The 230937-nt window shown below is 38.3% G+C and overlaps 16 protein-coding genes across 21 annotated transcripts; 5 read left to right on the top strand and 11 right to left on the bottom strand.

Moving 5' to 3' along the window:
* Positions 1–34884: 34884 nt before the first annotated feature.
* On the bottom strand, positions 34885–40348 carry LOC119790816 (neuronal acetylcholine receptor subunit alpha-9-II). The gene is made up of 6 exons (XM_038296524.1): positions 40158–40348; positions 39749–39894; positions 37963–38117; positions 37585–37765; positions 37161–37512; positions 34885–37083 (listed from the first exon to the last, which is right to left on the bottom strand). The coding sequence occupies exons 1-6, from the start codon at positions 40204–40206 to the stop codon at positions 36317–36319; spliced, it is 1650 nt and encodes a 549-aa protein (XP_038152452.1). The 5' UTR covers positions 40207–40348; the 3' UTR covers positions 34885–36316.
* A 6269-nt stretch (positions 40349–46617) lies between these two features.
* ube2ka (ubiquitin-conjugating enzyme E2Ka (UBC1 homolog, yeast)) lies at positions 46618–62484 on the bottom strand. Its single transcript, XM_038296538.1, has 7 exons — positions 62121–62484; positions 61483–61576; positions 58678–58736; positions 58495–58577; positions 57616–57715; positions 47909–48037; positions 46618–47815 (listed from the first exon to the last, which is right to left on the bottom strand). The coding sequence occupies exons 1-7, from the start codon at positions 62181–62183 to the stop codon at positions 47741–47743; spliced, it is 603 nt and encodes a 200-aa protein (XP_038152466.1). The 5' UTR covers positions 62184–62484; the 3' UTR covers positions 46618–47740.
* A 505-nt stretch (positions 62485–62989) lies between these two features.
* Positions 62990–72193, bottom strand: klb (klotho beta). Its single transcript, XM_038296554.1, has 6 exons — positions 71146–72193; positions 69638–70151; positions 69282–69550; positions 68937–69193; positions 66934–67859; positions 62990–65519 (listed from the first exon to the last, which is right to left on the bottom strand). The coding sequence occupies exons 1-6, from the start codon at positions 71887–71889 to the stop codon at positions 65095–65097; spliced, it is 3135 nt and encodes a 1044-aa protein (XP_038152482.1). The 5' UTR covers positions 71890–72193; the 3' UTR covers positions 62990–65094.
* A 1679-nt stretch (positions 72194–73872) lies between these two features.
* Positions 73873–79155, top strand: tlr1 (toll-like receptor 1). Its single transcript, XM_038296523.1, has 2 exons — positions 73873–74008; positions 76660–79155. The coding sequence occupies exon 2, from the start codon at positions 76665–76667 to the stop codon at positions 79059–79061; it is 2397 nt and encodes a 798-aa protein (XP_038152451.1). The 5' UTR covers positions 73873–74008; positions 76660–76664; the 3' UTR covers positions 79062–79155.
* A 6030-nt stretch (positions 79156–85185) lies between these two features.
* Positions 85186–95985, bottom strand: ints10 (integrator complex subunit 10). 2 transcript variants are annotated; one of them, XM_038296550.1, is made up of 18 exons: positions 95461–95985; positions 95315–95382; positions 95128–95231; positions 94053–94192; positions 93883–93964; positions 93603–93743; positions 93340–93514; positions 90852–91021; positions 90630–90769; positions 90366–90519; positions 90154–90236; positions 89743–89898; positions 88721–88829; positions 87581–87660; positions 87306–87468; positions 87079–87172; positions 86027–86095; positions 85186–85550 (listed from the first exon to the last, which is right to left on the bottom strand). In XM_038296550.1, exons 1-18 carry the CDS (start codon positions 95587–95589, stop codon positions 85394–85396), a joined length of 2214 nt encoding a protein of 737 aa, XP_038152478.1. In that variant the 5' UTR covers positions 95590–95985; the 3' UTR covers positions 85186–85393. The 2 variants fall into 2 exon arrangements, with proteins under 2 accessions (XP_038152478.1, XP_038152479.1); XM_038296551.1 differs by lacking the exon at positions 86027–86095.
* A 628-nt stretch (positions 95986–96613) lies between these two features.
* slc25a51b (solute carrier family 25 member 51b) lies at positions 96614–102180 on the top strand. The gene is made up of 2 exons (XM_038296544.1): positions 96614–96946; positions 99498–102180. The coding sequence occupies exon 2, from the start codon at positions 99552–99554 to the stop codon at positions 100431–100433; it is 882 nt and encodes a 293-aa protein (XP_038152472.1). The 5' UTR covers positions 96614–96946; positions 99498–99551; the 3' UTR covers positions 100434–102180.
* A 3059-nt stretch (positions 102181–105239) lies between these two features.
* On the bottom strand, positions 105240–143480 carry frmpd1b (FERM and PDZ domain containing 1b). Of its 4 annotated transcripts, none has more exons than XM_038296545.1 (17): positions 143208–143480; positions 132967–133118; positions 126659–126769; positions 122057–122229; positions 120850–120952; positions 120076–120121; positions 119327–119431; positions 119098–119193; positions 118822–118947; positions 118590–118709; positions 117853–117986; positions 116061–116187; positions 115546–115638; positions 113222–113404; positions 112686–112887; positions 109881–110855; positions 105240–109684 (listed from the first exon to the last, which is right to left on the bottom strand). In XM_038296545.1, the coding sequence occupies exons 3-17, from the start codon at positions 126763–126765 to the stop codon at positions 107160–107162; spliced, it is 5115 nt and encodes a 1704-aa protein (XP_038152473.1). In that variant the 5' UTR covers positions 126766–126769; positions 132967–133118; positions 143208–143480; the 3' UTR covers positions 105240–107159. The 4 variants fall into 4 exon arrangements, with proteins under 4 accessions (XP_038152473.1, XP_038152477.1, XP_038152474.1 ...); XM_038296549.1 differs by having other exon boundaries at positions 112740–112887; positions 143208–143479; XM_038296546.1 differs by lacking the exon at positions 143208–143480 and adding an exon at positions 134426–134542.
* Positions 143481–146999: 3519 nt separating this feature from the next.
* Positions 147000–148477, top strand: tomm5 (translocase of outer mitochondrial membrane 5 homolog (yeast)). Its single transcript, XM_038296520.1, has 2 exons — positions 147000–147216; positions 148019–148477. Exons 1-2 carry the CDS (start codon positions 147096–147098, stop codon positions 148051–148053), a joined length of 156 nt encoding a protein of 51 aa, XP_038152448.1. The 5' UTR covers positions 147000–147095; the 3' UTR covers positions 148054–148477.
* A 2431-nt stretch (positions 148478–150908) lies between these two features.
* On the top strand, positions 150909–154519 carry LOC119790821 (zinc finger and BTB domain-containing protein 5-like). Its single transcript, XM_038296529.1, has one exon. It carries the CDS (start codon positions 151326–151328, stop codon positions 153261–153263), a length of 1938 nt encoding a protein of 645 aa, XP_038152457.1. The 5' UTR covers positions 150909–151325; the 3' UTR covers positions 153264–154519.
* grhpra (glyoxylate reductase/hydroxypyruvate reductase a) lies at positions 153623–160763 on the bottom strand. Its single transcript, XM_038296531.1, has 9 exons — positions 160546–160763; positions 160196–160326; positions 157733–157805; positions 157537–157653; positions 157362–157450; positions 157176–157277; positions 156936–157071; positions 156691–156821; positions 153623–154025 (listed from the first exon to the last, which is right to left on the bottom strand). The coding sequence occupies exons 1-9, from the start codon at positions 160632–160634 to the stop codon at positions 153904–153906; spliced, it is 990 nt and encodes a 329-aa protein (XP_038152459.1). The 5' UTR covers positions 160635–160763; the 3' UTR covers positions 153623–153903.
* A 3665-nt stretch (positions 160764–164428) lies between these two features.
* si:ch211-203d1.3 (protein phosphatase Slingshot homolog 3) lies at positions 164429–180116 on the top strand. The gene is made up of 17 exons (XM_038296530.1): positions 164429–164566; positions 167954–168110; positions 170597–170634; positions 170696–170876; positions 171547–171662; positions 171736–171804; positions 172420–172485; positions 173605–173787; positions 174114–174207; positions 174322–174450; positions 174660–174706; positions 174836–174982; positions 177511–177711; positions 177825–177996; positions 178089–178166; positions 178255–178350; positions 178815–180116. The coding sequence occupies exons 2-17, from the start codon at positions 168063–168065 to the stop codon at positions 178947–178949; spliced, it is 1800 nt and encodes a 599-aa protein (XP_038152458.1). The 5' UTR covers positions 164429–164566; positions 167954–168062; the 3' UTR covers positions 178950–180116.
* mrpl18 (mitochondrial ribosomal protein L18) lies at positions 180113–184384 on the bottom strand. The gene is made up of 4 exons (XM_038296532.1): positions 184112–184384; positions 183835–184003; positions 181298–181532; positions 180113–180379 (listed from the first exon to the last, which is right to left on the bottom strand). Exons 1-4 carry the CDS (start codon positions 184194–184196, stop codon positions 180302–180304), a joined length of 567 nt encoding a protein of 188 aa, XP_038152460.1. The 5' UTR covers positions 184197–184384; the 3' UTR covers positions 180113–180301.
* A 1108-nt stretch (positions 184385–185492) lies between these two features.
* tcirg1b (T cell immune regulator 1, ATPase H+ transporting V0 subunit a3b) lies at positions 185493–194964 on the bottom strand. Of its 2 annotated transcripts, none has more exons than XM_038296527.1 (21): positions 194776–194964; positions 193779–193897; positions 193460–193538; positions 192547–192695; positions 192356–192451; positions 192205–192266; positions 191863–191989; positions 191688–191770; positions 191508–191601; positions 191137–191349; positions 190893–191043; positions 190676–190815; positions 188935–189092; positions 188735–188825; positions 188528–188646; positions 188173–188386; positions 187035–187148; positions 186854–186946; positions 186650–186773; positions 186373–186544; positions 185493–186213 (listed from the first exon to the last, which is right to left on the bottom strand). In XM_038296527.1, exons 2-21 carry the CDS (start codon positions 193893–193895, stop codon positions 186120–186122), a joined length of 2490 nt encoding a protein of 829 aa, XP_038152455.1. In that variant the 5' UTR covers positions 193896–193897; positions 194776–194964; the 3' UTR covers positions 185493–186119. The 2 variants fall into 2 exon arrangements, with proteins under 2 accessions (XP_038152455.1, XP_038152456.1); XM_038296528.1 differs by having other exon boundaries at positions 186650–186770.
* A 2530-nt stretch (positions 194965–197494) lies between these two features.
* Positions 197495–204197, bottom strand: prpf19 (pre-mRNA processing factor 19). The gene is made up of 15 exons (XM_038296525.1): positions 204011–204197; positions 203679–203828; positions 202649–202725; positions 202241–202382; positions 202055–202128; positions 201899–201964; positions 201765–201806; positions 201584–201658; positions 201427–201502; positions 201082–201347; positions 200938–201007; positions 200689–200862; positions 200015–200097; positions 198261–198366; positions 197495–198173 (listed from the first exon to the last, which is right to left on the bottom strand). The coding sequence occupies exons 1-15, from the start codon at positions 204027–204029 to the stop codon at positions 198076–198078; spliced, it is 1518 nt and encodes a 505-aa protein (XP_038152453.1). The 5' UTR covers positions 204030–204197; the 3' UTR covers positions 197495–198075.
* Positions 204198–204756: 559 nt separating this feature from the next.
* Positions 204757–211404, bottom strand: LOC119790819. Its single transcript, XM_038296526.1, has 11 exons — positions 211223–211404; positions 210825–210882; positions 210445–210459; positions 210214–210344; positions 208987–209122; positions 207460–207744; positions 206980–207318; positions 206711–206892; positions 205848–205952; positions 205670–205771; positions 204757–205586 (listed from the first exon to the last, which is right to left on the bottom strand). Exons 2-11 carry the CDS (start codon positions 210874–210876, stop codon positions 205365–205367), a joined length of 1569 nt encoding a protein of 522 aa, XP_038152454.1. The 5' UTR covers positions 210877–210882; positions 211223–211404; the 3' UTR covers positions 204757–205364.
* A 1096-nt stretch (positions 211405–212500) lies between these two features.
* Positions 212501–227009, bottom strand: LOC119790831. The gene is made up of 10 exons (XM_038296543.1): positions 226898–227009; positions 217717–217865; positions 215986–216115; positions 215183–215455; positions 214801–215088; positions 214568–214713; positions 214447–214491; positions 214110–214229; positions 213919–213996; positions 212501–213816 (listed from the first exon to the last, which is right to left on the bottom strand). The coding sequence occupies exons 1-10, from the start codon at positions 226935–226937 to the stop codon at positions 213643–213645; spliced, it is 1443 nt and encodes a 480-aa protein (XP_038152471.1). The 5' UTR covers positions 226938–227009; the 3' UTR covers positions 212501–213642.
* Between the last annotated feature and the right edge of the window lie 3928 nt (positions 227010–230937).

Here is a 230937-nt window from a genome sequence, read left to right as displayed (position 1 = left end):
CCTTCTGCCTGATGAACAGAGCCCTGCGCATGTGGAGACAGAAAAGCATTAAAGAACACAAAATGGACTGAGTCTAATAAGAGTAGCTCACTGGTGCTAATTAACAATCTACTGATTAGTAGAAAAAAGTATGTAAGGAAGACAAAGGACAATGTGATTGAAAATAGGTCATAAGTTAAATATGATGAAACTTACCTAAATAGGTATTTGTTTGAAGGTTTGTTTCAGTGTTCAAGACTAAGTGTAAACCTATTTATGTAGGTTAAATGGTAAAGAAAAGATCAGAAAACCGTCTCTCATCTCCACTCAGCAACTTTTTGCATTTCTAATTAAAAATCTGCCAATCTGTACGGAACACTACAGGTTTGGATGTTGTGGAACATTAGATCAAATACTCAGGAAGCATAAATAAAGCTTCATCCTGTCAGAGAACTGAGTGAAGATTAACACTGGTGATTATGCACTGTGCATGTTTGAGTGTGAACATGCACATCAGAGCAGGTGTTCTAGCAGTCAATCTTCAAGGTAGAATCAATACTCTTCCCCCTGCTGTGCAACTAAAGCATCCAGTTTGCTTTGGGCTATGAAGCCCTGTGAGATGTCCTGCAGCAGGCCTGGGTCTGAGAAGAAGAAATAGAAGGTCTGCAGAGGAGTAGTTGTTTTATTTAAATGCTCTCTTTGGATAGATGTGTAAACAACTCCAGTATAAAGCACATAAAGCCAATGGGTAGGCTTGATTTGAAGAAGGGAAAATGCAAAGCTATTTTTCCCTTACATAAAGTAACTATAACTGGGATTTTAATATTACATTTTTAAACTAACAGTATAAAATGTCTTCTGTCACAAACATCAGGAAGATTTTGTGTATTTCTTTTAAATTATACAGAAAATAAGAAATATTTTCATTTAGGTGGGAAACTTTTTTAAGCCTCCCTTGTTACCCCTAAAATGAACAAGGTAATAAATTGCCCACAGAAGCCCCCTAGTTATAATACTACTACCTATATAATATACTGTGTGGTGTGGAGGCTGCAGCGCCACAGACTGGAAGAAGGTGATAAGAGTGGTAAGAACAGCAGAAAGGATAATCGGGGCTCTTCTTCCCTCCATTAAATACATTTCATCCCAGCGCTGTGTGTCGCGAGCCTGTAATATCATAAATGACCCCTCACACCCCCAACATGGACTGTTCTCCCTGCTACCCTCTGGTAAGAGACTTTGAAGCATCCGATGCAGGTCCAGCAGATTCCAGAACAGTTTCTTCCCCACTGCCATTAGATTGCTGAATGTTATGTAAAATTGGTTATTTAAAAAAGAATTTACAACTGTAGCTATACAGTAATATGTTTACATAATTTTTTTTCATCACAATGGGCCGGATCTATCAAAGGTTTGCGTGTATAAAAACGTGAGCTATTTCACTGCGCACGCTAAAAAATGTACAAACTGATCTATCAACAGCGTGCTAAAAGGATTTGGTCTTTAAAACGTGCTAAATAGCGCCTCTTATCCATTTAGTACTTTTCCTGCAATGAATATGCAATATGGGGCGTTTACACGCAAAAGTGCGTCTTGTGGGAGGACAGGGCGTCTCTAGGTTTAAGAGACAAGGGTGGCTCAGCCCCTAGAAGATAAAGCGCGCGCACAGCGCGCGCCGAATTTTTTCAGTGCACCTGCTAAGGCGTTGTCTAAGACAAGGGTGTAACTTTGTGTTGAAAGTTGGTGGGGACGGCTCATAAGGAAAGGGAGGTCCCTGCGCGACGCCTTTTTTTTTTGTTGGAAAGGATAAAGCCAAAAAAATGCGAATAACATTTTCCCTGCCTGTCTTTGCCTAGGGCCCCAAATTTCCTAAATCCGCCCCTGAGGGTATCAATACTGATTTGATAGAATCTGGGAGAGCGGACTATGTTCAACCATCCATTTTCTTTAACCTTATCCCTCAGTGGGATCAGGAGGTGCTGGTGCATATCTCTAGCCACGTTCTGGGTGAGAGGTGGGATCACCCTGGACAGGTCACCAGTCTGTCGCAGTATGTTCAACCAGCTTAAAAGTAATCGGTAATCAGATTTATTATTTGCACTTTTACTAAGTGAACTTTCTAACTCCCTTAAATCTGAAATTCCAATGCCAAAATTGTTTAAATCTTTTATCTTTAGACCCCCTGCAGAGTGACGTCACACCTGCAAGATCCTATCCTTACCTTCCTGCTAGATTGCAAAAAGCAGCTTGCTCATGAGTTGTCAACATAACACGCTAAATCTTGTACATATAAAAGAAAAAGGGGCGCAGTGCTTGCAATTGAATGGCAACACTATCAAAGTCAGGAAAAAGTTTTAAGTAAAGCCGGGATTAAAACAGTAGCTACAAGAAGCTTCAAATAAAAGGTGTTCTTTATGTTCAACCTAAACACCAACTCCGATAGACCATCAGTAGAGCAGGTGTTTAAATTAATCAATCACTGCTGCGAAAGCTTATAGCAGTGAAAGCTAATATACCACAGCCATCACTTAATAAATGCAAAATAAACAACCCTCTAAAAACGGAAAACTGTAATGGACTGAAAGTCCTGTTTTTTATGTGGGAAATTATTTGCGTGTGTTTTAGTATAATTCTGATATATTGGCGCTGTTGTCTGTTTCTATGGCAACGATACTGAATGTAGTGTAGCTTAGAGACCTGCATGGGTCGAGTTTTACCAACCCGCACCCGCCCGAACCCGTTAGAATGACTACCGAACCCGACCCGTCACCCGCGGATATCTTCAATTCAAATGTTATGGGGAGAGGTTGGAGGGGGGTGATGGGGAGAAAGCGAGAGGCAACAGAATATTTTTTCTGAGTTTTTTTGTCGGGGTTTGTGGACGGTGAGCAGCGGGGAGAACTTTTTTTATTTTCTTTCCGAGGAGCGGCATGAATGGGGTTTTAATCAGATATACACAGCACCGAAAGCAAAATACGTGTACAAAATATTGGTGGGGACATGTCCACACCAGTCCTTAAGGAAGTTACGCCTATGATTGTTTAGATTAACTTGTCTTCTTTATGGCTTTTATTCGGTGCTTTACTGCATTTGTTTTGGGAAAATATGAGGAAAAAATAAATACAGAAAAAAAAATATTTTTTTTTAAATCGCAAAATAATTATAGGGTGGCTAATGCCAAAGAAAGGGTGACTGAAGCCACCCTTAAATAGGTCTAACGACGCTTATGGGGAGGAGAACATGTAAATATATTAATTTAGCACTCGCAAAGTGATTTATCAAACCTGAACGCAATTTTGCTAACGGTATCTGACTCTATATTTAACACGTTTCAAAAGAAGGTGCAAATGGTCTGTATGCGTAATTGCGCACACATGGCAGCGGTTATTGTCGCAAGAAGGAGACATGGAAATGAAGCAAGGAGACGCAGAGAACGCATTTTTTCACTCCGTGTGAATATTTTTGCAATGAACGAGGAAACGATCATCAAAACATATCGTTTATCCAGCATTGCCATTTTGGAGCTGTTGGGGGAACTCCGAATGGATTTGGAGCCAGCCACAAGGAGGATCCACGCAATACCAGATATCACAAAACTCCTTGCAACATTGCACTTTTTTTTGCATCTGGGTCATTCCAGCGTACGGTTGCAGCGAGAGCTTTGATCTCCCAATCTCGTTTTTTCAGAAGTGCTGTCCGACGGGGTCGGGGTTCTCCCCCTGCGCCTGTGGAGCAACGTGCCAAATGCTGCGGGGATCTCATCCACACTCACAGGCCAATACAAAACACCTGTTTTTTTTTTTTTGTTTTTTTTTTTACTGCAGCACATACCACCTTAGGGAATAAAGGTTGCCAATTTTTTAATATATATATATATATATATATATATATATATATATATATATATATATATATATATATATATATATATATATATATATATATATATATATATATTTTTTTTTTTTTTTTTTTTTTTTTTTTTTTTTTTTGTTGGGGGTCACTGATTTAAATTTCGTAATGCACTAGTTTGTACAGACTACAAACTACTTTGCCGCAAACCACAAAACGCGCAAAACCATCATTTAAATAGGGCGTCTCCAACAGTTTTGCACCTTCCACCAGTTACGCAATCACTCTTGTTAAATCACCCGCAAACCATGGTTCAGCCCCTCGTGCAAAATTCCAGTTTGCGAGCGCAAATTACTGCACGCAAAATTGGATCTTGATAAATCCGGCCCAATTTTTTTTTTCTTATCACTGCTGCTTACCTTATCAAGGCTGCACTTTAAAAATGAAATAGTATAGAAAGCTGTTCTTAACTTAATTTATTTTTGTTTACACTTGTGTATACAAAATGACTTAATAAAATCTGTCTAAGTCTATAATACAGATAACTTGTTTGCAATTTAAGCCATGTAGGAATAAATATATATTATTTTAGGATTGTCCAGGCTGTACCCTGGAAATGTACTTAGCTTCCTTATTGCACTTACTTTGTTGTCCATTCATGAAATTTAGTACAGGTGTAGAACTTCCCACAACCTACCAAAAGGTCTGTTGCACCCATACCCTACAACACGCAGGAAGTTGGAAACTTGATATTTACTGGAAATTTCCCCCTAGATAGACCCTGCATTTGATCAAACTCCTTCCAGAGCTTTAGAACCTTCAAATTGGCTCATAGTGGGGTATGGACCAATTAACAGAAAGACAGATTATGATCCAGGCAAAGGTTATGAATGTAAAGGACTGGATATTAAAAAATATATAGGCAAAAGGGCATTGCTAGCATGTTCTTACAGGTTGAACTCCGCAGGGTGTCTGACTGCAGACACAGAAAACCTGGAGATCAACAGGATAAGGGATGCTCACTGAAGTCTCTTGTCCCCACTCTCAAAGGGCTGAAGGTGTATCAGCTTGACATCTAAGCAGCATACACATGCAGTGAGAGGTTTAATGCTTACACCGACACACACACATTAACACACACATATTTATTTCCTTTTATTCTGTTCCACAATATTTCTGTTAAAATGGTTTGCCTCTGGGTGCATTTTTGCAGTTATTAAAATGCCTCACCTCAGACTCTTTCCTCTTTAATAACTATTTTTTTTATCCTTAGCCAACAAAAATTTACATACAGCCTGGATTTCAGCAGACTGTCTTACTTTATGTGTGTATCTGATACACACAAAAGTAGTCTCTGGAAATTTACTGCCATCAACCATTTCCATCAGAATAAATTTGATATTCACTTTGCAGTTGTGTGCTAGTGTCACAAGCTGCTATTTATTACTGCTGTTCGAATAGAAAATAAAAGGCAGACATGACAGCAACTCAAGAGGCAAAGAGAAGGGTTTTATCCTTACTCATCAATACAATCTTTATTTCTTTTCCATTTCATGCTTGCACTCTCAGAAAGTGTTAAAAAACGTCTCCCTCTGATTATCAGTGTAGTTGCTAAAAAAACATATACCAGCTTTATGTTTAACAGCTTTACCTCTCTGTGCAATGAGGAGGGCTGTGTGGGTCATGGAGGCCAGTGAACTCATGTAAAAAATATTATTAGCTTTCCTATAAACTAGACTATAGTCTGGAAGAGAATCTCAAATACAGTCTCATCATTACAAATAATATCAGAGTTCTAGCATGTATTTCCTTTAGGTATAATGGCTTACTGGTAACACTTCCATATCAATGCATTTTTTGCACCATGTTTTTTCTCCCACACTGTTTACATTGGATCAGTGCTGCACTTTAAGCTTTTAGATTAAATTGTTATGAAAGCTGTACAAAACAAAAATTTTGTTTTGTATACACTGTGTATACAAAATGACAATAAAAGTTGTCTAAGTAAGAAAAGGCAAAAATGTAGTTTCTCAGAGGATTTTGGGATGTGTAATACAGAAATATTCTGTTACATTCAGGTTTCAGCCTCAGGGGCACTGAAAATGGGTGGATTCTAGGAGCCTATCTAGGAGCCCCAGAAAGGCCTTTAACAAAATTACAATATAGACAAAATCATATGAGACTCAGTAACAAACTTACAAGGTGTGGCCCTATCACATCTAGCACATACAATACAATACAACATCAGACATCCTGACATGCTTTGGTTTATGTCTGACCCTACTTTACTTGATTTAACATCTACTGATATTTCAATCTGAAAAACTCACACAGAAAGAAAAGATAATTAGAAGAATTTTATTGATATGATAGTATAGTCTTTGGCGCTCAGACCTCAGCAGGAACATTAATGCTGAATTATGCTTTAACATGCATAAGTAGATGAATGAGAATAGGGATGTTCCCCCCTAGACTGAAACTGGTGGTGGTTTAGTTCAAGCTGGTTAACGAGGTGATCTGCTTGAGCTGTATTGTGGGACCAGAAGACTGTGGGAGCTGACACCAGGGCTTCACTCAGAGACTCGGGATATAGAGGTCCTGCTTGGTGATGCAGGTACCATGAACTGTCCATGATTAGCAAGCATTAAGCAACAGTGGAGAGGAAAAACTCCCCTTTGGGAAGAAACCTCTGGCAGAACCGGGCTCAACATGGTGGTCTTCTGCCGGACCAATTGCAATGAGATGAGGGATGGTGACAACTGGGATTAATACGCTCTAATGAGGTTCAGGTAGAAGTCATGTCATGGAAGATGACTCAGCTACTGTACGATGGTGGAGAAAGGGATGGAGGTGAGTGAATTGGTCGTCTGAATCAAAATCTGACATCATACGCTTGCTGGATAGCAGGCTGAGACGAGGATTTGAAGGTGCTTTTAAAGTGAAAGCAGGATGCTGATTGGGCTTCGTGGTGGAGTGGTTCGAAGCTGATTGGCTTGCGTCAGAGGCGGATCAGCTTCTGATTGGATGGAGGTAAGCCAGAGTTTCTTCAATTGAACTTCCTCTAAAGGTTCATTATTGTTGTTGTTGTTTTTTTTCATTTGTTTGTATGCTTTACCAGCTCTATATTGTTTATTAGTTTCTCCGTGGTTCATGATATCATTTAATTTTAAATGGAAGTGAGTTTAATTTGTACTTTTTTAGTTATGATTTTCAGGTTCTCTTAGGAGGATTTATGTATTTAAATAAATGTATAGGTTTTGGAATTTCAGTCTTGCAGCAAATAGTTGAATTGAAATTAATTTTGTTGTATTTTCAGTTCTCCATTTCCCAAGTAACTGTTGTGTTTTCTCTTTTAATAAATATGAGGAAGTTTATCATGGTTAACAGTTACCTTTTGTATCTCCTCTTCTTTTCGTATAGCATCTTTCCCACTATCCCACATTAGTGGGTTAACCTAGGTTTTATAAACACGTCCAATACGTTGTGCTCAGTGGTATCACGAAAATTAGCACGTCAACCTAGGTCTGATGTACCAACAGAGTCCTCATCAGAGCCAGGACGTTTTTAAGGCAATTTTAACCCAGATCTCATGCCGAGTAATTTGCTTGTCTCTCCTTGAACCCCAGTCGGCCTCGTCAAAAAATTGTCAGCAAACTGGCCTAAGGAAATCTATAATGTATTGTCTTGAAGTACATGAGAGACACTAGAACCAACAATGAGGATGAGCTGAAGGTCACCGATTCCACCTGGCTTTCCTTTGTACATCTGAACCATGGTGTGATTACCTCCATGTCTCATTGCACTAACGCAGAGCCCAAACCAAATAACACTTGCAAATACTGTCAGATCCATGTATATAACTTCACAGTGGGCAAAACAGCGTGCACCATTATTTTCTTATTTAACAAATCTTTGTGAAACAGAACTCAAAAATGTTTAATTATATTATAATTTATTGAGATGTGGCTATAATGTGATTAAAACTCATCAAATATATCCCTGAGAGTAGAGCAGACTAAGATGACATTGGTGTTGAATATTTGATCAACACGATTTAATGTGGTTTTTGGGATGTGCTGCTCACATTTTATGATAAAAGTCTTTCCCAGGCATGTTTTATGGCTCAGAGTGAATTGCAGACATTTTAGTGTTGATGAAACATATATAATATGTAACCAAACAAACTTAAATAGTTACTAGCTCTTTTCGCCCAGATGAAATCATAAATGTTAGATAACGCTGAGAGGAAGCTTCTGAAGAGTCACGAGAGAGGAGACTCTTGTCCCGAGGGTCAACTAGGCTTTCAGCTAAGCTTGGAGATCCTGTTAGAAGGTCTTAACCACAGATTTCCCAACTGATTGGAAGAGAAACCAGTATTAATGAGCAGATAAAGACTTCATTGGGACTGGAAACGAAGTAGAGGAGGAACAGGATGAGCATATTAGAGAAAATTCAAAAGGAAGGATGGAAAAACATGGTTAAAGATAAGAGAAAGATGAACACTGGCATCAGAAAAAATAAGTGTTTCAAATTGATTTGATAGAAATATCGGGTATAAAACCACTTTACAAACCCTCTCACACAGAGAGAAGAACACAGAATTAGTCCCAAAAGGTGACCTTTACAGCCTGATCGCTGGATCAGAGGAGTTGCTGATTAAATCCATACACAGAGGAAGGATTTACACTCAACTGAAGCAGCCTTGTGGTGTCGCACACACTACAACTCACAAATGCATACACATACACGTAGTGATCTAATTGGTTGTCACTGGAGCACCTAGTCCATAAAACATTCGGCAGCACCAATAGGTACAGCACTGGGTTTAAATGTATATCTGGGGATGTTTTCTGTGCTTCTTTTTTAAGTACTATTTTATATTGGGTATTTGCCTCGTTACACTCCTCTGTACTGAACCACAAAGAAAGAAAAGTTATTAAAGATGTATAAATAATGAAAGTATAAAATGGGGTAAAACATAATTGGCTTTTTTTATTGTTTTCTTGCAGGAAAGGTCTTTGCAGCCAAACCTTTGTTAAACCAACACTCTATAACTTCTAACCACTAGAAATGGTAAATGGTAAAATGGCATGTACTTATATAGCGCCTTTATTCAAGTTAGGAGACTTGACCAAAGCGCTTTACACTACATTCATTCACCCATTCACACACACACACTCACACACTGATGGTGGCAAACTACATTGTAGCCACAGCTGCCCTGGGGCTCACTGACAGAAGCGGGGCTGCCGTACACTGGCGCCACCGGGCCCTCTGACCACCATCAGTAGACAATGCAGGTGAAGTGTCTTGCCCAAGGACACAACAACAATGAAAGTCAGAGTCAGGGCTTGAACCGTCAACCCTTCAATTTCAGGGCAAACTCCTACATCCAACGCCACTGTTGCCCCAAGAGAAGAGCTAGACCTTTAATTTCCAGGTTTAGCTCCCGGACTAAATGCCTCTAGTAACAATGCACTGCTGCAAAACAAAAAGTCTAACTCGGTGTTATAGAGGAGACCACTTTATACCAGCAGACTGAGAAGTCATCAAGTTATTTGTAAAGACAAGGCCTCATTCAGCCCTCTAGATTAAATCGTTACATCAGAGAACCACGGATATGTCTGATCAAGTATTTTACATTGTTGATTTAATAAAAGACAAACAAAAACTGTGTTTTCTAGAAGCAGTTCTTGAAGTAACATTAGGACACTATCCATGCTTAAAATACGTTTTGCCCCAGAATCATGAAACAACCAGATCCTTGTATCTAAGGGGAGGAGCAATGTAAACCTGTTGTTGATATGAACCACACAGACTGGATAGACAGCAGGGAGATAACCAAGGTAATGTAAAATGTCTGCTGATGTTTGGAAACAACCTAAATCTAACTGTGCTCTCTAGATACCATCCTTCTTTAGGTTGAGACACAGCAATTAACCTTGAAGTAGTAGACGGTTATTTTGGCATTGAGTTCTGGAGGTGATCTTATTATTAATTGATTGTCCCACATGCCAGTCTTTGTGGTATGCTCATTTACATGCTTGTTCTTTTGTAGTTTCCCCTTGTGCCCATGTGCACTTCTACTATTTATGTATCCAGTGAGCATTGCTTTAAACTATTCTTTGTAGCTCCACTGCTCTCAACATCCATCCATCCCTGCTGGTGCCTATCTCCAGCTATCAATGGGCGAGAAAAGGGGTACACCCTGGACTGTTGCCAGTCTATTGCAGGGCAACACAAAAAATGAACAATCATTCACTCACTCCTGAGGGAAAATTTATAGAAGCCACTTAACCTAACAGTCATGTGTTAGGAGGAAGCCGGAGTACCTGGAGTACCTGGAGAGAACCCATGCATGCACAGGAAAACATGCAAACTCCATGCAGAAGTACTTTGGGCTGGGAATCAAACTGTAACCTTCTTGCTGCAAGGCAGCCGTGCTGCCCACTGCAGCACTGTGCAGCCCCTGCTCTCAACATAGACTTTGAAAATTTAAGTAATGTGTTCAGACTGTAAATAGAACTATGTTATATGTCACCAGTGCTTGCACATGCTTGCTAACGCTAGTGCTCCAAATTTGACAGACTTTACCTTCTGAGGGGAGAAAAGGAGGTGTGATGCTTTCGGGAATGTACTGTTACAGAAAAAGTGACTTGGGCTTTTTTTTTGCTTTCATTCCTAGAAAAAAAATTATTAACTATACCTTTAAGCTGCAACAGTCTATTTTGTTCAGTGTGCAAGCCAAGCAAAGCGTTGATTGATTGCAGCTGCTCTCTGATTAAGAGAGTTGAATGTGCAGCATTGGCTTAAAGGGACTTTTTAGATCCCAACTTTTAGTAAGATTAAAAGACTGAGAAAAAGAGAAGAACGACGGAGATAGGATCCTGTGGGATGTCCGGATACAAACAGACAAAATGGTTGTGGCCAAGTAACAGCAAGTTGTGACCATTGATAAGCAGCAGAGCAAAAGACTGAGGAAAAGAGTAAAATACGGTACTAATTTTGTAGTTGAAATTTAGCTTTATACAAACACATCGCGGCTCAGTAATAAAAGGTAATCTATGATGCAAAGGAAAACATGTACCGGTGCACAACAATGCTAGTCAGCAGCAGAGCAGAAATCACAGAATCTGCCTCAATTCTGAAACATTTAAGTGCTGACCTCCTCCTCGGCTCTAAATGAATCCTCATGAATACCAAAGTAATAAACATTTTACTGCATCTTTTAAATGAAGTTATGACTGCTTTGTGTTGTACTTTAGCGTTTTGTTTCTACATATCAGTTTATTGAAATGAATACAGTAACTGTCAGATACCTGCTTAAAACATTGAAATACAAAAACATTATGAAATCAACTTTGTATTAATATTTGCCCAGTGCCTCAGGGGTCCTTTTTTCCCCTGACTTCCTTTGTGATCTCCTCGTTTTTTGTCATTCAATAATTTCTCATGGACATCATAGAATATGTTAAAGGTGAAGCCTGTTTTGTCATTAGCAACATTTTTAAAGTAGAAGGTACTGCTAATTGGCTCGCTGACATTTCACCAGGACAATAGTGAGGAATAATAATATAAGTATCAACTGACAATGTTATTCTCAATCAGAGAGTCTAAAAATAATTTCCACCATAAAAGATGAAGTGTCAACTACATGGTTCCTCTGCCTTTTTTGTACTAAATCATTTTTTAAATTTGTTGTTATGTTTTTTGTTTGTTTTATATTTTACTACATTTTCAAGGTAATACATTCTGGATATTTAAGCATAGAACATTTACCTTGCATATGTTTCTACTGTTTTGTTATGTCTTTCTGTATTTCAATGTGTTATTATATTCAGGCTTAGGTTTGTAGCCCTGGAGGGGTAAAGTGTCCATTAAAATTTCTGGGGGAAACGGGATTAATTTGGATAAGCTCTATTATAAAATCTTTAACACACGAGTGAAATTATGATTGGATTACATAACACTAAATATACCCTAAAGTTTGTTTGGGAACTTTGAAAATATGCTGTTAACATTCTCACTTAAAGGAACACAGGTGCTCTTTAGAAGGTTGCTGTAAATGTTTTTAAAGACCAAAAAGCAACAAAAATTGTTTTCCTTAGTTCCTAATAAGGAACCCAAAAGGGAATATAGTGATGATCAAATGGTAAACTTCAGGCTAAATGTGGTAAATTGAAGATGAGAGACATTTACTCTATAAAGAAAGCACAGCGTGCCTTCTGTGTTTTCTAATTATAGGCCCTCTGTAGTACACTTGTAGTTGATTTGAAGGCAAGAGTTTTCCATGGATGCAGAGGGTGACAGAGATAGTAGCTCAAGGGTGCCCTGTCATAACCTCATTGCTGCTACTTAATTAAACCTGGGAGGAAGCTTGAGTTATGTCTACACCTCTCCCTTACAATTATCTCTCTCCCTCTCTCTCTCTCTTTCTCTCTCTCTCTCTCTCCATCGTTCGCTGCAGGAGGTTTGAAGGGCATAAGTCGCATTTCAGGCAGATGGTGTTCCATAGCGGCAGCAGCTTGCCACATCCTCACCACTGGGCTAATAGGCAGCAAAGCCAGAATGCTTCAAGGGTTTCATGCCGCAGCCAAGGAATTAGCAAACACTTAATATTCATTCAACAAGCTCTAAATTTCCTTCTTGCAAAGGTCAATTTCCCAGACAGTTTGTGGCAATCTGCCTGTCCTCCCTCTTGCCCCCTTCACAACCTCAAATTCCACTTGCTTTTTTTCCATGGTTTAAACCTTTGGAGAATGGGGAAAAAATCCCAGTCACCCAGCTGCCAAGAAACAGAGTCACACTGGGAGGAACTGACAATAAAGGTAAACATGCCAACTTTTTTGGTTCTAATTCAGGTGTCAAACACACACAAACCTGACACAGGTTTAAACTAAAAAAAAAAAAATAAAAAAAAAAAAAAGAAAACAGCACAACTTTACCCAGCTAACAAACTTATCCACACATTTATATGGATTTAATCATTGGGATTATAATTTACATTGAGCTCTGATTTAATACCAAGATTTACAATTTTACACAGGGATTAAAATGGAGCATTTCTTTAACCCCTAATACAGGTAAAAGCCAGTAAATTAGAATATTTTGAAAAACTTGATTTATTTCAGTAATTGCATTCAAAAGGTGTAACCTGTACATTATATTTATTCATTGCACACAGACTGATGCATTCAAATGTTTATTTCATTTAATTTTGATGATTTGAAGTGGCAACAAATGAAAATCCAAAACTCTGTGTGTCACAAAATTAGAATATTACTTAAGGCTTTAGAAATGTTGGCCAACTGAAAAGTATGAAAATGAAAAATATGAGCATGTACAATACTCAATACTTGGTTGGAGCTCCTTTTGCCTCAATTACTGCATTAATGCGGCGTGGCATGGAGTCTGGCACTGCTCAGGTGTTATGAGAGCCCAGGTTTCTCTGATAGTGGCCTTCAACTCTTCTGCGTTTTTGGGTCTGGCATTCTTCATCTTCCCTTTCACAATACCCCACAGATTTTCTATGAAGCTAAGGTCAGGGGAGTTTGCTGGCCAATTTAGAACAGAAATACCATGGTCCGTAAACCAGGCACGGGTAGATTTTGTGCTGTGTGCAGGCGCTAAGTCCTGCTGGAACCTGAAATCTCCATCTCCATAGAGCAGGTCAGCAGCAGGAAGCATGAAGTGCTCTAAAACTTGCTGGTAGACGGCTGCGTTGACCCTGGATCTCAGGAAACAGAGTGGACCGACACCAGCAGATGACATGGCACCCAAACCATCACTGATGGTGGAAACTTTACTCTAGACTTCAGGCAACGTGGATCCTGTGCCTCTCCTGTCTTCCTCCAGACTCTGGGACCTCGATTTCCAAAGGAAATGCAAAATTTGCTTTCGTCAGAAAACATGACTTTGGACCACTCAGCAGCAGTCCAGCTCTTTTTTTCCTTAGCCCAGGTGAGACGCTTTTCGCGCTGTTTCTTGGTCAACAGTGGCTTGACACGAGGTATGCGGCAGTTGAAACCCATGTCTTTCAAGCGTCTCTTGGTGGTGGATCTTGAAGCACTGACTCCAGCAGCTGTCTACTCCTTGTGAATCTCCCCCACATTTTTGAATGGGTTTTTTTTCACAATCTTGACCAGGGTGCGGTGATCCCTATTACTTGTACACTTTTTCTGACCACAGTTTTTCTTTCCCTTTGCCTCTCTATTAATGTGTTTGGACACAGGGCTCTGAGAACAGCCAGCCTCTTCAGCAATAACCTTTTGTGTCTTTCCCTCCTTGTGCAATGTGTCGATAGTCGCCTTTTGGACAGCTGTCAAATCTGAAGTCCCCCCCATGTTTGTGTAGGCTGTGGCACCAGGTGTCTTCAAAATTTAACCCTTACACAATATTCTAATTTTGTGACACACTGAATTTTGGATTTTCATTTGTTGCCACTTCAAATCATCAAAATTAAATGAAATAAACATTTGAATGCATCAGTCTGTGTGCAATGAATAAATATAATTTACAATTTACACCTTTTGAATGCAATTACTGAAATAAATCAAGTTTTTCAAAATATTCTAATTTACTGGCTTTTACCTGTATATATATATATATATATATATATATATATATATATATATATATATATATATATATATATATATATATATATATATATATATATATATATATATATATATATATGCATATACACACACATACACACCATGCTGTAATAAGTGGAAATTCAGGCCACTGATGTTAAAACAGGGAAGCGACTCACCAAGCATGGTGGATTCCATCCCAAATCAGTATCTACAGATTACACACTAAGCACCAAGAAAGGGGTAGAGGTCTTATGAGCATCAGCTGCACCATTTAGGATGGATCATCCAAGCTCCAAGAATATATCAGGAAGATTGCCTCAAGTGATGAAGTACTTAGTGAATGTCTCAGACAGTGGAAGCTGGAAATATAGGGACGATCAGGAAAGGAAAAACCCCTCCATGGGATGTAACCAACCTACAAATAGCAGAAGTGAAGGATATGAATCCTACCAATGTCTAGAGAGGACCAGACAGTAGGACAGAACAGAGTATAATACTACAAGTACTACTCCAGCTGTTCTTAAGTGAGGATTAACACCAACATACCAGTTTAACATGAAAAATCTGATTTACATGTGTTAACATCTTTATTCAACTTTTTTCCATTAAATATATATTTTTAGTAGTGTTAATATATTATTGTAGCTAACACAGTCAACCATCAAAATAATTTCCAAACCAATTTTGAACAGCTCTCTAACCAATATAAGATGTGTACCACTCAACCTTCTTACAGTATATAAAAGTTTAAATAAGTTATGGTTAATTATTTAGAAAATGAATTCTGTCCCTTACTGTTTTCATGTTTTTTTTTTTTATTATTTATATATATAAACAAATTATGGGTGGATTCAGACTAATTTTTCCAAAGTAATGGATCAGATCCAGCCATTCAGATGGATCCTTACAGAGAGCACTATCAATGTTGACTGTTTTATTTTCATTTGAATTTAATCAAACCCATCCTCATCCTCAAGAAGAAGAAGAAACATTGCCCAGAGTTTGTGGTTTTCTTTTACTTACTCAGTTAAATGATCTAATAAGGCTGAAAGAAGGTTAGTAAATAAAGCTGAAATAAAAAAAGAGGTCAATATTTCAGAATGGGTTCCGGTAAAGCTGTGTCTATAATAGGCCTTTTCTTCTGATATTTCTTAAGGACAGAAACTAGGTGACATCATAGGTACCTTGCACCTGATGTCTTTGCTTTACTAAATTTTACATCATCACTAAGGGTTTTATTTCACCTTCCCCAAAATGTAGGCTTCATTTTTTTTCTTTTCTTTGTGACCAAATGTGCTTCAGGCTTCCATGTCTATCTATAGCTGTTTTTTTCATCCTACTTCTTTTCCAATATCCCCATATGCCCCCTTTTTTTATTGTCGACCTTTTCTCTCTCTTTCACCCCTTCTCTCTCTGTCAAGGTTGAACTTTATAGAAGCCAGAGGTGTAAAAGAAGGCAAGAGAGAGTTCTAAAGACTGCCTCATTGTATTCACTCTTTATTGTCTGGCAAGATGGATGCCGAGTAACGACCTGCCACCAACACATTCATTCCAGCCGAGGCCATATTTCACCAGGTTACAGTACAAGTGTACATCTATGTGCATGTGGGAACTGTAAGGCCAATTACTTTCTGAATGCTAACGTATCAGTCTATGTTTAGCCTTCACTGAAGAAGAAAGAGTTTTGTCTGCATCTGTTAAATATGACAACTCTGTTTTCTGTGAACAAAGTTGACATCTCTTTTTAAAAGTGCTCACTTGACATAAAAAAATATCTGTATTCTGAGCATGTTTTCATCTTAAGCCAGAAAGTTAGAAATGTAGCCCCAAAATGCCTTCCTCTTTCCATAGATCCTTTTATGTGGAGTGTTAAATACGGGGTGAAAGTACATGCCAATCTCCCCAAGAGGATAACTCTTGATTTAAGTAGCAAGTTGAACCTCCAATGTCTAATAGCTGTTTCACAGCCCTGCAGGGAATCTGCCTCATTTTAACGACACATAAAGAAGATTCAGTACACTGCCTCTAGGACACGTTCAGTATGCAGCATGCACATAAAAAAAACAGCATTTAAATTGCACAAACACTGCCTTTTTATTATTTTGGCACATCAGTTCAATATCTGCCTGATCAGCTTGGTTTGGCTTGGTGTAAGCCTTCTGGAGACAGTAAAGGCCAGGTGATCCTTTATATTCAGTCCTCTGAAAGGGGAACGTTATTGGTCTTGGCACTCGATGAGTTTATCAATACAGTTTTTTACAATTGCTATGACAGATTTTTCAATACTTTTAACAATTTTCCAAAACCCTTAACAGAATTAGCACTACCTCACTTGCATACAATTAACATACATTTAAAATGCTTAAATTCCTTTTACATACCAGCTCAAACAAGAGCAAAACAATAGAATTGTACAGCCAAATTTACAAATGCTTTAACACTGTACACATGATCATAAGTTATAAAGGATGACTCTTTGATTTGCTAGATAGATAGATAATAGATAGATAGATAGATAGATAGATAGATAGATAGATAGATAGATAGATAGATAGATAGATAGATAGATAGATAGATAGATAGATAGATAGATAGATAGATAGATAGATAGATAGATAGATAGATAGATAGATAGATAGATAGATAGATAGATAGATAGATAGATAGATTTCTAATTGTATATCTTGCAGGTCCATTGCAAATAAAGTTTTTCTGCAGCAATGCTGTCTCTGGGCCGGATTTATCAAGATCCAATTTTGCGTGCAGTAATTTGCGCTCGCAAACTGGAATTTTGCGCGAGGGGCTGAACCATGGTTTGCGGGTGATTTAACAAGAGCGACTGCGTAACTGGTGGCAGGTGCAAAACTGTTGGAGACGCCCTATTTAAATTATGGTTTTGCGCGTTCTGTGGTTTGCGGCATGGCGAGTTTGGACAGCAGAAAGCGCAAAAGGAAATTCGACCCCATGGAAATGGAGGTGTTGGTGAATGAAGCCAACAAACATTTAAGTGAGCTACAGCAAAGAAGTGTGACTGTCACACAGAGGAACGCTATATGTGAACAAATCTGTAATAAAGTAAACGCTGTTGGTGAAACCTTGCGAACAGTGGATGAAGTAAAAAGAAGATACCAGGATATTAGAAGGCGAACCAAAGAAAAACGGGCATATAACAAAACATCTGCGAACAAAACAGGAGGGGGCACAGTAGATGAGATGCCTCTGACCAGCATTGAGGAACAAGTACAGCTGACGCTCTGTGAGGAGCAAATCACTGGAATTGCAGCTCCAAAATGGCAATGCTGGATAAACGATATGTTTGGATGATCGTTTCCTCGTTCATTCCAAAAATATTCACACGGAGTGAAAAAATGCGTTCTCTGCGTCTCCTTGCTTCATTTCGATGTCTCCTTCTTGCGACAATAACCGCTGCCATGTGTGCGCAATTACGCATACAGACCATTTGCACCTTCTTTTGAAACGTGTTAAATATAGAGTCAGATACCGTTAGCAAAATTGCTTTCAGGTTTGATAAATCACTTTGCGAGTGCTAAATTAATATATTTACATGTTCTCCTCCCACAAGACGCACTTTTGCGTGTTAACGCCCCATATTGCATATTCATAGCAGAAAAAGTACTAAATGGATAAGAGGCGCTATTTAGCACGTTTTAAAGACCAAATCCTTTTAGCATGCTGTTGATAGATCAGTTTGTACATTTTTTAGCGTGCGCAGTGAAATAGCTCACGTTTTTATACACGCAAACCTTTGATAGATCCGGCCCTCTGTCTTTTGTTTCATAAACTGTACATTATATAAAGATACTTTCTGCAGCAAAAGAAACAAAATGCATCTGCAAAACACAGGTGTGCCCTTAATACAGTTCCTGTCTTTTGTATAATGACACACCTGACATTTTTTGCCGTTTTTTGGTCATTATGTTATGATTGACTAAATGTTCCTGTTGGAAGAGAACACGTGTTAGTGTTTTGATTACTTATTTGATTTTGAAACATGTTTGCAGTGTTTTTTTGGACGTAGTGTGTTGTGTTAGTGTATTATTGTATTTTGAAAATTAGTTTTGGAGTTTAGTTTACAATGTTTTGTCTTGTTCTTTTTAAAACATTTTCTGCTAACATGAGGGTCAAGTCTTAAGGTTTTATAAGAGTGGACTGGATTTGAAAAAATAATGCTCACTTTTGCATTAACTTATTGCAAAAGTAGATGCAATAAAGAAAAAAACAAAGCAAACAGACATTTGCAAAACAACTGAGAAAATTGCTCTGCCTTGTGAATATACTGCAAATGGAACCAGATGCTCACAGGGATGGCATGTTATGCATTCAAATATCCTCAGACAAAATATCTGATCATATTTTAAATCCTACAAATTTAAACCAAAGAAATAAACCCGTTTACTTCAACGATTATCAGTCATGATGTCCCTCAGCACTCTTTGATTTCTTTAAAAAGAAAATAATTCTAGGTTGGCTGGAATGGCTGAGTGATATGGAGATTTTGCAAACACTAATGGCTTGTATGAGTAAAGATTTATCTTTATATCAAACAATAGATGTTTTTAGAGAGAAAATCTGTTATTTGTTGCTGAAGAAAGTTCCAGGAATGTACTCTTTTTCATTTTATAAATATATATTATTAAAAACAAATAATAATACCAAATGACTCTAGAAAAGAGCTAAAAGCAAAAGAGACTCAGAGAAGAATCCTAAGTAATGGTGATTTAATTTTGAGGAGATAATGTAATTAGATGATGAGTTTAATTTCCTCATGATTAAATGCTTACTTGATGCCTAATTAGAGCTAATCTGATCCCTCATTTGGCCCTTCTCTCTTTCATTTATTGTTTCTGTGGTAAATCAGTGTGAAATCGAAGCACTGATCACATTAACCAACATTAGACATGATAAACATGATTCTTGTTAAGTGACAAAAAATAAAAACACAGGTTTCACATTATAGATATTTCTCTGCCATTTTCCACATGGTCATGAACAGCATGTTATGATTCAAATTAAGGATCTTTAGCATTTGCTTGGTTCCCTGTCCAATCACATGCTCTGATTTCATCAATGGAATTTACAAGCAAAATATACTTTTCAAGACGTTTTTGCCAACATATAAAGATTAATATTTTAAAATTTTAAAATCCAAAGAGGATGTTATAATAAAAGCAATAAACAAAGGTATTTCATATTTATTGTAGAGACATTTAAAATCACCTTTTATTGATTAATAAACTATTGTGTGGATTTTCAGATTATTGTATTTCAGACCAACATTATTTTAATATGAATTACATTCAGCATTTTTATTTTTTATTTTGTAGATGCTGATATAGAATCTCTTATCTGTTCTATTTACCAAAGTCTAGCCCCTTAGGTGGGAAAACAGGCTTAAAAACTTATTATGATCTCAAGCTTTTTAGTGTAAATAATTTTCTTTTATTTCTGTTTATTACAGGTTTTAGTATTTTTCTGATCAGTCATGTTTACTTGGTTATCATGTGTATATCAATTTTCCCTGATTTCCTTGTTTCATGCTCCCTATCCAGCTGCAGCAAATCCAGTTAATTACAAACATCTGTTACTCATTTAAGCCGTTTTCAATCAACCCTCGTTAGATTCAGCCATTGTTCACCTTCATAGGGACCTGTACTCTGAAGCAGGATTGGTAGTTTATCAAGGTAACCTAAGGTTTTTAAAGCGGTCTTACTAGTCTCTATGATAATATTAACCTCTCCAGATTAAAGATTTAGAAAAATATTTTTTCCTTCTCCTCACCAAAATATAGCTAAACAGGATAATTTATGGTAATATTTTCACTAAAGTCATCAATAAGGTCACAATTAAAGATGTTATTTTAGTCGCCTGATAATAGTTTTATATAAGAATCTACTAATAAAATCAGAATTTTATTAAAACACTGATGCCACAGAAACCATGTTCTTACTACCAGCTATTATGTCAGAATATCATGCCAGATTCTTCCCAAATTGTTAACTACCCAAATGTATGTTTTTTTTCAAAGCACTTCAATACAACCTATTTCCCATGGTGGCTGGCTGAATTTGGAGATACAAAGAAAAGAAGAGAGTGCAACAGCATCCAACATCTCATGTCAGGATTAAAGAAAAGCTGTCTTTAAGTATGCTGCTTATTCACCTCACAGTGCGGATGCAAAAAAAAAAAAAAAAGGTATTTTAAACGTGTGTGTCCACTGAGCTCAGAAGAAAAAAGTTCTTTATGTTACAGCTGAGCAAATAAAATGTGGAAATGAGATTCATGCATCTCTTGAAGTGTGAAACAACATATATTATACGATTGTGTATTCAGTCACACTATTACATATGAAACCCCCCTGTGTAATTTCAGTTTTTTTTTTTTTTTTTTACAGAAAACTATCCCAGTAAGACAAACCTGAAACCAGAGACACTGCTGTTTGCTTATCATAACAAATCATGGCAAACTGTTCACTGGGCTGCAGCCAAATGCATGCTGTTACCCCCTTAAGGGCAGGACAAACAGACACATGTGCTTGCAGGTACATTCACATGCACACACACAAAGAGGTCCAGAAAAATATGTGTCCATGTGATAGAGCTTATCTTAAATTGAATAAGCACCAGCATACATTAGAAATCTCCTTTATGGACACTTAGGTTTACAATTGCAGGCATTTCTGCAGAAGGTCTTAAAGATAAGTCTGTAAAAGAAAAGCATTTACTGCATACTGCAAAGCAAACCCCAGAGGGGTCCCCACAGCTGCTGTCCATAGAGGTCATAATGTAGCCCACATGCTATAAATCATAAACAGCTATTTGAGTAAAACACAGAAAAATACATTTATATCACATATAGCAGACATTTTCACAAAGCAGCCACAGTGCTCGTTTTGACCAGAGGGAAGAATGTAAAATTTTCTGGCAGGAATAAAACTAAATCTGTCCTCCAACATCATACTGTAGGGGGTCTTATGTTAAGAGTGTGCTTTTTGTTATTTATGATCTGTTCTTGAAGGGCGAAAACTGTGATACCGACCGCAGTCAAGAAAGTGATTGGTAAAACAGTGGACACAGCTAGTTTTTTTTTTTTTTTGGATTGTTTTCTATTTTCACAATATTCTCCATCACTTAACCACACTGCCCCCATAATCAAATAGTGGACAGGTAAAGAATATATGTGTAAAGTAAGTCATGCAGAACCGCTTCAATTAAAATGCTCAATCTTTTCAACAATTAAATATCCTCTGAGGCATACAAGTTCTAAGTTTTCCTTTCTGGTCAAGGGTAAATTTGTATTTTACAAAATGCGTCCATAGCCATTCTCTAAGTCTGGCAGTTCAGCTGCACAATATGGACAGTGAGGCAGAAAACACACTAAAGAAAACAGTACAAAAAGAGGGAGAAAATGGAACATAAATGGAATGAGGCTCTCCTTGCTTAATCAATTTATTTTTTTCCTGAAAAAGTCCTAGAACTGCCTTTACAAATATGAATATTTACCAATATATTATACCTGCAGGTACAACCGAATGTCATATGACCCATTAATGAGACTTGAAATCTTCTCTTTAACATCTGCCTCTGGTTCAGTGGTCAAGAACGTAGTCCGTCAAGCAGAAAAAAGTGTTATAATGACTAAAGAGGTCAAAGAAACATGTCTGATGTGATCAAGAGCAATATAATTGTCGATATCATTTATCTACTGCTGTTAAGCCCCAACATGGAGCTTACTGAGCAAAACTTAAGCAGATAAGAGTAATAATCACAAAATCAATGGTAGTTCTCATTAGCATTTTCTCTGTTTGTTTTCTGCTACTCAAGCAGTTCTTCTTGATCTTAATTCAATTTTGGATCAGTCACCAGAAGGGACAGGTATGACATGTAAAGTGTGTTAGTGTGTTGATACATTTACAGTATCTGTCACTGCCAGTGTGAACCGAGCATGTCTCCAGCCAATCCATGCCTGCACCGGAAATTTGGGATGACAAGAAGAGCAAGGATCCAGGTTGAGTTATTTCAAAACCACATATTAATAAACTGAAAACATAATAACAATCTGAGAGAAAATGAATTCAAATTTTATGACAAAAAATGAAATATAAAATAAAGTGCTTTTATTGACCAGTAGTAGACTAGTCCTTAAAAATATTTTTTTTTACTGAACTGTGGCATGATAATAGATTAGTATTAATGCCTATGTTAACCTTGATATCTGTTTGATATCTATAAGATATCAATGGTATTATCAAAGACAAAGGTAATTTTCTCTTGTAATTGTTCTTGGGTTTACAGTAGCAGGCTTTGCTTCATAAGTGCAAAAAATTACATCCTGATAAGAATTTATTCTCAAAGAGACATGTTAAGAATTGAGGGTAGGTATCCGGTTTACGTTCAGATATATGCTACATTTATCCGCTCATGTAAATGTTATGTTCTGCTGTTGTCAAAATTACAACAACAAACTTAGAGAGCTTGTAATGAGATATAATTTTAATTTTATTTGAATGAATTTAAAGATAGTAGGCCAAAAGTTTATCAGGTTCAGTAGGCGGATTTTAAGTGAGAAGAAAAACCATCTTGGCTATGAGGGTTTTCCTACTACCTGACCTCTCTATCCACTGACATTACGTCAAATCGATTTCTTCTCCTCCTGCAGTGGCAGTTGGCTCACTTCCCTCCGCTTATCAACATGATGATTACACACCCCTGTGACTTCAGTCACCCAGACCCCACCCAAGTGCCAGTAAAGAGATTATGGGCAAAATTGATTTGTAGCTTCACACATTTCCCCCTGGTCAGTCAAGCATTTTTTTTTTGTCCCTTCCAAATGCCCTTCATCAATCTATCCACATTCAATTCAGCCTGTCAAATAACTGCAGCAAAGCAATTCATTATCATTTGAAATGGCCGTTCATTCTGTTAGGAATCAAATAGGTTTAACTAGCAAACTGGTGTGTTTAGTATTTCAACAGGAGTTGTGATTAGGAAAATGTTAGTTTCTTCATACCCAAATAACATAAACTGCCCAAAATAGGGAGAGATTTTATACAAACAAAGGTAAGTCCCCAAAATGCAATCAATAAATTGTAAATATTTGCATCAAAACTTTGCAAAAAATGTGGAACCTTCATGAAATAAATCCATCCACCCATTGATCCATCCATGGGATGGGATCACAGGGAGCTGATGTCTACCTGAAGCATACTATGAGCATAAGACAGGGTACACCCTGGACAGGTCACCGGTCTGTGGGGGGGCACTCCACATTCAAATATTCTAAGTCAGTTAACCAGAGTAGACCTAAAAAATGTATCTTTTGGTCCTTATCAAAAGTATCAACATGTTGATTAGCTCAGTTACTTTCATTTAATTTATTACCGGTATTTTAAAAACTTCAATTCATTCAATATTATCATAACACCTGATATTAGATGTTGTGCAGCCTTAATGATTTGTACTGATAACTTTTAGCTTGTGTACATCTGTTTATCACATGTAACCATAGTAACATGGTTCAATTTTGCTTATTCATATTATATAGCATCAATTCACAATGCATATCATCTCAAGTTACTTTACAGAGTCAACTAAATCACATCAACAAGTCCGATTGAAGTCTTAAAAGTCTGGTTGCCTTCCAATTTAAGGCTGTTAGTTGTTGCCATGACCCGGATGACTGAGAATTTACACAGGCATTTATTAATGTAGGGAAGTCTTCAAGTAAACACATTCTTTAGTGAATGATCTTGAAAATCCAGGTGCAGTAATTTAACAGTTTCCTGCTAGAGTGATATGATTTCAGTGAAAAATGATGCAATATCTCATAAAAAGTAAAATCATTTGCTACAAAATTGGCAGCTGAGCAGAGCCAGGCGCAGTGTAGATTATGTTCCTTGCATAACAATAGAGAAAGCCTTGGATAACCTGAGCTACTCCTACAATATCTTACCAAAAAGGGAAACTTTAAGGCTAGTCTTCAAGGTGAACAGGATGTCTGCCTAATGGACTAAAGCTGGAAGTTGGTGAGCAGATGAGCCAGATAACTAAAAGATCTGCCTCCCAATCCACTTTTAGAAGTTCTAGGAACCACTAGTAAACCTGCAGATTGAGAGCAAAGTGCTCAGTTAGGAACATAACAAACAATCAAATCTCTGATATCAGATATTTGACTGCGGTATTTTGGAACAGCTGAAAGCTTTTAGCTGCTATTTGTGGACTCCCTGGGAGTAAAGAACCACGATATGGCAGCCTTGATGTAACAAATGTATGGAGTTGTTTTTCAGCTTTATTTCTGGACATGAAAGCTCTTATTTTTGCAGTATTCCAAAAGCGTGTTCCAGCTCTGTTCTGGTGTCATGGAGAGGCTGAGTCACTTTAGGACGGCAAATAAAAACCGTATACTAGAGAGGCTGATTAAAACTTAGCAGACTAGTATCAAGCAACAATTTGCAGCGAGAAGGTTGCTGTACATTAGATTACCCTCAGTAATGTTCTATACTACAACCTCTTCACAGAGTTGGTCATGGTATGTGTGTATGTGCTTGACGGCGCTGTAGGTGAGGGGAGCTTGTCTTGCCGAGAGCAGTCAGTGTTTACAATAGTGCTATTTTTGAATGGTTCTGTAGGGGGAGGAGGAAAATTATTTACAGTAGCAGCCAGTCAAAATGGCCATTTCCAGTCAAACCAAAGCCACTTGAGTAACCCCCTCTTGCATATTCTTTTACTCTGACTCCTCCCTATCACTGAATTATAGGGGCTGACTAGGAGATGGTGCTTCTCTCTAGATCTTAATGTCCACAAATCATGACAGAAAGAATATTTTAGTACAAAGATTGATGTTTAAAAAGGAATTGTAGGGGATCAGACAAGTTCCAACCAAGGACCCATCAAGGAAGGTGGGGAAATTTTGAATGGCTACTAATGTAGTGTGGCTTTAAAGCAAAGGAGTTAGATTAGCAGGGCTCAGTATTTGTTGTAATCCAGAACATGTTACTAGGAAGTGTCTCTGCAGCTTTGATCCTCAACTATCAGCAGTAAATTTTCTTCACTATCATTTTCAAGAAAGTTCAGCAGTGTCATTTTAGCCCGTTCATTCCACCATCACCTGTTGATGATTCTCAAAATAATGTCCTCGTCCCCTAAATTATTTATCTAGTGAGATTTTTTATGATGCCTCTCTCTGCTACACTTTCACCTTTTCTACAGATGGTCAAGTATTCTACCACAAAAACCAAAACAGAAACAAAAACATGGATTTTTTTTTTAGGAAAATATTGAAGGGCTATACATCTCTTACCCTCTTACCACCTCTATTGACTCTTTGCACATAACATCATGATGACACTTCCGTGTTTGTTGAAGTCATGCATCACCAGTGATCTGAAGGAAGTGCTACACCAGAAAGAAAGAACCTTCAGGGTTGGAGAGAGAGAATTATTGAAGAGTTTACAGAAGCAAGTTCAAGTCAAGATAAAATATTTCAAGGAGGCATACAGTAAGAAGCTGGAGAGCAAGATCCAACAGTAAGCCATCAGAGAGGACCTCATGCTTTAACCAATAGGAGGATTTGGACAGATGCTAGGCTTCACCCCCCGTATGAACTAAACTCATTTTTATGTAGTCTTTAATAGTAGCTTTTAAGTTATCAGAGAAGCTCAGTCTCCTCTTATCCTGCCTCTAGCCAAAAAGACATTCCACCCGTATATAACCAAAGATTCCCTGACTTTAATCATCCCCCTTTGGCTATAAGGAGATGTTTATGCTCCTTTTGCATCCCCCAAGAGAAATAACTACAGATATTTAGCTAATAGTCTAAAAACATTTTAATATGTCTACCTGTGTTCATATTTAAAATAAGTTTGGTAAGAGTTTTTCTTCTTCTGCTATGTTAACCTCAGAATTAATGACTCTTTCAGACTATTTTTGAACCTTTTCTTAGGCAGGTAACAAAGACTCAAAAGCTGCTCTATTTACATCACTGTCTTTGTGGAGCTTTTTTTTTTGCTTGTTTTTTCAACAGTAGGCTGACAGGAAAGGGGGTATGAGAGAGGGGGAGAGACATGCGGCAAAGGAACACAGGTCGGTTAACTGCTGCTCCACCTGCATGCCATTGTGGAGCTTTTTTTAAAAGGCATATTTCTTTTTTCGAAAAAAAAAAAAACAAAACAAAAAACAGCTCCCATATTCACAAAGATTCTCTAAGTTCTCTCAGAGAGCTCCTAAAGTTGGCCTAACAAATATTTACTGACGACCGAATTTTAGTTTAAGAGGGATTCAGCTACAGGTAGTTGTGTCAATATTATTTTTCTGTTTAAAGTTTTAATTTCACAGGGTTATTTGTTATTTTTCTGTAATCTATTTATCCTTCCTTACAATTACCTTCCTAGAGATTCACCTTTAACCTATTCTACCACTTAAACTCTTATTTCCCCCTGTGGGGATGAGGACTTTAGTATGTTAATTGTAAAATCATTATAGAAGGTGGGCTGCACGTTGTAACATCTGATAGCGTTGTTGCCTTGCAGCAATAAGGTTCTGGGTTTGATTCCCGGCCTGTGGTCTTTCTGCATGAAGTGTGCATGTTCTCCGTGTGCATGTGTGGGTTCTCTCCGGGTACTCCGGCTTCCTCCCACAGTCCAAAAAACATGACTGTCAGGTTAATTGGCTTCTATATATTTTTCCTTAGGTGTGAGAGATATGCACTGACCCCACCGCAACCCTGCAAGGACTAAGCGGGATAAAATGGATGAGTTATAGAAGTTTGAGTGTTTTTATTTATTCAATGTTAAGAAGTGGATCAGTCAAACTCTGGCTTATGAGATGGTTACGTCTCCACTGAGACATTTGAGAGTTTAAATCCACAAACTTTGTCTGGATCAAATCTGAGAAAACAATAGATGAATTAATAAGTAAACTTTTAAAACAAGACTCCTCTGGAGTTTATGTAGCTGATTTAGCTGAAGATGTTTCTGAATTTTTTATTTTTTTTTTAAGCACAATCAGAGCTGTCCATTAAACTTACACCTTATACTTAAACCTACATATTATTAAAAAAATCTTGGTTAAAATTGGTATGAATGATAGTTTGCAAAAAGAAAAAGAAACAAATACTTGACAGTGAGTTGGAAAAAAATAAAACATAAAAATAAATAAAGAACCATTGTGAGAACTTCTGAAAAGGATTATTATAATTACAAAAACTGAGGGAGGATCATGGAGACATGAAAACAACTAGGAGTATTTTAAACAAAGCAATCGGACCGAACAGTAAGGATAAAAGAGTACCTGATTTTTTGACAGAGAACAAAGTTTGGTATAATAACAACAAATATACTGATGATGAATTTAACATGTTTTTTTTTTTTTTTACAGATACTGCGGCAAATATATCCAATTGTGTGAATCCAGTTATCTAAAAAATATCTGAAACAGGAACCTGAATAATGCAGTCGATATTTGTTGGGGACATAAACAAACAGAATATCTTATTTATTGTAAGAAAATGCAAGAGTTAAACATCCATAAACTTGATGGACTAGATATGACATTATCTAAAGATGCATTGACTCCATTTTTAAGACACTGACCATTTTTAATCTTTCCAAACATACTGGTGCTTTTTCAGAACAAATGAAAGTTGCCAAAGCAATCCCTCTATATTACAAATGGGGACAAATGTCAATTTAAAGACCCTTGCTGTTGCTTTCGCATTTTTCTACAATCTTAAAGAAATTATTCAAACAAAAAAGATTTTTCCTAAAGAAACTTTAAGCAATTAGCAGAAAACAGTAAAAACCTACATCATAAAGATCCACATGCTCAGCACTTATTAAATTTACAAAAAGTATTATAGCTGCAGCCAAAAGAAAGGAGTACACAGTGGCAGTATTTTTTGATTTATGCAACATATATGAAAACTTATGAAAACTACATTATGATAGTATTAGGTGCAGGGCATACCAGTGGCTTCAAAGTTTCAACACACATTGTCATTAGAAGATAAATTATAGTCATTTTTATAATATATACATTGATAATATATTTGGTGACAGGGTGTGGAAAAGGGTTCAGAAGTTGAATATTAATTTATTACTTATCTTTTTGCTGTTCCTGTTTGTTCATTTCTAAACATATGTAAGTAAATATGTATTTCCAAAATTCAACAAATGCAATATTATGTTTCTTTCCATAACTTAACTTTATAAACTTAACAGAACCTCAGTAAGACATGACCTCATTTTGTTCAACATATTTTCCAGAACACAGTGAGATCAATGTACTGATACCATATTCGGTGTTCCTTCACATAGAACAAAAAATAGTACCATTGAAAAATGTATTGTTTTTTCACATACATAACATGCAAGAAGAAATAACATCTTCTTTCAAAGGCGCTCACTGATGTTCCAAGGAGAAGAGAATCTTCCAGCCCTACTGTATGTGACCTTCCATGCCCTACAGCTGTGTGCCCAGATACACTCACCGGCCACTTTATTAGGTACCCCATGCTAGTAACGGGTTGGACCAGCTTTTGCCTTCAGAACTGCCTCAATTCTTCATGTCATAGATTCAACAAGGTGCTGGAAGCATTCCTCAGAGAGTTTGGTCCATATTCACATGATGGCATCACACAGTTGCCGCAGATTTGTCGGCTGCACATCCATGATGCGAATCTCCCGTTCCACCACATCCCAAAGATGCTCTATTGGATTGAGATCTGGTGACTGTGGAGGCCATTTGAGTACAGTGAACTCATTGTCATGTTCAAAAAACCAGTCTGAGATGATTCCAGCTTTATGACATGGCGCATTATCCTGCTGAGAGTAGCCATCAGAAGTTCGGTACATTGTGGTCATAAACGGATGGACATGGTCAGCAACAATACTCAGGTAGGCTGTGGCGTTGCAACGATGCTCAAGTGGTACCAAGGGGCCCAAAGAGTGCCAAGAAAATATTCCCCACACCATGACACCACCACCACCAACCTGAACCGTTGATACAAGGCAGCATGGATCCATGCTTTCATGTTGTAGACGCCAATTTCTGACCCTACCATCCGAATGTCGCAGCAGAAATCGAGACTCATCAGACCAGGCAACGTTTTTCCAATCCTCTATTGTCCAATTTCGATGAGCTTGTGCAAATTGTAGCCTCAGTTTCCTGTTCTTAGCTGAAAGGAGTGGCACCCGGTGTGGTCTTCTGCTGCTGTAGCCCATCTGCCTCAAAGTTCGACGTACTGTGCGTTCAGAGATGCTCTTCTGCCCACCTTGGTTGTAACGGGTGGTTATTTGAGTCACTGTTGCCCTTCTATCAGCTCGAAACAGTCTGGCCATTCTCCTCTGACCTCTGGCATCAACAAGGCATTTCCGCCCACAGAACTGCCGCTCAATGAATGTTTTTTCTTTTTCGGACCATTCTCTGTAAACACTAGAGATGGTTGTGCGTGAAAATCCCAGTAGATCAGCAGTTTCTGAAATACTCAGACCAGCGCTTCTGGCACCAACAATCATGCCACGTTCAAAGTCACTCAAATCACCTTTCTTCCCCATACTGATGCTCGGTTTGAACTGCAGGAGATTGTCTTGACCATGTCTACATGCCTAAATGCACTGAGTTGCTGCCATGTGATTGGCTGCTTAGAAATTAAGTGTTAACGAGCAGTTAGACAGGTGTACCTAATAAAGTGGCCGGTGAGTGTATTTTTCTTTGGCAGCACCAGAAAGAGAGGAGTGTTTAACTTCAACCCCCGAGGTCCAGATCTGTTCCCAGAGATTAGACTGTGACATCGACCCACACCAGATCCTTCTTTGAAGCATTTCAGCTTAGCTCAATCTTCATAACTCTATTTTCATTTTCAAAATGTTCCCTTAACCTCCAATTGATCTTTTCCAGAGGGTAAAGATCACCTATTGTTAAAGAAGATAGTTTAAGAATTATCTTTAAGTCATTAGAGTTCATGTTAGTTTTTATGTCTTGTTTATTGATTAATCACAATGTTAGTGTTATAACCAAAATTATATTAGTTGGTTAATTAAGTTACACACAATTTCAGGGCAACTTGGACCAAAAAGCTCTATACATCACCAGTTAATCTAATAGTGATGTATTTGAACAATCAGAGGATACTAAAATACCAGGAAAGAATCCACACACCAATAGGGAGAAGATACAGACGGTCCAAAAAATGACAAAGGGCTTTTTTGTTTTTCCCAAAAAGATAAAACAAAAAACTTTTTTTCCCCCAAATTATATAAACAAAGAGCCTTTCCTCATAGAAAATAGGGTTTAAAATTAAAAAAAAAATTCATGAGATTGTGTCTTACTATTATCAATAATGTGAAAAAATATAAACATAAAAGAAAAAACTTGGTTTTCTTTTTATAATTTTTTGGGTTCAAGGACGCCGCCATGTTGCAGTACTGTAAACGATGATCTCACGGGGTTGGTTGATGCTTTAGCTGGAAGTTGAATACATTGAATATACTGGCAATACCTCAGAACTCTAAACATTTAAGAAATTTGGTATGATGGAAAACGAAGCTGAAAGGTCATTCAAGCACCTAAATCACATTTCACGTGCTTGAGCCCATTCGGCGTGTTACTCGAGTCATAGTAAAGAGAGGACAAGTTTTGGTGCCGGGGGTTCTGACTATCCCTGCTACCCGACAGAACACTGGTTGTGGAGATTATGTGAAGCAGAACACTTTTGAGTCTGGCAATCTAGCGGTCAGTTGGGCAGCCAGCTAAAGCCTAAAGCTGCTCCAAGTGTTTTTTTCAGTTTCACCGCCTATAAGCTGGGTTCAACTGCCTGGCTAAAACACTCCGACAGCGGGTCAGAGTTAACAATCAGCCATGATAACAGGGTGCGATGACAACCTAAGGAGGCAGAGCAGAGACATGAAAAGTTATGTTAGCAGGTATTAAGTCATCAACTATGCCCCTAACTCAAAAACAAATGTCCGTCACTAGAGCTTAGCTCTCTGACTTTATTAAACACACTTTTTTTATAACTGAAACAGCAGCCATCAGGATGAACACATCTATCTGTCCTCTCCCTCACCATCCTGCGGCCTTTATTCCTGAAAAGTGTTTACCGGTCACTCCAATGTCTCAGCCTGGCCACTGCTAAAACTTCCACGTCTTAAATAAATGGTAAATGGTCTATACATATAGAGCGCTTTTTTTAAGTCTCCTGACTTTACATTCACCCATTCATTCACCCATTCACATACACACTGATGGTGGCAACTACATTGTAGCCATAGCTGCCCTGGGGCTCACTGAAAGAAACGAGGCTACCGTACCTCAGCACCACTGGGCCCTCTGAGCACCGTCAGTAGGCAATGCAGGTCAAGTGTCTTGCCCAAGGACACAACGATACGGAAAGCCGGAGCTTGAACTGACAACCTCTCCGATTGCAAGGCAAACTCCTGCACCGCCACTGTCGCCCTGTCACCAATATCTTGACACAGCAATCTAAATGTCTGAAAACTAGTAATGCACAATTCGATGTGCAGTGTGTGGTTCAGGTCAGCCTCCTGACAGCAGATGAACAGCAACAACCACAGTTGGTCTAATCAAAACACATGTTCCGTTGTCCAGAGATGGGGGATCTGGAGTCAACAAGTCATTTCTATGTCATGTTTTTGTTCTACCCAGCCACTGAACCTGGTGAGTTCAATTTACACAGATAAACCAGATTGGAATCACCTAGTTCAGTGGCTGGGTAGAACAAAAACATGACATAGAAATGACTTGTTGACTCCAGATCCCCCATCTCCCCCATTGTCAGAACACATCCATAATTCATTGTTTACCTGCAACCTGTAACATGCTATATATCTGGGCATGCACTTTACACGGGATAGGGCAGCTTGTTGGGTTGAATGAATAATAACTACACCAGATCCACAGCTGCCTCTTCTCTGCTTACTGAGGCCCAAGTCACACCACCAAATGGGCTCTAAAGGATAAGAAATTTAATTTAGACACTTGAGTGTCCTTCCAGCTTCGTCTTCCACCACACCTAATTTCTAAAATGTTTAACAGTTTTGAGGTACTGCCGGTATATCAAATGTATTCAACTGCTAGCTAAAGCATCGACATACCTTGTGATGTCCCCGCTTGGAGCACTGCAACATGGCGGCAACCTTGCCAAAAAAAATAATAAAACAAAGCTTCAATTTTTCTTTTACTTTTATATTTTTCACATTTCTAATATAATTGTTTATAATAGTAAGACATCTTCTACAATAAAATTAAAAACAGATACAGCAGATTCCAGAAAATGATCTCTTATTAAAGACTAGGCACAGAAATATTTGTGAAAACATCAATAACACCTTAGACATACACAAGTTTGTAAAACCCCGGAATTTGGATCAGCTTACTTTGTTTTTAATCAAGTGAAATTCTTTGCATTTCTAACAAATAATTGTTATCTGTACACGTTTAAAGTTAAATCTGTCTTATTTTCTCCATTCTACACAGCTTTAGCCAGGCATCCAGAGAATCAGGAGTTTATCTAAAATGTAAGTTCAGCTCCTAGATATTTATCATCAGAAGTAGCATGTTTGTATATAATCTGAGTGATAGTACTATTTCTTATAAACCTCAACAGTTAAAGGACAATTATAAAGCAGTGAAAATGTCTCTATTCAGCCTTTCTCTGTTTTTTTTTTTTTTTTTTATCTGATGACATAGTTCACGTTTAGATTTTTAAACAGATTGAATTGTCTCTGTAAAGTGCCTTAAGAACACATGTGTTGTGAACTAACACTACATAAATAAACTGAATGGAATTGAACCATGACCACTTTGGATGACAGCATGAATCAAACAACATTATCTTCCCCTTTCTGCAGGTCTGAAGGTTACTGCAGAGAAAGAACCTCAATGGAGATACTTAGAAGAACATAAAAAAAATAAACTGCCTAGTCCCAAAACATTGTTTTTATCATTCTATTCAGATATTGAGAAACAGTGTTGTGTTTCTCCCTAGTATGACCTGCTGGGGGAGTGGAGAAGCAGACAATTATCATCTATTTTTTTGACTTTCAGTAATGAAATGTCATGAATGGATCAGTTAAGAAGATAAAAGGGAGATGAGAACTACTTGCAAAGCTGGTACTCATGCAGCAAACCTCAGGGCAATAGAATAATGGCTGAAAATTGAGCGCCATCTACTGTAAAGTTAGGGTATTGTTATTAAAATACAAAGAGCAGCTAACATTTAATTTCATTATTATAACTTGATGGGGTTTTTTTTCTTTTTTATTATATTGGCTTCCAGTTGTTGTGAGGGGAAGCAACACATATTATAGATCTTTTGCATTATTGAATTTAGTTTCAACATTGACAAAGTATGGACCCCAGCCAAGCTCCATCCCATGCTTAGATGGGATGCTATTGAAAGTTGTAAGTAAAAAAAATTTCTCCAAAGCTCAGCTAACTGAGCCAATGCTGTAAATATGAGTGTGGAACAATTTATCCAGATCCATGTGAAGGATTTAAACAGCATGCAGAAAATGGCTACAGTAACCGCTGAAATATACTCAGTTATACTTAGTTTATTCAGCCTTATATTTTCTTTAAGGGTTTATTTTTGATTAACTTATTATTACAGAGTAGAAATGTATTTATTTTGTACACTAATTTTAAGAAACTGTAATAACCAAATGTTGATAACTTTTTAAAGGATTATCTTTCTCCAATCACTGTCAGTGACTAAAATAAAATGTTGGTTGTTCATTGTTCAAATATGCCCAACTGTTAAGGTATTAGATATTATGCATTACCAAGATTTTTCTTGAACATTCTTCATATGAATGTCACAGTTTCATTGTTCCTTTTACCCTCGGGCCATTTATTTTTCTCATTTTTCTGCCTTTGATTCCCATCTGCATACATATACAGAGAGAGCTGCAAATATATTTAAAGCACTTGCAAATATCAAGCTGGTGGGCTTATAGGAAAAGGGGCGTGATGGTGTGCACTTTGTGTTACATAATTGATGCTCCCTATTGCCTTACGTCCTCACTGCTGTGCTGGCAGCAAACAAAGCTCGCTCATTAACTATTCACTGAATTATTTGAACAGAAAAATTATTCTGTGGAGCTGCAGCACCTCAAACTCCTCAGGCATCTGATTGCACAGTTATTAAAAAGACATGGGCTGTCTCTGCTGGCCATGTTTTAATTTAATAGCAGATCGATGTGGTCAGAGATGAGACCATGACGTAGATTCAAATCAGAGCAACGATTGAGCAGCATCCAAACATGTTTTTTTGCATAGATTTGTTACTTTGTTAAGATGAACATGAATATTAAAGAACTTAAAACATTTAATATGTGTTCCATCAAGTTTCTACATAGTTTTATATCAGCCTATCTGGATGTCTAGGGGGGGAAAATTAATCGGAAAATGTAGGGGGGGAAAATGTTTTTACCTATTTGGCATCAACTGAGGAGGATAAACCGTATTTTATACTTTTTACAGGATGATTAACATCTAAAGATTAGTGGTATTAATTATATGTATTATCTACACAGGCTCCTGTCCATAAGCTTCGGATAGCGTCTTTAGAAAACCTCTTTTGTACACAATCCTAGATCAACCTCTATGTGAAGGTGTATATTTTTTTAACATGGATATATGTGATTAAATTAAATTAAATTGAACTGAATTGAATGGTTATTGTGTTAGGCAGTATTACTCCTTTGTATCCCTGTTAAGGAACACTGAAGTAATCTTTATATATTGTTGTTTTTTTTTCACCCACCTTGTTAAAGGGACTGCACACCATCTGTGGTCAGATGCTTCAGGGTTTTTCCCCTTCTCTTTCACCCCAGAAGTAATCACACAGTAATAACCACGTCCTCTAAAGGGATGACTCTCAAACAGGTTTGATTTTAACACTTTAATCTAAATAGGGCTGAGCAATGGCTGCAAAGATCAGCACTGAGGCTTTTGCCAAATAGGATGGGTAGCTCCAAAATTCTGATAAATACTTGGCACGCCTATGCAGGGGGCAGAACAATGCCTAAAATGCTGTCAGTGTCACCATTTTGGTGTCTAGGTTATGTTATAAAATGTGTCCAAAACTTTATCTTAGTGTTGTTGCAGCATCCTAATCAACTCAATAGCAAACTGTTCCATTATAAAATCCAATCCTTGGAAGTGAATCTATCTCTCACATTGTGTCTCTATAAGCTGCCAAGTATCTTCAAATTGACCCGTTTTCTTCCTAACTGACCATAGTTCATCTATCCTTTTAATTATGTCAATTAGGATAATATGTCCTTACATCCTTAAGCATAAAAATCAAGAATTCTATTTCAAAATAAATATTTTTCTGATATCACAAGAACCACAGGTTTGATCAAATGTGGTAATACGAACATTAACTAATAATGCTAACAACAAAAGTTCAAAATCTTATCCTAAATTATTATGACAATGAATGTGTATGTGCAAGAAAAAGGAAAACTTTGCATCCAAGCATTTTAGTGGAAAGTTGGGTGGAAGGAAATGGGAATGATAGAAATAAAACAAGGACCCTTGATAGCCAAAGATTTGACAGGGAGGTAAAACCAACTTTTTTTAAGAACTTGGGAAGCTTAACAAACCACTGACTGCTGCTACAGAAAGTTCTTCAAGAAATAGGAATAGGACCTGGGTTACTTCTGGGTCACACTTCCTGTGTAAAACTGGGCAAACAATGTACAAGTTTTTGCCTTCTGCCTTAATAAATGGTTTAACTTTCACAAATCTACATCTGCAAAGGTTGATAAAAGGAAAACCACCCATTTGAATTTATGGGTTTGGCCAAAGGAATGTTCATTAAGTCAAATCTTGAGTGCTTAGTCATTTCGCCTTGCCGAGGACAAGAATGCTCATGAGGAAGACCATGACGAAGAAAATCCACATGAAGAACCTGTCCATCACTTTAGCAATCTTCTTCCACTCTGCCCCCTTGGCACATGTGGCCTTCTGCTCTCTGAAGCAATTAGCTATGTACTCAACGTTGCGGACTAACTTGGTGTCCACATTAGGAAACCCACTGCCAAAGCTGCAGAACACGCAGGGGCCAAAGGTTACCGTGGGACCGAGAGGTGGAGGCTTTTCATCTTCAGGGCAACAGGGAAACTTAAAGTCTTTGGTAGGATCTTGAGGATTTTGGTCCACACAGTAGTCGCTCAGTGTGTTTTTACGGATGGAGCCCTCATACCTATTAGGTCCTGATCTGGAGAGATGGTTGCCGTCATCTCTTCTAATGTGGTGCTGCACTTTGACTCTGCTCTGCTGTTGCTGCTTGTAAGGCTGAGATCTGGGGTATCTGTGGCCCTGATGGTCCTCTTGGCTGCTGTGCCCTCTGGGTTTTCCATTCGCATGAATGTGAGAATTTACCACATCATCCTGAAGGTAGTGAGAAGACGAAGCAGAGGAGCCAGAAGCACAGTTCTCTCCTACTTCATAAACAAAGAAAATCTTTGACATGTAGTCAATAATGAGCACTTTTGCCCAGTGTGGGACTGGTTTGGCCTCAGCGCCACAGAAGTGGATGTTCATGATGAAAATGGTGAGCGCTGTGGAGGCTGTTACCATAGTCATTGTGGCAATATAGTACTTTCCTATGGAACAAAACAAAAATAATATATTTTTTTGCTTTATACTTGCACAGAAAATGCTGTAGAAAGTAGACTGTTACCTATAAGAGGCACACTTTCTGATGGTGGCATGCTCTCAGCCACCATGAGCTGGAACACAGTGAGAGCAAGGAGAACTGTCACTCCAAGGGAAACCTTCTCACCAGAGTCTGCAGGCAGGTAGAAGCCCAGAGGAGCCAAGAAGGAGATTAGGAAGCATGGAAGGAGCAGGTTAAAGATGTAGAAGGAGGAGCGGCGCTGCAGGAGCACTGTGTAGGTGATGTCTGGGTAGGGATCAGAACAGCAGCCGTACATGATCACATTCTTTGTGGCCGGCATACCGTGGCATTCCCACTCCACGTTTTCTACAAAATCAGAGAGGTCACCGCTGTCCATGCCCATGATGATATCTACCTGCATGACGAGGGATGAATGATTAAGTAGAGGCAGGGCATTAAAATAGTGACATATAATTCATGTTTGTACCTGGTTGCCATTGTATGTCCAGGAACCAAAGGTGAGGTTACATTCCTGGCTGTCAAATGGAAAGTAGGAGACATCAACAACACAGGAGCTCTTGGTGATGGCAGGAGCATCCCAAGTTATCTCTCCATTGTAGCGCAACTTGACGTTTGTGTCCATTGGTCCTGAGAAATCATCATCGGCTCTAAAGGAGAGGGAAAATATTGAATCTTATTATCAAAAAAACATCAATAATCAAAAAGCATTGTTTAAAATGAATGTCGTGTTTCATTCTTGATAGAATTTGGTTCAAGTAAGCCAAAAGGAGCATTTACAAATCATTTTGTTTTTAAATAGCCATCTGGTGTGAACATGTCTGTGTTGGACGACGTACTGGCGTACTTGTTATAGAGGACAAGGTCGGGCCTCCACACTAGGCTGCTGGGAATGTGGATGACATCTAGACCATCATAGTCTTCTTTATTCCACCTCAGGTACGCATCGTGCCATGTCTGCCTAATCCACAGGTAAGCTATCAGCACCTGGTTCCTCTCATCCTTAACACACACACAAAGAAAGGCACAAAACATGTTGCAAAAATTCAACATTACATCATAAATCACATCTAAGTATCTAAGTAAAGTAAATAGGATACAGTGTCTACAAAAGTCCATTCTGTCACATTATAACTATAAACATACTTACAGACGTCATTACGTGATGGAAACAGGCTGATAATATTGGGACAACAGGGTGTTAACACTATCTCTCAATTATAAAACCAAAAACAAATGAAGATGATGAAATTTACAGGTCTTATACAATCAGTGTTGCGAAATGGGCTGTGATAATACCTAATTTAATTTCCCTTTGGGATAAATAAAGTATTTTTTTTATTTGAATTCAATTTAAAGTCACACAAAGGATTGTGGGGTAACTGTATTGTTTCTAGCAGTGGCTAGGAATATCAGTAGGTCAACATACAGTAGCATACTGCTTCCTGGTCCTAGCTCCTTCCTAAGTGTCAACACTATTCGGATAACACTTATTATGTGGACTCCAGATTCACTTTTGTTGCTTTATTGTCCTTATCAAATTGAGGTATACCAATTGAGTCCAAGTCTCTTCATGTGAAAAGCTGATTAGAGAAAAACTCAACAGTTTCAGCTGTAACTGAAAAAAATTATTGAGATATATTAGAGATACGGAAGTTTGATAACATTCCACTCCATACTTTGCAGATTTCCTTTTTTGAAGGAACATTGAGAACCAAGAATAATTTTGCTACCAATTCACAGCTATACACTATTTTTTTTTCTATTAATTTAATCACAAATAAACTGTTATATGTGTTAGTAATGTTACAAAATTAGAGTTTGAGAGGATATTAATAGTTTTATTCCTGAGACTATGAGAAAAAGATTTGGAATAATTGCCTATCGAGGTCTTCCATGGATTCTGAGCTATTTTTTTTCTCTTCCATTTAAAACACATCTTACATCATCTTAACAGCAAACAGGTATAACTTCTATTTTATTCCTTGCTGCTTATTAGCACCTCTTGACAAGAGAGACTCAAACGATCAAGACAACAGCAGTCCAGAATCATCTGTCAATATCAGGTGAATAAGAGCCCATAACCCAACAGCACATAGACGCATCAGGTAACAAAACACCATCACTCAGTCTTTTAGTCAGCTCTCTTTCATGTGTACTCTGATATAACAAACCAACAGCAGCACACATCTTGGTAGATAGATTACATCAAAGTGGTGTGCTGTCTCACTAAACACATCCACCATCCAGCTGGTGATTCACTGAGGGCTGACACATCACTGAACCTGAACGGGAATCTGAACCTGTTGAATACCAGTAGGCCGTACAGGGAGGATTTAACAGTTAACATGTCTGCCTATCATTTCATCAAGTGATGTGCTGCTTCAGTGCAGCAACAATAATTCGCGTCAAAGCTCATACACTGAAAGACTGTCTAAAACTAATCATGTTTATTTCCAATTTGATTTGTCTTAGGTTATGATAATTGCTGATGTTTTGACATATTTTGATATGAAGGCTTGGTCATTTGGACTTTTTAAACTTTTTACTTGCTTTAGATGTGACGAAAGCTCCAGTGTGTGGCATATAGGTCTACAGTACATCCTGAGACAGGCTAGTAACCCAGTACACACCATGTCTTTTATCTGAGAGAGGGTGATCTGTAATGTCACATTAAGCGCTCTGTCTGTGTCCTCCACAGGCCGCAGGGCACTGGAGTAATTCTCCATCAGGTCATTCAGGAGCTTCTGGGCAAAGTGACCCTGAGCACAAAGAACCACTGAGAGAAAAAAAAAATGTTAAGATGATAAACATATGCATTATTCTAAGCAGCAAGTCATTCTCAAATGCTTGGATTGGGAAGAATTTGCTGCTTTTGTTGTTCCTATATACAACATTTCATAATCAAAGTGCATTTGCAGCAGTACATTATTTCAACATCCTGCATGCACTTATTGTGCTATACCTTGTTGATGATTGAAATGACATAATCCGCAAGAAAATAAGAACGCCAAAGTTGTAGGAGAAAGAATTAAAACTCACCTTCAGGAAGCAGCACTGTCAAACAGATTACCTGGATCATCTTGAACATCTCTGGATTTCTCCCAGATCAAAGTAAAGGTAGCCTAAAGCAGGAATCCGACTGCTTCTTTCCCTTAAAAGTCTTACATGACGGCCGTTCAACCCCAGTTGAACTGAGTTGTAGATAGCGGGGCAGCGTTTCATCTGGCCGAACCTGCGGCTCTCACTGCTTAGTGGGGGAGGCGGCATGTCTAGCTGACGGGACAGGGGAAAAAAACCCTGGCTATCATATAGCAGCAGAGCGAGAGAAACAGGATGCCTATGAATCATTGCCTCAGAACACATAATGAATTTTTTTTCTTGGTAAAAATATATTCAGCTGGGCAGCTGCTACAAAAAATAGTTTGAGATCAGTTAGCACTGATCTAATATTTTATTATTGAAGCTTCATGAAAATCATGAAATTTTAAATAGAGTAAATATTACTATAAAGATATTACATTTATTTTTCGTGTTTCTAATTATTCTTCGTAATTTATAGATCACATTTAGCAGTAAAACTGCCATGTTAACAGACCTTTGCAGCATAGGGATTTTGTTTTCTAGACTTTTATGTAAACAAACATTAATTTAAACTGCAATTTTCAGGGCAGTCAGATTTCTGCTGATAATATTTCTTTATTAGAAATTGAATATACGGAGAACCTTATTTTATTCTTATATATTATTTTACACTGTTTATATGGGACGGATGTAATTTTACTTATTTTGTTTTGTATTATTGTATTATACTTTATTTTGCTCAAGTGTTCTTCTTTTAAACGGCAGTGCAAGAAAAGACTTTCCCGCAAGGGATTAATAAAGTAATTCTGATTCTAAATCTATATCCACTCAGCAGACCTGGATAACAGAACCATGTTTGAAAAGCCTGTAAAGGCAAATTTGGGGTCAAAGTAAGACTTTGAATCTACTAGCTTGTGCGTTTTAAACATATTATTCATCCAACATTTTCACCTATTTTTTCTGATATTTACATGAACAACCAGGTTAATATTTATATGAACTGCCACTAATATTGGAATATCTGATTTTGACAGATTTTGGAAAAAACAAACACCAGACATGATTTTGGTTTAATGGTGGCCCACTGTTCTAGGTAAAATTACTCATGTTATTTATTATTCATTCTAACAGGGTCTCGCTTTTTATCCTGGCTGATAGTGTTTAAATCTGCAGAGCTTTGGGCTGCTTCAAAAGTTTAATGTTTTCTGTTTCATAGTGGGTTGCTATCTATGAAAATGTAAAAATTTAACAGTGTCCAATTTTTTCAGACCCTGATGTTGATTTGAGATGTTAAAAAATGTGATGGTATTTCTTCTTGATTATTAAATCTGATTTACAAAGTGGGTCTTTTGGTCCACAATGCAAATCAGATGAATGCTTGACGGCAGGTACATGTTCTTTGGTTTGAAATTCTCACCTGGACAACTCCAGAAAATCTTTTTGTCAGCATGATCAAAAAGGTTCATTTTTCAGACATTCATCCAAGCAGGCTTTCACCAGTTTGCACTTGCCATATCCATGTAGGCAGCTGCCAGATTTGGAGGTTTAAAGGAGAAGTTCGGTTTTTTACACTTTAAGCCCATTTTCTGTAGTGTCCAGGATGAAATCGAATGATCGACACCAAAAGTTTGACAATTGCTCCTGTCTCTGCTTTTTGGCTCATTTAGAATCCACCCCTGGCTGCTTTAGAATGGCTAGCATAGAGCATGTCCGATAATGTCCTTAAAACAACCTTAAACGTTCTTTTTTTTAAATATGCTACTCACCGGGTCGTCAGCGCTGTTCAATGACGTTCCAAAAAAAGTTTCGTAAAGAAAAAACGTTCCTGTAGTGTTTTATTTAGCATTTTGTAAATCCCATTGTTCTGTAGGAATAGTCAATATTCCGCTGCCACCGGAAACGGAAATGGGGCCGGTTTACACAGTTGTAGTCTTTTCGCTTCAATCTGTGTACTCCGACGTCGAGGTGCTAACGTCTCTGTTAAACACTTTAAAAAACTCTGAAAATGGAATACGAAAGGTGGATTCTTGATTCTCGACGTCGGAGTACACAGAGTGAAGCGAAAAGACTACAACTGTGTAAACAGGCCCCATTTCCGTTTCCGGTGGCAGCGGAATATTGACTATTCCTACAGAACTCAATGGGATTTACAAAATGCTAAATAAAACACTACAGGAACGTTTTTTCTTCACGAAACTTTTTTTGGAACCTCATTGAACAGCGCTGACGACCCGGTGAGTAGCATATTTTTAAAAAAGAAAGTTTAAGGTTGTTTTAAGGACATTATCGGACATGCTCTATGCTAGCCATTCTAAAGCAGCCAGGGGTTGATTCTAAATGAGCCAAAAAGCAGAGACAGGAGCAATTGTCCAAATTTTTGTGTCGATCATTCGATTTCATCCTGGACACTACAGAAAATGGGCTTAAAGTGTAAAAAACCGAACTTCTCCTTTAAAAGAGGAAAATAATTCAGAAAAACTCGTTTTAGCATAGACCAGGCAGGAAAAGCTAACAATAATTTCCAGAACTCGTATAAACTCAACCCTTTCTGAAACTAATATTATTCACGCTCTGGAAACATAGGACCCTCAGCCCAAATAAATGTTTTGATATACCTTAATTTGGGCATCATATAATGTGATATCTTTGAGAGAGGACCTTTACACTGGGATGAAATTCTGATAATTTTTCTTTACCTTTCAACTGGCTATAGAGATCTAGAATCACTTCCCCCAATAAGTTAGGTTGGATGCATAAATCACATGTACACAAAATAATAGAATGGTATTAAAGGTATAATCGTATAATTTTTAGAAAAAAAACTATACAGATGTCATTTTTAATTATGGTGATTTACGCTTCAAAGCCAAAAATATAAGTGCACTCTCACCGACCCCTTGTACTCCTGGGGGGCACAAGGTTTCCTCCACCAGAGGGTTCTGAAGTATCTCAGCTGTTCCTAGAACTGCACATTTCTGGACTGAGATCTCGGATGTGTCTCCAGGTATCTGTTGGAGCTGCTTTTCCAGTGTCGAGGTTACTGCCCCCAGTGCACCAATGACCACAGCCGCTACCTTTGCCTTAACCTTCCTGGTTCTCTCTACTTTTTCCCTCAGGCCTTTGTATTTTTCAAATTTCTCATGTTCTTTTTTTTTTACTGCTCTTTCCATAATTTAGGGTGGCCGCATCACTCATTACAGCTGTAGTCTGCTGCGTATTAATGATCACAATTTGCTGTTACTTGCCCACAACCATGTTGTCTCTTTGTATCTGGACGTCCCACAGGATCTTAACTCTGTCGTTCTCAACAAACCTTGAGAGGTGGCTCCCATTTTGACCTGGGTATCTCAAGTTTGTATTCTACACAGATGCTTCTAAACACTATACCAGCCACTTGGTTATGATATTACATGTATTCCTTTCCTGCCAGTATTTAACATCCTGCTGTGAGATCGTAGATTGTTTCTGGGGCATCTTTGCATAACCTGCACCTGGGATCTTGCCTGGTATGGTAGGTCTGGGCTTCTATTCCTCTGCTGCTCAAGGTTTCCTCCTTTACTGCCATGATCAGTGCTTCTGTGCTGTCCTTCAGTCCCATGCAGTGTTTTTTTTTCCTTCATTTCCAGCTTCTACTGTCTGAGACATTCACTAAGCGCTTCATCCCTTGAGGCCATCTTCCTGATGTATTCTTGGAGCTTGGATGTTTAATCCTTAATGGTGGCTCTGATGCTCATTAGGCCTCTGCCTTCTTCTTTGTGGTTAGTCTGTGAACATTGATTTTGGGTGGAATTCACCATGCATGGTGGGTAGGTTCCATGTTTTAACATCAGTGGCCTGAATTTCCTCCTTCAGCCAACTTAATTTTTCCAGCAATGTTACTGATTACTGGTAACATAATGTTACCATGTTCCCATGTCCATTGATATGTTTAAAAGGGACATAATTGGTGGCTTGTTTTAGGGGTTAAAAATATGTTTTACTCCTCTGTTATAATCTGATTACTAATAAGGCATAGCTGTTGATTGCCTGGACCTTGTTCTTACCATCTGTTTGACTTTTCTGAACTTGCCTTACTCATTGCAGGTATTTGGCTGTTGCTGCTTTCCTTGTGGCCTTTTTGAGGTTGCCATTTGCCTGTGGTATTTGAACATACTTGTAGCTCTCTTCTACATCTCCTATTCTCCCTTCTGGGACTGTGATCCCCTCTGTGTGGATTACCTTTCCTCTCCTTGTCACCATTCAGCCACATTTCTCCAGGCTGAACAACATTTCAATATCCTGGCTGTAGATTCCAAAAGTGTGGATCAGCGAGTCAATGTCTCGTTCACTCTCAACTTACAGCTTGATATCATCCGTGTACAGGAGGTGGCTGATAGTGGCCCCATTTCGGAGTCAGTATCCATAGCCAGTCTTGTTGATTAGCTGGCTGAGGGAGTTTAGATATATACAGATCAACAGGAGAGACACAGAATCTCCTTGGGATATTCCACCTTAGATCGAGATTTTTGAAAGTGGCATGAAGTTAGCCTCAAGTGTGGTTTTCCACAGCCCCATGGAGTTTGAAGGTTCTTAAGAGTGCTGCTGACCTTGTACAACTTCAGGTACTACAGAATCTATCTGTGCTGAATTGAGTCGTAGGCTTTCTTGTAATCAAAATAGGGAGTGCATAGGTTTGTTTATCTGCTTTTACAGTCTCGGGCAACTGTTATGTCAACAAGTAGTTGGTGTTTAGGTCCTCTGGTGTTTTTACCCATGCCTTTCTGTGCATCTGTTATGTGTTGATCCGTTGTGCCCGCTTAACTTTATTCCTACCTTGTTCAGGTAGGTTTTCATGGTCAGCTTAGATATTTTAGCTGCTGTGCATCATTATGTGATGCTTCTTTCTCCCAGATACCTTTCCAGTACTGTTCAATCTCCAGCCTTGGGGCTGGCTCATGTGTTGTTACCCTGCCACTGGGAGTACACCTTAGCTCTTTTAGTGAAGAAATCTGGCTTCCACCTATTTGGTGTACTTCCTTAATCAGGCAGCCAATGCTTGAAGCCTTTGTTTGGCGGTTTCCAGGGCCTCAAGTATGGATATCTGTATTTCTGCATCATTCCTTTGCCTGATAAACCGATTTGGAGTTCTGAGAGTTGGCTTACTTCTTTCCTTGTTGCCTTAATTTTGTCTTCTATGGGCGTTCTTGTTCTTGCCAAGCTACCTGAGGATCAATAATGCTGTACTGTATATCAGCTCATTAGTTTTTGTGATTGTGGCAGCAGGGATTGTACTTAGTGCTTTATTTACATCTACCAGGGGAACTTTACTCAAGCCCATTGCCTTGGGTGACAGGTTCTCATCTGAGGCCTTATTTTATTTTTTCAGGTCAGTAGTTCCCCCATTCGATTCTTTAATCATTGGGGTTTGATACCCAATATCAGGAAGGTCAAAATATATATATATTTATACACACACACACACACACATATATACACACACTTTAAAATCCCCTTTTCCTTAGGAGAGCTATTTAGGTCCAAAGTGGGAGTTTTTTCTGGGGGATCCTGTAGAATTACAAGGAAGCTCATTTTAAATGAGCTCCGATAATTTTGAGCTCAATATTTAATGAAAATTAAAACATCAGGATTTTGCAAGTGGCTGTAAAAGCGTTTAGTTTCACTTAAACTTGCAAAAAGATACCAACATATTAGTGGGTGTGCATATATTTTAGTGTGCATATAAATGGAGTCCACAAGTTTTCAAGGATGGGAGGAAATTCAAAACCAACTTTGAGCTTTGCAATAATTTCAAAATTCAAAACATGGGGATATGGAGCCTCAAAGCTACATTTTGTGACCTTTTTTCTAGATATTTTATGAGATGCTTACATCCAGTGTGCAACAGAACAAACCACCTAGAGGTAGTTGAATTTTGCTGGGCAGTAAAATTAACTCCAAAAAGATCACATCACTGTGCAACATTTGGTGCAAATAATGTCCAGTCTACTGCCAGGAGTTTGGGATATATTGAACATAGGCATGCCTTGCAATGATACAGGCCATCTGTTAAGCCCATTCTTTTATAAAAAGAGAAAAAAAAAAATTGAAAAAAAGCTCTTTAAAAAAACTAACAAAACACTTTACTTACGGTAATCAAATGCAAAGGCAGTGATACTGCACAAAGCTGAGAATATGCCTAGTGTATGTTAAAAAAAAACAAAAAAAACTGTGACTTAATGAAAACAACTGATATATCTCATAGCTCTTCTGTTGTCCTAGAAAAAGCCATGCAAAACTGTAAATAAATAAAAATTCCTGAGTAAAATTAACTTTTTTTTTTTCAATTTCTAAAATCTTTTGCATCCAGTAGGGCAGTTTTTTCCCCAAAAATTACCAAAATAGCATTTTCAACAACAACAAAAAAGGTAGAAATCAAATGTCAGATTAATTTACACAGACTTTAATCTTTTTATTTACAGATTGGTCATTGACATTTATTTGTTGATGCAATTAAGATGAGGTCATATTCTTCTAGACTTGTCACAAGTTGTGTTGAACATCAATTTGAACATAAATTTTGTTTGTTTTTCTCTCAGATTAAAACCAGGAAATCAAATGCATCCATTTTCCTAAATAAAAGTGTTTTAAAACAAAAAGGAGAAACCCCAGATGAAGAGCAGTAATTTAAATCCATGTGTGGCAAAGGTGGAGGAGAGGGATCTCCAACAGGAGCTGCCAGACGCTGACTGATGGATGGTAGGTGGGGGGGACTTGGCATGAGGATGGCTACTGTGAGAACACCTCTAAGACACTTGATGAGCTGTTTTCACAAACGCAGAACAGGCCGACCTACACGGTTGTACTACAGTATGTTCTGAATTCTTTCATGACAGCAAAAAATCATTGGTTTTCAATCTGATGTTTTTTCTTTTTCCTTTGAATTAAATATACTGACACTACAATACAACTGCTAGAAAGATGTTCTCAGTTATCAGCAACCAGTTGATGCCAAAAAAACAGATTTATTTTATTAACTGTTGTCTGTTCTCAAGACCTTCTATTGAGATATTTAATCTATGGTTCGAAAAACGAGCCAAAAGTGTACTGAATAAGTAGAAGGTCCAAAAACTAAAAGTTGCCTTAGGTGGCTTTACCCTCTCCAACGAAAAGTTAGCATGAATGAAAATAAATGCACTGCATAGGCAAGGAAAAGCCGCTAACAGCTGCTTTTTGGATAGAGCCAGAAAACTGGGACAAAGACTGACAGAAGTGGGCAGGGTTTGGCATCTACTTTGCTTCAAAAGGACTCAGATGTGGATGTATGATTGTATTACTAAGTAACAAGGTGAGTGGCCTTAATCATCCAGAGGTATGAACTGACAGAGTTGATGATTGGAGTGTGATACAGCAGGTGAGATGTCGCACAGTGGGGATAAAGAGAAGAAGGGGAATGTGTCCGATGTAAAACAGAGGGTAGGATCGAGCAGGATTTGCCTTCAGACAGCAGAAGTTTGTAGGAGAGACAGACGTGCGGATCAGGAGGAATACGACAGGCGTCAAATTCAGTTGCTGAGGAGGAGCTCTGTTGCCGTCTCCACGTCCCAGGATTTTGACGACAATGCCACTATTACTGCATTCTGGAGATAAAGGAAAAACCAGGTGTTAACCAGCAGCAATGCAAGACAAATTTAAAGGAGAGAGCACTAAACAAAATAATTAAGTCCACTCACTTTTTCGAAGCCCATGGCACAGAGTTTGTCTATTTTACGTGTGTACTCTGGACTGGAGACGGGAGCTCCTGCGTAAACGTGAGACCAGAGTCTTGCCGTCTGTTTAAACATCTCTGGGTTTTGCTTGTACTGTGTAGGGAACAAAAAAAACAGAATATTTCATATGTATGGGGGCTAAGGTGACAGCTTTCAATAACGCTCCTTGTTAGATCATTTTTAGTTACCAGATCCATAAAGTTTAGAAGATCATCTATTTAATCACAAAATATACAACGGTCATGTATATCACCAGGACTCAAGAGTAAGGGTGCTCCGATTGATCGGTCACTGATCGTTATGGGCCGATAAAGGCTTTAATTAGTTTGATCGGCGGTCTCCATAAAGGCCGATCAGATGGGCCGATGAGACGCACTACTTGTTGGATTGGATTCACTCCTCCGATTCCTCTGTAGTTGCTCTGCATTGGTATGCGACTGGAAGTGGGGAAGAAGAAAACGGACGGTGGCCCGGTAGTGCATTTAGGTACTGTAATCTACGCGCAGCTAAAATGGCGGCCTCCCTACATTCACCAGTCTGGCAGTGCTTCAAGACAATACATTAGCGATTTGCAACGTGTGTGCCAAGGAAATTCCACGAGGCGGATGAACCTCTACCTAGCCGCTTGTTTTTTTGCGAGACAATAAAAGTCGTTTCCCCGCTCTCGCACAAGCAGCACAAGCCTACCTCTGTGCTCCATGCACAAGTGTAGATAGTGAGCGACTTTTTAGCACAGCAGGGAATATTGTAGATTAGAAGAGGAACAAGCTGTCTGCCAAAAATGCAGAGATGCTTATATTTTTAAAGAAAAATCTGCCACTGATGCTTAACAAGTACAGGTGCTGGTCATAAAATTAGAATATCATGAAAAAGTAGATTGATTTCAGTAATTCCATTTAAAAAGTGAAACTTGTATATTATATTCATACATTACATACAAACTCATATATTTCAGATGTTTATTTTGTTTAATTTTGATGATTACAAATGACAACAAATGAAAATCTCAAATTCATCATATCAGAAAATTAGAATATTACTGAAGACCAATAAAAACAAAGGATTTATAGAAATGTTGGCCAACTGAAAAGTATGAACATGAAAAGTATGAGCATGTACAGCACTCAGTATTTAGTTGGGCCTCCTTTGGCCTGTATTACTGCAGCAATGCGGCGTGGCATGGAGTCGATCAGTCTGTGGCACTGCTCAGGTGTTATGATAGCCCAGGTTGCTCTAATAGTGGCTTTTAGCTCTTCTGAATTGTTGGGTCTGGTGTATTGCATCTTCTTCTTCACAATACCCCATAGATTTTCTATGGGGTTAAGGTCAGGAGAGTTTGCTGGCCAATTAAGAACAGGGATACCATGGTCCTTCAACCAGGTACTGGTAGCTTTGGCACTGTGTGCAGGTGCCAAGTCCTGTTGGAAAATGAAATCTGCATCTCCAAAAAGTTGGTCAGCTGCAGGAAGCATGAAGTGCTCTAAAACTTCCTGGTATGTGGCTGCGTTGACCCTGGACCTCAGAAAACACAATGGACCAACACCAGCAGATGACATGGCACCCCAAACCATCACTGACTGTGGAAACTTTACACTGGACTTCAAGCAACATGGATGAAGTGCCTCTCTTCTTTTCCTCCAGACTCTGGGACCTTGATTTCCAAAGGAAATGCAAAATTTACTTTCATCAGAGAACATGACTTTGGACCACTCACCAGCAGTCCAGTCCTGTTTCTCTTTAGCCCAGGCAAGACGCTTCTGACGCTGTCTGTGGTTCAAGAGTGGCTTGACACAAGGAATGCGACAGCAGAAACCCATGTCTTTCATACGTCTGTGTGTGGTGGTTCTTGAAGCACTCACTCCAGCTGCAGTCCACTCTTTGTGAATCTCCCCCACATTTTTGAATGGGTTTTGTTTCACAATCCTCTCCAGGGTGCGGTTATCTCTCTTGCTTGTACACTTTTTTCGACCACATCTTTTCCTTCCCTTCGCCTCTCTATTAATGTGCTTGGACACTGAGCTCTGTGAACAGCCAGCCTCTTTAGCGATGACCTTTTGTGTCTTGCCCTCCTTGTGCAAGGTGTCGATGGTCGTCTTTTGGACAACTGTCAAGTCAGCAGTCTTCCCCATGATTGTGTAGCCTATAGAACTAGACTGAAAGACCATTTAAAGGCTTTTGCAGGTGGTTTGAGTTAATTAGCTGATTAGAGTGTGGCACCAGGGGCCATCAATTTTGAACCTTTTCACAATATTCTAATTTTCTGATATGATGAATTTGAGATTTTAATTTGTTGTCATTTGTAATCATCAAAATTAAACAAAATAAACATCTGAAATATATGAGTTTGAATGTAATGTATGAATATAATATACAAGTTTCACTTTTTAAATGGAATTACTGAAATCAATCTACTTTTTCATGATATTCTAATTTTATGACCAGCACCTGTAAGCTTTAAGAGAAATGGATTTACTAATCTCTATTCCTCTTCTTTCTCATTGACTCATGATTTCCATGCTGTGCACTTTAAATGTATGTAGATTTAAAGGAACTAAAAGAACATTTAAAGTTAGCATTTGTTTGAAATTTACAAAACTTTATTACTACTGAAAAATGTCTGCAGTGATTAAAAGGACATTTTAGATTTTGAGCTAGGACAAAAAGCCAAACAAGTACTGATATATCATCTAAAGATGTGTGACTGTTCCGTCATGGCTTCTATTTTCAGTTAATTACCGCAGGACAAGCCTAAAATACATACCTTATGCCTTTCTATCATGGCATCCCAAAATATTAGATTTTGTCTTCTTTGCTCTGCACTTTAGGTTTAAGTACACTTTAAGTTTGTGTAAATTAACAATGACAGATTTTTTGTATCTTATTTAGAAATAAGGCTTATTTGTTAAGCTCTAAGCTGTTTAAGACGTTTCTAAGGAAGTAAAATGTTGAACGTTTCTTGTCAATAGAAGTATACAGTTGACAATTCACAATACATTATCTTCTGTTAATTTAAACACATATAAATTTTTGTTAAGATTATTAAAATTGAATATATGACATGATAAATAGAAGGCTTCAGATAGACCCAGTGATCGGTGACCAGTGATCGGTATCAACCAATACTGCTTTCAGCAATCAGTGATCGGCCCCAAAAATCCTGATCGGAGCACCCTTACTCAAGAGTTTAAAGCTTTTTCATTCAGATGAGAAGTCATTGTTTTTGGAATTTGAAAAGGAATCTGCTTAGTCATTTCATCTGGATGGCATTAATGTGGTCTCCAATAATGACGTCAAAGAAAAAAAAAACTTTGCAATAAATAAGGACTTGTCATTTAAAGTCTACTTTAAACATATTTCCTTTTTTCATTTTTTTCAAAAAAAATAATCAAAAATTAGAAATCTTGTCTAGGGGTGATGATCAGAAACTAATCCATGCATCTTTTGCTTCAAGGCAGGACTATTGTAATTCTTTACAATCAGAAGTCCACACACTGCAGGTAAAAGCCTTCAGCTGATTAAAAATGCTGCATCCAGAGTCCTGGTGAAAATTAAAAAGAACGATCATACTTTTATTTCAGCCTCCCCTTATTGTCTTCTTGATAAATCAAGAGCAGAATTTGAAATCCTCCTACTGAAGTTAAAGCCATAAATAACAAAGCTCCACCAGTTTTAGTCAGTGAAGCAGAGACACTGTCTACACTTAAGACTAGGCTTTATACTTTTCTTTCTGATAAAGCTTATAGTTAAGAGTGGCTCAATTATTCTGTGCTATCGCTATAGTTATGCTGCTATAGACTTGAACTACTGGATGATATTAGAAGCACTTTTCATCATTCTGCTTTGTTGTACTTCTACCCTCCAATTGTGCAGTATTTGTTAGTTCAAATTCTAACTTTATGTCCCGCTTTTTGTCATAATCAAACCTGGTTTTGGTTTGGCTGTGACACCCTCATAGAAAGAAATATCAGCTGGGCTTCTGTCATCATCAACTTTAGTTATACATGATATCGTCCGTTTTTCATTGCTTAGCCCCGTTTCTCTCAAAAGGACTCTCTTTCAAGAGAATTATCAGCTCAGCTTTTACAGAGACTAATTGCATGTGCTCTTTCATCCCTCTGACATGATAACTGGCTCAGAGCTCATCTGCTTAACTGTTTCTTTCCTAGACAGAGCCACCTATGGAGCTAGTTTACCATTAGCTTTTCTAACAAAATTAAATTAAAAATATAGATCAGGCCTTTTTTTCCCGTTTCATCTCTGCTTCTGTCTTCTTAAATCCCCAGTCAGCCTCGGAGAAGGCCGGTCACACTGAGCCTGGTTCCTCTGGGGTTTCTTTCTGTTAAAAGGGAGTTTTTCCTCTCTGCTGTTGCTGTATACATACTTGCTGCAGAGTCAATGGCACAATGCAAGCGAAGGACTACTTTAGCTACATACTTATCCAGGAGGAGTCAATTTTGCAGTCAATGACTCGATGTAATCAGCAGTGTCCTTAGATAGGAAATTTTAAGTCTGTTCATATAATTTGATTTAATTTCCTCTGTAAAGTGCCTTGAGATTACGTGTTTTTTTTTTTTTTCTATAAAAATAATCTGAACTAAATTTACACGGCAAATTTATTTATATAGTAAACACTCATGTTCGTATATAAACCAGTGACCCAATAAAAGTTTCCAGTAATTAAGTGTTTTATCCATAAATTAACTTTGATAACTGGGGAAATAGCTGTCAATTAGTGATATAGCCATTATAATACATAACAGTTGACAACTTCACATAAATAAGCGCATCTTTGTCTAGATGTCAAATACCCCTATAGAAGGGCACAAAAAGTTTCCACATGAAAAAATCTTTACCAAGTTAAAAAGGTATATTGTCATTAATTTAAAGCCTGTTCATCATTTGTGATTCATTCTTAACAATCTAGTCAACAATGTGTTGTTTTTGACTGGTTTTATACAACAACTTGGCGTGATTAGAACACTTTAATGGAAAATATTTTAATCCAATGATATGCATCTCAAGTATCCAGGAAATAGTTAATATTGAAGTATTTTTTTTTTTAGAATTCATATTTTAAATCATATTTAATCATTTAATCGTTTTAATTTATATGATGATGTGTTACAACAGCAGACAGCTAAATTAGTGCTTTTCATACATGAACACGAATGGCAGAGCTCAGAAAAGAAGAGGTAGAACAAAAAGTTTTCATTCCATGATAAAAACTCCAATCTTATCCGGAAAATACCTCGGAAAAAAATACTTTGTGCAGATAAGGTTAAGCCCAGAATTATTCATGTTCCAGTCAAGTTTTAACTCAGAGGTTGCTTTTATTAAGCCAGAATGATTTTTCCTAATGGCAATGACAAAGTGTCTCCCAGAAGACATTTTACAAGTGCATAAGTGTTGGATTTTTTTCTTTTTAGCTTTTATTAGCATTTGAGCAAAGGAAAAGAGCATGTCCAAAATTTTTCACCCCCTTTGCAAACTGTCACAGTTTATGAGAAAATGCAAAGTTCTACCACACCAAACAGTCCAAGCTGCTCCTAGTCACCCTAATTTATGGGAAACATCAGTTTCAATTAACCGAACGGACACTGCACTCTGCTGGGTACCATAGACACAGACCAAGGGAGATGCTACTTCTCCTGGATAGGCATACAAATATCTGCGTAGCCTTTGCAATTGCTCAACTAAAAGACGAAGCCTTCTGTTTACATATTTGTTCTTTTCAGATTTTTTTTTTAAGTCAACATGTGCTGTTTTACGGATTTAAAATAAGGACCAGGCAAAAAGGAAAAAAAAGAAAAACTTTAAAGGTTTAAATTGTAACCCTAACCCTATTTAAACAAAGCCTTTAAAAAGAGGTCAGCCCTACTACCACCCTTGCTTAGCTTGGCAGTAAGAGGTTAAAAGTAGGCCTGGGTGATATGGTTGGAAAATCTCATTTCTGATTTTTTATTTTTTTTTTCTGTCCCCTTAAAATAATAAAAAGATATTTCTTCAACAATTGGTCAATTATTTATCAAAAATATATATTTTAACTTGCTTAGCTTGGCAGTTATCATTTATTTTATTATGAAGCTATTATGTCACATTTAATGGCACACAAATTCATATTATTAACTACTTTTTCAAGCAATTTTATATTATTAAGTCCTTTATTTATTTCTGTAGGCATTTTTAATTATGGCAGGATCGGTCCTCCATAAGTAACACCTACCTGAAGGCATCAAAATCATTTTTTTTTTCAATTCATCTAAAAAAGACAAAGTTATTAAGCCAACATGCCTGAAAAAAAAACAGTTTACACTTAATATAAAACAACTACTACACATTTTATATGCATAGAAAATGTCTAAAACTTAAGAAGTTTTGATGTTCAGAAATTCCCCTTCATAAGTTCTGGATAGATGACAAAGATGGTTTTTAATCTTTAAATGAAAAAAGGTTTTGTTTTTGGTACAATTACGCTTCAATCAAGCTCTGAATAGATTGGTCTTTCAGCTAATAGCAATCTTGTGTAATTGCTTACATGACTGATAAGTTGTTTTAAAATTTTTTCAATAATTGATAAATAACAGTCAATGTGAATAATTTCCCTTTTTGGGCCAATTTTCAGTCATGCGAGAACTTTTAGAATCAAGTAGATTTTGGGCTCATTGTGCGTCCTGCGTTGTGTAATATATGGGGGGTAACAAGGGATAATCAGACTCTCACGACCACCTCTCGATCGCTAATCATACAGTCAGAGGAAAATCAGATGTGAAATTCAGTCAGCCCTTGTGAGGTGATTGTAAGCGTAAACTTGCTCTTGAAGCTGTGTTAAAAAACCGATTTACCTCGATTTTGCACCTTGTTTGTGTGCAAACAAGAGAACTCTTATTCCTCTCTGACTTTACTTCAGCATAAACGAGTCCGACCAATGCCATCTTTCCACTAGGCTGAGTCTGATGTGTGGTTTTTCGGAAGATTTTAATCAAAAAGTTGAGCTATGGCCAGTAAAAAGCACCATGAAAAAAGGAAAATACAAAAAGATTCTCTGCAAAACCATCAGGCAAACTACAGAGAACCTTGGCCTTGAGTATTAGTCGACATTTTAGGAAAATAACTCAAAACATGCTACTATTTTGAAAGTTCTCCCACTTAGAAATAATGGAGGGGTCTGAAATTTTCATTATAGGTGCATGTCCATTATGAGAAACATAATCTAAAAAAAAAAAAATACAAATCCAGAAATCACAATATATGACTTTTTAAGTATTTATCTGTATGATACAGCTGCAAATAAGTATTTGAACATCTATCAGCTAGAATTCTGACCCTTAAAGACCTGTTAGTCTTCCTTCAAAATTTCCACCTCCTCTCCGTTTATTTTCCTAAATTAGATGCACCTGTTTGACGTCGTTAGCTGCATAAAGACACCTGTCCACCCAATACAATCAATAAGAATCTAACTACTAACATTGCCAAGACCAAAGAGCTATCTAAAGACACTAGAGACAAAATTGTACTCTTCCATAAGGCTGGAAAGGGCTACGGGGAAATTGCCAAGTAGTTTGGTGAAAAAAGGTCCGCTGTTAAAGCAATCATTGGAAAATGGAAGAAGCTAAACATGACTATCAGTCTCCCTCGGATTGGGGCTCAATCCAAGATCTCACCTTGTGGGGTCTCAATGATCCTAAGAAAGGTGAACAATCAGCCCAGAGCTACACGGGAGGAGAAGGTCAATGACCTGTAAAGAACTGCATGGCAGGGAAGGTTCCCCTGCTTAAACAAACACATGTCAAGGCACGTCTTAAGTTTGCCAGTGACCCTTTGGATGATTGAGAGGAGTCATGGGAGAAAGTCATGTGGTCAGATGAGACAAAAATAGAACTTTTTGGTCATAATTCAACTAATCGTGTTTGGAGGAAGAAGAATAATGAGTACCATCCCAAGAACACCATCCCTACTGTGTATGGGTATGGTTTTCTGCACATGGGACAGGGCGACTGCTCTGTATTAAGGATGACCAACGCCCATGTATTGCGGGACTTTGGGAAACAATCTCCTTCCTTCGGTAAGAGCATTGAAGATGGGTCGAGGCTAGTAATGCATGATAACAATTTCAACCAACATCCAATAATTTCATGACCGATAACAATTCCGATAATGATAGTTCATATACAATATCCTCTTTGGATAATCTGGGGCGCTCTTCAAATTTTTACTTTATTTGTGTCATCACACAAAACATTTGTCTTTGGCTTTAATTAACAGCAGCAAAAGACAATTCAATTGAAACACAAAGAGCATCCCTTGAAAATTCATTGTTGAACCAACCTATGGTTTAACTGCAGAGATATTTGTAAAGTACAGTATTTTTCAAATATAAGATTATATGTACTAAAGTCACTTAGTAACAAAAAATGAAAACAAAAGTCGAAGAAAAATGGGCATCTTACAACATTTTTCACAATCTGCAAAGTTATATCTGGAGCAAAGTCAAATATTTTCAAACATAAAATTAGATCTACCAACACATGTATATCAGCTTCGATATCAAAAAATGTATGTACATGAAAGTGCGTCCTCAAAAATGTGAACAATCAACAAAACATTGCCTGAATGCATGAGGCCTTGTAGTCATTGTGTGTGTAGCATTGCTTTTTGCATGTTTAAAATCTTAATCCAACCACAGAGCTGTTAAGCTTAACATGCTAACCGGACTAACATCTGACTTCCATATGTCTGTGGTAAAACTTAGGTGCAGTCAGTTTTTGTTGATCAAGTTGTGGATGTGTGTTGTGTCTACCTTAATAAGGGAAGGCAGGTACACGTCTGAGAGGAAGCAATGGCACTGGATGGTGTAACGTGGCTCTGAAAGAGCTATTTAGTTACGAAAATCCAGGTTCTCAGAGACAGAAATAGGCTAGTTTTCGAGCGCTATAAATTCCATCACTTTGTTGTTAATAGCTTTAGCTTTTTCCACCTTCTCTTGAAATGTTTTTTAAGGCTTTCAAAAGCCTTCTGAATGGAGACATCTGTCCTGCGTATTGGTATTGTCTTAGCCTTAGCATCGCTACCTGCCACCATAACTGCTTCATATTGTTTCCATATTGCTTTGCCATGATGACTATTTTTCAGGTGAGTTATTAGGTTTGTTTTGTTAAACCTGAAGCCTTTTTTCCTCCTCTGAATTCTTGCTGAACAAGCTTTAATGAATCAATTTAACATCAGTCTAATTTCAAGTCGAGAACAAAACTTGTGGGTTGAAGCAAACTAACAAAGTCAAAATTTGCCAGCTGTATGAATTATTTCAGGTTTTGAGGTGGTTAAAACCTGCTGCTATCTTTTTAAATGTACGCTTCGACAGGTTAGAATTAGGGGGGGGAAAGTAGGTTTCAGACACTAAAGTGGTGTTTGCATTCTGCTGCTGCAACAATATGAAAACCTTAAACAAATCAAAATGAGTGTGAAAACGGAAGCCTTTCACAACAACTTTAAGTTCAGTTTGTGCTCAAAAGTGCTGCAAAAATACAAACAGATCAAACTGTGTTCTATCCAAATAAATTTAGAGTACAACTACTGATTAGGGGTTCTTCAAAGGTTTTAACATAAATAAAAATCAATGATAAAAAATGTAAGACAAATAAAGAAACACAAATAAAGCTGACAAATGCACATACCTGATTGGCTACAACGGCATCCTGTGGATCATCTGGTTCTGCAGCTGCCAGTAAAGCTTGTAATGACAAAAGGACTGTCCTCAGCGTCATGGCTGCTGCCCTGAAACAACATATCATTGTAAGCGGCAAACTAAACCAACAAAGAAAACAAAAACAAAAGATGCCGAGACACACAAACGCATTTAACAGAATGATGAAAACAGCTGTCCATTCATGCTCCAGACTGCACATTAAAAATCTTTACCCTATATAGAGGAAATTATCAGACTTTGGTATCAGGGCCATTATTATGGCATGGGAAACATAATGTGCTTGAAAACTGCAGCTAATTGGAGCCTTCATAACAGCTTTATGGTAAAAACAACAGTTCAGCTGCACAAATGCAATTTGTGGATTTCATCAACAGGATTCCACAGATCTGCAAGGTTCAACAGCAGGGTTCTGCTAGCTCTGTTCACTATGGGGTGCATTTAGTTGGCATTGGTCAAGCCCATCTGTTCCCGTAAGGTTCTGATGTATACACTCCACCAGTATTAAAAAGAAAGCTGCCCGAGTAAGAACACAAACCCTTTAATCGAAGGAAGAAGGAGACTAAAACAAACAGAAGGTCCATTTGTGTAAAAAGTTGTTCTACATTTATAAAATTTTACATCAGCCTCATGTTCCTCTCTGTTAAAATGAAGAACAGCTTCCGGTTCTTTAAACTAAAAATAAATAAATAGTTAATACAATAGCAATGGTTTTCTTCACTTAGAGTGCAAGAAATAAATAAAAGTATCCTTCTAGAACCAATTTTAGTCTTTCTGGTAAAATAAAGGTTAGTCTTAGTTGAGAAAATTATGGAGAAACAAATGAAAATCTTGATACTGATTCACTCACCACTGATCTTTAAGAATGTCCAGACATATTGCACCTGTGACCGAGCTGATATTGGGATGCCAGATCTTTGTGATAAACCGCACCTGAGGTATTGAAAGGAGCAATGAATTGTGAGTGGATTAATAGAAAACACATTTATTAATGCATATTGTCCATTGCTACAGAAATAGGATGAACCTTTACCTTGGGTGGATTGAATGGATACGTCTCTGGAATTTTAATTTCTAGTTGATATCTACCTCCTGTCAAAAATGAAAGCAATAACAAGATGAAGATAATTGATTGGAATATTTAGGGCTGAAACATTTTGATTAATCGTGACTAATTGATTTAAATAATTGTCATTAATTCAGTAATTGATTAATTATTAACTGGAGTACAGAAACTCTAAAATATGCCTTTAGCTAACAGAGCAACCCATTTAGAGCAGTAATTATATCAAAACTTTAAAAGAATATTATCATTTCGCATTTAAGATTTTTTTTTAAAGTTTCAGTCTGTTAATATGTTCTATCAAGACCTCCTCAAGTGGAAAAGTTTTTAACTGGTTTAATTTTGTAAAAAAATCATCTTTAAAGAACCTTTGGCTATCCGATTATTTATTGATTCATCGGAAAAAAAATCGACAGGTTAATCGACTAGTAAAATAATCGTTAAAGCCCTAAAGCAATTTAGCCAAGATTTTTAAACTAAAACGTTAAACAGTGTATACTACATAATATTGAAATTGTAGAAACTAGTAGCACATAATTTCTTAACCATCAGGTAGATCTATCAAAATAAAAGCCCATATAAATCCTCAAGCCTTACAGAACCTTATAATTGTAGCGCAAGCTCCGTCAAAGGGTACGCTGCACTCCTCTAAATTCATCACTGTTACACAGGTGGGACCTTTGAATATTTGGTTGAAATGCAAAGTTCCCAACACGCCCGTGCAATACTATTGTTTATTATTGCAATGAATGTAGATACTATTGCAATAAACCCACATTTCAATTAATCTTTCCCCATCAACACCATGATCCCATCAAATTTTCTCTTCGGTCAAAATGTTTTTTTTTTGTACGAAGATTTTGTAATGGTGCATGCAATTCAATTTAGTTACGAATAGAGATGAACACAACTAAGTAAATACGCTGTAAAATGACTGTTTAATAGTACAACCAACATCTTGCATAAATAATAGTGAAAGTCTTTTTAACTGCCATAATATCTTTTGCAAGGTGAGTTTCAATGCATCATCACTGAACCCCCAAATCAATGTATTCCAAAGGAAATTATGGCATTTCCAAATTTATGTTGGGATGATTATGGTGAGTCAACATCACCTTTCACAACTGATCAACATAATTTTTTTTTTTGTCACATTCCAATTTGTAGATGTCCTTTTTCTTATGTCAAGAGTCTTTGAGATTGTATGAATGTCTCCAAGAGATCATAATAAGATGAATAAGGTGAGGGATAGCAAAAGCACAGTGGAAGGTATGAATTAATGGATGGTCACAGAGATGAGATCAAAAACACATCCGGAGTAAAACGAATACTTGTTAATGTCGTTCAAGGGTTTATTTATTTTTTTACCAATACTATTAGATATTTAAAAAGAAATTATCAGAGAAAGTGTTTCAAAACAATAACAATTTCTCATTGCTTTAGGGCTGCATCTATTGATCATTTCAGTAATCAATTAATGTATTAATTTTTTTTTATTTAAGAGAGATACTTTTAGTAAATTACCATTTCTAAATAAGCTATGATTTGAAATAAGAAAAATTGTTACACATTTAAAATGAATTGCATGTGGCAAAACATGTAACACATAAATTCATTGAGCTTTGCCTTCATTACTGCAGTAAGCAGGTTACTCTTTTAGAAAACTGTGTTTAAGGCCCCGTCCACACGAAGTCAAAACGAACACGAAACGCTGATATTTTCCAAAACGTTTGCCGTAAAGACGGAGACGTAAAATAAATGTGAGCGTCCACACGAATGCATGAAAACGCTGCAAAATGTATGCCAGGCCTGTAAGTGGCGCTGTGGTGCCAAAGCAAAAATAAGCGACGAAATGTTGGGCATGTGCCCTAATATTTATACATGGTTGCCCTGCAGGGCCATTTTCGTGGTTAAGTGAAATTCAGGTGCTGAACTATGTCGTCGATATTGCTCTGTTCTTCCTGGAGATATTCCAGAAGAAGATTCTGTTGTAAGCCCGACAGCAGGGTGAGTAGCATTAGCAACGGCGCCATTGTTGTTGTGATACTGGTCACGCATGCGTGTGTAGAGGCGATGCTATGACGCATGCGTGTAAAAAAAAATATGCGGTTAGGGCGTAAAGATGGAAACGCGAAAACGGCGTTTCAGAATCTTCCCACTCTGAAGGCTGAATAAAAAAATGATCGTTTACAGACCCCCGAAACGCCGGCTTCGTGTGGATGAGAGGCTGGTTTGGTGAAAAATTTGTGCGTATAGGCCAGGGTTCGTCTTCGTGTGGACGGGGCCTAAGAGTCTTTCTGCCATTACTTTAGGTAACGATTCAATTACCTAATTAGTTGACAATTATCTCTGCAATCAGTTCCTTTTTTTTAGCCCTACAGCCTTTTTCTAAACTTCATGAAAAATCTTTTAAAAGAAATCTGATTTCAATACCGAACAAAGTATTTTAATAGGTTGTTTTTATCAATCGTTCCTTCAGTTCAGAAAACTTTTTTGATGTTGTTCGCATAGCTTTTGTGGGTTGTGGTAGGAGAATTCTTATGATAATGTAAAAATGCATCTCAATTACTATCATGTTTTGTCCTCCTCACACCTGCCAAACCTGTTTATTTTTTTAGACTGCATTTGTTCATTTAACCGATTAGACTGTTAATATGCTTAAGAACCTATGTAGAATAAAATCTGTTATGTGAGTGCATGCTATTCGGTCAATGAGGGGTCAAGAGTCCATTAAAAGTTGGCAGTGACAGCAGTGTCTCTTTAAAAGTTCCTCACCTTCATATGGCGTGTCAGGGGGCCCTGCTATTTCTCCTCTGAGTTCTGTGAAGTTCTCATCCACCAAGTCTACCTTTATTTGGTTTTTGCTTGTCTGGAAGAGTAAACAGAAAGGAAGCATTAAACACTGAGAAGGCTGTTAACAGTCGACTATCCTGTAAACACAATTCACCATTAACTGCCAACTCATGCAACATTGAGATGGTGAAAGGTTGACCTCAACTTGTTGCATGTTTAAAGCTCTCTGTGTTAGAGCGATTCCAATTTGACTCCTAATGATGTATATTGGGTGAAAATGACACGTGGGTTAACTATGCTTTAATTACTACAACTCCCAAAAACATTTGCTCCGGTTGCCCCAGCTAGCTTAGCGACTAGCTAGGGTGATCACTTAAAATATTCTCAGATTGCTTTATAGGCTGAAATGTATTGGGCTGTTTTAAAGCAAGAGGTACTCTTTTAACCTTTGCCTTAACGAAGTGGCAAATTTTTGTTAGCTGACGTTTTTGCCTCCTTATTATCAAAGCGTTACGGCTAGCTACAGCTAGCCACTTTAGAGAACAAGCGTCACTCTCATTCAGCCGCAGAAAGTGAAACAAATTGAGGTCCGGCTTGGAGTGGCAAACACGACAACATACCTCTTCGCTCTTCAGGACTTCCTTGAACTCCCGTTTTATCCTCTGAACAGCAATATTGGCCATAGTTTCCACGGTGTAACCGTCCGTCTGGTTGGTTGGGGCCTCGTCGCCAGTCCGACCAGTGAGCTAGCGCTAGCTGCTTTTACCGACAGCAGCTCCTGAGTTTTTTTTGTTTGTTTTTTTTTTATAATACACAGAAGCAAAAATAACAACTGGAAAGTCGCACACCTTTTGTCTCGTCCGTCCCCGATGTTAGTGGGAAGTTTAATGCGGGCGAAATAGCCTAACGTGTATCTGTCATCTCAACTGTGCCACAACACAATGGTTGGTGGAACAGAAAACATTTTAATACCAAAAACTGCATGCAGTCTAGAGAGGGTCACGTGACCCAGAGCGTCAGCGCTGCCTCCCATTGGTCAATCACTAAAAAACATGAATAATAATAATTATTATTTTTGTTATAATTATTATTATTATTATTATTATTATTATTATTATTATTATTATTATTATTATTATTATTATTATTTATGTAATAATGTAAATAATAGTAGTAATAATAATAATCATTATTATTATTATTATTATTATTATTATTATTATTATTATTATTATTATTATTATTATTATTATTATTATTATAAGCATCATTAATAATCATTATTATTATTGCTGTTACTTCAATTTTTCTTCGTTCACCAAAAATTTGAAAGAACATAAGAAAAGATGTTATAATACCAGCACTATTCTTTACAAAAAACAATGGGAAGAATAGTCAAACAGTACCATCATTTTACTGTGTATTTTAAAATAATCAAAAATAAACAAAGCCAGTCTTGAGCTAAACTTCAAAGTGAGTGAAAAAAAGGTTTTTATTGGAATTTAAGTCACCATATGTATTCAGTTTTTTTAGGCGGGTACCGACAAATAGGTCACCGAAAGCATTTTGAGGGCCAGAAGTTTATTCAACTATTGTCACCCATTCCAGGTAGGCAATAAAAAGTTCTAATGGATTCACTTTGTGTTAGTCTTTTTCCTGCTTCACAAAGGTAGGCAGCAGCTTGACAAAGCCATGATGGCAATTGTTTTACATCCAAGTAGTATGCAGTTCTTCATATATATACACACACACATTAATTTCAGATGGCATCAGTATGGCATTGGTATGGGCCGATAATGCACAGCCAGGTATCGGCATCGGGCCCAAAAAATGGCATCGGTGCAACACTAATAAATAACGCTCTAAATTTGATTACATAGTAATAAAAATGATGAATATGTTCACAGTTTAAATACTTTTATATGAATATAAACAAACAGACATTTTGTCAAGTTTTTATTTTTATTAATCATTAATTAAAATAAATAAGGTCCAATAACTTACCACAATTAACAAAAAAACACAAGTTTTGAGTTATCTTTTTTCTTTAGCTACACAGCCATCCTCATTCATTATATTGAAATAAAAAAAATTATTTTCGTTACATATTTTTGATAATTCAAATTTTTTAGCAGCACTCAACCTTTCAAGATCCTATTAAAAAAATAAACAATAATGAACAAAACAGGACCGTGTCCTTCTTACATACTCAATAAAGTACTACTGCCTATTGGTACAGTTAGATTTAGTCCTTCAAATAAGGTGCAGTGGTCTAGCATTTAATTTTCATATTTTTAAAAGAAACTGATTTCTGTTGACCTCAGAATCGAGTACTGACACCAGGGGGCACTGTTGTTCCATTGAATGAGTTTAGACAGTGTAGGAAATGCCTTGGAAATCAGGCTTGTTCTTATAAAAACTACAGCAACACACAATTAAACATAGACTTTATCAGAGTAACACAAAAACAACATTGTGGTAAATTCACTTATTACATTTTTGTTAAGTTTTGTTTGTACTTAAGGTCATCTTTACCTTTGAAACCAACTTTCAACTATACTTTCAATAAACTTTGAGTTGATAATTAATATCATTAACGTTGTTGCTGTTATATGCTGAGTACTTAGTTTCTATGAACATTTTTACACTTGTATTATCTTTGTTTACACCTTAAATGGTGTAATCTATGATTTGTGGTTTTGCACATTTGAGCTTAGTCTGAAATATTTTAAGAACACAAGACATAGACTGAAATATTTCAAGAACATAGGGAATAGTTTTAAAACCTGATATCAAGATATCATATGGATGATTTTTGTTTTGTTTTTGATGTTGATATATGACATACACCAACAAACATTCACATCTTCATAGTGAAACACAGTGTTGGCAGCATCATGCTGTGAGGGTGCCTCCCTTCAGCAGGGGCAGAAAAGCTGAGCGGGTTTAAGTGGGTGATGGATAAACCTAAACCTAAATACAAGGAAATCCTGAAGTGAATCCTCTTAAAGGCTACAAAAGACTTGAAACAGGGCAAAGTTTCACCTGGAAGAAAGACCACAGCCTACAGGTTCATTAATGGTTTAGGGTAGCACATTCATGCATTGCATTAGCACAGTCATAAACCAAGTCCAACAGAGTATGTGTAGCAGAACATGCAAAACGGTTACTGACAAGTGCTCTTCATACAGCCTGGCAAAATTCAGCTATGTTTTCCAAAGAAAAAAAAAAAAAGTTCAGTTTCCAGAGTTTCATAGATATTATACCTGCACCTAAAATAGGATTTGAAGGTGCTTCTACAAACAGTTTGATTTATTTATTAATTTTTTTGCTATACTGCAAATACACTTTATATTTTCATTTTACTGAAATAAAAAAATAAAAAACATTGTCCTGCTACCTCATTCAAACTGACTAAATGCAAAATGTTAAGAGAGGGTTGTTTTACCTCCTTTTAAGACCATTTATTATGACATTTTTGTGACATATATTGTCTGTAAACTCATTTGTCACTGAAAGAAAACTAAAGAGAGAAACATGCATTTTATTTTGCCTTTTTTCTTCCACATGTTAACAATTCAGTCCTTACTACTGTTAGTACCTGACAGCAGGACATAAACCATATGCTGTTGCTTTTTTTTTTCTCTTTTGGTTCCCTCTCCTCTTCCTCTTCCCTCTGTCATATCTTTGATTTCTCTTATTAATGACAACAAAAACGGCCAATGCAGCTAGCATGGTAAATGTTATAAGGAGGCAGCCCCAAAAAACCAGCATCGGTTTGTTGTTGAACATCCACTCACACATCTGACATATTTCCTGCTGCTCAGTGGGTCTGCATGTCTGGGTTGTGCTATTGTTAGGAGAACCCCTGTTAGCTATGATTTCTCTGTACAAAGCAACAGAGTTCTTGGCTTTGGATTGGTGATGAGTTGAAGTGAAGAGACCAAACTCAGGGTCATGACGATCTTGAAGCCTCAACACATAGAAGCCTTGCAAGTTTACACCATCAAGATGATAAGCTGAAAGCAAAGAAAACAGAAAGTAAAACTTAAATTGTTTTTTTTAACTCTCAGGTTTTACTTCCTCATCCAAAAAGGTGAGAAACCAATTAAAACACTCAAAGGTTCATGTTCAGTATCATCAGCTAAGCAAGCAGTGATAATCAGAGCTGCTGTTTGAGAGTTTGCCTCTCCCTTCATTTATGGTTTTATTATTTTCATGCAGTTTCATTAAGTTTGACATTTATTGTAGGAAGCAATACGATTAACAAATATCATTGTCAATGAGACAGATATATGTCTAAACATACTTAACAAAAAGACTGTTATCTATACCCTATAGTTCAGGCTTCCTAAATTCCAGCCCTCTATGTCCAGTGTCCTGTACCTTTTAGGTGTGTTTCTGCTTCAACACACCAAATAATCACCAAATAATAATCAAATAATCAGATCATTAGTAGGAGTCCAGAAAATTTGGGTGTGTTCAATTTTAAAGACTGCATCCTCCAAGGACTCAGTCTACCTGGTCTAGATACTTGAGGTCTGTGAAATTAAGTAGACTGGAAGAGTTTTGGCTGTGAATACAAGCAGGTTCAGCCTTCCGCAGCTTTCACCGCCCGTACGGTCTGTCATTTAGGGTTGACACAGAAAGCTTATTGTAAAGTCAACAAAGGCTACACTCATAAGAATACAGTGTGGAATAAAGATGACAACCACTGGGAGCATGAACAAATATAAGCAAATGTAATTCTATAAAAGCGGTAGAAAGATATAAACAACAGCAAAAAATTCATAGTAAAGCAAATTGTGCAAAATAGCAATTAGAAAATAGAAATCATATCATATTTACAGTCCCCACACTGCAAATGTATTAGAATCTGTCCTTAAATTACAGCCAAACCCATTTACACAGTAACAGATAAAAACTTTTAAATAAATCAAACATTATCCGCCACATATCTGACTCAATAACCATTTAAAAAACCAATTTTAGTTCTAGACGAAACTATTCACATACTTGCATTAGAAGAAACTGTGCATCCAATATTCACCACTGTTCTGCGCCAAGTACCTTTTTCCTCTGTGCATGGAGCGGCCGGCTTACTTGACTCGCAATGAAACATGGGATATCCAAGGCTGCGTAGGATACAAAGCGGGCAAAAAAGAAGGATGCATTTGTCGACCGCATTAAGGAGCCTTCCGATCCTAACAGACCTCAGCGCCGCGCTATAATGTAATCGGCCTACGAATCTGGCCTTCGGAGGATACAGCCACTGAAGTCGAACTCAGCATTTGACTGCATGCTAAGGAGGTATTTCAGCCATTAGATTCAGGTGTGGAAGCAGGGACACATCTAAACTGCAGGACATAAGACATCATGGTATGGAAGTGAGGACGTCTGTTATAGTTGAACAAGGCATTCAGGATAACTCACCTTTGAGGGCCTCGTGGACATAGTTCTGGAGATAATACTGCCTGAGTTTATCCTCAACAGAAGCTTGGTCATCAATCCCACTGGCTGTGACGATGACAGGCAAAGCTGTACCATACCTTTGATTCACCCATTTCAGCATCTTTCTTAAGCCCCAGGGTACCAGAGCCTGACCTCTGCTGGAGGTAGGCCAGGTGGAGTCTGAGAGAATCACACAGTCATGATCAGGTGCTGATTCCTTCTGGGGGGGTTGTTGTGTGTGAGGATTTGGAGCAACTAAACGTGTTGTGAAATGATTCAGGGCAATAAAACTCAATGCCCCCTTAAGTTCATGTCTTTCATTCTCAGTAAAATGAGGAAGAGGCGATCCGGGAAGGCCAGACACCCTTGCTCTTTCTTCTAGGTATACCTTCATTTCATGGGGGTATTTCCCCTTCGTCTCTTCATCTTTTGTCCCGAGCAGTGGATCCAAGAAGCGTCCAATCTCAAACAAAAGAAATCTTTCTGCTGCCACCGTATGTGACTCCAGGAAAGGGTTAGCCGGCTTAGCCCAGTCAGCATGTAGAGCGAGAGACACCAGCGCTTTCTGCTCAGCAGAAAACTCCCTCTCATGTAACCTCCAGGCTTTGGCATGGGCTAGAAGCAAGTTATGAGCTGCTTGGTGCCTCTGTGTGACGTTGGAATAAACATCTATAAGTCTGTTTGGCTCATTTATGGTGATCCAATATTGAACCCAGGAACCCAGTTCCTGGTAGCAAAGTGCTGCATATTCTAGAAATGCTTCTATTGTGGCGTTATTTATCCAACCCCCAGAATCATGCAGCGGCCCTGGCAAACCCAGGTTTGGAGCTCTGTGTGACGGGTAGTACAAGATGACCATTGCTTCCATGTTTAGCCTCTTGAGCTCTGTCAGCACACAGCGATAGTACCTTTTAGAAGTAAAAAAAAGAAGGAGTTAATTTTTGAAAACAAGATGGTAGAGTTTATAAAAGGAAAGGCCTTTTGAAAACTTGGAAATCAGGTTCCTACCCAATGTATTCATACCCTTTGAAGAGGTTTTCATTGAGTTACCTTGCACCATACACTTCAGTGTATTTATTGTAATTTTATACAATAGACAAATAAAAAAAATAGCTCAGTGTTTCAAAACATAAAACACCTAAACACAAAAATCTTATGATGAAACAGTCAAGAAAAATAATCTGAAATCTAAGTTGCATGTCTGTATCCAACCCCTCTGACAAAATACTTTTACGAACCGCCTGTCATTGCAAGTAGAGTAACAAGAGTTTTTGTAATGTCTCTACTAGCTTTGGACATCAAAGGACTGAAATGTTTGGCATTTCTTCCTTCTCTAGAAGTGTTCAGGGTAATTCTATGGCATGAAAGTGGTTTGATCTTAGCTGTTCGACTTCATCTCTGTTGGATGGGTTTGCTCCTGTAGGTGTACCAACTTAAGACTGAGGCAAAGATTTTAGTAAATTTCTTATGGCATTCATTACACAATTGCTTTTATGTATGCAGTAAATTAGTTCTTATCCTTTAGATAAATTATGCTACCTAAGCTGTGCAGCTCATCCAAAGTTCTTTTCTCTCCAAAGCATGGCCTTTTAGTTCAGTAAGGCACACTTTGCAGATGTGACTTATTCTTTCCAGTTTTGGTTGATGGATTGGAGTTGGTAGTGGATTCAGTTTCTCTGGAGTTAGTAGCTCTGGATTGTATTTTGGGGCATCATAGTCAATCTACACAAACTAAATTTAAATTTAAATAAACCGTTTTCCTTCAAATTCACATTTAAGCTCCAGTTAGTGTTAGTCTGTTAGATACAATTCTGATAAAATACTCAGCGGGGGGTTGAGGTTGTAATGTGAGAAAATGTAAAAGGTGAAAGTGACCATAAAAATCTTTATCTCTAAAAAATGAAATCAGTATAATTCAAGTGTAATCAGTTAAAGTTAGTTTCATTTTGTCAGACTCAGAGGTTTGTGTGCTTGTTGATTTCTACCTCAGTGCTTCAGTGTTTACATTCGAGCGACCTCCATCGGGTAAAATCAGAGACCAGTTAAGAGCGAAGCTGTAATGAGATGCCCCGGTGGATGCTAACAGGCGAAGATGGTTGCGGATAGCCAGATAATCTGTGCACTGGGCTGGCCTGGTGTTCAGCTTCAACCCGGGAACTGGACGCAGCGAACCGTCTCCTGTCAAGTTCCAGGTATATACATGTGGGTCAGAAAACTGCGGGGAAAAAGGGTGAAACTGGACCTACAAAGCAGCAAGAAAAATTTTTATGTATACCAGATCTTTGTTAATCTCTTGACAGTAATTTGTGTGGATCCAAGAAGGGTTTTACCTGCAGTGTAGAGCCTGCAATTCCCCAGTGAAATTTGCATGGGAATTGGCCCTTAACATCCAGAGAGGTTTCATCATTTGGAAAACCATTGCTTGCAACAATTTGCTTGAAGTATTGAGCTGTTGTCTTTGGGACCCTTGTTCTGTTTCGCTGTTTAAAGTCAATGTAGAAAAGACCTCTTCTTACACCATAGCCATAATTCCACTCAAATCCATCCACCAATGACCAGGCTAAGTAGCCAAACACCTGTACACCATCAAACTTGATAGCTAAAAAGAAAAGAAGATATTTCAGTTTTTAATTTTCCAGCTTGAAATGTATTGTCTAACATTGCATCGTAGAGGTTTCCTGCTTACCCTGTAGTACTTGGTGAATAAAGTTTTTCATCGAATAGATGGCAAGTGTATCTTCTCTTCCGACACTGGCGTTGGAGAACCAGCCTCCCTCCGCGACAAGCACCTTCAGGTTTCCATATTCCAGTGTTATCCAGCTCAGCAGGCGTCTCAGGTCTGCAGTGATGCTTTGCCCATAGCGTATCACGCTTTGGCCTAGACGGATATTGTTTGGCCCAAACGACAGAGCAAAAAAGTCTGCTGTTTTCTGCACCCACAGCTTCTCCTCTGGGGTGAATATAGGCATTAGGGCTGCATGTTTTGTTTTCAGGGAGACTGGATAGTCCCCATCACCAAAGATGGGCTTGGCGAACCATCCAAGAACGGCCTCCATGGACTGCTGACATAGTGCAGCGTTGGTAGCTGTGTACTGGCCCCTGTGAGGTTCAACCCAATGGGAACCTAAAACAATGGATACTTTACCGTTCTGAGCTTGGCGGAAGTGAGTGTTGTAGGTCTGCCATGCTTTGGCGTGTGCCTAAAATAGAAAGCATATACATTGTAAGTATATCATTAAATTATTCTTTAAATAATTCAGAAACAGTTTACCTTATAAAATCAAACTTGGCTGTGTACCTATTGTCTTTTTTAGCCACATTTTAATTTTATGAGCCACATACACCACCCTGCAATGGTGTGCTTACCCAGTAAACACATTTTTACACATTACAAATTTAATTGTATTTTATTGTGATTTCATGTTACAGTTCAACACAGAAATCTAATGAACTTCTCTAATGCCTTCAACTATTCAAGAAGAGCAATTGTGCGTCATACATTACATTAGGTCCTGCATCAAAGAGAGCAGGGGTTTCAGACAAAATGTGAGCTATCTATGAATATTAATATTTTATGTCAACAGATCAAATTAAAAATAACATCTTAATTAGGACAAAGAGTTGAGGCAAATATTTAACTGTGTATTAAGCAGTGCATCACAGGAAGCAGAAAATGATTATTTGCTTACTCTATCTGCTTGGTGTTAGCTGGGAGCCGACCATCTGTGCTCCACTGCATAAACCTAAGTGAGTATTAATGAGGCGTATCTCCGTGACTTCCTGTCACACACACACAGAGTCCCTCCACCACAAAACTGCTGATGTGGTGGACTTTGACCTGAGTGTCTCTTTAAGTGTCCTGTTTACTTATCACAAAACTTGTCAATATAAATATAGCCATCCAGTCATCAGGGGGAGATAACCCCCCAATGAGTAGAGATGTTTTAGGGATTATTGTGCTAATTATGTGCAGAGGTTAGACTGGATTAAAGAGTCTTGTAAAAACCGGTATCAGACTGCTGATCCAGTCTGTGTTTGCTATACTCCTCCTGTAACCTTACAGCCAATCTGGAGATATAAACATTCATTGACTATCATAAAATGATAAAGCCGCAGGTCAAAGTTTGCACACAGACTGTGTGTCACCATATAAACTGTACAAAGTAAGTTGTTGAGTAACCCTGCAGGACTCACCCTGATCAGGTTGTGGGCTACTGTTAGAGCGCTAGAGATCCCCCCTTTTTCTCCAGGAGCATGCAGGCCTGTCCCGTATCCCTGCACAGCCACTAAGTAGGGGTTGTGGATTGTAAGCCAATATTTGACATGTTTCCCAAATGTTTTGAAACAAAACTCTGCGTATTCCTTAAAATGTTCAACTAACGTGTCGTTTTTCCATCCTCCATATTGATCCTGGAACACCTGCGGCAGGTCCCAGTGATAGAGAGTTACAATAGGTTCGACTTTCTTCTCCAGGAGCCTCTCCATGAGGCGGCTATAGTGGTCCACAGCAGCTGCATTTGGCTCTCCAGCGGCGTTACCATCAGGGAAAAGTCTGGGCCAGGAGAGGGAGAATGAGTATGATCTTACACCTAGGTATCCAAGTGCTGCCACGTCTTCTTCCCAGTAGTTGTAGCTGTCACTTGCCACATCTGCTGTCTCACTGTCAGAGGAGTGAGTGAAATAGTCCCAAATAGAGACGCCTTTCCCATCCTGGTTCCAGGCTCCTTCAGTTTGGAAGGCCGATGTTCCAGAGCCCCACAGGAAATCTTGGGGGAACGTCTCCTCAAGAAAAAGCTGCTCTTTAATAATGGGGTTCGATTTAGGTCGCTGCCAGATGCTCCTTCCTTCCCCAGGAGAGCAGATTGCCTGGTTCCAAAGAAACATCAAAGACAGAAGGGAAACCAAACGGTATGTGGGACAGGGAGGATGGTTCAGCATACTGAAGGAGTCCACCTTGTCTTGAAAATCCACTTTAAAGGCAATAAGCAGGTATCAGTCAGCTGCAAGTATGATCATAATTAATTCCCTCCCAGTTTGCAGTAGATCCATAGCAGGTGAACAAACACAGAGAAACAAACAGAGAGGGACAACAGGAGCCTCAAGGTGTTGCTGTGTCCATCTGACAACCTGGTTAGCCTTCCCTATCTGTTTCTCCCTCTGTGTACTTCTGCACCCTCTCAGCCCCTCCCAGCAACTTTACCATTCGCACATACAAAGGTTGACTCATAGCCAAGCACGCTGTTATTACTGCCTTTTCACACAAAAAAATCACTCTTATTCAGAGATGGGAAGTAACGAAGTACAAATACTTCGTTACTGTACTCAAGTAGATTTTTCTGATATTTTTACTTTACTTTACTACTTATTTTTATGGCGACTTTTTACTTCTACTCCTTACATTTTTACACAAATATCTGTACTTTCTACTCCTTACAGTTTTTAAAATTGGCTCGTTACTTTAGTTTTGAATAATTTCAATGGAGTTACCGTTATTATTTTTCACGTCATCAATACCAAATTCAATATAATTGGATGGGAATCTACGTTGCATTTGACGCACCACTACAAGATGAATCGACAGATTCGGCGGTATTCATTCGCGGCAAATCATTGCAGCTTGGTGGCGGTGGTGTTAGCATAGTAGCATGGACGACGAGATGATTGAAAATGAACACAACGGAGATCTAGTCCTATTGGCAGACATCCATTTAAAATGTAGGCAACGGCATGAAAAAAGTGGTTTCTACTTTTACTTTTATACTTTAAGTAAATTTACAAGCCTGTACTTTGTTACTTTTACTTGAGTAAAGAAGTTTAATCAGTACTTCCACTTTTACCAGAGTATTTTTTAACACAAGTATCTGTACTTTTACTCAAGTACGGAAAGTGAGTACTTTTGCCATCTCTGCTCTTATTCGGAAAAACGATGGAAAATGTAATTATAACAGCAGATGCTGACACCTCATTACAGTTTTTAACTGTATTAATGAGCTGCTCTTTTCAAGGGTTTTTGTTTCTGCACATCTCTGTGTCAATAATTAGCTTGTACTCTGATCTTGAAGAAATACTTTACTGGAATCTCCTCTTAATAATCACTTACATGTTTTTGATTATCCATAAGCAAAGAACACATTTAGAGGATTTTTTAGAGGATTTACAAGCGATAGTTGTAGTTGTCTTTCCTTTTTTTCTTTTTTTTTTAGATTGTTGTTGTAAGAGGTGCTAAGGACATCTGCAACCCCTCCCCAGATCTGATCTAACACTGCCAGGTGACAAAGGACACAACAGGTTATCTGACCTTATTAAATTTTGCTCTCCTTTCCGTAGATGTGCCAGCCGCTCACCCAAGGCAAAAAGAGCACAGGGTTGTTGAAAACATTACAGGGATATGTGTGTTTTAAAGAAAAAAAGAAAGAAAATCACCTAAAAAAAATCCTGTTGTCCTACACTAGAGCCTGTTGTGAAGCAAACAGCACAGTCACTGTCTGCTTCAAGGCATCGAGGGGATAAGCAAATTTAAAAAATTGACAAATGTGTATTGATTAATCCCACTGGCATTACGGGGTCGCCATGGTGTTAACAGAAATATGCTGCTGGAACTGAGCTGCTCTGCCTTTTATGCAGCTCACGTCACACAACACCTCCCTTGGAGCAAAACTGGAGATTTTATGCTTTATACCACCAAAAGAATACTTTATATAATATATAACGGATATAAAGAATGTTAAAGATTTTAAAGGACTAAAATAAATTGATTGCTGTATATCTACTGTCTTGTCAGGAGGCAGGATTTCTCCAAGCCTGTCTGTTCTGTAAACAAAACAGGAAGTAAAAAGAGGATGTAATTTTTTTAAATGATGACTCGTAAGAGAAGGACTTTCACTTCTATCTGTTTCCCATCAGCTCTGCTATTAAGTTGAACCGTTTTAACAAGCGAGGAACTGAAGTAGATCCTATAGCTGAGATTATGGGTGTCTTATAACTATTTTCTCATCTATTAAATCAATTATATGAATTTTGAAGAGTTGGATTTGAAAAGGGACTTACCTCAGCTCAGGTTAGTACGTCCTGCGCTCTTTTCTATGTGTTTGTTGTTGCTCAAGTTGCATTTAAAGGCTTTTGGTTTGAACTATTTTGTGGATTGATCTACAAACAAAGGAGGGTTTTCAAAAAGTTAAGAACAGGAAACTTAAGGATTGTGTGATTTTATTAATCAACACGGACTTGCTTTATTAATCAAATGGTCTTTAAGGTTCAACCTCAACCTTCAATTCTATGCGATAGGTAGGATTATAAATTGTATGGTCTGTGTTTATATTTAGCCCTCAAAGTCTTTAACAACATGCATTTGTGAGTTATAACGTTATTTACATTTAGAGGATGAGCTTTTTGCCTTTTGTTTTTTGCAAAATAGTTTAGGGACAGTCAGCATGAACAGATAACTTCCATTAATATTACATTTTTTATGTACCGGTATGTTCTTATTTGGATTAGATTTGAACTTTGACTGGGCCATCCTAACACATGCATATGTTCAGTCTAAATCATTCCATTGGAGCTCTGTCTGTTTGTTTAGGGTCGTTGAGTGGCTGAAGAGTAATTCCCCATTGAGTCCCAGGCTTTCTGCAGATCATTAAAGGAGTAATTTTTTCCAAGAAAAGGCTTTTATTTAGCTCACCTTTCAGTTGACTCTGACCCTACTCCCTGCCCGGCACCTCCACAGTATAATGCTGCCACCACCAAACTTACCTGAGTATTTGGTGTGCAATGCAGTAAAGGTACTCACCTGGTTTAATTTATAATGGTATTTATAAACACAGTGAAACACACTGATGGATGTGGTATCATCCAGTGTGCACGAATGCTTGTGGAAGAGATTCTATATTTATCATAAAGGAAAACATAAAACATTTTGTCATACTGTAGCTATATAGTTCACCTTAAATAGTTTAGAAGTGCCCATGATGTTAATTACAAAAACTATATTAGAATATTATTATTGTAAGCAAATTACCAGAACGACCAAAGCATGTCACTGATAGAAGTCTAGATTTAAATGTGTGAGTCTCTGTGAAAGATGTAATAGTGAAAAACAGGGTCAGTTCTCCAAGGGACAATAACGCCCTCTAGTGTAACAATAGTATGCTAAAATATATAGGAGACCAATTTTTTTTCAAATCTGTCTCTCTATCTTTCTATCTATCTATCTATCTGTGTCAATTATAAAAAGCAAAATAAATTTTGAGGTAGGCAGTTTCTTAGCACTTTTGCAGCTCTTTTTCTCATTACATTAAATCTTGCCCTCACAATCGGGAACAACAAGCTGAGTAATGATGATCGAGTAATTTCTTCCCTAATTTGATTGGCCTCTCTGTATGTCTAGACAGTTTTAGTTGGAGCAAATATCAGAGCTGGGTAGAGTACCCAAAAATTATACTCAAATAAGAGTAGCACTACTTCAGCATTTATTTATTTTACTCAAGTTAGAGAAACAAGTACTCATCCATCAAGCAAAATTGTATTAAAGTAAAAAGGCTGGTTGAGAACTGAGAATCCATTAATCATCAGATTTTATCAAATGTTTAGAAATAATGTAGTCAGACAGCTTATGTGGAAGATCTGGTATTTTGAAGAGTAAAATGCATTTTAAAAAAAGTATAAATAGATGACTTGATTACAAAATAACAACTCCCTGCTGCAGACGTTTCCTGATCAATATTTTTCAATGTTACTTATAGAATCAAGCCTTACTGCAATTAATGTATTTATATAAAACCATGGTAAATAACTTCCTCTGATAATATCTACTGTTTATTGTAGATTCAACTAACCTCTGAATAACTCAACTTACCCATAGAGTAGACAGACATGTTCGCCAAAGTAGAAGTATATATTTCACACAAAAATTACTCAAAAATTGAAGTAACAGCATATTTTCCTTCCATTGTACAACTAATTATAGCAACTCTTTGTTTAAATACCAGCTAGAGTGCTATTGGATCCTCTACATTTTATCATTTTATCACTGTATCTTTGTTTTCTATAAACATTTCTAATGTCTTTTTCATGTAAACAAAAAATCAGATTGTTTGAATAAATTTAAAAATCACAATCTAATTTACTATACTGTGAATAATCAAAAATTGGACAATACACGCTATAGCATGCCATTTGCTGAAAGAACAGTTTAATTTCTCCAGTGATTAAGTCAAAATTTTACAAGAAAATGCAGTGATGGGAAGAAAATATTAGAGCTCCCTTATGTATTTGTTCTGTTCATTACATTTTTCTGGTAATATACCTGTAGAACTAGTAAGTGAAGAAAACGATGGTGGTATAATATGTTTTGCTGGAACAGCATAACTTTTGTTTTCATAATTTAAAACCTTTTTTAAAGTAATTATGTTTTATTCAGGACTCCTAAAGTGGCTTTTTTTTTACCCTAATCTGGTTCAAATGTCTTTTTCAAAACCTCTTATTTAAACAATTAGCTATCTGATTATTAATCAGATAACTGAAAAAAATAGTCAACACTTTAATATTAAAATAAATTATAGTTTGTTGAATCCCTGCTTTTTTATTTCTTCTCTTAAAAGCATTACAAGGGAGGAGTGCTGCATTAAACATTTGTTTTCCTACACAAATTATAGTATAGTCAGGTGTTTTTATCCCATCAATCTGTTATCATCTTCTGCTGTTTCTCCATAGAGACCATGATGGCCTTGGCTGGGTTCCTGTGGGCAGCGGCCATATTGGTGTCGCCACAGACGTGTGCTTCATCCGACAACGTCGTAGATCTTTCGTCAAGGAACCTCTCCTCTGTCCCGTCCGACTTGCCTCACACAGCTACTGAATTAGATCTGTCATGCAACCACATACATCAGCTTCATAAAGGAGATTTCAAAAGCATGTCCCTCCTTCAGTTCCTGAATATGTCATGGAACGGCTTGGAGCTGATTGAGGCAGAGACGTTTGTAGACACACCGCTTTTAGACAATCTGGATCTGTCACACAACCTGCTGAGGAACCTGTCAGATCAACAGTACCTGTCACATACAAGGAACCTTAGAGTGATGAACTTGGCACGGAACAAGTTTCTTAACATGACCTTGGGAAGAGAGTTCAGTTTCTTGGAAAAAGTAGAGAAATTAACACTTGAAGCAAAAGCCATCAGCTTGGGGGATTTCAAGAACATTGCTAAGGTGAAGCTACATTGCTTGACCATTTCTCTGGATGAGACATTTGCTTATGAGGCGACCAGCCTAATGGATATTCATGCTAAAAGAATACAACTGGACCTAAATGGTGGGCAAATAATCCAGAGTGATCTGATTGCCGACGCATTCTCATACTTTGTAGAAGTAGAGGTGAAGAATGTAACTGGAGGCTACAAACATATAAAAACGCGGCTTGGTGAAAAACCTAAAATCTCCACTTTCAGTCTTTCCACCAGCAACATTGTTATTGAGTGGAAAGATTTAACCGAATTAGTAAATGCAACGCTGCGGACCTCTATTGCCCAGCTAAGCGCCACTGAAATAGTGATTGAAAATCTTCCTTATATAGACACGATTCTGAAGGGGACATCTTCAATGCAGTCCTTCACAGTCAAACAAGCAGTTGTAAACTCCTTCTTCTTCTCTCAGGAGGCAGTGTACAACTTTTTCATCAACCTGCCAGTAAAGCACTGTGCAATTGTGGAGACATCGCTAATTCACATGACATGTCCAAAGCATCAGAGTCCTATCCTTGATTTGGACTTCTCCTACTGTGCGCTGGCTGATTCCATCTTTTCCAGATTTGAGGGTCAAGAAACAGTCGAATGTGAGACTCTAAGTAATGTAAAAAAACTCTCTCTGGTTGGAAACAATCTTAAGAACCTTCAAGTAGTGAGCAAACGGTTGCAGTACATGAAATCTCTTCAACACTTGGACCTCAGTATCAACTCCTTGATGTACGATGGTTCCTCTAAGTGTCGGTGGCCAAGTAACATCACCCTTATGAATCTTTCCTCTGGAGGTCTAACAGATGATGTTTTTAAATGTCTTCCAATAGGGGTAGAAACACTGGACCTGCAGAACAACCAGATTTCTGTGATACCGTCACTTATCCACAAAATGGAAAATCTCTCTTCTTTGAATCTGACAGGTAACAGGCTGCGGGATCTGCCAGTGTGTGTCGACTTCCCCCAAATGACCGAGCTTCTGCTGGGGTTGAACTCTCTCCACGCCCCTACAGTGAACCACTTGAGCCATTGCCCCAATCTGAAAATCCTGGATGCAAGTTACAACCCATTCACCTGTACCTGCCCTCTGAGGCACTTCATCCGCCTTGGCATTCAGAGCGAGTATGAGCGAAGTCCCTCAGGCCTTACACTGCGAAACTGGCCAGAAGGTTACCACTGCATTTACCCAGAAGAAGTTAGAGATTTGATGCTAGAAAGCTTTTGGATTCCTGAGATCTCCTGCAGCGCCAGTCTTCTAGCAGCCACCATCCTTGTTCCTTCGGTGGCACTGATTGTCACCATTTTCGTTCTGTGCCGACGTCTAGATATTCCCTGGTACATGGGTATGATCTGGCAGTGGACCAGAGCCAAACATCGAGCAAGAATGAGGCAGCTTCGACCTGAAGACCTGGTGGGCATAGAGTTCCATGCTTTTGTGTCTTACAGCCAGCACGATGCAGACTGGGTGAAGAATTCCCTACTTATCAACCTCGAAGGCCCTGCAGGAGGGCTCCGAATCTGCCACCATGAAAAAGACTTTGTACCCGGTAAGACAATTATGGAGAACATCATCACCTGCTTGGAGAAAAGCCGCCGCTCAGTGTTTGTGCTCTCTGCTCACTTTGTCAAGAGCGAATGGTGCCATTATGAGCTGTACTTTGCCAGCCACCAACGTCTTTCTCAGGGCTTGGACAGTATCGTGCTGGTGCTGCTTGAGCCACTGCCCCAGTACCTTATCCCATCCAAGTACTACCAGCTTAAGTCCATGATGAACCGACACACCTACCTGGAGTGGCCTCAGGACAAAGCCAAACACAGGCTGTTCTGGGCTAATCTCAGAGCTGCTCTGCAGACTGACCTGCCAGTGGTTGATAAAGAGGAATAACTCTTTAGCCAATTGTTAAATTAAAGGATATCACTGAATTTATGGTAGATACCGTTATCCATGTTATGGTTCGCTTTAATGCATTAAAAAAAAATCTGAGGAAAGAAGACTGGATGAAAGGGGATAAAAATGGAAGGATGGACAAAACTACAGATGGACTAAACTGTAGAAATTCACTGATCTAGTATTCGTAAAGAAATGGGTCTGATCTATAGGGGCAGATCTATTCAGCCTTTTTCTATGATAAATGTAACTAGGTTTAAAAAAAATCTCTTGAACAGCAGAAATGTTTACTATGTGCTTCTGTCTTTGATCTAATAAAAACTGACAATTTGAACACCTGCAAATGCATATGTTTTTTAAGATGTAAATGTCTCGATAACGTGATTTACTGTTTTAATGAATTCCTTTCCTCATCTTATATTAATCTCAGGTTGCCATTTAGGATATACATGTTTCCATCCATACATGCCATACTTGCTTGTATATAGGAGTGCCTGAAAGTCTCTTGAAAAAAACAGTAATGATGGTAACATTAAAGCAGAACTCTGACATGAGAGAAAAGTATCGGGTTTTGCAAACATCTCAATTCAAATGTCGGGATCGGACAAAATACAGGTCATCCCTACTCAACTTACGGGCTAAATGGACAGATAGAATCAATAGACTTAAAGTATTTGGAAAGGGAATAAAGTTAGAAATTACAAATGTTTTCCCTAACTTGTTTTGCTTTTCTTTAGCTCTACAATTTGTATAGAGTGGGTTCCCTACTTCACCAGATTACATAGGAATCCTGAAGGAAGTGTGAACGAGACATTAGGGAACTTCTTTTGATTTCAAGGGAACAGAGTAACGATCAGATTTTGGTCACACAAGCGCACTGCTTCTTAAGGTGGGCATCAGGACCAAACTTAAAATCATGATAAGGTCTTAAGATGAATAGAAAAGATGTTATTAATTCCGCTTCTCTTTTCTTTGTAACTGTGTTTAACCCATGTTTTATAAATGTTAAGTGATAATTCAATTCAATTCAATTCAGTTTATTTATATAGCGCCAAATTCACAACACATGTCATCTCAAGGCACTTTACAGTTCAACCAGATCATACAGTCAAATTGATACAAAGTTTTCTATCTAAGGAAAACCAGTTGATTGCATTGACTCATTGACTCAAATACAATCCCCCACACTAAGCATGCTTGTAGCGACAGTGGAGAGGAAAAACTCCCTTTTAACAGGAAGAAACCTCCAGCAGAACCAGGCTCAGTGTGAGCGGCCATCTGCCGAGGCCGACTGGGGTTCAAGGAGACAGAAGCAGAGATACAAAAAGCAGCTGTAAAAGGCGGCCCCGTCCAGGAAACACACAGCCAGGCAGACGAGCTCCAAGGCAGCTCCCATGCCAGAGGACGAAGAGAGCACATCCACTCAGTCACGGTCAGAGAAACAGGACCACACTGGAAAACAGGCCGATCTCCAACATCTATAAACAAGGGTGTTGATAGAAGCAGCACAGCTGATGTTTCTTTCCAGGATGACGTCACAGCCAAACAGGAACAGACGAGGCAAAGCTACTCTGAGGAAAAGCAGAGAGAGCAGAAGGTTAGAGATTGAACTAACAGATTCTGCAGAATAGGAGAACAGAGAGAGAATGAAGCAGAATGATGAAATGGGGGTCCCTATGTCCTCCAAAAGTCTAAGCCTATAGCAGCATAACTATAGAGATAGCTCAGGATAACCTGAGCCACCCTAACTATAAGCTTTATCAAAAAGGAAAGTTTTAAGCCTAGCCTTAAAAGTAGACAGGGTGTCTGCCTCACGGACTAAAACTGGTAGTTGGTTCCACAGGAGAGGAGCCTGATAACTAAAAGATCTGCCTCCCATTCTACTTTTAGAAATTCTAGGAACCACTAGTAAACCTGCAGATTGAGAGCGAAGTGCTCTGTTAGGAACATAAGGAACAATCAGATCTCTGATATAAGATGGAGCTTGGCCATTTAAGGCTTTATATGTGAGAAGGAGGATTTTAAATTCTATTCTTGATTTAACAGGAAGCCAATGAAGAGAAGCCAGGATAGGTGAGATATGATCTCTCTTTTTAATTTTCATTAGAACTCTGGCTGCAGCATTTTGGATCAGCTGAAGGCTTTTAACTACAGTTTGTGGACTTCCTGATAGTAAAGAATTACAATAGTCCAGCCTTGAAGTAACAAATGCATGGACTAGTTTCTCAGCATCACCCCTGGACAGGATATTTCTAATTTTTGCAATGTTCCTCAGATGAAAGAAGGAAATTCTAGAAACCTCTTGATATGGGATTTAAATGACAGGTCCTGATCAAAAATAACACCAAGATTTTTTACTTTATTATCTGAAATCAGTTTAATCCCATCCAAATGAAGTGACTGGCTAATCAGTTTCTTTTTCAGAGACTCTGGTCCAAAGACTATAACTTCTGTTTTGTCTGCATTCAGAAGCAGAAAGTTAAGAGTCATCCAGGTTTTTATGTCTTCAAGACATGCCTGTAATCTATGTAATGGGTTAGCTTCATCTGGATTTATAGACAGATATAGCTGGGTATCATCAGCATAACAGTGGAAATTAATCCCATGCTGTCTAATAATTCTACCAATTGGGAGCATGTATAAAGTAAAGAGAATTGGTCCTAGCACTGATCCCTGTGGTACTCCACAGGTAACCTTTGAGCGTGTTGAAGATCTATCATTAACATGAACAAACTGAATTCGATCAGATAGATAAGATTTAAACCAGTCTAGTGCTGTTCCTTTAATTCCAACAAAATATTCAAGTCTTTCTAAAAGAATATTATGGTCAACTGTATCAAATGCAGCACTAAGATCCAACAGGACGAGCACAGATACAAGTCCATTATCTGAGGCCATGAGAATATCATTAGTGACTTTCACCAGAGCTGTTTCAGTGCTATGATGAGCTCTAAAGCCAGACTGAAACTCTTCAAAAAGTTCATTATGGTGGAAGTGATCGCAAACTTGTTTGGCAACTACTTTCTCAAGAATTTTGGATAAGAAAGGAAGATTGGATATAGGTCTATAATTGACCAAGTCATCTGGGTCAAGAGATGGTTTCTTAAGCAGAGGTTTAATTACAGCAACCTTAAAAGCTTTAGGTACATATCCCTGTAACAGAGATAGATTAATCACATCTAAAATGGAGGAGGAGATCAAAGGGAATACCTCCTTAAATAACCTGGTTGGAACTGGATCTAACATACAAGTTGAAGGCTTAGATGAAGACAATAATTTTGCTAATTCAGAGAGTTCAACTGGATCAAAGCAGTCTAAACCCGGTTCAGATTCCATGACTACCTCAGGTACAATCGCGGATAGAGGAGTGCTTATGATCTTATTTTTAATAAGATCAATCTTATTTATAAAGAATCCCATAAAATCATTGCTGCTAAGAGCAGGTGGAATGGACGGTTCAACAGAGCTATGGCTCTGGGTGAGTTTGGCGACTGTATTAAAAAGAAATCTAGGATTATTCTTATTCTCCTCTATTAATGAGGAGAAGTATGCTGCTCTTGCTTTACAAAGGGTCCTCTTATACAGCAGTAAACCATTTTTCCAGACTAGGAAGGACTCTCGCAGGCCTGTGGAGCGATATTTTCTCTCCAGCTTCCTAGCATTTTGCTTCAAAGTACGCAGCTCTGCATTAAACCAAGGAGCAAGCTTTCTATTTTTAACGGTTTTCATTTTCAAAGGAGCTGCGTTGTCTAAGGCAATACGCAGAGAACTAGCAACCCCATCAACAAAATCATCAACCTGTGAAGGGGAATAAGCTAAGCTTTTGCACTCTGCAGCACTGCTCAGTGACACAGAGGAGAGAGAAAGTGAAGCAGATTCTTTAAAATGTATAACTGCACTATCTGATAAAGATCTACTAAAATTGAACCTTCTTTTGGGGGAGGAGAACTCTGTTAAAGTAATCCTGAAGGTTATTAGAAAGTGGTCAGAGAGGACAGGGTTGTGAGGAAATACTGTTATTTCTTCACATTCTATGCCGTATGTCAGCACAAGATCCAAAGTATGAAGATGAGAATGTGTGGGACTATTCACATTTTGAACAAAGCCAATAGTGTCTAAGATAGCATTAAAGGCTGCTCTTAAGCTATCGCCTTCAATGTCAGTATGGATGTTAAAATCTCCCACTATGATGACCCTGTCAGTATTTAATACCAAATCAGAAAGGAACTCTGAAAACTCATCTAAAAATTCAGAGTAAGGACCTGGTGGACGATACAAAGTTACAAAAAGAAGAGGTTTTCTTGCCTTGAAATTTGGATGAGGGAAATTAAGGGTTAAATGTTCAAAAGAGTTGTAGGTATTAATTGTTTTGGGAGTAATCAGTAAGTCAGACTGGAAGATTGTTGCTACTCCTCCTCCTCGCCCAGAACTTCTGGGGATGTGAAAATTTAAATAGCTTGAAGGAGTTGCCTCATTTATGCTCACATAATCCTCTTGCTGCAGCCAGGTTTCTGTAAGGCAAAACAAGTCAATGTGATTATCACAAATCAAGTCATTAACTAGTAGACTTTTAGAGGAAAGCGATCTTATGTTAAACAGACCGCATTTAATTGTTTTAACTTTTTCCCCAATTGGAGTTATTTTGATTTTAATTAGATTATCATGATTTACTCCTTTGGGAATCTTTGCTAATTTATTAGATTTTGGTCGTGGGCAAGACACTGTCTGGATGGAGTAAAGAGTGGGTAACAGTAGAGAAGCTGCTGAGATGTGTGTTAAACTACAACTCTGCTTCCTGGTCTGCACCCTGGGTGGTCAGGGTTTTGGAGGACTAATAAATGTGGCCAGATTCCTAGAAAGAAGAGCTGCACCATCCAAAGTGGGATGGATGCTGTCTCTCCGAATCAGACCAGGCTTTCCCCAAAAGGATTGCCAATTATTAATGTAGCCCACGTTGTTTTCAGGGCACCACCTAGACAACCAGCGGTTGAATGACGACATGCGGCTAAACATGTCATCACTGGTCAGATCAGGGAGGGGACCAGAGAAAATTACGGAGTCCGACATTTTTTTGGCAAACTTACACACCGAAGCAACACTAATTTTAGTGACCTCCGATCGGCGTAACCGGGTGTCATTACCACCAGCGTGAATAACAATCTTACTGTATTTAACCTTATCCTTAGCCAGTAGTTTCAGGTAGGATTTGATGTCGCCCGTTCTGGCCCCCGGCAAACATTTGACTATGGTCCCTGGTGTCTCTAATGCCACGTTTCTGACTATGGAGCTGCCAATCACCAGAGTGGGCTTCTCAGTGGGTGTGTCACTGAGTGGGGAAAACCGGTTAGAAACGTGAACGGGTTGGTGGTGACCAGTGGGCAGAGATCCACGACTACGCTTTCTGCGTACAGTTACCCAATCGCCTGGCTGCTCAGGCACTTTTGGAGGACAGCTACGTGGGGGGCCTACTTTAACTCCTGGATGTTCAACAGCCTGAAGCCTGGATTCTAACTCCGACACCCTCGCCTCCAAAGCTACAAAAATACTACACTTATTACACATCCCATTATCACTAAAGGAGGCAGAGGAATAACTGAACATCTGACACAGAGAGCAGGAGAGAGGAGAGGAAGAAGGAAGAGTTGGAAAAGAGTCAAGGGAGGGAGAGAGAGAAGCCATAGCAATGCTAAGCTAGCTCTAGCCTAGGCTAGCTACTTCTTGCTATCAGAAATAAAACCGTGTGAAACTGACAAGTGCTCAGTAGAAAAGTGCAGCAGAAGGTGCTATGTTTTAAAGTAGTCAGTTAGAGTTACTTAGATACAGAGATATCACAGAGAAAATAACTTAACTTCAGATGGAGATAATAAAGAGTCTCATCCTGTTTTGTGTTAGCTTACTGGTTTGGAAATAACTACACTCGAGAAAAGGAAATAAAAATAGATTTTACTTCCTTTTTTTGTTAAGTTTAGGATTTACCTTCTTAGTCAATTTGAAAGGTAGATGGAGGTTCTAGATGCCTGCATGGCATAAATTGATGACTTAATATCTACTAATTTAATGAACCAGGTGATATTCAATGCAAACATCCATATAAACATTCAATCAAGTGAGCAAAAAAATAAAGATTATCCAAAAGCATTTGAGTCTTTATTTAACATCAACACCAACACTAAATACAAGAAGGATTTAGACGTTACTGTTCTCTGAAATCCACAGAGTCGCAACGGATTACAGGTGTTATCCCAAATGAGAAAAGTCCAGCTTTTTCGGCTCTAAAAACCAGCCTGCTTGCTCTTATTTTGTGCTAATGTAAAGACTCAGGCGAGGTGTTATGGAAGGGACTGGACGATGATTATCTTCTCATTAATGCAGAAACGGTGGAGCACGCTCAGCAGATTTTCTCCACAGCGGGACACCTGTCTCTCCATGGCTAAGCGGAAATCCTCCTTCACTCCTTTGGTGATCCCTCTGGTCACAGTGTGGTGTCTGCAGGATGAAAACGATAAAATAAACAAACAATCAAACAAACCATGACCTACAAAACTGACATCTGTATGACAAACGCAACAAAGACACAGTCATGGTAACAACATGTTGCTTTTTTCCTTCCACATACAAATAAACCAGTTTGCTATAACAACATATGTTGAGTATTTTAAATTAAAACATAAAACATGTCTATAAATGAAATGAGATTATGAACAGTAAACAACAAAGCTGACTTTGCAACAACACCAACATCCTTCTCATAAAACAAGAACAGAGATGACCACAGAAAAAAGAGGGAATATGAAATAAAAATAAGAACACACACTGGCAGGAAATCAACAAACCACTAACTTCCGATGCAAAATGTCCCAAATTAAAACTGTGGAGGGAATGAAAAGCCTAAAAGCTGGGTATGAAGGAAGGGTGACTGGTGTTGGAGGGATGGCGACTGTGGAAGGAGGGGCCTGGGGTACCTTTCCATTGTCTGCACCCCTTGGAGCAGAAGGGTATTTAACTCCACCCCCAGGGCGGGGCTAGGGTTCCTAAGGGACAGCAACATTCAACAACTCTGTCAGCGAAGCTACATTAAGAGTCTAACTGCTACAGCAACGAACCAGAGAAAGTTTAAAAAAAAAAAAATACGGCTTTATGGTTTTAACACATGTAGTCCCTTACCAACACATTCAAACCAGTTTAACATTTTCACATTTTGTTAAAGGAATTCTTCAAATATTATTGTTGGTAAATGATTTTCAGTTAAGATAATTTGGTGTCTTTATGAACCGATGCTTTGTAGCCTCATCTTTCCTTACAGTTATATGTGTGAAATCTTTGCCTATTCCTGTTTATAAAGCAGTTGAAGCTCAGTCACAGCTAACGTTGAGAACATCTAAGCACTTTTTTTAATCATAGCCACCAGTCCAACTACTTTATATTAAAGCTACCTGCACATAGTGGCATGTCGACATTTGTTTCCTGATATGCAGTTTGGATGCAACTTAGGGGTTACTGCATTGCCCATTGGCACATCAATATGTGGCAGAAGAAAAGTGAAGATAAAGCCAGAACCTTCCTGATTTTACTTCTGCAGATTTAAACAGACATTCTTCCAGGGTTTCCCTGCATTTAGCATCATTAACTTTAGCCAGCTTATGTGGAATGCATTACTAACAATGGTCCTGTGGACAGATTCTTCCAAATCATTATTATCATTTATTTTATTTTCTGTTAGCTTTAAAAATAAAAAGAAATCTACAAAAATGTTTCCTCAACTTTCTAAATCATACATTCTTTTGTGTTTATTAGATTTCAGTGTTTCTAATGAGATTAAATGTGAAAAAGTTAAACCGATGTGAACATTTTTGGTAGGCACAGTTCATTTACTTCAAAGCAAAGTTGTTGTTTTTCTTTTTCCCCACAGGCCACGTCTTTGTAAATAATCTGTTTTCTTCCAAAAACATCAACAGAAAGGGAAAGTGCAGAGTCACCATGCAAACTGGGAAACTGCTCTATGATTGCTTCTTACTTAATCAGCATTCCCTGATTAGGGAGCAGCTCCAGCTGAATTCTCCCTCCTTCTGGAGTCCGTAAGTAAGCAAACTCCTCCAGCATGTCGATGTCTGAGTGAAATTAGGAGCTTTAAGGAAACAAACATACCGGACATGACAGAAAAAAAAACAGATGACAAACTGTAGATGCAAACTTGTATCTAATCAGCTCGGTCATATTGTTTGCAGTTACAGATAAGGATACTAGTGACATAGTTGAAGAAGTTCTCATACTGGAAGCTGCCTTGCTGACAGATTTTATCTACAGCTTTTAAAAACAGAATCTCCCCCTGTGGCCAGTCAAGCTGCAGCAGCACCACCACATGGCCCAAAGACAGGTCATCACGGCTGTCTGTGAAGGCTCTGAGCTGATTAAACAAACAAAGCAAAGGAGCGGAGATTAGATAGAGAATCAGATTTAAAGTGAATTTGAAAACTGGCAATTTCAACTGATTCCAGAGATGAAACTAATCCATGTACCTTAAAACAAGCAAGCATCAGCTGGAGACAAAACGGTAACACAGCTCTGGTGGTGCAAGGGAGCAACCTCAAGTCGTTGCCTGGAAAATGAAGGATGTTTGGAAGAATAATGAGATAAATATACAGTCAAATACATTTAACCCTTTAATACTTAGAAAAAATTGAAAATCAATATTTTAAATAAATAGTGTTATTGGAAGAGAGGATAAGACGTTATTAGTTTTGCAACATATAAAAAATATGTGTATTTTGATGGCGGAAATCAAGGTCAGTGTAAAACTAGAAGCAGTCACTTGCCCTAATATGTAAAAAAAAAAAGTTCCATTAAGTAATTAATGAAAAACAGTGAAGGAAACATATTTTGTTAGAACATAACCTTAGATCATGAATTCATAGGTAGGCACTTACTTTTTTGACGTTTTTACTTGGCTAATAGCTTTTTAACTTAACATTTTAACGTTTCAATTAGCTTTTTACTTTTTATTAGATTTTCTTTTTTAACTTAATTTACAGTAAGTAGGTAGCCTACCATCCAAGGGCTCGTCCAATTAGCCAAATGCCAAAATGCCAAAATGACATGATCTGTCGTGTAGCAGTACCTTTGCTGAAAGGATGGATATAAATATTGTGCTTCGAAACCTCACTGCCGGTTGGGGGGGGGGGGGGGGGGGGGGGGGGGGGGGGGGTCCCTTTCTAAGAGGTATGCAAGTGACGAAAAAATTGTAACTTGTCCTATAAAGAGTTCCTACTTTCATCATAATAACCAGTGGTGGTAAACCTAGAACCACAGAAATTGTGCTTAAAATATTTTTTCAATGACTCCTGTTCCTTTCAGTGAAAAACCAAAGATAATATTTTAGAGTTTTATGCAGCGTGTGATACTGTACACTGCCAGGCAGAAAGACCATATTGACAGAAAAGCCAAGTTTGATCCTTTGGTAATATTTACATTTATTGGAAAGCCCACATCATCATAATGTGGTAAATTCAAAGTCTCATGTGAAGTTACAAAGCTCTTCAAAGTACATTTTGTAAGCTATTGGCTGGCTAGGAAACTTATTTTGAAAAAAAGCAGTTAGATAATGAGTCAAATCTTTATAATAATACAGCTTTTAACTCTTTTGAGCAGAATAAGTTTACCTTTCCTGGTCTTCGACTTGATTCTGGAATGATCTTCTGTTGCTTTGGTCATTTCAGAGTTTGGAGGAACCAGTCCGCTAACCACATCAAGGAGCTTCTCACAGGCCATCTTAATAACAAAACACAAACACAGTGTATAAATAGATGTGAACACTTAAGAAAAAAAGGCTAAATAACTTGTTTTTTATTTTATTAAATGAAATAGCTGAAGGGAAAAACCGAGTAAAACTTAAGGATTTATATTTTCTATTTGTTTTTATGGATAAATCCCTTGAATAAATGTAGCTCTTCTAAAACTACTAAATATCTTACTATTTGGAGGACTTAACAGTAACCTTTTGAAAGAAAGTTTGGTTATTTAATACAATTCATTATAAAGTTTTAAAAAATCTATTTTCCATTTAACAAATGTTAAATAGTTAAGGGATTTTTTTTAATCATTGATGTGTGAGTGATTAGTCATAAACATTAATTGTGAGGTGTTATTTTTTTTAGTGTAGAAACTACTTTTTAAGTGTCTAATTTTCCACCTCCAAAAACTGCTGTAAACAATATTCCTGATTAGTTTTTTGTTTTTTTTTTTACGTTCTTGGATATTTTTTCCATCTTTTCCACTGATGACGGATTCTGCATCCAGTGAAGAAACAAATTTTTGAAATGGAATAAAAAAAACTGTTCACTATTATATTCCAAGCTTAATTAATCCCCACTTTAAAAATCAATAAAGTTCTCAGCCAACAAAAGTCTCAGAGGTTTAGATGTCCAGTCACATGGAAAAATGGTGTCTAACAGGAGCATTTCCACTATTATAAAAAATGTTAATGCCTGAGGACTAAATTAACAACCAAACATAATTGCCTCAAAGCAGCAGTGCTGTCCTATACTGCCACCTTAAGACCAACTGCTAGGTAAAAATGCATCTCTGGCATTATCTGTTACACATTAGCACCATATCCATAAAAACAGACAGATTTGCAAAAATGCAAGCACCAAATTAAGCGGAGTAAGATGGATGTCTTTACTCTGTATTCTCCCAGAGCGTAGTGGCAGGATGCCTGCTGGATGAGGGCCCTGTGGTGCTCCAGACTGGCCTGGCCTGTGGGGCTCTGCTGTGGGGGTTGAGGCTGCTGCACAGCAGCCATCTGATGCAGGCTGGAGAGGGCCTTACGATAATGGCCCTGGAAATAACAACCACACAATATAATCATTACTAGCACTGAAATCTTATAAGGGAAATTATACTTTTAGTAATTAATATCTTTAAGGACCTTTCAAGAAGCTGAATGTATGAAAAAAATATTTCAACTAACAGTATATAACAAGTATTACTAATACAATTATATTTTTTCAGTTAGAATGAAAGGAAGGAGTGGGTGTCAGCTGGAAAAGTGAGAACAAAGCTTACATAACAGCATTTGATATTTGATCCTTACCTGGTAAATAATCATATCAGTCACGAATATCCTGAACCAGAGCCAACTTTCTGTCTTCCACGCAGAACAGATCTTCTTAAACTCTAAATGACATAAAAAAACATCAATTTTCAGAACTAATGAATCAAACCTTTTATCATAACAGCATTACTAATGCTGTTATGATAAGCAGCACCTAGGAGACAAATCAGGCATTTGTTAGTGCTACTTACCAGCTTCCAGACCATCGTGAGAGTGAAGGAGGTCCCAACTCTCCCTCGCTGTACGGAAACTCTCCAATGTTTCTGACCAGTTTAGCATCTCAGTCTTGTTGACCAGAATATGTCGACCTCTGCCTTTTCCCAAACCTTCCTCATCGTCTGAGCTCTAGGAAAATACGCACATAGAGGAATCCCTGAACCCACTGTGGTCCTAAAACGGCAGTTTGAAGAAACTTACCAGTCTTTGTTTGGTATTCGCGTTCAGTTTGTTCTTACCATTGTTTTCTCTCTCCCATCAGCCAGTTTGCGTTTCTTATGTGTATGCTTCAGCATCCCTCTGTCCACCTCCACATCACTGTAGACCAGACTCAAATCCTCCACGAGGATCCACGGACCTGAAGTCATCCCAGCAACACCTTCAAAAAGACAAACACAAAAACATTTTAGATGCTTCAAAATATGCAGAAAACTTGAAGTGGTTTCAAGACAGCGACTGACCCTGGAACAGTGATGGTTGTACAGCTGAGACGTAGAGGAAGGCACTGCGGAAGAGGACGAGTGCAGCACAGATGACGACCTGACTGTAGTAGCGGGACCTGGTTTCTCCCTCCAGACCAGGTAGATAGCGACACAGCTCTTTTACTCTTTGCAGCATGTCTATATAACTCCTTAAAAAAAAACACAAGGAGCCCATCGTTTATCAGCTATATCAAAAATTTCATTCAAAAACTTTATGTGAAAACAAAACAAAGAAAAAAAAACGTCATAAAACTTAAGCTTAAAAAAATAAAAGCAATAATCAGAGCAGGTCTCTGTTTATCTCATCCTATAGACCTGTGTCACATTTCTTTCCTATTTGCTTTCAGTATACTGCAAAATAAAGTCCAATAGTGCTGCTATCATCAGAAAAAAGCAAAGACAAGATCTTGCTTGTTTTACAAATATCTAGGTTCTCCTGACAAAAACCTCTTCCTGTTTGGTTTCACCTTTTTTAATGGAAATGTGGTTTGTGGCTCTAATTTTGAACAAATGAATTGAATACCAATTACAACAGGAAGTCTACAGCAGAAGTGCTGCTAGACCAATTTTTCGGCCAAGAAAGATGTTTTTTCTTGCATCAGTAACAGCTGGTACGGGACTACCATTCGGCAACCATGCCTCGAGATTGAGTGAGGTGCATGTATCTCGGCTCCCTCTATTTCTCACCCATTAAGAGTTTTGTTTGATTTGTTTATTAATATTTTTTGTGTAACTTAGGACTTCTGTTATCAATGTTTCATTTGTATCATGTAAATGTAGAAGGAGAAAGGAACGTCAGTTTAAAAAAAAAAAAAAGGAAAAAAACGGCTCTGAAAAATCACCAGTAGATATCAGCGATGGACTAGACTGATATCAGAATAATCAGTGATCAGCACCGGTTTAAAAAAACCCTGTATCTGTCTAACTCTGAGGAGGATATTGAGAATATTGTTCCTAAATCAGATTATAATACAACTATGAGATGAAATGAATGAAAATATTAGAACTGCAAATTTGGTCATATGTTTATATTGCTGTTTTATTTATATATATATATATATATATATATATATAAATTTTTTTTCTATTTTTCAAGGGTGCACTTTTAAAAAAGATGAAATTGTCCAGAGAGCTGTTCCAAACAACATTTATTTTTGTTTTACAATTGTGTAAACAAAAGGACTAATAAATCTTTCTTAGTATAACTACTAGAGAAATCAGCAGAAATATTTACTGGTTGACTCAACCTTTACAGAAATCTGATATTTTTAATTGGCAACAAATTTCTGATTAGTGAATCACTATTAGACTGGACTGGCTGGCATCCAGCTTATTCACTAATCAGGGTTCTCATCTGCATATTTCAGGGTAGTCGGCTGATACACTTAAAAACGTCAAAGTTACGTTGAGCATCGGGCCGATACGCTCAGTTTTTATGGGCATATATGCCTTGTGCCAGTCATCTGGGCTTCCTCTCCAGCTTATTTCAGCACAAAAGCTGGTTACGCTAAAATCCTTAAGAATTACAGTGAAATTATGCCAATACGCACGGATTTTAATGAGCATAAAGGCCACGGAAACTGCTTTTAAACACATTTATCTACCCATCTGCAGACATGCTATGAAAAGTTTTAAGGCGCATTGGCTCACCAAGGTATTTGAACACACAGTTGAGTTGGCAGCTTAATAACTTAGCACCTTAGTATATTTAGTGACTTTTCAGGACCCTTTAGGGACTTTGATTTTTGAAAACGAGTGTATTGTTTTGGACTTTATTGAAAACATGAAAGCACTGATCGATCTGATTTTACTGTCTCAAGCAAAACGTAAGTGAGTGAGCCCCTTCCTCTAAAACACTGAAATTGACAGAGAGCTGCAGCCTGTTTTTGCAGTTAGAGAGAGAAGAACGACTATCCTCTCTGTTTCAGAATGGAAAAGTAACAAAAAGCTTCCACCAATCATCCTGGATAAAAAAAAAGTGCAATGTAAATATTTTATTTATACAGAATATTATATAATAACATGATATTTATTTATGTAAAGTTCCAAGTAAAAATAAACTTATTGAATACTAGAAATTATTCTATAAAGTTCATCTTGAGTTTTTTTAATCAGTTTCTGTCTTGCATTGTTGATTTTCTCTCTTATGGCTGGATCAAAGCATAAAAATAATATGCTAATTATTTGATGATGTAATTTGCCAACTTCTAATTACTTTTAGCCCAGCCAATCCCCCCCCCCCCCCCCCCCCCCCCCCCCAAAAAAAAAAAAAAGAAATGAAATAAAAGAGCCATAGAATGGCAATAACAGTAAATGATAATCCTACAGCAAAGAGTAGGCTTTAAAGAGAAAACGCTAAACTCATTAAAAAAAATCCTGAGAACTCTATTTACTGCATATTTGGTCATAATTGTCTCCATGCAAAACAACCATATTAAAAGTGATGCCCAAGTGAACAGGATGCTACCTCTGTCCTTTGTCACCTTGCCACTCGCATCGAGCACCGACCATAGTTAGGACGTCCAGCAGCCTCTCCCACGGCTCTGCCACTACTGACGATTTTTCAGACAGACCATCAATCACATATCGCTGGGAGCCACGAGAAACTCCAGGTGACTTTAGGGTTGCGCCATCTTGACTACCTGAAGAAAACAAAGTAAAAAAAAAAAAACAATAGTAAACATAGTCAAATGCACAAATAGAACAATGTATGAGGAAACTACAGGATACCTTGTAACTGCATATCTGCTGAAGGTCCACGGGTCACATAACCGATGTAGAACTCAGCTGCTTTCAGTATGTATTTCTGCATCAGGCTTGCAGGCAGGCGCATGTCCATGTTGCTTATGACCAAAGGAAGGACATCACAGACTACCAAGACAGAAAACAGGCTCTGTAAACTGCATTGAAGTGATGTGCATTATGAATCAGCACTATACAACAAATTGTTAAAAAAATTGTTTTATTCCCTAAAATCATTTAAATGATTATAACAATAATAATAACTCACCAAAAAGCTTTCTGAAGCAGTTGACAGGAGATTCCACATTTTCAGATACCTCTGCCTCCAACAAGGTCTCTCCTAAATTAACCTAGCAATGCAGAGCGGATGGTTAAAGCTTACACTGGAGTCAGACATCAAAACATTTTGAATTCTAATATAGCGTTATTAGCACACACCCCATGCTGGACAACTGACTCTGGGAAGCGCTTCAGGAGGAGCAGCAGCATCTCTGCCTTCTCCAACGTGTTGAAACACTGCTCTGTGGCTTTCAGCAGCATCTCACACTGCACACGGCCAGGCAGAGTCTCAAAAAGAGCTGGACATAGAAAAGAGAAATCAGGAATACTGCTTTTCATATACCTATTACTATATGATCAAGCCCATTAGATACAGATACTACAATATCAAATACTGTAGAAGTGCAACTGATTCACTGTTTTTCCACATCTTGACTTGACATCTTAGACTCGGACAAAATTTATTTTTGAAGAGCTTTCAGACGGTAAATAAGCAGCAGCTTAGCAGTGAAATTAACATTTCCATTCCATGAAGTGCAGCAGTGATTAAATGTAAACAGTGTGGGAGAAAAAAAACATGGTGATATGGAAGTTCAGAGCATTTCAACTCAAATATATATGGTGCAACTATGCAGTATATGGTTTGGCGTTACCAATGTGATGCAGAGTCTGCTGCAGAGTTGAGACCCCAAACTTTAATAAAAAATTGGTGGGATTTATTGGGGTGATGCAAGTGGAAGGAAAATTAGAGCTAGATTTATTTTTAAAAAGACCAACGTGTGATATGGAAATGTTTCCAGCTGTGTCTCATTAACAGAATTGCCTTGCAAATATAATACATTTGTAAAACATTTGCAAAAAGAATGTAGACTTAGAAACACACAAGATGTGTCAGCATTAAAGCTGTGAGGAATATAAAGCAGGGTTAGAGGGCAAAGCAATATTCCAAAAAAAGTGTTCTGGTCAGATAAGACTCTTCTTAAAAACAGTGAATATATCCAGAGTGATAGCAGCATCATGCTGTTGGTTTTTTTTCCCCCCCATTTGAGAAGAGGAAACGATTGTATATTTTCACAATTTCAATAAATCCCAAAAACTAATAATTTTCCCTCCACCTCACAATTGTTCTCCACTTTCTGTCAAAAACAAAATCATTGGATTTTGTTGTGGTAGTGTGGCTAGATGTGTAAAAGAAAGTTCAATGATTATTTTGAAGGGCATTCAGTTCTCTCACCTCTTAGAAACTGAGCGTGTTTTTCCTGAGAGTCACTGCGAAGGGCAGCTGTGATCACCGCGATCTCACGCCATACAATCGGCTGATCTGGAAAGTTTATAAACCTGTTGGATGAAAAGATGGTTTCAAACTTTTGCCACAGGCGCGAAATAAGGTGGTAACTGTCTGATGCTGTCCTGTAACTCACATGTCATACAGAAGCCGCCCAGCCGACGCTGTCCTCTCTGCATTGCGTTCAATTATGTACATTTCATACTGTAAAAATAAGAGATCTAAGCTTTAAAGTATTCATGGCAGATGTAGGCTCTATTGGAAATGGATGATTAATGTTACCTGTATGTTGAAATCTGTTGGATAAAGGGTTCTGGCTGTTATTAGCCAGGCTTTGGCCGCGCATGGATCATCAGAAACCAATTCCCGGGCTCTTTTAACTAAAAACTCACAGTCTTTTTGCGCTGACATATTATTAATCAATAATGTTTATTTAATAGATTCAAATCAACAAAGTAATTGACTACACGAGCAGTCTAAACTGCAGTGTAAACATGTTTAATTCACATTCGAAAAAAATACGCAGTAGATCAATTTTTTAATCAAGAAATCAATTTTTTGCCATATATAATAAACATACTAGCAAAAAAACGTTGCTTAGTTAGCTTTAGCTATCCGACTTTAAGATTATATCTCCACACAAAAAAACAGGCATACAGCAACACTAAATAAGGCGTATACCTTTCATTACTGTTGTGAGTAAATAAAACAACGAGATAATAAAACAGAATTGAAAACCGCCGTAAGTTATTCAAACAAAGCTAGGCTAGGTTTGATGAACTCAGGCTAACAGCTTCTTCTGTTTGTTGAAAGAGGGTTGGAATTGATACTAAAGGCGAACTACCGCCACCTAACGGATAAACATTAGTAGAGCCGTTTGACTCAATTTTTAGAATGCCTCAAAATAAAAAGATATATATATATCAATATTTTAATACACTCATTATGTTTATTACTATCAGATAAGGTTAGTTGTGTATAGAGCAAACACTTGATGTACAAGAAAAAGAATCAAAATGGAAGTAAGCCATTGTAAAATTATTTAAAAAAAAATTGTACTGAACCCCAATTTCCCTTTTGGGATTAATAAAGTATTATTTAATTAAATTATAGATCCTTACACCCTATTCTGTATAAAAGCTTCTTCGCTTCTACTCCACTATAATAAATTGACTTTGCAGAGATAATTTACACTTCTATTTTCTTCTGATTTCAATAGACTTATATCTAATTTAGGAAACCTAAAATATCTCTATATTTGGGAATTCCCAAGCAATAACAACGCTTAAAATTGAACAAAAGTACCTATTCATGTTTTTTTTTAAAAGATAAATAATAACTTGTGCAGGGGCAAGGGGGAATGTACAGGGGGTGAAAGGTTACCATGGATACCTTTAATCTTGCTTTACGGCACACTGCTCTCAAGTAGTCTGTCGCTATGGTCTGTCGTGTTAGCAACGGCTAGTTAGCTAGTGTAACTGAAACCGCGCGAACGAAAAAAAACATGCGTAAAACAGGTTTTAGTTAATTAATAAAGCTTATTAACTCGCAACTTGCGCCATTCAACATCATTTATTTAGTTTCAAAAGCATACATTTGTATCTTAAACGGTATTTTAGATTCCGTAGCAGCGCGCAGGCGCATACGCTCGCTGTCACGTACTGCTTCAGTACCTCCAGACACGACCTACACCGAGTTGGCCCATTTACCTAGCAAAACAACGCCCCTATCCAGGCTCAGTACAGGAACTAATCAGAACACGTAGCAGGTAAACACTCATTTACGAGCTTAACTACAAGGAAGAGCCTCATTTCCTTCTTGACAGCGAGCAATTACCACGTAAAGCAGCCGCCGCCAGGCAGCACCTGACCATATCGACTGTAATAAGGCAAACGTAGCATGCTTAGCAGTCAGGTATCATATATTTGAATTGTTGCTTCTTCTCTAGACGTTGTCCAGATACTTTCTGAATATGTATTACCCGATAAACCAGAATAATACCACAAATGTACTAGATTAAGCTGAAACCAACCTATCTGAGCTAGCTTGTGTTGCTAATTACCTTAGCTTAGGTGTGCCTGTTCAGTTAAGCATTTTAGCTGATCATCAGTATTAATAACTTTAATGATGGTCTCAGAAAGGCTTGCAAAACTCTGAAGTTTTCTAGATATTGTAAACTGGCTTATGTTACGATCTATTAGTCTTCTCAAGTGGTGTGTAAACAAATGGAAAAGCATGAGTAGACAAATAAGTGAGTTCCTAGCACTATTTAGATTAAAGTTTTAAGTGTTGCACAGTTTCGGTGTTTACTGTGATTCAGTCTGTTGGAATGTTTTTCCTCCTATCACAAATGGCACAATGTGTATAAGTTGGCTTAGTGTTGTGATTTTAAAGAACAAAACTAAAGGTGGATAGTTTTACATTAATATTTGAGCTATAACAGGCAGTCCATTTCAAAATGGGCATGCAATGGTTGCAGTATTAACAGTGTCTAAGTAAGAGTTGGTATGAAATTCAAATTGACCTCCATTTATTCATGGAAAGTAAAGTTTGTAGGGGAAAAAAAATCTACAAGAAACAAAAAGTGTCATGCTCCATATTTTGAACTGAAGCTGTGCATAAAGATTTTGGTTTTCTCTTTAAATCTATATTTAGATTGCTTTAAAAAAAATACATAAGTGCTTGAAGTTAATAACTTGCTTGTATTGATGTTTATATTTCCTGAATTTGATTTATTACTTTTATTACATGTGTGTAAAAATATTTTTAAAATGTTAATGATTGTCATTTAATACTGATTGTACAGTGTTTTTAGCTCTTGGTCTGTCTTTAGTCCTAACTTATCAGCGTGTTGTGCAATATTCCTTATCATTCAGCAGTTGAGGCGGCCTGTTTGGACAGGAATCAGGTTAGAAGCTGTAACAGATTAATTTCTGCCAGGTTATGTTTGACACAAAATAATGATATTATTACCTGATAGGCAAAGATGAATAAATCCATTATGTCACATCAAAGCTGTTATTATTTAGGATCTTGCCAGATGAAAATCTAATTGGGGGGGTTGTTTTTTTAAATGAAATTGGAAAAATTAGAAATTGAACTTAATTAATCTCACAATGGAGAAATTAACTCTCTGCATTTAACCCATCCCTTTAGGGGGGAGCAGTGTGGGGCTAAGGGTCTTGCTCAGGGACCCAGAGTGGCGGTTGTGCACAAGCACACTGCTCTAATCCACCAGGCAAACACTCCCCCATTTTAATTCATGATATGCATGAATAAAAAAAAGTAAAGTAAATACTTTGATTGTAGCTCTGACTGTTTGTTTTCTGTAGTTTTCTTGTTTTAATGTGAACATCCACTCCAACCTCTGCAAAAAAAAAAAACTACAAAAAAAATGATTTTCCTGTATTCCGTCCATTCTATTTCTGACCACCTTTCCTTTTGGTGACAAAGAAAATAATCAGCAGCGCACTATGAAGTCAACACCACGTTTAACGATTAATGTGGTATCCGCCTTGTTTGTCGGTTTAGTTGCAGCTTCATGGTTCTTTACAAATATTCTTTAAAAACCCAGAGGATCTTCACAGGACAGCTATGTTTACACTGTGATCTTTTAACAAAATCTAGTGTCTTCTCAGTCCAATTGGTTGCACTGGATTTATTTAGGGTTATCACAGTAAAGGGAACTGAGTGAGCACCCATGCTACTCTTTTCAGATTTGTGTTCATTAAAGAAAATGAACAGTGTAGTTAAGGTTGGGCAGTAAAACAATAAAACTGTATATTACGATAAACTCCTGGTTAGTATCAGTAGAAAGTACTGCCAATAGGGGATGTTCTAACTTCACTGAACTATGATCCACATTCTGAGGGGTGTAGGAAAATGAAAGGATTTAACCTCATAACTTCTCACTGCTGAGCTAAGAGAGGTTTTAGGGCTGACCTATTTTTTAAATGGTACGTTTGAATAGGTTTATGGTTATATTAAAGTTAAACTTTTTCCTCTGGTCTTTCAATTAGGTTGATAAAATATGGATATGAAATGGTTATATCATGGAAAGTTTTTTAGCCTGATATAGAGCCTCACAGTTATTCACTATTTTGGTGTCGTTTATGACTTAAAACCACAAAGATTCCCTAAAGATTTGAGGAATTAAAAAAATAAATCATGGGGGTTGAATACTTTAGCTAGGAAATCATATTATCATTGTTTTGCCAGAGACTTTTAAAAAGCAATGACTTTTTTTTAATGCTGGTTTTACATAGATGTAATTGCTGTAAAGTAAAACATGATTATTTCTGTGTCTGATATATTTTCAGTGATGCACAAAGCTGGTGTGATGCTGGGGGATCAGGCCGTCCACTGAGCCTCCGATGGCTGTCAGCACCATGGACTCCGAGTCAACACGAACCCCTCAACCTCGGACCGGCCTGACCAAGGGAGGCTCCTCCCTGCTGCCTTCTGGGGTTCTCAGCGCCAAGTTGGGCCCTCAAGGAAAACATTATGTCTGCGGCTCCATGGCGGCATTCACCAACATTTTGGTGACCTTTCCCATCCAGAAAGTGCTGTTCCGCCAGCAGCTGCATGGTGTGGTGGTGACCGAGGCGGTGCAGCAGCTGCAAAGGGATGGGCTGAGGAATTTGTATCGGGGCCTTCTCCCCCCACTGCTCCAGAAGAGCACCACAGTGGCTATCATGTTTGGCCTTTACGAGGACTTCTCCAGAGTACTGCACGACCATGCCTGCGGCAGCGGCGTGCCAGAGCTCGTCACGCGAAGCTTCGCCGCAGCGCTGGCGGGAACCGCTGAAGCCATCCTCACGCCGTTTGAGCGAGTACAGACGCTGCTGCAGGACCATCGGCACCACGAGCGCTTTAACAACACCGCCCACACCTTCCGGACACTTCTGACCGAGCACGGCGTCAGAGAGTGCTACCGCGGCCTCGTGCCCATCCTCCTCCGTAACGGCCCCAGTAATGTGCTCTTCTTCGGCCTGCGGGGGCCCATTAAGGAGCTGTTGCCGGGAGCTACTAACAAGGCGGGTGACTTGATCAATGATTTTGTCTGCGGAGGGGTGTTGGGTGCAGCCCTCGGTATTATGTTTTACCCATTAAATGTGGTTAAGTCGCGGGCTCAGTCTCAGGTGGGCGGAGCCTTCCAGCCGTGCAGGAAGGTGCTGTTAACAGTGTGGAGGGAGAGGGGGGAAGCGTGGCCATGCTCTTCAGAGGAGCCCATCTCAACTACCACCGCTCACTGATATCCTGGGGAATCATCAACGCCACCTATGAGCTGCTGCTCAAGCTGTTATGAGAAGACGAATCGATGCGATTAAAGGGAACGTCGAGAGAAAGGAGGCGTGCGAAAAGAGAAACGGAAAAGTCTGAGGTGGATGTCTTGCTCTGTTATTCCAGGACTGAGAGAGAGAACAGAGGGGCCAGCTGTGAGTGTATGATAGCCACCTGCCATTGTTACTTTTCAATGTCGTCATCGTAATAAAATCCACATGCAAACTTCAGCTTTTATAAAAATCTGTGCCAGGGTCCAACATGGTAAGCCCTTGCTTAACTTGTTGAGGAGTGTTTCTGTTTTTTACAGCATCTTTAATTCTCATTCACTGTTTAGTAGGAAAACGTGTTTTGTGCTGTGGAGTGTTGAAAAAGGCATCCCTTTGTTCTGTCGACCAAAAGCACCTTCTCTGTCGAGCTAAACTGCCACTTTAGTGTTTTTGACCATTGAAATGTCCAGAGAAATATTCATCAAAATGAGATTCATAGACTCCTGCCTCTTTATTTTCCCTCATTTAAAGCTTAAGATGAAAATGTTGCATCTTAATCTGCGAGAAATGTCTAACTTATTGTTGGAATGCCAAAATATAGCACAATATCTAAACTAAAGATGTACCGACTAGTCATCCAGAGATCAGGAATCAGACAGGGCGCTTTTTTTCTCTGCTTTTTCTTTATCTGTAGTTGTTTTGTTTTGTTTTTTAGCATTGAATAGGCTGTGTTAAACTCACCATTCACAGTCTATAAACGCATTGGCCAACAAACATCTATGATGTAAAAGTCTAGTTAAGGATAGGAAATAATGCTTTACTGCATAAATTGAGATAATCGGATTTTATTAAGTCAAATAACCCCTTTTTTACATAAATAAAAGGAAAGAAGATTTAAATAGCAGTTTAGGCTTTAAAGAAACCCAGAAACTTATTGGTGTTTTGTTTAAACACCTTGCAGCTCCAGTTTTATCACACATGATCTGTGTGGTTTTAGTTTTTTACTGATTTTCTAAAGTGCCAGAGACAAGTTGTCTTTGCATAAAAAAACAATCTTAACCATGTTTGTTATTTTTAAAACGTTTAGAGAAGGAATTATATTTAGACTTTGAATGCAACAAACAATATTGGATAAAAATTTGAATGCGCACTTTTGTTCCTTTAATTAGTTTCGGGACCGTCTCTAATGCTGAATACTGAAAAAAGCTCTAATGAATGTTAATTTTGCCCACTCTGAATCTCTACCCTCTTTTTTTTTTCCCTCCTGTTATTTTTTCCTCCTCTCACGCTTGCTCTCCTCCCTTTCTGTAACATCTGTTGACATAATGGGCTCAGATTTCAAGCTTGAGTAGTTGCTGTCACTACACCGCAGTTCTGAGGGTGTTCGACGGCCCAAAGAGGAAAGGCATGTCGCTTGGACATTTGAGAGACTGAGGATTAATGGCGGAGGGTGAAGGCAGGGACAGAGGGTAATGTTCAGTGGCACAAAAAGCTCAAGCTGCCGTGGAAAAAAGTACCATTTGGCCCATTTCTTTCTTTTTTTTCTGATTAAATGTGTTTTTTTTTCCTCCTTTCAAAAGAAAGCTTTTATATTCCAGCTTTACAGAAGAGAATCCTCCTGCTGGTATAAAAAACATTGCTTGTAATTGTTCTAAAAAAAATAAATATGTTACCTTTAAAATGTAAACTCACTGCAGGTAAATGTTTATCAATAAAGAGATCTGTTGCACTGGTGTTTTTAGGATAAATGGTTGGAGGGTCACATTTTCTGAAAACAATATAATTTATACAGAAGCTAAACCTGTTTTAATGTTACAACCAACAACCTTTGATTAAGTACCAGCAGAATTGTGAAATGAAAGTGAAACAATGGATTATTTATATATATTTGTTAAGATTTCTAGCTTTAGTGGCCTTGATTGAAGTATTCAGTCAGGAAATGGTGGAGAGGGAGAGGATGCATCATGTGAAGGCCTTTAGGTCAAGATTGGAACCAGGAATGGCTGCTATGAGGACAAAGGCCACCATAAATGGATCTGACGCTCTAACCGCGCACCACTGCTGCTTCCTTTTTAATTTAGCTAAAAACTTATGTAAGAATTTGTAGCTAGCCTTTCTGGATCAGTCCTCATTGGATCACCTTACCCTGTGATTCTAGCTATTTCTTTCTAACAGTTTTAAACATCTAACAGCTTTTTTTTTCTTCAGATTGTTAAATAGATCATGCTTTCAGATTGGATGGAAAGTCTCTGAACCTGCATAGGGGTTAACAAATATTTGATCTTGTTTCTCTGAAAATATATAAAACAACATAAATATATGAATTTATGGTTTGTAAAGCAGTAAAATAGACTTCACTATTTTAACACATCAATATGCTTTGATTTAAACCAGGGGTCAAATGAGGGGCCGCAAAGCTGTTCTAAAAATAGCATAATTCCCTGGTGAGCTGCATTTAGAGTAAAATCTTTCTCCATTGGGCCTCATTTTTAGCATTTTTCTATGTGGATTAGAAACTGAAAATAGATGAAAAGTCCGAAAAATATATGTTTATAACGCAGTTTTGAAAGCAGTTTTGGTGTTAATGTAATCAACACAGGTGCAATAAAAGGAAAACAATGACTCCTTTAAAACGGTGGAGATCACAGATGTTCTTCCACCCCTCCTCTTTTTTTTTTATTGGTCTGATTTTTGATCATAATACATTTTCCCAACAAGTGTCACCACTCGTAACACAAAGCGATAACTGAACCCACCCGTTGATCCACCTACAGCTGGATGGCACATCAATACCTCAGGTTTGTTTTGTCTCCCAGCACAGAAGGCAGTTCAGGGAGGACGGAGGTACACATTCTGTTTTACTGACCTCAATGCTCCGCTGACCTAAATCCAGTCACGTTTAGGTCCATCCAACAGCACCAGGAGCTGAGTGATGCCCTGCTCATGACCCGGGATGAGATGCCCCTGAACACCATCATCTTAAAAGGAGCATTGGAACGGCCTGCAGAATCAGATTTTTTTTAGCTTATTTAGTTCTCTGACTTCTTATGTTGGTTGATATTTGTCCTCAAATGATCTAGATTTTTTTTGTTCCTTAGACGTTACCTATTCCATATCCGAATCAAAATCAATAATCCATTTTTTTTAAATGTTTTTCTTAAATCTTTTTCTGCAGTGTGTTTCTTAGCATTGAGCATAATGTGCCATTTTAACCATTGCCATTTAAGTGGTATACTGTTTCAGGTGAGTTTTCTGTCATGCGCTTGGGTGGTTTGGTCTATGCATCTACTGTCAAATTGAAAATGTGACCTCTTGCGTCTTTGTTTTTACCTTCGGTTTGCCAACCCTCTGCAAAAGGCTAGACCTTTTGCACAAAAACAGCATTAGCATCAGTTTCTTTGCTTCTTGTCTGACTAATATTCCTTTGTTTGTCCTGTCAGTTTGGGTTTGCAGTTTTTGCCAAATTTCTCTCATCTTCACATGATGGTTTTAAACAGTGTTCTGTAAGAAATTCAATGTCTGAAAATTGTAACTTCAGCTAGATTAATGTTTTTCTCCAACTTTATCCGTGACTCGTCTTCCTATTTCTTCAGAGTTTGTTCTCTGAAGATGTATGTAGACTTTGTTAGTCACACATTTGTGACTAACCTCGTAAGTATTTGTGACCAAGTCTCGTAAAAAAAAATCTTGTTGACAGGGTATAAGAGTTAATTTAGCTAAATGCATAAGCACCCCACATTTTTCTGATTTTTTTAGTCTTTTATTTAAAAAAACTTTTTTTTCTTCTTTCCATCTCACATTTACTCACCTCATTGTTCATAAAATAAAACCCTAAAAACAAACACCTAAGGTTTTGGTTGTAATGTGAGAAAGATCAAGGGTTTATGAATACTTTTACAAGGCATTGTGATGAGATAGTTATGTAACCTTGACAAAGAATGATTCTTGTGTATTTGTGACTTTCATGCCAACCCTTTCAATCCACCCAGTTTCATTGTAGAATATGTCACTCGTCTAACCTGTCCTTTGCCTGACATGCACTCTGATCCTTGCTCTTGAAACACTTAAACATCCCTGGGCGCTGTATAACAATGTCATGTTGAAAACGTAGAGTTGCCACTCATTTGTAAAATGCTTTCTAAAATATCGTGACTGTAATGACTGTTTGTTATTTTTAGTCACCGAAGAGATGCCAGCAAGACTACATCGATGAATGTTCCTCTTTAGATTACTGCAACAAGGAGCCTGACAACAAAATAAAAGTCAAGATTTATGTGAGGACTTTGGCCTTAGAAGAGTTTAGCTTCTTTAGTTACAAAGTCTATCAGCTCTTGGTTTTTCTTGGTGATTTAAATCTGACAAGATCACACTACACTACAAAATAAGTCTTTCAATAATGTAGATTAAATATTTACTTGGATTTCAAATAAAAAGAGATGACAAAGAGATCAGGGATAAAGGAAGACGCTTGAGTTCACAGATGAACGCTGCCTTAGCAGACGGGAAGCGAGTTACGACCGAGAAAGAAAGCTTACAGTAATCCTCATTAACTGCATTACAGGTTTAGACATGTCAAAAGGATACAGTAATACTGTAAGCTCTCACTCAAAGGCTTTTTGTTTTCATTTTAAACTGCAGCAATTTGGCTTTTAGTTTTTAATTTGCAATGCAATCAATAATATTTTAGGTCTATGAACAGGACCTATTATTTCAACAGGGTTACCTGAAGTCACTTATTGATCTATTACAAACATCCAGCAGACACAGACACCCAGTAAACAAAGACAGTTAAGGTCAGTGTGTCATTTATTCCCAAAGAGTACACGTTTTGTTACATTGGCTATGTTGGATGCAAATATGGAAATGGGATCTCCTGGGTAGAAACATGTTTTATAGGAACTTTTGTGCATGAAGACAGAAGAGTGTAACAGACTCTCATTGTTCTGTGAGCCTGTCTGATGAACAAAAGAAGGCAAAAACACTTGGAACATCACAGAATGGTTTGTTAGTGCAGTCATGGGTAAAGCTACCTGAAGACAATGTAGCTGAAAGTCTCAAATAGTAGATTTACCTTCATACCCTTCACAAAGTTTTCCCTTGTCATTTTGGAAAAAAGAAATACCTCTCCTCACCAGCCACCTATACACAGTTAAACAGCCTTTATTTATCTAATCCCCTTATCATATTTACAGGAGCAGCTACTGACTGATTAGTCTTAAGTACCTTCCTGTTTTCAAAAGTGGCTTGAGTAAATCCTTCATGGTGGATGGCTCATCCAGGACTTGGCAGCGTGTCTTATAAATGGCGAGCTGATTAGCGAACGCTACATCAAATGATAGAGCAATGTAATAATTTTAGCGGCGATTCACAGAGATCATTACAGACAGGAGTCTTTACATTGACGGTTGCAAATATCATGCAGCTTTGCATATTGTTGCAAGTCGTAATGCAGGCAGTTTCCACAAAGCAAGATGAAAATCTGACATTTTAAACAAAGAAAATGCACATTATATTCACAGAAATATAATGCGTCTGTTGTTTGTTTTAATGCTCACATTGAAAACGATAAAATCAGCATACAATAGTGTGCATGGGCTAAGGAGTTTATGTTTGCATAGGCATAAACTAAGGTAGGACACAGATGTATTTCTTCATTTCTCACCACTGTCAGTAAATCTTTCAGTTTGTAATTGATAAAGTGTTTTACAAAGAGGAATCCAAAGCAGGAACAGTTCTGGCTCAGTGGTTTTAAGACTTTGGATCTTTGCTACATCTGGACAGAGTTTAACAGTCACCCTTGTGCCAACTACATAAATAAGGTCCACTGTTTCACTGCCTAAGCCCCCATCCCCACATATCCAGAAAACATATAAATGTAGACATTTGGATGAAAACAATAACAATGTTATAATACTGCATACAGGTGGGAAAAGGGAATAATACCAAGAAACTACACAGAATAATCTGGACAGGGAAAAGGACAAAATAAAAACATTTCATAAAAGGTTATGTCTCACAAAAAGGTGCAATCTGTAACAGTCAAAAGTGCTCTCCCTGCTGTATAATGGTAGAGTTTGGTACCACATTTATTTGAAACTGGAAGGTTTATAAATCAAACCCTTAAAAAAGGTGTAAACCTTACACATACAAAAAAAATAACGGTTAATTACTATAGTTCAAAACTGTAACAAAGTATATTCTCTGTGTTGTAAGTAAATGTACTAGTCAATAAACTTAGATAGACAATTTACAGATTACACCTTGTAGAGCGAAGATTGTTTTTAGAAGCAGCAAAGGATAACATAATACTGTCTCAGAGACGGAGAAAATAAAATTAAAAAATCCAGTGACATCCATTTGTTTAGGTTTTACTCACCAGAGATCTGCACATGACAAATAGTGGTGCAACCATTGTAAAAATAAATACATAAATACGTACATGGATATTTAGCACATACATACAGGTGTTGTATCATAAAATAAGAGAATAAAGTAATTATAAAATTCATATCTACAAATGCATAGTCCACATGTGTTACAAAGAGAGGCAGACATCTCTCCTCTAGGATTATGTGAGGTGTCAGTATGTGTATTGTGTTGTGTGCATGGCACTTGTACAAAAATACTAGAGTAACAAACCAATTTGTTCTGTGCAGTTTCCTCGTCTCAGTTCTGGAGTCCATTGTTTTATGAGTCTTAATGTTTGGGTCAAAAATTGAGAGGTACACGGCCAGGTGTGTCCGTGGTTTCCAGTGTGCGTGACCGGAAAAGTTGTGTGAGCGCGAATACGGATGAGATGAGCAGAGTGCAGCGTTTGGCTAGCAGCCTTACGCCATCTTCCTCCCCTTGACTCTGTCCAGACCCCACATTTCTACCACCATTAACACCGCCAGTCCCAGCTGTTTCAACCGCCCCGACAAACTCTCTATACAGACCAACTATCTCCTTCAACTTCTCCATAGGCTGCTGGCCATCATCGTCCTCATCTTTGTCAACTAGTCTTGCTTTATTGCAGACCTCACAACCAGGACAGGGGTTTGTTTTCAGGCAGGCAGCTGACAGCTGAACCAGGGCGCTAAAACTAGTAGTTAAAGAACGCAGAGCCTCATCCGGAGCCCAACCAACACGCGTCGCTCGCTGGCATCCAGATGCTAGTCGACGAGCCTCTGCCTGGAGAAGACTTTTTTCAGGCTCTGTCATGATGACAGGACTTACCCCTGTGCAACTTTTACCTGAAGCCATATTGTCTTGTGTTCCATTGTGATTTAGGTCTGTGGTCTCCAATTTTGAGTGTTGCTGAGGCTGGTCAAGCCCGTCCCTGTCTAATACTAGAAGAAGTTGATCTATGTCTTCACGCAGAGAGGCAAAACCACCCCTTAGCCCCCCATAGTTCTTGTTAGAAAGGGAACGCAGACGACCACTGAGTGAAACTGTAGGGGAAACTGGACACGAAACGAGTGGACTCAGTTCAGAGGATGCAGTGGAGAAGGTAGACAGTGGTCGAGGGTTGTCCTTCAAAAGTGAGAGAATGTTGGGTTTTGGAGCAGGTGTGGTTGGAGAAGATGCTTGAGCAGGTTTGGGGCGTATACGGCGAGAGAATTCATAAACAGTAAGTTCCTCATCAAAGCTCACCCCTTCCTCAGTGTCTCCACTAAAACAGTTGGCATAAACGGTGTGACAACCACAAGACTCCCGATGTTGCTGTGGAGGAGTAGTGTCTGCTCCAGAGGAGGTTGGGGAGTCGCCTCCAATCTGCATGCTTGTTACACCACCCAGCCCCACAGCTGAGTGAGTTCGTGACTGTGGCTGCTCTGAAGAAACACAGCCACTATGTGGACTTATATCTCTGAAACTCAGATTTGGGTGTGAGCCATTTGTTCCACTTGCCTTTTTCATATGTGAACTTACCTCTGGAGCCTGTCTGATGGTTGCGATGACAACCTCTGCTCCATCATCTAAGATGCTTCCTTTACTTCCTGATTTTGATGCAACTGTATCCGTGTCCTTGACAGGGGTTTTATTTAAGTCTGATAGGCCACTTGCAACAGACAAACCAGAGCCAAAACCAGAGGTGTCTCCATTGATAGAACTTGTTGAGGGATAGTCCAAATTTCCAAGAATCTCTTGGGAACGAGTCATGTACCAGGGCAAAGACTGGATCCTTCCTCTCAGAGCAGAAGCTGGTAGTCTTCCTCCCAAACTAGAAGAGCTAGTTCTCAGATCGGATCCTGAACCAGATCGACCAGGCTCTTTGCTTTCAAGGCCCCCAACACCTTTACAATCCACAGAGGAGGGTGAGGTGGTAATTGTGAGTGGTGCATCTGCATTTTTAGGTGATAGGCTCTCATGGCTCAGAGAAACCCTCCTAGGCCCTGACTGGATGCTGCCATTGCGACTACTCCAAGGGTGGATTCCATTTGGTGTACTGACTGTATCCTTAAAAATCCCTTTATTTGGATCAGTAGGAGAGACAGGGGAGCTAGCAGGTAGCGATAAAGGATGAAAACTGCTAGAACATGTAGGTTTGGGGGGAACTGGAGGGGGAACAGCAAGCTTTGTCCCTGAATTAGAGCGTGGGACAGAATGGGAGCTGGGTGGACCTTTCGTTAAAATGTTAGGTCCATTGACGTTCTCATCAACCTTTTCTGTTTCTTTTTTATCTTCAATAATTTTATTGTCATTAGGAATACCCTGTAACCCATTCTCACACACAAGATTTTTGTTTTTCTGTAAGATTTCCTTTTTAATAGTGTTTTCCTCATTTTGTGGTGTTGTGTTGGTTACAGGCTGTTTGTAACATCTCACTGCTGTAATAATTGACGAGGAGACAGGCAATCCACCCAATGTGACAGACTTGAACTCCATTGTATCTGGCTCCATTTCCAAAAGTTCAGAAGACAAACGTCCAGGAGCATCCCCGTTGCACTGGGCATATGATCGTCCATGTTGGGGTGACTTGGGAGGGATCATCTGAGGTTTGGGAGGTAGTTGGGGTTTAGGTGCCAGTGGTGGTTTCACTTTAGCTTCAGATTTCTGAGACGGCTTTGAGGGACTGGATGGTTGTTGAAAAAGTTGATTTGTAGAGTCTTTTAGCAACTCAGATTCCTTTTTTATTTTAGGGGATCGAGGTTTATTAGCAAGGGGGGATGGTGGTTCTTTTCTTGAGACAGATTGAAGACTATTCCAGGTTCCACTCAAGCGATTAGCATTTTTCCGATCAGCCAGCTCAGCATCTTTAAAAGACAGAGAAAAGAAAGATTAAAGAAGAGCTAAAGCATGACAATATTTCATAGACATTGAGTTTTCAATAACTTTTAATTAAATAATTCTAAGTTTGTTCATGATATGCTTATTTAAAATATATGGTGCCAACATGGTCAGTAGACTTTTTCACAAAATGAGATATGCAATTGTCTCACTCAAACTAACCTGACAGATCTGGAACTGGTGGAGTAAATCTCTCCTGTGCGTCAAAAAACTCATCTTCTGATTCTGAGACATTGTCCTTTAACAAAAGAGCTGGTTTTGGGTTGGGTGAGGGAGTAAGAAAAAGGCCGTCCTCATCTTTAGACAAGCGATGCTCGGCTTGTGCAGATTTATTACCAGGAATAGAACTCGTTCTTAATGGAACTTTGGGGGGAATCTTTTTCTTTCTTTTAATGGGCAATCTTTCAAAAGGTGTGCTGTCAATCATTCTCAGATCCCTTGAACTAGGAATCTTAGAAATGCGTCTGAGTTGATGGATGCCCAGGTCTCCCTCTTCCTCCTCCTCCTCCTCCTCATCATCATCTTCACTTGTAGCGCCTGCTGGACTTGGCAAGAAATCATCCTTGGAGAGTTCAGCAAAGCAGAGGAAAGAGTTATCATTGCCACGGTAGTTCAGATTTGTGGGTCGAAGGGGCACTTGACGCTTTGGATCAAGTAGGTAGGGGTGGTGGACGCTCAAGTTTGAAGGATCTTCGCATGGGCTTGACCCGCGAAGAGCGTCTAAGCGAGAAGGGGCTTTGGCTGCAGCACTGCTTTCCTCCAGGGCAGTGCTCAAGGAGCTGCTGGACAAGCTTGAGAAGCTACTAGTGACTCTTAGGTCAGTGTGGTACCAGCTGGTCTCTAGGTTCATTTCTTCATCAACAACATTAAATTTACGAAGACCACTTCCTGTTGCACCTTCTTCCTCTTCGCTTTCATTTTCCTTGCCTTCTGTTGTAACTATTATTTTTACTTCCTGTTTGCCTTCGTGTTCTTCCCTCTCTTTTCTTTCTTCATCTTTCCTCTTTTCCTCCTCCTCTCTTCTCCTTTCTTCCCAGTCTGTGCTTGTGTGATCTGAGCCTTTGTAACTCTGGGAATCCATAGGGTCATCGTCATCTGTTGAGTCATCTGAATCACTGCAGCAGCGAGACACATAACCTAACACAAACAAAAAACAAGCAAAGCATAAGTTTTTTTGAATGCACAATAGAAAATAAAACATGATTAATTATAATAGAGTATTATATGAATAAATTTTATACATATTCATACAGGCTAGTTATATACCCTTCTGAAACCCTGAAGGAATGCTAAAATATTTTCCAAAATATTCAATATGTCTTATAATTCATCACAATTTAGTCCAAATAATTTAATATTTAAGATCACAGTAATCAGCCCCAATCTCTTTATTAATATGGCTCTCAAAGTGTACACACCCCTTTTTAATTGCCAACTTTTTTGTGATGTAAAAATATGACTATGTGGATATGTTTTATTAGTATGTATACACGTGTTACAGGGAATAATTTGGAAAAAAATAATGGTCATAGCTTCAGATTTTTCATGAAAATGATTACATTTAAAAAAAAAAAAAAAAACGATTAATCCACAGAACAACTAGATGGGTGCAGAAAAAAAGTATTAATTTCACTGACAAAAAAATAATATATAAATATTGTTCTATTATTTATTTTTTGTTTTCCAAATTTTTCATAATATATATAGGCCTAAATGTTTCAGTTTGTTTAAGATCCCAAAGACAATGTGGTAGGATTCGGCACCAATACAAATAGTACAATATCAGATGTAATATCATAAGCAAAAAAAGAAACATCAGTCAAGCTTTTGAGCGATGGTATCAACTTAAGGAAGCAAAGTTGCCACATTTTTCTGGACAGCTAAGTTACTTTTTTCTAAAATTGGAGCTAGAAACCGGCAATACATAACAAGAGCAGGCGAGCATGAGTCTGCCATTTAACGGCTAGGAGGAGATAAACCTTAAGTAATCACCATTTAAATGTGCGTTAATATGATTAGGTAAGGTTTTATCACTTCAAACTAATGCTTTCCTGAAAGACTATCTGAGTCATTTAGACCAAGAAGAAGCTTTCTTGTCATTGTACAGGACAGAATTAAATGAAATAAACCTAATTCTTGTAGTTTAAACATTTAGTCTTCTTGGGTTCTCACCTGCCCTGTGACAAACTGGTGACATTTCCAGGATGACCCCCCCCCCCGCACTTAGACTGCCACAGTTAGGCGAGATAGGCCGACCCTGACGGAATAAGATGGATGGATGGGTTCCCACCCTCCATAAATAGTGTTTCCACATCTAATTTTTTTATTTTTGATAAAACCATAGCATGCCATTCATAATAGGGCCCTATCGTACAGAAGTGTATTTTGGGACGAAATTGTAGTTCACCAGGCTTATTTATAAAACATGCAACAACAAAAACACCTAATCAATGATTTAAGACTATTTAGGAAACCAGTGACGTCACAGAAACTGAAGATATCTCTAATTGTATTAGAAAGACCAGGTGAAAGCTGGAGGAATTTCCAGCTGAGACAACTAAGGATCAATAGAAATTTAATTTTTCATCATCACTGATCGTGAAAGAAAAGACAATAATTCAATCTACATTTTAGAGAGGAATTTTGCAGGTGGGCACATTCTGCCTGTACATTATGTGCCATGATATATTGTTGATAATTTAACATGATTCATTTTTTTACATCTCAAAAAACAGGACATTTTAAACTGTGTGTCCACACTTTTGAGGGCCACTTTAAATTCTTGGATATAAACAGTTTATATACGTTTTATAAAATCATAGTCCTTAGAATAGTGCTCTCTTTAGGAGCGAAAAATAACTCAGTGGGTCTCAGGAGGCTACACTAAACATAAATCCGATGTAGAAAATATTTTAAAAGGCCAAAACCAGAAAGTGATATTTTTAAGTGAAACAGTTTTTTGCTCACTTGATAGGGATTCATAGCACACGCCCTCTATTACGGCGAACCTCCCACACACACCTTCTTCAGCAGGAATCCGGTGCACCCTGACTTTCGGGCGCCCCAGACGGAAGACATTAACACTTGGATCCACCAGGAGTTTGCAGTAGCCTCCCAGCAAACACCCTAAGTCTTTGGCTGCCACAGAATCCATCAGTAAGGCAAATGGCTGAGAGAGGGGAGGGCATTGGAGAACATTAGGTGAAGCATGGTGATTAAAGCCGGAGGGTAAGAAGACAAAGACGAAGGAGTGGGAGAAAGAAGAAGACACTGTCACCTTTGTGTCAGAAAATCATTAAGTACACTAACTCCCAAAGGCTATATAGTGCTGAACTTGAAGTGAAATGCCTGACCTATATTTATTCTAGTATGAAATTTGGCACAGAAATAGTACAGTAAGGGCATTTGCATGTTTTTTTTTTGTGTTTTTTTTTACATCAGTGCCAACATGATTATGAATAATACAGAATCTGAACCAATGCCTCCACTGGTATCTTTCATACCTTCATATCATGCAGTGAAATGCGCAGCAGGCTGACTTTTTCTGACTCGGATAGCAGCTCCACTCGGCTGATGCTGCTGAACTCAACCAAGGTGGATATCATGTTGAGCTTGTGGTTAATGACTTGACTCAATCCATATTTGGCTCCTACCAGCAGGCTGACCAGCACTTCCCTGTCCTGAAGCTGACCATCAATCAAGGTAAGCAAATACAGACAAAAAATTATATTACAGCGAGGAAACATTAGGGCCACCTGTTGAATTGATCGTTAGCAATAATCATAATTGGGCCAACTCAACTTGGGCCACATTTATTTATACATCAACAGGGATGAAGACAACTTGCTGAAGTACAAATGCACATTAGACTTAGTAATATAATTGGTCTGATAGGCAGGGAAGTATGAATGAAACAGAAACAGCCTATTTACAGGGAATTTCAAGTAAAAATATTATTTGAAAATATCAAACAAATGGCAGTTTGACAAAAACATATGCTGAGGTCTTAACTATCTCTCTTTTTTCACTTTTTTCTCTTGCTGAATAGTCTCTTTCCTTTTCTATTGTTAGAAAACCACACCAGTACTTTCTGGCAAGTGAGTCAAAACCCACATTCTAAAGTGGACCAGAGATTGTTTGTTTTGTTTGCACTATAATTTGGATAAGCTTTTACACCAGCTCATCCAACAGTGTTAAGAAAACAACTTTTGTATTTTTAAAGTTAGTAAACAACTCTGGCATTGAATTGTCCAAACAGACTGAAAACAAAACTTTGTCGGATCCCATATGTCTCATTTTTAGTCGAGACACTAAGATGGTTGGGCCAAAAGTATGATGGTCTTGCCAAAATGGAAAATTTTCTTGGCACACTTTGGAACCCTAAGTATAAGCTGTTTGAATGTCACAGTGTATCTAAGTATTATTAGCGACCATGTCAAACTACATGACCGCAGTTTACCCAGCTTTCAAAGACTACTTCAACTAAGTTAGTGCACCATATCAAACTTTAAAATGCATTCACTATACGTAATGCAAAGGTCTTCAACAGGGGGTCCGCGACCCCTAGGGGGTCCGTGGAGGTACTGCATGGGGGGTCGCGAAAGTTTTGGTTGATTAGACTTGTTTGTTTTTTTTTTATATTCCCCCCTGCAATTTTTTTTCACTAATTGAAATGTTTTTGAATACACATTAACATGAATTCAACACTGTAGCAAACAGATAAATAGAGGCAGAAGATGTCTTAGTCATCATTGCAGATCTGTGTTTCTGAGTAAAAATAAGTCAAAGTGGAAATGAGAAGATATAAAAAAAATGTTGTTTCAATAAGTTTAATAGTAGGAACAGAAACATAGACTCTAGATTTTTTAGTTCTTCAAAAAGTCAGAGAAAGAATATCAAGATTTGATGCATAAAATATCTAATCTTAAAAAGTTTTTTTTTTATCTTTTTGGAAATATGAATTAAAACTATAACATTGTTTAAAATTCTAAAAACATGACTTATATATTGAGATAGTCTTCAACATAAATAACAAATTAACCAGAGAGAAGAGGTCAAACAGGTATCGGATAGCTGTAACCTAAACCTTTTATTTATATTCCCCCTGCAATTTTTTCCACTAATTGAAATGTCTTTAAATACACATTTAAATGAATTCAACACACTGTAGTAAACAGATAAATGGAGGCAGAAGATGACTTTCAGTCATCAATGCACACATTCAGCGACACTAAGGAGCTCTTTCAAATTGGGCACCATTTCATTTACAACACCTGTCCAATCAACCAGGAATCAGAATCCGAAATACTTTAATAATCCCAGGGTGAAACTACTTTCGTTACATTACTCCATCTGTAATAGAGTGATTTAAGGACTAGTTTGATATAACACAATTTTATACAATACATTTAATTAAGGGGTCCCCGCTTCATCTTATTTTAATGTATCTATGTTTCGTATTTAACTTTGCTGCTTCTTGCCCAGGACTGCCTTGAAAAAGAGGTTTTTAATCTCAATGGGATTTTTTTTCATGGTTAAATAAAGGTTAAGTTAAAAAAAATAATAATAAAATAAAAAATCTCGCCATCAGTTTAGGGGTCCTTGGCCGGGAAAACGTTGAAGACCCCTGCTCTAATGGCCACCACAGTAACAAGAGCACATTGGGATGTTTGCGGGAATTGAGAGTTTTAGCCTGGAAATCCTTGTTTTCCAACTGCATGATGTCTTGACGGTAACATGACACAAAAATGTTTCTGACGTAGAAAAGATGCTGCTGTTTTTAATTTTGGAACTAGACTTACAAAACTTTAAGGGGGAAAAAAATTACCATCATTGTAGCTGTGTAAGAGCGTCCACCATAGGAAATAAGTTCTCCAAGCTGAGTAAGGTAGGCCAATCGAGCCTGAGTAGCAGATATGACCTGAAACACAAAAGTTGACATTTAGAGAGAGTAAATATAGTAAAACGAACTTAGAAATAATTTACCCCTTTTTAATTACTCTACTTCCCAATATTGCTCATTTACTTACTTTCTTTTATTTCACTACTTTAAGCTGTTAAAGTGTCAACTAAATCATAAAGAAATTTGAAGCACCTGAAAAAGCATAAATTAAATCAGCTGCTATTCCTTAACTCTTGGAAGGTCTAGTCTGCTATATAAAACCATTATAATGATTGACAGTAGCCCTATTGTAGTGGTATGAGGCCGATAACTTGGGAGCACCACAAACGTCCCACGGATGCGACGTGACAGTTCACCTCAGTGGAAATTAGCATCTGAAATGTACCCAAAAGCCTCCACATCACACAAAGCATTTATTCAGTAAAGTCTTCCTCATCTACCTTCTGCCGCGGCTCAAGCAGGGACTGGATCTTTTTGAGGTGGTAGCTGATTGCTTTCCTTAGGTCCTTCTCCCTCATGTTGCTCAGCAGTGTGGGTGAGATAAAGCTGTCCAGACCAAACTCCTTCCTGTCAACCACAAATACAGACAGGAATCAAAACACATCTAAAAGAAACACTTTCATTACTAAAATGATCTCTATCACTAGAAATAAATTCTATATAGAAAATAACCGAAAAACAAGTAAGTATAAAACGGCAACCATCTTCTCCCATTGTGGAAAAAAACTTTGCTGTCAGCAAACAGTTCTCTGAGGAAAACATTAGCCTTGTCAACAAATTAACTGGATTTTTGTTGACAGGGGCAGCCTTAAGGGTTTAGAAAGTTTACATGAATTCCAGTGTGCATACCAGTTTGCATTGTTAAACCTTCCATGCATATCAATATGGATTGTAAAGCATGCTGTTCTTCTCACATAACGGCATGGAAAACTACAAAGAATGGAGAGAATCCAAGATGTTGTGTAAGCCACTTTTTAAAGTCTCTAAATTTTCACTGCTTTCGGTCACAAAAAGAGGGAATTTTATAGATGTTTTATTTTGAATAGTTTTATAAAGTTTGAAAGTTTAGTTAGAAAGGCTGAAAAAATTAGATGATCAACCAACAATGCTACTTCAGTAGATAATAGTAGATAATAAAAGTAGATAATAAAATCTGGTAGGATTTTGAGACTAATATACAATTAAACAGTGTAGTTAAATGGGAAAAAATATGTTAACTTTTGCACCACATAACAAAACATTTAAAATGACTGGTTTTGATATAATGGTCACATTTTAACATGGCGCATGGTAAATTGATTGTAAGAGTTAGATTATTAATTCATTGCTGAATGCTAAAACAAAGACAGAAAGCTTTATCAAATAGGAACTTTGTTTCTACGACATTCAACCATTTCATAATTGTACTTGCTGGTGTGGGTGTGTAGTAGTGAGCGTGCAAATTCATCACCTGAAATTGTAAAAAGCTGAGCAGGATAATATCTTTTGTCACCTTACAAGCACAAACTTTAGTGGATTTTCTTTAGAGATTTTAAATGATGGATTAACAAAAAGCAGAACATAATTTAGAAGTGGATGGAAAATGATAGCTTGTTGAATTATCCCTAAAAAGAAATATAAAATCAGCCAATTGGCTGTAGAAGTCATTTAATTAGATAGAGTGTGTTTATTTTGTTAAAGGATATCTAATAAATAAATTCCTAGTAGAATAAACACCAATTTATAGCTCCAGACAGTCATTTAAGGCAAAACATTTTCATTGCAACACAATGTGGGACCTTACCACTACAACACTGATTAGTTAATTGAGACATTAGTAATTAATGTGATTTACATAATGTAGGAACATTCCTTTCACAGAATAAATCACCTTTCCACTTATTAAACCCAGAGGGAATCACAACTGGATGCCTGATCTGTAAATACCCTAAAACCAAATCATATCCTTCTGAAATTCTGCTCTTCCTCTTAAAAATCACGACTACAATCTTTAAAAATGAAGCTGAAAGAGCTTCTGGTGGTGTGTATTTAGGCTACTGTCCTCATTTCAGTAACACAATCCAACAGATGCCAAAACACACACTAAACATTTTCAATCACATTAACAGATTACAAATAAATGAGCATCTTCATCCCAAACTAATTATAATCCTGAAAGCAGCAAACCAACTTTTTAGGGCATTCAAAAAGTGGGGTGACCTTTAAACTGACCCAGACACACATAACACTCACGTAATGCTCTTGATAGAGGCCCGGGTTTGTCCACAGCTATCAAGTCTCTCATGCATGTGCAGTGCAGCGAGGCGTAGCGCCGTGTTGCACTTCATCTCCACGGCGAAACGTTCCTGTAGCACATCTCCAACGCTCTGAAAACAGAAGCAAGCTCAGTGAATTCATACGGGCTCTGCATTGAGCGGATGTAGAAGCAGCTTTTGCTCTGATGTTCTGTTAACGTCTCCTTTATGGCAGAGATTAGATAAAAACTATAAATAGAAAACTTGGGGATTGTCTTTATGGAACAAACACACGGGATCCCAGAACTGTCAGAGTAAAGAGTAAACAAACACAGCAGGGCACAAAGACTTCTTTCAAGGAACGTTTATGAGGGAAAATATAGCTTTGTATTGGGTTGGTAGCATCACAGTGCCAGACTGCTTAGAACAGCAGCTTTTCAAGAACACTGAAAATTCAAAGAGGTGCAACAAAATACAAAGTAATTGATATGCAGCCGAAGGGAATCATAAGAGATGGAGACGGTTTGAAAAATTATCAGAGAGAAACTTGAAGCAGTGGGAGAGTAAAAAAAAAAAAGTAGCTTTTGTTTCTGGGGGCTTTTTCAAGGGAACGTACAATAAATGAAACCATAAACTAAACAAAACACAATCTTTTCTTTATCTCCCTGAGATTTATCTATTTTCTTTGACTGAATTAAAAACATAAAGCAGTGCTGACTGGTAGGGTTCTCTGACCTGCAAAAAGAGATACTCAAAGGCCAAGGGGTCTTCTTGTAGCATGTCCGAGGGGTCTCTGGGAATGAAACAAACCCTGAACAGGCATCTGTAATCATGCGAGTCTTTTTTCTGCACCACCTGGTGGAGACAAAGCATAAACGGTCCTAAATACCTGTCATTGACACTCAACCATTATGAGCTTCCTTCACTGCTCACTAAGGAAGTCTGGATTTGTCTGCAGATCCCTCACCTTTTGAATGAGCTCATCTTCATGCAGTAGCAATAGTTTGGCGATGCTATACTGCTGCTCTAGTACCAGACCAAAGTGCTCAATCACTCGCATGGAGAGTTTTTCCTTTAGTGTCAGAACAATGTCCTAAAAAGATGAAAAACAACATTTTAATCGACTGATTCAAACATTTTATCCCAGTCTGCTGATGCCAGATGGACAATCTGCTCTATGAGCTCACTCAGCTGCATGTAATAACAATCTAGACATCCGTTCTCAATGAGCAAACACCTCTACCTTGACAGTGGTTGTATTGTCAAACTTAAAGGCCTTGGTCTGTCCATTCTCTAGATAGACTTTTAAAACATTGGGAAGGAAGAGAAGAGAGTTTCCCTAGTGGAGAAAATAAGGAAGAAGCAGTTAGACACGATTAAAAATAAAAAAATAATTAAATCATTCATTAGAATTATGTTACATTTCAAACCCATTAAAGCTCAAGAAGGAGGATTTTTTTTTTAATTTCTACCTGAGTGTGTCCATTGACTACCACCTCCTCTGCAAAGCGCACTTTAACTGGATTACTCCTCAGACGAGCTCTCTTCTCAGCTGACATAATGGATGACTTGGGATTCTGCAATAGATAAGTATCATCACTAAATCAGGCTTGTTCTCTAGGGCAACAATGAAAAAAGACAAAATTAAGTCTGAAACCACAAATTGTTAAAAAAAAATCCTAATCTGCATGTTGCAATTCCGAAGAAAAAGTGAAGAAAAATCCAAGTCAGAGGATGCAAACCTGCTGTCACAGGTTAAAGGCATTGTGGAGGATCTTCGCGAATTTTTGAAAAGACCCGCCCGCTCCACTTAAAAAAGAATGCACACGCACAACCCTGTACTCGCTCCCGAGGGGGAACGCCTTTTAAAAGCTTGCAAGAGCATGCACAAGCCCATTTCTACTCGTGCACACTCTGTTTAAGAATTGCTGTTTGCATCGCTCCTACAAGCTTACTTTCCAAAAGAAGATTTGTAATTTTTCCACTATGTCAGACTTAAAACCGGTAAGTGAAAATGGGGACGACCACGTAGGATGGCCTTACATAAACATATCACCAGAATGATTGACAATTAGGAGGGGCACTTATTTTGCTGATCCACCGGGAAAAAGAAAATCCTCCACTATACCTTTAAGAACTAAGCTGCTCATGGTTGAAGGAATAATGACCTAATGACCCTATGTGACCGTGTTAATGTGTTTAGCTGCGTCTTTGTACTCACTGTCATGTGCCGCAGAATAGTCACATTGATGCAATCCTCCAGGTCCCTGGATGGAAGAATCAACAGAAAATAACCCAGATGCATGCATATTGTTTTATATGTTTTTGTCTTACATTTGAACCCATTAAACGTTTCCTTTTGTTGCCACATAACAACCGCTGTCTTTAACTGAATTAAATGTGGTACACCAACACAAACTGGTGCATTATTGTAAAAAAAAAAAAAAGGAAAAGGAAAACATGGGTTTTATCTTTTTTTAACAAATTAAAATATAATTGAAATCGCCTCTCACCCTAAGTACAGCTGGAAGTTTTGGCGGGTATCTCTACCAGTCTTACACAATTTGAGACACAAATGTAAGGATCTTCTTTGGGAAATAATTAAAACTAGATAAAATAGAGAGTGTGAGTTTTGCCAAAGATTATCTGTTTGATTTAGGCCTGGACTTTTACTGGACCATTCAAATACCTTCAGTCTAATCCAGCATGTTAGAAATCTACTTGTTTGTTTATCTGTGCTTATAGGGCCCTGCTCAAAGTGAAGACACTCGGTGCATTGTGCTTTATTTGTGGATATCCGTGTTAGAATTTGCAAATAATTTGAAAAACTTTTTTTTTTGTCGTGACAAAATGTGGAAATTATCAAGGTGTATGAAGTCTAATTAAATATGGGCATAACAGCTCAGATGTTGTATTCAAAAGTAATTCAAATTCAAAAATCCTTTATTAATCCCAAAGGGAAATAGAAACACAAACCTCAGTTAGATATTCTCACCTCAAGATGTTTTCCACCTGCTCTGCACTCAAATCCTCCATCACTTTTTCATTTATCTGCAGCACCTGGTCCCCTGGGTACAGGATCCCATCTGCAGGGCTTCCTGTGGTACACACACACACACACACACACACACACACACACACACACACACACAAACATGAGACTGATCAATCACTCTGGCTGCACGTGCAGAAACATGCAGAGCGACCGCACAGAACAGATTGGCACACATGCTCATTGAATACGGCTGACTCAACAGTGTTGGAATGAGCTCTCCAGGACATGAGGGGTTACAGTCATCCTGGGTTTCTTCCAGTTCGCCTCTGCTCTGCCCACTCTGGTTATTTATACTCATTTGACTTGAGGCAAGAGAGACGCTAAGGCGTTTCATCTCACTGTAGCAAATGGCAGTCACAAACCTACAGAACATATGCGTTCTCAACACACCTGAGCATATTTTCGCCCTCCCTGCCATAATGGAATGCTGCAAGCTCTCCCTAAAATACACATTGAAGCACAACTCCACCCTCCTCCTCTCAAGCTTTCGTGACAGCTCAGCCAATTTCCTGATCTTTTCTCCCGATCGCTTTTATTTCCTGACTCCTCCCATCTCTCTCTTCTGCCTTCCTTCACAGTTTTGCAGACTTTTTAAATCTGTCTGTGTTTGCGCTTAATCCAATCACTGCTGACTAAATCCCCCCTCCTCCTCTCTGTTAGATGTTGTCCACAGTTATCACCTCCCTCTCACTTTCTCACCATCTTTTCTTTGGCAGCAGAGAGCAATTACAGAGATGAAGCCTGGGTGGGACTCTCCTCTGGGCTTTTTATCAGCTTATTTTACAAGATCGACGTAAAAGGGATGGATCAGCATCTCCCCCTGTCTTTCCTGTAGCTGACACCTCTGATTAGAGGTATAAATGGAAAGTGATTGAATACTGAATTTAGAAAGGATGAGCAGGTGGCTCTGCTGTTTTCATGTCCTGGTCTGGCTCAACGCCCCACAACATGGGTGAATGCCAAAAGAGACTCTGTCTTTGTTTGTGTGTCTGTCTATATGCGTCTGTGTTTGTGTGTGCATGGAGACAAGAATATGAGTTGCTCCAGGCGGAGTACTGTTGCATAAAGCAGGTAGCCATTTGGAGAGAAGTATTAGAAAACACTCATCCACATGGAAGAACATGTGACACACAGGCTCAGTGTGTACCTGGAGCAACATCCCTGACCAGCAGGGGGGCGTCTGTGGTGAGAGTGAAGCCATGTCCGGTGCTGCGGTCCAGGACAGGGTCTCTGGTGATCTGCAGCGTCAGTTTGGCCTGGAAGCTCTGACTGGACAGACTGTTAGAGCGCTGTGACCTTCCATCGCCCAGCAGACGTTCCCTGAGGAGATCAAGAAGGGGGATGGTGTCATGTGATTGAATCAGCAGATATTAAAACAAATAGTTTTTACTTACATTTTTTATGAGGTGCAAATTTATAAAAAAAAAAAACTTTTAATGTACATTAACAATTTATGTTTTCTTTTGTTCATTCAACAACACTTAACACCTTATGAAAGAGACATGCTTTTCATTCTTGCTGAATAAGTCAGATGTTAGCTTTGCAACCACTGAATAACTGATTTTCAGCCCAGGTGAATCTTTATCTTTCAATATTTTAACTGCAGGATATTCAGGATGTGGTTTAAAACTGTAATGTAAGACAGAGATTGGAGTAAATAAAGAGAGACAGATGGACAGCTAATATTTTTTACACACAGCGAACACTGGTTAATGTTCTACAATAAACACCATCTCTGCTCTGGTGGAGGCAGCATCATGCTATGGGGAAAACAAAGCTGCATTTAACTGTCATAAAAGTTCATATTCGTATTTATTCAACATCTGTGGCATGAATTTATAAAGAAACATGCTTTTCATACATGCTCTCCTTCGAATATGACTAAACCTGAACTGTACTGCAAAAATCTCAGTCACTAGAGTTACAAAGCTGTTAGAAACAAACCCCAAACCCCAATTTCATAATGGCCCTTCCCAGTAAAAAGCCAGCCGAATGGCAGCCCACTTCCCTGCAACTCTAAGCAGAATCCCCTCCAAATTCCAGCCCCTGGAGTGACCCCCTCCTTCTCCCTGGCATGCATATTTTTTTTACTCTGACTCCACCCTTTCACTGAATTACAAGGAGATGGCACTTCTTTTTAGATCTTAATGTCCACAAATCATGACAGAAAGAATACTTTGGTACAAAGATTGATATTTGAAAAGGAATTGTAGGGGACTAGCCAAGGACCCATCAAGGAAAGTGGGGAGATTTTAAATGGCTACTATTGTATAGCTGTACTTACAGAGAAAGGCAATTCACCATACAATTCTCTCCTTTACTTATACATTACGAATATAATCAGTTTGTCTAATCCCTGGATCGAGAATTTTTTTTTAAATTTTGTTTTCTAACTCTACAATACTTCTGCGTGTAATTATTCATCTTAACATATTTGCTTTACTAATATCCTAATAACTACATTTTAAATACAGTTTTTTGTAGAAACTGGTCTAACCAGCCTTACAGGTAGGATCAAGGTTGTGCATAAATGGCAAACAAAAACTCTTTAAGGTTTTTATGACTTGCAGCAAAATGAACCTCAAAGACATTTTATTTAGTTCATATCAGGATTCCTTCAGGACAAATAGCAGAAAGTGTCTTGATTCTTGGGTGGATATGCTTTCTGGGAGCTCTTGTTTTAAATTTGATGCCAGCAGCATCCTCCAAAATAACTCAGCGATACATGTGAAGGAAGAGCTTATTGGGTACTTTTTGTTTAGCACATCAATAATGTCACAACATTTATTACTGGTCAAGACTTCAGGAAACGTGGGGATGAAATATAGAGCAAGATTATAAAAGCAATTGTTTTTGTTAAATGTAAAACTGCACAGCATGACGATGATAACAAAGCGGAACAGAACATGTTGTCATCCAGATAGGCAAGTCTTGCTTTTTTCTTTTGATGAAATGTCACCAAACCACATTCTAAAAGTGTTACAGCAGTATGACTCCATACGGAAAGAGTGTCAGCAATGGATTACATAACAACCTCCAACCTACAAAACTACAAAAGAGGAAATCTAACTTTTAAACCAGAAAATATTAGAATGTAATGCGTTTCTGTCAGAGATGGGAAGTAACGAAGTACAAATACTTCGTTACTGTACTCAAGTAGATTTTTCTGATATTTTTACTTTACTTTACTACTTATTTTTATGGCGACTTTTTACTTCTACTCCTTACATTTTTACACAAATATCTGTACTTTCTACTCCTTACATTTAAAAAAATTGGCTCGTTACTTTAGTTTTGAATCATTTCAATGGAGTTACCGTAATTATTTTTCACGTCATCAATACCAAATTCAATCTAATTGGATGGAAATCTACGTTGCATTTGACGCACCACTACAAGATGAATCGACAGATTCGGCGGTATTCATTCGCGGCAAATCATTGCAGCTTGGTGGCGGTGGCGTTAGCATAGTAGTATGGACGACGAGATGATTGAAAATGAACACAACGGAGATCTAGTCCTATTGGCAGACATCCATTTAAAATGTAGGCAACGGCATGAAAAAAGTGGTTTCTACTTTTACTTTTATACTTTAAGTAAATTTACAAGCCTGTACTTTCTTACTTTTACTTGAGTAAAGAAGTTTTATCAGTACTTCCACTTTTACCAGAGTATTTTTTAACACAGGTATCTGTACTTTTACTCAAGTACGGAAAGTGAGTACTTTTGCCATCTCTGGTTTCTGTCCAATTTCAATCATATGAACTAAGCATTTTTTCTAAAGTAAAATTTCATTAAGTCTGCTGCAACTCATAGACATTTAAAATTACTTTAGTAGAGTAAAGTTCACATAACTATGAAGGAACCTCAGCTAACAGTATCATCCACACACAGTGAGGCCTTTCCCAGGAGCAGCTAACACAGACAGTTTACTGGGCTTCCTCCTACGCTTGGAATGGGAAACCACTTCGCTGGCGACTAGAGGATGATGGCTGTTGAATGCATATTTGTGGTTCACTGTGGGGTGTGTGAGGGGGAAGTCAGAGATTAAATATGTACTCGGCTATGTGGTATGTGTATTCTTGTTAGATTGAGATCTACTATTTGTTTATACCAGGTAAGGAGATGGACCTTTAATCTCGGCAGTTTTATTTATTTTTCCCATATTGTTACGAGTAAAGTTTTTAAAAGCCCATTTACAAATTCCTCATAACACCCTTTCAAGTGGTTGTTGGAGAATTTCAAACTTCCTCTTTATGATATTGTCCAATTGGTGGCCACAAATTGATTCCCAGTCTTCTTAAGGTCACACCACAGCATTTCAACATGGTCTGGACCAAATTGCCAATTCTTGAGAGCCAAACTTTAACTGTCACAAAGATTATCTGACATTTGACCTTTCAATCCTGATTTAGGACACAAAGGAGCTGCAAAGTACCCACCATCTGTAGCAGCAAAGAAAAACAGAAAACCAGTCAGCAGTACTATGCCTGACAGTTACATTTGTTTGAGTTAATATGATGTGTTCTGGCTTTTCACCTTACTGTTTTATGCATCATCTATGTTGGTTCGTTTTACTAAATAGTGCTTTAGCAAAAGTTTGCATGCATTATTGTCTGCTTCGTGTACCTCTCCACTTACCAGTAACTGCTGCAGATAGCATCACCAGCAGCTATGAAATTGCTGAGACATCCATTGCTCTGTATGTTTTTTCACTTTTAAATAATATACTTTCTCTCTGTGAAATCAATGCTTTTGAATTGATTTTATTTGACCTAAGAATCCTTCATTGATCAATTCACAAATTCATTCTTAAAGGTCTTTTTTTGTCTTTCCTGCTTAGCACTGTGTCACACAAAGACCCCATAATAGCTAAAAATCTACTTTCTACTAAAGTTATCACATTTCATCATGATAGTGTCATGGTGTTGGTTCTGTTAAGTTTTCTTTTGAGTATTTGGTTTTACTTTGCTCCATGTTTTATTGGTTTAATTCCTATTTTTTGTGTTTTCTGGATATATTTGAGTTCTTAGGGTTTTATTTGTTGGCCTCTGTTCCCCTCTTGTGTTGGTCTCCTTTTCCATAGCTCCTTTCTAGACTCCTCTCTTCACACCTGCTCCCAATCAGCTCGTTAGTCCTCTCTTTGTTCAGTCTCCCATAAATAAATACATAAATACAGTTCCTCAGTGCTGGTTCCTCGTCTTTACTCGTCTTACCCTGGCTCCTCATGATTGTTTTCCCTTATGTCTTCATGGTTCTGGTTTGTGTTACATTTTAAGTTGGATTTTTGGATTCCTGTCTCAATTGTTTGTGGTCATTCAATTAAAGCTTCAAGAAACTTACCTACTGTATGCCTCCCTGCCTCTGCATTTGGGTCCTCAAAAACCATAACCAAACTCTGACAGGTTAATTTAAGAGCATCATTTTTGTTTTATTTTGATCACACTTGCCCTCTTAAATCCTGTAAAAGAAGCAGCAGTTGTGTTGTTATTGAACTATTTTCTTACCCTATATATATATAATTTTGCCATAATCTGCAATTCAAACCTCCCCAAATTTCACATGAAACTAATTTTATTTACCGTCAGACACTTGGGATGAAATGTTGTTGTTGTTTTTTTATCTAAGATGACGCCCCATGAAACATTTTATTCCCAACTTTTTTGTTGTTTTTTGACAATTTTTTTCTAGACTCTTCTCAACTTTAATAGGTGTTAATCACACTCCTGCACCTCATGTTCATCTTTACCTGCTCAGGGACTCCCGAGTACGCCGTATTATGGTTCCCACCACCTGCTGCACCCGACTGGTCCTCCGAGCCGGAGACCTGCTCCTACATCGCTCATTCTCCTCCATTTATCTGAAACAAAACAGAACAGAGGGAAAGAGGCACTTGAGAGTTGCAGAAATGACAACGAAGCAAAACACAAGTGAGAAAAGGATGAAAGTATCTTGGAAGGATCAAATAAATTAGATTCCTTCCTAGGGGCTTTGTTCTGTCTGTTTTTTGGATTGAGTAATCAGTGCCTGGATTGTGCTCCACTTCCATTCCCATTTTTCATTCTCTTTTATATGCAGCACATGTTGTCTGGCTGGAAAGCAATGAATAAACAGATTCAGGAATGGAAAACAGCACAAAAAAAAAAGGTCTGGATAGGAGAGCAGGGGGGGGGGCTTAGTCAGCATGATCAACAGCATATGACTAGATCAACAGCAGCCCCACTATTGCACAATAGGAGGATTTACAATGAAGGTTTTAACACACAGGGCCGGATTTATCAAGATCCAATTTTGCGTGCAGTAATTTGCGCTCGCAAACTGGAATTTTGCGCGAGGGGCTGAACCATGGTTTGCGGGTGATTTAACAAGAGCGATTGCGTAACTGGTGGAAGGTGCAAAACTGTTGGAGACGCCCTATTTAAATGATGGTTTTGCGCGTTTTGTGGTTTGCGGCAAAGTAGTTTGTAGTCTGTACAAACTAGTGCATTAAGAAATTTAAATCTTACAGTGACCCCCAACAAAATAAATAAATAAGTAAATATATATATATATATATATATATATATATATATATATATATATATATATATATATATATATATATATATATATATATATATATATATATATATATATATATATATATTTATAAATTGGCAACCTTTATTCCCTAAGGTGGTATGTCCTGCAGTAAAAAAAAACCAAAAAAAACCCAGGTGTTTTGTATTGGCCTGTGACTGTGGATGAGATCCCCGCAGCATTGGCATGTTGCTCCACAGGCGCAGGGGGAGAACCCCGACCCCGTCGGACAGCACTTCTGAAAAAACGAGATTGGGAGATCCCAGCTTTCGCTGCAACCGTACGCTGGAATGACCCAGATGCAAAAAAGTGCAATGTTGCAAGGAGTTTTGTGATATCTGGTATTGCGTGGGTCCTCCTTGTGGCTGGCTCCAAATCCATTCGGAGTTCCCCCAACAGCTCCAAAATGGCAATATGCTGGATAAACGATATGTTTTGATGATCGTTTCCTCGTTCATTGCAAAAATATTCACACGGAGTGAAAAAATGCGTTCTCTGCGTCTCCTTGCTTTATTTCCATGTCTCCTTCTTGCGACAATAACCGCTGCCATGTGTGCGCAATTACGCATACAGACCATTTGCACCTTCTTTTGAAACGTGTTAAATATAGAGTCAGATACCGTTAGCAAAATTGCGTTCAAGTTTGATAAATCACTTTGCGAGTGCTAAATTAATATATTTACATGTTCTCCTCCCACAAGACGCACTTTAGCGTGTAAACGCCCCATATTGCATATTCATTGCAGAAAAAGTACTAAATGGATCAGAGGCGCTATTTAGCACGTTTTAAAGACCAAATGCTTTTAGCACGCTGTTGATAGATCAGTTTGTACATTTTTTAGCGTGCGCAGTGAAATAGCTCACGTTTTAATACACGCAAACCTTTGATAGATCCGGCCCATAGGCCGAAATGCATTGTTGCTACAAGCAGCAGCTGTGCATTTTTTTGCTTAGCTGGCCTTTTGAAGTGGGAATCTGTGGTGACATCATGAATGATGTGGAGGCTCAGTTTGGCCCTTAGGGAGGCAGAGCTGGGCAGTGCTGACTTCAGTCTAAAAGTCGACTTCTTCTCCTTCCTACTTTTTTCTCCTGTCAGCCATTTGAAACATAGCAACAGAGAAGTCAAACAATTCTTTAAAATGTTTTGTTTAAAGTACAAAAAAAGCTTCACTATGAATGTTTATGCTTATTCTGCGTTAGAAAGCAAAACTTTAAGAGCTGCTAAGTGAGATTTCCAGTCAATTAAAACACTTTTATCATTTTACTTCATTAAAACCATAATCCTAAGTGGATTTTATTATGATTTTATATTACAAACCAGCACAAAGTATGACATTAGGCAGAGTTTAACCCTTTATAGGGCTCAGTGAAATACTTAGAAAATCCAAATTTCAAGCTAATAGTGTTATTGGAATCCAGGACAAGACCTTATTATCTTCGTAACGTTAAAACAAATATGAAGATTTTGATGGCAAAAATGAATGTCAATGTAATAAGAAATGCCAACTTGCCCGAATATATTAAGAAAAATAACAAAAGTGCTTCTATAAGAAATTCATGAAAAACACTGAGAGTGAAAGAAACACATTTTTTTGCTCAAACATAACCTTAGAGGCATTAATGCTGATACTGGCACTTACGTTTTTTAGTTTATAAACCTAAATATAATTGTTAACAAGGCTTATTAACTTTTGAACTTTATATTTTTATTTTTCAGTTAGCTTTTTACCTTTTTATCTTGACTTGTTAACTTTTTTCCCCAGCTCAATTTACGGTTGGTAATATATCATTAAAGGCCTCATCTAATTAGTCAAATGCCAAAATCAGATGTACAGCCATGTAGCAGTATCTTTACAGAATGGCTGGGTATAGATCTTGTGCTTCTAGACCTCACTGAGTGTTGGGGGGACTCCATTTGTAAGGGGTATGCAAGTGATCAAAAACGCTAACTTTCCCTATAAAGGGTTAAAGGAACAGATGTTTGGTTCCCCTTTTAATTTACAAATGAAAATCACAAAAGTGTGGTGTGCATATATCCTGATATCTGCAATTAAACTTAACCAATTACCTTCAATAGTCAAACAAGGCTTTTTATTTCTATTTTTTAAGGGGACAGAGAACAAAAGTTTAACATGCACAGTTCCAAAGTTAAATTGTTGTTAGAGTAAAATTAAACTAAATTGGTCTAAGGGACCAATCAGCTTTGGTGTCTCTTCTATAAAAAGGGCAAAGAGCAGTTCTATTGGTGCACTGGCCCCTGTATGTCTAGAAGCGCCCACTGACTTAAGATGGATAGAACTTATAAAAGACCAACAATTAAAAAAGCTGCAAGCTGCCAGCAGTATTTCTGTAGGAGATGCAAAAATGTAAAGTTTAGGGAGGAGAAGCAAACAACTACTGGTCAACCCCTCCACAAATACGACCTTTACGGAGGAATGGTCTGATCTGTGGCCTGTCATAGGCTGTAGGAGAATGTTTCACTTGGCCAGACGTTAACCTTCAGCACAACAATGACCCCAGTTATGCAATCAGAGCTAGTTTAATTTAGATTAAAGATTAATGTGTTAGAATGGACTAGTCAAAGTTTAAAGCTAAATCCAATGAAGGATCTCCAGAAGGACAATAGAGTCCAGTTTGACAAAGCTTAAACTATTTTGCAATCATGAACTGCAAACAAAACACACTTGAGATTTTAACTTTCTTTAAAAGAACATGTCTCATTTTTTCTTTACCTTCGCAGCAATATATTGTGCCCATTTTCTTTCAATCTGCTTATTGCTGATGTTTTTAATTCAATGCATGAAATAAAACAAGAATCCTATGGCCAAATTCTCAACCCAGACCTGATAAATGCAGCTAATGATGATGGATTTGCCCCTGAAACGTTCAACAGAATAAATTGGCGTTTTTGATCAGCTGTGTGGCCAACTTGTGGATGCCAAGACTGTCATTAAGATCTTGAAAAATGTAAAACAACTTTCTGGTGGTCTGCCATTCTTGTTCATTGCTTTTTAAAAGATGCCTTTTTCAATCAAAGACAAAAGCTTGAGGCACTTTACTGGAATTACTTTGAGTTCTAAGGAGAGTTCATTCTGCTGAGCGGTCAATAGTTGATGCAAAGGAGTGCTGTCGTGTGCCTTACAGCAAGGTTTAAGCTCATCTCACTTGTTGTAGGCCAGTGCTGTGTAACCTTTCTCTCTGTGTTAGCAGTAGTAGTCCTGTCTTATAAGAGGATTAAATGCCCTTGTAGGCCACGGGCCTGAACAGGTCAGGGTGTCACTTTAGCACCTCCTGCTTATCCGGATTGAGGCAGATTGATGTGGATGAGGAGGACTGAGAGTGAATGACCAGATGGAACCAAGAATAATTACTGACACTTGAGTCTCTTTCAATCAGACAAGATTCACAAAATAAGAACATCTGCTTTGCATACAGCTGTTCAAAGAGTAATTTCTGGCTCATAATTAAAACTTACAGATTTTCTAACTTTATTGAACATATTTAAATGTTCAGCTGGAATATCTTCACGCTTTATCGAGTGAGCTAAGACTAAATTCTGTATTTTTATTTTGATATTTTTCAACAATTTGCGTAGCAGAATCAGAACGCCTCGTATCTTAAAGTACATTCGCACCTGAGCTATGGTGTGAATTTAAGCATTTTCACAGAAATTGAAAAATCTGAACTTTTGTTTACATTTGCATCACAAAATCCAATCAAGAACTATACGTGGGTGTGACCTCCATGAAGGAGACATCAGAAACAAGCTTTTCTTCCATCAAAATGGAATATAAAAAAATATATTTTGACAAAGGACTGAGTGCGTAATGCTCTTAAGAGGTTTGGGAGTGGCTTTTAGAAAAGACGTTTTAATTTAGCCCTTGAAGGTCTTTTGAGCCGTCCCACCTCCAGCACAGACACTAGCCAGCTGCCGCATCTCCTCTACTCTGGCGCTCTGTCTGCCTGGCTGACATATTCAATCTACCGCCATCCTCCTTTGATCCTCCAAAGGTAGCCTCTATAGCTATCCCCGACCAGCTGCAGCCTCTCCCTGCTTTTGCCCTCTTTCCTCAGCAGCCTTCTATGATCTACAGCTGTCCTCCTCTACAAGGCCACTTTTCTAAAGGCTACAAACTGTCTAATAAATCTCTAAATTATTTCCTGGTAGTTCGTATTCTGGGATTGTTTTTCTTCTCCTCTAAGATAAACTTCAAGACCATGGTTTTTCAGTCCCATTCCTCTATGTCCTGCACCTTCTAAATGTGTCTTGGTCCTTGAGACTGGGGTTGAAGTCACCTGTTCTAGACACCCACATCTCTATTGTTTTGCAGCTTCTAAAACGTTTTCTTTAATGACTGTCCTATATCTGGCTTCAGGGTCTATAGTAAAACACCCCCACAGTATTTTTTTGTATTCCATACGTATGTTGTTTAGAATGTTGGCTCAGAGATTCAGCTCTGATCTAATTTGATCTAATTTCATTTTACACTTCCTAGGTTTTCAGCTTGCCACTATTCCATACAGGCCAGATGTGTGAGGTGCACAACTAATTGTTGCCCTTAGATTATATCAGCTGAGGTACAGATATCAGCAGTTCCTCCACAGTTACAATGACCTCTTACATGTGTCCTTGTGGGTAGCCAGGTTTTGTTACATTACTGTAACACATTATTGTTATAGTTATGTTCAAAGTTTATAATATTGTTTTAAAACCTAACCGCATTTTAAACTTCTGCATTACTTTATACCATGCATATATTGTGTAGTCCATTATGACTAGGTGAGTAGTTTTATGGGGTTTTTTTGTATTTAACACACCTCTCCAGAACTTAACACATGGGTGGACTGTTATCTAATTTGTCATCTAGGGGTATCATCCTATACTGAGGAAGAAAAACAGCAGGTTACAAGGTTTTCAAGGATTTGAAAACCTTGTAACCTTTTCCTTTTACTTAATTATCATCATTAAAATCCAAACCAAGGCATTTTAACGTGAACATTTTCTATGAGTACCAATACTTGTCAAAGATACCATCCAGATGTGTGTTTTTTTTTGTTTTAAGATGCAATGATCATTGGCAAAGCCTGTAATTTACGCCGCCGTTCTCCCCCTTCGGTCTTTGATTTTCTCCTTACTGCTCTCTAACCTTCTCTGTCCTTGCAGAGTCAGGTAGACGTCTCAAATATCAGTCTCTGTGGAGCAGCAGCAGTAGCTGCAACGGTGGACCTTTTCTTATGCACATGCACTTCACCAATAGCCTTACTGCTTTTGTTCTCCAAAGCTGCCAGCTTTACCAAAGTAACTTGTTACCTGGTGAGTTAAAAAAAAAAAAATACCAGAGCAGTCCGAAGGTTATGATATGTGTTTTGGGCAATCTAACCACATACATTCTCTCATAAGCTCCTGGTTTGTCAACATAATTCAGTAATTGAAACAATGAGTCATTTTAATTAGAAGATATTGAAAGCATCACTCACTGAGATGTGGCTTTCCTCTTCAGGGCTCCAAAACAAGCATGTCCCCTTGTCCTGTCAGACATCAGCTCTGTGACCGCTCCAGGGTTGGCTGAAAAACGGTGGAGACGGGTCTTTGCAATCATTGGGGCCTAATCTTAATCTGGAGCCGCCACCTGTGCAGAGCGAAAACAAGGCTGTCAGGGAAACCTGTCAAAATCTATTAATGGAGTACATGTCCAAGCTTATATTCGGGCCTAGACAAGGTGTTTCTGACTTAAATTTGAATTCTATTCATAAGTAAAAAGCCTAACTGCAGTTGGTGATATTTTTAATCATGAAATGCAAAGTATGTCAAGCCAGAGCAGATGTGAGCCCAAAGCAGCTATGTGGCTGTGGTTTTCCAGGAGGCCCCTCCTCTAAGTCCCTAAGGCTTCTCTTGCTTTCTCTTCTCTCCTTCACCCTCCTCTCTGTCTTTTTTTTTTTTAGCATGCAATATGGAGACAATGCGCTTCATCCTTCAAAGTCTAGATGCTTAAATTAAATTTTCATACATCCCAGTTAGAGTTAAACGTTTTTACTGGGAGTGCTCTGAAAAGCCAAAAAAAATAAATAAATATGGAGAAGGGAGAGATAAAAGCTGCCAGGCAGAGGAAGAGCTTGGTCAAAAGGGAAACAAGACAAATCTCTCATGTGAGCATCAGAGTAGATGTGGCTGAATCCTCAGAACAGCCCCTGATTTGGGGAAAAAACTAAATCTGGGGAAAGTTTAGATGTCAAATTTTAATAAAAGTGAGAAAGTGATAGCTTCATCTGTGCAGCCCTTTTATCAGGACCACATCATCTTCTTCATGGGGCCCATGTGTCCCACTAAAAGCCAATGCAGGACCAAGGCGCACAGAGAGCAGAGTACATGAATAATGCATGGACCTAATGCAGCTAGTTCAACCTCAGACCGCCTACTTTTGCCCCTCTGCCAAGACAGGCAACAAGGACAGTGGCTTGAAGAAGGAGAAAAGCATTGGAGAGGTGGAGACTGTAGAGGGGCTGAGGGAAGGGGAAAGGGGAATTAGTAAGGGGAACCAAAAAGAGAAAAGGGGCCGGATATTGAGGGAGAAAGAAAAAGGGGGGGAGAAATTTCAAGAGGGTGAAAAGGGCAGGGGCAAAGAATCAAGAGAGCGAAACTGCAGGAGATTCTGAGGGAAGAAAACAAAAGTTTTTGCAGTGAGAGACAAAGGAGGACTGGAGGAAAGAAAGGGGATCATTGAAGGGAGGACTGCTCCAACATCTGCGAACAAACAAAGCTTGTCAGCAGAAACTAATAAATCTACAGCTGGTCACTAAATAAACAATAAAAATGTGGTCATGTTGTCCTCTGAAACAGAAGAAAAGGACTTTTTTGGTTTCCAGTTAAGATATAGCACTCTCAAATTTCAAACCTGACATGTTTATCTGTGTATCTTAAACGCAGATGATGAGTCACCTCCTTGCTGGAATCAGCAGTGAATCTTAATGCTGTCCTCCATAGTCAGGACTCATCGTCCCAAAGCATGCAGCTCGTTAATCTTTACATCAGACTCCTCGAGTCGCTCTGCCTGTAACTTCAGACAAAGGATAAAACTGTGACTTTCAGCTTGTTTCAATCCGCCTGTTTCTGTGTTTTCCCTGAGACAACCAACCCCCTCGACTTACAGCTCATTTCCCCACACAATGTGTCTCTGTCTCTGGCAAAGCAGTCTGGGATCCAGCCCCCAGTATGAGCACACATGCACTTCACAGAAGTAACTCAACTCTCTCTTGAGGAGATATAGAGGTGGTAGTAAATGCCAAGTTTCTGTAAAGCCAGTCAAACAGAAAACTCTTCTTATACCAATTAGTGCTGCTGGGTCGTTCTTGGCCACAGCGGACCAGAACGGCCGGCGTGGACATGGTCTTTGGAAATATAATTAGGGCATGAAGTCGACGAAAAAGGTTTGAAAACAGCTCCTATAACCTGACCAACCTCAATAATCGCTCAAATCCATTTACTTTAATAAAAGAAATTGAGCTTAAAACAATGAAATGCAAGAAAATTATGGCTACAACAAACGGTTATTTTGCAAATCAATTAATCAGTCGACTATTTCTTCACTTAATTGATTAATAATTGGATAGCAAAAGGCTTTTTAAAGAAGACTTTTTGGTAAATTAAACAAGGTGAAACTAAAACTTTTTTGAATAGGGCATATTGACAAATGAAAAATATTTTTTCTGTCTTAAAGTTCTAGTGGAGGATTTTCGCAAATTTTTGAAAAGTGTTCCTCTCCACTTTTACGGAAAAAATGCACATGCACAACTCTGTACCCGCTCCTGAGAGGGAACGCCTATTAAACGCATACAAGATCATGCAGGAGCCCCTTGCTCCTTGTGGACGCTCTGTTTAAAAGTTGCTACTTATATCGCTCATACAATCTTACTTTCAATAAGAAGATTTGCAGTTTTTCCACTATGTAAGACTTACCACCTATAAGTGAAAATGGGGGCGAGCACGTAGGACGGCTTTATGTACATATATCATCAAAATGATTGACAACTAGGAGGACCGCTTATTTTGATGATTCACCTAGAAAAAGAACATCCTCCACTATACCTTTAATTGCAAAATATTTATATATTCTTTTTACTATTTTGGTAGTTACTGCTCTAAGTTGGTTGCTCTGTCAGCTAAAAGCATGCTTTAGAGTCTCTATACTACAGATTAATCTAAATTGGTTGATGATTATTTCAATAATCGATTATTCACGACAAATCAGATTAATTGTTTCAGCCCTAAAGAAAACACTTATTTGCAGTGCAAAACTGCAATGTTTCTGCAATCTCTTTTTTTGATGCTTCAAAAAATTTTTGAATTTAATTTTGAACAATAATAACTATTTCTTTTTCATTTTTCAGCCCAATATTTTAAATATTTTTTCTCTTTATTGTTATATGCTAAATGACTTTAGATATTACTCATAAAACATTGACTAAACTAAAGAAAACAAAGCAGTGTTGGATTGACACAAAGCAATAGCTTATGATCAATATCAATTAACCATCCATCCATCCATCCATCCATCCATCCATCCATCCATCCATCCATCCATCCATCCATCCATCTGTTTTCTAGCACGCTTATCCTGAGTGGGGTCGCGAGGGGTGCTGGTGCCTATCTCCAGCAGTCAATGGGCGAGAGGCAGGGTACACCCTAGACAGGGCGCCAGTCCATCAATGACACATTTTTAAATAATTTTTAAAATAAATAATTTTATTTTGAAAGGATTTTGTTCTTTTATCTGTCATCCTAACACAAAGCCGTTTCAGAGTGTGTTCACAGGACAACATATGACAGTCAGAGTGTTGCTTGATTAGACATTAAATAAGATAAATTCATTTAAGCATGGACTTAAAGGAATAGTACACCCAAAACATGATTAGCCTTCATTTTCTACTCACCCCCATGCTGAACAACACTCTGGAGTACTTTTTTGATATCTCAAAGGCATCTGGAGATCTGGGAGGCTTCTTACTGTCTGCTGACATTCAAATAATGGAGGTCTATGTGCCCGAGACAGAAAGGTCCATAAAAGTCCACAAAAAACGTGTCAATATTCCTCCATACTGCTCGTCCAATGTATTCCAAGTGTCCTGAGTGGGTAGCATCCAGAATTTTTTATAGGAAATCCTATACACTACCGTTTATGCTCTAAAAACATCCTAAATGACTTTGTTTCGAGTAAATTCTGGATGCTACCCACTCAGGACACTTGGAATACATTGGACGAGCAGTATGGAGAAATATTGACACGTTTTTTGTGGACTTTTATGGACCTTTCTGTCTCGGGCACCACAGACCTCCATTATTTGAATGTCAGCAGACAGCAAGAAGCCTCCCAGATCTCCAGATGCATTTGAGATATCAAAAAAGTACTCCAGAGTGTTGTTCAGCATAGGGGTGAGTAGAAAATGAAGGCTAATCATGTTTTGGGTGTACTATCCCTTTAAACACAGCAGCCATACTCTATCGATCTTGTGTGTGTTTGTACCTGACATGGAAAGACTTTGCTCTATAAATTTAGCGATCAAAGATTTTAATTAATTTACTTGTCCTTTTCTTCTTGTGATGATAGGTCATTGTTTTATTCTTCTAAGTACTATCCACTTGCAGAAAATAATTTATCATCCTTACTTTAGCGGTTAAAGTCAACAGTCCCAAACGGGGAGTAAAGGGAATGCTTTACAAATTCTTCAGGAAATACACCATTATATTTGACATTTGGCATTGTAACTATATGAACATGAAATTGTTTGTTTACATGTGAAAACCAGAGTTAGGAGGGCATGAACACACAGAAATAAGAATGGATCAAAAAAGAAGCAATAGGCTTAATTTACCCAGAATCATTGGGTAACGTTGGGCTATATTACTATAGAAAGCAGCAAATAAGTCAAACCCCCAAGTCAAATATTTTTACTTGTTCTACTCAATTTAACTTTAAATGAAAATAGAGAAAAACTTCAAACTTTTGACGAAACTTCAGAGAAATTAAGGTTTATTTAAGACACTGGATGGTGGAAACCCCAGAGTATAATCTATTCTTCGTCTCCTTTAACTTAAAACGAAAACAAAGTCCTGACCTTTGAAATCAGATTTTAAACTTCCTGACTGCACCAATGCTGTACGATCAGTCTCAGGTCTAACAAATCAAACAAAAAAGCACACATATAAACTGCCTTCCTGGTTTAACACAACACATCGGACACACAGCTGCTCTGCAGGAGGCTCAGGCCTGTAGCAGCAGGGGTTGCCTCAGCAATTCAGCATTTCATTTAAGCTCCCAGTAGTTGCCAATAAGGTTGAACACAGACTTTTGGGAACATTGAGTCCAAAAGCAGCACAGTTGGCGGAAAATAAGTGTGAATATGTGTATCGCTTGAGGTGCATTGGGGGGTTTGAATTTATGTGAAGCAGCTGAACTGTTTCAAATTTCATAAGTGTAACAAGAAAGGAGCAGAGAAAATGGAAGGAGGAACTCCTATTTTCTGCTTTTCATTTAGGGTTTTTATCTCTGTAAAAGGTTAATGCTTTTCTGAGTGGTATGCAGAACCAAAATATAAATGCCACTTATGTTAAGTTAGGTGTATATGTAATGAAATGACAAAAAAGTTAATATACAGTACTTCCAGTTGACATGTTTGCATTGATGGTTTAGAATAATAGATTATTAGCTGATCGGATTTGATCAATAATACTAAAAGACATTCCAGGTGCTCTGTAGTATAGATTCATACAGAATTAATAAAAGTATTCATGGCATGGTGGAAGGCTACACAGTGTAGCAGTGAGTAGCACTGCTGCCATGCAGCAAGAAGTTTCTAGGTTCAATTCCCGGCCCGGGGTCTTTCTGCATGGAGTTTGCACGTTCTCCCTGTGCATTCATGGGTTCTCTCTGGGTACTATGGCTTCCTCCCACAGTCCAAAAACATGACTGTTAGGTTAAATGGCTTCTTTAAATTGTCATAAGGTGTGAGTGTGTACGTGAATGGTTGTTTGTCTTTGTGCTGCCCTGTGATGGACTGGCGACCTGTGCTGGGTGAACCCCACCTCTCGCCCATGACAGGTGACCCCAACAGGGATGACGGAAAATGTATGGATGGATGGGACCGTGTATGCAACATAAACCTGAACACAACATCCTTGCTGGGAAAATCGGATGGGGGGTAGCATCTAGGAAATTGATATCAAAAAACAGTAAGCCTGTTAACCCAAGTCCAGAGGGTTTTCTTAGGCAATCTCTATCTAAAAAAACACTCAAATAAAAAAAATCAGGAATACCTCCACAATCACCAGGTCTACATGCAACCTTTGGTATAATTATCAAGGTAAAACGTGTTTTCAATGGAACCATTATCACAGGTGTTATTATGCCACATTTATATGCGTTTAAATAAAATACAGAAAAGAAATACACTTTTTTGCCTCTCCTTATTTATTTTTTTCTTATAAAATTAACAAAAATAATAATGGGAATCCTTGTGAAGAGATCCCGTTTTAGCGCAACTTAGCAAAATGTGCCAAAATTCTTCCTAGGATGTTTTTAACTTCATAAAAGGAAATCTGGTCAAATAAAAGTATTGATTTCAACTGTAGGACTCCTGACTGTGATGGAGCATTTCGCTGTGACATTATATACGCTGTATATCATCAACTATGTCATGGGGCAGTTTTTAAATCTAACTTTGCATGAAGTGTTTATAAAAGAGGCTACTACTACTGAGTCTATACTTTTAAACAATAGCAGCCTTGAGGGGCGGAGCATAGACATATCAGTGTCCTGGAAGCATTTTCCATATGCCATGTTTGATAGAGCCGTAAACAGCATCTTCTGTGCTTAAAGTTCTGTTAAACATTATGTGTAAAAGAAAAACAAATGTTATTTACTTGATCTTGGAAAAAGGATGGAGCATATTTAACCAACTTTAACAGAAGGTGAAAAGTGGGCCTTCATTGCCCATAATGGACCCATTTAGCTTAGAACCGCAAAACTCTCAAGACAACAGCAAACGTTCACACATCAGATCAAACATTAACATACAGACAGAACCGCCTGGCAGCCAAATTCTGATTGAAAGTCTGTCATAAGGTTTGAAATCCATCTCCATAGACCTTTTTATCAAATCACATTCACAGCTATTTTGCCAAAAAAAAAAAAAAAATGTTATTGTAGATCTGCAAAGCGACTAAATACAGACAAAAAATGTGTATTTTTATTTGTAGATGGAATATAGTTCCATAGTTTACTCACCCTGAGTAACTGAAAACAAATGTGCCAAATTTCACATTGATTTTTTTGAATTATTTATTTCATTTCCAAATTTCAATGATGAAATTCGAAAAACAACATTTGCAAGGCTTTAAATATTCTCTCTATTTTTTTTTTTTTTTAGAAAGGGCAATATGGGTTTCATTCATGGATCTGTTAGCCTGTACCTGATATCAGACAAGTGGAAAACAATGGATAGACCAACAAAAGAGAGTGTTTTGTTTGAACTTAGAAACTCAGATCATAATAAAAAGATTTTAAAGTTGTTTTTGAATTAACAGCTCCAGAAGACAGATCAATTCGTTTATCAGTTCAAACTACCATGGAATGTGACAGTCATGGGTTAGTAGGATGAGTCCTACGCTGTGTTTTGTTTTTCATGCATTTTTCAGCTAAGTTGTTGCTGTAAAAAATCCTAAAAGCTATTATCTTTATTAAAAGAGCATGTTTAGCCTTTTACCAAACATTTTCATATACAGTAAGTTTTGATTATTTTATGAACCTTTTATCCAATTGTAAATAAATTGTAACTGTTGCTTTATGGTGCTTTCCTGCTTATTTCCTTGATTATTGTCTTCCAACCACACTGTTTTTCTTTTGTATAACCAATAAGCTCCTTCCCTTGACCTAATAAAGATAGGGAACTCGCTGTACTCCACTCGATTCATTTCCTCTTTTATCAGCTAGTATGTTTCTAGCAAACCATTAAACAATGTGACGCATATCATTACAGATCTGTGTTGTTGTTCTTTGTGTTTGCGGGAGAGACATGTAAACAGATGCCGAAAGATCTTGATGTCTGAGCAAGGCCTTTGGATGCAGTAAGGCTAGAGTGTCTGCCTTCATTTTAGGATTCTGTACCAATTTCCTATAAGTCTGCGGTTCTTCAAAAACTCCACAATAACGGCTTATCTTTAGGAGAATAACATATGTGGGTCACTGAGTTTACCTGGAGCAGTTTAAGCCCTTTGGGGCTTTTTCACTTTACTTACAGTATAAAAACGCAAGGGTAATTTCTAAAAGAAGCATTTTATCGGTAACTTCAAGTTATTGTCTGCAAGACCAAATATTTTCTGAAAGGACACACAAACTTTGTTTTTATGACTTTAGAAATTGACTCATTGGAATATTGCATTGCTGGTGATCCTAAAGATCCAATTAACAACTCCCTTAAATTTTAGTTGCAACAATACTAATAACAATGATAAAAGAGCATATGATAACTTAATGGTATTGTAAAAAAAAAAGTTCTTAATGTTTTTATCATACAAGTGTTCTGTCAGATTAAAGGCTTCTATTAGCAGCATTTCCAACCCCCCTCTAAAATGTTGCTAATGCCCCTGATATTTATGTAATTGATATCAGAATTGCTATAAGCAATATATAAGAGCATCCAGATAAAGTAGACCCTTGTAAATTTGTGTTTTTCTTGAACTCAACCATCCCTAAATATGCTTGAATATGGCAGTCTGTTTAAAGCCAGCTTCATTAGCAATCACATTTTGTGGCTTTCTCTCCTAAAGAGGGTTTTTTAATGACTATCTGGTGGAAGACCTTCAAGTCAGACACTATTCACATGATTTTAGGCCACAGCATCTCATGTCTGTCTTAGAAATCCTTTAAAAAAAAAAACTATTGCTCTTATTTAATGTTCAAATTTTGTGGCAAGCTAAATCTAATTATCAGTGTCATAGTCGTCAAAATAAATACATTAAATTGAATAAATTTATGCATTTTTTAAGTAAATTACTGAATAAATTAACTCTTAAATGCTTTTATAGATCTACCTTTATTTTAGTATTTTTTTTATCATTAGGTAGACAGAACAATAATTGGGGTTTTAATGTAAAAAAAATTACTCATGTTTGTCTTGGAAGGATATGATCTGGTAGCTTTTTGCCAATTTGCTCACAATAAAAATCAAAGCTAGTCTTTTATCTTCCCATAATGTCATAGACATAGTTGGCCTACATTGTGGCTCTGCTGCCAGTCAATTCAGCAATCAAAATGAGGCTGCAACATCAACGAGGTCATATCCCCCTTCCCCCCCCCCCCCCACCCCCCCCCCCCCCCCCCCCCAACAGAAATCACCCAGCTCTAGTTTACATAATGTAGCCAGAACAATCTAACCCTGAATTACTTAAATCAATGAATTACTTCAAATTATGACAAGCTCCTGAAATATTAAGAAATACTGAGTATTTATCAGGCTGTTCTACCTCTATGCAGGCTGGGGCAGCAATCACCATCCCTGCTTCAGTCTGGCCTGCAGACATGAGAGGCGTGGGGAGGGGGGGGGGGGGGGGGGGGGGTTGGCTGGCTGCAAAAACTGGGACAGAGTCAGCACTCGTTGGCTGAGCCATAAACGCTGCCGTGAAAGCATCAAGTCTGTCCTGATGTGCAAGTTCTGCCCGTCGTGATTTTCCTCTGGCACAATGACCTCCCATCACATGCTGCGTGTAGCGCACATTCCTCAGTCACAGCGCACAAAGCCTGCAGCAGTGAGGGCGCACACACACACACCTAACACCATGCAGAAGCAAAATACCACATGGTTCTAACAGTTTTTTTTTTTTTTTTTTTTTTTTGGTTTGTTTTTTTTTTTTTGTTACTGGTTTTGTTTTTAAAGAGCAGGAGTGTGTATTCACAAAGAGCGGCTGTAGAACCGCTGTGAGCGCTTACATTGTATCATGTCACGCATTAAATGCGGGCCCCAGAACAGTAATCGTTCCGGTCTAGTTATGATGCGCAAGGAGGAAAAATGTGAGCGGATGGCGCAGAGATAGGAGTAAATAAGGAGAGAAAAGAAAGGGACCGACGCTCTATCGTGGCTGAAGCTACATCGCCTACGCCCATTCACAACGTTTTACAACCCCGATCCTGACATCCCTCCCTCCCACCTTCCCTCCCAAACACACACATTGAATGATCCGGTAGGATTTAGTCCGTGCGTTTCCAATCGGATAATTTCACTGCGCAGACTGTGGGTTTCCAGCCATGTGTTGGCAAATATGCTGATTTAAACACACATTTGACATAAATATATCATATTTAGCTTGTAATTAGAATGAGATGCGAGAAACTGACACATACATTCTTAATAATGATGTTATGATAATCAATGTTTTAACCAAACACTAACTTAGACAGGTGGGCGCAATGTGGGCTGAACAAAGAAAGGGGAAAAAATGGTCAGTGTTTCGTTGCCACGTTTTTCTTTTTTAATCTTAATCGGATTTAAATCTCTCTTCACGCTGTGAAACATCGGGTGGTGTGGAAGTGACCGTCAGCTAAATAATCCATTTGATCCAGGTTGAAAGGAACCGGCAGGATTGGGAGCGATCGGTGCCGCCGGTGCGTCACGTCCAGCCGTGCGCACCTCTCGGTCAGACAAAAACACCGGGAAATACCGAGAAGACTCACCTCGTGGTCTGAAGACGACACAGACGGACGGACCGGGGAGTCTGGAGGGGGGTTTAATCCCCCCCTCCTCCCCAAAAAAGATCGGTGATCCGGAGAATCCCAAACAGGGAGGGGGGGGGGTTCGGTGATGGGATGGGAGAAATCAGCGGCGTCCGGCCGGAGCAGAGGATGGTGGTGGTGGTGCTGGCTGTATCCTGGATGCTGTCATCGCGCAGCGACTCTCTGGGCTTTAATCCGCGGCCCTGTGCTCAGAAATAACCCACCCCCTCCCTCTGATCAGCGTCTCTCCTCCCTGCCTCCATCCCTTTCTGTCCGGAGAACCCGCGCCCCTCCTTCACTGAAAATGTTTTTAGTTTATTTTTTTATTCCTTCACACTTTCATGCTTCAGAACTTGTAATAATGTAAACAGTCATTATATGATTAAATTATTATTCATCCAGCTTGGTTGGACTATGAAGTTATGCGGTAGCCTATTTCAAGAAAATTCGTTTTTTTTTTTTTCTTACTGAATTTGATCAGATGAAAAACGAAAATTAAAAGTTACCAGTTGAATATAATCAGTTCAAGGAGATTCAAAAAAATTGTGAGATTCTTTTAATGGTTTCAGAATTTGTCAAAATGCAGCAGGAGCCAACTATACAGAGCTTATGAAAAGCCACGCACCTTTTTCATGAATGTTAAACTTGACCTCTTGTTTTAGTTTGGGGGCGGTTACTAAATTTGCTACCGAGAAGGAACATTAGATATGTTTTTCTTTTTTAACTATAAACTCAAGAGGTTACTTTCTGTCAAATTAGTATGGATTCACAGGATTCTAAAAAGTTGAGTCAATGATATAATGACTTTGTATGATTAAGAAGATCGGAATGTCTTTTAGAGGAAACACCTCACTACTTCCTTTTATGACTTCATTTAAAAAAAAAGATAGCTCCATAAATCTTCCTGGAATATAATTTCCAGATTATTAGTAAATTTAAAGACATGTTTAATTAGATTATAATTGGGATGTGTGGCTATAATCATCATTGTTTCATCTGAAGATGTCTAAAAACAATTGTGTGGCTACAGTGCTATACTCAGATTACGTGGCACTGTGACAAAAGGACTTTATGTGGATTAATTGAAATGACTTCTAAAGACACCAGCCCAGCAGAGGAAGCATGCTGGGCTTCCAAAAAATTCTATAGGCTACCTTTAAATAAATTACAGCAGCTTAAGGACAACAAAATACATTTATTGCAAGAGAATCATCACAAGCCTACAGAGTCAGCCGATTAACCTTAGTCAGTTATAAAAGCTTTGCAATAAGCTGGGTTGCAACCAGATACTAAACAAAAATTAATTAATTCATCATCCATCCATCGATCAAATATCCATTCATCATCCATCCATCCATCCATCCATCCATCCATCCATCCATCCATCCATCCACAGATCATCCATCCATCAACCATCCATCCATTCATAGATCATCTATCTATCTATCTATCTATCTATCTATCTATCTATCTATCTATCTATCTATCTATCTATCTATCTATCTATCTATCTATCTATCTATCTATCTATCTATCTATCTATCTATCTATCTATCTATCTACCTATGCCACATTATCGCATCATACATAATGCAGTGACATCACTAGCTCCAGCCATATCAAGATATTACAGCGTTCTAGTGCAAGTAGATTATGAATGCAGTGACAGAGAAGCGCTGTTGAGAATTATCCACTCGTCTGTGCTCTCATTTAATTCCCAAATCTTTCTTACGTACATAATGAATATCATAACTTTTTATCCTGATTGAAGAACTGTCCTTAACACATAACAGGCAGGTATTATTAGGCTTCAACAAGCACATATTTAAATGATAGAAATAACCCTAACATATTTTTCCATACAGCATTTTATTCAACTTTATTACATAATACAGCACCTTGGAAATCACTACCATGACACATAATACCATAGAAAAGTGATTCCACTTTTAAAGATTACATTTTTAGCATTTCTCAGAAAAAAATAAATCCTGGATGACAAAATTCAAAAGGGTCTCAACAAATCTTGTTCAAAATCTACACGTTTTGTTTAATCTGTTCCTTTCTGCACATGTGTCGCTTTCAGCAGCACAAAGGGGAGTTAAAGGAAATTAAATGGCAGATAAGGCTGCAAAGGAGGCTACAACAAGAGAATCCATTGATCTGTCAGTTAAAATTAGTAAGATGGAAACAAACAGCGTCATTAAAAAGAGACTGAAGGAAAGGTGGCAAAAGCAATGAGAAAAAGAGTATGTCAAGACTTAGATTTGGGCATACAGGATTAAACAGTACTTTATTCAAAATAGGTCAACATAACACCGGTATGTGTGAATACTGTGAGCAACAAGAAACAATTGATCATGTTATGGTACACTGTAAGAAGTATGAAAGAAAAAGAAGGGAATTGGTTCAAAATCTTAAAAAAGAGAAAATACACTTTATTTTTATAGAAATCCTTAGAAAGAACTCAAGAGATAAGTGTTATATAACTGTTTTTCATTATCTTAGATTAATCAATATAATTGAGAGGACTGAATCTTATTTTGGTTTTGTTTGGTACAGTATAACTGATAGTAACCATTCAGATCCACACTCCATACCAGGTGGTGGCGGTATTGCCCCATTTCGTTGCGTGCCAACCGCCTATATAATCTCATATAGAAGAAAAAGAAGATGTGTCTAAGAGTTCAGTGCAGCTTAATGGAGAACAAAAAGATCAGCAGGGGAGTCATTGGAGGAGTTCCTCTAAAAATTTCTGAAAAAGAGATTCTGGAAAACATAAGCGGTGCAAAAGTAAAAGAAGTAAAACGGTTAAAAACAACAAGAAACGGAGAAAGATCTGACAGTTTATCGGTGTTAATTAAATTCGAAGAAGAGCAATTACCAAGCAAAGTATTCATCGGTTACATAAGCTATAATGTCAAAATCTACAATCCTCCACCATTGAGATGTTTCAAATGCCAAAAATTCGGTCACATTGCAGCAGTTTGTAAAGGGAAACAGAGGTGTGGAAGGTGTGCAGGAGAACATGAGTACGGAAAATGTGGAAAAGAAGCTAAAATAAAATGCTGTAATTGTGGTGGAGAACATACTGCTGCTTATCGCGGCTGTGAAGCAAGCAAAAGGTCTGAGGAAATTAAAAAAATGAAATTTGAGCTCGGAATAACCTACGCTGAAGCTGCAAAAAGGATCCCATCTCAGTCAGAAAAACCCAAACCTACAGTTCAACACACAGCAAATTCCAAACCTCTAGAGAAATCTCCAAAAATTGATGAAGACTCACTAATTGTTAAAAAGACAAATTTTGTTCTTTTCATGGTAGAAGTGATTAATTGTACTGCACAGACAACAAAAAAAAAACTGAAAAAATCAAAATAATAGTGAAGGCTGCAGAAAAATATCTGGACATTAAAGATTTGAACTGGGAGATGGTTGGAAGCATGATGGGAGGACCGATGGGACCATCAGAAACTGGCAGAATTACGATGACCTAGAGTAAATTAAAATTATATGGGCAAATGTGATTTAGTATTATGTTGGTTTAAGTTACACAGGTTTTTTTTTTTTGGGGGGGGGGGGGGGTGAATCGTTTCCTGTTTTCTTGCTTTACTCCATATCAGTTGGTGGCGGTAATGCACAATTCACAAGTCTGCCAACCGCCATAAAATCTCATAAGAAGAAGAAGAAGAAAGAAGATGTGTCGCTTTCGTGCAGTTTGTCCCTAAGTGCGCCCCGTAGCACTCACTGCCCTTTCCTGTTACGCATTTCCGCTTTGATTTCCTCCATGTGAAGACAGAAGAAGGTGAAATTTTAAACGGGAAAACACATCTGAGGAACATCAAGGCAAAAATGTTCAAACTTGAAGGACTCGGGCCTAAAATGGACCCAGAGGAGATGAAGAAGAAAATGCGAGAAGATGTCATCTCATCGTTACGGAATTTCCTTATTTACGTCGCTCTGCTCAGAGTCAGTAAGTACATAATTAAATGACATTGGGGATCGTCTATTTCACTTTCTAAAAACATCCACTGAAACCGCAGCTTTGTGGATTTAATATTAGCACAGAAAACATCTAAAACTTAAATTTTAAGAACTCAGAAGAAAAAGGAGTCAGGAGAAAATCAGAAAAACACGACCTTTAAACTTACAGATTATATGAATTTACAAGAAATCTTTTGACATTCAAACCATTCAGAATCGTTTATATCGTCTAGATATCAAATCTGCAACATAGTGTTTTCTTAACACATTTTTATTACCATTATATAAAATCCTTTGCATCATAATTTCATTTTTTTTTTATTCCAGCGCCATATTAGCCATGGGATTGTGTTATAAAGCATATCTCCATTCATAATAGGCATTAATGGCTAAACCCAATAAATGTATTTTCCTTATAAGCAAAGGGAAATGATCGTAGCCTTCTTTCAGCCAGCTGACCAGCAAGGTGCAGTAACTCATTGCTGTACACAAGTGGTAAAACTTCCTTTTTTATTTCTCCAGCCATTTTTCTGGTTTCTCATTAAAATGACCTTAATAGTAGGAGCAATACGACACAAAAGCTTTGCAGCTTAGAAACCTTTTTGTTTCTAAAACCTTGGTGTCTTTGAATACCAGTCACCATCTCAAGGCAAAGGAAAAAAAAACAAAATCCAGGGTAGCATTGTTTTACAAACAATATCTTTCCTTAATGTTGGATGGATGGAGTCTCTCTGCTGCATTTTCTCCTGCTCAGCTCATGATCTTACATTTTATGCTTCTTGTGTTCACAGCCCCGTATGTGTTGAAGAAACTGGACAGCATATGAGTGGAGTTCCACAGCCCCTGCCTCCATCCACAGAGTTTCATCCTTCAGAGGCGGCGAGGACCTCCCCATGAAGCCAGCTCGGCCTGTTCAAGAATCACTCTGGAAAACCAGTGTTTTTCTTTGGCTTCATCAGAGACTCTTGCTGTTCTCATGCTAATATTGTGAACTTTGGTCTTCTTTTTTATGTTTAAACAGTGTGTAACATCTGTGTTTTTGTTATGGTTAGAATTATAAACTGTATTCATGCTGTTAGATTGAAAGCATCAAGTTAATTCTCAGTTTTTGTTATCCACAGTTTTAACTGTTATCTGCAATAGATGCATTATTGGAGTACCGGTAATTGAGAATAATGTACAGTAAAGATATGCAGACACATAATTAGCAGATATGAAATATTAAAAACAATGATTCACTGTCTCTTGTACTTCTCTAGTCTTACTGCTCATGCAGAGATGTTTGTTAGGGCTGAAACAATAGGAACAATCGTTTCAACTACTTTACTAATCAATTGTTAACTGGACTATAGATAGTCTAAAACATGCCTTTAGCTTATAGAGCAACTGACATCAAGCAGTAATTATACAAAGATTGTTTAAAAAAAAATATATATATATATATATATATATATATTTTTTTTTTTTTCATCTGTCAATTTGTTCTATCCAGAACTGTTCAGGTGCAAAAGTTTTAGTTTTACCTGGTTTAATTTCATAAAATCTTCTTTAAGGGACCTTTGGCTATATGATTAATTAATAAAAATAAAAAAACACCTTTAAACATGAATTAAATTGCAAAATAATCATTATTTGCAGCCCTAGTTGTTTTTTTTTATGCATTAGTCAATAGTTTGCCCAATAAAACCAGATTTCAATAAATGATGCATACTTTGAATGTAACATCCCTGATCCCAACACAACAGAAAATGAAAATATTTTTTTCTAGTAGTTTATAAGTGGAAATAACTGATAATCAAAGATGTATTTTCTTTGATGTTGAGTAAGATATCTTCACAAAAAAAGTTACAGTACAAGACAAAATGTTACAAATGCACCTCATCATCCTCATTGAAAATTAAAGATGCAAAATAAAATACAAACATAAAGCTCTGCTGATGGTTGCAAAAATGTCCCCCAGGAAGTTAGGTCGTTGTCACTGACATACATGTGGCAAAGTTGGTTTCCTTCCTCACATGCAGCTTTGCGATACAGGTTAAGGTAGGGGCCATTCCTGTCATTGGTAGTCCCTAGTTAGACCTGTCAGAATGATGATAAAGTATGTGTACGTGCGCTGCAGCTACAAAAAAAAAAACGATGCTCTCATTTTTAAGTCTTAAGATACAGAAAGTTCTGAAGTTTTTCCTCTTCTTCCCAAAAAATTGTAAGAGTTTATTTATTGTGACTCTTGACGATTTACAAAATATAGGGTGTGTTTCAAATGAATGGCTGAAAATGATGCTAAGTTGAAGTATGCATAGCAAAAGCAAACACATTGGCATTAGTTGAGGACATCACAAATACTGGTATGTGGGCCAACAGATGTGTGTGAAAATGTAAAAATGTTTATCAGCAAGAGCTTTAGGAAAATCTATTCTGTCTTCAGTGATTTCTTTAGAAAATGTGGATGTTGTGCTCATTCATATTCCCGTTGGTACAGTGTAGACTGACCGTGAATTGGTTTATATTTATGGCCATCCCTCTGTATTCACCGGTTCCCTGCATGGCCAGCCCTGTGAAATGTGTGTGGCTATTTCACTGGCGTGGGATCAACTGGAAGGCCCGCTTGTGTCAAAGGTTCAGCAGTCTGACCCAGTGTGTCACCCTTAGGGAATAGATTTTCTGTTCCTGGAAGAAGCCTACAGGGAACCTGGTTTAATATAAAGTGTCAATCAAGACAAAAAAGAAAAAAACAGAAACCAACCTAGATAATGTAGAAGAACAAAAAAAAAAATTTCAACTTTAATAGCTTGGGTCAAATTAATCTATTAGACAATTATTTCATGGCAGAACTAGTTTTATGGGGTTTGTTTTTAACCAAAGGTGCTGCATGAATATTATACTTGAACAAACACGCTTAACCATGCATATTTTTGTCATTTTGTTTTAAATAAGTGATATAGCTAAGCTATTTCTTTCAGAGGCGTAGCCAGAAATTTTTTATAAGGGTGGCCAGGCAATAACCAATGTAAACTGGGGGTAGCTGAAAGCAGCTAGGCACCAGAACCTCACAGTCAATCTACACTTTTCCAACAGGAAAATTAATGAGCAAAACATCCATATTTCCTAAATAAAGACAATCTTTTCCTACAGCCTTTACTAACAATTAGACGCATATCTTTAAAATCCGTAATTTCTAGAGAAAAGGTATAGTGGATAAAACTCAGTTTTGAGTTCTGTGGAGTAAATCAATCATCATTGGCATTACTTACCTACTTGTATCAATAAACATTCTGCATGAAATGGATATTTACAAGCACCAATATCTACATAAATTGATTATTTTATTTATTTTTTTATTTAAATTGCTATTTATCTTTGATTTCACTCAAGACTTCTAAATGTCTCCTAAATATTTTTCTTTTTACCCCATATAACACAAGATGTAGCTCTGAAAGAGCATGAATTCTGTACTTATCATCTTTGATGACCACAAAAAAAACAAAAAAAAAACGTTTTGAATATTCCACTTGAGAGTATTACTGCTGCCACTATCTGTATTAGAGGGGGGGAAATGGTAGGGGTGGCCAATGATTGGCTAAGGTTGGCCATGCCCACCCCAGGCCCCCCATCTAGCTCGACCCCTGATATCTTTCTTCTATTAATCCATTTTTTTGCCACTAGAGGTTGCATGTCTACATAATCACCACAGGGGGGCAGTGTTGTGCAGCGGAAGGACGGGGATGCAGACAATGGATGCGATTATGCGAGCGCTCTGAAACAAGTAGCGACAGAATTAAATAGATGGATGGGATTTAATGCAAACCGAGTGTTTCAGCAACAGCAGAATCCGCTTTTTGGCGCAGGTGACTTTATTCCTATTTTTGAAATCAAATGCAGCGCATCCTTCCCTGTTGATCCAGGCCCGCCCATAATCCACAGCATCTCCGGGAAAACTGAAAACAATCCGTTCATTATAAGGGAGGAAGGTGAGTCTGCAGATAAAGCAGCCAATAATAGGACGTGGATCGTTTTAATAATCTGCATATCATAGCCTGTTGTTTCTGAAACGGATGCTAGAATATCCTGATTGTCCAATTAGAAGCTCTGCTTGCTGTGATGGACTTCCCGGGTCATTTCCAGCATATTTTCAAACAGCTCAACCATCAGCGCCTGCACACCCAGCTATGTGACTGTATGGTGGTGGTTGGAGGTCAGAGCTTCCAGGCTCACCGCTCCATCCTGGCTGCCAGCAGCTCTCACTTCAGGGCTCTCCTTACCTCCAGCGATGAGGGCTCAGGAGCCCAACATGTGATGGAGCTGGACCCAGAGGTTGTGACGCCAGAGGCCTTCTCTACCCTCCTGGATATGATCTACACCTCCACCCTCACTATAGGGGCCTCCAATGTAATGGATGTGCTCTTGGCTGCCTCCCATCTCCACCTAAATGCAGTGGTCAAAGCCTGCAAGTTGCATTTATCCAGGAAAAACTTTCCTGCCTCTGCACCGAAAGGCTGGAGGTCTGTGCAGCAAAGTCCATGCTCTGTGGCGGTAACAGTACCACAGCACCAGGTAACGTCAGCCACAGATGAGGACTCTGAGATAGAGGACATGGGGATGGAGGTGAGTCAGTCTGGAGAGGATGACACCAGAGGCATGAGGGGAAGTGAGCAACTCACAGCTCCATCTTTGAGACAAAAACGAAAGTCACATGAGGAGATACTGTGTGAAAAGAGGAGGATTTTCAGCTACAAGGAGTGTTCACCCACTGTGACCAGGAGCACAGAGGAAGGAGGAGATGATCTGACATCATCAGGCTGCCTGAAGTCTACTGACAGGCTGTGGGAAAACCCAGGTGATGAAGATGAGGAGGAAGAGAAATACGAGGCAGCAAAGGGGGAGTCTGATGAAATCCAGCTGCCCACTCAGTCGGACAGTAGCACAGCTGGAGAGTGGAAAATGGCTGAAGATAAAGGTGGCGACCCTGTGGTCAAAGTTCAAGCTGGAGAAGAGGAGCGGGATGAACAAAAAATAGTGATTGAGGTGAAAAAGGAAAATATAAGTTCATTTTCCAACGATTTTGATGCAGGTCCAAACAAATCTCCCCCATCACTCTTGGAGGCACAGATCGGAGAAGAAAAAATGCCCGAGGCGGAAGCCGACGGTGGGACGTTACCATCTCAGGTGTGCGCTGATGTTCACACGGATATGCTGACTGGGAGCGGAGAGCTGGGTGGGGACACAGTGGACGGGGAAGGCTTGGAGAGCTTCTCCGAACTCGCCTTCTCCTGCTTTCTCAATCCTAGTTCTGAAAGTGTAATGGGAGCTTTAGGAGAAGAAGATAGTCTGGCTAGTCTGACAGCTGCTGCGACTGCCGCCGCCAGCGACATGCCTACAGCCCCCGAAGGTGGAAATGCACACAGTCAAAAGTTGGCAAAAGCAAACGCTTCTTCAGTCCAGCCCTCGGATTCTTCATCACCTCTTGTTTTTCCTGTAGCCCCCGTCTCCTTGCAGCAGATTCTCCCAACTCAAAGCTCCGGATTCAGTGACACAATCATCCTAAAACCCAATCAGAACTCCTTGACAGGGTTTCTGAGCAGCATCAGTCCAAGTCTCAGTCTGGACACCTCCCATGTCCAACCATCAAGGGCCGGGAAAAGCTCTGGAGCTCCGACTTTCCGTCGCATTGCCCCAAAAGTAGCTCCCGGATCACAATCTTCCACAGATGCTCCCTCTGGATCAGCAGGTGATGCTTCAGAGAGGCCAAGTCTGACTAGAGCATCGGAGGACGTCCTGTCCAAGTGTAAGAAAGCGGCCGCCGAGGACCACGTGCTGCTGGTGGAAGGGGAGAAGAAATACGCTTGCAAGATCTGCTGCAAGACCTTCATGAATCTAACAGACTGTAAGAAGCACATTCGTGTCCACACCGGGGAGAAGCCCTATCCATGTCCGAAGTGCGGCAAACGCTTCAGCCAGTCCTCCCACCTCTATAAGCACTCAAAGAACACCTGCATGAACTGGAAAGATGATCAGTCTTTCCCAGACTCTCTGCTCTAACCTGCACTAAAGACACCATCTGATGGAAATTGAATATTTATCCTTCATGAAACTCTTAATTTTTAGCTAATATGAAGTAAACAAAAATCATGCTTTTTTTGTTTTCCTGTTCAATATTCAGCAATGATTTCCTGTTATTGGCTTAATGTGAAAGATTATAAAAATTATCACTTATTTTAGACCAGAATAGCTAAAAAAACATGTTAAACAGCTTCTATTTAATTTATTTACAAGAATTTATTAATTCTAAAAACAAATTTCTTTACATTTAAATTACATACAAGTTATTTTCTTCTAATATTGACCACTTCATGCAGGGCATGAGTGTTTTACTGTTTAGTAAGTGCAGATTTGCAGCATTAATGTCTGAATCATTTATCGATTATCACATCTCTGAAGGTATCAACACAATGATTTAATATTTTAACTACACAATATCATGACTGTTTAACACTATTTTCTAAAAAAACTAAAAACAAAACAGGGTGAGGTTGGCCTTCTTTTCTAGATCTCCAATTAAGATCAAATCTGACTAGAATGACTGCTTCAGTGTTGCAAACATCACCTCCTATCTAACGTTTTCATTTAATGCTCATGTGGCACCGGAGACGCTGGAGGCACGGTGGTTGGTTTTCAGCACCTAGAAGGTGAGCTCACTGGGCATGTCCGAGCCCTGCAAACCCCCCAGCAGGTTCTGGGCCGTCAGCGCTGACATGATGCCTCTGGTGGAGTAAGTGGCACTGCCTATATGTGGTAACACCACTGCATAAGAACAAAAAGAGACAAGAAAATGACAAAAAATTTTTTTTAAAGATAATTCAACAAAATTGTCTTTTCAGGTAATTTCCTTTTTTAGATTTTGTCAATTTACAACCATAAACTTTAGTGTTTTTTTAGGCGATTTTATTTATTGATCCAACACAAAGTAGAGCAGAATGTGAAGTGGAATTCAAATGTTTTAAAATTAAAAATAAATAAATGTACAACAGGTTGTATTTTTAATGTTATGTATTCAGCCTCTGTGTTTCCATCTTTTAATGAAATACTTTTTGCTCCATTTACAGCTGCTATTCTCTACCAGCTTGTTTAAGTCCAGCATGACTGGATGGAGAGTTTGTCTGTGAAAATAAGATACAGACTTGCAGTAGATCTGGATTTTGAAAAAGCAAAGGTGTAGCTGTAACAACCCCATGATCTGTCAAGGAGAAGATTAGTGGTCTCTGGATTTTGTCTCAAGGAAAGTTAATATGTCCTTTTTTTTTTTTTAAAGTTTAAAAAGAGGGAGTAAACGTGTTTTAATGCAATATTTTTCTAAGTTCAACGTGCGGAAAGAAAGACAGCCAAGTCAGTTACCTCCTCTTCCATCTGTTGCCTGCACTCACTGACTACAGCTAATGTAAAGCTATTAAAGGTATAGTGGAGGATGTTTGTTTTCTGGGTGGATCATCTAAATAAGTGGTCCTCCTAATTCTCAATCATTCTGGCGATATGTTCATGTAAGGCCGTTCTAGGTGCTCATCCACATTTTCACCTAAGCCTATGCCGAGAATTACCTCCCATCTTGCACACTGATGAGAAAACGGATTGAAATATGAACGAAAAGGGAACTTGCAAACATATTCTTAATGTATTCATATTTCTTATGCATGGATGCCCTAAAATTGAGATTCTTGGTGGAAAGATAAATATGAATGAATACGATTTTAACTTGTATGGAGACACGTTTTAGTTTGATGAATATATTCTCTTCTCAGTGGATAGTGTTTCTCTATCATTCCGGACAAAACATGAAGAATATGCTCAAAAGTTCCCTTTTTCATTCATATTTCAATCCGTTTTCTCCTCAATGTGCGAGAGCGGAGGTCATTCTCAGCAGGCAGGAATTTCTCAGCATTTATTTTTCCACCAAAACTCAATTTTAGGTCATCCATACATAAGAAATAAGAAAATATAAAGAATATGTTTAAAGTTCCCTTTTTATTCATATTTCAATCCGTTTTCTCATCAGTGTGCGAGAGCGGAGGTCATTCTCTGCAGCCAGGTATTTCTCTGCATAACACTGTGGTGAGTCTGACAAAGTGGAAAAATTGCCAATCTTCTTTTGGAAAGTTAGCTTGTATGAGCAATGCAAACAGCAACTCTTAAACAGAGCGTGCATGAGGAGAAATAGGCTCGTGCATGCTCATGCATGGGTTTAAAATACGTTCCCTCACTGGAGCGGTACCAGGATTTTGCATTTGCATTTTTTTTTCTAAAGTGGAGAGGGCGGGTATTTACAAAAACTTATGAAAATCCTCCACTATACCTTTAACATCTAGCTGGATGTTTAAACCATTCAGTTATTAGGTCTATCTGCTTAACTCTGTTCCATGTTGTCAGAGTCATTGGACAGGTAGCATGTATTTTACAGTCTGCTTAAGTTCGAGTTCCTATTAATAGCTAAGTTTATTGCCCAAATTATCCCAGAACTGATTTAAACCTTGGTTAATAAGAAATTCTAAATCTCTGTCTACATGGATGCTATAAAATTATCTGATCATGATGTGTGGATACATGCACCAAGTGGTTAATCAGTTTAGAGGCAGGATGGCATGTTGATCCACACATTACATGTAGGTCCGCCTCGTCCACCACAGATGAAGGTTAGGAGCAAAGAAAAAACTTCACTGTGATGTTGCACACATGCAAAGTGGAGAAGATTTAACACTATAGATCTAAATGGGTGCATTGATGACAATTGGACTGGCGATTGGAAAAAAACGCCTCTCTCTTTTGGAATAAACTATAGCAATGGTTTTTGTAAGATGTTTAACTGGTTTAGTCCAGGGCTGAAACAATTATTCTGATTAATCACGATTAATCGATTATTGGAATACTTGTTAACTAATTTAGTAATTGATTAATCGTGAATGGAATATAGAGACTCTAAAACTAGCCTTTAGCTGACAGATCGACTCACTTAGAGCAGTAATTATTGTACTGTAATTATGTTTCAACTGCTTAATTTTGGTTAATTTCGTAAAAAGTCTTCTTTAAAATTTTTTGGCTTTCCGATTATCTATAATCGATGGATTAATCGATTTGCAAAATAATTGTCTTGTTTTTAGCCCACTTTGCTTTGTTGCTATCCCAGATCCAAGCATTTTTATAATATCTACTGTAATATCTTCTCTTACGATTATTCTGTATTTACCTCCAGCCTTCCACAGCATGATGCTGCCACTACCACATTTTTCCATACGGGTGGATCGATGATGAATTGTGTCAGTGAGAATAAAATCAGCTGGATGCGTGCGGATCATTTTCCCTCTACTTTACATGTCTGCACTGCCTCAGTTGGCTGCATTAAATCAAATCCCTAAGGTGGTTGTGATGTGATAAAATGTGATAAAGTTTAAATACCTTTGTAAAGTACCTTTCTACTTACCACAGTTTTTTAGTGTAAGAAGCGGGTGATCTGTTGGGAGCGGTTCAGGTGTTGTGACGTCCAGTCCGGCCGCGGCTATCTGTCCACCCCTCAGAGCGTCATACAGGTCCTCCTGGTTCACCACAGCTCCTCTAAAACCAGGAACCCATCACGCATCAATTCTGATGTCACTTAGAAGCAAACACACCAGGGAGCGGCCTGGATTTGCATGTAAAGTCATCAGCTCACGGTTTTTAGATGTTTACCTGCTTGAGTTGATAAAGACGGCCGTTTTTTTCATCTTGCTGAAAAACGCCTTGTCACACAGGCCCTGAGTTTCTGGTGTCAGCGAGCAGGAAACCACAATGAAATCACTCTCTGACACAAGCTTCTCCAGGGGAACTGTTTGACAAAAAACAGATAGGAATAAATGTAGAGGAAGGGAGCAGGCCGATGGTTAAAAATTCTTCAAACTTTTTATTATTCCCACTTTTATTGTTTCTTACCAAACTCTCCATTCACCTCTGCAGCGTGGGCTTTAGCTGTCCTTCCAGTATACAGCAGTCTCTTAACTCCAAAGGGGATGAGTCTTTGAGCTATGGCCATACCTGATCACAAGGATTTAAAAAAAAAATAGTCACGTTAGTTAAACAACTCAAAATCTGTCACATAGATGGTGCAACATAACAAACCGATGCGGCCCAGTCCAATGATTCCCACAGTGCTGCCAGACAGCCCATAACCGCAGAGCCAGAGAGGTTTCCACGAGCTCCAGCCTCCACTGAGACAAAGAAAAAATACACTTATGTGATATTAATGTAGATTAAAAACACAATTAGCGTAAATGACTGACCAGGTGAGGCTTACTTTTTGACCTCTTCCACTCCCTCTGGTAACCGGCGAGCGGTGGCCAGGAGCAGGGCCACGGTCAGCTCTGCAGTGGCGTCAGTCAGGACGTCTGGAGTGTAACCCACACGAATGCCGCTGTTGAAAGTTAAAAGGCTTTTATTAGTGAAAAGGCATAAAAAATTCCCTCCTAACAAGTCACCTTTCTGAAGCTCACCGCTTTTTGATCTCATCTAGAGCCAAGTGGTCGAATCCCACTGACATGGTGCTGATCACCTTCAAGTTTGGACCTGAATTAGAGAGGGAGCAGCTGAGATGTAGTAACTGATGAAGTGGAGGCTTTGAGAGCAGCCGCTTTTATTTGTTCTGTGGCAGAATAAACTGTAGTAGAAAAAAACGGAACTACAAGGAAGAAAAAACAGGATTTTTAAACTTTATTTTAATCTAAAATTTCCATTAATTTACATCAACCACCTCTACTGCGGTCTCTTCATATAAAGCACAACAAATTCTCTTAGTATCAATAAATGATTTCTACCCGTCATAAAAATTTATTACAAAACATATTGATGATCACGTATTCTTTCCTAACTTTTTGTCTGCTCCGTCATATAAAACCCCAATAAAGTACAATCACTGTTAAGGGAATGCAATCGTTTCAGCAGTACGATTACTTCTGCAGCAAAGTTACCAACATCTATAAGCTGGCCATGTCGATCAGAAATGAAGCACAATAATTTAATAAAATAAAACAAGCAGGCCTGATTTAAATAAATTTAGAGAGTTTGTGTGAGAGTCCACAAGAACAAACTTTAACAGCATGAACCGAAAAACTGAACTGAAAACAGAAAAATGAATTTTTAATGTGACGGCAGTTTGTGTGTATTTTGGGTTTTACATGTTTAACCGGAGTCAGAATGTTTGTAAATGAATAAAGCAACCCCTGAGGGCAGACTTGGTGTAGCTGAAGAGCACAGGGCCCATTCTAACCAGGTTTGTGACGCCATACGATAAACACGCATTTTCTTTTCATTTAAAGTCTCTGTTGATTTTCTGGTTTGTTGTATTTTTTCCCCCTTTCTTTTCAACTACTTGGCAGGCAGTAAATGATTCAAATAGAGAGTAAAAATCTTTTTATTTTATTTTTTATTTTAATATACAAGTGGGCAGATTGAAAACTTGTTTAAACGCAAACCTGTCACTGTTTACCTACCTGTAGTGGTTTTGCTGCATTGAAACTAGTTAAATAATTATACACAAGTATTCTCCTGGAGGCTGTATTTTCAACTGACCATTGTCATTTGAGTGCAGGGGATGTTGTATTACTACAAAACAAATTTGAAGTTTGGTTAAAAAAAAAACTTTTGAACCTCTGAATCAGTTTGTTTTCAATAAGAGTGGAACACCAGCTTTTAGCCTCGATATCCACCATGTGAGCTTAGGAGAGGGATGGATAAATACTGAAAGAGTCATAACTTTTCTGTTTCCTGCTGTTGGAGCCAATTATGTTAAAACTATACCCATGTCAAAATCATTTACAGTTTCCCTGCCTAGCTAAGTTTTTTTTGGATGCCCCCAAAATCTGCATTTAAGTAAAATTCACTGGACTTTTATGGTCCAATGTGCTATTAAATCAAAAGAGAGAAACAGCACATAATATCAGAGGTGTCAAGTAACAATGTACAAATATTTTGTTACTGTACTTAAGTACACTTTTTAGGTATCTATACTTTACTCCATTGCTTATTTTTCTTCCTACTTCTGACTTTTACTCATTAGATTTTCACACAAGTATCTGTACTTTCTATTCCTTACATTTTTAAAAGAAATGTTACTCGTTACTCATGACTTCGGTTTAATATTTATTTACCGTCATGTGCGCCATCCAATGCAGATCATTGGCGCCATCCACATCTAGTGAAAACTAGTGTAATTGGATGAGTCATATAACGCAAACACTCACTGGTTAGCTAAAGGAAATCATCAGAAGCAAGCAGGTGTTGTTCAAACTGAAAATGTGAATTATCTATGCCGTGCTACAATGTGGGATTCAGAAAAAGATGTTGAAATGTCTGAAAGGTCAGACAGGCAAGAGCGTATCAGGAGACCGAGGCCAACAAGACCTCCCTCATCCTTGGCCCTATCTCAAAGAATATTTTGAAAAAGTCGAAAAATTGAGCTTTCAATTCATATAGTGGCATCTGGCTGTTTTTTTAAAGGTTACTTTATACTTTTAGACTTTAAGTAGTTTTTGAAGCACATACTTTTCCACTTTTACTTGAGTAAATAGCTCAAGTTGATACTTTAACTTTTATCAGAGAGTTTTTAAAGTGTAGTATCTATACTTCTACTTAAGTAACAAATGTGTGTACTTTTGACACCACTGCATAATATTAATAAAATCAACTTTTCTGGTTTATCTAAGGTTTCTCATTTAAATTTCTCTGTGACAATCTAACCTGTAAAACCTCTTTTAAAACTGACCACTTGCTTTTTGCCATCTGTGCTTAGGGATTTAATTGGACTCTTCTCATAAGGGGCCACACAAAATCATTCAAAGGGCCACAAATGACCCCTGGAATGTACCATAGACACATATAACATACTATCCACCAGTCATTAATTAAAATTAAGCCTTAAAGTGGAGGACTTTGTTATCTCCTATCTGAGGAAAAGATACCTGCAGCATCCAGAACCTCAGCATCGATTTTATCAGACAGCAAACACACAAGGCCGTGAGCTCCCTGGACCCCTTTGAGAAGCTCTGCCCTGGGGACGGGTTCATCTGAGTCCCACTGAGACACCTCACACCTGTTCCACAGACAGAGGGGAAGGTGAAAATGAAAGTGTCACCAATTTAAATAAAATAGATTAAAAAATGAGGAGGAACAACACACTCACACATGTACATGAACTGTAAAAAGATGATAAAATTTAATTTACAGGATAACATTACCTGTCTGACAAAATGACAGCTAGATATGCTTGGTCTAAAATAATGCTGCTTAATGTTAACCATTATAATCTTACACTCCAGTGGCTCCTGACAGGATCTTCATTCCCTCCTGCGGGATGCGCCTCGTTATGAAAACCTTCATCAGTTCAGCCGCTGCTTTCATCCCAGTTCAACAACCGACGGAACTTATAGTCCTGTGAGGGTAAACAGCGGCTGAATTGTGCAACTTAAAAAAAAAAAGTAACCTTCGCTCTGCAGCAAGACTTCTGGAGGCAGGAACAACGCAGGAAGTGCTGCGGCTGATCCTAGTGCGCATGCGCGGAGGCTCTAATTATAGAGCAGTTAACGTGACCGGTTTTAAGCTCCAATCCCAATTCCAAAGAAAGTTTTTTTTGTACTATATACATAGCAAAGTTAGAAACTCTAAATATATGAGCATTAAAACTCTAATACTAAAAGTATTTATTATTTTTGGGCATAACAATCCACAAAGATTCTTACACTTTTAATGAAACTAAACTGCACATATTAAATTTGGAGATAATTTAAAGTTCAACCATTTAAAGGACACCTTAAATATGATGTTTTATTAACTTCTTAATTTTTTTTTACTACCGCATTTTTCCTTAAAAAAAAAAATTTTACGATTTTTTAACCCCATTACTACTTTTTGTCCACTGATATAGAGGCAAACACTACTTTCTACTCTGAACATAAATTGTCCTTAGTAGCAGAGGTGTAGCCAGAACATTTTTATAAGGGTGGCCAAGCCACAACCAACGTACACTGAGAGGTGGCCGAAAGCGGATAGGTGCAAGAACCTCAGGGTCAATCTACACTGTTGCAACAGGAAAATTAATGAGCACAACATCCATATTTTCTGAATAAAGACAAACTATACTTTCCTACAGCCTTCGCTAACAAATAGACACATATATTTAAACATCCGTGCTTTCTGGATAAAAGGCATAGTGGATACAATTCTTTCAGGTTTGAGTTCTGGGGCTAATATCTCTTCCTTTGTCATTACTTACCTACTTTTATCATCAATTATTCTGCATATAATTGATATTTACAAATGCTAATATATACATAAATAGATTTTTAAGTTTTTATTTAAATAGTTATGTATCTATGATTTCACTGATGACTCCTAGATTACTTTCAGAGACACATCAGTTTCTCTTTACCCCCATAACACAAAATCTAGTTCTGGAAAGAGCATGAATTTTCATCTTTAATGTTAGTACATTGATGTTCATAATTAACCACATTGTTAATATATGAAAAATTAAAATGTTTTGAATATTCCATCCATCCATTTTCTGACACACTTAATCCCAAGTGGGGTCTCAAGGGGTGCTGGTGCCTATCTCCAGCTGTCTATGGGAAAGAGACAGGGTACACCCTGGACAGGTTGCCAGTCCATCGCAGGACAACACAAACAACTATTCACACACACACTCACACCTAAGGAGAATGTAGAGAAGCCAATTAACCTAACAGTCATTTTTTAAATTTTTTTTTGGACTGTTGGAGGAAGCCAGAGTACCCGGAGAAAACCCACGCATGCACAGGGAGAACATGCAAACTCAATGCAGAAAGACCCAGGAATCAAACCCGCAACCTTCTTGCTGCAAGGCAGCAGTGCTACCCACTGAGCAGCCCGTGTTTTGAATATTCCACCTGAGAGTATTTCTGTCTGTATTAGAAGGGGAAAAAATGGTAGGGGTGGCCAATGATTAACTGGCCCCCCATCTTGCTCCGCCCCTCCTTAGTTGGACATTGTGGTGGCCAGGGGCGTGCACACATAGACACTAGGTGGTGCTAACGCACTAGGAAGTTTGCCCTCTATCAAAGAAAATGCCCTTTTGAAACTCAGTTTTTTTTTTATTATTATTAATATTATTAAGATTTTACTGAGGTCGGTTTTGAAATGATCTTTTGAAAACCTGAGCCATTAAAAACGACTGAAACAATGCCCCGAAATGACCGACCTACTCTCGCACACCCGACCAGCCTCTCTCTCTTCCTTTGTCACGTGAACTCACTCGGTCGCCCGCAGGGCATGCCAGATGCGCAGCATCATAGCAGTTTTCAGATAGCAGGAACGGTCGCTGACAGGCTGCTTCTCCCGTGCCCCATTAGCCAGGTAATATACAGATCAAGCAGAATCATTTTGTTGTGCATTAAAATATCTCATTCAGCAGCACCAAACACGCATTTTGCCGACTGGTCACCAGATAAACTAGTTGTCTCCTTGTAAGATGCTATTTTACTTTTTATATTTTGTATCCATATTTTTTTTTATCTTAAGTGTATACATTAGTCTATTTTATTGCATGACGTATACCCACAGTTTTTAGATATTTTTATAATTTTATTTACCTATTCCATATTATATGTTTCATGTTGCACGATTGTACCATAAAAAATTCCTAGTTTGTGAACTCCTTCACTAACAATGGCAATAAACCTGATTCTGATTCTGAAAGTTTTACACTACACTGTGGCCCAAATCAATGACAGATAACGTGAGGACGACCACATAAGCTACAAATAATTTTGGTAGAGTTTGCAATTGCAAATCTACGGAAGAGGATTAGGGCCACTGAAAAAAAAAATAAGTTAACTGATTTTTAAATTTTATTTCAGTTTAGTATGGGAAAAAAAGTCAGAATGCTGACTTTAATCTCATAATTCTAACTTTTTTCTCATAATTCTGACTTTTTGCTGAGAATTCTGACTTTTTGCTCAGTATTCTGACTTTAATCTCAGAATTCTGACAATAAAAAAGTCAGAATTCTGACTTTTTTCCCATGTTAAACTGAAATAAAATTTAAAAATCAGTTAATTTTTTTTTCTCAGTGGCCCTAATCCTCTTCTGTACAAATCTATGTGTTAAGACAAACGTTTTCTGTTGTATAGGTTTTGTTAGGCAACATAAATTAACACATTTTGGTCTCTTTATTGTCTTAATTGTATATTGATTTAGTAATTGCAGCACAATGCCAAGAAAGGAGGGTTAATCGTATTGAAAAATCTTAAAAGCTGTTCACATTTTATTTTTAAGTGGTTTGTGCAGCAGGTATTAAAATAGCTATTATTTTGTAGGCTACCATAAGTCATATCCACGTGACAAGACTTCCAGTCATGTCCCCTAATAGCCCATTATTTAAACTAATGTGGCATATTTGTTAAAGCTATTATTATTATTATTATTATTATTATTATCAATATCATTATTATTATTGTCATGATGGTTATTATTAATATATTGTAGCCAGTCACAGCAGGGAAGCTCTATACCATCAACATATAACAGGACAGGAGATGAGGAAGAGTTCAGGGAAGACACAGAGACAGAAAAAGACCAGGATGAGGGAGAGCAGATGGGTGAGGGAAAACAGGGAGATGAGCCAGATGAAAGAAGTATGCTTTAGTCTGTTCTGTTGGTGATGTGACTTTTTTCCATTGAAAACTCACGTTTAGAGAATGTTACAAATAAAAGTCAAATTTCATTCAACATGCGGTTATTTTTTTTTATAATCAAGTGTTACACCTGCGCTAAAAAGTAAAAAGTGCCCCCCCCCCCCCCCCCCCCCCCCCCCCCCCCCCCCTCCTGAGCACCTGCCCCCCAAAATGTCTGTGCACGCCTCTGGTGGTGGCGGCATTAAACTGTGGGAATGCTTTTTTTTTTAGCAGATTTAATTACAGACCTAAGTCCGATAAAAATGTGCTTCAATGACTGATGTTTTCTAACAATCTGGTGCATAATGCAGTGAAATGGTGCAGTGGGCTAAATAGAAATACACGCCACACCCTTCAGAAATGCACTTGCTGGGAAAAAAAAAAACAAAAAACAAAAAAAAAACTTTTTTTTTGAAAGATAGAGAGGGATGTGATGTGCGTGTGGAATTTCTCTTAATTTCTTTTTTTAACTCTCTCTCTCTCTCTCCTCCCTCTCTCTCTCCCCCTCTCTCGGTGTAAATGGTCTATCTACAGCAGCAGAGGGCGGAATAAGGAGCTCTGGGTACGGAAGACATACCCAGACGCCAAAACAGGAAATTAGAGCGGAGGACCCAGTCTGGAAAGGTAGGAAATGGGCTTATTTCTTGTAACTGATCCTAATTCCTACTGTCTTTGGGCTGTAGTCCCCAGCAGCAGCAGTAAAATCTGCCTCGCTCACAGGTTGCGCTGCTGATTTGTTGCGCGTTCTGTTGGTGTGACGAACCTCAGCTACTTGGAGCGCACTGTGTTTATATCACTCTGTGTTTAAACAATAACATCGAAATGATTCTCTATCAACATGATCGAGGCATCAATTGGGTAATTTATTCCGTTTATTGCAGTGGATGCTCCGCTTTTTACACATAGATGGGCAGCAGACCACAGTACACACTGTGCTTTGCATGAATAACGGGGAAAGCTGCCCATAGGAAACTGTATTTATTGTCATCTGTTGATATAAATCGCCTTGTTACTTTCGTTCTCTGATACTTAATGTAAGAGTGATCCTTTTTTATTTTACTTCCCTGTAATTGTGAACTGTTATTATAATCATGGTAATAGATTGAGACAATATCTGTCTTAAAAAATCCAAATGGCAGAAATTGTCAAAAATAGAGTTCAGTTATAATTAAATAATCATTTCACTCACTATATACATTATCTGTATTGCTTTACACTTTAATCATCAGTATCACTCCTTGATGCTCTGCTGATCCTCAAATGCAACCTTAATAGGAGTCAGTCTAGTAATTGCAGCTGATATATTTGCATTAGGATTGTAAGCCCCTAATGGATGGAAACTTCTAAGAGTACAATAGGTTAATGTTATATTTAAATTATATTATGTGGTTGTTGATCCTGAGGCTTAAACTCACCTTTCTGGAAAGTTGTCCAGCAAGTTTAGAAATAAAGTGCCACGAAAAGGTTTTTAGAGGGTGCAGTGATCAGGTTTTTCTCATCCATTCCTATTTCTAATTGCATTTGATCTCAGTTTTCTGGTTTTGACGATAAAATAGAACAATAAACTTCCCTGCAGGCCCTTTGGTAGAGACATACAGTATAACAAAAAGAACTCAACTAAAAAAAAAAGTTTTTCTACTGCATTTTTGCACCATATATATTTGTCTTGAAATGCTCTGAATTTCCACATCAATGCGTTTTACACCATCTTTTTCTCCCACGCTGTTTACATTTGATCACTGCTGCAGTTTATGAAATGGAAATGTTCATTTCACTGCTAGGCTGCTGCTCATCTACTCTCTGAAAGCTCTACAAAACAAAATTTCATTTTACATACACTCTGTGTATAAAAATGACAAATAAAAGTTGTCTAAGTCTATTAATCTTTATGCATTTACACTACTGCTTCCTGTTGATAAGAAAACATAATGTGATATAATTGTTGAATGTTGCAGTTGTCTCTTAAATCCATATGTGATCATAAAGGACAATGCAAGCTTCCAAATTTAGTATTGAAAAAGCAGTTTTACTGGAAGAGACCTAAAATAATATTTATTTGATTAAATGTTGGATCCAAGCCTCCCCTTGCATTTTTTTATAGTGCACAGACTGGTATTAGGATGATTATTGTCTTATATACTGTACACTTCTAACCGTATGTCTCTAACCTTTATTTGAACAATTTTAGTAAAATAAAAGGGCAGCAAACTACATTATGTTGGTCGGTGTCTTTGTAGCTCATAACAGTAGGAGTTAGTTTTATTCACCTTCATTCTATCCTTTATTGAAAGTCTATTCTGATCACTGGGCGGGAGATAATAATAATTGATCTTACATTGGAGAAATATACCTTTGCATTTAACCCATCCCTTTAGGGGAGCAGTGGGCTGCTATTGTGCGGCCCCCGGGGAGCGGTGTGGGGTAAAGGGTCTTGCTCGGAGACCCAGGGTGGCAGTCTGTAGGAGTGGGGCTCAAATTTAGAACCTCAGGATTCCAAGCTCTATGCCCTAACCACTAGGCCGCCATTCCCCAATATCCATCTCCATTATTCTCTACAAACATGTTTTCTATCTGCAGATGATCATATTAATCCTAAAAGGCTGAAAGTTATTAGTTCTGTCTACAAAAAATGTTTACTCTTAGTAAACAGCCTACATGATAAAAAAAAAATATCTGAAATATTCAAGAGGTGGCATATTCAAGATTACATTGTTGTTAATGCCATCCTCAGGTTAGATTCTTACAATGTTTCTTGTATCATTATTGAAAAAATGTATCTATATAAATGTATCTAATGTTTATAATAAACCCCAAAGCATGATGGAACTACCACCATGCTTGTACATTCAGGATTGTTAAAACAGACATTTTTTTTTATGATATTCTGACCTCTCTTAGGTGAAGGCTATGTTTGCAGGTGTGGCTTTATAGTTGACAAGTGCTCCAACACTTTCAAAGTCTGATTATTGCCGCTAAGGACTTTATCTGTTAGGAAGGGTATCTGTTGGACCTATTACAGATCAGGTTCCTCTTCCGGTTTGCTGTGAAGGTTTTCTTGTTTCCACAGACCTCATCTGCTTCATGTACAGTAGGAACTTAGTAATGTAATGTTTTCTGACCTCTCCTAGCTTCATCCAGCTGTCTTTTTTCTCTTTTATAAATATTGCATTAGGTTTAGAGAAAAGTCAGCAGACATGTAGCAATTAATTATCCAGAGATCATATACGGCCAATTTTCTCCTGGTTGGATGATCAGTTAATCAAATTCGGACAAATTTCATTTTCTAGAATTTCAGCAAGATCTCCATCAATCTTAGACTGAAAATCCAACATGTAGCTTGTTTAAAATAAAAAATAAAGGTCTGCAACTTCTGCTTTGATGCATAAATTGAAATGATCTTATGATATCTTTGTTTCTTTTTCAAACCCTTTCCTTTATCAAATGACGACTGCCTGTTTAACAGCTTTTATATGTTCTAGTTAGTAGAATTGGCAGGTCGCACATGAAGAAAATGAATCGTTGGTATTAGCCAGGGCTTTATATATTTCTTGTGAGCATATTTCTGAGAATAGTGGTGACAGCTTGTGAAAGAAGTTCTGAGAAGAAGGAGATGCCTGAAGCAAACTGGCATCATCTGATATTTCAGAAATAACAAACCATGTCTGCACCACGTTAATTACTCTGGATTTTTTCGTTTCCACTCATAAAAACTCTGTCATCTTAATTACTTACATATTACTTTTAATTGAAATAAACATTAAGTAGCTTCATGCATTTTTCTCCATCTCAGTGCATCTAAATCAATTCTTTTTACAGAGAAAAAAAAGTTAAATGGAGGTGCCCAGACATCAGCTGTATTTTATTGATCCCATGATGACAAAAACAATGAATTAGCTCTTTTAAAAGTACTGGTAGTTTAGTATTTAGTGTAAAAAGCACACCCAAGCATATGTTTGGCCAAGAAAGTTATTTATTGGATGTTATCTAATCTTGTTATCTGTTTGCCATCAGGAAAAAATTGCCCTAGCACCAACGGTTTGCTGTTGGCTGAGGAACCTGCAGAACCTGTCTGGACCTGCAGGAAACCACTGGTTTGCTGGAGTAAGACTCTAACTGTGCAATGGCTCTGCTGACCTTGCATAGGATCCCATCCATCTCCACCGCCCCGGTGAGGCTCTAGCCGTCCCCACGTCTCTCTGTACATAAAGTCTCCCCAGATCCCCTGCTGTTTCCTTTATCTGCATATAGATCAGAGCTTTGTTTGGGTGAAAACGCTTAAGGCTGGTGTAAAAAACAAACAAAACAACAACCCCTGAATGTGTCCCTTTGTGGATACCAGCACAGAGTGCACTTGGAAGAGCATTTAATTTCCCTGATAAGTCAGACAACAGATATAATCTAGGAAACCACTTATTAAAGTGAATGAACAGCCTTATTTCTGTGTGAATGCTTTTTGAGGCCTTTAAACAAATGTATATAATCATGTTAACACTTAATCATTAGCAACTGTCTGTCCTATCTTCTCCCTTTCATCTCTCTCACACTTTCATGAAAATAATGTCAAAAACTGTTCTGTTCTTTATCATTGTCCGCTAAACCATAGATGATTTAAGTCTGGCTCCAAGTCTCATTCTTTGCATATTTTGTCACAGAATCTGATCACCAACTATCTTAACTTGTTTTCTCCTTCTTTTTTTTTTCCTTCTTCAACCCCCTCCTCATCGTTCCTCTCCTGGCTCCTGCCTACTTCTCTTTAATTTTCTTTTCTTGACTCTGTCTGGACTTGTCAGTTGCGTAAAAGGTAACGTTACTGTCTCATGTATTTTCTTTTTCTTCAGTGCTACTGCTACTTCTCTTGTTTCTCACTCCTTTTCTATGTTCTTGCATCATGTATCTTCTTTACATTTCTTCTTCTTCTATGATTTTGAACTTTATTTGGTTGCTTTAATCCCACCTCCAGCTCTTGTTTTTTTTTTTGCAACGCATAGATCTAAACAACTTGTGATTGTTTTATACCTTTACATGTGTAGTGGAATAACATGCAGAAATGCTGCCACATTTGTTTGTCTTTAACCAGAGACATACCAGTGGAAAGCATTTGAAACAATGGGAATTGCTGTGCAAGACTTTTTTTTTTATTTAAACACAACAAATTAACATTTTGCCTCAGTATGTAGAATTATATAATCTGCAAAAAAATGGCATTGGTTTTAATGTGGGGTAAATATTTTTTCATTACCTAAATGACGGATTTCTTCAAAGTCAGAAGTTTACGTCCTGTAAGGTAATGATTACTCTAAGCAAACTGGGAAAGCCTTGATAATGATATCATATAATTCAGATTATGAAAATTGTAATGATGGATTGTTTTATGGCTTGATTCAAACACACTTACTGGTGTGTAAGGATTGGGAAACCAGAAAGGGAATCGTTCACCCCCATAAATCGGGTTACCACATACGAACAATTTCAAGATTCCTGAGTTTGTCACAATAAACTGTTCTGACAAGCATAAACAACTTTGGAACGTCCGTCTGCCTGAGATTATAGGAGGAATATGGGTTCTGTGTCCCAGAAAACATGTTTCGTTGCAAAACTTGTAACTAAAGTCCAGCTGCTTAGAGAATCACCCTCCTTTACCAGCATGGGCTAAAATGTCATTCATTAAGGAAGAAGCCAATTCTGCAAAAAGATTTAAAAAATGATTTGCAGTTCTGTGGTTTGATCAAACCCAAGTTTACCAGTTATACATTGTGAGGTTAAAGAGCCAAAATTGAAAGCACAAGAAATCCTTGGCTGGTCCCCTACAATTCCTTTTAAACATCAATATTTGTACTAAAATATTATTTCTGTCATGATTTGTGGACATTAAGATATAAAGAGAAGTGTTATCTCCTGGCTCAGACCCTGTAATTCAGTGAAAGGGTGGAGCCAGAGTAAAAAAAATATGCAAGAGGGGGTCACTACAGTGGCTGGAAGATGGAGGGAAGTGGGCTGCCATTTGGCTGGGGTTTGACTGGCAAGGGCCATTTTGAATGGTTGCTACTGAATATGTGAGGTACAGAGGTGGCAGCATCATGCCTCTGATTGGTCTTCCAAGTGAGCAGAGACCCTGAGCACACCACCAAATTTAGTCACAGTGTGGCTTAACGACAAACAAAATGTTTTTGTGTAGCCATCACAAAGAGGTGATCTCAGCCCAATAGAAAATATGTGGGCAGAGCTGAAAAGGTGTGTGCAAAGAAGGTTGCAAAAACAACCCGACTGAGTTACACCAGTTCTGTGAGGAGGAACGGGGCAAACTTCAAGCAAACTGTTGTCAGAAGCTTTTGAAAAGGATCTCCAAAACATTTGACTTTGAATGGTTGACGGTAGTGGTGTAACATATCGTAAACTTCTGAGTTTTAAGAAATTAACAAATATAATTATAAAAAAAATAATAATCATCAAAGGGGAAAAAAGGGTTAATTTATACCTATCCAAGAGGGAGAGTCAGCGCTGGTAAAGGCTGTAAAGAGGTCAAATATCTGCAGGGGTATTAGAGACTATATATATATATATATATATATATATATATATATATATATATATATATATATATATATATATATTTTACTGTTCTATCTCACTAATGAATTTGTATGTATTTTGAAGGATGAAGGCCTCCAAAAGAAAGGACGACTTCAGAAAAGGTAGGTCTTTACCAAATTTAAATAATCTAAAAACTAAAAACTAATTGTTCTCCATGTCCAGAGAGAGTTTCGCTCTGGTTAAAGGAGCGGCCCTCCTACTGGAAGATGGCGACGTTGGTGGGCTGGAAGAAGAAACTTCTACTGACGACGTATCTCCTGTGAAAAAAGAAGCATCAGACACGCGGCTCAGACACCTCCACGCCATGCTGGAACAGCTCAGACCAGAGGACACCATCAAGCTGGTGAGCCCTGGTGCCAAATGCATAATGTGATTAAAGCCAAAAAATGAAAAATTAAGGCATGGGGAGAATTTAGTTTAAAAATCCTACTGTGAAGATGATAAAAATGCAGGTTTTGGTCTTATGCTTGCATTAGAATAGATAAAAATATTTATAATTTATAGTTATGTTTAAAAAAAAAAAAACTTTGCTAATGATAATTAATTTATACTGTAATAGTTAATATTTATACTTTATCTTTTCATATTTATATTTCATAAATAAAGTCAGGGGCAGTTTGATAGTCCAGAACTTTCTCAGGCATTTCATTAAAAGCCCTTACATTTTAGGAAAGCTTTGATGGAAATTTTTAGCAGCTTTGAGTCGATATCTTAAAAAAAAACAACAACTTGGGAATCACAAATACCGTTACATTTATAAGAGGTTTATAGCACCTGCTGCTGGAGGCAATTCAGCTTAGATTCTCTTTACATCTGTGTTCAACAGTGTGACACACTTTCAAGATAAAACTGAACCAAGAAAGACAGAAAACAAGGATTTGTATTATTTCCTATACAATCTGCTCATATTTTCTAGTTTTCGCAGTCAGTTAAATGTTTATGCTTCTATCAGGCCTCATGTTGCATGTGAAGGATTTTTATTTTTCTGCACTGACTCGTCCTCTGTCACGTAGGCGGTGGAGCTGGAGTCGGTCAGCACTGTCAGAGTCAGGTATCTGATCGTCGTCTCCACGCTGGCAAGCAAACAAGAGAGCATTCTTCTGGGCATTGATTTTCCCAGCTCAGACAGGTGACAGTAACTCAGATGCCTATTGTAAAAACAGCCTACTGGTTTGCGAATCTAAAATTTTGTCTCTTTGCAGCGATCATTGCACCATTGGCCTGGTTCTGCCGCTGTGGAGCGACACACAAGTCTATCTGGATGGAGATGGGTAGGAGATATTTACAAGATTTAGGAAGAGAGAGAGCTGAAGTGAAACCAGCCTGCAGCCTTGTGTCTGGGTTTCCTTCCAGAGACAACTTGTTATTCATAGAGTCGACTCATTTGCTATAAATTCCACATGCTCATTCTCACTCAGGCTCTTACATAAACATGAAGCTCATGTGTTCGGGGAGAGTTCAGCTGCTGAAAGCTGTGTTAAAAGCATCTAGTGTCTAAATGTCTGCAGAGAGGCAATGTGAAGCAGGGCTAAACATTCAGGCTCACATGGTGTGAGGACTGAGCCTGCTGTGTATTAACTGATCACCCTTCACATGCTGAGTGTAACACTTTGGTTTCAGCCCTCATAAGGCCAGATCACATCTCACACTGAGTCACTTTTTCTCCTATCTCTCCTCCCTCACATTTGCATTTTTACGTTATTTACCTGAATTGTCACTTATGCCTGCTGAATATTTTCCTTTCCCTCGTTCTAGCGGCTGCATTTTTTCCCAGTAATTGTCTCTTATCAGATGTTTTCTTCCATAACGCTCCTTGACTTGTTGCTTTTCCCAGGAGCTCATTATCAGAGCTCATATCTGTGTTTTTTCTTTTTCTTCTTTTGCAGTGGTTTTAGTGTGACGTCAGCAGAGGAGACCAGAAATTTTAAACCCGTTTCCATGCAGACCATGTGGTGAGTACTGCTGACACAAAAGAAGTAAAAACCATAATGATCAGGTGTCTTAGGGAGTGTCGAGGGACGAGGAGGCGCTCGGATTTCAGTTTTTACCCTCAGGCATTTTAGCCCTTTTTATTTCCCACTAGTTCTCAGAAAACTGGGAACAAACTGGAATAATAAAAAAAAGCCTATCATCACAACTATACTCTCTTCTTCAGGTTTTCTCACACCTTGTGTTTACCATTAGTCCAGCACATTGAGACACATTTGTTGCAAATTTCCTACTTCTGAACAAGACAAAAAAAAACGTTTTCATCAATGAAATTTGTTTGTATAGAAATTAGAGGTTTGTTAGGCTCCAGTTCTGCTCATTTTTACCTGCCTGCCCTCACATGGCAGGTACCAACCTGTCAGATCGCTCCAGTCCAACTAGCACCTAAAAACAACATCTCTTGTCCTGTAGATGCTTATAAAGCTAGTTGATAATCTCCTGTCTGAAAAGTGCATTGGTTTGAAGACGTTTCGCTTACCATCCCGGAAGCTTTTTCAATTCAAAATGTCAGAAACAGCATTTATACAGTGGACCAAATCAAAGCCTTTTTTTTCTTAGAAAAAATGCTTTTTTTTTTACAGGTTTGAGAATCTGATTTAGATGAAGTTAATATATTTAGTAAAGAAACCTTCATTTGTCTTTTCTTTATGAAGACAGAGAATAGCACCAATGAAAGAAAAAGGAGCACCACTTAGTCGTGGATACTTTCTCCAAGGGTTATAGACTTTTCTAAATGAACACCTCAGAGATGACTGGCTAAACCTTACTCTTGCTGCTGCTGTTATAGGTGGCATTGTTGGGTTTATTACCCAATCTTCTTCTAAAAACAGCTGAAGCTCAGCTTCAATGGAGAAAATCATACAAGCTCTCTAGATAACAGTCATTGTCCTGCAAAATTACGGCCTTCTTGTCCTCTTCTGTTGCTGCTTTCGGCTTATTTAGATGTTACTTTTTCTTTGGTTTGTAAAAAAAAAAGAAGAAGTTTAAGGGGTGTGAATACTTTCTCAAGGCACTGCCTTTTGGTAATGGCTGTGCTTCTTTCTTAAGACCTGATCTTTCTACCTTGTCTCTGTTTCCTTCAGGTCTATCCTACAAGTCCTGCACGGCTGCTGCGAGCGGGCAGTCAAAGCAGCACTAATCCCAGGCTGTGGGCTGGAGTGGGCCCAGCACTACGCCCAGCACATTGAGTCCGATCGGTTCTGCTTGAACGAATGGGAGGCCATGAATGACCTGGAGTCAGTGCGCCGGGACAGTAGTGGACAAAGGTTAGAGGCTTGTTTCTTTTTATTTTATTTTCTATTTAGATTAGTGATCTGAAACACTTCTGCAACCAGAGGTGGAACAGGAAACTATCTGCATTTTATTTACTGCAAAGTTAAAACAGAACCATCTAAAAGTGCAGCACATCAAGAAGTTAATGCTTTAGCACAATCAATTTTCAGTTGTAATCTTACTTAATATTTGGTTTGAAGTTTAACATGTTTTATCCTTTCATGCAGTTATATAAAATGAGTAAAAAGTTGTTCTGTTCCTGTTTTGCAATGCAAACAGACTGTTGTGGTAAAGCTTCTTATTTTTTATTTTTAAAAAGCTCTGCAGATAGAGTTTCCAATGAAAGGCTAATCAAAGAGAACCTGAGAGACATCATGAGGACTGAAGATCTGGACAACCTCACGTCTAAAATGGTAGGATGCATGGTTAGAGGACAGATAGTAGATCTCAAGTAGACCAGCAGGGTGCTTGAATAGTAGTGAATAGATAAATGTATGCGTTGTTTAAGGTTTCATTTGTTTCTGCAGGTGCACATTGCTCTGGAGACCAGGATAGGGTTTGACATGAGACCCTACAAGGAGTACATAGATAATGAGATCTTGGTTACCATGGCTCAGATGGACAAACCCTCGAAAATATTTGATTACCTTTACTTGGTGAGTAAAGCTGTTGTAAACCTTACCGCAGCGAAGAGGGCTTTCCCTCCATAGGTCAATATAATGACAGAAGCGAGGATGTTGTCACATGACTCCAACTTCCTCTTTGTGTGAGATGGTGTGCTGACAGTGATAGGGAAGACGACTCTGCAGGCCGTTTCCGCCTTCCTGTCTTTTTCACTAACTTGTTTTAAACTATCTATTTTCAGGGCTCTGAGTGGAACGCAGCTAACTTTGAGGAGCTGCAGAAAAACAAGTTAGTGTGTGTTATAGTGTCTGTAAATGTGTCTGTCTCCAGATGTTTCATGATGAGTTTAATTCAGAAGTATGAGTTTTTGTCTTTGCAGAGTCACTAACGGTGACTCTGCTTCTGTGTGCTTCTCAGCGTTGGCTACATTCTCAATGTCACAAGAGAGATCGACAACTTTTACCCAGAATCCTTCACCTACATGAACATCAGAGTGTACGACGTGGAGGCCACCGATCTGCTCTCTCACTGGCCGGACACATACAACTTCATTAACTCTGCAAGGTGGAGCTGATTCGCAAGTTTAAAACCCTTCATGACTCACAGTTTGAATTAAAACATATTAGATGACTTCTAGAGCTGAATGACTGTGAGGAAACATGGTCTGCCCGGGTTTCCCCGACCCTCACCTTCATGGTCCACAACCTGTATGCAGTCCTCACAGAGATCCATTTTATGATTATTCTAAAGCTTATTTTAGTGTAAAACTTACTGAGCCCCTAAAGGCACACTGAAGAGAAATAAAAAATGTTCTCTTGCACACCAGTTATAGTTTTGCAAAGTAGATGTTGCAACGAAGAGGTCTGGTTCTCCTAAGTTAAACGCCTCTTGGATCAAGTTCTTTTAATATGGCCTGTACTTATATATTCCCTGTACTTACTGTATAAAGAACTTTTTTAATTCAGGAAACTTGACCAATGCACTTTACACTACATTCAGTCATTCATTCATCCATTCATTCATTCATTCATTCACACACTGATGGTGGCAAACTACATTGTAGCCACAGCTGCCCTGGGGCTCACTGACAAGCTAGGCTGCCATACATTGGCACCAGCGGGCCCTCTGACCGCCATCAGTAGACAATGCCGGTGAAGTGTCTTGCCCAAGGACACAACAACACTGAAAGCCAAAGCTGGAGCCCTCCAATTGAAGGCCAAACTCCTGCACCTGAGGCCACAGTCACCCCAGTGGCACAGACCTCTAATTTTTTACCTTTAATCCATTTTCCAGACATTTTTTAAACATCCATCTCTATCCGTGCAGTTGACCAGTGGTTTGCAAGTGTGTGTGAATGAACATAACAACATAATCAATGTTTGTGTATCCTCTGGGCCGAAATAGACCACAAAACTTCAGGATACCTTTTAAGTGACGTTCAGACACAACATAATGGTGACATCTTGCATGCAATGCAGCAATGTCTTTGTATGGTAGCCCAAAATGAAAATATAGTCTAATTGGTTCATGTTCATCCATTTTAATGAATACTGTTGCCCGAAATGCGCATGCGTTCGAACGAGAAACTAACTGGTGCACAGGAGAAAGTATTTGGTGCGCACAAGAAACTAAATGGTGCCTACAACAAACCAACTGGTGCACAAGAGAAACTGGTGCACACGAGAAACTAACTGGTGTGGACAAGAAAGTATCTGATTCACACAAGATACTTTCTGGTGCACACAAGAAAGTTTTTTTTTTTTTTTCTTCAGTGTCCCTTTAGGGGCTTAGTAAAAAAGTGGTACAATTTTCTCAAGTATTAGTGCAGCGTTTCCTAAACGTTTCAGCCTGTGACCCAAAAAACTGTACTAGAATATTCTCAGTATTGACTGAAATACCATAACTTCTAAAGATAATAATAAAAAATATTAACCATAGTAATAAAAGCGTAATGTTAACAAAACAGACCAAAATTCCATTAATTTAGTTTTGTCCATTTCTAAGTTGTACTTTAACATCTTTAAACACATAAATAAGCTTCATCATGACCATTTTCATTGTGTAGGATAATTTCTTTAAAGGATCTCAAGTAATTGAGATAATTGTAATTGTTGTTCCATGACTCTGAAAGGGGCCCTGACCCTCAATTCTGGAATTAGTGTATTGGTGAAATGTATGTGCATATTTAAGCGTGTATTTAAATGTTCTGCTTTATCAGGATCAGGGAAAATTCACAGTAAATTAAACATGACATGTTTTAACCTTATTTGACCCCAGATTCTAAATCAGTTGACATATTTCCCTTTTCTTTTTTTACTATTATATTTTTTTTTTTTTTTATGCATCTCAACATTTGGCTGTAAATCTAGTAAATGATTAGGGCAGATTTACTGCTATAACAGATCTGGTGGAAACATACTTGCATGCAAGTCTGCCCCATGAAATGACAACTAAAAGAACTGTTACAGAGAAACCTTTGATTTAAAGGAGCAACCGCTCATATTGATGATGAGGTTTCTGAGTTGTTAGATGTAGCTGTTAGGGATTTGTTCATGAATTTTTAAAGCCCTTTGATGAGCAGTAAAATATGCCTCAGAGAGTAGAGCAGTCAGCCCGTTAATGTTTATCACATTTGGGTGAGATGTGTTGTAATTTGGACTTTGTGCTAAGCTTATTTGGCACCACAGTACAAGTAGATAAGTTCTGAGGCACACTTTTGATTAAATATGTCAGGAAAGTCAAAATTCTTGATCTTAACCACATTTTTGTTTTAAAAACTTTATATTTACTCCTTTTGATTCTGTCTAAAAAACATCACTTCAACCAAAGTCTCTTTGTTGGATTCTCATTAAAAACAAAAAGCTGTTAAAGTCGACGGTTATTTAGTCTTTTTTTGTCTTTTTCCCAAATCTACAAATACAGCATATTTGAGCTAAAGAACTGAGAGAGAAAAAGGAAGCTTCTCCATTTTCTAGTTTTGTTTTAACGTAGAAAATCGGATGTTTGAAGATTTCCCCATCAACCAGCAGTTATCTTCCACATGTGCTGCCCTTTGAACCCCTGAGCGATTACGCCTCATTTGTGCTTCACAGGAAGAGTGGTCAAGCGGTGCTGGTGCACTGTAAGATGGGCGTGTCCCGATCTGCATCCACGGTAATCGCCTACGCCATGAAGCAGCAGCGCTGGTCTCTGGATGAGGCGCTGGCCTACGTCCGGGAATGCAGGTCTATTATCAAACCCAACGACGGCTTCCTGAAGCAGCTGCAGACCTACAGTGGTATCCTCAGTGCAAGGTAGGACCTGATGTCACCTCCACCAAAAGAACATCTGAATGTTAATTTGTGTGTGAATGTCTGAAGATATCAGTCACATCAGTGCTTTAATGTTTGTTTGTCTGTCTTTGCAGCCAGCAGCGTCACAGCGCTCTCTGGAAGCCCAGACAGAAGTCTGTGCGAAAGGAGCAAAGTGCGCAAGATGGAAAGCCAGGAGAGGAGGAAGAGGATGAGGAGGAATATGATGACGAGGAGGAGGAGGATGACAGCTCAGATGAGGAAAATAATTCAGAAGAAGACCAAGAAGTAATCCTATCACTTCTACAAAACAAACCTGCCATTTTTTGTTGTTTTTTTTCAGGCTAATTGATCTCAATTTGTTTCTCAAACACATTCAGGTGTTTGAAGAAAAAGCTCCACCATCTGACATCCAGGAAGTAGAAGGTCCCACCATCACTATAAATGAACCGGACAAGGTCAGCCAATCGGATTACAGGACAGAACATGCAAAAACGTTTGATCTTAAGACACTGATGATTCACCACATATTGCTTTAATCCAAAGGTCGCTCCAAGCGTGAACCGCAGTGGCAGGATGAACCTGTTCTCCCTCATGCAGTCCATCAGTGAAATGGATGACATGGAAAAGGGACATGAAACGGTAAATATTATCATTAAAAGATGTTTTCAAAAGATATAAATATAAAAAATATAGCCGCCGATGTCTGGGGGACAGTAATTCGCCTACATAAGTGAAAATGGGGACAAGCACACAGGACGTAACGTAAACATATCACCAGAGTGATTGACAATTTGGAGTACCACTTAGTTTGAACATCCACCAAAAAAAAAAGAACATCCTCCTCTATACCTTTAACTAAATCCTTTGGGTAAACATCTACAAACAGATGTCTTTGAAAAGTATTTAGAAAACTTTCAAAGAAAGCATCAGGTATTTTTTTTTTAGCATGTTTTTTTCCCCCCGTTCAATCTGTTTCATTTTATTCATAAAAGTTTTCAAACACTTTCTGCTGCGTATCATCCCCCATTTCTTTCTTTGCATGGATTCTCTGCACATTTAAATCTGCCCTTTTATAACAAACTCTGTTCAACTTCTGTGCAAAGCTTCCTGGCAGTCCGAGACGCTCTCCTAAGCAGCGGAGGCGCAGCCAAGGCCGACGGCTGACCCACCAAAAAGCGTGCTTAGATGTGTCGCCAGAGCCACGCTCCCTGCCGGACGATGGACGAAGTAATCACTAAAGTGGACAAAAGCCTGGACAATCAGGGAGGCACAGGAGGGAGGGGGTTCAATAAAGGAAATCCTGATGGGGGAGGAATCCAGGAACAAAGCCAAGGCAGTTCTGTTGAAGATGTAGTTGATTTTGCTAGGCTTGCATTGCATACCTGAGCTCCTAGTGATACCTGGGTTATTACTCTCTCTGCAGTATTGCTGTAACACTCCCAGCCTGGATTTCATTTAGCTCATGTCAGTCTGTCAAATGGTATTATGGTTATAAAATCTTGTCACCATGATCCCACAGACCCTCCCTCCTGCCCACTGGAGTTCACCCTTCAACACTTCAGAGAGATCTATGCAATACCTGTAATCTCTCCCCCGCTGATGAACACACGGCTTTTTAAACGACCCCATCACACCTTCTGCTTTCTAAGATCTCTGCTGGAAGGATTTCACTGTATCAAAGCTGTGCATTACGGACCACGTTAAAGGCCAGTTTTATGGCGCATGCTTGATTGCCAAACTGTTTTTTTATGTGCCAGTAAATCTATTTAATTATATATATATATATATAAAAAAAACAATAAGGAACAATTGTAGATGGTTTTTATTCTGATGTATTCACCAGGAGTGCATGAGTGCCTTTAACCTGAGAGTTAAATATTTGCTGGATTTTTTGTTTTTATCTCTAAGATGACTCCATCTTGGATCTTTCCTAGTTTCTCTGCTTCATCCATGTGATTTCCAGAGATTGTGCTTCTTTACAGTATAGAGGACTCCATTTGTATTTGCTGGTGGTCTGGATGCATTTGTTTGTGTTTATATACCAGCCTACAAGACCAAATTGTTCAGGGTTTCTTCTTGTGTGTATTTATAAGAATTGTATTCTTTATTACCCAGATGTCACCAGATGCCAACATGGCTCATTTCATGTTGGTTGTATCTTTGAGTGCATCCAAGCTAAATAATTCATTAAACCTGCATGTGCACAATGAAAATCAATTCCATTCACTTTATATTCCCACACTGTTCACACTGCCTGAGGCAAACCTGCACTGTACTGTGATCTGATTGGTAACTTTAAGTTGCACCCAAAGCTGTTCTATTGTTGTGGCGAGTACTTGGCTTTCTACAGCTCACTCCTGTTTACGAAAAACTCTGTGGCAAATAAAGACATCCTAACCAAGTCATTTAGTCTATTTATTAACAAACAACAGGAGATCAGATTTATTCATTAGACACATGACAGTATTCATCACATTCTCCTTTATTTCAGCCTTTCTAATGTAAATATCTGTACAGTAATGTGACAAAAGAAGGTTTTATAGATACAATGGACGTTTATAAAAGCAATATATGGGAAGGATGCTGCACTTTAGGTCCCAATGTATTTCCTTCTGGGTTCACTGAGGATGACTCCTCCCTGTTTCATCGCAGCTCTGAAGGCCTGAACCTGTGAAGAGGAAAAAGATGAAACTTAAAAAAAAAAAACCAGTAAAAATCCATAAAAAAAACATGAATGCTACAGTCCTTAAAATTAATATTTTGACAGCTCTTCTGTTTACTTTTTTGTTCTCAAAATTTAAATATCAAAGATAATCTGAGAAAAAAGCTGGGAGTTTTTCATGTTTTAAATGAAGGCAGCCATGAATGAGTCACTTCGTCAGTCTAACCACCACTGTCAGATTTCTGACTTTGCAAGACTATTTTATTTCTCCATGAAATGCCCCATTGATATCAAAGTCTAAATAAAAAATAGAAAATCTATAAGGAGGAAAATACTTTTCACAAAAAAATGCATTTAAAAAAATTCTGATTCTTGCCTTGTCGTTAAAGTTGTGGACTCATGTTCTATCTTCTGGTGCAAATGCCTGGAGACACTGCATTTGTAAATAGCCCACTTTACAAGGTTTATACAGGAACAAGTAATTTAATGCTTTACGATCAACTGGAAGGAGTTCCGCACAAACACATGGTACGAGTTATATCTGTTATAATATATCTGACGAAATTGTTTTATGTATAAATGTATATATTTTTTTAAAAGCATTCTAAATGCCACTATAATCTAATTAAATGAATTTTAATGCCTATTAAGGCCTTAATTCAAAAAATTATAATTGAATGACTTTTAATGTTTTTTTAATGACCCGCAGAAACCCTGCTTTATTATGGGCCGTTTAAGTTTTTATTCATGTTCCTCGCTGAAAGCAGCGCACAGTAATTAGCATCTGAAACTTTGCCTGATGTATTTCTAAAGAAAAAAAAAAGACTTTTCTAAAAGAGAAATGAAAAGAAAATATTTTTTAAGAACCCTACATCTAAGCACCTTTGCTATAAGTAGTAACACTTTCTGGGTAGAAATACTTACTGCGTCTGAGCGGTAAGTCCAGGGAATCGCCCTGTACACCATCCTGGTGATGCCCGCCTGCTGGCATCGTTGCGCCAGAACCTCGCCCACAGCCTGACACGCCGCAACACAGTTTGTGGAAGCCAGCTCCTTCTTTATGGCCCACTCCTTGGTGGAGCAGGAGAGAACGGGAACAAGCGAGGTACAGGAGAACACCTCCGCCGTGACATGGTGCTGGCTGCGAGTAAACATCAACCTGAAATGATGAAAGAACCAGGAGATGGTCTAAATATTTTAACATGGTGAGTTTCAGGAAAGTTCAACCTTTTTAAATTTAAACTGTTCTTTCGTCTGTAACGACTGTTTTCTCTAACCACAAAGGGTTGAATTTATCAAATCCTTCACTTTTACTTCAAAATAAATAATTTTTCCTCAGCTAGATGCAAATTGTAAATATTCTAACATGACTGGAACAGTCATAAAGATGCTTTTTCATCCATCTAAACCACTAGTATTTAAGAGTTAAAACTACCGCTGAAACAATCGAATGAATCATGATTAATCGATTATTGAAATAACTGTCAACTAAATTAGTAATCGAATAATCATGGGAGTATAGCGACTCTAAAACATACCTTTAGCTGACAGAGCAACAGAATTAGAGCTGTAATTATGCAAAGATTGTACAAAAATATATATACATTTTGCATTTAAGATAAAAAAAAATGTGCCCTTCAATATGCTCTATGCAGAATTCCTCAAGTGTAAAAGTTTGTTTCACCTGGTTTAATTTTGTGAAAAGTCTTCTTTAAAGAATCTTTGGCTATCCAATTATTAATCGATTAATGTAAAAATAATCGACAGGCTAATCGACTTTTAAAACTTATCATTAGTTGCAGCCCTAAAAAAAACAAAACTCTACTAACCTTGTTTCTCTCAATACTTGAAATGGTGGAGGTTCGCCCAACATTACTACAACAAAGAGGTATAGTGACTGAAAACCCACCAGATAGAAACCAAAAAAAAAACAACAAATCTGTCTTTTGCGGAGTGGCGGCCTAGTGGTTAGAACATTGCGCTTTGATTCCTGAGGTTCTGATTTGAAGCCCCACACCTATGACTGACACTCTGGGTCCCTGAGCAAGACCCTTTAACCCCCCAAGTGTTCTTTGGGAGCCACACCATGGCAGCCCACTGCTCCCCGAGAGGATGGGTTAAATGCAGTGAATGAATTTCATTTATTTGCACTTGTTACCGTGTAATGACAATAAAGGTGAATTCTAATTCTTTTTTTTTCTGTTTCTTATTTTTCCCTGTAATAATCTCCATACTGTCATAACCAGTGGTGCAGTGGGTAGCAATGCTGCCTTGCAGCAAGAAGGTTCTGGGTTCAATTCCTTGCCCAGGGTCTTTCTGCATGGAGTTTACATGATCTCCCTGAGCGGTTCTCTCCGGGTACTCCGGCTTCCTCCCACATTCTAAAAACATGACTGTTGGGTTAATTGGCTTCTCTGAATTCTCCTTAGGTGTGAGTGTGTGTGTGAATGGTTGTTTGTCTCTGTGTTGCCCTGCAATGGACTGGTGACCTGTCCAGGGTGTACACCGCCTCTCGCCCATAGACAGCTGGGGATAGGCAGCAGCACCCCTCGCTTGGGATAAGCGTGACGGAAAATGGAAGGATGAATTTCCATACGTTATACATGATTATACTAACTTACCTACAAATCTACTCTTGCACGTCCATATTCATGTCTACATTTGTAAAGAAACTGTAACCGATATGGCCCCATGTTCTCATGCAGGTACGGAGAGTCAAAACTGAACTGGATAAAAAAGCTTTTAAATTCTTCACCCCATCGGCATGCAATAATGCAGAAAAGGACTTGGAACGATGTTTTATCTCTGCAGGAATTCAAATCTTTAATAAATGAAAGATAAATAAAAAAAATCACAACTGGATGCTGGTACAGCACTTTGTAAACTACTCATCTTGTCTGTAAAGTATTTCTTCTATGGGTAAGATTTATACTTGTATAATCCCCTAACAAACATTTCAATAGTTTATTGTTTTTATTCCATATTTCTTCTAGCTCATGAGATATTAAAGAAGAATCTGATCAGTGATCAGTTTCCTGTAACCAATGAAAGATTTTATGCATACATTATTGATAATGTTATTGTTTTCAGACTATTTAATGCTGCATTTCAAAGCTATCTGATCATGCTAAGGTATCTTATGTTTCTTTTTGAAGTTAATATTTACTTCATATACTATATATATGTAAGTATTACGTTGTAAATGTACCATATATTATGAAATATATCACCAAATCATCCTAGCAGGTTTGTTATTTTCATCTCCTGATATCTCACAGGGAAATATCTTTAAGTTCTTATTAAGAGTATATTAGCTACATCCACTGCAAATGTTGTAATTATTGGAGCCATATTAAATCAAAGGGCCACCAAAAGCCATTATAGCTTTGGAAAAGGGTTAATGTTTCATTCTGGGAACGCCTTTCCTTCCAGCTCCAAAGAGGCGATCCGTTTATTTTCACCTGTGGTAGAACTGCTGATGAGGCCAGGTGGTCTTCCAGCCCCGGTCCTTCACTGCTAGCACCAGCTGCTCCAGGTTCCGCGGGTTTCTGTTCACAAAGGTCGGGCTCACGGCTTCGTTCTCATCCAGGATGGGTTCGGGCTGAGCCGAAGCCTGACTTAAACACCGAGCTAATTAAAGAAAAGCCCAACCTAGTTACCAACAGCGACTCAATAACAACAACATTAATTATTTTTATGTTTTTTAATTTTATATTTTGGTGTTTTTTTGTAACTCACCTGAGTGCTTTGAAGCAAAACCCGAACCACCCCGGTGAATTTGACCCAACAGCCGAACCAAACCGCTGATTTCCTTCAGAGCCATCTCTATTAAGCTTTCTGCCACTTATAGAATTAAATACAGTCTATTATATGAAATCCAAGAACACTTTGTGTCCTTAGACAGTTTAAAACTAACGCATTTCTAACAAAACACTGACTTATAAGGTTTCACCGTGTCAAGGAGAGCGCCATCTTTGACACCCCAACGACATCCGGTTCACTCGACTCGGTGTTACTTTGAAAGAAGCACGGACAGAAACAGGCGCTTGTATTTTACAAGGCCTTTCAAACTAATGATACTGTGGGAAGAGCACAAATAAAATATTTGTTGTTTTAAATAATAATGCTAAATATAAACATAAAAATAGGACAGCATTCTAGTTCATGGCTTTCCACTGTTTTAGCTTCTGAAAGATAGTAATAGGAATAGGTGTTCTTCAGATGAATCTCACTTCTTTTACCTAGATTTAAATATATACATCAAGGATTAAAGCAAAAAAAAGAAAATCCTGAGCCTGAATTTTTTCGACACAGGTGAGATATATATATATATATCAGGGATAAAAGTAATCAAAAGTCTAATTTAGTCTTCAATCATTCATACAATGTCTGATCCCATGCCCCCACATGCATATATATATATATATATATATATATATATATATATATATATATATAGATATCTCTATATATAGATAAATATATATAAAACCCTGTCCCACATAATGATGCTGCCACCACGTAGTGGCTTTTCTTCATCATTCATGGGGAGATTTACAAAGCTCGTTTTACTCTAGGAGAATCTGTTTGACGTTTACCTTCCAGGCAATGACTACAAGTGAGTTCGATTAAAGAGTGTTTGTTGATGGCCTAGTCAAAGCTCACACCCAAATCCAAATGAAAACATGTCAGGACATGAAAATAGCCGTTTACAGGAAACGTCTCAAAATTCAACCTGACTTAATGTGAGCTATTGTGCTGTAGGCATGGCCAAAAAGTTTCAGCTGCCAGATGTGCAGTGTTGGTAGTAACCTATGCCCAAAAGATCTGCAGTTTTGAGCACAAAAAAATAAATAAATAAATGATGAGAAAAAGGTTATAATTTTTAAGGGGTGTTGGGTGAAGTTGGTTAGAATTCCACCCCCACCACTTTCTTTGACAAATACAGAGCTTAAATTTCAACACCAATTTATTTAGAGTTTATTGTTAAAAGTTTTTTATTAAAGTCTTCAATAATTACTATGCAAACCTGTCATTATGATAGAGTAAACATTCCTCATAAAGAGTTTGGATTAGCAACAAGTCCACATGTATAAAAACCAAGCTTCACATAGTAGTTATCAGGAACAACACTTTATTTAATTTCCAATTTGATTAAATGCAATCAGTTAAATTGAAAAAAAAAAACAAAAACAAAAAAACATGCCAACAGAAAGGCTTGAAGTGGCATAAGAACAGCAGCAAAGATTTAAACATACCGGCTTCAGTAAGGCACTAGAAAAACCTGTTGGGACACGATCATGAAGGAAAGTCTTTGGCTTTTAAATATCATTCAGACTAAATTACCAAACAAGACCAAGTCAACCCTGTCGAATTCCCCTTTACTGCAAAAAGATTCATCAGCACAAGGTCTTTCCCTTTTCAGAATTCATGTTTTCAAATAATCACACAGAAAAAAGTTACATAACATTTTGAACTTGCATATAAAAAAAACCCCCAAAAAACTACTATGTTGTATTACAGTTTAAAAATACCAAAAAGGGAATAGAGGTGTAGTTTTCATATAATGGGTTCATAATTAAGCAAGTGGTTGTACCTTTCTGTTGATATAAAAATAACAGTCTTCATTTTTCATCCTGATTATTGTGTAAGTTAATTAAACCTTTCATGGCATACAGGTGGTAGAATACCATTAAGATACAGAAATGCTTTAGTTAATTTAACATTTTTGTAATTATCTGGCTCATCATATTGCAGGTGCAGCGTTGATCAGTGAGGCGAAAGAGAACGGGCTGAGTTTGTAGCCTGTTCCGCTGTAGAACTTATTCTGAAACTCCACCCTAGAAGAAAGACAAAGCGAGGATTAATGAGACAGAAGCTGCAACCCATGGCTCTGATTAGACCGTCCGCCACTGTGACACATATTCACAAGGCAATGTGGAAACACAGCTGACTCATTAAAGAGATACAGTGCTTGCATGCAATCTTCACAATCTTACCAGTGCAGACGGAGCGCATGTAGAAAAGCTGAGAGCCCCTCCATGACCAGGAGGATGGAGACGGTCAACACAGCGAAGAAGGCAAAAATCACACTGAGCACAACGGATCCGACATAGTCTTTCCAAGTCAGGGCAATACGCATGACCATGACCCACAGCACCTCTGACAGCTCTGTGGAGAAACAACTGAGTCAGAGTCACAGAGTAAAGGACAAAAAATGGCCAGATTTGTTCTAAAGAGGAAAAGCTGTTGTGCACATCATGTGTCTGTACTAACGTGCGTGAGCCAAACTGAGGGCCCAAAGCCGCAGGTAGGAGGCTGTGTTGGAGATGCAGCCCAAGCAGTACTCAATAGTGTGGATGGCCTGATGCATGAACACATCTGCTGCATCAAACTCCTGCTGGGGATGTAGATCAGATTGTTAAATGAGAAGCACGGGTGCAGCAAAGAAAATTAAGTCTGCTTTATGAATTCAATTACAGTTATCTCCTCTGCAGCCGCTCCTGCCTCCACCTCCCCCTGGCCCGTGTTGACTGAGCCTTCGTCGGCCACCAACGGCCGTCTGTCCTCATCCTGTCATGGAGAGAAAAATCTGATTTAACAAACCAATGACCTTTAACAATCTTAAAAAGAGATTAAGCGCACTAAATCAAAGACTTACTAAGTGTTGCCGCCGTCTTGATTTATGGGAGACATATTCACACACAGGTTTCCCCAACAGGAGGACAGGGACTGAACACAGAGCCAGAACAACCAGGACCTTCTGCACTATAAGCTGTAAATTAGGAACAAAAATACATTCAACAACAAATAGTCTAGTTGTAATAGTGCATAAAAAATATATCTTCCGGGGGGAACCCATACAGGTCAATAAAGTGAGCAACAGTTGCTCCACTGTTTGCAATTATTAGGTTCATGTGCTCCTTATAAAAGTGGAATCTGGAGTCTGACAGTAATCTGCTTAACAATATCACATTTACAGAACCGGCTTACTTCCAGCAGCAGGCAAAACAAGTAAAGTACAGAATATTTACAATCTACTTCTAAATAATACTACAATTTAAAAAAAAAATCAATTTTATTATGTTACAGCTGGTTACTTTTGACTCTTTTAGATTTTTATGTATTAGTTAAAACAAGGTAGGGTACAATTAGGAGGTGAATTGCAAAACGATTCACAAATCTCAATAAAAAAATGTTGATATGTGACAATAATGCACCCCAAAGGCTATAAACGTCCTTCCGAGTGCACCATACCATCATTACGACATGGTGGTGGTAGTGTCATGCTCTGGGGTTGCTGCTTACAGTGGATGGAGTCTGTAACCTGTTGGATGCTGCAAAATACTTAAAACTGAAGTAAAGGTAACAACACAAAAGAACGTATATATGACCCTAAACATAAAGCCAGGCCTAATGCTATGGTTTAAAGTGTATTCACGTTAGACTGGCCTAGTCAAAGGCCAGACTTAATCCAGACCAGTCTGATAGAGGTTGAGCCATTTTGCAAGGATGAAAGAGCAAATGTTTCACTCTGTAAATCTGTAACTTGGAGCTGGAAATCAATGAAAGGGCAGTTCTACTAGTTGTTGACACTAAGGGGGGGAAACAACTGAACACCACAAGTTGAAAACTATCTAAATGTGAGAATGCTCAAGGAGTTTAAAACTAAAATTAGTATTTCCCCCTGTGAACCAGAAAAATTGATACATCCAATGTCTTTCTGTGCTAAATAAGAAAGAAATTCATGTAGAACAAGCTGCATCACATGTTTGTCTGCTGACACACTGAGCACACACCTGCCCCGTGAACAGCTGGGGGTTCTCTGGGTTGTCTGTGAACAGGAACATGTCTATAAAGTGGATCAGTATGCTTGGGGCGATTCTGGAGTCAGCTGGAGTGTAAACGATCCATTTAAAGACCACCATGAAGACGAGGTACCCGAAGAGGCACAGCATGAAGAACAGCTCGGGGATCAGCACAAAGAATATACTGCTGATCTTCCCAAAGTGCCTGAAAGAAGCAGAGAGAAGAAAGCAAAAATTATTCTGCAGAAAATTAAACTGGGACATAAAGAGATGAGAAGACGACTTAACGGACGCAACAGTGGAGATGAGTTTGGAAGAAATGAATAAATAAGACATGATCACTAACCAGTAGTTAAAGAACGATAAGCAGACCCCAAACGTCATGTGAATGATGCCGACAATGACCGACATCTTCATCTTGTATGAATTAAGGAAGGTTAGTTTGTTGTTCGCCAGACCCCAGATCTGTCAATAATGACAAATAAGGCAAAATAAGATGAAGTTCAAATAATAAAGAGATAAAAAAATGAATAAAGAAATCTGAAGACTGTACCGGATCAATCCCGAAGGGATAGGGACTGGTGAAAACCCCGGACACATTAGGATCCAAAGACAAGTACTGGTTTTCCTTCAGCACCAATGAGCTGAAACAGGAAGGTAAGAAATAAGGTGCGGAAACCACAGTTGCTGCAACATTGATAAGAATATAAGAATGACTCAAACTTTTTGAGCAAAATAATGACTTATCCTCACTTCCAGATGTTCTTTTCAAACATCGGCCCCACGTGCCAACCAGAGCTAAAGGTTGTGATGCCTCGGCTAAAACACTCGTTGTAAATGGCTCCGGTGTAGATAGAGAAGAGGCCCATCAGCAGGATCAAATAGCGTCCTCCGAACATCATCCTCCAGATCTGAACACAGAAACTTTTCATTCACAGGCAGAACCTCGGTTTGCACCACTCCATGATTAAAATCCCTCAAAAACAATTACAGCTACTTTCAGGAAGGCCATGCCAACATTTTATAAACATTAGGACGTATGGATAAAACTTAGAAAGGACCAGCTATGACTGCAGGGAAGGGTTGTCACGCTGCTAAAATTTCAAACTTGATATTAATACCCAGAAAATATTCAATATCTTTATTTTAAATAATTCCAGTTTTAGGTCTAGAATTCAATTTCAAATCTAAAATTCAGATTTCTTTTGTCTCACACATCTGGGTCCTTGTGAAAGAGTAATCGAACACAGATTTACTTCATGTCAATAACTAGCAGCAAAACTCTCATTAAAAGTTTAACATGCATGAGAAGTGCTGGGTAAAACAAAATTTATCACGAATAGTAAATGTCTATATTAGAAGCTGTGCTAATATAAATCAACTTCTGCTACTTTAACATGACACTGCCACTTGCTGCACGTTATCCTAATTTAGTGTCATAAGTTACCAGCATCAAGAAGCATAGCTGGTACATGTAGCTTATTATTGGCACAGAAAAGCCAATTAACATGTGTAAACATTTCTAGATATATGTATAAAACTTAGTTTTCACTAGCATAATTTTTTTTTTAACCTTCTAAAATTCAGTTTCTGCAACAAAAATGTAATTTAGAAAAGATATTACAGTTAGGTCTAGGAGTGTGATTTCGATCATGAACAATCTTACAAACGGAACAAGAGAGAGGAGTCCTTTTAATAAATGTAATAACGACCTGCCATAGGACACTTCATATAAAATTATGCATTAACTGGAGCAACAACCTTCTCCTTCGCCATTGTCCACTCCTTTGTAGCTGTAGTGCTGTTTCTCTGTCTTTTAAACACATTCTCCCTTTTTTTTTTTTTTTTGCATTTCTACATTAAAATTTCTAGACCCAGTGGGGTGAAATAGGGACTTCCTGTTGCCGGTGGTCATAGTTAATGGTCGAATCGGTGGTCCACTGATAATGGCTTTTCATACTTGTTGCCGACTTTAGGTCAGATCTATTTAGAGTTGCGGATTTGAATCTAACTTTTTGTTAAATCTGCTTTGTGAAACGGACCTTTGGTCTTTTCCAAGGATCCCAATGATTAGCTCACAAAAAGAAATAATTAAATCTGTATTTTAGAATAGAAATTGAACTAAGGAACTCAAAGAGAAATGTGTCGAACTAAATATTCGTTTTACATTAATAAATACAGTTTTAATTTACTTTCAAACCACAACATTTAATTTAGAATTTTACACATACATAAATACAATCGAATTCCGTTTCTGGCAGCTTAGGTTTCTGCTCATATTAATATCCTGCCCAAAGTTAGTTTTCAGTCATTTTTTGTCCTCCAACTTTGTCTCGAAAGATCAATTGAAACATAAAATAAAAAATAATAATAAATAGATCAGTGATGTAGATTTTAGCCTATTTTTAAAAGATTATGTTAAGTTATGCTTTGATTTAAGTCAAATTAAATCAAAGACTAGTGAAAGCTAATCTAAAGGAATAACTTACTCTACCTCATTGTTATTGTTTTTTAGTTTGGGGTCTTTTTCTTCAAGCACCATCCAGAGGGCAGCCAAAGACATGAGCAGACCGTGACCCACGTCCCCAAACATCACCGCAAACAGGAAGGGGAAAGTAATTATGGTGTAAACAGCTGCAGAAAAACAAAAGGAGATGGTTTAGGTATTTATTCCCTGAATAATGTGAAGGATACATATCAACGCGACAAACCTGGGTTGACCTCACGGTAGCTGGCCACACCATAGGCGTCCACAATGTTCTGGAAACCAGCTGTGAAGGAGTTGAGGGGGAACAGGGTGGGAGGAGGGGTGGAGGAGGGCAGGCGGTTGTAGAAGGAGTCCACCCCACTGCCGCTCTTCCTCTAAAGACATAAAAAGAGCTTGATCAATGAAATTACTTCCTAATATTAATGAACAACATTGCAGTTCTCTGATTTAATGCTGCGTCGTCTCACCCCTCCCTCTCTGAGGGCGCTCTGCAGCTCCGGCAGCTTGGCAGTGGGACACCAGGCCTCTGCGATCAAGCACTTATCTGTCACGGACGGGCTGCAGAGGTTCAGCACCGACTGGATCGCCTTGCACTTCTGGACCCTGACCTTCCACTGCGGCAGGACGGCCACTGCTCGCTGCAGCAGCTGCTGCAGAAAAGCTTCGGTCTGAGACAACACCTGGAATACACCATGAGGAAGTGAAAGGGGAGGCTTTAATAATGATTGAAAAAAAGAGCCCATGAGTAACCATCCTAAACACTTTCGGAGTTTCCAGAAAGAGGAAATGCTGCCATATTGAAAGAAAGGAAAAAAAGAAAAGAAAAAAGTGTGCTTACCGATTTGATGTCTTCAATTCGGCCTTGAAGCCCCTGCAGAATCTCCTCCCTCTCAGCTGGGCTCTCGGAGTATGCAAATGTCTGCGTATGGAAGCTGTTGAAAGAAAAATCTACCTCATGAAGAAATAATTCAGATTACAGACCAAAATCAAAAACAAAGTGATGTACAAGTTTCCCCACCAGTCACATATCTTCTTCACTTTCTGTCCAATCTGATCCCCCCAAAAGGAGATAAGAAAGACGGTCCACTGAACCATTTCCCCCTGAAAACCAAGAAGCAGAAAACAGATGAAGTGGCAAAATAGAAACATTTGATTAAAAAATAAAGTAAAATCTGAGATCTCTGAGTTCCTACAGTGTCTGGATGCTCAAGTCGGTCAGCCATTTCTCTAAAATCCACGATAATGTAACCGCGACATGCCCGCCACAGCAAGCGTTCGAACGATGGGACCTTCCAGGGATGGACCACCCCTGCAACAAAACTAAGGATGAGGGAGAGATCAATTAATTAATGGGGATTGAAAAACAAACAAGATCTTTGTGCAAAGGGTTTTCTGGGCTCATATTAAAATGCATTTCTTAAAGTCTCGTCAGGAGGAAATGCACCATATTTATTTGATTCTTGCATTCTCAATGTCTTTCTGATTGATCCGTGAATCTCTTAAAAGAAGAAGAGGAAGCAAAGAGAGACACCTACCTGAGGCGGATATCTTGGCGATGATCAAACAGGCCGTGGCCTTCCAGCACAGGTGGGGGTGCCTGTCAAAAAAGCAGGTGGTAATTGGAAAGAATTAAAGTTTCCTTTTGCTCAGTTACTTTAAAGAACCTCCTAAGGGTCACATACTTACCTGAGTGGCTGTAAGTGAGTGTGTTTGGGTCAGGACTCCTTTGTACTGACAGAGCTGAGTGAGCTGAGTCCGGAGGCTGTCTCTGTTTCTGGACACCTGGGGGCACACAGACGGGGAACCCGAAAACTTGAGCACAAAACTACGCTGCTCTAGAGACACAACAGCAGCATCATGGCCATCACTGTTCTCACCTCTCTGAGCTCTCTGGCCAGCCTCTCACTCTCCTCTTCTATGGTGATGAGTTCACGTGGCTGAGGGGCCGAAGGCACAGGGGACGGAGGGCGGAGGGGACCCTTCAGGGGGGGGTCTATGGAGCGAATGATCTCCTGCTCCAAAAAGGCTGAGGTGCAATACCAGAAAGTAGGATAAAAAAAATAAAAACAAAAAAATTCAGATATTGATGAAAAATTATGAAACAAAAAAACTCTACCAGCATTTTCATTAAAGAGCACTAAAAAAAAAAAAAAAAAAACACTGCTCCAATTTTGCCCAAAGGCCTTTTTGTGTTTTTCTGTCTTGGTTTGGTTTCATCATCCTGCAGAAGGACTCCAGAAAACCCCAAAGTTGTTTTATTTAAAAATAATCAAGCCCAAACTAACGAACAGGTTTCCAGTTTTAAAGTCCCAGCAGATTAACCATCCTGTTCATTGCGTGCGATTGAAAGATAAACTTAGCTCCTCATGCATTCCTGTAACAGTTAAAGTTGTTTCAGACGTATTGATTATTGATCCCACTTCGTTTATGCAGCTAAGTTTAAGCCAGAAAGCTACTTTCTCTGTGTTTCTCTTATTTGTGCTTATTTGACAGGCAGGTTTTTGTGTATTTCCCATTTTATAAAGTAGTGATATATTTCTAACACAGAGAAACAGTAAGTCGTATATTAAGAATAAAACTAAAATGCACTTATAAGCTTAAAAAGGTTAAAAATACACTTTGAAGTCAAAAATAATCAAGTTTTCCCCCCCAATTAAATTAAGATCTTCAAGTTAAAGGTTCTGGTTTTCTGTGCGATTATGTTCCTGCTGTGACAGATGGACTTCTGACACATCTATAACTGTAATTGTGGAGGGCGCCGCGGACAAGAAGGAATGAGTAAATTCTTACAAAAAGTCTTCTCAAGCTCCTCGCATCGCCTGACCTCTCCGACAAACTTCCTCTGGAACGCATTCGTGTTAGGATTCAACTAGAAAGACAGAAAAGAGGAAGACGGGTTATTCATGTTCACCTTATTATAGAAGCAGGAAGGAAAATATTGGTGTCCAACAAACCCTTTATCTTGGAAAAACATAGCTTTATAATAATCTGAAAGGAATTTGATAACATCTGTAGAAAAGTTCTTTATCTAACAATCAGATCAAGAGAAGTTTTCAACTCACAACCTCTACCTGTTTGAAGCAAAAGGTGAAACGATTATTTGACTTACGTCTCTAAACTCCACTAATCCCAGCTCTCCCAGTTCGCTCACACAGTTATAGGCCGAGCCAGACTGGAGGAAGAGCTGCACCAGGCACACCTCCTCGCTTCGGAACAGGGAGCCCATAACTGCAGACACAAAGAAAAATACTTCCACCTTTAAATCTGAAAAAACAAGGTTAAATATTATCGCATGGCCAACAAACATCAATACTGTTTATAGCAAAGAAACAAAGGCATGATTTAGTTTTAAAAAGTCCAAAAAAGAGGATCTAGATTAACTGACAACTGTTCAAAAACGGGAAGCAGTCCGATCATCAGGTGAAATTTGCATTCCTGCAAACATATTCCTCTGGTAGCACTATAATGGAAGGAATAATACAATATATGTGTACATTTCTCTTTTGGTGCCACTTTAATTGACCTAACAAAGAAAAAGTCACATTTTAACTCATTAAACATAAATTAAACTTTCATATTAATGATTTGAGATGTTTGGGAAGTTTTTTTTTTTTTTTTTTTTTTTTTTACCAAAAGATAAAAAAATAGGTCTCTTTAAAGGAATTCAATTAGTTTCTGTATTCCCCCTTTTTTGTTTCCCATTTTGTAGGCTGCTTTGTTCTGCTGGGTTAATAGAAATCATCTGATAGAAACTGATTTAATAGACTGAACTGTGTGCTACCAAATAAAATTAATCAGTGTGGATGAGAGAAACACAGAGAAAAAGAGAAACTTTTTTTGAAAATAAACTATTTTCCCAGCGATAGTTTTGTTTGTTCATATTTTATTCCAGCTAACTGCTGAGTTTCGTTTTCAGAACACACAAAGGAAAACACAATAAAAGAGAGAAAATTATAAGCTTAAAATATATTTCAACGTACAGCGTGAAACAGAAATAGAAATACACAGTATAAAGGTTTTAAATGTGACCATAAAGGCAGTTAAGGTGGGAAAAGTGGCTCACAGTTAGCAGTAAACAAAGCGAAATGAGGGCTGTCTCTCCTCACCTGTCTGCTGATTGGACCCCTCTAGGACCACCGAGGACCCTGAAAGCTGCTCTGGACGGAACCGACGACCAACCGAGACAAAGTGGAGACGTGATTCAAGATTGTGGGGTTAGTTATCCTGTCTCTGTTCCCATTTCCCGTTCATGAGAGTCACGTTACTGGCAGTCTCACGTGACAGTGGAGGTAACCGTTACTATTTGCTCCCAACACGAGGGGGCGACATTTCTGCTTTACTATCAGGGAACCAAAGACTGATTTGACCAGCGCCGCCCTCTGTTAGAAACACATCAGTAAAATAAAGATAACATACTAAATAAGATTGAAAAATATAGATTTAATATAAATAGACTCATCATTATTTATCATCGTTATTTCTTTTTGTATGATTTTCCCTTTGCAACACAACATTTATAATACCAGAGCAATAATAACAGTCAGCATTGTTTTTTTTTTTTTGAGCGTTCTATATCTGATAATTTTTTTTAATATATATATATATATTAAATTTTGCTTTTATTCTGAAAAATTAGCTTAAAGAAAATGCATGGTATAATTTCTAGAATACACATATAAGTGTCCTTTCCTTTTGCACCTCTAGAAAATAGTTTATTAAGCGATAAATGAGTCTAAATATTGGCAGTGTCCAAATTAAGGAAAAACTTAAGTTACTGCTTCCATTTATTTAATGCACGGTTTTGCATCTTTTCCACCATCTACTTGCATTGAATTTCCAACAACAGAAATATATATCTTTTGTTTTTCAAGTAGGGAAAATATATTTTTTTAACATGATGTTCCAAGAATGCCAGGAAGCTGTTGTAGATAACATGCTTGTTATATTGTTATATATCTTTCATTGCTTATTCTGATTTTTTATTTATTTATTTATTTTTTAGCTGAGCTGAAGTCAGACATTGTTCTTTTTAATTCACAAAATAATTTGACTATAAAATAACAGAAAAAAAAAAAAGTCATACACCGTTGTGCGGCTCTTAATAAGTTCTATTAGCTGGACTGAAGTCAAAAGTGGCTCTTTGGATTGTAAAGGCCGCAGAGCCCAGATATTGACACATCAGGTGATCAGATCTGCTCCCTAAAGCAAAACAACCAGAAGCAGCATTTAGTTTCTATGTTCGTAGACTCTGAAATGAACTGTGTGAAAACCTGAAATGTGGAAAACCTGCTGGTTCCTATAGAGATCTAGAATAAAAACATTGTTTATAGCAATTATCCATAAAGGGGGAAATATTGCTTTACAAGTACAAAAAGTTTATTTTAGTGAATCTTAAACATTTAGCATAATTTGAGTGGATTTGTCCAAATTCTGTCCTTCTCTTTATATTCTTTTTTTTTTAAACCACTTCTATAAACGGCTTTACACAAATAGACCTGCCTTGTCTTAATATTTTAGATTCACCCCACTGGCTGCCCATACATTTTAGAATTCATATAAAAATGATCTTATTTGCTTTTAAATCCCTGAATTTTTCTGAGCTTCTATCCTTATAGATCTACTCGCTCTCTGAGGTCAGCAGAAGCTCAGAGGAGACCAAGCTTTGGCTGTTGGCAGCTCCAAAACTCTGGAATGATCTACCTCTGCAGCTCAGACAAGGCAAGGCAAGGCAAAGCAAATTTATTTGTTTATTACATTTCAGTACAAAGACAAATTAAAGTGCTTTACAGGATTAAAATATAGGAAAATAAAACAGAATCAAAGCAAGTAGGAAAACAAATAATAATAACAGGCATCTTCTGACTGTTTTGAAATCTCTTGTCAAAACCCACCTTTTCTCTTTGGCTTTTAACGCCTAGCAAGACAGTGGGCTTTATTTTATTTTTCTGTCATTTATTCTTATCTTTTACCCAATATTGTGTGAATGTTATTCTTACCCATGTTTTAGCTTTTTTCTTTTTGGACATCATTTTGGTCAGTGGTTGTTTTTAGGTGCTTAACAAATAAAATAGGATTGGACATTCAAAACTGGAAGAAAACTATTTTGCATTTCACAGATTTCTCAGTTTTGTGTTCTTTTAAATCCTGTTTTAGTAAATCAAATTTCAATATGAAAAGTTAAGTTAATTGAAAATACAGCTTTAAAATTGTCAAAAATCTAAAATAAAATGTCCAAACCAGTATTTCCAGTTAGAAATGGTAATTGCAAAATATTTATTGAGTAGCAAGTAATCAAATCTTAGGGGGAAAAAAAACTGATTAGCTGCATCCAAGCCTGGTTACAGTGCAGGTTATTGTACGCAAAAAAAATAAATCCCTGTAGACTTAATCCATCTAAAAAAATAAGGCTAACATATTTTTAAAAATGCAACACAACACCCATTGAACAAAAGGCATCCAGTAACAAAAGAGACTCACATTTAGAAAGGCAGCCCTAAGGCATCAGGGGCCTAATTATCAGAATAACTTCAATGAAACAAGAAATCATCTTTATATTTCGTATATTTTTACAACAGGAAAAGTTTATTTTTCTATATTTACACTTGTCTCTAGTATCTTTAAAAATTTCAAGATTCCCAGCGCCTTTAGACTAAACGACATCAAATTACCAATTTATTTAATTAAAGTAAAACAAAACTCATTAATATTTCCAATAGCTTAACTAACATGTCAATTCATTTCTGTATTCTCCTTTTCATTTCATAGTCTGGTTTGTTCCAAGTCTTAAAATATAAATGTGCAAATTAAATGAAAATATAGGCAATATAACTTGAAAAAGATATTTTATTTTATCATCAAAGGCTTATCGGGAACACAGTAGCTCATGGCAAATGTACAACTGGAAAAAAAAACAAAGAAATAAAAAATGGAAAGATTAAACGAGAAATGAAAAAAGGGGGAAGGCTAAACCATGAAATGAAGCTTGTACACCGATTCATCTTCTGCAGGATCACTACAGATTTAAGTGTATCTTTCCCTACGAATAAGATAATCTACATTAAAAAGCAAAGCTGATTATGACCAGATCTGTTTTTTTTTTGTTTGTTTTTTAAGAGTACATCAAACTGTTTCACAAGCAACTTAACCCTCCCTAAAAATAAAAACAGAAATAATAAAATCAAATGCCGTCATATAGGACAGAAAATTTGTTTCTGTTCTCACGTCACATCATTTGGATGCAAAGCAAACAAACAGGTTGTTTTGCCCATACTGCTGTGTTTTAATGTGACAGATTACAATGATATCAGAAGCACAGTAAACAGGGATTTCTTTTTAAAGATGACTGTTCAGTAAGGTTACACATCTCCATTCAGCTGCCCTCTCCTCATCCTGAATGCATTTCTTTTCTACAAACTGTAAAATCTGAGACTTCTGTCCATTCCTGCAGACGTCAGGAATTTGGCATTTTCTCCAAAGGCCACTCCAGTCACCAGTCCTGTATGGTCTGAAAGATTAACAGAAAAGTTCAAATGATTTGAATATTTAATTTACAGTCACAGATATTAGATGGTTGGCTTTTCTGTCTCCTCACCTGTGAAGTTGAGCACCTCAGACCACTGCTTGCAGATGTAGATACGGATGTCAGATCCACCTACAGCCAGGTAGGTTCCGCTCTGATCGAATACCAGGGACTTCACCTGGAAGGGAAATGAAAGCTAATCAGTTTCAAGAAAAGAAAGGAGCACCAGTCCCTCAATGCGTTTTCAGCAGCTGAGGACCGATGTTTTAACATCTTTAAACACTTGAACTGAAGCTGGAGGGCGGTTATCTTAAAATAAAACCATAACGCAAAGGAAAACAGCTGGATCTTTTCAAACCAGGAGGCATGCTCGCTTTAGCCTATTAAAATGTTTGTCCCACAGAGACAGCAGAGCCTTAAAACACCTCAATCCCCAGGACAGATGCTTACAGACAGCCTTTATATGTTGGATGTTGTGTACTTAACAAATGTGGAAATATTTAATGTCTTACCTAACCAGGACTCCTCCCTAATAGTAAATGCAACAGTTAAAATCTGATTCTGTTGAATACATGATTATCAATCATGTGTATAAAGAAAAACATGCTACGATTTAAGATTTTATCTTGCTTCTCTTAATCTAGCGTTAAATTTTCCCTACCTCTAGAACCTCCTGATTTCACATTAGGAAAGAGGACCATATTCGCAGGAACGCAAACCTCCAACAGCTTTTAGTTTCATTCTCTAGACTCTAATCGGCTTCCCTTTCATTGCATAATCCCAACAGCATGATGCAGCCACCCCCATGTATCACATGGGGGTGGCAGGTTATTAAGTGTTAGTGACAAACTTCTACCGTTGTTCACCAAAATCAACTTAAGCGTTATCAAAAGGAAACTGTAAATGCAACAAGAACTGATTACAGACAGCAGTAACTTTTGCTATATCTAAAATCAAATTTAGGCTTCTTAAATGCATCAAACTTATTTACTTACATTTTAATTTAGAAAACTAGTCATGTCCAGTGTTGCCGACTTATGTGATTTGTCCCCCTTTATTTCAAAAAAGCACCTAGCACCAAATCTAGTGGCTTTTTTTACATCTTAACCTCTTAATATCCAACTCATTTTGGGAAATCCTCACCTATGTTTTATATCCAGATGGAAAAGTATATAACTTAGGAACTGTAACCCCAAACTACATGTGTGATACATTATTTGAAAGCCAACACCTTCTAGTTTCGGAATATATACATGAAAGCTGAATCAAGCCCAAGCTGCATCAGTTCAAACAAGACGAAAAGTTGTTTTTATTTATTCTAGAAAATAATAGCTCTTTTTGAACAGCAGTTATAAAGACATGCTTGCTTGTTGTGGCTGCTTTGTCATGGTACATTATGACATGTCTATATTAATTGTGCTTTGGTGCTCGCTATGTCCATAAAGTAAACTAGGTGGCTGAACTGTGGAGAATCTAAGCTTTGATGATATCTAACATGTCTATATTTGTAAACATCTTACCAGCGTAATTTTCATGCATTCTGAGTTATTATTTGTAAACAGGTTACAGGATTAGAGAGGTTAAAAGAGACTTTGGCGACAAAAGCACCAAACTCTGTCCTCCCAAGTGAGTGGATCTTAAGTCTGCCTCTCTCTCTGTCAGCTGTCATGCAGAGCAGGCTGCCTGCGCTGCAGCAGAGAGAGTAAATCTCTTTCGCAGGCTGGTGTAAAAACACCCGGTAAACCAATCTTTTAAGGTGAGTATTAAATGGTGCTACAGATGACACAACTTCTGTTATTGAACAATAAGGAAACATTTCACGTTACCTCATAGTTGTTATCCAGAGTTATGGTCTTAAAGTTCTTCAGTTTCCTCAGATCCCACAGTTTTACAGAGCTATCCTGGGCACCTGAGGTCACAAATATATATGACTTATTATAATAATCAAAGGATAAAATGGTCAGAAAACATCAACAATGCATTTTTGTTATATATCTGTGGTTCTACCAAACAGATGTAGCTTAAACAAAAACATTTTCACTAACTGGTGAAAGTTGAACCAGAACAAGGAAAGATGCATTTCCTAAAAATATTTTCAAGTTGCAAAGAGTACAGTAAATATAAACAAAATAAACCCCTATTAAACAAGATGTATAAAGGTTCTTTAATCCAAACCAAATGTTGCTCATAAAGAAACACTAAGCATGTTTGTTTTGCAACATAAAGTGGACATAGTTATATTTGCCATATTTTGAAATCCAATTTCGTCAGATCTAGTGACAAAAAAACAACAACCCAAAAGGCTTATTTAGACAATCCTTGTACTTTAAATTAAGATTGAAATCCTGCATAAGGTCTTAGATTCATCTCTGCTTAGAAATTAAGACTCAAGATGCTGCTGAGATTCTACCTCCAGGACACTGTTCTATGCGTTCAGATAGTTAGAAGACTCTTCACAGCCCTTAAAGCAAAATAAATCAATGAAGAGCAAAAACAGAACCTGTGGCCAGATAGTATCCGTTCTCAGAGAAAGCAATGGAGGTGACGGGTCCAGAGTGGCCTGGGAAGTTGGCCACGTTGGTGCGCTCCTTCAGATCCCAAATCTTAATCTGGGAGTCGGCAGTACCGGTACCAAAGATCAGACCATCAGGGTGAAACTGCGCACAGGTCAGAGCTGCAGGCGCAGAGAAAAACAGTCAGTGTCTGTCAACACAAACCTAGATGACCACACATCCACAGAGACACGTACCACAGCCAGCGCTCTCATCAGTAACCTTGGTGAGGACTCTACCAGTTTGGATGTCAGAAAAGGCCCAATACTGAAACAGAAACACAACAGGATTAATGTGGTGAAGCAGCAGAACGTCAGCATCTTTTCTAGCTGCAAACCTACCTGATCCTCAGAGGAGCTGAGCAGGTAGTCCCCTGTAGCATGCAGAGACAGCCCGGTGACTCCAGCTTCGTGGGCTCGCACCACCTGAATGCAGTTACCTCCAGTAACGGACCACACCCTGATGGTGGCATCAGGAGAGGCAGAGAAGACCACAGACTGGGAAGGATGGTAAATGACTGAGGTGACCTTTTTGGCATGACCTTTCAGAGTGGCCACAATCTGCTCTTCGTTCTTGTCAAATACGACCACGTTCTTATCAGCTCCACCTGGGAGAAAACAGGCAGCTCTATGTCAGACAAAGGTTTATTAAGATTACTGCTAAAGAAGTAATAAAATAGTGTTTACCAGTGAGCACTTTGTTGGTGTCAGAGGGACACACATCCAGGGACAGAATGCCAGGAATGCTGGCACTATGAAGACCCTATGAAAAAAAAACAAGCCAGGATTGTGACGTCTGTTAAAGACACCAAATAATCCACAGAGGAGCCAAATCCACACTTACAGCATGCGAGGCCACTTGGCGGTACTTGCTAAGATCCTCAGCTCTGACCAGATCCTCTGGGACGGTTTTTCCCCTCTACAGAAACAGCCGAACAAACAAAAGATAACGTTTACACAACAGAGCTCCAATTGTAGACCCATCAAAGAAAGAAATCCAACCTTAAGGGAATTGAAAAAATTACCTTTTTTCTCTCTGTAGTGAGGATGGTGGCTTTGTCTTGAAGCTGCAAATAAAAAAAAAGGATTTTAAACGTTAAAAAAGTGCAAGCTTTGTTGAAGATTAATGAACTTGAATAAGAAGTTTAAATGTTCTTACCTTCTGGATGATCTCTGGGGTCATTCCCACCTGTCCACTGATCTCCATAGGCTCTCCACCAGCACCCTAGAACACAGAATTCAGCCTTGTTTATATAATGAACAGTAAAAAGTTAGTTCAAGGAATCAAGTTTGAAAATAAATGCAGGATACTGACAGCAGCAGCTTGCTGAGAGGCTGGCACAGCCTGAGGAGCCACCAGTCCAGCTTGTGGTTTAAGTGTTGCAAGAGCTGTGAAGCAAACAAAAACACTCCATGAAGCCAATAGTTTATTCAAATGATAAAAACAAAAGCTGCCATACATTATAAAGATGCTAAGCAATAACCCCAGCTGTCAACTTACCTTCTCTTGCAGCGGTGACCTCCTTGTTGAGTCGAGCGATGACTCTGCAGGCCGCATCATGCTGATAAAGGGCGTGTGAGAGTTCCTGACGGGTAGTTTGAAGCTGCTGCCGCAGCGTGAAGCTATGCAACATCACAGCATCCTGCGGCACAATAACCAATAGGATTTAAGTAAGGTTTTACACTTTGCCTGGGAGGAACAGCTAAACAAAGCCTGTAAGGGCTGCTGTAAAACTAGGAGAAAAGTCCTAGCATGACTTTAGGAAAAAACTTGATGAATGCCTAATCAAAACCTGAGCCAAGGAGAGATGAAATTACTTTCTTAGAGTAGAAAATCCAAATATCTGCTCTATGAAGAACATTTTAAAAGGTGTAGGCAAGTTTTAGATTCTCTGTGTGCCGTACTCACCCACTCATCCTGAAGGGACTTGAGGATAGCAGGGATGCTTGTAGCTGACGGTGCCTTTGGTCTGATGGGATGGGTCACTAAAAGAATCATTTTTATTAAGTTTTGGCTAAACACACTATGTCACAATTATAAACATTTATTATGCTTATCATCATCATCTGCAGAGGATATAATTTAATTTACATATAAATCAAAGACAAATATGGTATTGTTTTTGTCAATATATGATGATCTGTCAAAAATATGAGCGTGTTAATGCCCTGCTGGAGTGGCAAGAACATGTTTTTCCAAGATGAGAGTCACAATATAGAGCAGCTATAGGATGCTATTTCAACCACCTGAACAGAACCACAGGCTGCTCACTACACTGATCTGTCTATTGATGCAAAAACAGCCTGAGTCAAACATTAAGTGGATAAACAGAAAAGCTTATTAAAATATTAGCATTTCATTACAGGTAAACAATAATAAAAATAAACAGTTAAAAAAAATTCTGTAATAAATCTTAATATTAGTCAAAGATTTCTTAAAACATCTCTGGAACATAAAGAAACCAAAAACTACTGTGGATATGACTAGATTGTATGAATAATACTGCTATCAACCAGTTTAATTCCAAAAGTGCTTGAACATGAAATTTCATTGAGGCCCTTCCACCTATGATCAATAATTAATATTATAAGTATGAATCAGAGGATGATTTGCTGTTGAATGCACTGTTTACATCTATAGCAGCGATATTATTTACATTATAGTGTCTTTATGCTGAATAAATGGGGAGCAGGTCCAGAATGAACTTATCTTAAAAAAAAGGCGTTTTTCCTATACTTCTCAAAACAGACTGATTAACTTGCACCATCAATAACTTTCTGAATACTACGAGTTTTATATGTAAAAGGAAGGAAAGTGAAGAATCATTATAATCTTTACATTAAGGCTAAAGATAGAACATTGACTTTAAAAAGCTAAATACCGGAGCAACCCTGTTAATTTCCTGAGCCCAAATCTGATTATGTTATTTTTTTTGTACCTTTGATGTCCACCAGCTGCTCCTCGGACAGCGGCTGACCGTTCATCGGGTCAGTCCCATTCTCAGCGATGTACTTTTCGATCAGCCTGCGCTCGAACACATGATTAGACACCGGCGAGATGCACGGGTGCTCCGGTACCTCGTTGCAGACTGAAGACAGAGACGAATTTAACAATTATAACTCACAATAAAGTATCAATAAGGCCCATAAACACGTATGGAGTAACTCTGAGGTAGAAGGCGGTCTGCGTGGCCGCCAGCGTTAGCCACATTAGCTGTTAGCATAAGCTAACATACTGCATCCGTCTAACAATTGATTCAGCTGGACTTACTTGCACAAACCAGAGACATCTTCTCAGCGCAGCACTTAAACTCTTCGCCTTATAGGGGGCTATGATGCTGAGAACTAAATTGTTTGAATCTGGCAGTTTTACCTAACTTATGTTTTGCTAAAAGTGTGAGTAGCACGCCGTCCTTTCATTGCCGCTATAAAAGGAACTGATGTTACATCTTCTTCTACGCTGTTTTCCTCCTACGTCAAAACTCAAGCATTTGCTTCTGTGCTGCCCCCTACCGTCAGCTAAACGTTATTGGCAGTCTTTAAGTTTATTTAAAATATGAAACATATTTATTATTTTATAGATTCGTTACAAAAAAATCAAATTATTTTAAACACATCTTTTAGATATTTTTGATGAGTGTCGTTAAACAAAATTATTAATGTTATGAACATTTAGTTATAACACAGGTGTGGTAAAACGTTTGATATTAAAATTTTTTCTTTCTGAATCGGGAGTGATTTGACAGAAGTAGTGAAACAACTTTTGGCCATGTGCTGAAAATGTCTGGATGGTGGACTTTTAAAACACTAATTGTAACTCATCTCCACTCCTGATGACATTTCCTCAACTTTAGGCTGAGGTTATCCCTCTTTTTTCTGCCGCAGTTTTTCCCTCCACTCAAATTTTAAATAATACACTTGGATTTAACATACATATTACTCACACAATTATCTTTCCTTAACTTATTGAAATATGAATGCACAAAAATACGTTTAGATATGATGTTTGTTAAATATACATTTTATTTTAAAGATAAGGTTATGTTAGCGGATAAAGATCTATTGAAAAAAAACAGTTATTTTCCAGTGCACAGGATTCAAAGATTAACTTTTGATTAGCTGTTAAAATATTTTGGACATACATGCCATTAACGTTAATACTAGTCATTTTCTCCAACATAAAATCACAACACCATACAATACATAAACTGCAGAACAAACAGGATATTTATATTTACCATTATTATTGCAATAATAAGGAAAGGTTAGCATGACAGGTAAGCACACCAGTTCCCGCTATACTTATGTGATGTAATAAGAGTTGTCTCTTACAAACTTTAGAGTTAGTATTTTTAAAATCATAGCCCTAGAATTTACAGAACATATACAGACACTCAGTAAATACAGTGCAGATACTATCTGTCCTGAGGTTTAGAGGTAGGTAACAGTAGGAGATTTTAAGAGCACCATTAACCAGTGCAAAGTGAAACAGGATAATCAGCACTTCCCCCCATGGTTCAGAAATCAGTACAAACCCAAAAACTGTGCAAATAGTGTTGCAACTTCTCCTTAGAATCCATGGATATAATTTCTTAATGCCTTCTGTTTCTGCTCTTCCTTCTGTTTTATAAAAAGTCCAGTTTCTTAGAGGTGTAAACGCTGCAGGAGGCAGAAGTTTCCTCCTCTAGCGGCAATGTAGAAAAGAAATCTCCTGATTTGCTCGGTCCGTCCTCCTCTTTTTCTGTCTTTATCTGGAACTGGACGCAGTCCTCAGAGGAGTGGAGGCAGTCGGAGGTTCCAGGCATAGAAAAGGAAATCCTCTCTTCCTCCTCGTTAGATTTGTCCAGCTTGGGAGGAATAAAGAAAGATTTTTATAAACCACATTACTAGGAAACACAACTAAATTAGACCTTTTTTATTTTTTTGTTACCTCTGGGATCAAATTATGTCGGGACGAGGAGCTTCCAGCCGCCTGCCTCTGTACCTCCTGGTTCTCTGCTCTTGGACTCCCCGAGGCAACAGGATTGTAACCCTGTAAGTACAAACAGCTAAGTTTCCTGACCATATAGTTAACATCACAGACTGTTCAATAAAAGAATCTGCCTTACAGTGTGTATTGGGCTGGCTCTAGGGGTCCATTTTCTTGGTGTTTGAGGCTGTTCACAGGGATTATAATAGGCAGGGGGTTCTGGACGGGGATGACTGTACTCCTGCTGTAAAAAAAAAAAAGATGTCATTTATATTGGCTTATAAATAACTGATTCTTTATTAATTCTTGCATCTTCTTGGTTTAGGTCCAGTTTCGCTTTAAGTTGAAAGACATCATTCAAGGAATCAGTTGGTTTCACATTTCAATGGAACGTGTTGAATAATTTATGTCTAATGGATGGATGGATCGACGGATGGATGGGTGGATGGACAAATGGACGAACGGATGGATGGATGGGTGGATGTATGTGCGGATGGATGGATGGATCGATTGATGGACGGATGGGAGGATTGATGGATGGACAGACGGACAGACGGATAGATGGATGGGTGGATGTATGTATGGATGGATCGACGGACGGATGGATGGATGGATGGATGGATAGACTGACGGTTGGATGGGTGGATGGATTGATAGGTGGATGAATGGATGGACCGGCGGACGGATGGGTGGATGGACAGACGGACAGATGGATGGGTGGATGGATGGACTAATGGGATAACTGAATAAAAATACATTATTGTGAGTTCCCAGATTTTACAAAACAAACCACAAAATTTAACAGGTATTCGCTTCTGTTCGCATAATACATAATACACAGAATACACTTTGAGATTAACTGAAAAGCTCAACAAAATCATACCCTGATTTATAAGTACTTGATCAGTTTGAATAATCTTAAGGATGAAGGTACAACTCATAATTTCAGAGTACTCCCACAATGGTCATAAGCTGATGTTAGTGATGGTCTGGATGTCCTACCTGGATATTAACTCTGGGGGGGTTAGCTGGTGGTGCACGGTTGGTCCTGATGCCTGTGATGATCTGTGAAAGGCTGCAGTTTGGGTAGCGCTTCATGAACAAGATGAAACCAGCCAGAGACACAAACATGCCTGAAGGGACACTGATGGACTTGAAGAGGGCTCGCCAAGTGGCCTTTTTTTCTGGAAGCATCACAGAGGCCGAGAAATGAAGAGAGATTATGAGAAAGAAAAAATGTTTCAATGGGAGAAACATGGGATGCTGCTTACCGATCATATGCAAGTAGGTGGAGGACACCACATTTCCGTCCCCATCTTTGATTTCATACAGCCCGTCATGTCGTGATGCAAGTCTTGTGATAACGACCTCATAGATGGATCCATTGCGGATGACAGAGATGATGAATCCATAAGCCAGATCATGGTCCATTATCTGGCCCTCACGAAGAAGCTGAATGGGGCCACGTGGCGGTTTGGGATCAAAGGGGCCAAGAGAGGAATCATCCGGTATTCGACTTGGGGTAAAAATGAGATGGGCATGATGGACAGGAAGAAACAAGGGTAGGTTAAGAGACTCCTTGGTGAAACGTGTAATGTTGAAGGAGTACCCTGCAAGAGCATGCAGAATAAAAGAAGAAAGGAGGACATATGATTTATATGAAAGACAATTTGATAAATTAAAGAAGGAAAAAACATCATTTTTATAGCTGGGAGTGTGAGTATTGCAAAAAAATAAATTTTTATGCTCACCACGAACAGACAGTGTGCTGCGAGACAACACCTTCCCAGCATCGTCTTTCACGGTGTAGTTGCCTTGATCTGCTTGCGTCACCCTCTCTGCTACCCAGACCTTTCCCCCGCGCAGCAGCCGTCCCCGGCCCGCCTCACTCGTCTCCGGGTTCGTCCGGTTCCACAACACAACAGGCATGGCTTCAGGTGGCGCACCCCGAGGCGAAAACTCTAACAAGGAGGCGTTCTCGGGGATGCCGTGCTCAAAGGTTTCCCCGTAGTTCCTTCTGTATGGCTTGATGCATTCTGAAGATGTGAAATAGAAAGAAAACCAGTTTGTTTGTCAAATCTAGTTTACTGTTATCATATAAGGAATATCTGTCTGTATGATTTAATAAAATATCTCTGTAAAACACCTTAGGATGATATGTTGTGAATATAAATAAACTGGATTAAATGTATTATACTTAAATACTGGATAAAAAATAGGTCCAATGCGCCTCATGCTACAACAGTTTCATACTCTTGTTGTAAATTTCTCTTACTTTTTCCTCTTTCGTGGGCTTTTAAGAATGCACATCCAATTCAACAAACATTTTAAGCCTCTGTAAATTATCCTAAAGGATCTTGAAAAATTTTATGCATTCCACCCATGCGTGAGTCCGTATTCCCAAGAAACATAAATCTGCATAATCTTCGCCCCAATAAGGACATATGAGGGGAACTCCCACGCTTGTTCATTCACATAAAAAACATTAGTAGAAGAAGTAGAAGAAGTAGAAGAAAAGCTTTACAGGTTAGAAGATCAAGAACCTGCTGACTCAGAGCTGAGCCACAGCATTAAAGACAGTGAAATAGATCACAAGAGCTGTAAATTATGTGGTAAAACTAGCTTTGCTAAACTTTCTATCCTTTTTTCTGTTCCAGATGTTATCTAATTATTAGCTTTATCACTGACTGTTATTTCTTTTGACGAAATACCAACAAATATAACCTGTTTTCTGTGGATACCGACTTGCCAGCTGCAGGTGTAGTGACCGATATTTCTGATTTAAGACTTAGACTTGTCGAGAGCAGTATCAAGCTGCTGCTTACTTGTTTATTCTGTCATCAGCGACTAAAAAAGTAATTGGTTATTGGGGAGAAGCATAATATCTAATGATGTAGCCTAAAAATTGACAATTGCATCTAAGTAAAACAAATGTAGTCATTTAGTGAAAAACCTGGTTTGTATAACAGCTGACTGATTGTGTGAGCCTCCCATGTCAAGTCTAAAGCTCTCATAAAATGTGTTCAAAAGTGAGAGAAGATTAGAAATAGGAAAAAAAGGTAAATGTGACGTTTTCTTCTAAATGACTACAAACGATTTAAGAACAAATTTCTGCGCACAAATGGTTCTTGCATGGGGCCCACTGAGTGTGTCCAACCATAATATTCAAACATAATAATAAAAATCAATCAAATGAAGTGGAGATTGATACTAAATTGATCTTGCACCAGATGAGGAATACAGAGATGGATTTAGCAGGAGACTGAAAGCTCTCTAACCTGAAACGATCAGATGAACCGTCTCATAGGTGAAACCAAGAGACAGTTTGTTGGCATAAAGTCCCTGATCACTGAAAGTCACTTCTCTCAGGACTAACGTCTTATCTCTGGTCCACTCAAAACGAGGATCCCTTACCTGCAAGGGAAAAAAAATACTCTGATATTTTGAATCTCTCCGAAACAGAAGTGAAAAAAAAAGAACTTTATCTGAATATATGATGCCATATTTAAATCCATAATATAAATAACATACAATATTAATAGCATTTGTTATAAACATTCATGACTTCATTACAGATGATCTGCAGGCATGGATGTTATTTTAGAAAAAACACATTTACAATATAACCTAATGTTAGCTTGCTTTATCTAATCCAAAACCAGTGTATTGTGTCTGGGATTATATCTCTGCTGAACAATCAGCTGAGTGTCAATAACAACCAAACGTGTGATATAAGGGTAGCCGAAAAATCTGGAGATAACTATTTTTTTTATTTACATCATATACAGCAATATTGTAAATGTAAATCCCTTTATTGTCCTACAATGAGGAAATTCACTCTCTACATTTAACCCATCCCCTTGGGGAGCAATGCGCTGCCATTGTGTGGCACCCAAGGAGCAGTGTGGAGTTAAGGGACCTAGAGTGGAGGCTGCAAAGATTGAACCGGGTACTTGCAACCTTCTCAGAGCACCAATGCACTGCTCTAACCACTAGGCCAACACTCCCCAATAACAACTGAGGGGAAACTGGCCCACACCATGCTTCATAGGTAATCACCTGTTTTTATTCTTGACAAACCTGTTGTCATCCTCATAAAGACTTGCTTTGAGTTCCAACAGTTCATACAGGCTTAAAGTGTGTTTATTTGTTTTTACTCTCTGAACCGACGCACCCAAAAGAGGTCCTTTCAACATTTCTATTCCTTGCTAAAATAATCAACCATTCTTGCCTGTTCTTATGTGAAATTTTCTACAGTTGTTTAGAAATCGCCCCTATTGACTTTCCAAACCTGTGAAACAATTGAATGCTGTTCCCCCTAGGAATAATCTAATATAGGTATTTATTCATGATCATCAATGATAGGTTAATCCCTTGTAGGGTTAAAGAAATGTTTACAGTTAAAAGCTAAACAGAGCTGCAGTATGGCACCAAAACAATAGAAGTTTGGAGTGTAGTTCAACCCACACTGTTTTCCATAAACACAAGGACAGATTTTCACTCACGGTGCTTCTTTCAAGCAGGACCCGTCGCTGGCCCCCAGAGTCTGGTGTAAACGTCACAATTCTGGATGTGGAGTCTACCGGCAGTCGAAACTCTTTCCCAACACAAACAGTTTGAACTTTCTCTCTTTCACCTGTCAGAGAGCAAAATCTGTTAAAAAAAGAAACCAGTCTGCACCAGCATGCTTTCAGTACAGGGATGTTTTCAAGGATCGAATAAAAAAAACGACTTACCTAATAACTCCCAACCTGCAGGGAGCATATAGACACTGTTAGTTCCATTATCCAACATAGAGAGCAGACATTAAGTGCAAAGAATTTCTATAATTTTATTACATAGAGAAGAAAAATCAGCCCAACATTCTATAGTTCTTTTTCTGTTTTGGATATACCAAAACAATATAGATCAAATCAACTTGTTAAAAAAAAATTTAAATAAAACTTTTAGGACTTAATATGATTTTAGTAATCAGTTAAATCAAAAATAGGTTACACCTCTATAGTTTATGTATAACAACTAGTTTTATGAAGGTATATTTGTTTATTGTTTATCTCAGAGGGCCAAAATAAGAACTGCTGTTCCAATGAATATGATCAGAGTAGAAGAATCTTACTTGAAAAAAGAGGAAGGGTAAAAAGCAGGATCAGGAAGACGTAAATGCGCATTTTGTCCTGTAAAACACAGCACATTGCAGGTTGTAGCTATCCGTGGGTAAACATCATTGTCATTCATGCCCATGCACCCGCTCTGAAAAACAAGTGGCCAGTCTGAACACCACATGCCTTCATCAATCAACAAGCTGCATGAGGAGGGGACTGAAAAACAAGCACTGGGTTGTTTTTTTTAGTCGCCGTGGATGTACACACACTGAGCACATCCAGGCGCATCAGCCAGCACCGTCATCCATGACCGATCATCTGTTGGATAACACGGCCACTCAGGTGTCAAACAACCGCCACCTCCTCCATGTATCTTTCACAACGATTACTGACCATAAACAAATGAGCTCACCTGCAGCCTGTGTGTAAAAAAAAACACAGCGTGGAAATATTCCAGCGTTAATACGGATGAAGATAAGAGGATGTTATAGCTTGGTTTGCAGAGCGCGCAAGCGCAGAGCGCACCTTCCGATTTGATGGAGATGGACAGGGTTGGTCCAGCGGCTCTGCTGCGCAAAAGCACCACGTGATCCCATTTCCTGCGTCATTGACCGCCAATAAATGAACAACTTTATCAATAACATAGGAATTAAAAGAGTTGATAAAAAATATTTAACCCGTTCATTGACTTTACTGATTGTCTGGTTGAAAAGGGCTACAATAAAGGATTTAAAAAAATATATACTAATGTAGAAAGAGATCAAAACAATAATACTGAACAAAGCCTTGAAATGGGAGAAGTACAATTAACTTACCCCCCCTCCAAAAAAAGAATAAAACATTAATAAATAAATGTGTTGGCCAATATGTTAGTTCTAAGGTTTAAAAAAAACGAATGGATAATAAATTAATTTATAAATTCAATTAAAGCTAGATGATAACAATAGAGAATAGAGACTGCTAAATGTTTTATAAAATGTTTTTTTTTTTTTCAAGTGCTGAATGTAGGGAATTGTAAATCATATACCAGTATTAGGTTTACATTTGCAGCCACTGCAGCACTTTAAAACAGAGGTGTAGCCAGAACATTTCTATAAGGGTGGCCAGGCAATAACCAAAGTACACTGAAGGGTGACCAAAAGTGGATCGGCACAAGAACCTTAGGGTCAATCTATACTGATGCAACAGGAAAATTAACAACCACAGCATCCATATTTTTCAAATAAAGACAAACTATACTTTTCTACAGCCATTGCTAAAAAATAGACTCATATATTTAAACATCCATCTAGATAAAAGGTATAGTGGATACAGTTCCTTCAGGTTTGAGTTCTGGGTTAAACATCTTTTGCATTGTCTTTACTTACTTACTTTTATCAATAATCATTCTACTTAAAATTGATATTTACAAGTACTAATATCTACAAGAAGTTCTTTTTAAAATAGTTATTTATGTATGATTTAACTGAAGACTGACTTGCATTTTCTCTTTACCCCATATAACACAGAATCTAGTTCTGAAAAGAGCATGAATTCTGTACTGATCATCTTTAAAGTTAGTATATTGATGTGCATAATAAACCACAGTGTTTTTGCTGTCAAGTAATTTTTCACCTATGAAAAATTAAAACGTTTTGAATATCGAGAGTATTGATGCTGCCACTATCAGTATTATGGGGGAAAAAATGTAGGGGTGGACAAAGTCTTATTTTTATTTAAAACTTTAAAAGTTTAATGCCATTCAAGCTTTGCTTTGATTTCTTCCAGACAAATAGGCAGTGTTTGAATTTACTTTACATCCTTCTTTTGCATCGGAAGGTAGATTTGACAGTCATTTCAATCCAATGAAAGGACATATCAATTATCAAAAAAAATGGAACAGAGGAGCAGGAGGTAGACTGAAAAAAGAAAGGGACCTAACATGGACCCTTGAGGTATACCAAACCAAAGTTTGAAACTTGTTCTTTTAATATATTAACAAGTTTCAAACAGTAATCCACAGATTGAACAACACATGAATATGTATATATGGTTTAAATTCATAGCAAAGTTTAAAACATAAATGAAAAACAGCAACAGTTTATCTCGTCATCCACAGGTCTCAGTTAAATCACAGAGAAAAGATTTTAAGCTAAAAACTAATGTTAAACAGGAAGCTAAAAAGTCATATCAGTTTTCAAAGGCAACGTCTACATATTTAAAATATACATTGAGATAAATTTATAAATATCAAGTAGACAAATTTGGTGTTATTTTAATTTTATGCCTCGGGAAAAGTGATTTAAATGTAACACTTTTAAGAAATGTCATATTGATATACCTGAAGACATTCTGATCTCATGCATATATACTCATATTAGTAATTTGCAGACTTTTCCCAGCAAGCCATCCTCTTTTACCAATAAAAATATATCTATGCACAGTGCAAGCAGCTTGTGTCTAGTCTCCTGTAAAGGGCTTAAATTGTGACATTATTTGAAAACAATTGATTTTGATGCTGCATCTCAGCTTCAAAGAGAGATAGACATTGTAGAAACTGCACTAAATCAGACTTCACCATGCAACATTTTAAAGATTATATAGGTTACACAATTATACAGTAAAATGCTTTGGATCTCTGGCATGAGATCTCCACCAAAAATAATTAAGACAAATCTAAAATTTGAGGTTTGTAACTCCTTAAACAACTTATAAATTTAAACAACTTATATTCCAGCTGCATGATTTCTGTCTTTCTTCCCTGGATTCCTAATGCATGTAGTGATGTATTGTTACTAAATGCAGCATGGGCAAACTGAAACAGCTCCCTCAACAGAGTGTTTAGCAGTCTGTTCATAAAAAGTTTAGTTTATCTGAGATGTAAACATCAGTCGAGGGTGCATCTGCAGTGAGAGGAGGAGCCGAGGGAAATGCCAGTCCTTTTATCTGAAATCTCGGCTGATCGTCAGAGACCTCTGAGCTGAAAGTGGGAGCTGCTTCACTTTCCTGATATATTAGAGGTCCAACCTGAAAATAGCAAATTGGTAGAAAAATATGGAACAAACAGTCACATAAAAAACCCCTAACAACCTTGAATTTAAAAATTTTTCTCTAAATCTGTGTGTGCACCTGAGAAGCGGGTTCAGGCTGTGGGGGGCTTAAAATGGTAGGCTGTGGAGGGTACACAGTGGTATTAGGCTCCGACAGCTGTAGAACAAAAAAAAACGAAAGAGATCATCAGCAAATGTGATCATCACACTGATTTTTACGGGGATTCCACACATGGAATATCATCAGAAGACCTTGATTTTCAAACCCACCGACGGTCTCATTGACACAGCTGCAGGTGATGCGTAGGCTGGAGGATTTACTGGATGAGGAGGATAAACTGAAGAATAAGATGTATTAGAGTAACTTGGTCCTGTTGGCTGGTTCGTACCCTGCAAACAAAAGAGAATAGGAAAATACATTTTCAGTATCGAGGCAATTTTATTTGTTAACAACAAATGATTTTATATGGATTTCAAGCCTCATTTGTTTATTTGTATTTAAATCTCTCTATCACAGTATTTGGAGTGGGGCATTGCTTTGATTTGTTTTTATTATAACACTGCCACCAACTTAAAACCTATAAAATAACAGAAAAGTAATACTTACATGATAATACGTGACAGGTGCTGGAGCAGCTGAAGCAGAATTGTCCTTTTAAAAGAATATTTAAAATAAGGATCACCGAGAAAAACACCTCATCGTAGCATCAATTCAAGTCAATACATACATGATAGGCAACAGGTCCTTGTGTCAGTACAACAGCAGGTTTGTCCTTTTTACAGCATTTCTTTTTACAACAGCAGTAGCAACAACATATCCCCAAAAGCAGAACCACCACAATACAAATGATCAATGCAAGTCCGCCAGCAGGTTCTGTAAAAACACATAGATATGAGAGGAAATTCTAGTTTTTAACAATCATGGATTAATTTTGGAAAGTGGAAATGTAACATGACTCACCAACGCTGACATCCAGAGTCGCAGACAAGGCCAGGTTACCTTGTGGGTCTCTGAACTCAAAGGTACCAGAATCTATTTTATCTAGTGGGCCTATATCGATGCCGTGATTCCGATAAGCAATTCTCCACGGGAAAATGTCATTATCAAAGACCAACTTTCCATTTTTCATTACTGTGACTATTTCATCTTCTATATCCGATTTAAAAGTCACAGTCCATGGTCCACCAGTCAAAGGATAATCTATAAAGAGCTGTTCATTTAGATTTCGGGAAAAGTTGTAGGTGTACTCTGTGTTTGACAGACCAGAGATCAGAGCAGTAATTAGTTTAACATAAAATTAAAAATGTATTTTAGCTATCCTCTCTGAAGCTCCTCATTTTACCATTCACTGTGAGATTTATCCTTGAATCAAGACTCCTGTCTCTTCGCCTGAAGTTGTAGAAGCCACTGTCTGTCGGAACAACACCAAGGATTCTCCAGACATCATCTTTAATGTTTCCTATTTTTTCATGATTTTTCGAGGGGTCAGTTCTATTCCACAGGATTAATGTTACATCTTCATTATTAAATGGAGTGTACTCCAGGTACTCAGCCTGTTTAGAAATTTCACGCTGTAAATTGTCCATGTACTTCTTAGTGATCTTTTTAGCACACTCTGAAAATACAAATAAGATAAACAAAGAGTTAACCTAAATAAAAAAATGTCTAGAAAGCTTTATAGAAGTAATGGTAGGAAAGATTTATCTACTGTATTTACTAGGTTTGCCATTGAGTTTTGAAAATGTAACCAAAGTGAATAAAATGGACATCAACACAGGATGACACAGAGGTACCTTTCACCAGAATTCAGTGCTTTAAGCAATGAAAGGTAAAAATGGTACAAGATAATTTGCTGAAATTAATAAAGAGTCTTAATGGCCATCCAATACAGTATTATTTGAAATCCAAAAGTCCTAAGACTAAAAGTCTTTTTCTAAAGATAGTACATTAGATTCTGGAACACTTCCAACAAGTAGTGGTTTGCACAGACTTTTTGAAGAGGAGGTGCAGAAGGAAAAGAAAATGGCACATATACATGTGGCATGTCCTCACACTTTATAATGCGTTTTGGCTCCCAAGGGGGCAGAACAGTAAAACCATATGTTCAATCATCTGATGGTGCAAAGTTTAGAGTTATGTTCTTACCTGTTACGTTCAATTGGACTCTCTTAGAAAATTGATCCACGCGTGGAAACGTATAAACTCCTGCATCTTTTTTAGTTATACCTAAGAGGCGTGCTGAAAACGAGGTAACTTTTAGTCTTGGCTCCTTTACCTAAAAGACAAAATAAATAAATAAAATATTTTAATCAGAAAATAAACATTCAGTTACAGTGCAAAGTATTCTCACATTTTACAACTGTTACTTTGGAACCTCTCCCCTCTTTCATCTGAGTAGTATAGCTTTAGCTCAGTCAGATCCAGTGTAGAAACTTTGACGTTCAATTGTTCATTATTATTATTTTTTTAATAACAGTTGGATTTAAGTCTGAATTTAGACATGAACAGATAAACACATGCACTGGCTTTGATCTGAACCACTTCCATTTAGCTCTGGCAGTGTGTTTAAAACATTTGCTCCTCTGGAAGGAAAATCTTTGGACATACTTAAGTCTTTGGGAGCCTATATGAGATTTTCTACCAGGGTTGAACTGTATTTAGCTCCAGTAATCTTCCAGATAAATCTGACCAAGTTTCTGGTGTTGCTGGAGAAAAGCATCACCACAGCATGGTTCTGCCCTCACCCTGTGTCCTGGTGGGAATGATTTACAGTATTAGTTTTCTGATGGAGATAGTGTAATGAAAGTAGGCTAAAATGATTTGTAAACTGTACAGACAAGTTTTACATCCTGAGCTCTGGAAATCTGCAGCTCCTCCAGAGTTGCCATGGGCCAAGTGACTGGAGGGCAACTGTGTTGGCTTAGAGGTTAGAGCAGTGCGCTTGTGCTCTGAGAAGGTTGCAAGTACCCGGTTTGATCCGCACAGCCTTCTCTCTGGGTTCCTGAGCAAAACCATTAACCCCTGATTGCTCCCCAGGCGCCACACAATGGCAGCCCACTGCTCCCAGAGAGGATGGGTTAAATGCAGAGAACGAATTTCCCTATTGTTATGACAAACTCAGAATGATTTTAATAAGTGTTAAAGCCCACACTTTTCGCAGACAGAGGAGGAACAATAATGGACACAGTCATGTTGCTGTGAGTAAATGTTATAGTTACAAAAGTGGATGAGTATATAGAGTACTGAATGACAGGAGGGTGAAAATGAAGCATGTTTTCATCCCCTATATAACCAGGCTGTGTATCAATAATTAAAGCCCATGCAGTTTATTACTAATAGTTAATAAATATACATTTAATATAATATATGCAATCATAATAATTATGAAAGGCTGTGGTAATATGAAAGAATTTCATAATGAATCAAGCAACACCATCCTCTGAGCCTATTATGACAAAAAAACAAACGAATTGTTGCCTTGAAAACAACAAACAACCTGTAGCTCCTGATTATAACTGTGGTGTTGACCTGCTCATGCCAATTAGCAGCACGTTTGTGAATTTTTAGCATTTTCCAAGTCTACTTTTTGATTTCAGAAACAGAATTAACTGCTTCATCCTAATGCATGTTCTCTCCTGACAATATTTAGCCTTTTTTTTTTTTTTTTTTACAAAGCTTTGTTTAACAAAATTCCCACACCCGCTGTCAAAGTAATTTGACATAAATACTACTGTTTTAAGTCTTTATTGATGGGTAAAAAAAAATAATCTAGCCTTTGAACTTTTACTATAGCCTTTAAGAAATCATATTTATTATAGATGTTTTGAGCAACAATTGTGTTCAGTCTTAACACCAGAGAATAAACAAATGGCTCACCTTCCCATTCTCCATCAGTGTTTTCCTCCCACTGCCACCAGTTGGATAAAAATACAGATCACCTCTGTAAAAGCCTGGCGTAGTGCCAAAGGGAATGTCAAAATCACGGCCATAGCAAACTTCTCTTTGCTCAGTCCTAGCGAGGGAACCTGAGGAGGGAACATTAGAAACAAACAAGGAAAAAAAAAATAGCAAAAAATAAGCAGGATGGATAATTCAAGAATGAAAAAGTGAGATACATATTTAAAAATATATTAAATAAATGTCCTACAGTCTTTCAGCTATAATAAAATATCAGTGCGGGTTATATATACGGTGTAGTGGCAATTGTTTGTCAAACCAAACATCCAATTAAGTTCCAATAAGCCACTATAGGCACTGGGGTCACGTTTTCTTGACGCAGGCAAAAGAAGTGGAAGTCCAAACTTGTAGATGTTTAGTTGATTTATTTCCTATATTTTGTCACATTACAGAGTTCAAACTTTCCTTGCCCTGTTACCTCTCTTGCACTGGTAAAAACCCATAGGCCCCTAACCCAAATGCCTGCTGGTCCTTACCAGGCTCCTACAATTATAGAAAGTGGACCGCCCACATTTCTTCCTGTTTTACATAAAATAAAGAAAAATAATAAAACAACAAAAAATAGATGCACAAAAATGCAACAATTAACCTATAAATTAAGTCTGTAAATAATACAAAAAATATATAAGTTTAGGAATTAACACAATTCAAATAAATAAAGAAATAAAGAATAAATAGCTCAACACTCCGGCCCCATTTAATTGTGAAGTACTGTCACAATTACATATGAAGAAAATGGAGCTATTCCCTGCAAAACATGGTCCGTTTATTTTCAGGTTGATGCTTACAGTAGCAAGAATCAAGTTTGGTCTGGGTCTTTAGAGAACGCTGGTATTTCGTTTGTACAATCGCGACAGAGCGGGCACCAAGGCCTTTTGCATCCTGTTTACGATCAAGACTTGGCTAATCATTCGCATGTTCTCTGTGGTGGAGCTGCTAGATGTCTGCAATTGAAGACAACATCTCAGGAGTGAGACATCTGTTGAGGTTTCTTGGTCCATTTTTGTCTTTCCTTGCAGATACTGTAGGTAGAAGTACTCTAGAAAGCCATCGCTTTTCTCCAGAGACAGCACTATCTTGCCATGTATCTGACATGTTTATCCCATAGCCTTTTCCCGATCACCTTGACACAAGATAGAAGATCCGTTTTTGATATGAACTCGCTATGCCTGGGTGGCAAAACTGGTTTGGTTTTAACCAACAACAAAAGGTTTGGGTGTTGGTGCATCTCGATCATTTGAGTCATCTCACGTGAAACTGTAGGTGATGGGTCTGTCGTTTAATATGGCTTTCAACTTCACAAAAAAATTGTTTGGAAGCCCCTTCATCATGCCATAAACTTGTCTTTAATGAACTGAAGACCATATAGATCTTCTTGATGGAAAGAATCAGCGGACGATCAGCCCAAACTTCCCCTTGGTGTAGATGCTGCTTGGGAGATGTTGTAAAGTTTCCATTTAAAATACCATCCTGCACAAAAGGCATTTTGATCTTTTAAGTCATGATTCAGGTTCAGCTCAAACTCTCTTTTCAGCTCTTCGTTCAATCTGCAACCTCAACAAAATTTGTAAAGGCAGTTGTTCAGATCTGATGTGGCTAAACTTGGGCCTCTTCTAAGATGGAACCTGTCGGGATTGATTTATAACAGACTCTGTATCTCGAGTGGTAGGTAGGCCATTTTCCAGATGACTGCACGGCTGGTGAGATCAAGTGGAACATAACTTTCCAATACCTTTTTCAAGGGCTTGTCCTCTTTTTACCACTTACAGGACCTCAAAAGTATCCACTCACAACATTTGTTATAAAGGAAGCGGGTGGTGGCCGAGGACCTCTGTCTTCTGGCAGATACTGCATCGTTCTGTTCAAAAACTTTCCTCTGTTACACCTGCAAACAACACAGTGAGATAGGATTTATCAGGCTGGGCTAGATGAATATGAGCATTTATTATCCAGTTGTTTGTCTCCCCTCTAATCTTGACAGCCTATGAGGCTCTTCGCTGAATGTCCGCTACACTGTTGATGAAGTGTATGGCTGTAAATTCAGTGTAGACACATGCATCATGACCTTGTCAAAAGATTGCAGGATTGCTTTGTTTCGACTGGCATGGCTGAGTTATTCAACCTGCAACACCCACTCTGATGGGACTCCTGCATCATCATTACTGGGTCGAGTGTTGTATAATAGAAACTTTCTTCAGGGATGCTTTAAGGCCCCTGCGTGATTAAAGCCTGTTTCAGTTGTAAATTTTTGTTGTGGTGCAACTGAATAATGGCTGTTTCTGACTTGGCCATTCTTCAGGAGTCAGTTTTTCTGTCTTCAGAAGTGGTCTTGAATTCTTTCTATCTGATTGTCTAGGGCGTTTTGTTTTGCTTTTTGGTTCATTTTTTATTTATGTTCTGCCAGCTGCAACTCCTTCTTTCTGTTTATGTGTGCCACAGCTTTTCAGAGAATGTTTTTCAGCTGTTGTAAAAACCGAAGCAACAGATGGTTTTATGCTGTCCTAGATGAGAAAATAATGAAATCAGATAGGGCTTGTAGATTTTGTAAGATACTTCCTTACACCAAAAGAACACTTCACGGCTTAGGTCCCTTTTGACACTCTGGTCATCTGCAGGGAAGTGCCATGGTGATCGAATTCAGGTTTTTTTAGGCCTTTCCTCTTTGATCTGTCTGGAGAAATTCAGGCACATTTATCCAATCTCACTGCATTTAATGACGAACTCCTCAGCTCTCATGCCTCTCTGATGCCATCATGTCTGCAGGATTTTCCTTGGACGGAAGAACTCATATCTACACTTGATGTTCACATTGTCTGTTGCTTCTTTCGGATGACAGAGATCCTGTTTGCAAACAAAGGTGTGAAAATCTTGCTGGTTTCACTGGAGATATATTTTAGTATGTTGTACTATCAGTCAGAAAGCAGGTTTTTCCAATTGTATTTGCAGCTAATTCTTGTCAGCAGTTTATTGACTTCGGCTGCTTGTTGTTGTTAATTTGTGTTTGTGTGTTAGGGACAGCAAGAACAGCAGCGGTCAGTCGCCAACTTGGGATTGTTGTTGCTTCATAGGAGCAACTCATTGCTGTTTCCTAGAATGAAAGCAACATGTGAGATGTTATTCTTTCCAGTTTTAAATATGACACTGTTCCATAGCCGTCTTGGACTGGCGTCAAGAGAAATGATGAGGTTGTCCTTTGTCTGGTTCCTGATGCTCAGCTTGGTTTGCTGCTCGATCCCACCTTAAAAGCTGGAGATCACAGCTGGAGGTCCTCCAGCTAGTGTCGCGAGACCACGCTTCCTACAAAAGAGAATGGGGAATTAACTTCATTCCCACTTAAAGTTTTGTCGACAAAGTTCTTTGTAGACAGAGCAGTTTGGCTGCATATGAAGGGGAGCTAGGATTGCCCAAGGGGATTCATATAGTGAAATAGACGCTTCACAGAGACGCATAAATGCCCTTCTGGTCTGTGGGGCGGTCCGCACAGGAGGATTCTGTGAACTTGAACTGTCTCGTGTTCGTTGGCTCCACTGTAAACCCATGTACTCTATCGACCGGAAGTTCATTGAGTCCAAATCCAAGATTCACTTATTTCTTTTGCTTTCCTTTCCTCTGGGAATGGACATTGAGCGCACTGTTTGTTTGGTAACGACTTTGCTTACCCATTCTATTGAGCGCTTCGACTCCTCCTTAGAGCAGAGGTCCGTTCAGCCTCTGTCCACCATGTGAATTGGCATCTTTCGCGCTGTCTGTGGGAACAGATTTTAAAACCCAAAGTTTATGTTTTTGTTTTTTCATCCATCATTTCAAAGTTATTTTGTGATGAGTATTACCACTTTCAGCTGGAAACTGTGTGTGCGTTATCTCAGCAGTTCTTTGCAGAGCATAATTTGCACAATGGGTGAAAGACATGGCTCCATAACAAATGAATCCAAATCCATGGAAATCACTTGTGAGGTTTTTGATTGTGTTACGCATGATGCAACCACGGAAAAAGGAGGGAAGTTGAATGTTTTTCAGAGACTTAAACACTTGGTTGAAACATTCGGAAGCCCACTGGTTTGTGCATTAATGTCAGCCGCGATTAGTGCTGACAGGCTCTTTTCTAAATTTTTTTGTTTTTTTAATGAGAGAACTCTCCAACCTAGAGAGTTTGTGGAGGTCAGGTTCCCTGTAAAAGCTGGGGGGGCGGGGGGGACAAAATGTCGCTAGTGGATTGTTATCGCCTTTATTAGGTTGATCCACAATTCAAATACAACTCTAATCTTTTCCTTTTGTGGGATGATGCACTCCATGGAGAGGGAATTACTACAGTGTCCATTACTTTCTGTAGGTACTCAGCTGGTACAGCTCGAGCAGATGTCCTTGCTGCGAGCGTGTGATTTTCACATGCCAGTGTATGGTCCATACCTGTACTCAGAATGCCTTTTCAAATCTCCTTGGTTGAGGCTATGGAGGCGTAGCTCTGACAACACAGATGTTATTGGAAAGCGAGGGGCTTTCACTCTGAAAGTTACAGTCAATATTATATTGACCTTTAGAATAAGTTTTGTAGAGTTATTGACAATGGTTCATGAAATGCAATCCTCTATAGACATTTCAGTTTTCTCCTCTTGATGACTCGTTTCGTTAAAATCATGATTTACTGTTTGATCATGCATTTCGTCTAAGATGTCTCAAAAAGAGGAGTACCTGTTGTACTGTCACAGCGTGCTATACGCGATTGTCTATTTTTGGCTGTGGCTTCTAGTGTCGCAGGGGACCATTTATGACCAGCCAATCTTTAGGTTGTATTATCAGCATAAGGTCCGCACACATGCCTACACTGTGATCTACCTCCTCAGGGCGGCTGAAAACGTTTGAGCATCAGTTCATATCAGAGTAGATTCCACATCCTGGATTGATTGCTTGAAAGCTTTCATACCTGGTTTTAAGATGAGGCCACTGATCAATGTACTTTTGCTGGCGGACATATTCATGTAGATAATCGTGGCATGGTACGCTTTGAGTCAAAACATCTCGTTACGCTCTATGGAAATTCTTGGTTTCACAATCCTGAGGATTGTCCAAGATAATCCAGACAAAACTTGCTACATTAGAACAATCTTTATTTTGACTCATTGTTGCTCAAGCATATTATTTGTTCTTTTTGTCGCCATTTATGTCAGTACTTTTTCGCCAGAAGTTTCTGTACAGAATTGATTCCTGAACTTCAGGATGCAAGAAATGCATAAGTTTGCACAACTTTGTTGCTTCTTTTGACGTTTTAAACTTTAAACATGCAAACAATAGAGAAAAAACAATTCAATTATCATGCATGTGACCGGCCCCAATATGGCACCATATGTCTGGCGGTGGGTTTGCAGTCGAGAGTTGACATGAGACCTTGTTGTCTGTTGGCTTTGTTCTGAAGAGGTCCTGGCTCCTTTTGCTGTTTGTGAAGAACCCCTGGGATGCTTTTGGTGACCACACTTGACAATCCAAACGACTCCTGCAGTCTTTGCTTGTAGTGTGACCAAGGCTTCAGAGGATCCGAAAACAATCCCCTTTTGTTTTAATGGAAAGTCAAACTGTGTCCCGATGCTTTTTAGCTTTGTAAACTGCACACGACTCGTGTTTTCCTGTTAGATGGGTTCTTTGTAAACGGCGCGAGAATAACCAAGCAGCTGTGTTGAACGAGTACAGTAGACTTGGATCCTGTGTTCGAGTTGAGTGAGGTTTCTGGCTTCTGACGCGGTGCTGACATTTGTGCAAAAACTGCTTCCTTTGTCTTTGACTTGCTGTAACTTGGATCTTTGGTGTTGATTCCCTGTTGGAGGGTTCTCGCGTCTGGATATTGCCATAACACGGATGTGATGCTACGCATTTTACTGCCTTTGTTATGAAAGCAACCAGGATCAGTAAACAACGCTATCGGTGACCAGTTTGCTCCTGTAGCTCTCTATACGCTCGCGAACTCTTCTCCATTGTTTGTCCCTCAGTTTATATGGAAGGTTCAGGACAATTGTTTTTAATATTTGTGAATGGTAGAAATCAATTCCTTCATGTATTCATTTGTTGTGTCAGATTTGAAACAACTTGAAGAAAACAGAGAGAATGATTGTAGAACTTTTCAACATCATCCCCTTTTATTGGTGTCCTAACTGGACAATTATTCTTCTCCTTATTACGCAGACGGTTACTTTTATTGTCCATTCAAAATTTTCTTTCATGAAGATACTGTTGGCTTTGGTAATAACCTTCATAGAAGTGTTAAGTGTTGGACCTAACCTATGTACGAGTATCTTTAGGCTGCCCTGAGTGAAACTGGCTACTAGTGATAAGTGAACAGTCGCATGCCAGTTCGTCCAGTTCGGTAGCCGCCATACCACTCCATTCTCGCTAAAGGAATCACTATATGATCTGTACTCGTAGGGGGTCCCATTCAACACAGGGATGTTTTCTGGTGGGGAGATACAAGACGATAAGTTTGTTTTACTAGTGGGGCTGCAATGTACATTTTGTCTGTTGCATGATGTTTACAATATCTTTCTGGGACAGTTGCTTCAGTCAAGAGGAGGGATTGAAGTGCGTATCTGCGTCTGTTGGCTTGAGGTTGAAGAATCAACTTTAACTCTACTTTTGGATCCATTTGATGTTGTCTCTCTCCTTGTTTATCAGTTCTGACGGCATCAGGGAGGTGGATGAGTTTTCTGTTTTCTTTGTCAGACACAAAAGCTGGAGATCAGCGATGAGGATATTTAGCAGGGGGAGTAGTGTGTCATTTGGGCCTTTGGGCCAAAATAAGAGTCATCCATCTAGATTGTTTAGGAACTTAGAATGACATTTATTTTTAATAGCGGCATTAAAGTTTTGCCGTTTGTTGCTGCCAACTCTGTTTGCCAGTCTAACTTGGCTTTTCTTTTCTCAGGTTTTCCTCTTGAGACTTCGATTCTGTGAGGTATTCTGTCCAACGGCGGCGAGTCAGTCTCACCCTCAGGCGCCTGCGCCTTTTCACGCAGCCGCTCAGCTTTAAGGCTGTGCTAGAAGCGGTGAGATGAAGCCTGAGACTGCTGTGAAAGATGTTTGTATGAAGACGTTGGCTTTATGCTTGTAATATTAGAACATTGTACTCTGTCAGGATTTCATTATCGCTATCGTGGTATCTTCAACAACCTGATCTTCAACATGTTTTTCTGTTCCATATTATTAGGGCTGTCCTGCTTCTGTCACCATGAAGCGCTTTTCTATTGTCCACAAAATCAGAGAAAAGTGTCATACCTAGACTGGAAAATACACAGTGTGGTCGTTTTTATTTTCTGTCTTGGACACGCAACAAACTCCTAGAATGAGTTACTTGTAAATCAGTGTGCTGTCCTTGATAGCATTTAATAAACTTTGCAATAGTCAGAAGCACACTTTCTTTAGACATTTCTTTGTTGAAGGCTCATATAAGTGCAGAGAGATTTTTCCAGACATTTTGAAGCTTTGTTTTACACTTTAAACTGTCGTTTCTTCTTGACATGTATTTTAGTGAAAACTCAGAACCCATTTGTGTAGAAGTTGAGATGGTTCTGTTTGTTTTGTGCCGTCTCTGGGTGTTGTTCGCCTCTTTGCTCGCTTTACCATCGGGAGACATTTTTGCAGATGCTTTGAATATTTGTTCAACATTTAAAGCGTCGCATAGTCCTCGACTATATCCACAAGGGAATAAGCACTAAGAAGACGTATCTCTTTGTTTTTAGAAAGATGATTGATCTTGTGAACAAACATTTCGCTTGTTGGGCGTCGGTCACGGCTATGATCCAATTTACGCATCAGAATTTTGTGTCACATCAGACCTCATTCATCAGTCTTTGGAGTGAAATAATGTCAATTTACACGACTCCGGTTGTGGTCACGTATTTTCCTGTTTATAGGCTTGCTGACAAGTTTGTCACATACCAGCTTGATGATGATATGAGTGTACATGTCCATCGCAAAGTCTGACGCATCAGTCTCGCTTGATTTATCAAAGATGATCACAATCCTCTTTTTTTATGAAGGGAATCCCTGAGCTTCCATACAAATCTCAGCATGTCTGAATTGATGAGGGATTCTTTTAGTCCATGGGCTGGTTCCTTACTTGTTCTCCACGTAGGTGTTTTTACCTTTGTATGTCAGGTGGGGTTTTTTACTTGGAGGGTGTAGGTGGCAATTAGTTTGTCAAGAATCCGCTCAAACAATCCCCAATTGAAGTTCATTTTAGCAACTTTTAGGCAGTGGGGTCAAAACGTTTTACTTGACGCAGGCAAAAGAATGTGGAATGTCCAAAGTATTGTAGATGTTTAGTTGAATATTATGTCCTATTTTTGTCACTAGCGTAGCAGTAGTCAACGACTTTCCCTTGCCTGTTACCTCTCTTGTGCCACTGGTAAAACCAAGTGTGGGAACACTAACCCAAAAGCTCTGACTGGTCCTTACCAGGCTCCTACAGGAAATATAGCAAAGTGAACCGCCCCATTTATTCATCGTTTTACATAAAATAAAGAAAATTATTAATACAACAAAAAATAGATGCACTAAACAATGCAACAATTAACCTATAATTAAGGTCTGTAAATAATACAAATAAATATATAAGTTTAGGAATTACAACACAATTCAAATAAAAAATAAGAATTAAAGGAAATAAATAGCTCCAAACATCCGGTATAAAATATATATTTTTAAACTTTCCCATTCATGTACAGTTTTCATTATGTAATTAACTGTTTTCAAACAGTTATATGTGTTCACATAATCAAAGTCAAGTACGCGAATAAAAAAAAAGTACTTAATCCTTGTTGCAGTAATTAGAAAAAATATGTACAAAGTCAGTACAGTTTTTACGTTTTTCAGTAATTTTCAGGAATAGATATCTTGTTTCCGCCACTAGATGGCGCATCAAGAACTCAGCTGGCGGACATTTTAAAGCAGTACACAGTGTCCCAATGGAAACACTATGGTTCAGCTTTAGATGTAGACGATTACTCGATAAATATTCATATAGTTGCTTAAACCCGTTAAAGCCCAGAGTATAAAAAAATAAGATTATATTAAAGACCTCTATATAAAAACATCGTTTAAAAAAAGTTTTACTCACCACAGAACGTACTGAAAACTATAACTAAAAATATCAACATGTCTTGAGAATAAAGACGCAAAAAAATCAGTGATGAAAGGTGTGGTCACTCACTGCGTGTTAACAAACCCTCGAACCTTCAGTATATTGCCATGCTTCACACACTGTGCCCTCAAACGTAAAAACAACTTTAAAACTTCTTTAACTCACAACGCCCCGCCAGACCCGCCCTCCCTCCACGCACCTCCGGCATAATATGAACCTCCTACACTGGGCACTGACAGCAGAGAACTCGTTACTCGCAAACAAGCGTTCAACACATAGGGGCGTATCCCCTTCCACCACCATAGACTAGACTCAGGAGCGAGAGACACAGACAACACCTAATCACGCCTCTCTGAGCATTCTCTTAATTGGTGTGTCGGGAAAGTAAGCTGTGGCATATGGATTTGCCGATCATATACAACATAAAGAATTATAATAATTTTAAAAAAAATATCAATAATAATTAACTATCCTTAATAATTAGTAGAATACTTATAATAAACAGATAAACACGCCACTGGCGGGGGAGGGGGGGGACTTATATCTTAAACCACAAATTCAATGTCTGGCCCCGCTCGTGTGCTTTAATTTTAAAAGAAAAGACTAGAAAAATCGGCATGGGAAAAAGAAAAAAAAAAGAGAACACAAAAAATAAACTAGAAATCTAAAAAAAAAATAAAATAAAAAAGTGATAAATGACTTGTAATCTGAAGTTAAATGGTTTGCACCTCATCTGTGATGCTAAGAGAACAATTTCTACAAGAGTTTTTGTTCCATAGTGTCATATTACTTAAAGTCTTGACTATGAAGGAAAATATCATCAAATTTGGATCGTGTAAAAATTAATTCACAGGTCTGTGTTAGTGGACCTATTTTGAACAAAGTGTGACTAAAATCCATAAAAAAACTTAAGATTTTTTAAAGGTGATCAAAGCAAAGAAGATGAATTCATCTACAAAGATAGAGCCGATCTGATGTCACTGTGGATTTCTGAGCTCTTTGTTCAGTGAGTCCAATAAAAGATCGAAAAATAGATGTCAAAATCAGTCTTAGCTTGTTTTATTTATGCAAATCCATGTTCAAAGGACTTTTGCGACTACCTGCTCTCCCTCTGATTCCTGCACCTGTTCTTTAAATTACTGGCCGAGGGGGATTTGTGACTGAAGAGTGACTGACGATCGGGATGACTGAGAACTGGTTAAAAAATAAATTCAAAATTACATTTGAGGCCACCTTTGTGCATATATAGATGTGTTAAAGGGAATCGAAAGGGTATTCTAAATCATAGTTAACTTTGGAAAAAAAAGGTTGGCGCCTTTTGCATTATCTTTCGCCATTCAGGTTACCACCGATGCGTGCGGCGGTTTGGGTAATTGAAGAAGAGGCAGGACAAGGCAGGGCGCTGAACATCACAGAATTATCAGAGTTTAATAGAATTTAAGACAAGGCTTAAACTTTGAATTAAGACAAATGCACAACCTAGACACAGAGAATCATGCAGATACAACAGAGACATACATTCATTGTAGAACTGGACATGGAGGACTAGAAGCAATAGAAGTACAAGACAGCTTTGGAGGTGTTTGCAAGAGACGAAAATTATGTTCTTTGTCTTCTATTTAGAAGAAGATTTATCCTTCTGGTATACTAATCCAGAGTTTCTTCAAAAAGGGCTGGCCCTCGGTCCTCCAACTCCAAAGCCATGTCTCTGACATGCATGTAGGGAATTTCCCGCTTATTACTGCAAAACATCGCTGGGGTGTCATCTTATTTCGTCTTGTGGGTTAACAGAAGAGAAATGCGGGAAAGCTTGTGGTCCTAGGCATCTAGATATTCTTAGGGTCATGGAAAAACAGATGATAAGCTCCCACAGAACCGACTTGTGGAATGCAGGGGGCCTTCATCGCATATAATTGCTCAATTTGACCATAACTTAAATTTTTTCGAATCGGTTAAAGGAAAGGTTATCTTCAACAAACTTGTTCAAAGTGAAGAAATATGTTCGCGACAAGGAGAGTTTAAACAATTCCATTTTACACAATGCGCATATGAGTAAGTGGTATTAGAAAATCTGAAATAATTATTTTTCTTTAAACAGTCCCTGTTTTGAGGTCTTGAGGGACATACCTGGAACCTTCGCATCTCAAATAAATGATTAATGCTTATAATAGATGAACGCCCAATAAGACGATTTTAGTATACTGGAAAAAGACGAAAACATTTAGCCAATTATGTGTATAACAGTCCACGCTTTTTTTTAAACGCCAGCGGACCTTTCCAGTTCGCATGTCCAGGTCATGTGTTGAGAGTGAATCTCCTGTATGTGAGAACTAAAACTTATCAAATGTATCTTGCGCTGTCCAAAACAATTATTAATACTCATCCTGATGTAACCTACAAAATTTTACCCAGTAAAATCTACAACTAAAACTATCATTCACTTATCAAACATGAATACAAAATCATAAAATCAGTTATGTCAATAGAAAGAAAACAGAGACAATAAGAAAGTATCCGCCCAAGTATATAAAATTAGAAAAACAATGAGGCAGACAGATATCTCGAATTACCTAAAAAATGCGTCAGCAGACTTTAAAAAATCAATATCTGCCACAAAAATTACGCAATTTGTCAATACTCAAAACAATAACAACATCAAAGAAGAAAGAAATAATAAAATCACAACACTATAAAATTGTACAAATAGACCTTTTTTTTTTTTTCTTTTTTTACACCAAATTCAAAATGAAGATGAGTTAGAGTTCGTCTCTATGTCCTTCGATAGTGACTTTCAAAAATGAATATGAATTGTTCGTCAGGATAAGGAATCTGAAACGATCCAAAAATACGCGCTCAAAAAAAGAACGATATGTTCTTGAAGAGTTAGCAAAAAACGAAAACACGCAATAAAAAGAAGATAAGTTATGATGATCTTTTAGCTGGATCCTTCACGTGTTCCTCTCGGTTGGTGTAAACTCAGGTTTTCCAATCTGTGTGTCCGTTGCCTCACTGAATAAAATGGAGTATTATGCCAATTTTAAAAAGTGAGTTTAGGAGAGGGTGCAATCTAATTTCTCAATGGAAGGACACCGGCACAGGATTATTGTTGCCTGTATGGGCCTTTTAAGCCTAGTAATTCAGGAAAATGATAGTTGGTTTGGCAGACCTTCTGTGCCCGGAAATGCACGAGCCTCCTTCCCGCGCTGTGATGTGCCTCAGACACTCCTGCGACAGCAGGTTGTGGACTGTAGATTCTGCTGTATTGCCTGCAGCGTGCGCAGCGTGTGCTCCTCAGTGCTGTGCACTGACTCCTAATGGAACCCGTGTTCCTCTCTCTCTTGTAGTGCGGACAGCATGAGATGTACTCTCCACGACTCGGGTATGGTCTTGTGCGCGGCGAATGCGGATGGTTCAGAATCCCTTTCTTTTGATGACACCTTCGTGAGGCGCACCCAGTCGATTCAAGAACTGATCCCGAGCCTGGTACCGTCCGCTGTTGACGTCTGGTTGTTTTGTAAATTCCGCTTGCCCCAGGACCTGTAACGCTAATTGAAAGAAATGTCTTTATGTGTATAGAATGTTGCACAGCTTACTTTCCATCTAGAATTGCGTGTGGGTAGCAGGCTCTGGAAGTCCAGTCCTGTCTGGGTCTCATATAGGGAGAACCCTGTTGATTGTTAAGTTGATTGACTTGCCTACACTTTATGAGCAGCTTTCAGACTGTCTTCTCGCTTTTGTATATATAAATGTCTTACTAGCTTTGGAGCTGTATTTTTAACAATCCTTTGATCCCTCTTTTTATATAGGGGCCTTACATGAGTAATTGAACGTTTCCTGATCATGTTGGAACCCAAATAACTTATACTGCTTTCTTGTTAGGAAGCACGTTTCACAATTGTTAATTTGTAAATCTCACGCTTTTTAGACCAAATTAATTTCAATGTCACATCATATTTGTTTGGATTTTTTAACTTAAAAATGATCAGCCTGCATATTACGATGAGTTAGTGTAACCT

This window comes from Cyprinodon tularosa, unplaced genomic scaffold (genome assembly GCF_016077235.1).
Source record: "Cyprinodon tularosa strain WSP-4 unplaced genomic scaffold, ASM1607723v1 ctg371, whole genome shotgun sequence".
Taxonomy (NCBI): domain Eukaryota; kingdom Metazoa; phylum Chordata; class Actinopteri; order Cyprinodontiformes; family Cyprinodontidae; genus Cyprinodon; species Cyprinodon tularosa.
This window is presented reverse-complemented; position numbering and strand designations above follow the sequence as displayed.

What these genes read in the sequence shown, in the direction of transcription:
- LOC119790816 (XM_038296524.1), bottom strand. Translation starts at nt 40,206, where the DNA reads ATGTTCAAGATGATCCAGGTAATCTGTTTGACAGTGCTGCTTCCTGAA. An exon ending in GACAGTGCTGCTTCCTGAAG is followed by an intron (nt 39,895 to 40,157) that starts GTGAGTTTTAAT and finishes TTTTTCTCTCAG; the next exon opens with TGGTTCTTTGTGCTCAGGGT. An exon ending in TCTCTCAGATAAAAGACATG is followed by an intron (nt 38,118 to 39,748) that starts GTGTGTACTGGG and finishes GTGTGTGTTAAG; the next exon opens with GATGAGAGGAACCAGGTGCT.
- ube2ka (XM_038296538.1), bottom strand. Translation starts at nt 62,183, where the DNA reads ATGGCCAATATTGCTGTTCAGAGGATAAAACGGGAGTTCAAGGAAGTC. An exon ending in GACATTCTTAAAGATCAGTG is followed by an intron (nt 57,716 to 58,494) that starts GTGAGTGAATCA and finishes ATGTTGTTTCAG; the next exon opens with GGCAGCAGCCATGACGCTGA. An exon ending in GTGCCATGGGCTTCGAAAAA is followed by an intron (nt 47,816 to 47,908) that starts GTGAGTGGACTT and finishes CTTTATCTCCAG; the next exon opens with AATGCAGTAATAGTGGCATT.
- klb (XM_038296554.1), bottom strand. Translation starts at nt 71,889, where the DNA reads ATGCTGAACCATCCTCCCTGTCCCACATACCGTTTGGTTTCCCTTCTG. An exon ending in TATTCACCAAGTACTACAGG is followed by an intron (nt 69,551 to 69,637) that starts GTAAGCAGGAAA and finishes TTTTCTTTTTAG; the next exon opens with CTATCAAGTTTGATGGTGTA. An exon ending in GTAAACACTGAAGCACTGAG is followed by an intron (nt 67,860 to 68,936) that starts GTAGAAATCAAC and finishes TACTTCTAAAAG; the next exon opens with GTACTATCGCTGTGTGCTGA.
- tlr1 (XM_038296523.1), top strand. Translation starts at nt 76,665, where the DNA reads ATGATGGCCTTGGCTGGGTTCCTGTGGGCAGCGGCCATATTGGTGTCG.
- ints10 (XM_038296550.1), bottom strand. Translation starts at nt 95,589, where the DNA reads ATGTCAGCGCAAAAAGACTGTGAGTTTTTAGTTAAAAGAGCCCGGGAA. An exon ending in GGGCGGCTTCTGTATGACAT is followed by an intron (nt 95,232 to 95,314) that starts GTGAGTTACAGG and finishes TTCATCCAACAG; the next exon opens with GTTTATAAACTTTCCAGATC. An exon ending in TGATGCTTGCTTGTTTTAAG is followed by an intron (nt 87,469 to 87,580) that starts GTACATGGATTA and finishes TTGTTTAATCAG; the next exon opens with CTCAGAGCCTTCACAGACAG.
- slc25a51b (XM_038296544.1), top strand. Translation starts at nt 99,552, where the DNA reads ATGGCTGTCAGCACCATGGACTCCGAGTCAACACGAACCCCTCAACCT.
- frmpd1b (XM_038296545.1), bottom strand. Translation starts at nt 126,765, where the DNA reads ATGGAGGAGAATGAGCGATGTAGGAGCAGGTCTCCGGCTCGGAGGACC. An exon ending in CTATTCTGCGGCACATGACA is followed by an intron (nt 119,432 to 120,075) that starts GTGAGTACAAAG and finishes TATCTATTGCAG; the next exon opens with AATCCCAAGTCATCCATTAT. An exon ending in TGCTTGAGCCGCGGCAGAAG is followed by an intron (nt 115,639 to 116,060) that starts GTAGATGAGGAA and finishes TTTGTGTTTCAG; the next exon opens with GTCATATCTGCTACTCAGGC.
- tomm5 (XM_038296520.1), top strand. Translation starts at nt 147,096, where the DNA reads ATGTTCAAACTTGAAGGACTCGGGCCTAAAATGGACCCAGAGGAGATG. An exon ending in CGTCGCTCTGCTCAGAGTCA is followed by an intron (nt 147,217 to 148,018) that starts GTAAGTACATAA and finishes TTGTGTTCACAG; the next exon opens with CCCCGTATGTGTTGAAGAAA.
- LOC119790821 (XM_038296529.1), top strand. Translation starts at nt 151,326, where the DNA reads ATGGACTTCCCGGGTCATTTCCAGCATATTTTCAAACAGCTCAACCAT.
- grhpra (XM_038296531.1), bottom strand. Translation starts at nt 160,634, where the DNA reads ATGAAAGCAGCGGCTGAACTGATGAAGGTTTTCATAACGAGGCGCATC. An exon ending in CTGTCAGGAGCCACTGGAGT is followed by an intron (nt 160,327 to 160,545) that starts GTAAGATTATAA and finishes TCTGTGGAACAG; the next exon opens with GTGTGAGGTGTCTCAGTGGG. An exon ending in AGAGGTGAATGGAGAGTTTG is followed by an intron (nt 157,072 to 157,175) that starts GTAAGAAACAAT and finishes TTTGTCAAACAG; the next exon opens with TTCCCCTGGAGAAGCTTGTG.
- si:ch211-203d1.3 (XM_038296530.1), top strand. Translation starts at nt 168,063, where the DNA reads ATGGCTCTGCTGACCTTGCATAGGATCCCATCCATCTCCACCGCCCCG. An exon ending in GTTTCCATGCAGACCATGTG is followed by an intron (nt 172,486 to 173,604) that starts GTGAGTACTGCT and finishes TGTTTCCTTCAG; the next exon opens with GTCTATCCTACAAGTCCTGC. An exon ending in AGTGGTATCCTCAGTGCAAG is followed by an intron (nt 177,712 to 177,824) that starts GTAGGACCTGAT and finishes CTGTCTTTGCAG; the next exon opens with CCAGCAGCGTCACAGCGCTC.
- mrpl18 (XM_038296532.1), bottom strand. Translation starts at nt 184,196, where the DNA reads ATGGCTCTGAAGGAAATCAGCGGTTTGGTTCGGCTGTTGGGTCAAATT. An exon ending in TTTTGCTTCAAAGCACTCAG is followed by an intron (nt 184,004 to 184,111) that starts GTGAGTTACAAA and finishes TTCTTTAATTAG; the next exon opens with CTCGGTGTTTAAGTCAGGCT. An exon ending in GGACTTACCGCTCAGACGCA is followed by an intron (nt 180,380 to 181,297) that starts GTAAGTATTTCT and finishes TCCTCTTCACAG; the next exon opens with GTTCAGGCCTTCAGAGCTGC.
- tcirg1b (XM_038296527.1), bottom strand. Translation starts at nt 193,895, where the DNA reads ATGGGCTCCCTGTTCCGAAGCGAGGAGGTGTGCCTGGTGCAGCTCTTC. An exon ending in TGGCCAGAGAGCTCAGAGAG is followed by an intron (nt 192,452 to 192,546) that starts GTGAGAACAGTG and finishes GTGTGCCCCCAG; the next exon opens with GTGTCCAGAAACAGAGACAG. An exon ending in CTACCGTGAGGTCAACCCAG is followed by an intron (nt 190,816 to 190,892) that starts GTTTGTCGCGTT and finishes GTTTTTCTGCAG; the next exon opens with CTGTTTACACCATAATTACT.
- prpf19 (XM_038296525.1), bottom strand. An exon ending in GCCAAGTGGCCTCGCATGCT is followed by an intron (nt 201,503 to 201,583) that starts GTAAGTGTGGAT and finishes TTTTTTTCATAG; the next exon opens with GGTCTTCATAGTGCCAGCAT. An exon ending in TGATGAGAGCGCTGGCTGTG is followed by an intron (nt 200,863 to 200,937) that starts GTACGTGTCTCT and finishes CTGCGCCTGCAG; the next exon opens with CTCTGACCTGTGCGCAGTTT.
- LOC119790819 (XM_038296526.1), bottom strand. Translation starts at nt 210,876, where the DNA reads ATGCGCATTTACGTCTTCCTGATCCTGCTTTTTACCCTTCCTCTTTTT. An exon ending in GGTTCATCTGATCGTTTCAG is followed by an intron (nt 207,745 to 208,986) that starts GTTAGAGAGCTT and finishes TCACATCTTCAG; the next exon opens with AATGCATCAAGCCATACAGA. An exon ending in GACATAATTTGATCCCAGAG is followed by an intron (nt 205,587 to 205,669) that starts GTAACAAAAAAA and finishes ATTCCTCCCAAG; the next exon opens with CTGGACAAATCTAACGAGGA.
- LOC119790831 (XM_038296543.1), bottom strand. Translation starts at nt 226,937, where the DNA reads ATGTTGATATTTTTAGTTATAGTTTTCAGTACGTTCTGTG. An exon ending in CACTGATGGAGAATGGGAAG is followed by an intron (nt 216,116 to 217,716) that starts GTGAGCCATTTG and finishes TTTGTCTTTTAG; the next exon opens with GTAAAGGAGCCAAGACTAAA. An exon ending in AGTCCAATTGAACGTAACAG is followed by an intron (nt 215,456 to 215,985) that starts GTAAGAACATAA and finishes TTGTATTTTCAG; the next exon opens with AGTGTGCTAAAAAGATCACT.